At 41.0% G+C, this 288,358-nt stretch overlaps 10 protein-coding genes, 2 non-coding genes and 1 pseudogene across 28 annotated transcripts; 7 read left to right on the forward strand and 6 right to left on the reverse strand.

Annotated features, from left to right (window-relative positions):
- Window positions 1–513: 513 nt before the first annotated feature.
- Window positions 514–9,546, forward strand: ubap1 (ubiquitin associated protein 1). Its single transcript, XM_078248012.1, has 7 exons — window positions 514–690; window positions 3,648–3,694; window positions 3,860–3,984; window positions 4,755–5,579; window positions 5,702–5,860; window positions 6,440–6,541; window positions 6,727–9,546. Exons 2-7 carry the CDS (start codon window positions 3,655–3,657, stop codon window positions 6,865–6,867), a joined length of 1,392 nt encoding a protein of 463 aa, XP_078104138.1. The 5' UTR covers window positions 514–690; window positions 3,648–3,654; the 3' UTR covers window positions 6,868–9,546.
- A 766-nt stretch (window positions 9,547–10,312) lies between these two features.
- Window positions 10,313–25,082, forward strand: dcaf12 (DDB1 and CUL4 associated factor 12). Its single transcript, XM_078248018.1, has 9 exons — window positions 10,313–10,735; window positions 12,424–12,714; window positions 14,486–14,764; window positions 16,407–16,467; window positions 19,533–19,726; window positions 20,762–20,827; window positions 21,166–21,328; window positions 21,478–21,656; window positions 23,085–25,082. The coding sequence occupies exons 1-9, from the start codon at window positions 10,676–10,678 to the stop codon at window positions 23,241–23,243; spliced, it is 1,452 nt and encodes a 483-aa protein (XP_078104144.1). The 5' UTR covers window positions 10,313–10,675; the 3' UTR covers window positions 23,244–25,082.
- A 329-nt stretch (window positions 25,083–25,411) lies between these two features.
- On the forward strand, window positions 25,412–44,439 carry ubap2a (ubiquitin associated protein 2a). Of its 4 annotated transcripts, none has more exons than XM_078248013.1 (27): window positions 25,412–25,517; window positions 27,875–28,012; window positions 30,111–30,188; window positions 31,066–31,176; window positions 34,927–35,089; window positions 35,211–35,294; window positions 35,384–35,441; window positions 36,549–36,646; window positions 36,846–36,904; window positions 37,011–37,081; window positions 37,542–37,716; window positions 37,927–38,191; window positions 38,320–38,624; window positions 38,894–39,120; window positions 39,865–40,147; window positions 40,459–40,498; window positions 40,640–40,811; window positions 40,989–41,040; window positions 41,285–41,588; window positions 41,759–41,850; window positions 42,067–42,117; window positions 42,224–42,317; window positions 42,404–42,814; window positions 42,992–43,096; window positions 43,198–43,265; window positions 43,378–43,569; window positions 43,654–44,439. In XM_078248013.1, exons 2-27 carry the CDS (start codon window positions 27,917–27,919, stop codon window positions 43,747–43,749), a joined length of 3,750 nt encoding a protein of 1,249 aa, XP_078104139.1. In that variant the 5' UTR covers window positions 25,412–25,517; window positions 27,875–27,916; the 3' UTR covers window positions 43,750–44,439. The 4 variants fall into 4 exon arrangements, with proteins under 4 accessions (XP_078104139.1, XP_078104143.1, XP_078104141.1 ...); XM_078248017.1 differs by having other exon boundaries at window positions 43,393–43,569; XM_078248015.1 differs by having other exon boundaries at window positions 42,070–42,117.
- Window positions 44,440–47,015: 2,576 nt separating this feature from the next.
- nop56 (NOP56 ribonucleoprotein homolog) lies at window positions 47,016–52,744 on the reverse strand. Its single transcript, XM_078248019.1, has 12 exons — window positions 52,639–52,744; window positions 52,007–52,096; window positions 51,820–51,928; window positions 51,120–51,290; window positions 50,644–50,842; window positions 50,118–50,305; window positions 49,618–49,769; window positions 49,290–49,390; window positions 48,467–48,615; window positions 48,134–48,255; window positions 47,794–47,904; window positions 47,016–47,545 (listed from the first exon to the last, which is right to left on the reverse strand). The coding sequence occupies exons 1-12, from the start codon at window positions 52,639–52,641 to the stop codon at window positions 47,243–47,245; spliced, it is 1,698 nt and encodes a 565-aa protein (XP_078104145.1). The 5' UTR covers window positions 52,642–52,744; the 3' UTR covers window positions 47,016–47,242.
- Window positions 47,980–48,047, reverse strand: LOC144517481 (small nucleolar RNA SNORD57). The gene has a single exon (XR_013501943.1). It is a non-coding gene; the product is annotated as a small nucleolar RNA SNORD57 (small nucleolar RNA).
- Window positions 49,880–49,999, reverse strand: LOC144517472 (small nucleolar RNA SNORA26). Its single transcript, XR_013501934.1, has one exon. It is a non-coding gene; the product is annotated as a small nucleolar RNA SNORA26 (small nucleolar RNA).
- Window positions 52,745–56,414: 3,670 nt separating the features above from the next.
- mlnl (motilin-like) lies at window positions 56,415–58,402 on the forward strand. Its single transcript, XM_078249586.1, has 5 exons — window positions 56,415–56,465; window positions 57,026–57,156; window positions 57,846–57,944; window positions 58,099–58,204; window positions 58,395–58,402. The coding sequence occupies exons 2-5, from the start codon at window positions 57,037–57,039 to the stop codon at window positions 58,400–58,402; spliced, it is 333 nt and encodes a 110-aa protein (XP_078105712.1). The 5' UTR covers window positions 56,415–56,465; window positions 57,026–57,036.
- A 52-nt stretch (window positions 58,403–58,454) lies between these two features.
- LOC144516593 (retinol dehydrogenase 12) lies at window positions 58,455–79,191 on the reverse strand. The gene is made up of 6 exons (XM_078248020.1): window positions 78,869–79,191; window positions 75,469–75,708; window positions 70,718–70,807; window positions 70,394–70,582; window positions 68,839–68,948; window positions 58,455–59,146 (listed from the first exon to the last, which is right to left on the reverse strand). The coding sequence occupies exons 1-6, from the start codon at window positions 79,023–79,025 to the stop codon at window positions 58,967–58,969; spliced, it is 966 nt and encodes a 321-aa protein (XP_078104146.1). The 5' UTR covers window positions 79,026–79,191; the 3' UTR covers window positions 58,455–58,966.
- A 4,264-nt stretch (window positions 79,192–83,455) lies between these two features.
- Window positions 83,456–86,856, forward strand: aqp7 (aquaporin 7). The gene is made up of 6 exons (XM_078248021.1): window positions 83,456–83,801; window positions 85,190–85,316; window positions 85,415–85,552; window positions 85,697–85,815; window positions 85,961–86,178; window positions 86,440–86,856. Exons 1-6 carry the CDS (start codon window positions 83,664–83,666, stop codon window positions 86,636–86,638), a joined length of 939 nt encoding a protein of 312 aa, XP_078104147.1. The 5' UTR covers window positions 83,456–83,663; the 3' UTR covers window positions 86,639–86,856.
- Window positions 86,857–86,946: 90 nt separating this feature from the next.
- tpgs2 (tubulin polyglutamylase complex subunit 2) lies at window positions 86,947–91,019 on the reverse strand. Of its 2 annotated transcripts, XM_078248023.1 has the most exons (8): window positions 90,830–91,019; window positions 90,624–90,703; window positions 90,453–90,540; window positions 90,122–90,262; window positions 89,841–89,954; window positions 89,527–89,690; window positions 89,041–89,093; window positions 88,844–88,932 (listed from the first exon to the last, which is right to left on the reverse strand). In XM_078248023.1, the coding sequence occupies exons 1-7, from the start codon at window positions 90,903–90,905 to the stop codon at window positions 89,055–89,057; spliced, it is 702 nt and encodes a 233-aa protein (XP_078104149.1). In that variant the 5' UTR covers window positions 90,906–91,019; the 3' UTR covers window positions 88,844–88,932; window positions 89,041–89,054. The 2 variants fall into 2 exon arrangements, with proteins under 2 accessions (XP_078104148.1, XP_078104149.1); XM_078248022.1 differs by lacking the exon at window positions 89,041–89,093 and having other exon boundaries at window positions 86,947–88,932.
- Window positions 91,020–91,151: 132 nt separating this feature from the next.
- kiaa1328 (KIAA1328 ortholog) lies at window positions 91,152–107,952 on the forward strand. Its single transcript, XM_078248025.1, has 12 exons — window positions 91,152–91,230; window positions 91,688–91,723; window positions 91,836–92,113; window positions 92,293–92,393; window positions 93,126–93,241; window positions 98,613–98,737; window positions 99,797–100,155; window positions 100,284–100,502; window positions 100,755–100,850; window positions 101,057–101,148; window positions 101,439–101,547; window positions 107,704–107,952. Exons 1-12 carry the CDS (start codon window positions 91,176–91,178, stop codon window positions 107,930–107,932), a joined length of 1,815 nt encoding a protein of 604 aa, XP_078104151.1. The 5' UTR covers window positions 91,152–91,175; the 3' UTR covers window positions 107,933–107,952.
- Window positions 107,953–115,842: 7,890 nt separating this feature from the next.
- Window positions 115,843–197,559, reverse strand: celf4 (CUGBP, Elav-like family member 4). Of its 13 annotated transcripts, XM_078247381.1 has the most exons (13): window positions 197,283–197,559; window positions 175,032–175,114; window positions 130,168–130,216; window positions 125,581–125,709; window positions 124,560–124,639; window positions 124,083–124,223; window positions 122,801–122,939; window positions 121,399–121,551; window positions 120,848–120,958; window positions 119,193–119,255; window positions 118,617–118,694; window positions 117,082–117,225; window positions 115,843–115,970 (listed from the first exon to the last, which is right to left on the reverse strand). In XM_078247381.1, the coding sequence occupies exons 1-13, from the start codon at window positions 197,557–197,559 to the stop codon at window positions 115,843–115,845; spliced, it is 1,575 nt and encodes a 524-aa protein (XP_078103507.1). The 13 variants fall into 13 exon arrangements, with proteins under 13 accessions (XP_078103507.1, XP_078103508.1, XP_078103512.1 ...); XM_078247382.1 differs by lacking the exon at window positions 120,848–120,958 and having other exon boundaries at window positions 117,142–117,225; window positions 118,617–118,700; window positions 119,190–119,255; ... (1 more) ...; window positions 124,079–124,223; window positions 130,135–130,216; XM_078247386.1 differs by lacking the exon at window positions 120,848–120,958 and having other exon boundaries at window positions 118,617–118,697; window positions 122,801–122,933; window positions 124,071–124,223; window positions 125,581–125,706; window positions 197,283–197,427.
- Window positions 197,560–247,357: 49,798 nt separating this feature from the next.
- On the forward strand, window positions 247,358–251,994 carry LOC144517456 (uncharacterized; annotated as a pseudogene).
- The last annotated feature ends 36,364 nt before the right edge of the window (window positions 251,995–288,358 follow it).

Consider the following 288,358-nt stretch of genomic DNA (forward strand, 5'->3'; position numbering starts at 1 on the left):
AGAATTACATTAAAGGGCAGTATACAAATTGATGTGATAATTTAATATTTTCCCCAATTAACTCTTTGATGACTGGATTTCACTTAATCAGTATTACCAATATTCCCATCATCATCATCTTTACTATAATAAAGATAACAAACAAATTAATAAACTATTTTAAACTGAGGCTTTGAGTGGATGAAACAAATTAAATGTGCACTTCTTTTCATTAAAATTGTATTGAAATTAGTTTAAATCAGCACACTTTTACTTATTTGTATTTTTGCGGAGTAGCCTACTGTTAGTCTTTGCCTTCAGTAAGGTTTTGTATGTGCTTCTTATTTTTCATAAATCACATTCAGGGAGTTGCAAATGCACTTTTGGTATTTACACTTTGTTGTTTGCCAATAACGCTATTATTCCAAACCAAACACTTGATTTGAATAATGAAGCACTGCAGCTACCAGTATGATGACACCGCTGACTCACAGCTGGATGTAGTGTTGTAAAGTTCTGACGTCATGTAGGTGAGTGGCGTCAGACAGGAACCAGTGGAAGGGAGCTTGACAAATCAAGATGGCGTCCCACGCCGAAGCAATAGAGATATTTCAGTGTAAATAAAACTCATTCGCAGAGTAGTTTACATTTGAGTGCCACCTCGACAATACGTCGTTTGGATTTTGAAAAAACAAGACGGAGCAGATACAGGTGAGAGTAGTCTTTGTTTATACGTCATCTCAGTTTAGTTTCAGGGGCGGTGGCAGCAGGGACAGCGGTCTGTCTTATCCAGCCACATAACATTACAACCAGGCCAGTGGCGAAGCTAACGCTAAGCGTATTAAACGGTAGATTTTCCCCAAAAACATTAGCCAGCGGCTGTCAGTGAAATAATTAATTCGACCTTAATATTCCAGCATTTCCAACTAATGTCATACTATATGACTATGTTGACTATATGTCAATGTTGACTTCTTAGCTAAACTGTCAGTGTATGTTCGCTGTTAGCGCGTTGAGCTAGGAATGAGCACGGATATTAGCTTGTTGCTAATTAAAACTAATCATAACTTAGCTAAATGACGTTATAAGTATAAGCTATCGCACTCCAATTTGTCTGCTTGCAACATTGCGAGCAATATGTGACAACTGGGAGCCTTGACGTGGAATTTTAATGTAAACTTTCCTGGAAATGTGATGAATTGCAGTTAACGTTACTGCGATGCTTTCGTTGCATTTCAGCTCCCCCTAAACTAGCTAACATAACAAACTTGTCGAGTTGTTCTGTGCTGTTGTCGCTAATATCTGAAACATTTACATTAACTTGACTCAACTACTCTAACCGTGAGTACAATCTAAGTTAAAATAGCTACGCAGAACAGCAACTTGTGGTGGAGGGGTGTTATATATAATTATGCCTAACTAATGTAACTACCCAATAAAGGGTAACCACTAGATTAAAATCAGATTACATTTAAAATAAATCTGAAATACCGCCTGGTCACGAGATACCCCTTGATCTGAGTGGGCCATTTCCATGGTCATTCATGATTAGCCAGAGAGCGTAGTAGAGTATGATGACTAAACTCAAAATTGGGGCTAATGGACGTTGTACAACTCCCAGGTTAGTGCAGTACAGGTAACCTGACTGTACGTTGCATTTCTACATAGATGTGTTTATAATGAGACATGTCCACGTGTGCCACTCTCTTGGAGAGCCTTAGGTCTTTGTACTTTTTTTTTTAACCAATGCTGGTAATATTCAGCAGATTGCAGTGCAATACAATGACCATAGACCCTTTCAAGGATTTAAGGGGTTCAAAGAACATTTATCCTCATTCTGCAACATAATGAAATGCAGTTATATTCCACAACACAAGAAAAGAAAAAAAGACAAAACAAAAACAGACGTGACACCCATTATTGTTCTCTGTTTTGTGAATATATATATATATATAGTCAATTTTACTGGTAATTAGTGGAGCTGTTCATTTGTAAGTATAAGTGAATATACAATCATGTTAATGTCTCAGTCAATTAAAGCATCATTTAAGCATTTATTTATTTGGAGTGGCAGTAGCTCAGTTAGTAGGGTTGGGAACTGGAGGGTTGCTGGTTCAAGTCCCCATTTGGACTAAAGTATGGTGGTGGACTGGTAGCTGGAGTTCACCTCCTGGGCACTGCCAAAGTGCTCTTGAGCAAGGCACTGAACCTTGACAGCTGCAGCCCCCTCACTCAGACGTTACTCCATTAGTGTAGGTACTGAGCATGTGTGTATTCTAACAACTGAGTGAAAACATTGTAATTTCCCTTTGTAAAGACATTGTAAATTAATTTTGAAAACTGGAGGGCAGTAAGGCTTAACAATAAATTCACTACCTTTATCAGTTGCTAATTGCTAATGTGTACGTTACCTTTTTCCCACCTACATGTCCAGTAGACACAGAGCCACCTGGCCATCCTGCCGCAGTCATCTGAGAAAATGATATGTCTCTCTCTGGCTTGCTAGATGTTCACATTTCTTCACCAGCCATTCATTTTCTTTGTCTCAAATGCTATTTTGTACTGCGTGGGTAATGTACAAGTCAACTCGACTTGTGTGAGTTTTGTGGAAATGACTGGCTCGTCTCATATGGCTGATTGGTTAGAGTTGGTGTGCTGATTTTCAGCAGTGTAGGTAGTACTAGCAAAGTGATCATTATGTCAGTGAGCTATTTGATTCAGTGTTTATTTAAAATATAGATTATTTGAGCATTAAGTACTCTTGACTAAAAAACAAATCAGCCCTTTTCAGTTGTGTAAGTGAATCAAATCTATCACTTTTTACACTGAACGCACACAGTTTAGTGGATGTGAACAGTAGCCTCTCTGTGTTGATAATGTCAGCCATTGTTGCACGGCATGACCAAATAACGGGATTATGTGACTTAAGATGCAAAGCAGTGGAATGTTCAAAGCCAATAGGAAAGTGAAGAATTTTAATTTGAATAGAAAAAAACATTTTCACTACCACGTGACGTCATAGTCATATGCTTTGATTAAAAGGGTTCTGTAGGACCATTCTCTGAGCTTAGTAAAAGACATTTTGTAAATATCAGGAACTACTCTGTCAGAGAAAATGTCACGCCTGAAGGCAGGTGGAATAGAGCTGGGGAAATCCACTTTGGGCTGTTTTCACACTGGTGCTAGTGTGTTTTTTTTTTTAAAAATACATTGACATATGCCATGTAAATTAGGGCTAGGCGATATGTAGAAAATCAAATATCACGATATTTTTTTTATTTTCGATACCGCAACGATATTGTAGTGTTGACTATTGGTGCTTTCACAAAATATTTACACAATGAGATTTTTGATAAATAATCATCAGTAATGTGGATATAATGACTAAGTGGGTAAAGGCAAATAATAGAACAGTTACAGCAGTCTGGTAAGTTCAGAAAATGACATCACTTTACTGTAATGCAGCCTTTAAAACCAGGAAAAGACAACACTTATGCCATATTACGATATCCAAAATCTAAGACAATATCTAGTCTCATATCACAGTATCGATATAATATCGATATATTGCCCAGCTCTAATGTAAATATTAACTCTCTTTGACATTTAACCGTTTCACTCCCACTACTCACTAACTTTACATCTGGTGTACTCATGTCTGTTTTCAGTCTCTAAATGGCTGCGAGGAAGTCTGGATCAGATGTATACAACAATGGTGAGGACATATTTTTTGATGCTTTCTTGTTTTGTTTCCTGTTTGACTACACTGATGTCTTGAGTTGTGAGTGAAGTCTAGGTTCAAGGTCTGCTGGCGCCTGTACTTCTAGTGTCTGTACTTCTATTATATGCTTGCTCTGTTTTTTTTGTTTTTTTTACACAGGACCCATCAGCTACCTTGATGAAGTTCCCTTCAAGGTCAATGACAAATTCCGCTGCCCAGCCAAAGTGGGGCTGCCTGTTGGTTTCTGTCTCCCAGACTGTGGCTCCTTGCTGATGGACTCACAGGTTAGTCAGGCACAAGAAAAATGTTAATTTTGCACTGGTGTTGTTAGCTGTGGTACGCTTCACTTAAATGCATCACCGCAGCATCATCACAGCAGGGCTCAAGGGCCCATACAGACCATCTGGCGATTTTGCCCAGGGTTGTGCGGTGGTGGGAGTGTCACTGAAACGGCCCATTTGTGTGACGTCCTGTTGTGCTCATTAACCCCCAAATGTAGCACAAGTAGAATTTTTATATTGCTCTGTTTCTGTTTTCCGTCAGATTGTTGATAGATCTCAACGTTTCCGACCGCACTTGAAGGCAGCTTCATTTCACGGAGAAAGAAAAGAGACAAGCGAGACAGATCAACTGCTTTGTTGTTTGGCAAACATTCAGCTGTTACACAAACTCCTGGGCAGTTCAGTGCTTGTGTTTAAAAACGTTCTTGTGGCAGCAATAGTGGCAGTGATGTTTACTGTACGGGTCTCTCACACTGCCTCAAAACCGACTGATAAGTCTGATTACATGATTAGCCACTGCAGCGCGACCTGAGATTGTGTTTCTCTAATAGTCGAGTCGGTCTCAACTTTTCACTGTAGGCCGCTACATTTTTTTCCGTCTCCCCCCTGCGGCACCCCCCGACGCAGCCTAAATGCTTTTATTTAAACTATGTTTTTGAGATGAACTGTCATGTGGCTCTTATACTCATAATTATTCCTGTGTTTCTTCTGTCACTCTGTGTGCGCTCTCTGGCCATCTTCTTTCTCACGCCCTCTTGCTGCGGTCTCAACAGTATGACTTTTCTCTGGAGAAGCGTAGTGTGCGTTGGGGGGTTGAGCTGGCTGAGGCCAGAGCAGCAGAAGCCAGAGCAGAAGAAGCAGCAGCCAAGCAGGAGGCAGAGAGCAGAGAGTGCTTGGCACAGGCCCAGGACATTGATGGTGATGGAGGGAAGAAACGCCGGTCTGCTGCAGAGGACCAGGACCTTCTACCACCAGCGTTGAACCCCGTCCTGGCGGGGCTGAGTCATAATGCCATCCTCACTCCACTGCCTGCCCCAAGCCTTGGCCCCAGGAAAATCCAGCCTAGCACTCCCCAGCTGCACAGCCTCAACCTAGCCGACTTTGAGCGGGAAGAGGACCCCTTTGACAAGCTGGAGCTCAAAACTTTGGACGATAGGGAGGAGCTCAGGAACATCCTCCAGAGCCAGCCCCAACCTCAACCTCCTCCCTCTGTATCCCTACCAGAGGTTTCCCAGATAGGGCCAGTGTCACGTGGAAACAGCCCGTCTCCTCCCAGCACCAACACCAGCCTCACAGCCAAACCTGGCTTTACCCATAAACCCAATGGGTTGGTTGCCTTGCTGGACATGGACAGAGTTGGACAACCTGGGAGAACGGGGTTTGACACAGATGATCGACCCTGTAACATCCGCTCTCTCACTTTTCCCAAGCTCTGTGATTCTGGTGACCCACTGCCAGTAAGGTACAGCCCAATCCCTGCACCCATCCCGGCTTCTCGACAGAACCTACCCAATGGCAGCCCACTGACCATTCCCAAGACCCAAGTTATTGTTGCCCCTGAGCCAACTAGCCACACCAAGAGTGGCGCACCAAAACCGGTGAGCATGAGATTACTTACTGCATACCTGACTAATAGTGTGCATTGTTTGTTTGGGATATAGTGATGGAAAATAAGGAATCTCAGGAATTTAATTGACATTCATTTGTGTTTTTACTCCAGGCCAACCCAGGGTCAGGAACTGCTGGTCTGCCATGTGGCGGAGCCCTGCTCAGCATGACCCCCAGTGAGCGTCAGTGTGTGGAAACCCTTGTGGGCATGGGATACTCTTATGAAGGTGTCCTACGGGCCATGCAGAGACAAGGGCAGAACGTGGAGCAGGTGTGACTCCCTCTCGCCCCAATGCGCAGCAATCTGGATTACTAGCATATTCACTGTTCGACATGCTTAGCAGTTCATTGTTTGTGTGCTTGTATAATTGTTTTCAGTGAAGCATCAACAGTCTTAAATTAAAATTCAAGTTTCATCACACTTTCTGTTGTCTCAATAGTTATGGCATGGATACGTTTCTGTGATCTGTACAGCTAATTCTGAACAATATGACCTGTCCATCCATTGTTATATGATTATGGTAGCTATAGCAGTAGATGTGGTATAACATCTATGTAACGGGTTCCGTGGAGTTGGTCTATCAGATTGAAATAGTACCAGCTGGTTTTAAATGATGAACTAACATTAGGCATCACAAACTTTTAAAATGCAAGCCACATACAGCATAAAGAGAACAATAAATGAATCCTACAGAACAGTAACATTAATTGAATTCAATCCACAATATAATGTCAAATTGGAAAGAAATATTGGTCTTTTCTTTGTCTTCTGTGTAATGCCTAACTTTTAAGCCTCATTAACAATGTGATATTCAAAGCAGACATAATATGTACGTATTGTCTGTCTAAGGTACTGGACTACCTGTTTGTCCATGGGCGTCTGTGTGAGCGGGGCTTCGATGCAAGTGCGGTGGAGGAATGTTTAGAGATGTACCAATGCTCAGAAGAAAAGGTTTGTACAATTTGCTGTTAGCTAACTGTACCCCTTAGGAACATGCATTGTGTTTAGTCTTTGAAATATCAGCAATACCGCTACATCACCCTATCTTGATAATTAGGCTAAAGTATATAGATTACTTTAATAGATTTTATAATCTATAGTATTTTTTTTATTTTATTTTTTTTCATCCTTCCCAGGCCTTGCAGTTCCTTGAGCTAATGTCAAGATTTGGTGAAATGGGATTTCAGCGGGATGCCATCAAAGAAGTGCTGCTAGTCCACAACAATGATCAGGACAAGGCTCTAGAGGACCTGATGACTCGGGCTACAGCTAGCTGAGCCAAGCTAACCAGTCAACCAAAGCCCAGCCCAGGGCTTGCTTCCCGCTACTACCCGACACAGCCCCTTTCCTTCTGCCTACCCTATCACACCATGCCCTGTCCTTGCCTTGGCTGTGGAAGGGACAGCTGGGCGACAGTTGTATTTCTCTCTGTGCTAAAACATATTGTGTCTCAGCACATTTTTTTAAAGACTGTGCCTAGAGTGGAGGGGGTCAAAGTGTAACAATGCTTAATGGTGGTGTTTTCTTTTCTAAGAAATCCTGGGGTTAGGTACCAGGATTTTGTACTGCGAGGGTATTCAAGAATGGGGAGAATGACTGAGCTGGAAAGGAGAAACTGGAAGAAATGGGTTGTGGTGTTTTGGAAGCTGCAGGACCTAATGGCGAGCTGATGACAGGCTTTGAGTACATCACAGAAAACCCAGTTTGAACTCTTGATACTCCCAAATGACTATTTAGCTGCCATCTTCCACTGCTCTGTGCAGACCTATTAAATGGTGGTGGGGCTTGAGGAGGCTCTCTTCAAACTGAAACAACTAACATTAAAATTCAAAAAAAAATAAAAAATAAAAAAGGCTTAGTCGCCAGACAGACGGCTGACTTCAAGAAGTGCCCTCTCTGCTCTGGTTCCCTGCACCTACAGTAGTTCTGTTCTATTTTATTCTTTCATTTCATGTCTGTTGTTCTGTTCATTTGGGCACTTTTTCCATGTCATTTTAAAGATTCAATTTATTTGATTTCTTTTTTAGGAACTGCATAATACATCCTTAGTCACTATAACTCAGAACATAAGAGATATTACTGCCTCAGTACGCTCTTTGACCTGCACTGGAATGGCTTATTAGAGGAGTGGGGCTAAATGGGGAAAGTTCCTCTGTAGGAAATAATAAGAAATCTCCCATAATCCACTGGCACTGATGTCATTAGCTGCACACACATGTTTCATTATTGTCAACTTATTTAAAATAGTACACTGATACTTTCATTTAAAAAAAAAATAAGAGTTTGATATGCTAATGTTCGATATGTTAACTCACAAAAGTGACACTTTTAACTGTCATGGACTTCTGTTTGCAGACTGGAAATGAGTGAGTGGTTAAAAAAAATATAAGTGAGTGTTGTTTTTGCATCCACATTACAGTGCAATAGAGACATTTTATATTGTGCGTCTGTTGACTGGCACATTGAGCCTCAAGTAATTGTCCGGGATAAGGAATGGTCTTCAAGCCTTGCTATAAATTTGGATGTAACTAGAAAAGGTTTCTTTCATTTCAATGATCTCAATCATTTATTCTCTGTAATTGGATTTCATGCCACAAAATCTCCAATGACTTTGCTCATATGTAATATAAAAAAAAAAAGTTTCATCTTGATTTTAGGTTTGATGCCATCTACTGTACACAGTCTTACATGGAAAATTCACAAAAAGGTTCAGTTACCACATGTCAAAAGAATTTTCCCAAATGTGAATTGGTGTAATTGTTTTAAAGAAGGCCAGGATCTTTTATTTTTATAGTATGTGTCTGACTTCCATACTACATATGTTGTTTTTTTTTAAAGCATGTCTGCTCAGTTACCAAAGGCAAAGATAGCAGAAGTTTCCATAATATTGAGCTCAGTGGTACTGATGAGGATTGTGAAAGGCATGGCAACAGATTAAGGGCTTAAATTTAGCAAAATGTGTTTTGGAGAACTGGCACTTTGCTTTGGGCAGGTCCAGTACTTTGTCCTATGTTTTAGAATTGCAAAAATACATACTCTAACCACCAATCTATTTAAGAACAACCTCTGGTTGGCAAATCTATTTATAGTGCGGTTTATTTCCGATACAAAACATAATTTTACTTGTTTAATAGGCTATATTCGCTACCAAGTGTCTGCAGAATAGTATACAGTACCACTCAAACCAGAGGAATGAGCACATGCTCGCAGTAAATAAACCTTCTGCCCAAAAACAACAAACATCCCAGTGTTTGTTCAAGTGACACACATCGTCGTGGATCTGTCTTTCATTCCATTTTTGCTATTTTTATGGGTAGGACAGTGCCTGGTGCAGGCAAACAACATGACACAGGCAAGGTGTCATGTTCGACCTAGTATCTTTATTCAAGCCAGAGTTTTGTCTGATATGTGGTTGACATGACCAACAAACAAGTGTTTTCACCCAGTTCTGTTTTTAACTGCCTTCCTTTTTGTTTGACTGATAAAGAAGAAAGGTTCACTTACTTTACAGACAAAAAAAATCATTATTGTTGTCTTACATAAAGCAAGTGTGGTTTCCTTAATCATACATAAAGCAAGTTTATTTCTATGTCCATTTATGTATGCCTCTCCTCTGACAGCCACTAAAGTTGGAGTGAATGCAGCATAGAAATAAAAATGTTATTTCTATGAAATGCAGTATTGCAGATTCTGGACCTCCTCCAACAATGCCTCCCATTTCTGTTACGATCTCTTAGTTGTGTGGAGATGAAATGCAACTCGGTTCAGATCCACCTCTAAGTTACAGCATATTTCAATATGGGGTGCAAATGAATCTAATGAACATTTAACTTAATCTTAATAGGTGGCTGAGTTGAATGTTCTTTCCCAAGCTCCTGAAATGTGATTTGCAAAATGTTCAATTTCCTTTTGAATTATTTGAAAAATCCTCTTGATTAAATGTGCACATCTTTTCAGTGGTGAGACAATTGATTGCTGTTGTTGAATTCTGGGCTTTTGGCTATTTTCTCAAGTATTGTCCCAACAAATAAGTTGTGTTGAAACAAAGCTGGTGAGGAAGTACAACTTGTTTTCTCTCTTCTGCTGCAAATGCATTTTCATTATTTCTGTTCAGTTTACAGCAACAATGGAGATGAATGTCCACCCAGGTATTGTCAGTTGCAACTGGAAACATCTAACTGTGTGGCATAGTCAGCAGGGGGAAAAAAAGACAAATATGCATCAGAATAGAATATTTGGTCTGCCTGAGCTCACCACAGTTAATAAACAGAAGATTACAAAGTCATGTATAAAGTCTGTTAACAGATCGGAGTTCAGGTCCTATATTCTCCGGTCATCTACAGTATGTGATTTCTATGTCAACCATGTCTTTGTGCTCATGCAAAAATGAGCCACCTTCAGAAAATTCAGGAAGCCATCTCTCCTGAGAATTTATATCTTAAAATGTATGATTTCCTTTTAACCTGAGATCGTCCAGGTAGCTATTAGAAGTCCTCAATGTTCACAGTAACAATTATAAACATACCAGAGGATCTGTCATAAATTACAGACAGCCAATCCAATAAAATTACATTGTATTATTTAGTATAATAAAGCTACATTTTAAATACATATATTCAAATGAACCCACGGAAACAAAATGTGTCCTTTAACCGGAGAGAAAATCTGATCATGTGATCAGTGATCTCACGCAGTTGGCGTGAACGAGCACGTATGACGCTCGCGTTCACGTACGACCTTGTTTTTGTTGATGTTTAATTTGTGTGCGGCTGCGCGCTGCTCAATGCTTTCGCCGTTGCTGACGCGAGTGGTTAGGAAAACGGAGTGTGTGTACTCTGGCTAGCTAGTTAACGAAGGCCGGAGTGTTGTATTATTAGTTGGGAGCCTAGGGGACAAGGTAATGATAGTGAGTCAGCGGCAATAACCAGCGAGTTACCAACCTCTCCCGTATGTGATCGCCCTTGCTCGTCGTCGGACGCTGCCAGCGAGGGCCAAGGAACAAAATAGCATATCGCCATTATATGATCCAGTGTCCAGCGTCACTTTTACCCTCCATGTGGGTGAGGGAACTGTGTGTATCAGATTATGGCGAGAAAAACAGTTAGCAGGAAAAGGAAGGCAGGAGAGCCCAAAGACCAACAACAGGTAGGCGGAAACCCGGTGCGCATCCATATTAGCTAGCTCGTTTAAGCTAGTCAGTTATGTTAGCATGCTAACTAACGTTAGCACTGGGCTAGCCAGGTTTAGCGGATATAAGCCAAGTCAGAGGCAGACTATTGATGACATTTTAACTAATTAACTACTACAATATATTAGACTATTTGGACATAGCATGCACCAAACTATCACAATGCTGTCTTGTTTAAACAATAATACAGTGTGTTTCTATTTGAACGTCAGTACCCACTAATGTTAGCATGGCGTTATCCAACGGCAGCTATTTTTACGTTAGCCAAAGAGCTATCTACCTCATCTTATTATGGCTATTATTTAATTGTACTCACGATGAAATGACCTTTTCGTAGGTAGATACCATTGTTAGTCCCTTGTTCGGTTGGGGTAATCACTTGTCACCCTGTAGTCAGCACCCAGAATAGCGTTAATCATCACTGAAAACGGAATTTGTCTTAGAGTTTTTAATTATAAGTCATAGCATGCTAGTTGTAGCTATTTAGCTAACGTAAGCGGAAACGTTAGCTAACTGTTAGGTAGCTCAGCTAACTTACATACAGACCAACTGACCAACCGTAGAGCGGCCTCTCCAAGATCATGGAATGGATCGCATCATCAGCACGAACATCATCCCAATCAGTCCTGAGCCCAGTTTTTGACACAACAAATTATGCTTTGACTTAAACCAGAAATGTGTTGGCAGTATTTCTAGCTTTGCAATAGATAATGTACGACCTGCCTTTACTGCATTGTATGTCAACAATGTCAAGGCATTGGTATAGGCGTGGGGACACCATAATTCCACAGTAGAATTAAACCACATCCATAACAGACCTTTTTCTTTTTTGCAGTCTATTGAATATAAATACTTTTGTATTGTTTTCCTCTGGCCCAGGTCTGTACACAACGTATAAAGGGTATGAATAATTACGCCAACGTTAGACAATTAATAATAATCGTAACATTAGTAATTTTATTATGCCTCTGTGCCGGTGATAGTCAAATTTAGGAACTCCTACACTTATTATGACATTTCACAGATATGTGTAATATGCTAAAAATAAAATGAAGTGATGCCATTTTATACCCAATTTGACATCATAATCAGGGTTTTTCCTGATTCAGAATGAGGCTGCCATGTAATCCTATAGGGCAAATGCGCACACTCAAGTGATGTTTTGGCCACTGACAGGTTCAGATTGTTATAAGTGTCTGACAATATTGTGGAAAGGATCCCTACAGAGAGAGACTGTTTTGTTGAAGAGTAAGATTGTTTAACCAGAAACAGCCCCAAAATACCATCGCCAAACTCACCAGACTCCATTTAAATATTCAAAATATTTAAATAATATGAACATTGACATTCAGTCCGTTAAGAAGAGCAAGATGAATACAGTCTGGATAGCATTAAACCATTAAGCAACGTAATGACTATCTGATCAACAGTTCGAATCACACGTGCCACTGAAGCGACTGTCAACAGACTCTTGTTTCACTGGTTGCAAAAGGAATGGAAACGTACAGATAAATGTACATGATACAACATAACTGGTCTGCCAGAACATATAGACATAGCTTGCACAAAGTAGCAAGCTAGTGCCCAGAAAATTTGTTTGTGTCCCAACAAAAAAAAAATCTGAAAATGGAATCTCTTTTCTCAGCTGGGCTGGTGTCAAGCACCACACAAGCGGAGCCGTGTTTCTTGTTCATCACGTCACGCCCAGCAGTGGTGGTGCAGTCGGCGCTCGGTGGTATGTGCTCTCCGGGGGCGGGAGTTCAGACCTCAACAGCAGCACGAGTTGCGACTTCAGCGGAGCCTTCAGGGTTTTGCAGCTGGCAGGCTCCCTGGCATCCTCAAGGAGAGGGAGTTCTCCCTGGGGCGACTCAACAAGGTGTTTGCTTCACAGTGGCTCAACCACAGGCAGGTGGTGTGCGGGACTAAGTGTAACACGGTGAGATGTCATTTTGTTACTCACTTGCATTCATCATTTAGGCATTCCCCGTATATTTCCAACACTTGGTGGTCATCTGTGAGTACTATCATGCTTAATCTTTTGGTGTGATATGTGTTTTACTTGGAGGACTTGATTGTGTTTTTATCCTCAGGTATTTTTAATGACGGCCTATGTAATTACTGCTGTGCAGTGTTATATGTGGTTCGATTTTTAAATCATCTAATAAATTAATCCCCAAAAAAAACAGCCCTCTATTGGCTGTCAGTCTTTCAAATTACTTTTTGATTCAGTGATGCGTCACAAAAGTCAGCAGGGTTTCCGTGTGCAGTGTGTAGTGCCTCTTCTCATTTTAGACGTTAGCAGAGGCGCTCTTTATTTCGGGCAAGGTGGTGTGCCTCCTCAACTATTTAAAGCGTAACTCTCGCCAAAATGCAACCTAGGGTCTTTTTGTGAATGTACCCGAGTCAAACTTTCATTTAAAAGCATAATTGGGACAGAAACGCCACTTTTAAGATGTACCGTATTTTCGTTTTTCAGTCAAAGGGCCTTTTGAATGGGAGTGCTAGGGGCACTTTTATGATAGCATCAAAATCACTATTTTTAAAACCCTAAGAAGGCTCGACACAACATGAAACTTTTCTCTTAATATCACCAGGGTCTCTACGCATGAACTCGAGCATTGAGAACATTGTTTTATATACCCAGAGTTTACTAAAAAAAGGTTTTAAGCAACTCACGTTAGCAGTTACGCTATCCGCCATTTTCCCAGTCAAAAATAGGCGATCTCCGAATGCTAATGAACGGACTCCATAGGAGGAAATGTCATTCTTATGAGGCTCCTTTTTCAACTACAAGGTCAATATTGTGTTTCACTAACGACAAAACAATGAATTATCCGTGCATTTATATGGAACTAAGCTTTAGGAGCTTTCCATCTTTACTCTCCTCCCTCGAATATTTTTTACTTGCGAGATGGACGGCGACCGGAAAAACGACAGCTACAGTGAGTTGTTAAAACCTTTTCTTTTTAGTAAACTCTGTGTACACAAACAATGTTCTCAATGCTCGAGTTCATGTGTAGAGACCCTGGTGATACTTCGAGCAAAGTTTCATGTTGTGTCGAGCCTTCTTAGTGTTTTAAAATCAGTGATTTTGATGCTATCATAAAAGTGTCCCTAGCACTCCCATTCAAAAGGCCATTTGACTGAAAAACGAAAGTACGGTACATCTTAAAAGTGGCGTTTCCGTTCTAAATATGCTTTTAAACAAAAGTCTGACTCGGGTACATTCACAAAAAGACCCTAGGTTGCATTTTGGTGAGAGTTACGCTTTAACATTTTGAGAAACCCTAGTCAGTGAGTGAACCAAATGTAAGGCAATGTGGTTGGGGGATAAAGGCAAAACAACTTTATTATTATGATACTTTTCATGATAGAATCAATCATAATTTATTGTCCTTAAAAAAGTAAAAAATCCATTATCCAGTAGGTTTCCACAGTTTTCAAATGCAGAGTTGCTGTTTATTGTTTGGGTAATAAATGCATTGCAGACTAATAATAATTTTTCCGTAACTGATTTTAACATTGGGGAAATTTCGATGATTTTTTTTTAAAAATTATTCTATTTGATGAATATTGTCAGCCTAGGTGTTTCAATCGGATCACAAGACAGATACACATCTGAATAGTTCTGGCTCAGTTTTTTCCCCTTGTTTTAACTCCTGAATCTGATATTCTAACCAGATGTCTTTCCCTTTCTCTACCTGCAGCTTTTTGTAGCTGATGTCCTGACGGGGCAGATAACGCGCATTCCCATGCTGAAGGACAGGGAGTGTCATGGTGGAGGCTCTGGGGTGGCAGGTGCAGTGGTGGCGGGGCGGCATTACCACCCCATAGCAGGCTCTCGTGCCCGGCTGGACCAGCAGGGTTGTGGGATCCACGCTATTGAACTCAACCCCTCCAGAACACTGCTAGCCACCGGAGGAGACAACCCCAACAGCCTGGCCATCTACCAGCTGCCCACCCTGGACCCTGTTTGTGTGGGAGATGTAAGTGTTTTGGATCTGTTTGGCTTTACTGACATCTGAGGTCTGTACTACGAATCAAGATCAACATGCAATGGATTTATTTCAGTTACCCGGCTTCACCTATCCTAACAACCGCGGTCCTGCATAAGCTGTGTCATGATGGTGGTTAACAACTAGTTCAGTCAACCCAGGGTTTCCCAATCCAGCGACGCACGCGTTCACATAAAAGAGGCGGTGTTTGCACAGCACGACCAATCGCAAACATCTACCAGAGACGCATATTTTAAATATTATTATTATATAAACTATAATACTACATAAATATGAAGAACACAGACATGGTTTTACAGGCAAAACGCAATACAGTTGCTACAGCTGCTTCCTAAAACAGGAGGAAAGCTGGCAAAAAAAGCCAATGCTGTAAATGTGTAAATCACAACGCTTATCAATATCACTTCCCGTCAGTCAGACACAAGATCTGACCATAATTACACTTGTCCTTTCCATAAACTGTCGTTGCTTTAGCCTTTTATTTCAGTTGCGACCCTGGCAGTGGTAAGCGATCGTGAGAGCAAATAAAAAATATAAAACCATAATTCAAACCGCTGTGCGCATTGGCAACACACGGCTCAAAAAGCCGACAAATAGCCTATATATAATTCCCTCCGCTGAAAATCTATATCTTTTAATAAAAATACTCATCGGGGAATGTTAGCGGGGTTGTCGGTCTCTAAATGTTTAAACTTTTCTGAGCGCACCTCTCTCTCTCAGCGCACCGAGCTCTGCCGGATCTTCAAAGAACGGTAACGCCGTTATCTGTCGAGTATTGATTGGTCAGTAGGCGGTGCTTTTACTCTGATCTCCAACTTAACCTGCTCCCGAGCAGGTTAGGTGTTCAGCATAGGTTACCACGGCGATTTAACCCGGTAACAAGTGATCCACCGTCGTGATACACAAAACCCCGGGTTGAACCTGAAGTTACCTCGTTAACACCAAATCTTGCTTCGTAGTACAGGCCTCTGGTCATGGCTTATGGTTGCTGGTCCACTCTCAGCTTGCTGCAATTCATTCTGTTATGATTCTTGCATACTATATTGAACTGTCTGTGTACCAGCCACAGTGTTTGAGTCTAGTAAGCATGGCTTATCCATGGAGGGTTTGCTGTGTTAGAGGTGGCAGTTTTGGCTACTCCATCAATGTTGTTGAACTTGCTTATATTGTCTGATGTTTGTTAGTATGTTGGTTACCACTCCAGGTGGTTTTAAGCCTAACCAGCAGAGGGGCTCTAGAGATTTAAATACAAATATCACCACAACCATTGGAATGATTGCCAAGAATTTTATGATTTCCCCCAGAGGATGAATCCTAATAATTTTTGTGATTCCCTCCACAGTACCACAGAATGTCAAATGTTCCACTTGTTCAACACTATTCACGACAAGATGTACATACATGTACAGAACATGAGTGATTAATTCCCTGATTGGTATACTTTCAACAAGAGAGGCGCAAAATACTGCAATTTTATTATCATGATATACATATTTTGTTAATATTTCCTAGCCACTGTTTAGCAATAGTTGTTCAACAATTCAACCCAAAGCACATACGGTTGTGTAAGACTTGTTGTTCTGCTTTTACATAGTTGCCATTTGTTTTCCAGGAAGGTCACAATGACTGGATCTTCTCCATAGCATGGATCAGTGACAATATGGCGGTTTCTGGTGAGTTGTCCATATGAGCCAAGTTGTATGAATGAATACTGCTGTATGAGCATTGGGCAGTGAGCATTACATGCCTGCGCAACTCAATGCCTTCTACTATCAGTTAAAACAATATTATTAAAATAAAAATAAAGTTATTAAACATGTTTTGCATTGTAAATGAAAAATAGGCTGTACAATCTAGTTCTTAACTGCTAGTTAACTTGCTAGAACTAACTTTGCACTAGCGACTTATGTTAAAGGTCCCATGACATGCTGCTCTTTGGATGCTTTTATATAGGCCTTAGTGGTCCCCTAATACTGTATCTGAAGTCTCTTTTATATAGACCTTAGTGGTCCCCTAATACTGTATCTGAAGTCTCTTTTATATAGACCTTAGTGGTCCCCTAATACTGTATCTGAAGTCTCTTTTATATAGGCCTTAGTGGTCCCCTAATACTGTATCTGAAGTCTCTTTCCCGAAATTCAGCCTTGGTGCAGAATTACAGCCACTAGAGCCAGTCCCACAATGAGCTTTACTTAGGACGTGCCATTTCTGTGTCTGTAGCTTTAAATGCTATTGAGGAGGAGAGAGGGGGGGCAAGGTGGAGAGTGGGGGTGTGGCCTTGACCAACTGCCATGCTTTGCTAGTTTGCAAGCCACGATGTCTCTCTCTTTCTTTCTCATGGGTGGGCGAAATTCTCTGGGCGGGCAAAGCAGAGAGAGGGGAGGTAACCTTTCCCCTTATGATGTCATAAGGGAAGATTCCAGATCGGCCCATCTGAGCTTTCATTTTCTCAAAGGCAGAGCAGGATACCCAGGGCTCGGTTTACACCTATCGCAATTTCTAGCCACTGGGGGACCATAGGCAGGCTGGGGGAACTCATATTAATGTTAAAAAAAACTCAGTGAAATTTTCATGCCATGGGACCTTTAAGTTTTTTTCTGCTTGTGGCTTTCTGCTGGATGATGCTTACAACAGAGAGATACGTAACACATGCCACTATATCAATGATGACTGGCGGGTTAAATTGGCCGTCCTACACACAAAGTATGCAAGGCAGACAAACGGCTGACAACCTCGCAGGTGGATGCGGTGTAGACCGCTGTGGACTTGTGTCGGTTGCGCGTGCTGTTCCAAGAAAGTGGCTGCATGTGTCCATGACAATGAACGGAACATTGTGGCTGCACAACCGCTACAAGTCCACAGCTGTCCATGGAACACGGAAAGTATGTTCGAGCCTCCCTGACGGGTGAACTCAGAGTCCGTTGACTGCTTGTCAGTTAACAGTCGGTTAAAGGAGAACTCCGGGCAATTTTTACGTTAATCTTGATCGCTATAAGTATGTGAGTACTGTTCATAGCAAAAAAAAACGATCCCAATCGGTGCTAGCAATATGGAGCTGCTGCAGCTAATGCCGAGTTTTTTTCAACTGTTTTTTTAATGAGTTTTCAACTCAGACATTGTTTAAATTCACTTACCCTGTTAGCTGCCGTCTGGGATGAGTGAGTGTGTTCAGCCAGGCTTCGGTAATAATCATCAAGCAGCAGTTCTGTGTGTATTTGTAGCATATATATCCATTTTGTGTGCGATCCATCTGGCGTTGGTGAATAATAGTCTCTGCAGTGGCGAACTGTGTGTTAGTTGCCTTAGCCAGGCTAGCAGGCCCGACCGGCATCCTTCTACTTCCTCCCCGCCTGCCGCGGCCGACAACAATCCACGGGCGCCCGCTGGTCTGGTGGATGTCCTCCAGAGGACAGTTCATGCTTTTGCGGCGAAAAAAGTTTATTTCCCCCTCAAAAATAGGTAATTGAGCACTGTAGTGGTTATGATCATATCAGTGACTATGTAACTACATGGAAACGGGCCAAATGATGCCTGTTTCTTGTAAAGCGTTACAGGAGGCTGGCTGTAGTCTTGCGCTGAAGTCCTGCGGGAATTCAGTTGTAGCAGGAAAAGAAACGGATCGGAGCGTAGTGTGTGAAGAGCGGAGGTGTTCACAAGGGAAGAAGCTTGGAGTAACGTAACTATGGAGCTACAGCTAGCCTTCAGTAACGCTATTACTGTACAAGAAACGGGCATCATTTGGCCCGTTTCAATGTAATTACATAGTCACTGATATGATCATAACCACTACAGTGCTCAATTACCTATTTTTGAGGGGGAAATAAAGTTTTTTTGCCGAAAAAACTTCGCCGCGAAAAGCATGAACTGTCCTCTGGAGGACATCCACCAGACCAGCGGGCGCCCGTGGATTGTTGTCGGCCGCGGCAGGTGGGGAAGGCGGGGAGGAAGTAGAAGGATGCCGGACTGGCCTGCTAGCCTGGCTAAGGCAACTAACACATAGTTCGCCACTGCAGAGACTACTATTCACCAATGCCAGATGGATCGCACACAAAATGGATGTATATGCTACAAATACACACAGAACTGCTGCTTGATGATTATTACCGAAGCCTGGCTGAACACACTCACTCATCCCAGACGGCAGCTAACAGGGTAAGTGAATTTAAACAATGTCTGAGTTGAAAACGCATCTTGTTGTCATGTAAGGGCCTTGTTCATGTTGCACAGACATTTTAATTGCATTTTCTGTCTGTTAAAGAGGCACAAAGACACTCTTTATGATATGCCCCCAAAACTGCTGTTTTAGCTAAGTGGGAGCTCTCGGCATTAGCTGCAGCAGCTCCATATTGCAAGCACCGATTCGGCTCGTTTTTTTTTGCTATCGACAGTACTCACATACTTATAGCGATCAAGATTAATGTAAAAATTGCCCGGAGTTCTCCTTTAACCGACTGTTAACTGACAAGCAGTCAACGGACTCTGAGTTCACCCGTCAGGGAGGCTCGAACATACTTTCCGTGTTCCATGGACAGCTGTGGACTTGTAGCGGTTGTGCAGCCACAATGTTCCGTTCATTGTCATGGACACATGCAGCCACTTTCCTGGAACAGCACGCGCAACCGACACAAGTCCACAGCGGTTCTCCTTTAACGAGGGTCGGTTATGGGTCGGAAAAAAACCCTCTAAATTAGCATCCCTGCTAGGCAGTAATCCAGATATGTTTTATTCCTATTCCTAGGGTCCAGAGATGGCTCCATGGGCCTGTGGGAGGTGACAGAGGAAGTAATGAGCCAGGCTGAACGCAGTCAGAATGAGGAGGCAGTACCTTCATACGCCCACATCTCCCACCGTGCCCTCAAGGACATCCCAAAAGAATACACCAACCCATACAACTGTAAAGTCCGTGCACTGGCCTTCAACAACAACCATAAAGTAAGATTTACAGGGTTCATACGTTTTGAAAAAACATGGAAAAGTTATGGACTTTAAAAAATGCAAATTCCAGGCCTGGAAAGGTTTTGGAAACAAAAAGACCCAGAAAGTTTTGGAAAAGTCATGGAATTTTTTTTTAACAGCATAATAATATGTGATTAATAAATGTATTTCATGTCGTCCTAACCTCACCGTTCTATTCGGGGCGCAATATTACGAATCCCACTATGAACCACATAAATTGTCATTCATTTTATTGTTAAACCTCTGAGGGGTAAACTTTAACACAGATTTTTATTCTTATTGTATAATGTCGACTGACATTTTCAGGAATATATAGTCATGGAAATTTGCCGTATGAACCCTGGGTTTATCCTGACGCAAATTTTGGGAAACCACATGATTGTGCTGTCAGTGAAATCATTCTTACAATGTCAGTCAGTGCCAGTTTTTAGGAAAACACAGGATCTCAGAAAGAGATGTTTTAGCCCAGGAACTTTCATATATACCATTTATAAAATGACATAAAAGCTCAATGTGCATTAATGATTAATTGACTGTTGTCAGATTAGTTTATTCATGAATGGGTTGAGCTTTGTTTTAAGTTGTAACGTTAAGTTGCCTACCTCGACTTAATCAAAATCTGGCTAAACAAACTTCTTCCATTCATCGCTTGTGCAGTGATGGAAGCTGTGTATTTACCCATATTTTATGCCATGAAGAAAGGAGTGTTTGAAATATACTGAGCATACAGATGGACAGCAGAGGTGTGAGTTATGCTACAGGAGTGGATGTTTTGGTGCACTTCTTTATGTTATGAAAATGGGTCATCGGAGAAATCCATTGTATCCAGTATTCAAGCTGACCACAGTGGTCAAGCCTACAGGGGAAACGTATTTGATACTTAAAACATTGAGGTTGAGGATAATTTGCAAAATGCTTGCAAAGAGCTGGTTAGCGGTACCTGTTGTTGCTCTACACACTTGAACTTTTGTTATTTACGTCGGTCTTCCCATTTTGTTTTACCCTTTCAAGGAGCTGGGTGCTGTGTCTTTGGATGGCTATTTCCACCTCTGGAAAGCTGAGCACAACTTGTGCAAGGTAAATGACAATACGTAGTTTGACTAATTAGTATGTGATGCATTTTCTCTGCCTTCTTTATACAAGGGGGATACATTGAACTTTCTATTAACATTTCTTTTTTACAATGCCAGTTTGGTTTAATATGAGATAGTTGCCCACCAAAATAGTAAATATTCCTCTAATCTTCTTACAGTTTTTTTATTTAATGGAGCGTCACAGTGGAGTTGTGCTGGATAGCTGTGGAACTCGATAGCTGTGCATACTTATATGTTCAAACTATACGAAGAAGAAAGCAAAGTTCTTGACATCATCCTTACTTGGTTCCCATTTATCATTCTATGGCATTTCCCTCCTAGATACTCTCCACCAAGCTGCCTCACTGCAAAGAGAATGTGTGTTTGGCATATGGACAGGACTGGTCAGTGTACGCGGTGGGTTCTCAGGCCCATGTTTCCTTTCTGGATCCACGGCAGCCTACACACAGCATCAAGTCCGTCAATTCCAGAGAGAGAGGAAGCGGTAAGTGATCTGTAAACTTCTAATTTAAGCTAGTGGCACAAGCGGAGAGTAGCTGATCTCCATACGCTACTTCATGAAGATTTTTCAATATTAAATACTGCTGTTTACTTTTGAGTAGCTTTGCATTCAAGACATCTTTATGTGTGCAGGGATCCGTTCAGTGAGTTTCTACGAGCACATTGTTACAGTGGGCACCGGCCAAGGTTCCCTTCTTTTCTACGACATCCGGGCGCAGAGATTCTTGGAGAACCCTTTGAATCCAGCCGGAGGGTACCGGAAGTGCCCAGGAGATGGCGTCCTCAAACTCTCTACAGGGAAAGGCTGGCTGGTAAAAAAAAAAAATTCTGTCTATTCGTTACATTACATGTCATTTAGCTGATGCTTTTATCCAAATCGACTTCCAATTAAGTGCTTTCAACGTTGAAGGTGCAAACTCCAGACAACAAGTAGTAAGTGCAAGTACATTAGCTTTAAAAAAGCAAAACTACAAAGAGCCATATGAAAGTGCAGCTTTAAGAATGAATATATACTGTGTATGGATGGATAGCTAGATAGCTAGCTAGCAGGTTGGCTGATGCGGAGTGGGCGGGCTGGATGGCACATGCAGGCAGGCCATCCAGGAGGGAGTTGCATTAGTCTAGATGTGAGATGACTAGAGCCTGAACCAGAACCTGAGCCACCTTCTGCGTTAGAAGGGGAAGTATCCTTCTGATGTTATGCAGCATGTAGCTACATGATCGGGTAGCTGCAGCAATGTTGGCAGTGAAGGAGAGTTGGTCGTCAAGTGTCACACTCAGGTTTCTAGCAGTCTGGGTGGGGACTACTACAGAGATGTCAATTGGTATAGTCAGGTCCTGGGTAGGAGAGCCCTTCCCTGGAAGGAAAAGGACCTCAGTCTTGTGAAGGTTGAGTTTCAGATGGTGTGTGGACATCCAAGATGAAATGTCATTCAGACAGGCTGAGATACGTGCTGCTACTTGCATTTCAGACTCCGGAAAGGAGAGAATTAGTTGGGTTTGATCTGCGTAGTTGTGATAAGAAAAGCCATGCGAGTGAATGACTCACCCGAGAGAGTTGGTGTACAGAGAGAAGAGATACCCAGGACTGATCCCTGAGGAACCCCAGGACTGATCCCTGAGGAACCCCAGTTTTGAGTGGGCATGATTCTGAGATGGATCCTCTCCAAGTTACCTGGTAGGTTCGGTCTGCCAGGTAAGATATGAGCAAAAAGAGCGCAGCGCATGAGACACCCAGATCCTTGAGTGTCGAAATGAGGATCTGGTGGTTCACTGTGTCAAAGGCAGCAGAAAGGTCCTGAAGGATGACGACAGGAGAGAGAGGTTGCTCTAGCGATGTGAAGCTGCTCAGTGACCGCAAGGAGGGCAGTTTCTGTAGAGTGGCCAGTCTTGAAGCCAGACTGGTGGGGATCAAGAAGGTTGTTCTAGTGGAGATATGTAGAGAGTTGATTATAAATGGCACGCTCAAGAGTTTTGGATAGAAATGGAAGAAGGGAGACGGGTCTGTAGTTATTTATCTCAGACGAGTCAAGTGTTGGATTTTTAAATAGTGGGGTCACTCTTGCCTCTTTGAGGGCGGCGGGGAACCAGTAGTTTGTCCTCAAACGACTTATTTTTTTAAAGCTGAAGTGCTAAACTGGACACAAATGTTAATAGCATTGTCATTGTTGCATTTTCAGAAGTTTTCCTTTTTTCTCTTCTCACCCATAACCTCCCTCTCCTGCTCTCCTAACTCTCAGAATCACGATGAGACGTGGAGAAGTTACTTCTCAGACATTCATTCCTTCCCCAACGCGGTGTACACCCACTGCTACGACGACTCTGGCACCAAGCTGTTTGTAGCGGGTGGGCCACTCTGTTCTGGCCTGCACGGCAACTACGCAGGACTGTGGAGCTAGCCTCTTCGTCTTTTCCCTCACTCTATCACTACATCCTCATCCAGATGTATTCCTAACCAGTCCCTCCATCCCTCCTCTTCTACAAGTCACTCTGTTTTGCTCACACGTGGATTCAGGAGCATGATCTTGCCCCCCACAGTATCACGGCTTTGAATATTGTTGTGTATGTTTGTGTCCACCATTACACTATACCTTTCTCCTCCAATTATTCCTTTGCTCCTTCCACCTCAGCTACTCAGTTTTTTTTTTTTTATATATTAAAATGTACAAACAATTAACTAGTAATTTTGAAGAGCTGCAAAGTCTGCCACTGAGGAACTCGTTTTTTGAAAAAAACATTAAGAATAAAGTAATACGTGTTCTCATCATTTAAAACATCCAACCCGCAGGAATTAGGGTCTGGTCTTTTGCAGGCTTGTTTTTGTATGTAAGAATAGTGTTTACCGCTGCTTCCTCTGTGATAAATGACAGTGTCTTTGTGAAATATCTGTGGAATTTTTCTCCCAAAAGTTCCTTTTCAGTCTCTCACTGAAATGGATGGCAATAAAAGAGAGGGAGAGAGAGGAAGAAGGACTGAAGAGACAATTCATTCTGAAGGACTGAACCGGAGTGCAGTTTGATAGAGAATATTAACTAGTTGGAACAGTGCGCCCTGTCCCACAAGAATCACAAAGAACTTCTCTCTTCTCCAGGCAGAAGTAAAAAATTAAGAAGCCAATCAAAATGGGACTTTGTGTTGATATTTTTTTCTCACTGAGATGATGTAAAGGAGAAACATTTAGATTGCTGAATGCAGTGTTCTGCTCTGAATTAATCCCAACAAATGCATATTTTATTTTTGACTGTGTGTGATTTGACAGGCAAACCCCTGCTGATATTCTAATTTGCTTTATTTGTATTTATTTTCACCTTTCTCTGTCACATTTATTCAGTTGGTCAGGGGTGTTTATATCTGCTTCTTTTAAAGGATGTATTGTTTCTTTGCCCATCGCTTATGTTCCTGTTTAAGAATGCTTTCAGCAGATTTGTCCATTAGTAGTGTTACAATTCTGATCTGTAAATGTTCTGGTGTTACTAGATAATTTTAAGTCTTGGTAGCAAGTTGAGTATCATCAAATGAGATGATTGATAGATTGAGGAGCCTTTAATGACTGGGTAACATCTCTTCTCCCCCCCACTATGATTCTTCTCCACAAGAACTTGGGAGAAGATCTGTAGTAGCTCACTTTAATCTTCTCAACCATCCAGCAAGAAGGATGCATGGAGAACTAATGAGAATTTTTGGACTCTACCCTAGAGTTAGATTCTGCAGGCACATACATTTGTTTTGACAGTTGTAAAACTTTTTTTTTTGTACCAAGGAGTGAGTGATTCTACTCTTTTCCTTGTTTGGTAGAGGCAGGGTAGTCGTGAGTTACGTTTTTTGCCTTCCTTGGGTCTTTCTGTGAAAGACTGCCACAGGCGATCATAGTTTTCCTTTTCTACATGGAACTTTTCTCCAGATTTCATGATAATGACATATTGAAAAGAGAAACCCCAATTACGACCACAAATTGAGCAATTAACCAACACTTGTAAAGTGTATTTTATATATAAATGTGTATTTGTATGTGTAAAATACATAGGGACAATTGCATACATTTTTATGTATATGTCTGAGGAAGTGTGTGGATTGATCTGTCTACTTGGTGATGCCCTGTTTTTTTATACATGCCTCATGAATGTTTTTACAAATGACTGAATCTGAGGATATTGTAAGATATAAACATCTGGGGGGGAGGGGGAACAAGCTATTAAATCTTTTAAAAAAAGTGGACATAATAAAAAAATGTATATTGATGTAACGTTTCTTTTTTATGTTTGACCTCATTTATCCAAATTTAAGAGTTCCTATTTAATTAAAACTGGTCACTGCTAAATGATATGGGTCCATTAATGATATCCAACCATATGGTAGCTTTCAGGACAGGCAGGTCTCTGTGGTAGACCAGTGTGCATTGTTCCCTAGCATTGTGATCACCATACTGTAGAAATTGTGTAGCTGTGTGCATCTTTAATATGCGCAACAGAGGAAAAATAAATTAGACATAAAAATACAAGCGTCAATCCTAGATTTAACGACTTGTGTTTGATACATCTTTTATAAAGTCTATGACTTGAGCTGAGCGTTTTAGGAAGTTAGTTCCCTAAAGAAGAGAGCATCCACCACGGCAGCGCGAGCGCATGTCACGTGACCACCTTGTCTGCTGCTGGCCGAGTGAATCGTGTTAGCAGGTAATAAAAACACAATTTTTCTTATGTTTTTCTCAAGTTCAGTTTCTGTATTTCAGCGCGTATAAACCATACACTTAAGCGCGTTTTCGCTGAAATAGTTGGTTGCTAGATTGGTTGTTTTGCTTAAACGGGGTTGTGAGGGATGTCTTTTGCAATTTTTCTGTTGTCTTGTTTCCCGGCGAGCAATGTCGGGATGGGATTGTGGTCTGCTGAGAGAGGCCTTTTTCTTTAGATTTCACAGCTATGTTGTTGGCTGGCTAGCCTGTTGTGTAGATGTCGAGGGCAAGCCTGATGTAACTGCCAGTGTCGTTAGATAACTGAGCGAATTTATAAATACATACATCAGCAAGCCAGTTGGACGATGGCTGTCTGTCAGTTTAGACCAGATTTAGATAGCATCGTTAGCTAGCTTCATCCCCGCTGCATCGTTTGTTCAGTAACGTTATCGACAGCATAGTGTCAGCATTAGCATGTTAGTAGCTAACATGAGTCCATGCTAGCGAGGACAAAGGGACCCTAGTACCAAGAGCTCCAAGTCGGTCAGTGTTGAGTCGGAAACGACGCTACGAAAATCTGATTTGTTTTTGCAAGATCTACATTCAACGTCAACCGTTATCAAATAGCTAGCTAGTGCCATTATGAAGACTCAAGAAATAAGTGTGACCTGACAGCAACAGCTAACGTTAGCATTGGTTCAAAACAACGCGCCGCTTGCTTTATTACTAAAATAAGATGGAGCTAAGTGTTAGTTAGTTAGCTGTAACCAGGTAGATGCTAATATACGTAAACATGTAACGTTACGTGTAACTTGGAATATGATTAGTCATATATGTAGCAATGTCCAAATAACTGTGATGAGTTACAGAATGATTGTTTTGTTGTTGTTTATCTCTTAAGACCGTCAAGAGTCGTACTTGTAATGATATGTTAATATTTGATTAATTAAATACAAATTGTAGCTGCTGCCGTAGGTTTCTCAGTTATAAAAAGAGATTTTTCACTGAATTTACACTTAAAGTCACAACGTCTTTTTGCATTAGCTTTGTCCAGACCAGCAGCCAATGGCAGCAGTGCATTTGCTAACGTCACTCAGGCACTGTAAACTGGATTGCTATTGTTCTCTGACATAAAAACAAATGGGTCACTAGGGATATCTGTAGTTATTATTCTAGTAATGTACACCACAGTTACAGCTTGCAACTCTATTTACAGTATTTTTCATTACAACGTATTGCGCAATCACCTTTTCCATGTATCTGTAGGTGGATAAAGCCATGTTTGTGTGAATATGGTTGTGAGAAGTGTTTATTTGCTATTGAAAATTATTAGTGCTTGGTTATGTGGTATCATACCCAATTTGCAGCAATGTACAACTTGTACATGACTCAGTTGTCAAATACACACAGAGAAGAATTTAGTATTTTACTGCAGTAATTGTGTGATATATACAGTCATGTGAAAAAATTAGGACACCCATGCTAAAGTTGACTAAAAAGAGGAATAAAAAAATCATCTTTTGCAAATTGATCTTAATGCCTTAATTAAAAAAATGAGGAAAAATCCAATCTTTAAGGACACCCATTTTGTTTGTGAATGAATAATGTATCGTAAATAAATAAATGTTCTTCCTTAAAGTACAGGGGGCATAAGTACACCCCTATGTTAAATTCCCATAGAGGCAGGCAGATTTTTATTTTTAAAGGCCAGTTATTTCATGGATCCAGGATACTATGCATCCTGATAAAGTTCCCTTGGCATTTGGAATTAAAATAGCCCCACATCATCACATACCCTTCACCATACCTAGAGATTGGCATGGGGTACTTTCCATAAGATCATCTCTCAATGCAAATCAAACCAGCTATTAGGCTAACTGAAATAAAATGCAAAAGACAAACACATTCAGTTAATTTACAATGTTGCTAGCAGAGCTTCAATACTTAAATAAGTGTTTAATAACAGAAATATATATAATTGTTACATACATATAATTGTTGTTTCTGTATACTATCTAGCATGTAGAGAGGATGTGGGGTTAGGGTGTGTAGTGTTCTACTTCACACCCTCTGTGGTCTGTGCTGTTGTAAGGGGACACTGGGTTGCTCTCCCTCCTTGACCTAGATTTTCAGCAATACTGTTGTGTCACCAGGCCAACTCTGTGTCTTACAGCCTTCATAAGTGCGGTATTCGTGATTGTGCAATAAGGCTTAGCTATGCTGACAACACATTTGTGTTATTAAACACTTTTATTTAAGTATTGAGGCTCTGCTAGCAACATTGTAAATTAACTGAATTTGTCTTTTGCTGGTTTAAGAACTGTTGGTTGATTTCACTCATCCTTCCATTTTTCTTTGCAGATTTTTCTATTTTGTACATACAGAGTTTTGTATATACTGTATATGATGAGCTCGCTGGGCAGCGACAAGGCCCGGGGCCCTCGGGAAAAAGCACTGCCTGCTGCCACTCACACATCGCAACCACAGAAACAGATACAGGTGAGCCACCACGACCACATGAACATGTGGAAACTTATAAAAAGCACACTTCTCTAAGCATCAGAAATTGTGAGGCAAAACACCAGTGTGCACACAACTACCCTTGCCAACAAAACCACAGTGCACACATTATGGCTGGAGACCTCCTTGGTCAATATTGAAAAGGATTTTATTTATTTATTATTAGCCTACATTTTAATAGTGACAATAGGAGGCACAATTAATACTTCAATGGCCGTGTAATTTAAAACCGAACATTATTATATTATTGTGTAATTCCGGTACGAAACCCCCTGAGCTCCCGTAAGTTCATAGTAACGTAGTGTCAGTGATGTTATTGTTTCTGTTCTAGTGCTCTGCACAGATCTGACACCCAACCGTATGCTCTAATCCCCGGCTTTCTGAAGCACTGTGCACCGCCAACGCCAGGGTACCGCCGGTAGACAATAACCTTATATTTTAGGTTCATAAAATATACCCAAATTCACGAATATGTACGATACTACTACAGACAATCCTGTAATCTTACGTTGCAATGTCTGCTGTATTATGTGTTTACTACGTGTTGATCTGCATATAGAGCAGAGTAGTAAGATCTGATCACAAGTGGTCAATCAAGACTCATGTGGAGTAGGGATGTGCATCTCTGGTCTGAGGCCAATGAAATACGCATCTTGAAGCATTGCCAACAATTCAATACATAAAAGATACATTTTAAGAGGTGAGGAGAAATGGCAGAGCGTACAGGTAAAGGGAAGCTGTCGACGATTTGTAGCGATTTGTGGAACGTGTAGCTCTTCCTCCTACATGTCAAGGAATGTATACTACTACTGCTAATATGAATAAACCGATGATAACATGTTAAAAACGATGCATCATGAGTCCATCCCAAATTGTATCTGGTATACCCTTTAAGTCGTTTAAATGTTCAGCGACCGATACAAATCGGGGAATCTTTCAAAGTGTCCGGTCTGCAGAGATGCCCTACTCGCCATAATGTCATGTTTTTTATCTTCAGGGACAAAATAAATTTTTTTTAAGAGGCACCTTTTATTTATTTGTTTGGTGATAAGTTAGGTTTGTGCTTTATTACTCCCTATAGGGGAAATTAATCTTTCTCTGTTTGCTTTTGATAATTGTTTTTTTTTGTTAAAGGAACACGCCGACTTATTGGGACTTTAGCTTATTCACCGTAACCCCCAGAGTTAGACAGGTCGATACATACCCTTCTCATCTCCGTGCGTGTTGTAACTCTGTCTGACGCCCCCAGCGCTAGCACAGATCCTGAAGGTAACCGGTTCCAACTAGCCTACTGCTCCGAATAAGTGACAAAATAACGGCAACATGTTCCTGATTACATGTTGTGATTTGTATAGTCACAGGGTATACAAATAAAAAGGTCACATGAGACACAGCATCTTCTAACCGTATAAAAACTGGGAACTATATTCTCAGAAAGGCGAAGCACTGCTACTTCTGCTACTTGGGCGGAGTGATTTGCTAGCAGCACCTGAAGCCCCATGGTGAGGAGCAGAGAGTTCGCTCAGATTTGGAGTAATGGAGTCAACAATTACTAGATAGTAAAAGCATAGTGACCTTGTATCTTATAATATTTCATTATTCATTATAACCGTTATTTTGTCACTTATTGGGAGCAGTAGGCTAGATGGAGCCGGTTACCTTCAGGATCTGTGCTAGGCTTAGCTAGCGCTGGGGGCGTCAGAGTTACAACACGCACGGAGATGAGAAGGGTATGTATCGACTTGTCTAACTGTGGGGGTTACTGTGAATAAGCTAAAGTCCCAATAAGTCGGCATGTAATTTAAAAAATAAATCAAAACTTATTTGAATAATTCATTTGTCTTTTTGTAGTTAGTTTTTAAGAAGAAAAAACCCCAATTACAATTGTAAATCTGGTTTGGTGTGAAAAAATCTGAAATTTAAAAAGAAATATTGCCCAGCCTTACTTGAGCTGTTACATTTATTGCATTTCATTTTACCGGCATACATAATAATCTGCGATGGAGTATATATTTTGTTCTCCCCTTTTTTTTTCTCCTGTTAACAAACATTTTACCCAATATTCTCTGTGTTGCAGGCTACTGCTGAGCAGATCCGGCTTGCCCAAGTGATCTATGACAAGAATGATGCTGACTTTGAGGACAAAGTTAACCAGGTGATGAACACTTTGCCTTTATTAGCTACTACAGTACAATTTAGGGCATGCTGTCATTCCTCCATGCCTCCAGTACTCTGTGGACACATGAAAAATGCATATTTGATGCAATGGGACACCTTGGGCCCTATTTTAACGATCTAAGCGCACGGTGTGAAGCACATGGCGCAGGTCCGTTTAGGGCGTGTCCAAATCCACTTTTGCTAGTTTGACGGTGGGAAAAAAGGGTCAGTGCGCCGGCCACATGGTTGAAACGACACTTAGTGTCTTCATTAATTCATAGGTGTGTTTTGGGCGTAATAAACCAATCGTGCAATAAACCAATCAGAGTGTCAGCTCCCATTCCCTTTAAAAGCCAGGCGCGTTTGTACCTTGGCACATTGCTATTATGATGGCAGATTTGCACTGTCATATTTTTATTTGTAATCTTTTGCATGTGTGTGTGTGTAACGAGCATAGTGTGCGCGCGCTGTGCACAAGCCTGGGCGCATTTTACTATTTTGCTGTTAAAATAACAATGAAATGCTGCGCTATTGACTTTAGACCAGGTTTTTGTTGGTCAGTGGCGCGATCACTTCCCGCTGCCTCAAGATAGCAATACGCCAAGAATACACCTGAACACACCTCCCTGTAAGACCAGCACGCCCATGGGCACAAAGATGGGCGCAGGTGCATTTGCTTAAACAACGTGGGCACTGGACGGGAAATTGACAACTGCGTCGGTCTTAAACTAGCAAAGACACTTGCGCCGGGTGCAAGACAGGGCCTCTTGTCCCACTGGGACTTGTACTGTTGTGTGGTGTATTTTGTCATTGGTACACCTTTTGTTGACTACTAGACATTTTCTAATATGCTGTGTGTTTGTCGCTTTCCCTAGCTGATGGAGGTGACTGGGAAGAACCAGGATGAGTGCATGGTAGCACTCCACGACTGCAACGAAGATGTTAGCAGAGCCATCAACTTTCTGCTGGAGAGCACCTCGGACATGGTAAATTACGTTGTCTCATTTAATCTCCTCTTAAACTTCACTTATTTTCACCATTTTCATTTTTGCAATTTCAGATAATGTGAATAGATTTATTTTGCTTGGAAGGCAGAATATGCAGCAGCTCTGTCTGATAGCTGTTTTTACTGAGATGTGTGATTTAAATTGTATGAGCACAGGGTAAAAACAACAGCATAAACTGTGAAAATAAGTGAGAGTAATCATTATGGTCTAGATTTTAAATTGTACTAATGCTACCAAAGAAAATCAAATAGACCTTTTGTTGACATGTGTCAGTAATAAAAGCACAGGTGTAATTAACAACCTTAATGATGGCTGAATTCCATTTACTGTATCTCAGCTAGTTTCGTGATCCTGGTATTGTGCATGTTGGCTCAGCGCCACAGCTTAAACCTTGTGCTACAAGACTTTGGAAATATATCTGAGTTGCTGTGCTGCTCACACCACAATACGTTTTTTGTTTCAGACTGTTGGCATGTTGATGTGAGGGTGCACAAACTACACAACAGATCTCAGACCAGCGCCCTGTTCTTTGTGCGTGGATAACAGATTAGAATTTTGACTATTTATTTATTTATGTATGATTTATCGCACCGTTGTGACGAAAAGAGAGCTGAGCCAGAAGGCAAAGCTCTCAATCTACCGGTCAGTTTTTGTTCCTACCCTCACCTATGGTCATGAAGGCTGGGTCATGACCGAAAGAACAAGATCCAGGGTTCAAGCGGCCGAAATGGGTTTCCTCAGGAGGGTAGCTGGCGTCTACCTTAGAGATAGGGTGAGAAGCTCAGTTATCCGTGAGGAGCTCGGAGTAGAGCCGCTGCTCCTTTGCGTCGAAAGGAGCCAGTTGAGGTGGTTCGGGCATCTGGTAAGGATGCCCCCTGGGCGCCTCCCTAGGGAGGTGTTCCAGGCACGTCCAGCTGGGAGGAGGCCTCGGGGGAGACCCAGGACTAGGTGGAGGGATTATATCTCTAACCTGGCCTGGGAACGCCTCGGGATCCCCCAGTCGGAGCTGGTTAATGTGGCCCGGGAAAGGGAAGTTTGGGGTCCCCTGCTGGAGCTGCTACCCCCGCGACCCGACCCCGGATAAGCGGATGAAGATGGATGGATGGATGGATTTATTTATTTATTTTTGCTTGTCGGAAGCTTGTTCAAAATGAATCTGGAAGATGTTAGCTCTGTTGGTAGAGCAGGCACACATATGCAGAGGTATATTCCTCGACGCAGAAGGTCCAGTCCGACCTGTGACAGTTTCCTGCATGTCTTCCCCCTCTCTCTCCCCTTTCATGTCTGAGCTGTCCTATCTATTAAAAGGAGGAAATGCCCGAAAAAAATAATCTTACAAAAAACAATCTGGAAGTGTTATCAGAACAATAAGTACTTCAGTCCAAACTTGCAAAAGTGCAGGCTTGACATTTAGCTGGATCATGACCAAAACATTTTACTGTGAACTACATTACACAAACAAATACAAATGGTTCACTATCATTTTTTTTATTTATTATAATGATAGTGTTTATATAATTCAGTGGTTATTGTGAAATTATAAGTATCATAATTTAGATTGACCTGGCAACAAAGATTCTGACTGTTAAAAGATAAATGAAGTCAGGATTAACAAATTAATCCACAAACTGCTTTCACAGAACCAAACAAGCTGGATGAGAATAAAAAGGATTGTTTAAGCTTGATGACAGCATGCTCGCCTGACACACATGATGTTCTCAGGTAGAATAGTGCTGTGTAGCGCTCCAAGCCCAATTCACAATCACTGTAGCTTCTCTTTTAAAACACATGTAAAGCACAATGCAAAGCCACTGTGAAGGCAGCTGTATTGACTGAAAAATAATCTTTTTCTGTCAGAAGTGTGTGAGACAGATAAGTGAAAAACGCAGCTGAAACACAACCTGTTTAGATAGCGCAGGTCCATATTCAGCACAAAAACAAACAAGGAAAAAGTACAGAAAGATGTTTTACATCGCTCTTTGCCCCTTTTTTCTTAGTAAAATATAAATAAATAAAGGATACTGGCACATCACCACTGGATTATGTAACATGCGTAGAAGATAAACAACAACAAAAGGTTGTTCTGCATATGGTGGTCAAAATAAATTCCATAAAATCAGTCTCTGGGCTGTCATTTGCCACACTGACAGTTAGTCAGTTTGCGATTTCTAACATCAGGGACTTTTAGAATGAAGGCACACCATTGTACACACTTTTCCCTCTTCTGCTCAGAGTGCAAAGTTGAACGGGCTACTAAATGTCCAGCAAACACATGAGTGTTGTTCTGTGTGTTGCGAGTCTGAGTGAGTGTCCCAACATTTCTGCACAGATGGCGAGGAAAGGCTGTAGGGCAGCCAGCCAGCCAGTGACCCTGGTTGTTTTGGTTTTTGTGGAAATCCAAAAATAGCAAATGGCTGGTTTTCTCCCTTTTTTAAGTGGAAGTCTCTACTAGAGCTGCACGATATGAGGAAAATATGCGATATGTGATAATGTTGTTTAATATCGCGATAACGATATTACTTGCGATAAATGAACAAATATTTTAAGTGTACTCAGTTCTGCATTTCTGCTGCTTTCATTATTCAGCTAAAATACAATACATTGCTTGTAGAAGAAAAACATTTCTAACCTTCTTTTATTGGACAAATTGAACATTGAATTGAATGTAAAAGGCAGCACTCAAAAAAAAAAAGAATAACAGTTACAGTGTAGTCTTCTACTGAAATTTTCTTTCAACTAACACCAAAAGTCTGCGATATGTCGCAGACTTTCGCAATGTTGTGACAGTTGATATCGCAATGACGATCAAAAAATAAAATATTGTGCAGCCCTAGTCTCTACTGTTATGGTATATACTGCAACCCTTTGATTACATCTACTTCTACAGGACTCTTTAAGATTTTAACTAAGTCATAAACGAAAGGAATGGTTACTGAGTGAGTTTTCCTATGCTGTGAGGTGAGGTGTAGCACAAGAGAAGAGTGGCCAATTAAATAATTAACACACTAATTTAATTGACTGTATAGTTAAAATCAGTTTGTTCTCGTACCCTTAATTTTGTTCTGAGGTGTTTTTAATATTGAATATCTTACCAGTTACAAGTCTTCATCTGATGTGTTTTTCTCACAAAACACATACACGTACATAGGCTGCGTTCACATCAGCAAAAGGGGATCCGGCGATTTGCCGTAGGCTGGTGCTGCGGTGTGGGAGTGGCCCACAAATGGCCCATTTGCGTGATGCCCTGTTGTGTTATTTAACCCCCCAGTGTAGCACAAGTAGACTTTATATTTTACAATTACTCTTTTCTGTCAGATCGTTTATAGTTCTCGACGTTTCCGACGGCACTTGAAGGCAGCTCCATTTCACTGGAGAAAGAAAAGCGCCGACTTTTCTGCTTTGTTGTTACAGAAAACAGTCAGCTGTTACACAAACTCCTGGGCAGTGTAGTGCTTGTGTTTCGTTTTCTACCCTCAAAGTGTTTTAAAACGTGGGGCAGTGATGTTTCCTGTTTACTGTACAGGACTCTCACACCGCCTCAAAGTCTGATCGCTGGTTACATGATTGACAGACAGATATACAGACTATATAATTCAAAAAATAAGCCAACATCGCAGCTTTTCTGTAACTGCTTTTGAGAAATGTTTGTATAGTGTCCTGTAGTAGTTCTTTTTTGTATTCTTTTTCTTTCATGTCTGTCCTGTATTTTTCCTGTTCTGTGTTTTTTAGACCTCATGGGAGACGGTAGGGAAGAAGAAGCCCCTGGTGAAGGAGGGTCCATCAGACAGCAAGGAGAACAAGGAAAACAGGGAGAAGAAAGGAGAGAGGGAGGCTAGCAAGGGCCGTGCGGCTGCCAACCGCAAGGGCAGGGGGGCCAGTCGCAGCCGACAGGGTATGGAGTCTTCTCATCTTCACATAGTGGCCATAGTATCAGTATGTTTTATTACATAATAATGTTACTAATGTGGAGTCTTTTCTCATTTTTAAATGCACGTGTGTTTGTACACGTGCAGCACGTCCAGAGGAGAATGGTGTGGAGGTGACGCCAGTGGACAGGTGTTCAGATCGAGGTCGGAGGGCTAGAGGTGGTGGCCGAGGTAAGCAGTTGCATATATATATTAAAACACTTGTCAGTACGTCCAACACTGGAGTGGATGTTGTTAACTTTTGGATGAATGTTATGCAGGATCTGGAGGTAGAGGCAGAGGACCACCAGGGAGCCGGTTCTCAGCCCAGGGCATGGGGTATGGGGGCAACACGCAAGCACGCACACTCACTCACAGGCGTTTTCACATACTTTTAGGTGTAAATGAATTAGTAACGGAGTGTTTTTCAGGCAAGTTTTTTCTGAGTGCAAGTGGGGCCTTTTTCTTGCAGCTGAATTTGGAATTTATTTCCATAACCCTGTGTTTGGTCCTAAAAGATTGAGAGTCTTTAGTCACCAGTCCCATTAGGATGTGGTATCTGATTAAAATAAAAAATAAACCTCAGCCTCTACGCAGCAGCAGAAACCCAAAGGCCAGAAAGCAATAAGACCGGCTTCACACTTGGTGCGTGGCGTGAGCGCGTGGTGTGAGCGCGTGGCGTGAGCGCGTGTCAGCTGCGTGGCGTGTCCGTTTTTATTTCGGCTCCCATGTTAACAGGTTAGAGCTTGCACACTGCCTGCGTGACACGCATGTCTCAGGTGCATCTCAAGCCGCGCCGAAAACACGTGCATGCTAGAAATAGAAGCAACGCCTATTTTTCACGTGACACGCAAGCGTGTTGGAAGCATTTCCAGGCAAAATAGAATAGGAAAAGATGTTTATATGTTGTTTTGACATGAATACATTTAATAAGTGACATTTTGATGTTTGAAAGTCTCTAGGTTTTGACATAAATGCAGATATAAATGTAATTTAAAAAAATAATAATAAATAATTATCGATTTTCAAATATTGCACCTGTCAATACAGAACGAAATATTCTGTAGCCTATTTTGCCATCAATACTGCTGACGTTGTCTTTGCTGTAATTAAATCAGTATATATTTATGTTTAACATGAAGTATACTACTGCTTTAGTGCAGTAAATCAATGAGAAACATACATGTGTAGAGACAAGGCTATGTTTCTGGTGTGAAAAGACATCGAAAAATCTACGCAGCCACGCTCACGCCACGCAGCCAGTGTGTGGCCGGCCTAACGTATCCCTTTTATTAATGGGAGCTTTGCCCAATGAATAGTATACTTAGCATTATTACTCCAGACATTGTTTATTAGGAAATTAATTTACTACATCTGTCATCCACTACCTGCCCCTTCAGTTTATTTCTGTGTAACTACATATACCTCTCCATGACTCTTCCCCAGGATCTTCAATCCAGCAGACTATACCTCAGAGGCTGGTTCAGGGACCACACAAACTGAGGTGTGGGATACAGTGGCCAACAACAGCACAGATGGGACAGGTGAGCTCATCAGAGCAGATATGTCACTCTATACCTGGAAAAGCTCTTCTGTGGTGAACACAAACATTCAGTGTATTGAGCAGACAGTACTGTGTAGCTTTTATGCAAATGTGCATTAGCTGCAGGCATCCTGCATCGTGTTTAACTACTTATCCCACCTGTATTTGAACTTTGTGACTATTTATTGGTTGCTTTCTAGTTACTTGGAGGCATACCATGGAAGACTGGGCATCTGAGGAGTGGAGTGAGGATGTTAGTGTGAGTTGACACAATTACAGGGCTGTATACAATACTCTGTCAATCACAATAAAATGTTTTGTGGTGTATATTTAAAACACTTCTGTCTCCTTGTTTGTTCCTGCAGCTCTCAGAGACCAAAGTTTTCACCTCCTCATGTGCACCTGCTGCTGAGAATCACATCACACCTGGGCAAAGGTAAGTAACTGGCTCAATCATAACATCATACATTGGCCCCGATCTCTTATTACAGTGTCATTTAATTTCACAACAATTACCGACAAAGTGCTCGGTAAGTTCCGTTCCCTCTATTCTAAAAGTCTGTCAGCAATGTAGGAGTAACTTCACTTTTGGTATATTTGTACATGCTGTAAATTTACATAGTGTAAAGTTATATTGGCAATGGAAAAATAATAAGAAGAAGAAACTTTATTATTTGTCACATACAATCGTACAGTACAGTGTAGTGAAATTCAATCCCAGCATTTAACCAATCCTAAGCATTGGGAGCGGTGGACAGACGCATACAGTGTCTGGGGATCAATCAATGCCATACGGGATTTACTTGTATTTGTTTAGAACACATTACATTGGCAACCTTTTGACTTGGTTTCCTACAAGCATTTTCTAATTGACTTACCAACGGTTTATGTGTTAGTCTGGACCTCGCCTCTCTGCTGCAGAAGCCTGTGGTTGGAGGAAGAGAACCACCTTCGTCCTCTTCCTCTCAGAGTCTGGTCTTCACCAACTCCCACCACCACCAGCCACCGCAACAGCAGCCGCCCCACAGCCGCAACGCCACCAGTAGCACAAGCTATGCTCATGCTGCTCTGGTAAAAAAAATAAAATATATATATATATATATATATATATATATATATATATATATATATATATATATATATATATATATATATATATAATATATAAAATAAAAAAAAGTTGCTTTTGATACTCAGCACCCTTTATTTTTCATTTATCAATGTAAATAAATGCATACAGAGAAAATTGGACATTACGCTCTCTCCTCTTGTATGTGCCAGTCGTCAGTTCTGGGAGCTGGTTTCGGGGACTTGGGCCAGGCCAAAAGGACTCAGCCCAGCGCTGGAGCTCAGATACTGGAACAGCTGAAGGGTCCTGGCTTGGGTCCGCTACCCTCATCCCAGGCCGCACCTCCTGCCAGCACCCAAGGAAGCAACACCTCCATTGGCCGACTGCCAGGCCTGGGAGCACCTGTACCTCCACCCTCCTCATCTAGCTGGGACATTAAGCTTTCAGAATCCACCTCGCTGTCCTCACAGTTCAGCCGTAAGTGTTGAAGTGTCGGACGTCATAGCAGCTATGCACAAGTTTTCAGTTTCTATCACGTTATTAATGGGCATGTATATTTATTCAAAAACCTTGTCCTGTGTTTTGTTGTGTGTCTGGAGCTGCAGGTGAGTTTGGCCTGCAGCCAGAGCCTTCTCTTGTGCTGAGCCAGCTGGTTCAGAGGCACACCGGCCCCTCCTTGCCTCTGGCACGTCAACCTAGTCCTCCATCGCAACAACAAACTCCCCCTGCTTCAGCCTCGCCTGCTCCCCACCACACCAGCTCACCAGCACAGACAGGCCTGGTGATGGCGGTTACTGGTGCTAAACCTCCTGCCCCTGGCACAGGGCTGGACCCTCAGGGCGGCAGTACTCCACAGCAGCAACGGGCACAGCTCAAAGCCCAGAAACGAAGGATACCTCCCACGTCGAAAGTAAGGGGTTTATGTTGATGGACGGAAAGTTGCAATTACAATCCAATGTACATATGTCTGCTTTTAAACTTGGCTCCAGTGTTTTCAAACTCAAACCTCTGTCTCTAAAGGTTATCACTGACCTGTGTGGGTCTGAGATGGACATGTTGATTGTCAAGGCAACAGTGCATGTATTTTAGTAAACCTTTTGTAAATTACCAAATACAAGTAGGTTTATGAACTTAAAATCATAGTCCTGAAACCTGACTGTGTTCCCTCGCTCCCGGTAGATCCCCTCCACAGCAGTAGAGATGCCAGGCTCGGCTGACATCCCTGGGCTAAACCTCCAATTCGGAGCTTTAGACTTTGGCTCGGAGTCGGCGATGCCAGAGTTTGGAGTTGTGGACAATTGCGTGAGTGCGGCATCCAGGGAGTCCACACCGGCCCCTTGCCCTGCACTACCTTCAAAGGGACCAGGAACACAGAGCCAGACGAGTCTGTACTCCAAACCGCTCAGGTACTGTCACTGCTGACTGACTAGTTCCATCTCTTTTGTATATATTAATATAGAAACTTTGCATTTGTATGGCGTGTATATATGTGCCTCATTCCTGAGCGAGTAATTGTATGTTTTGAGCACAGAGAACTATATTTTGCATTACATTTTGAACAGAAGTTAACACTCGCAAAAAATCATTTCTATTATCCGTATTAACGTGCAATAATAACCCCTCTCACGCAGTTTACTCATGTGCCCTCTCAAAAACTCTCTCTGCGCACAGGTAGACGCTGCTGCGCGCAGGTCATGTCTCCCTCGATCTCAACCTCTTCACTCTGTGCGCGCTCAACTCTTGGCACACTCGCTAACATTTTCACAGTGTTACAAGTGTGCCACAAAACCAACCAATCGGAGAATTAAAGGTCATGTCCAGAGAGTTTTTGAGAGGGCACATGAGTAAACTGCATGAGAGGGGTTATTATTGCATGGTAATATGGATAATAGCAAACATGCAAATACATTTATTGAGCATGGAATAGGTTTTTGTTTGCTCAAACGAAATTATTTTTTGCGAGTGTTAATTTCTGTTCAAAATTGAATGTAATGTGCTTGCAAAATAGTTCTCTGTGCTCAAAACATACAAGTACTCACTCAGGAATGAGGCACATATATAACGCCATACATTTGAAGAGTTTCATTCTAAAACGTGCACTTTTTTTTAATCTAATAACTTGTTCTTCTCTCCCTGCTGTTGTCTTGCAGTGAGTCGCTGGGCAGCCCTCTCTCCGTTGCCCTGCCTCTGCCCCTGTCCTCATCAGAGCCAGGGTATCACTCCTCTGTGCCGTTGCCCACCCTCACTCCTTCCTCATTAGGGACTGCCAACTCTTCCAATCCTCCCTCCTGTTCTTCGACAGCCTCCACCACTTCCTCCTCTGTACCCTCCTCCTCTCACTTCTCCACAGTGGGGGGAAGTTACGATGGCACCATGCCACCTCACACACGACTGGCCTTTTCCCAGAGCAAAGAGGCCACGGGGCCAGTCATGGTGAGTAGAAATGGCCAATCTCATCCTGCCTTTTAGGGGGTTTTAACCTTTTGTAGTTGATAGAGATGAGAAATCATTCAAATTCCAATATTCCGATTCCCATTAGCAAACATTATAGGAATAGCATGAATCCTGTTTTTAAGTTTCGATTTCCCCGTTTTTTTATATGGTCATCTCGTATGTAATTCAAGTCTGCGATGTTCAATGATGTCTTGTTCGTACTGTGTATGTTTGCTACATATATATATATATATATGATAGTCGTCTCGATCTGTTACGCTGACACTGAGCTGTGTTTTTCTTATTACTAGAATGGTCTGAATGGTGTAAGGACCTCTGCTGCTCTGGACAGTAAGTTACCCACTACTGATTTTATTTGTTCAGTGTATACCTTCTATTGTAAATGTCTACCAACAGCCATCTTTCTTGGGCTTTGGTATTTTGAGTCTATTACAAATAAAGAGCTTTTCTTTCCTACTCCTTCCCACTCAGCTTCATCAGCATCCTCCACACCGAAGCCAGAGTCGCCGTCAATGAACATCACCAATGGAACCTCCGCACCTTCCTCCCTCTTACCCTCTACCCTGCCTGCACACAGTTCCACCACGCTCTCCAACCTGGCACAGGACCTGCCCTCAGCCAGCCATCTCAACTCACTCAACAGGTGACAAACTCACACATGGCAGACTGATGACCAGCTTTGACAATGTAAAAAAAAAAAAAAGGAACCTTGAAATTCATTGGAAAGTTGAATTTACTGTTACAGAACGTGTTTTTAATGTGTGGGTGGGTGTGGGGGTGTGGGTGTGGTACACTGATCCTCTCTGCCTTCCCTCTACAGCCATGTCAGCAGTCATTCCTCAGTTTCAGCTCTGGGCTCCAGCTCTCTCACTGTAAGTACCTGTCTCGTCTTCCACAAGCATGATTTCTAAAACCTTCTGTGTGATGACTCATTATGTGTATGTTATGTAACCGAACAGCTGACTCTGTTACATGCCACATGGCTTACCGGTTGGGTTAAAGCTTGACATCCGGCGCGCTTCTCAAACTAATTCTATGCAAGCATTGCCAAATGAAACCTGAAAAATATATTGTATTTCAAATGTAACCGATGTCCTCCGTCCTCTCTGTCCTCAGTACACCAGTGTTGACAACAGCAGTGTGAACTCTCTGGCTCCTTCCACTGGCTCCTACTCGTCATCGCAGCCCTCAGCACTCCACTCAACCCACAACAGCAGCAACAGTAGCAGCAGTGGCATCAGCCACCTGGCCAGCATGGGTAACAACATGAGCAGCACTGTCGCTGGTATCGTTGGCATCAGTGGACTTCACTCTGCTGCCATTGCCGCCAGCACAGCGCTGGGACTTGGCTCCAATGGAGCTACTGCCACGTCCAACCTCTCTGCACCGAGGACCACACCCCTGCTCTCCTCCTCTACTGGTACACACACACACACACACACACACACACACACACACACACACACACACACACACACCAGACATGCTTTCACTCATTGTTTGTGCTCTGTTCTTGATAATAGCCCAAATAGTTGGAATTGTTGCTGTTTCTTCCAACAACAACAAAAAGTGTTTTTGTTGTGTTTACAGGTAAAGCTCCTCCTAACTTGTCCCAGGGAGTGCCTCCTCTACTGCCCAACCAGTATATCATGGGCCCTGGGGGGCTGCTGCCAGCATACCCAGTAAGTAGCCCCTCTGGATCAAGAATCATTGTAGGCTACTTTTAAATGGGTAAACACAAATCACGATATTTGCCAATCCCTTCAGTTCAACTGTCATCAGAGAACTGATAAAGATGCAGTCTTTCATTAAAGAGTACAAAGTGACTGTATAGACATTTTGATGTTGACACATTTTGCAGCTTCTCCAGCTGACTACCGGTTTGTTGTATTTCTCAGCAGATCTATGGTTACGAAGACCTCCATGTGCTCCAGTCCAGACTGCCAATGGTGAGCCTCATAAACACATTCTTGGGACAGCTCCTCACTTCTTCTCTAGTACTCACTTGTTTGGTTGTTGTGTGGCTCTTCTCCTGATCCTCTCATGTCCGTTTAGCCCTCTTTGCAGGATTACTATGGAATCACATTCCCTGGCCCCACAGCGACTCTCTCTGGTAGAGATGGGAGCCTAGCCAACAACCCCTACTCAGGTAAAGAACATTCACCCTTTGCTGGCCTTGTCCAGAATCCTTAAATCCCATGTTTGTTATCACCTGACATCTCAATGGTTTGTCAGGTGAAGTCACAAAGTTTGGCAGGAACGACTCCACCTCCCCGGCACCCCCCACAAGCCTGGCAGCCCCGCAGCCTCCACAGGGCCAGGGCCAGAGCCAAGGACAGAGCCAGGCCCAGCCTCCTCAGGCCCAGCCCCAGGGCCAGCCGCAGCACCATAGCAGTCAGCAGGCCTTTCTGCCTCCAGGCTACAGCTACACAGGCCTGCCTTACTACGCTGGAGTGCCCGGAGCCGTACCCAGTGCTGCTGCCTTCCAGTATGGCCACACCATGTTTGTTCCTCCCGGGGGTCCGGGACCAGCCTCGGCCAAGCAGCACAGTATGGGCCTTGGTCTGGGAAACCCCTCAGCTAGCCCCTTCCAGCAGCAGACACCGCAGCAGCCCAGCGGTTACGGCCAGCACACCTTCAGCTCAGGTTAGTGAGCACACCAATTAACATACCTTCAAAATAGTATTCACATTCATTTGGGAAATGAATTGCATTATTTTTGGTTAAATGATTCCCCAATTAATATTATTATATTGTGTGGATTTTGTTTGCACAGGAAGTAGTGTGTATTGTTTGAACACTAAACTTTTCTTTCCTGTCCAGGGTATGAGGAGCTGACAGTGGGGCCAGCAGGAGTGGACTACAGCAAAGGATACAACTCCTCCTCACAGGCACAAGCCAAATCTGCTGCTTCTGGACCTGGGAAAGGTAAGAAGAAAAAAACACCCGCTGTATCTGACATCTTAATTTGGATTTTTAAAGTCGTTGGGAATTATAATCTGTAAACGTTGCTGCTGTCATTGTGCTAGGCGTCTCGGTGACCTCCAGTAACTCGGGTGTGCCGGACATCAGCGGAAGTGTTTACAATAAGACCCAGGTGAGCCTCAAACACGATCCACTCAACTATCCACCCACCCTGTTGTCTTGCTGTGTAGTTATTGTTTATATCAAGTTTTGAGTTGAATTTGTCCCTCATCCTTCATTTGCAGTCTTTTGATAAGCAGGGTTTCCATGCAGGGACCCCCCCTCCCTTCAGTCTGCCATCAGCACTGGGGGGTCCAGGGCCTCTGAACCCTGGAGCAGCTCCTGGAGGCTATGCACCGGCCCCATTCCTCCACATCCTGCCTCACCAGCAACCACACTCGCAGCTGCTGCATCACCATTTAGCTCAGGATGGACAGGTAACACCCGCAGATCTTTTGTTGTTGCACAGGTTTTAGCAGTGAGTATCTCAGATGCTTACACTCGTGTCTTTCAATGTTCAGGGTGGTCCTAGCCAGCGTGGCCAGTCCAGCAGCCTGCAACAGAAGAGCCAAGTCAACAAGTCGAGCTACGGCAGCTCCCCCTACTGGGCCAACTAAGATGGCTACATCTACAGAGTGTGTGTGTGTGTGTGTGTGTGTGTGCGCGTGTGCATGGACACAGACACCAACACCACACCTGATGTGATATTTGAGGGACAAACCATTTTACAACACAAGCTAAAACACACACACTACCACTCCCTCCCTTTTGCTCTGTATATCCCCTTTTCAAATTTATGGCTGTTGTATGTAAAATATATTTATGTATGTATTTATACAGTATATATGTATTGGTAGGACATAAATGTGGTTTTCTGCATTTTTTTTATTTTGAAGGACATTTTATTTCAAAAAAAAAAATGTGGAAAGATGAGAATGCTAAATCATGGAGATGAAGTTGGTGAATATACTTGAACACAAGCATCTTGTGATGTGGATTTTTTTGTATGCATACATGAACTGATAATGATGTACATAGATTATACACATCATTTCCATGGCAAAGGCCTTTTTTTATTTTAGAAGAATTAAGGTTTTTGTAACTTTGGTCTCCCGCATCTGTGAATCCTTATATTGAGGGTGACTTGAGTTGATAGCTTGACTTTTCTTTTTGCCCCGTTTCCCTCCATCTGTCTCTCACTCCTCAACTCTTACTAGTTGGCTGGTTTTACCAGCCAGGCCTTGGATTTGATGTCATTTTAACATTGGTTTAATCCTTGTTGTCCAAATTAAAAGCTCTGAACAGTTGGTATGGGTCTGGCATCAATATTTACCGATCATTGTTTTTCTGGATACAGACCTAACCCTAACCAAAGTTCCAAGAGTGTATTCCTGCAGCCTTGAGACCTCCCTTCTCATGCCCGGGCGTGTCCAACGGTGATTTCAGATGTTAAGAATAGGAAATTGTGAATTATTTTCTAAAGGAAGTCACGGTTAAAGCGCCCATATTATGCTCATTTTCAGGTTCATAATTGTATTTTAAGGTTGTACCAGAATAGGTTTACATGGATTAATTTTCAAAAAAACACCCTATTTTTGTTGTCGCAGATCCTCTTTTCAGCTGGTCTCTGTTTTAGCTACAGAGTGAGACCTCTTTTCTTCTTCTTCTGTACTATCTTTGATTGCACTCGCACCTGCAGTAGCTCAGATGTAGATCATGTCAACTAGCTAGCGGTCAGTTACAAGGCAGGATTAGCTGGGAGACTTCTAAATGAGGGCGCACATGGAAGTAGTTCTTTTGTATATTATGGTGAACTTGTGTTGTAGCAGTGCTTTGCTATTGAGAACGAGGTAGCATGCTAGCATGCTAACGCTACGAGCTAACGGTTGCGGTTAGCCAGCTCGTTTTGGCTTGTGACGTCACAAGCCGATTTTGAACAGCTCACCCAGAGACTGACACATTCAGAAACCGTATCTCACTCAAAACAGCATGGATGGATTTTTTTCAAAGTTTGTATGCGTGTGGAAGCACAAAAGAACACCCCAAATCCCAGAAAGTGTTTTTTTCATAATATGGGCACTTTAAGTTAGTGAGCATGATGTAATTAATTTAACGCTGTTTAAACTCTTAAATTAACAATAGCCATATATAGCCTATATTTGGCAGATTTGTGGATGTTAACGTTTGTTTAATGATGAAACCTACGATGACTTTACATTTTTCTCTTATTAATGCTTTATTTGCAAATTCATAACCATAAAAAAAGGACAAGCGTAACAAAAACGTATGCAAAAAGCATAGCTCAACAATGAAACCACCCACATAATACTAAAATGAATACACTTTTACAATTATAACATGAGACCACAGGAGAGTAGGCTACAATAAAAAGGTTTTCATGCATCCCCTTAGAAGGGGATCTGGTATCTAAAATTTAGAGTTTAACCAATATTTTATTATAGGCTAAATCTTTTTAATCTATAATTTTGAAAGCCGCATTTATGGATATGAAATTTAACAAAAATTAGGATTAATATAAAATATTAGTTAACCTCCTCCTTTCTGAGATCATAAAACATTTAAAACTGCATCAGCGTTTACCGTTGACGTTTGTTTAAGCCATATTACATGGGAGGGTTTAATTTAGAAGTCCGAAAGGCGCCTCCTCAAGTGTAATATTGTGATTATACAACAACGGTTACCAACAAAATAAGTGATCAATTTGTATTCATATTGTGGAGCAATTCGCTCTTGAAATACAAAAAAACAACCGACAGGATTTCAAGTCACTCCCTGTTTAGTCAGACAATTTGAGCTACGGCTTTGTAGAGATTGTGGGATTTCCCAAACTGAATAAATCCCGTCCGCACATATAAACACAAAGTTGTTTTGCTAGCTCCATCGTATTGTAACTAAGACATCTGCTGAAAAAAATAAATTGTATTCATTAGCATGATTGTCGTGTTTATTTCAAAAACATCCAAAACACCAAAGTACGAAGACATAGCGGAAAAGTCGACGCTCGGGGACAGCACCAGCCGGGAGGGCATGAGACGGGAGTTCTCTTTTAACTGTCTATGGAGGTCTCCAGGCTGCAGCCATACCCGACTCCAAAGTTCTAACAGTCTAACTGCAATGCAGGGTAGTCAAGGCAACTAGCAAACACTTAAGCATTATAAAAATTAGATATATTAAATGACCAAAGGATATCAATGTGCCAAACATGTTGCAGGCAGTATGGACGTCAGTACCTTGGGCTTGTGCCAGAGTACCAATTCTTTAGTCAAGTTGTGCAGGTTCAGGCATCAGTAACAATGGAACTTGAAAAGTGGCAGTGGTATCAATATCTGATGCTCAATGACAAAATTACATATACCAATAACTGGAACACAACACCTAACCGGATCATATTCAGTTTTTAGAGGCCACTATTTTTACCGTTAGATACCAGTTACACAGTGACTCAAAACACCCTGATCAATTCAATAATACTCCAACACACATTGTGTGTAGCTGGTGACCTTTTGTCATTGGTTTTATTTGCAGCTTTTGAGATTTTAAAATTATACATTTAATCAGCTTTAACACTTATTTACATTAGGCTTTAAAAGAAATGTTCATTTAATTCTGCATGCTATTGTGCAATTAATTGGCATTTGTGGCAGGTAACCGTCCATTTCCATCTGTTGTCAAGTCAAACAGGAGACATATTGTCCCTGCAGACAACACTTGAGTAGGTGGCTTTTAGTCCATGGACAGTGACTTACTGTACAAAGTGGCCCGATAATAGCTGAAAGTACTGCCAATAACCGTCAGTTACGAGATGGTAGTCCTGAAACAATTCACACCAGAAACCTGTGAAACGGCAAAACATGAGTCAAGATGTTTTTACATGTCAAAAAGTTTAATGGTAGTTATTTACAAAAGTACAAGTAAAGGTCACTGGTCAAGGCACAGTTAAGCATTTATGTGCAGTCTAATCTGCTTTAAGGGTGCCATAATAGACAGTGCAACATATAGCTGCTTACATAAACAAGCTCCAAATTAAAGAGTAAAATTAAAAAAAGAAACTGTACACAATTATAAAGATTCAGTCTTTGACCACATTCTCTAAGTCTCTTTTTTCTTCTTTTTCTTTTTCTTTTCAGACACAGGGGTTTCTGGAGTCTCTTCTGCTGGCTCTGCATCCTTAGTCTCAGTCTTTCGTTTCTTTTTCTTCTTGGCAGGAGTATCCGCTTCCTCTGCGCCATTATCTGTAGCAGCGGCTTCCTCTGCCTGGATTTCTACCTCAGCTTTTCGTTTCTTCTTCTTCTTGGCAGAGTCCTCAGCTCCGTTCTGTGCAGCAGGGCTCTCCTCTGCTGCGACCTCAATGTCCTCGGCCGCTTGCTTCTTTTTCTTCACGTCATTCTCTGCCTGTGAGGAATAAAAGAAAAACTAAGTGACAATACCGATTTGATATTCCTAGCTAGCCTTGATGTAGAATATATCCTTTAAGTGGCTGCAATGTCTGACTCACTTCAGTGATCAAGTCCATTGTTTAGAACCAGCCAATGGTTCGGAGTCAGGCTAATATAGCATGTCGTACACTGAGACAGGACCACGTGTGTAGGTCAGATCTCAAATCAAAACATGCATGGTCAGATACTACAAGTAATGCTTACCTCTGCTTCACCGTTGGTTTCACCGGTTTCTTGCAACTTCTTCTCACGCTTCCTGCGTTTCTTTTCCTTCTTATCCAGTTTCCGCTTGATCTCGGTTGCAACATCAGTAGCCTAAAAGAAAAAAATAAGCTGTATTTACACTCTGAGTGAAACCAACATGTTTTTTTAATCAAGAATCATAATGCTGCATCAGGCTCATTAAATCAGTTTGTACCCTCACAGTGATGTCGGGGAAAGACTTCTCATCATTTACAGCATTGACCGACAAATTCACTTTAATAGACAATTGATTAATGTCCTGTTGACTACCACCCAGCTTCTCACGTCATTCTGCACTCACCTCTTTTACAGCCTCCTTCATGACATCCACATTCTTCCGTGGCACGTCACCCGTCTCATAGAAAGACAAGCGCTCCTCCACCTGTCCACGCAGCTTGTCACCAAACACACTTGTGGGTACCTCTGTAAGAAGAGTAACATTAACCAATCAAGGACAAAGCCAGCAGAGGATTACAGTAGTTAAAAGTGGCCCGTGGCTTTGCTCAGGAATTAGCTTGTCACCACCAACCCAAAGGATGAATACTGTTGACGAAAAATGTGAACATCATTGCAAAAATGCCACATGCATTGTGACGCAAACGTGGGCATTGATCTATAAGGTCTTGTTACCCACCAGAGAAACAGTCAATGCGTGAGGCGATGGTGCACTTATTTGCCAGATATCTGGAGATCCGGCCCTTGTTCTTGGCGGCAGCACGTCCAATGAAGGTGGAGTGGAAGATGAGCCCATACTTCGGGGTGTTGCCACGAGTCTTTAGGGCTCTGTATGAAAAATACAGCGCATTTAACACTAAGAAATAGTAAAATGTTACACAATAGGAACAAGTGGAAATCTAAGCCATGGGCAACAATTGCATCTGAACCACTGATATTTTCTTTCAGGAACTGTGTGTACTGAGAAATCAGGTCAAAGCATTTCAGGACCTTAAGTCTGAGTCCAAACTACTGTGTGCTAATTCCCAAACCTCTGAGGGTTTTGCATTTTTGGAGAAAGACTATCTAGACCGCTCTGAAATTACTTCAAAATGTTGGCATGCAGACAACTAGAGTGCTTGTAAACCAGATGACCTCCAGGTTATGTCACCGATGAGATGGTGCATTACGAAATCTATTAGCTCAACAAGCTCTTTATCATTGTTTAGGTGGCTTTGGCAGATTATTTCATTTCAATATGTCAAGGTTTTTAATTCGAAGCATACGGTAGTGACACATTTGCATTTAAAGTGTGTGCAAAGCTTCCAGTCTAACCAAGTTTTTCAGATTTTCTACCTCAGTGCTGTAAATGGCTGCTCAGACTGTGGGAGTGCATTCGGGCGAGAGGGATCACTCTAGAAAAGACTTAAAAAAATAAAGTCTTCTCCAGTCACCCTGCTCTGCCCAGCCCTGCCATCACTGCAGCCACTTCTTTCCCCAGCAGGGAGGGGGTGCCCCAGTACCTGAACAGGGCCTTCTCTGCTCCCAAAATCTGGACGGTGGAGGCTGGGTACTTGGCCAGGTTGGTTAGACTGCCAGCATGGGAGATCAGACGAGCACCCACCTAATGAAAAGAAAATAGCGTCACACTCACTGACAATCACAGAGAGCACTGCAGGACTACCATTAAGATGGTTTTTGACTTTGATTAACTGAGCACACGTCTGAGGACCATCAGCACATGATATATTTTTCATCACACAGATTCAGTGGATTGACAGATTTTGGTATAACATCATTGGTCCCAGAGAAATCTATAGATACAAAAGTTAACATTACACTTTCACTTACCACTTCTCCAATTAAAGCTGCTAGATTTGGAGCAACTTGGCTCATCTTGGAGCGCAGGTACTCCTGCAGCTCCAGTCGATAGGCAGCCAGAGACACTACACGATTGGAGAATCTCTCTATGTTGATCAGGTCAATAGGAGAGATGTCCATACCTGGAGAAGAACAGAGCAGGGGAAGGTGTTGAGCAGAGTGATGATACTAATCACCCACTTGGGCAGCTTCAACTACCAATTAGTTTACACCGGTAACCTCAAATGTAATGTGTTGTTTCTCCCGACAGGATCCGCAGTGAGGATTTGTGCCTTCACTACAGGTTTATGAGAGAGATACTCTGCCCCCCTGTGTTAGTCACCCAGGACAATTATTGGTCCAGGGTGGGCAAATAAGGGGCATGGTGTGGTCATAAATGTGCTTTGACAAATGCTGTGTGCAAACGAGCCGGTGTTGTGCACAGATGCCAAAGTGGCAAGAATTGTATTTCAATGTCTATTTGTACTGACCCATGGAGGAACGTGATGCATCCAGGATGGCTTGAGCCTTGGCGGCGTCCATCACCACCTCCTCTAGACTCTCCAGACTCTCCTCCGACAACTCCTTCCTGTTTCCGATGAGCTGAGCCATGCGGCAGTATGTAGAGTTGTCTGACACGATCTTAATCAGCTCTGGAAAGTGGTAGCCATACCATTCACTGCCAACACAAGACAATGAAGAAGAAAAAAGTCAGAAAAAAAAAAAAAAAGTGTTTAAGACCTACAATTCCAAAACTTGATGCCAAATAACACCTTTTCCCAATGTATACCAAACTGTCAGCTGTTGACTGACCACCCATCAAGTTTTACCAGTGTGGGCGCACATAAACGTTAACATGCAACACAGGAAGTGACAGTTGAACTGCACACAAGCACTGAAAAACCACAATCTGCCAAGCTTCATCTTATGTGAAACATTTCCCTTTAAAACGATACTTTTTTTTAATTTATTTTTTATTATTTTTTTTTTAAAGTGGTGGGATATTTGGAACCTTACCGGACACGCATGGAAAAAGTGTTGATGTCTTTGTCTAGCTGATCCAACAGAGCAATGGACTGTATGATCATGTTGTCGACCCTGTTGACATTGAACTTCACTTTAGCTCTGGAGTAGCTGTGGCCAAGACCCAGTTGTGCTTTGGAGGCAGCCAGCGCAGTCAGACCCTTGACTAGAGAGTGGAAGTGCAGACGCACACCTGACAGAACAGATAACATAAAGGGTTTGTCTGGGTTAAGTGGAACAGTAGCAGAACAGCATATGACCAGTGGCTGTTCAGATTTTCAGTATGCACCTTCATGAGTCTCAGGGTCACAAGATTTCATCACAACAGACCATTATTTTATAGTCTCAAAATGTTTGCAATTTGTTCCAGTCCTAGGAAGTCTATTTGCTCCCAGTTTCCTATATTCAAACAAAGCATAATCTTCCCAAACAGGGTAAACAAATCAGAGGGAGGCAATTTGTCTACCCACCTCTGGCTATCTCTGCCACCACCCCTCCAGTCTGGATGGAAATGCTAAATTCTTCCTGTAAAGCTGCTCCGATCTTGGCATCTGAAACCCCCAACATGGCTTTCTTCTTCCCAGAGAGAGGCAGATTTGTCTCAAGGAACAACTTCAGGTCAGCATGAACCACACCTGCAAGTGAAGGAGGGGGATTACTCATATATCTGTATGCACTTGGTAGAAATAAAGCTTAGCTTATGCAGCAAAGCCATTTGAAAGATGTGACACTGACAATGTGACTTAATACAATCTGGCTCTTTTTATCCAGGCTTATTGAATCATGCAATTAAGTAGTCCATCCAATCCAGACAAATCTGTACAATTAAACTGAACGTGGATCAGCCATCTTAGAGGGTATAAGTTCTCATTTATCTAAACTATTTTGCCAGTTGATCAAAATTAAACTGTCAGTTTATGTTGGGCTACTGCTAGTATGTAAAGTTACATACATTGATTTAGATAAATTAAATCTTTTAAAGCTCACAACCAAAATTGTGTTGCCAGGTCACCATACTCAAACACAGCTGCATTTTTAAACTGTCTTCAATTGTTCAGGTTCAACATTAAGTTGTCAGCACAGTAACTCAGTGGATTGACAGATTATAAAACATCATTACAACTGAGGACACAAATACAGCCACAAAGTAGGAATTCAGCTTGCCTTCAGAAACGGCATTAATGTTCTCCAGAGCAGCCTGGGCCGACTTGAAGGGGAAGAAGGCAGCCAAGCTCACCATGCTGTTGAACTTTCCAATGCTCAGCACGCTCTCCTCCACCTAAAACACACACCTCGTTATCTCTGCTCCATCCGGAAAACATTAAAAACAGAAAAAAACAAAAGACAGAAGACCAACCTGAGGCAGCAGCATGCCGATCTCCTCCACCTCTTTGACTGCAAACAGCGCATAGCCCGCCGCATGCTCGAACAACACGTGCAACAGCACCTGCGGAAAGTAAAATAGTTGGATTAAGGCGCGAAACAAACAAATGTTGACATTTTACAGTCAATGTAAAATAATGTAATTCTTTATAACCGTTGATTCCGACTTCGACTTACATTACGATAACTTTAAGACGCAACCACGTAGTCGTTATGAACCCACGTGTTGATAGGCCAGTGCCTACGTTATGCTAGCTAGCAGTCCAGCTAACGTTAACCCAGAACACTTCCATAAATGTGCTGCTGCTAAAAGTAAAAAAAAAAAAAACTTCAACTGTAAGGTTTCAACTGTAAGACTGCGACTGAAAAAGCTACTTTTATCTGTAGTGGGAAACCAAGTAGCTCAAATTAAAGACAAATTCAGGCTAATGTTAGCCACATGGGTGGCTAACTGCTCCACTCATGTTGAAAGGCCCCTAACAACGTTGAACATAAGCAAAAAAGAAATGTCTAATCTTAAAGCGTCGGTAATCTTAGAGAGCCTTCGATTGTATCCTACAATGACACACTTTGTAATTAACAAACACCCAGCACCAGTTCTCTTACCATGGTTAGTAAATCTCTGCAGCAGCACGCTGTGCGTGTCTGCTCTGCTCAGTCACCTCGTCTAAAAGACGGCTGTATCATACGTTTCAGCAAATTGCCACATGACCCAAATACCGCGATATCGGCCTACCACCGCGAGATCCGGTGGAGCCTCACCATGCTCCACCGTAATTATACATCCATGACCTCCACCTGCTGCATACAGAGCAGAAAGTCACTCTCCAATATTGAAGGATAAGGCTCGTATTAACCAATATTTCCAAACATTTTCCTTCATCTCTATTCCGTCTGTGGCTCTCATGCCCGTTTGTATCTGAAGTGTAGCCATTTATTTTGTAGTCAGGTGTTTTCACTTTCTCTGCTTAAAGCTCTAGTCAAGTTGATGAGGATGTTGTCCCCCTTGAGAGGTGCAACAGGAGAGTGAGGGAGATGTCAAAGCAGAGTTTATGCGTGTAGCCTAAGGGCTTTGAAATGGGTCTCAAATATAGTGTCATCTTTTTTAAACATACAGTAATTTTTCTAAAATAGCTGGGCTCCGTAGATTTTAATAAAACAGGAGTAAACAGTGTATTTGTTAGAGACTATATTCAGCCTCAGATTGATAGACATTTGTGCTTAGGTGGGTAGGCTATTTATGGCAGCAGGAGGTGTATGTGGAACTGAGTCAAAATAAACTACGGTGCCCATGTTATGAAGGAATATGCCATCAATGCTATGTGTTTCATTGATGTTTTTATGTTTTTATTTTATTTATTTTTACAGTTTTTGAACACGTCGAGGTCTAATATTAGAATCCAAGGGTTTGTCTGACCAGCTTCCCAAAACCCAAAGATAATCAATGTACTATTGCATAGGCTACTAAGAAAACAGTGAATATTCACAATTGTTTAAGCTGAACCACTGAATTTTATTTTTCCTTTGATCGACTAATCAATCAATTGTTTTAGCTCTACGACACATTACTTCATTTCTTTTTATGGGATTTGTTGATTTATGCCAGTAAGAGTTATCCTTTAGGTAAACACAAATGCAGTACTCAGTTGATGCAGTAGGCAGTAAGTGACACATTTGCAGTGATTTTGACTATACTCGAACACACATGGGTTTTGTTGCGTTTTCTTGAATTTGAGAAAGTAGAGGCTTTCTCCAAGGAAGATTAACAAAAAGATTTAATAACAAAATTACATGACGTAACAGGATTTGACGCTGCAGCGGACCGCAAGATGTATTCCCCTCGTGGTTCTACATTTTACAGTCCCAAACATTTCTCAGTTTCACCAATATATTCCCTCGAAGTTGTGGGCGGTTCCTTGGATGAAAACTTTTTCCATTGGTCCATCGTCCTAGCCTGGTCCTACCAGACTCTCGTACATTTCATTTATACAGAGAGTCTGGCCACTCTCCATTGACAAGTGTTAACTTCCTTCAAGGCGGGTACTCCCTTTGAAGTTTAAAACTATTGGATCTGCCCAGAGCCACTCTGGATCTGCCATAACCAATCGCTAACGTTTGCTTGTGACGTCAGCTTAGCATCGCTAGCGTTCGCCTTAGCCAACTCCTTCACCACTAATGGGGCGAGCTGGAAAATCTAACTTATCTAACTTCTAACTTACTCTAAATATTCGGCAGCGTTGCCACAACGGACCGAATGGCTTCGCTCGCATCTTTCTCCACCGCAATTACGGAACTACAACTCAAACTAGCGCATGACCTCAACGTCATCGTTCTCAGCCACTCCCTCTGTTCACTGATTTGGTAAAGATTTGGCCGGAGAAAACCCAAGAATATACCGCAAACCCAGATGGTGTACTGAAGGAAAATGAAAATTGAGCGGAAGTACATAGGAGGGCGAAGCCAGGCTACCGTCATCCCCCAAAAGAAGGCGTTATTTCCAAATCCATGTGTTTTGAGGTTACTTCCGGTCACAAACAAGATCCTACCATGTGGATGTCAATTCTTTTCAAGTTAGTCTTTTGGTCTAATAATCTAATCAACAGACAGCCCCCAGACAGAGACAACAAAAGTTCTTCCTGCCATATGAACAAAGAGCTTCCTCCTGTATGCTAAGTGTCAGGATGTTGATTGGGATGCAATTTTCCTGCCTAACTCAGCTGCAGCATACATTGTGAATACATCAAAACATAAAAGTACATTGATATCAAAAGATCAGCATTGTTTTAACTTTTTTTAAACTCAACAGTTTGCCATAAAACACTGACTGCAGTATGGTTAAAGTGCGCTGATTTTAAAAAGTGCAAGTCAAGAGCTCATCATAAAGAGCCTAGGAGATGGAAAAATCTTACAAGAGCTTGTGCGTCATTGTGGTGTTACAGAAGAGATACAAAGCTGTACTCTTGTCCTTGAATTGCAATAAACCAGATACAACAGTGGCAATGTTTTTAACTGTCCACTCCTGCAGAGTATTCTGACAACAGAATAAACCTAGTCTGCGATAGCATTTCACTATCGTGTAGGAAAACAGTTAGGCCACATGTCATACGTAGGAAAAAGCATTGTTAAAGCTCTTTAGTGCCATGAGGTTTCAGAGGAACAGATGCATGTGGGTCTGTTTGTACACAAGTATAAATTACTGGCAAGTCATAAATGTCACATTGTGTTTGATATTAGTTTAGAGCAGAGAATTTATGACAGACCTCGACAGATCATCTCCTGGCTGCTACACACACACACACACACACACACACACACACACACACACACACACACACACACACACACACTTAAAGTCCAGTTTATTAATCACAATAATTATTTGCTGTATCTTTGACGGTATTTGATGATGTCGTAGGCAGTATCTGTTTTAAGATGAGTTATGAATGAGTTAGTTTTTATCTTCCTCCTAAGGTTAAATGACTAGAATATAAATAAATGAGACTGAATTTCTGATTTCTTTGTTCATCCAGCTCTACAATCAATTCACTGCAGTATCACATCACATGAATTCAGTATGTGTCGAACAAATGTGTCCTGTAGCTCACACAAACCTCCTAATAATATGCCACAGGTTATCAGTGGTGGAAAGTAACTAAGTACATTTACTCAAGTTCTGTACTATTTTAAGGGTACTTAAACTTACTTTTCTTGAGAATTTTCATTTTCTGCTACATTATACTTCTAATCCATTTATTTGATAACTTTAGTTACTTGTTAGTTTGCATGTTCAGATTAATAATACAAAATATAATCAACAAATAAATTAGCATGTAATATTATAGATTGAGATAAAACTTTATTGATCCCCAGTTCAAGTTCACATGCTACCCGGCAGATGCAGTATATAAAGTAATTGAAATTAGCTCCACCTTTACCAGCTTCATAACACCACATTAGCACACATTAATGCATCAGTAATTGTAATCCAATAATATAATATGCATTATTCTGAAGCGGGCCATTCTGCGTAATGAGTTTTTCTTGTGGCACTTTAAGTATATGTCGATGCTAATACATTTGTACTTACTACTACTCTACGTAAAAATGTGAGCACATGACTTTAACTTGAAACAGAGTATTTCTACACTGTGGTATTGATTATTTTCCTTAAGTACACAATCTGAGTTCTTTATTATCTTCATCAATGTGTCTTTTTGTCTATCTGGTCAAAGGCCCTTACTGCCCTAATAAAGAAAAGCCAGATTCCTGAGTAATATGTTTCCAGGAGCATGGAGGAGAGTGCTTAAATGAACCTGTTAAGAAGGGGGTGAGTATATAAAGGCTAACTAGGACAAGCTGACGCTCAGACTGGTGGAACTCTGCTCATCTTAAAGCACACTTCCTTAAACAACTGTCCAAAGCTGACACAGCCCGTGAGTATAACACATGGCTTCTCTGCTTTTCATTCTTTCTGTCTCTTGGGCTTTCCCCCACTCTCTGTTACCCCTGTCTTTCTCTGCTTTGATGTCCTGTCTTCATTCTCTTTTGTGTACAGAGCTGTCTTGCTGTTGTATGCAGTATGGCTGGTCCACTCTTATCTCACTTTTCAGTGGAGTAGTTTATTGTTTTTTACTTCCACACTTACTCCCCTCCTCCCGCCTCATCTACTAAGTATTTGTTAATGTTTCCCTTGCATAATAACATGGAATTTAGTTACTGTTTCTGGCATATACACACACACACACACACACACACACACACACACACACACACACACACACACACACACACACACACACACACACACACACACACACACACACACACACACTCCCCCCACATTCCCTAATTTCTGTAAGTGGCCTTGCCTCATGTGCCACTCACTCCTGTTGTTGTGGACTCACTGACTGTACTGTATGTTTGCATGAGCCAATTGTTCTGCATGTATGCCTACAGTATATGTGTATGTACATGTGTGTGTGTATTTATCCAGGACGGAGCAGAATGAGCATGCGTGGAGCAGTGGCTGGTTGCTTGGTATTGGCGTGCCTGGTGGCGCTGCTGGCTGAGAGGACAGAGGGACACATCACCTTCTTCAGTCCAAAAGAGATGATGCTGATGAAGGTAAGCAGCTCATGTTGGATTGAACAGTGAGCCAAAGTAGAGCTGAGTGACAAAGTAATAGGGATGTCTGATGTCTTTTCAATGCAGTCATACTAGTGCTTAACTCATTATAGCTTTGTCTTACATTATATTGTCCTGCAGCTTTACCTATTGAGCACCAGTTTAATTACGTAACTTCAATTTTGCACAATAAACTGTTTGCAACACAGCTCTGAAACAATTAGACACATATTTTGATAATTAAATAATCGCTTATATAATAATAATTTCCCAGTTATGAGGTTTTGCTCCTTTTCTTTGTCTTTTGTGAACATCTTGGGGTGTTGGCGTGTTGGTTGACCAATTTAATGAACACCTTGGGTTTTAGAAAATCGGAATTGTTGTTTTTTTACATTTTATGACCAAACGATTAATCAATTAATTGAGAGAATAACTGGCAGATACATAAGTAATACTAGTACCAAAAACATATCAACAGTTACACATTATTTAAATTTCAGTACTATTTAAGGATAAAGTTACAAAAAACGGTCAAGTGGAGGTTACTCGCAGTTTCAAATTGATGAACTGTCTATTGTTCATGATTTACAGTATGTAGGTATTGTGGCTGGAGGTTGTAGAAGTCCATTCCGTATTACAGTAGTTTTCATTTTTGTGCAAATAATGTGTTTTGTGTGCCTGTGCTGCAGGAGAGAGAAGGTAGAAAGGACATGGAGCCTCGATTGAATAGTCAGTTTAAAGAGGATAGAGTCCAACAGCTTCTTCGGGTGGAACATGGTGAAAATCCTGTGAGCACACACACACACACACACACACACACACACACACACACACACACACACACACACAACCTTCACCCCCAACATCGTTGCTGTTTTCACCAAAGAATTGTGTCATTGATTACAAGCCATTAACAATTCTTTGTTTCTTCTGTGTGTCCAGGATGAAACAGTGGTGATTGGCGTCCGACTTTCACCCAAACAGCTAGATCATGTGGCTCCGGTGCTCAAAGAGATCATCCATGAGATAGTGGAGGAACATCAGAAAGGTACATGTGTTTGAGTGGTGGTAGATGTAGTGACACATTTGCTTAAAAAAAAAAGCTTATTTGCAGACTTACAACATGGTCTTGTATCTTCTTTTATTATCCAAAGCTGATTAGTAGACACGCACTTATTTGTACAAGTACTGTATACCTCTTTGACCATACTGTTCTCTCACTATCTGTGTCTCTGCAGCCAAATAGCGAAGCCGAAGACACCATGTGATGAACACTGTACAAATTCTTCAAAAAGCACTGAATGCCAAATGTTTTATTGTGTTTTAATTAATCAGTAAATAAAGAGAAGTGGTTGTGCCACTTATTCTGTTGTCATTGTGAGAATAATTTGGCCACATGGTGTCAGCATTTCTCAGGAAACTCTTTCATTTCACTCATTCACATACCTGACTTTCGTGAAAACATATTAATATACATGTATAGTTCACATATTTATTTTCATAAATGAGAATTACTCAGACAACATGATAGCTGATATGAAAAGTAAGTGATTAAACATATTTGGCCTGTTATTCACACATGTCCAAGTGACAAAGCTTTGCCATTTACAAATATATAACACATGATTCATTTGTGCTTCTCTTAAAAACATGTCAGTTCATATCCCTTCCAATTAATTATAAAAAATGAATTCAGTAACTTCACCTGATGATTTTAAAGACACATTATGTCAGAACTCAAGAATTGCGGTAAGAGGGTGGAATTTGACCACTTTTCTGTTATCAAGCCCTTTTGCCTGATAGCTTTGTTTCAGAGCTTTGATGTCAGCCTCTCGCAGATCTCAAAGTCCTTGACCGCGAGGGCAGCGTCTCGAGCTAAAGGGGCGGGGAGAACCAGGCAGCAGTCGCTGTCACAATACTTCCCAGTTATCCCCTCCATTTCCTCTGATACTGCACAGAAGGTTGGGCTGAATGCACCCTCATCTGGAGACTGAGAGGAAGACAAGAATGGTGAAGAGGAAATGTGAGGGTACAGTCAACGGAAATGACACATAGATAGCTCTGCAGGTGCAAATATGCAACCCGAGAAGTTTGTGGAATCTCTGCTCTGATGTGTGTTTAGTTTAACCAGATGGTTAGCATAGTCTGCTGCTACTGATACACATCACAGATGAACATCAGAAGGATAAGGGCTAAGTCAAGAGTGAACTCTGAGAATGGTTAAAAACAGACACAAACACTGGCAATAGATCACAGATGTGAAAGCTGTGTGTATGTGTGCAACCGTGGTTACATGTGACACACTGCATGATGCTGTTAACAGATTTAGTTCAACTTTGACCTTACCGTGCTTACCGTAGTGTGCACACACAGTTTTCACAATTCACATTTATTCTGTGCAATGAGGGATTATAAGCAATATTTCTTCACTCTTACAGTTTCACTTCTAAATGAAAGCGCTTAGCTAATATGGCTAAACTGTTGACTCATTTAACCCTGTATGGTCTCAGTGAGTTTCTTTTGCGCAGTCTGACTTTGTAGTGATGTTACTTTGTTCCCAGATCTCAGCAACTACTGTACTTTGGTGAATGCATCTCTCGGTACTTTCCGACCTCCTTCCCCAATCTGTGACCCTCAGACTCAAGCCCCCGATTGGCTGCTAGTAAAAATGGCTCCCAAATATATAGTTCAAGTCGTTTCTAAACAGCGAGGCACTGTAGCAAACATGCTAACGCGGTGTGCATGAGGCTCAAAAGATTTGGAGGGTCCTGTCTTTCTCTATCAACTTTGCAAAACAAGTGCAAAAGTGTAAGGAATGGTTCAAACATTTGTTTGCTCTAACGTAGGCTGCTACTGTCAGCTTACCATGCTAATTAGCTACCTAAAGTAGTAACTTAGAGTATCCAAAGCGAAGAGTAAGCATATCATTAGCTAGCTACATAAGTATGTGGGTTACAAGTTATGTTAAGAAAGCCTCTTTCAGGATTGACGCATCCATAGCATGGGAGCTGGTGTAACATCAACCCTGGATGCTACTAATCGCTATCAGAGTTTAGGGTAACAAGGTAAGCAGCGTCCTGCTCTTTAGTGGATTTGGGGAAGTTTACCAGAGATAACTTTGCCAAACTCATAAACTCAATAACAACAAAACAGAATATTTGCTTCATCCTTTAGCTTGTCAAAATATGTGTCTCCTTAAACTGATTAAAATTAAAATATGAATTAAAAGGTAGGCCTATAGAGTTCCTACACTGTTCATCGTATGTGGATGAAAACACACTGAATTAAAGCTGAAAGCCAGCCATCTCTTCATGGTGATTGTTTAATTCTAAATTCAATCCAAAACCAATAAAACAACAAAAATCACTGGCATTCCTAGTGAACCGTGCTGACAGTGTTTGCTACATTTGGTTAACTGGAAGTCTGGGACAAAGTCTGTTCTGAAGAACGTTCCTTAGATTAATGATTGCTTGCACAGTTAACTAAATTACATTCAATTTTGTTTATATTATCAGATGTCTTCTATTAATAGGCTGTGACAAAGCACTGGTCATACTTATCCTGGAATTAATGACCTGGTTTGAACATTGTGTGTTCTGGCTGCCAAGGCTAATTATTAATTTTTTTTTACATTTTCATGTACCCTATATCGGTGACTGTTTATAATTTCAAGCAAAGGAATCCCAAATTCATTATTTGTAAGTAGGTCTGTTTTAACTGGAACACAACAGGAAGGTAAACAGGAAGGTCACATGCCTTTAATGAAGTGTATTATTGGGGGCCAAGCAGCGAAGCTCCAAGGCCCCATAGTGATTCTACCTTTTCTTATTATTACACATATTTCCTCTGCCATGGGAGTCTATGGCAGCCCATAGAACCGTACCGTAAAAAGTTGTGAAATTTGGCAGATTGATTCGGGACAGTCCCATAATTCATTTCACCAAGTTTTAGCTCTGCACCACAGGCAGTCTAGCGCCACCAATGGGTCAAAGTTGGCGTTTAACTTTTGAACCGTATGCCCGAATTTGAACGTCGAGATATAGTTGGAATCCTTGGATGGCACCGAACTCAACGCACACCATCATGTCAATATCCCATACACAGTATATAATGGACCAACAGATCCCGTTGCTCTGGACGGAGACCAGTGAAAGATATTAGATGCACTTTTCCGGTGAGTGCTCAGCGTTACTGCGCAGCCTCCAACTGAGAGAGACAATGTAAATGTGACGTGAGCAACCTGTCTGAAAGTTGTAATTCTTCTGGTAGCTGTGCCAAGAGAAATCTCAATCATTCCCAATCTTGCAGAGACGGAGAGCGTAGGTATATGTAAAAAGGTAACTAACTAAAGCTAATTATTGCTAACTAAAATGCTAGTTAACATTAGGCAAGGCAAAGCAAGGCAGCTTTATTTGTATAGCACATTTCAGCAACAGGGCAATTCAAAGTGCTTTACATGAAAACAGATTTACATGAAAACAGATTAAAAAATTAAAAACACGAGACAAAAAAAAATAAAAAATAAAATTACAGTGCAGTATAAGAAATGAAACATTGAAGAGCAGTTAAAACAGTTAAATATATAAAAGCAGATAAAATAACTTTCCTGGACTCAGTGATCCATTTGTTGGAAAGCCAAAGCTTTTTGACCAATATGACAGATATATCAAGCAATCCGGTCCATATTTTCTAACCATCTCACCCACTATGGGTCCAGATGCGTCGCATGGCTTTGAGGTTTCATTCCCCATAGTTACAGAAGCTTTTCTTGAGTATACTCTTATCTTTTTCGATGTGGTCGTCACCGCAAAGCTTGGTTCTTTTCTTAGGCAAACCTTGCAAAACCCGGTACAGCCCTGCAGACAAAAATCTCTTAATAGTCCAGAACGTGTTCTTAAACTATTTTATTTCTTCTGCAGTCTGTCTCTAAATAGTCAAGAACTCGCTCAGAGTGTTTATAGACTATTTTTATTTTCTTTTTAGGCCTTCTGCCTAAATTAGTTAGTTACTTCAACTAACTTTTTGACCAGCCCAACGTCTGTCTCTTCTGCCCAACGTCTGTCTCTTCTGTCAACTATTGTCATGCCTGCATCAGAGAAATAAAGATAAAGATAAAAGATAAAATAGGAATTTCTCTTTATATGCTTTATATAGATTGTTATACAGTGTCAACAATGCAGCTTCGGTATAAGAAATGAACAGTTATTTAAAGAAAGGCAACATCAAAAATATAGGTCTTCAGCCTTGATTTGAAAGAACTGAGAGTTGCAGCAGATCTGTAGTTTTCTGGGAGTTTGTTCCAGATATGTGGAGCATAAAAACTAAACACTGCTTCTCCCTGTTTAGTTCTGACTCTGGGGACAACAAGCAGACCTGTCCCAGACGACCTGAGAGGTCTGGGTGGTTCATAGTGTAGTAGCAGATCAGAAATGTTTTTTGGCCCTAAACCGTTAAGTGATTTATAAACCAGCAAAAGTATTTTGAAATCAATTCTTTGAGGCACTGGAAGCCTGAACTGGAGTGATGTGATCCACTCTCTTGGTCTTAGTGAGGACTCGAGCAGCAGCGTTCTGAATCAGCTGCAGCTGTCTGATTGATTTTTTAGGGAGACCTGTAAAGACACCGTTACAGTAGTCAAGTCTACTGAAGATAAAAGCATGGACAAGTTTTTCCAAATCCTGCTGAGACATAAGTCCTTTAACCCTTGATATATTTTTAAGGTGGTAATAGGCTGACTTTGTAATTGTCTTAACGTGGCTGTTAAAATTCAGGTCTGAGTCCATGACTACACCAAGATTTCTGGCTTTGTCTGTTGGTTTTAACATTATCGTTTGAAGCTGAGTGCTGACTTTTAATCGTTCCTCCTTTGCTCCAAAAACAACCACCTCAGTTTTTTCATCATTTAATTTAAGAAAGTTCTGGCACATCCAGTCGTTAATTTGTTCAATGCACTTAGTCAGTTGTTGTATTGGACTATAGTCCCCTGGCGATAAGGTTATATAAATTTGTGTATCATCCGCATAACTATGGTGACTTATTTTATTGTTTTCCATAATTTGAGCCAGTGGAAACATGTAGATGTTAAACAGGAGAGGCCCCAGAACGGAGCCTTGGGGAACTCCGCACATCATATTTGTATGCTCAGATGTATAATTCCCTATAGACACAAAGTAGTCCCTATTCTTTAAATAAGACTCCAACCACTTTAGTACTGAGCCAGAAATGCCAACCCAGTTTTCCAATCGGTCTAGTAATATGTCATGGTCGACCGTATCAAATGCAGCACTGAGATCAAGTAATACCAAGACTGAAATTTTGCCACTATCTGTGTTTAAGTGGATGTCATTAAAGACTTTAACAAGAGCTGTCTCAGTGCTGTGGTGTGGTCGAAAACCCGACTGGAAGGCATCAAAACTGTTGTTTAGTGTCAAGAAAAGGTTGAGTTGTTGAGAAACCATTTTTTCAATAATTTTACTTAAAAATGGAAGGTTTGATATCGGCCTATAGTTGCTCATTAGTGACGTGTCTAGATTGTTCTTTTTAAGAGTGGCTTAAGGGCCTGTGGGAAGATACCTGAGAGAAGAGATGTGTTTACAATCTGTAGAAGATCTGTAGCCAAACAATTCGAAACATTTTTGAAAAGGCCCGTTGGTAGAATATCAAGGCAGCATGAGGAGGTTTTCAGATGTTATATAATGTCCTCCAGGTTTTTACGGTTAATCATATGAAATTGGGTCATATTGGAATTTGTTTTGCCTGGACACTGTGACAACACATACCCTGTACTCGATATGGAAGTACTGATTGATTGTTTAATTTTCAGAATTTTGTCTTTGAAGAAGGTGGCAAAATCATTGCAGGCCTCGGTGGATAAAAGTTCAGATGCTACTGGTACTGGAGGGTTTGTTAACCTATCGACAGTAGCAAACAAAGCATGTGAGTTATTATTGTTTTTGGCAATAATGTCCGAGAAGAAGGACCGCCTTGCATTCCTCAGTTCCAAATTATAAATGCGAAGTCTCTCTTTATAGGTGTTGTAGTGGACCTGGAGATTAGTTTTTCGCCACCTCGTGCTCTGCTTTTCGACACTCTCTTTTTTCTGTTCTTACCAGTATGGCATTTCTCCATGGAGATCTTTTCTTATCAGAGACAGTTTTTACCTTAATGGGAGCAATGGCATCAATAAAATTTGTAATTTTACAATTGAAATTATCTACAAGCTCAGTGACTGAGACCCCTGAGAGGGCGGGTGTGGAGGAGAAAAGCTGAATGAATGTTTCACTGGTGTTGTCAGTGATATACCGTTTTCTTATTAACTTTGTTTGGACACTTTTGTGCACAGAGATAGTGCCATTAAAGAAAACACAGGAATGATCAGACAGAGCAGCATCAGCCACCACAACCTTGGAAATGTTCAAACCCTTCTAGATAATCAAGTCCAGAGTGTGCCCCTTGTTGTGTGTGGGCTCCGTCACATGCTGAGTCAGTCCATAGTTCTCAAAAATACAACACAGTTCTTTGGTCCCTCTATCCTGGGGATGGATCACCAGCAATAACTACACAAGTCAAAGTTAATACAGATTATAGACAGCAGTTCACTAAAGTTGTCAAAGAAGAATGCACAGTATTTAGGTGGCCTGTAGATAATTAGAAATATAGGTCGAGACAGGGACCTTAGCTGAAGAGCCACATATTCAAAAGAAGCAAAGTTTCCATAAGATATTTAAGAACAGCATCACTGTTATTATGGTCTAACCAGGTTTCAGTTAAAAACATGAGGTCAAGATTGTGCTTAATAATAAAATCATTGATTAAAAATGATTTACCCGCCAGAGACCTGACGTTTAGTAAGGCTAATGTTAGTGTGTTAAAATAATTATCTGTCTCGTTTTTTGGGACAGGCTGTGGCTGACGAGGAATGGATGCTAAATTTGCTAAGTTGGCAGTTAAGTGCTTCTTTTTCTTGCTTAGCGGATTCACCATTCTTTTTCTATTACCTATCACAACATTGATTGACAAAGAATTGAATACACAGGGCCCAGGCTTGTCCTGGAAAGAGTCATGAGTGCCACTAGGCATGCAGCCTGGGCCCAGCACATATCAGTTAAAGCTTGTTGCATTTTGTACACAAGCATACTTATCAGTCTGGTGAGAAGGAGTTCGCTGCCATCCTTGAGGGGGCAGAGGTGCCTGGCGTTTTACTTTCAGCGGTTCAGTCAAAACAGGGTCAGTTTGATGCTGGGGGCGAATGATGGGAGAAGGTAGTGGGGCAAACTTGGTTCCAGCATCTACCAGCTGCTCCATCCGCTCAGTGAACCCCAACATGTGGCAGGGGGAAACAGGGGAAAAGCCAGATGGGGAGAGCGATGGATCCTCAAAGGCGTCGGTGTTGGTAAGGGGGTTTGAGGAGTGTTGGATGGGTGAAAAGGGGGGTTGAGAATCTCCATTCTGTGGTCCTCCATGGTCAAATCTTTGCTCAGGTGGGGCCTGTGGTGGATCACTGCCGCACTTTGTTGTGTCTTCCTCTTGTTTTGTTTGTTTATCTTGTCTTGTGTCCTTGGCCGAGGGAGTAGATGTGTGGTGCAGAAAGTAAAGTAGGCTAGAGGTGAACAGCTTTACTCCTGGCTTGTTAAGAAAAAGTCCATCTGCTTTAAAAAGATGTCTGCAGTCCCAGAAAATGTTAAAATTGTCAATGAACCGCAGAGAGTGGACGGTACATGCAGTTGAAAGCCATCTGTTCAGTGCCAACAGTCTCCTGAATCTCTCAGCTCCTCTTCTGACTGGCGGTATAGGGCCACTGATAAACACCTCTGAGTTTAGGGAGCTGACTGTGTTCAGCAGATTCATAAAGTCACGATTCAGCACTTCAGACTCTTGCTTTACAACATCATGTGACCCTATATGCAGTATAATGTTCTTCACAGTTGGGTGTGCTGCCACGATATCCGGGATTCTTTGGGCCAAGTCAGACACCATGTCTTTGGGAAAACAGAGTATTTTGGTGTTTTTACTGCTTTTTATGTCTTTGCACCAAAAGAGTTCCAGGGAGGACTACCACTTGTTGCTATATTACCCATTTCACAGCCCTGCTGTTTGTTTGTAGTCTTGCTGGTGCTAGTTATCCGTGTGTTGGCATGCTTTTGTCCATTTTTGGGTCAATGGTAAAGTAGTGTCATTTCCACATGATCCATTCACTTCCACGTTTACTTCTAACCACTAAAGTTTGGTTTCCAGAACTGCAATCTTCTGAAGGAGTTTGTAGTAGTCCTCCATGGACAAGGGAGGCATCTTGCTGCTAATTAGCTTTAGCTACAGTCACTTTAGGACAGGCTTGAGCTATTGGTAGGCCACGCTCACGCAGAAAAATGTTGAAATATGGCAATAGCCTACTATGTCTACAAAAAATGCATAGTCCAGTGATGTATAAGTATCCAAGAGCCGCTGCTCATAGTTTCTCTCAGAGGAAAAGCAAGATTATCAGCAGAAATATGCAAGCAGAGGCAGGAGCAAGCAGCAAAGCGTCTGCACTGTAAGAAGCAGGAAGCACCTCATTAGTAATTAAACTTAAACAGCTAATGTAAGTCGAAACTGCCTGCGAGCTTCTCCTGTACTATACGGTAATTCCTCTACTATGCGACAGTAAGTTGCGTGGTTATGACACAATCGTTAGCCTATTTTTACAAAAACGTCTACTACGGAGCCATAACGTGAGATACAAGGTAATGGAGCCTTTTATACATTGGACAAAAAAAGATGTAAAGTTATTCGCTGTCAAAGTGACGTCAAAATGAATGGCATTCGTTTTGGTTAGTTTGGTAGCATCAAAATGGCGCCATAGGAGGTTCGAGTTCTGAAGCGAAGCTTACCCGCTTGCAATATCCGCCATGTTGGACCTTCCGCCATATTGGATTTGATCAAAAACACTAAAAGGTTTTCACAGGTCACAAAATTGGTCAGATTTTCATGAAACACATGATCTTCAGACCATGCCTCACAAAAGTTATTACATTGCGTATTGATATTCGACAGTGTTTGCCCGTCACAGCCAATCGAAATCGACGGCGAAGCTGCCAAACAGGAAGTGAACTCATATCTCGGTAAGTCTTTCATGTATCAGCACCAATCTTAGTACATAGGTACAGGGCCCAATTAGGAAGAGGCTCAAGGCATTTGGTGACCTTAGACCTATAGGGGGCGCTGTAATTATAATCACAGGAAGTAGGCTCATATCTCAGCAATACTTTTACGTATAGAAACCAAACTTAGTATATGGACTTGGGACCCCATTCTGAGGAAACACAATAAATTTGGTGACCTTCGACCACTAGGGGGGCGCTAGAGTTACAGGAAGTGAGCTCATATCTCAGCAACGATTTTATGTATAAAGTCCAAACTTCATGGCAGCGGATTGTGAGGACGTGCAAGGAAAGTGGTGTCATTTGGCCTCTAGGGGCGCTGTAATAAAGAAAGTGAGCTCATATCTCAGCAACGCTTTGATGTACTAAAGCCAAACTTGGTACAGGGACTTGGCACTTGATTTTGAGAACACATAAGGACATTGGTATACTTTGGCCTCTAGGGGCACTGTAACAAAGTAAATTAGCTGATATCTCAGCCATTCTTTATCCAATTGCCATCAAAGTTGCTGTGAGTTCTTGCTCATGCCATGGCAACGCCATTCCTGCTAGTGTACTGCTTGGCCCCCTCATTGCTGCTTGCAGCTATATTTTAATACTAAATTGCGTCCCAAGTTAAGGGAATAGCAGACTTGAGTCTTGTTGTAGGCCTACCTGAACCATGTGCCTTTCTCACTGAGCAAGCTCAGCACACAGACTATCAGTGTGACGGGAGAAAAATTCACAATATTGCTTCTGCCAAACCAGCCTCTAACTTTACTCTGTAAACTAAGGCTATGTTTAGACGGAAACGATCTAAAGAGAAAACGCAAAAGTGGCGTTGCGTTCTCACTTTTTATTCCGCATTTAGACAGGCGTTATGGGGGGAAAATCTGCGTGCATATGGTGACGCAAAAGTGCGTGAAATGCGATCCACCAAGTCTGCGCGCCCGCGTAGAACCTTCCTTCTACTTGTCTCCCTCTCCTCCTCCTCTTTCCCTTGTAGAGCGAAGCGAACAACAAAAGCTGACAATTATGTCTGGACAGACGAGGAGATGGAGTTATTGCTCCAAACAATGCACACACAGACACACACACACACACACACACACGCGGCGCACACACAAACACACACACACACACACACACACACACACACACACACACACACACACACACACACACACACACACACACACACACACACGGCACACACATACACACATATACACACACACACTGGGTTTTTACCCTTTAGACGGGAGTGCGACGGTGGAGCGTTTTTAAGATTTCCACTCTGGAGGGTGGATTCACTTTTTTGCGTTTTTAAGCCTCAAAAATGCCGTCGCCGTCTAAACGAAAGGCACATCTGATAAAATATTTTGTCGTTTTCACCCGCGAGCGTATTTGTGTAAACAGGGCCTAACATTGGGTGAGAGAGCATTTGTATAACAGGAGGAGGTTCATGAACAATAACGAATCAAATTCAACCTGGACATGGGCAAGAAATGACAGTGGAAAATTATGTGGACAGTGACTCTGCAATAAAATGCAACAATGAACTCACCTTGAAAAAGAATATTCCAATACAGTTGAAAAGAAAACGAAACATGAATGGATAGTGTCTCATTACATCTGTCATGACAACACCAGGGTGGACAGAGTTTGCGGTGACACCTAAAGGAACATAAACACATAGAGGCACACACAGATACATTCACAGTACAGATATAAACACTAGGGACAGAGAAACTGTAAGCAAAGTCAGTCTCAGCAAGTCTATTAATGCAGACTTTTTCAGCCTCTTTTATAAAAGCTACAATGTTTGCCCAGAAAAAACTCTGCCATTGCCTTTCATTTGCATTGTCATACACTTTCTATGTATGACCGTACAGCATGTGAACTAATTCATGCCTTTGTATGCTGGATTATAGTAACGTTTTGTTGTCAGGCATGTTACATGCTAGTACAGTGGTGGAAGAAGTATTCAGATCCTTTACTTAAGTAAAAGTTCTAATACCACACTGTAAAAATACTTTGTTAGAAGTCTGAGCCCTGCATTAAAAAAGTTACTTAAGAAAAAATATGTAAATATCATCAGGAAAATGTACTTAAAGTATTAAAAGTAAAAGCACTCAATGCAGAAAAATGCTTTCATTTTAGAAACTGGAAACGATTAAAACAGTTCTGATAATCAACTTAGTGTTTAATCAGCTAATCATGTCAGCTGTAGCAAACTGTTGGCCTGTATATTGTTAGGTAGTTTAATTTATGATAAACCATTGTATTGTATTTTTTAAGCTAAAAGTGTTTTGTGTGCAAAAAATATTAATTTGTAAAGTAACTAATAACTAAAGCTGTCAAATTAATATAGTGGAGTAAAAAGTAGAATATTTCTGTCTGAAATGTAGTGGAGTAGAAGGAGAAAGTGGCATGAAAAGAAAAGACTTAAGTACAGTACTTGAGTAAATGTACATAGTTACATTCCACCACTGGTACCAAAGGTCTTCAAATGGTTAAGAACACTACAGCAAGAATCCTAACTGAAACTAGAAAACTTACCATACTACATAATTTTTAGCTTCCCTTCATTGGCTCCCTATCCATGCCTGTCCACTTTCCAGGTTTCCATGGTGGTGAGGAGGTTGTGTGGCCCAGGTCCTATCTGTTTGGCGACACCTGGAAGCTGCTTGACATTATCCCGGATCCATTTTCTTCATATGTTTACATTCTATGTATAGATTTATCATTTGGATTGTCTATACTGTGATTTTATTATGTTGCTTGTTCTGTACACACAACATCTGTTGCACGTCTGTCCGTCCTGGGAGAGGGATCCCTCCTCCGTTTCTCTTCCTGAGGTTTCTTCCATTTTTTTACCCATTAATTAAAAGCTCTTTTGGGGAGCTTTTCCTCAGCTGAAGCGAGGGTCGTTAAGGACAGAGGGTGTAATATGCTGTACAGATTGAAAAGCCTCTTGAGGCAAATTTGCGATTTGTGATATTGGACTATATAAATAAGATTGACTTGACCTTACTTTCAGCAGCACTTATTCAACAGGAAAGACCATGCATTTGCTATACTAATGGATGGTAATCATTAAAATCTTGATTTTAGCCTACCTGTCCCTTCTAGCCTGCGTGCTAGCTCTTTGGTACAGATGATATTGTGCAGCTTTGTGTGGTTGTAGACATTATCCATGTGGTAAGTGAGGTTCTCGCCATGAAAATGAGAGAAGTCCACTTGACCCTTCGCATGGTTGACTGAGGAGATGTTGACAATACGCGCCGGAGCTGAACGCTTCATCAGGTCTGGAGTGAATCAGAGACAAGCAGAGCGAGGAGCAGAGAAAGAAAAGGAAAGACAAATAATAAGTATATGAAGGTAATCGGGATTTCATATCCACAATATACCTGCTGTATTAAAGAGAGACTGCAGAGTCTTACCCAGCAACAGGTTGGTGAGAAGAAATGGTCCCAGGTGGTTGGTGGCAAAAGAAACGTCAAAGCCATCTTTGGTTATCTGCCTGGGTAAACCTGATGGTTAAAGTGCAATTGGATTTTACAAATATATTAGATACAAATGTACACATAAATATCCACAAACAAACACATTTGTACTTCTATACTTTGGAGTACTTCACATTGGCATAATGCATTGTAAACATTACAACTATATGTCTCATATATTGTTGTTACTATATATTATGTTATTCTATACCGATAGTTACGTATTGTAACTCCAGATTCTATGAGTATAGGCATAGCCCTATAAGAGCTGTTGCTATTGGGTTTATCCCTCGCCCATGCGCAGTCGTGAAGATTTCTTTCGCGCCCTTGTGCCCTGCACGGGCCTCTCTTACGTCCGCAGTTACTATATATTACAGCTGCGAGACCAGGGATCTGCTCTCAACATCAGCTGTAGAAAAGGCCCCAAAGTTATGTTAGTGTTGCTGTTATTTAGTACAGTTGACCACATGGTGTTTCTATTTTTCACGTTTACTCCCGTTTATTCAGTGCTTGTAACAGGGTAGCCAAAGCGTGTGCTGGTTTGTATATAGCTGATGTCACACAGTTAATAAGCGGTATGATAGAGTTAGTCGGTCAGTTGGATTGTGGTTGTGAGCAGCACCTTTCTTCAGAGTGTGCGTAAATGAGAGTAAGTATATCTGCTGCATTACTCGTGATATTGTATTTCTTTGTTAAACCAGCTGTTATTTCTGCTATTTAATATGGATAAGAGTTAGGACTTTAAGGGGTTGCTACGCTACAGGACCATTGTGCTAATTATATCCACGTTCATACACGCTAGTTTATCGCCTTTGGCTCACCCGACTCAGTACGTCAGGTCAAAATATGTAACATCGTGTTTAAACATGTTTATACTTTTACTACTTGTTGTTAGGATTGTTAAGTACTTTGTGGTTGAGTAAAAAAAGTGCTGAAGCACCCCTAAAAATCATCTCAGCACCCCTGAAGAATAAAGTCCTTATCATTGTGATTTTGTGAAATCGTTTAGTGCTCAAACCTTATTACTTTTGCAAACCTGATTTTAGCAATGGAATAGGATAAATGACGACAGGCTCAGCTCAGTTGTAGCCTAAAGTCAACAGCCTATCAGCGATTCCCTGAACGAGGGCGCCTCAGCCTACTGTTCAGTCTGCGCAGATAACTTTGGTGAACGGTCGTCAGAGTATGGCTACTTTCAACCACTGAAAATGTATGGCTAATGGAGTGAAAATTAAATCTAATCGAATGAACACGTTAAGTAGGCTAGAGGTGTAGTATTTGTGGAACCAAGCTGTGATCCCTGATCACAATTATGGCAATTATATCTGAATTAGCCTAGCTTATTCACCACGGAGTCCAATTTTGCTGTGCAATGTTAGACAAAACTGTAGGCAAATGTAGCTTAGGAGTAGCCTACAACGAGTTTTTAAAGTGTGCTATTAATAGCCTGCCGTAACGGCTTGAAATACCGCTAAAAATAGCATAGCGCCACCGCTGCAGTTACCTCTCTACCAGACACTTTCTGATTTTTAATTGTCAATGCCAATGAAAAATACAAGGTTCATACGTTTTGAAAAAACCTGGAAAAGTCATGGATTTTTTTTTTTAACACAGCATAATAATATGTGATTAATAAATGTATTTCACGTAGTCCTAACCTCAACGTTCTATTCGGGGCGCGATATTATGAATCCCACTATGAACCACATAAATTGTCATTCATTTTATTGTTAAACCTCTAAGGGGAAAACTTTAACACAGATTTTTATTCTTATTGTATAATGTCGACTGACATTGAAAAGTATTGGTTAAAATGCGTATGAACCCTGAAAATAAATAATTCGACCTGACGGATCATCAGACTCATTCATATCAGAACTGAAACACTGGAACAACAAACCCTGACTCACAGTCTGTTTCCCCATAGATGGATATACGTTTCTTTTTTTAAAGAAAACAGCCAGGTTCAGGTGAGAAAGTCTAGAGATAAGCCTTTAACATTATCCCACTGCACTGAACAACAACCCCATATGCACATGTTATATATATATATATATATATATATATATATATATATATATATATATATATATATATATATATATATATATATATAGTAGGACTACTGTGTTTTGTTTTCTCTTTTATTTAAAGATTATTTTCTAGTTGATTACAAAATGTTTTGTATGTGATTGTCAGTGATATGACGGAGGGAGGGGGATAGAGGGAGAGAGGAGGATGGAGAGAGGGTGGACAGAGAGAGGGACCTGGAAGAACCAGGTGAGAAAGTGGACATATATTGTACGGGCAAAAACACTTAAAATATTCCATTCACATTATATTTACATATGCATTTCATGGAGGACTAGGCTCTTAAGAAAAAGAGATGTTGGATTTTCCCCATCTGGTTCAGAAGCATTATTAGATTAGATTATTCATCATTTAGATGTATAAACATATCAGTTTCTATCAATGATGTAAATGAAAAAGTTGAAAATTAACAGCAGAAAAAAACATGAATAATCCTGTCTAAAAATATGTTAAGGCTTATTTTACCAGTTCAAAGTAGGTGCATGGGTGTAGCTCAAAATTCTGGGCCCTGTAGAAAGGTGTTTTCTATGGGCCCCTCCCTGCATCCAGAGCTATTCATTCTAGCATCTTTTTGGGCCCTCCTCACATTAAGGCCCTGGGTAATCAGTCCCCATTTTCCCCCCAGCCCGACGCCCCTGGGTATGTGTGCTGCAATAATCATGCTTTGTAGTTGCCATCTTTTTTTCACAGCAGATGCCTTGAATCTGTTGATAGTTTGTCATAATTGCATGGCTCAATCTGTCTATTTCTTTCCCCAAAACTCACCAGAAGTCATGATTTAAGGGTTTAAAAAAAAAAAAAGAATCTTACGGGGGCCCCTAGCTTAACTGCTTTCAACTTTTCATTAGGGGCTGAGCCAACATGGTATTTCTGGAAATTCCACCACAAGCTGCATGTTAAACTAGGGGTGGAACGGTACACAGAAGTCATGGTTCGGTTCATAACTCGGTTCAGACATCACGGTTCCATTCAATACAATGGAGGGAAAAGCATAACAAAAATGCAGAAGGCAAATAGTTTTTTTATTGTGCATGTCTCAGGCTGTACTACCTAGTGTCATACAGTCTATCTCCTGAGCTAGCTGCAACAGCCTTTAGTGTGTAAAGTAAGATGTAAACAGTAAACAAAGAGTACCCCATCATCTCCAGACTCCATCTGTAACTTGTAAACAAAATAAGACAATCAGCTATAAAACTGGAAATACAGCATCTTTTATTTATGAAAGTGCAAATTACATATATAAACAATAATAACAACAACAACAAATATGTGGACGGGATGGCATGTTGTAACGAGCTTCGAGCACATGCAGCAAATACTTGAAGCCCTATTTGTATTTGTATTTGTATTTAAAGGCTAATTAAGCACTGTAGGAAGGAGAAGTTGGACAGTTTTCTATTGTCTCGTTCCAGCGATTGGTACAGCTGGGTGATGTACACTTACATACCCAACAACTGCTGAACAACGCTGACACACAGTCCACGTCTTATCCACCACTCTCTCGCCTGTACTACTGTAACTGACCCGAAGACCGAAGTTTTTACGGCTGGGACGGCACCAGGCGGGAGGGCATGACACAGGAGGCTCCAGGCTTCATCCATACAGTCTCGAAGTTTTCCCAAACTTGCGATCTTAAAGAGGCCAGGGGGTCCTCTAACTCTTGTGGGTCGCCACCACTCGCCATACTGCTGCTATCTCAGACTCACTCACTGGACCGTCAACCTGCAAAAAACTGCATGTAGGCGGAGCTCGGCTAGCTTCAGAGCTAAGGCAAGGCTACAGATTAGGTGTCCCTAGAACCCGCGTATCTAACAGTAGTTCCGCTATGCTTTGCTATGTAACATTGAGTCTTGTGCTATATTCTATTCTATTACTACAGACAAACACTGAGTACCATTACCATAACTTAAACATATTATATATTAGTCTGGTGTGCACTGTTTACATCCATTGACTTAGCTGCTGTTAATCATTCTACTGTAACTTTATCAGCAGCACTCACGTTCACATATATAATTTGTCTCCACATACTGTATAGTTTCTATTTTTCAATCTAATGTATTTTTTTATTCTCTATTCTTATTTATTTGTGTTACTTTTTATACTTATGTGTATTTATTTCTGTTATTTTTGTTGTACTGCTGCAACAACCAAAGATAGAGTACTCTCCATGCTGAACACATAATGTTTTCTGTTGCTCTCGTTGGAGCTTTGTCAAGTCTGAGAAACTTAATTTCCGATGATGCATAGGCTCGCCATTTTTAGCTGTATGTGTTCAATTACTGGCCCAGTAAAACAGCAATGTGTGTCAGTATGCCAAACTCTTTTGGTCACAGACTGTTCTTTGCTTCCAGATGTGTGACACATGGTTGTTCTTTTTGTGGAATGTTTTTCATTCTATAATTATGCTTTCATTTAAGGATTCAGTTAATGTGAAGCCAAATTAGCATGTGTTTGTGCCTTGTGGTACTGCATTGTTACACTGTGTGGATTCTGGGTTTTGAAAATTCAGTTAATAATTGTCGTCCACAAAATACAAAACTGCCCAGTGAAGCTTAAAAACTAATAATTCCATTTATGCTGTGTGCATGTATCACCTGATATTCCAGCATTGTTGACAAGGATGTGGAGAGCTTTCTCCTCTTCAAGAATCCTCTTAGTAAATTGCCTGACAGAGTCCAGAGAAGACAGATCCACCAGACGCAAGTGGATGTCACCGTTTCCTGTTTTCTCCCTGATTTCTTTAAGTGCTGCTGTCCCCCGGGCCTCGTTTCGACAGGCCAGGATAACACGGGCCCCACGGCGTGCAAAGTCCATGGCAATGGACTTCCCAATTCCTAGAAGAGTGGAAGAGAGCAACTATTTCTTTGCAATAATTGATAACAAAAAATGTCCATATAGCAGATAGCAATCAACAGGTGACCTACGCTCCATTAACAACTACCCATGTTTAGATGGGGTCGTATTGTGGTACAAAAGTTGGACAACATAAATTCAGATGTTAAAGAAGGTAGAGTTGGTTACTATAACCCCGTTTAGAAAAACTAAAGAAAACAAAGTGGCATAGGCTGGGTTATTGTATCTGATAAGGATAAGGAAACTCAGACTTTATGTTATCCTGCTGATAAAGCACTTATGAACTTCAGTTCAAGATGGCTTTTGTTGTATGGTCTTGAATATTATGTATCATCTTTTCTTGATTTTTGTCTGGGTGGGTGGTGATGACGAAGGGGTTTGTGTTCATGTATGTTTTGTATGTTGTTAAAAAAATAAAAATTGTTAATCACAAAAAATAGAAAAGCAGTCCTATTATTTGTCCCAAACGTATCTTTACCTTGTCATGTGATATGCTACTTCAGTACAAACAAATACTACTGGGACCACTACAGATGAACACTTAATATCTATATTCACAACCAGCACTGACAATTCCTGTGACAATTTGGCTACACGATACACGGTCCATATCCTCGATTTTGATCTCCCCTCCACTACATTTCAGAGGGAAATATAATGCTTTTTACTCCACTACATTAACCTGACAGCTTAAGTTACTAGTTACTTTACAAATTAAGATTTCTGGACACAAAACAAATGTGTTTTTTAAAAATACAATGTTTTATTAGAAATGAAATTATCCAACAACACATAGGCCTACACCTACAGCTAAAATGATTAGCCAAATAAACAGTTGATTGACAGAACTATTGTGATCATTTCTAAAATGTGAGGATTTTTCTGCATTGAGTACTTTACTTTTAATACTTTAAGAAACTACATTTAACTGATGATACTTACATACTTTTACTTAAGTAAGAGTTTCAATGCAGGAGTTTTACTTGCAACAAGAGTATTTTTACAGTGTGGTTTTAGTACGTTTATGTTAAGGATCTGAATACTTCTTCCACCACTGCCTGCAATGTAATGATACAATCCACACAGTATATAATATAAAATATATATCAAAATTTCAAATAATTTAGTACAAATATGTACACACATATGCTGTATACTTATAATAAAAATGATGTAGTTTAAATAAAAATGAATAGCACAGATTGGGAGAGAGAACACCTCTAACTTGTTATTTGAGGGGGCACAAAATGCTGAGTAATGATAAGGTAATAAAAAAGTAATGAGGTATTAGTAAAAGTGACTATTAGGCAAGCAATTAGAAATGAATCCTGTGCCATTCTGTAGGAGTCAGAGTTAGGCCTACTGTGATAGCCTCTATACATAGCTGCAAGAAGGAGCCATAACAATTACTAAGCTTGGGGAATTCATCCACTAGCAAAACAGGTTTACCATTCACTTCTGTCACACTCTTTAACATAGGCTGTTTAATCAACAAACAGACCAGGATATCTTGCTCCGAAGCAGCTTAATTCATGAATACCATGTTTAACCTAGCTCGACAGCCATTATAAGAAATAACAGTAAATTCTACACACAAACCGTGACCTACTGTCTTGAATTTTAAACAGTTACTGTAAGTTCTGTTTAAAAGCACTACAGAGTGTGTTAATGTGTTAATAGTTAACAAGTTAGATTCATGGTCTCAGAAAAGTCATATTATCTTTCCTGCCAATGGCAATGTTTTATTAGAAATGAAATTATCCAACAACATATAGGCCTACACCTACATCTGAAATGATTAGCCAAATAAACAGTTGATTGACAGAACTGATCGTTTCTAAAATGTGAGGATTTTTCTGCATTGAGTACTTTACTTTTAATACTTTAAGAAACTACATTTAACTGATGATACTTACATACTTTTACTTAAGTAAGAGTTTCAATGCAGGAGTTTTACTTGTAACAAGAGTATTTTTACAGTGTGGTTTTAGTACGTTTATGTTAAGGATCTGAATACTTCTTCCACCACTGCCTGCAATGTAATGGTACAATCCACACAGTATATAATATAAAATATATATCAAAATGTCATATAATTTAGTACAAATATGTACACACATATGCTGTATACTTATAATAAAATGATGTAGTTTAAATAAAAATTAATAGCACAGATTGGGAGAGAGAACACCTCTAACTTGTTATTTGAGGGGGCACAAAATGCTGAGTAATGGTAAGGTAATAAAAAAGTAATGAGGTATTAGTAAAAGTGACTATTAGGCAAGCAATTAGAAACGAATCTTGTGCCATTCTGTAGGAGTCAGAGTTAGGCCTACTGTGATAGCCTCTATACATAGCTGCAAGAAGGAGCCATAACAATTATTAAGCTTGGGGAATTCATCCACCAGCAAAACAGGTTTACCATTCACTTCTGTCACGGAAACAGACCAGGATATCTTGCTCCGAAGCATTCATTCATTCATGAATACCATGTTTAACCTAGCTCGACAGCCATTATGAGAAATAACAGTAAATTCGACGCACAAAACGTGACCTACTGTCTTGAATTTTTTACTGTAAGTTCTGTTTAAAAGCACTACAGAGTGTGTTAATGTGTTAATAGTTAACAAGTTACATCCATGGTCTCAGGAATGTCACATTATCTTTCCTGCCAATGGTATTTCCTGTAAAATCATCCAAAGTGTCGGTTGTTTAAGGAAACACTTGAATAGGACTTTAGAAGTGGAAAAATAGCTTTTAGCCTACAGATCAGGGTAATACATGCTCGTATTAACGGCCATATCAAATCGCCACACGCAAGCAAGAACAAATAAGCCGTCCTTACGTCACTTACCATATCGTTTCAACATTCAAATTGTTTGGTTGGCATTGGCATTAAAGCATAGCCTACCTTTGCAGCCTGTGTGATTATTCTGTATATTAGAATAAACCAGCAGGACCTAATAAGCTATTTGCTTCTGCTTGCTCCTTCTCGAACTTATACTTTTTTATTATTTATTTTTTGAGTCTTTGGTAAATTCTGATTGTTTGCGTTTGAATTTTTTTGTTTTGTTTTTGTTTTGTTGAAACATTGATGATTGTTCGAGATAAACAATAAAAATTAAATTAAATGAAACCAACCTGTATTGGCTCCTGTCACTATAGCAGTCTTCCCTTTCAACCGAACGGTGCAGGCATGTGGATCCCAGCGTCCTCTGCGCTGCATGCGCACAACGAGCGCCAGCAGCGCCGTGGAAATTGCCCAGACCGGGTTACAAAGTATATCCAACCAAACCATTGCACAGCCAGAGTTGAGCGTCTGTCAGCAAGAAATAAAATAGAAACCCGGGAGGAGCTGGCCAGCATCTAAATGCCACGTAAAGTAGGTGTGCCTAACAACAGTAAACTAGCGGGGGATTTATCAAAGAGAGAAACGCCCGTTGGCGCAGAGTCTGTGCTTTAGTTGAAATGGAACCCCGTCATAAAAAACATCTGGTTTAATGATTCTTCACAATGCTCTATGTGAGCAGAAAACACAGCTCACTGAGTCACAGGTCATAGATTTTTTGTCAGCAGATATCGTCACGTACATAGGCTACATACAAGAACGCCCAAGTGGTATTTCGAGGGATTTATTTTGCTATAAGTCATTTTCCTAGCAGATGCAGATCAAAAATGTTGCTTTGAAAAGTGAAATAAACTATTTAATTGGCGCCTAACAGTGTGCAGCCTACTTCAAGCCTTGCAGTTAAATATTATTTGTCTTGCACTTGAGTATTTTGCCTGGATATGCGCCCATTTGGTTCCATGATATATTAGTAACCATATCAAGTTCTCATACACTGTTAAACGTGGGTTTCCTGTAGGTCTCTCCAAGGTCATAGGTTAACTGTGTCTAACTCCTTATTTAACTGTAGAATGACAGAATACATATTTACCAGGATATGTACTTATCAGGGTCCCTTTCCTGTTATCCCCCAACAACTACATCCTCTCATATGTACAGGGCTCCAACTCTCTCACCATGACCTCAATAACATATTACAATATGGAATACATTGGGATACATGCAAACTTGATTAAAACTTAAGACAAAGTGTAAATGGTCAGATACCACAATTATGCATATGCTTATTTTTTTTTAAAGTATAACCAGCAGGAAACTAGTTATGTGTGATGTAATTTTGGTGACACTAATAAAGTTTTTGAATATTTTTTGTTGTATCTCTCTTTGGTGTCACACTTTGTGGAAGATGGGGGCCCCCACTAATAGCTATAGGGCAAACACCGACAAAGTTATTTGTCAACCTGCCTAAATGGTGGGCCTGTCTATATTTAGGCATATGTAGGTATGCACTCTTGTTCCTCACTCTAAAACACTGCTCAACCAACCAAAAGAGCAGCACAACGAGGTGACCTTACAGATGTTTTTATGCAATTTCCGTGTAAACGGACAATAAAGTCTTATCTTATTTCATATCTAATTCCTCTATCTGAGTGTATAGTTTATAGACTACAATGCTGGTGCAAGGGTGGGGAGGTTATGGCAGGAATCAGGTGTGGGGTGTGACTTATAGGCATGCTGATTATAATATAGTTTCACAGCATAAAATGGTGTCCCACTTTACCTAAACAATGCTGCTCCCACATTAGCTAACATGTTCAGGTAATGTGGGACAGTGACATAAAAAGCAGTATTTTACACATTTTTGTGTGTGTTTCAACCAGTGGTTAAAGTACTTGAATATGATCCAGTGGTACAGGTTGTTCTTAATTTCAATTTCATTAAAGGTGCCGTAGGTAGGATTGTGAAGATCCAGGACTTAGCCAAAATATTTGAACATCGACAACCTCTCAGTCCCTCCCCCCTTTCCGCTAAAGCCCAAAAAGGTCTCCTTAGCCCCTCCCCCCACAAGGGAGAATGAATGCCTGTGCATGAGCAGTGATTGACATGCAGTTAGACACCCCCCCTGGCCCTGATTGGTGCCATAGTCTGAACAGGGAGCGGTGGATTTTTGCAAATCGCACTACAGGCTATAGGTGGTGTCAGAGGAGCCAGATTTTTTTTTTTTTAAATGACCTGCTTCATGTAGTTCTACTGGAACATAGGGTCAGTTTCAGCAAATATGACAGAAAGTTAGATTTATAAGGCTTACCTACTGCACCTTTAACAGCCTTATCATTGAGAATTAGAATGTGTTCCTGCACCTTTTCGACGACTAGAGGGCAAAACATGCCAACAAGTTGTACTGATATTGAGTGGAAGTTAGACATATTATGCTTATTACGTATGTTTACCCTTTCATATTTAGTTGAATGACTTAGCTCAGGGGTTTTCAAAGTGTGAGGCCCACCTTCCCTGGGGGGTACCAAAGAGTTTCAGGGGAGGCGGGAAAAGTGTGCAGCAAAGACACTGACTCACTGCTCCCATTTAGGTAGAGAAGAACATTAACATGTTCTCTGTTCTGTTTTGTTTAAAGGTCCAATATGTAATATATTAACTGTAATAAATCCCAAAATGACCACAATTTGTCATTAGATATTAAGGAAACATGCTAAGTTGAAATTCTATCTTTTCTGACAACAATGCTAATGCCAGTATTTTCTCCTTTGGAAATTTCCGTTCCGTGACGGAATGTCTGTTTGTGTTTTGGCCTGTGTGTTGTTATCAACTGCCCAGTTTGACAGCCAGGCTGGGTTGCCAGATATACCTGTAAAAACGTAAACCCGCCATGCTAGCTCTGCTAACTGCTAACGTTACCGGAGGACCATGTCAGGTCGGCCACGGCTGTTTACAACATGTAGCCTGTTCAGCAGCAGTAGCCGACAACGGTGAGTTATTTGAAGCCAAGAGAGGGGGGCTGTAAAACGGGAAGCGATTGTTGCCGTAATTCTAAGCTAATAAAGTGTGTTCCGTTGGGTGGAGAGGATGGCAAGGTAGTGGTATTTTTAGCGGTTCCTATCGTAATTCTAAGCTGAAGAAGTGTGTCTGTCTGGCGTGTGGAGAGGACAGCGAGGTTGTTGTGTTTTTAGCGGTTCCTTCTGTAATTCTAAGCTGAAAAGGTGTGCCTGTCAGTTGGGCACAGAACTCCGCGTAAGCACAGACTTTTATGACTGTCAATATAGCCAGCATCTAACGTTAGCTACTCCGCTGTTCTGTGAAGTAATGTCTGGCTATGTGAGTCAAGCGTCTAGCAACATTGTTGTGGATGCTGTGGTCTCAGCCTGGCAACCTCTGTGAACTTTGGATCTGGGGAGGAGGGGGTGGGGGAGACGACTCTCTCCAGTATTTTGAATTTGTACTGCAGTAACTATTTTAAACACTAGCTGTCAGTATTACATATTGCACCTTTAAAGTGATGGATATGAGTTACATTTTCTTTTTGTTTGTTTGATTTTTATTAAAATGAGAGAGATCGTATTAGGACTTGTGTTCAAAATAAACATTTTCAAACCCTTTATGGTTGCAACTATTTATTTTGAACACACTGTCTTCTTGTTATTATTATTATTATTATTAATAATAATAATTAAATCAATATTATGTCTTTTATTGAAATGGGGGAGGCCCCGGTGACTTTATGTTCTCTGAAGGGAGGCTCACTGTCTTACACTTTGAAAACCCCTGACTTAGCTGATGACAGAGTATTTTACTTTGATAATTGTATAATTTCTACTTGCATTACTACAGTAGAAAAAAAGGAAAATATTAATACTGCTTCAATTAGGCCTGTATGTCTGATGAAACTAGTGATTTTATGGTTTATAGACTTGCTATCATATTAAATAGATTAGATTTATGCCACAGCTATTAATCCTTGAAAGCGGCAACCATTGCAAGAACAACAAAACAAATAGAACATATTTCTAGATTTATGATTTGTCCATGAGTTTATTCATGAAGTTTATATCCACGAACCTCAAAAAAGAAAACACAACAGTAAAAAAAAAAAAAAAAACAGCAGTAGAAAAACCCAATATTTGGTGAGAATCAAACCGGAAAAGGCAGCTCTGTATTGGACAATGACTTTGTCGCTGATTGAATGCACTCTCTGTCAGTCTTTCTCTTATGCTGTTGTGTTTTCTTTTTTAGTTCTGTTATCGCTTTTGCTTTTGTGTTTTCTGAAAAGTTGTGTTTTGTGAATTGTTCTTTTGTTTTCTCTTTTGTTGTTGTGTTTTCTCCTTTTGTTCTTTGCCCTTCAGGGCCACCATACAGAAGGACAAACAAGTGATGGGGGGGATGAGATGGGTCCTAAAATGCAGAATGCCTTCTGCAGGCAACAGGAGGAGCTATATATATCTTCTTCCAGGGCCGACAGATGTGTGTTGTTGATCTTCGGGGCTGTGTTGATGTGTGGTGCCTTCTTGTCAACCGCAGAACTGTTGCCATACCACAAAGGAGCCCATGTGTCAGGACACTCTCAATGTAGCACTGTTTAATAGAAACAGGCAACTGTTGTTGCACGTTGATTTTTCTGAGTGTTCTGAGTGTCCTGAGGCTCAACAAGAAGAAACAGCTGAATTTAATAGTATGTATCATACCTATTTTTTGTCAATAATTGGGGGTAATTAACATTTCTTCTCATTTAGCGCAGCAGGTAGGCTAAAAGTCTTTCCCTTTTCGGTATCCTCAGACAATGCAAAGCTATTGGGGGATGGGTCTGACTGTGTGTGTTTGAACATATCCGGGAGGAGCGGGCTGGGTTAAGGCTATAAATAGTGGACAAATCCCAAAGAGAGGGAGACACACACAAAGACAGTAGAGTTGAAAAGAAGAGACATTAGAGGAGGAAACAGAAAATTGCCAGAAAGAGACTTGTTTGTAGGAAACTGTGTGACATGTGAGGAGGCACCACATAGATTCTTTATTTTTGCTAAATTTGAGAATAAACTCTACCAAAAGAACAGGGGGTAAAGAAGAGAAGAAGAAGAAGAAATGAAGGACTTGGTGCAGTCAGTAGAACTAGAGGTCTCTCAGCGAAAAAGACTCCAAGTATCTCAACCCAAAGTTTGGCTAAAGAATGAACTTTTTCGTGTGGGACTTGCTGAATCCCTTTGCACATATGTCATGATGGTAAGAAAAGCTTGTTGTAATAATGTGCTATTTTAAACTGCCAAAAAAGTCTTGTATCATTCTGGTGACAATTTCACTTTCCATGAGCTCTTCTCTTTGTTTTGAACATTGTGGCATGCTTATAAATAATCATGTGCCATTAATTATTAATGTCATTCTCTTGACCCTAATAACATTCCCCCTTTCCCACAAACACACAAAAGCACATTTCAGTCACATGGCAGGGGTCGTAGGTGGGGATTGGTGGGTTCAAGGGGGTGAACCAGGAAATCTAGTGTTACCAGAGGAATGCAACCAGAGGGTTGCAAAAGTCACATGTTATGTGTCAGCTGTTACAATATATCCTAGAAATAGAACTTTACTAAGACAAACTCTCTCTGAACCTGAATACACATGACTCGTAGGAGGAACCACATTTCCTGTTTCCTGAATGAATATTTTTCAGTGTCATTTTATTGTCTCTTTTACTGAGTTGGAAGTTAAATGAAAGAGTTCAGTTCAGCTTATTTTACCATTACAGTGCCATAGTTAAACATTTCTAAACAAAACACTCATTCTTCACTTACACTCTGGCTGCCTGTCACGCTGACCTAATTGGCGCATGATTCATCATTAGGACCCGAGCACCGACAGGTGGACCTGAAGGAATTGTTATTTTACACAATGAATCTCATTTTTGAGGGACGTAAAGTGCTAGAAAAAATTGCACACACATCTGAACTGGTACATTTTTTAAATATTTTGTATAGCTCTTACTTTTTGATGTGGCATAATGACTCAATAGCGCCCCCTAAATTAAAGCCCTCAACTTTAAATTTGACATAGATGAATGAAAATTGGTAGGCATATTTAACATCTCCAGACATACAAAAAGCCTCTTGGAGGTATCCTAAATCCAACAAGAAGTCAGACATATTGAATTAAATGTGCATTTTTTTCACCATTTCAAGGTGCTGTACTTTAATGAACTCCACCTACAGATTTTCTGTGCAATCTAAAGACCTTACAGATGAGTCAGATGAGACTTTTTCATTGGTGATGGTTTGCCCCGCCCCCTATACATTAGCCACGCTCCCCTTCATAACTCATGAACCAGGAGATGGTACAACATTTGCAAAACACCATTTCCAATGCCAAACACTCCACGCAGGAAATAAAGTCTAAACCTTGTCTGCAGTGTCATACGGTCACGTCCACTGGAGTGCGGAAAAGTGCAAGGGCCTGTCCTCCATTGCTGCTTGCAGCTTTCATTTGTTTTGCTACCTTACCTATCCTGTTTGCTGGATTGCTTTTCCTAAATTAGATTGTCTGGACGTTATCCCCTGTAATTAGCTTTTCTTTAACTGTCTATGACTTTTCCTGTGCACAATTACTTATCTTGTGTCCAGGTGCTTGGCCTGGGGTCTGTGGCCCAGGTAGTGACAGGACAGGGAGTGTTCGGAGAGTACCTCAGCATCAACCTGGGTTTTGGCCTGGGTGTTGCTATGGGGGTTCACGTTGGAGGGAAGGTCTCAGGTATGAGGGCTAACCCTTGTAAACCCTACTATCGAGAATAATTAAAAGTCATCACAAATCACTATTATCTGATTTCTCATGTTTTATTGCTCCATCAGGGGCTCATATGAATGCAGCAGTGTCATTCACAATGTGCACGTTTGGCCGCCTGGGGTGGAAGATGCTGCCTCTCTATGTTTTTGCGCAGCTATTGGGGTCATTTCTGGCGGCAGGGACAATTTATGCTGTCTATTATGGTGAGGGAACACTGCATATTTGGCACTCAACGCCTATATTCTTATAGAATCGTTTACATTTACTTCTCCTTCTCATGCCATTTTATGTATTTCTACTGGCAGTCATACATCTATCTATTTGGTCAATATTGTTTCCATATGCAGAAGCCATATATGACTATTGTGGAGGAAACCTGACTGTAACAGGTGTAAAGGCCACAGCTGGTATTTTTGCCACCTATCCTGCGCCGTACCTCTCCTTGCTGGCTGGATTCATTGATCAGGTAGCCATGAAACTGAATCAAAGGATTACAGCTACAATCACTATTTGTCACTATCATCTGATACATTCTGCCATGACCATTTCCTTTGTTGTATTGTTTTACACACATCTATCTATGTGATGTTTGTTTTGTGTCTCTGTGCTAGGTGTTTGGCACAGCTATGCTGCTGCTGTGCTTGATGGCTCTGTCTGACCAGAAGAACAAACCGGCTGCAGCGGGCAGCGAGCCTGTCGCAGTGGGTCTCCTGGTGCTGCTCATTGGCATTTCTCTGGGAAGCAACAGCGGCTATGCTATCAACCCCACCAGAGACATCGCACCCAGAGTCTTTACTGCCATAGCAGGCTGGGGTGCTGACGTGTTCAGGTACACAGGGAGGATGTATTGGCTTTTAGGGAGGAGGATTTGCTGTAGCCTATGTTACTTTAACTAGGGGTCAGTCGAGGGCAAAACATCTCTGTTAATCATTAAATGACCCGTGTAGTTTGTCCATACACATTAAGAGGGTTTTAGTAACTGTTTCTAACAATGCAAATGAAAAAAAATCTTTGTTAGTTTTTATCTACCCCTGTAATTGTTTTCATCAGTTCACAGTTATCTGTCTTCTAACATCTTCTATCTGTGCAGGTCTGGAAATGGGTGGTGGTGGGTGCCTCTAGTTGCCCCCCCCATTGGAGGAGTATTGGGTGCGGCGCTATACAGGGTCTTGGTGGAAATGCACCACCCTCCCCTCTCTGAACAGGATGGGGGGCTGGTGGAGGAATTTGAGGAGGAGACTACTCCTCTGGAGAAACAGGGAAACATCTGTGCTAATATATGTGTCTGAGGCCCCCAACTAGCCTGTAAAGCTATGTGGATATCTGTATGCGGTTGAAACATTCCATGATGACATGGGTTAAAAAATAGCCCAAAAACAAATTGCTTAGATGGACAGAAGAACTTTCACAATAAGAGAGACTGGCTCATATAAGGTTTTAAATATCTCTCAAGCAATTTTGAAATGAGTCTGTTTATTACTGTCATCATCAACCTTAGTTACTCAACTACAGTTTATGTACTTGTCAGTAACTGCAAAACATAATTAAAAAAATACCAACACAATAATTTATAAAATACATAAGATATTTTAAACTGTGACGCTGACATCTAGGGTTTATTGGTCCTATCCATGCTAGTTATACTAACTACATAAGGGAAACAAGGTTGAAAAATAAGAGCCATTACTATGCATTGAAGATGTCATAGCTTATATTTCATGTTTATATTATTGAGGTAATAACAGCTGATGTACTTGGAAGACACCATAAATATCATTCATTATAACAATCAACATGAGACCACTTACATGAGCTTGGAAACTACAGTGTATGTAAAGAAAAGCAAACAACCCCCATTAATTGCACTTAAATAAACATGCATGTTTTGGAAAATAAAATAGAAACAGTAGGAGTTGGCTTTGAAAGAGCAGCAGCACTACCAAAGACAATATACACATTCATCTTTTCAACAATCCAGTTCACAGCAGCCTAAAGCTAAAAAGTGTAAATGTGTCTTGATAAACTGTGTAGAAATTCCAAAGTACTTCAATCAAAAAGTTAACATGTCTATTAAATCTGCACGGCTGTATACTTTTGGTATCAAGAGCCCTAAATGTATAAAGCTAGCACATTTTTATTTCTGAAACGCTGAAATATAACCTGATCACCGTCGTCAGAGCAGATGTCAAAGAATCATAGGCCTAAACTCTAGCACATTTTTACGTTTGTGAAGTTTACAGAGGGACAATGCATCAGTGAGGCACTGCAGCAATGCAATGGCCAGTGAGTAACTTAGATCACTGAAGACTAGCTTGATGGTTATTTTCAGTCTTTGATAATGTAACGTGTTACATTTCAAGGTTCAGATTTGATTGCAGTCTGAAGCTCTGGAGGTGTCAGATACAGCTCTTTCCACTGATGCTCAGTATTGGCTCGAACACTTTCAGTGTCACTCATTTTCAATTATGATCAATTGCTTTCTGTGATCATTTGTTCATCATTGAGTTTCAAAGTGTCCAACTAAAACCGACAGTATTATTTTCATTCTTCCAGTTTCCTTTCCACATAAACGTGTTATTTAGCCATTTCCACACTTCTTTTCAAATGGCATACATTATATTATTGTTGTATGATACATTAGAAGTTTAATATTTACAACAGCAAAACAAGCCTAGTGATAATAACTACAAATAAAAACTGTGTCCTTATGGAGTATTAGTAAGTACTTATTGGTTACAGCAGTGGTTACATTTTTTACTATGTCAGGATTATTTGTCATGTGGCAGAAGCACATAATCCTATTTTATGAATTGGCTGCTTTTAGTTATTTTTACCACTAGGTGTCACTAGTTAACACTGTTATATGAGGCTTTGAATAATGAATCTATTGGTGATGCAGTTTGCTGGAAAGCGTCAGTGTTTCAGGCAGCCTCATTTCTCCACCACTAACACTTAGCAGTGAAAGGTAAACTAAAAAAAAAATGATGATTAGCATAATGTCTCTTGTGTTTTGAAATGTATGACAGGCCAGCATAGTGTCATTTTACAGGTTGGGGGAAAAATTGCTCTTACTGCGTGAAACCTCTAACACATAAACAAGGTTAAAAAGCACCTTTTTACATGCCATATTGCCTCCAACAGCTGGTTACCACTTTATCCCTGTGTTGAGCTGAGGCAAACAGTGGCTATGTATCTATTTAGACATGCAGCATTTCAAACTTAGTTTCATACAATATGCTCTAATGGAGCGTAGAGCTGCTAACACACCAAATCCAGGCAATGATGGAATTGCTAGCTGCTCTAAGCCATGTTGGTTGTATAGACAGTAAAGTTGGTTGAAATGTTTCCTTGGGTGGAAACATTCTCACCGCTTTCCCCCACTGTGTCTTCCTGTGCTGCCTTGGCTCTTTGCAGTGCTCCCTAAACTGCACTGTGTGGACTGCTTCTTCTTGGGGATGGGTATCTTGGCTTTGCCTTTGAAGGCCTTTGTAGGATCCAGCTTGTTGAGATGGGAATCTCCAGCAGGATCAGCCAAGCTGAGTTCACTGCTGAAAGTCAGTGGCTGGTACAGCGATGCCCACTGCTATAGAAGGAACAATAGGAAGATAGTTTACAATGCTGTTTATAGTTATGTATTCTAAAAAAACACACACACACACACACACACACACACACACACACACACACACACCTGTGCAATGTCCTTTAGGAACTGAGTGTTACAGTGGGGAAACTACAAAGAAACTGGGAGAAAAAAAAAAAGCACTGCAATCTGCATTCCCAGGAACATTTGGCATACAATGAATAGAAGTAAATTGTAGGTGAAAACAGTAGTTGAGGACTAAAAGGACTAGTCTGCAAATGTCCCATTTCAGATGTTGAGGTAAAACACTTTTATGCTGTGTGTCTTAAAACTGTGAGTGTTGTGTCATCTTGTTAATGTGTTAAATCAGCAAACATTGTAGTATACTGTGAACCAAACATAATTAATAAAATGTATTTTATACACCTGCAATGACTTCAAGTGTTGTTAATATTACATTAAGTCTACAACACAATTGAAAAACGACTAATAAACATGGTTTGGTTTTTCAATTCAATTCTGGAACACTGAAAAACAAATACAATGTAGAATATTAAACCACAACACATGGTCTTAGAAAGAGTGATTAGACACCTTGGCCTGGGGGCTAGGGCCATATGGGGTGAAGGCATACTGCCACTCAGGCAGACCCAGGTAGGTGATCATCAGTCGGTAGTAGGAGGTGAAGGTTGCTGTCAGTAAATGCCAACACAGTGAGCGGTCAAGGAACCAAATTTCACTCTGCTGGGCTACCACACCTGGAAAATACAAAGACTAACAACTAAATGATGCAACATATATTTTAACATAGATAATGTATTTTTCTCAAAATATATATATTTTTTTTATTTAAACATTGTTTTCAGAGAAATCATAAATGTCACAATTTGCAAATACAAACAAAACACCTGGAGTGCAGTTTTTGTAGACTAGACACACTTTGCCATTCCCACAGCAGGAATCCAGCTCGAAGATGCGGCAACGGGAATCAAAATGGGGTGCAGCGGGAGCATGCCCTGTCCCTGGCAGATAGGATTAATGAGTCTTGAATAAATATTTACTTTCCAATCAACATTTCAGTCATTAGCCTGCTTTCTGCACAACTGAGCACACACACACAATACGTCATCAAACTTGACATGTTGTAATTGTTGAGTTGAGCCCACATGATCTGACAGGTGAGGTTTACCACTTTCTGTGTTGTTCTCCTCCCAGTCCAGGTCAGCCAGTGACGGTGCATTGGGTAGAGAGAATAATGATACTGGTTGGAGGAGTGGGCACAGCCTGGCCACACCGTTAATCATCATCAATCCTAGGGGAACACACTCACCTAAAAAGGCACACACCCACACAGTTATGATTGTATCACAGAGCTGAAAAACCTTCACACAAATCTTGCTCAAGCCTTTTTCCATTTCCCTGTATCATGTCATCTTAATAGTAGCATTTCATTTAAATAAATTAAGACTTTTGTGAGAGTGGTATTACAGGCGGAACATAAAACTAATGAGGTCACCTACTGTCTAGTTTTACGCTCCAGGTTAGTGTAAATCCATCCGTTGTCAGATAGAAATCTCGCAGGTCCTCTGGCAAAATACAAGTGTTTTTCTGAGGAAGAAATACAGCAGGCTCATATAACAATGTATAACCAAACCAAATGTTGATGTCTTTAAAAGGTGTCCAATTTTCACCTGTTCCCATGACAGCAGGCTCCTCTTCTCTGCAGGCTCCCTCTCTACAAAACGCACATCAACCACACCAGGCATGTTCTCTGGCACAACAGGGACACATTCATGAAATGTATTAACTGCCCAGAAAGACATCACTCTATTTGCTGCTAGCTAAACTGAACATTAACGTAAGTAGCTAGTTTAAGAGCAAAAACAATGGTACACACCGAGTATTCGAGTAATGCCAAGCGTCAGTCTCTCAGCAACACCTTTAAATATCAAGCTTTCTTTTGTCTCTTCCATTTGGAAGATCGTCTTCACAAATTTGCAGAAACCCCTAGAAGTATCCCCTGCAGCTATTTGCTATGTATCGTCACCTCCAAATAACTCAGCTGGTAACACACCAACACCGGAAACGACAAATGCAGCTTTGGCAAATTGACACATGTTTAAGCCAATAGAAACCCGTCTTCCTAAAAAATAGCCAATTGGCTGCTCAGTTGAAAGAGAAAGGCGGGACTACAATTCCTTAGCAACGCTTGGCTCCCTGGGAGTGGTGGCGGTTGTTTCAACATGGCGGCAGCGGCAACAAAAAGTGGAAATTCGGGGATATTTTGGATGAATGGTGGTAGGCTTACTTTTACAAAACTACACTAGCTTCCCTGTCCACTGTCCATTCGTACATCATCTTATATTAGTTTACACAAGTTTTCGAAAGAGTCTACCAGATGTTACTTCTGTGTCAATGCTGGAAAGTTATTTCGGAGGAAGTGAGGCAGCTAACGTAGCTAAGCGTTACGTTAGTTAACGTTAGCTATTAACAGTTATAGCTAACTATACGTGTAGCTAGTTCATTAGCTACATGTTAACTTAACATGATGTTAAGGGAGAGAGAGAGAGAGAGAGAGAGAGAGAGAGAGAGAGAGAGAGAGAGGGTGGGTTGTTTAGCGCATGCGTTGGCCTTGACAAAAAGAGGAGAGGGAGAGCTACAGGATGAGGTCTCGCTGTACTTCAAATTCTGGCGTTTTTCTTCTCTACCCACTGCAGCTTTAAATGCCTAACTTCTCTTGGCCTTGTTCACACAGTGTCAGATGAGGAACAGCCTTTGGTGTTTGTTCCTGGTGAGTTTCAATTCATTTTTGGGGACAATTTCTGAACACAGTATGAGATAATTCTATGTAGCTCATGTACATATGGCATCCTCTTCTTCTGTCTTCCCACAAACTTTTTTAGGATTAGAAGGAGAGGGGAAGACTCAGACCCCTTTTAGTTTGAGATCAGGCAGCAGCACCTGCACATCCAGTAAAAGAGGTACCAAGATGCGAGCCAGGCGTAGCTCTGATTGCAAGAATGAGACCACACTAAGGAAAGTTGTCAAGAAACAGGGCTCCTCACAAAGTGAGCACTCTGGGGTTTATACCAAGGAAAACGTGTCCGTCCATCCCAGTGCTACTGTAGCTACAGAGCACACCGTTTCTCCAGCTTTGGGTACTTTTATCTCGTCGACACAGGTAAACCATTGTTTTGTAAAGACTATTTTTCTCTTCCCTCCATGGATATAAGATGAAAATGTGGAAGAAAGAATATGGATAATCTAAATACTTTTAGAAAACAAGGAAGGAGGTTGACAGAATTTCATTATAATTTCTGATAATTATCTTCTTATACTTGCTAACCATTCTTTGCACAGGTAATCTCTGAGACCAGCAGAGCTAAGAGCCAGGTCTGTTTGAAGGACCTCTGTCCTGAAGATAAGCGCCGGATTGCAAACCTCATCGAAGAACTTGCCAGGTAGCCAGCAGTATATGCCACTGAACTCTAGGATAGTGATAAAGTTCATATGAATTAGAGACCGACCGATATATCGGCGGGCCGATATTAGGCATTTTCCATCGGTATCGGCATTTATAATGGCCGATAAATGAATATTTAAAAAATAAAATAAAAACGGACGAAACACCCTTCAACCATGTTAGAAGTGTTGGCGTTGCATAGTTTGTCCACCAGAGTTGGCAACACTCTTTGATTTTGTTTTGTTTGTTATTGTGTTTTTGTTCAAAGGACTTTAAGTTTCATATCTTAAGTTTGTATTTTTATACATTTTATTTATCAGAACTTTAATATATTTTGATGTTCCTCTGTTCTGTTGAGACAATAAAACAAACTATTATTTTTAAACTGCATTATCATTATTTTAGTGAGGACTCATAAATAACTACAATAACTAATGTTAGGGAAACCTGTTTATGTTTTGTTAAGTGTTGCTGGATTGTTTTTAAAAATATATATCGGCCGATATCGGAATATTGGATTTTTAAATCACCAAATATTTGTATTGATATTGGCCTTGAAAATCCTTTACCGGTCGGGCTCTAATATGAATGTTTGAGTGGAACAATATGAAGTGATACCTGATTGAAATGTTTAATTTTGTACTTCTGTAGCCTTTCATCCCTTGTAACTCTTGGAATGCGTAATGTATACCACCGATGCTTTAACACTGTTATTTCATGTTTTCTCCAGAGTGAGCGAGGAGAAAGAAGAGTCAGTGCAGCGTCTGAAAGATGAACAGGAAAATTTTGAGTCCAAGATCCAGAAGCTGGAGCAACAGAACGTGATCATAGTACAGGAAAGGGAGAGTATCCTTTCAAAATACTGAACCAAACCAATGTGTTTATTGGTGTAAAATATGCGTTGTGGTGTGTTGATTGCTGTTTTGAGTGTGTATGTAGTGTCTCAGCTACTGCAAAATGTGGTGAACTGTTATGAGGAAACCAGAGTCACCTCAATAATTCCAGGGTACAATAGTTTTATCAATTTGGTAAATTTGGTAAACAAGATGTTTTTATAACGTATGCTACAACTCCATGATAAGATGCACCTACCACCCTGTTTTAAAATTGCATTGATAGTGCTACAGTAGAGTATGGTGGTGCAGTTCTCGTATTCCATTCTTCAAAAAACTCCCTGGAGAAAACATATCGTTTAACCTGAATGTCTTAATGTGGTGCACAAAGATGTAACATTGAACACACCCCAAGTGATTTCACTGATTATCCCAACTTTAGTCTGGATCAACGGAAGCACAATTCCAGGATAAAGCCTGAGCCACAGGCTTTGCCCCTCACCTTCAGTTTTCTGTGGGAAATCCCTTCGCTACGCGAAACAACAACAAACTTCGAGCTAGCAAGCTTTACACTGAAAATGAGAAGTTTTACAGAAAATGTGAATCATGCAATAAGGCAGGCCTGCTTGTTTTTTTCAGGGAATGATTGTAAAGATTTACAAAGAATATGTTTACAGAGTTTACTTTATTACTGGGACATTTTTGGGACCGATTGGTAGGATTGCTGTGGACGAAGTACACACGGCGATAGACTGGTTAGAGCAAATTACGTTTAACCATGTATCCATGTTCACCAAAACAAGTTACTTCCCGAGACTATTTTGCATTGGCCCCGTCGCTGCGTCCAGAGCTTAGCGCTGCCAAAGACGATTGTGATTGGTTTAAAGAAATGGCCACAACCCAGAGCTTTTTTTTCCTAAAATCATCCGCTGTAGTTCATGGTTGGAATAAAAATTTGGTACCAGTTCTCCATGGCACAGGTATTCCTAGGATGTACTTAAAGTTCCTCAAATGATATATTGCAGGCAGATGGTTCCATTGTTTATTGTGCTGTTCCATTAGTTAGTCTGCAGGGGGCAGTGTTGTCTTAGGGAAAACCATGTACATTCTTTGGCCAAGACCCTATGATTTGATACAAAAGACAGAGAAATAGAGCAGATTCATTTGAATGATTTGATTCCTGCTGCAGGTGTATTTTGCAAGTGCTTGTAGCTTATCCGCTGTTGTGTACAGAATCAATTTCAAGGTTGTCTAAATCATCTTATCACCCAAAGATGAATTTTGATATTTACTGAGAAGACTACAGTGTATGCATTCTCCACCATGTGTTTTTTTAACCTCCTCTGAATGTTGAACATTAGCTGTACAAGATCTCTCAGTTCCTTCTGACAAAATGAGATCAGGTGGGTCACTGGCTGATTCTTGATTGTCTGATGATTGATTGATGAGGTTAGTGCATTAGAGCGATAGTTATGCTGTTTATTGCACCCCACAATCCACCTACTGTCTTCACAACTATTCCACTCAGGTCAAACCAGAGCATGGCCAGCAGTCAATTTAGGTTAAAAACACTGCGAAATATGAAGAGTAATTGACCCCGCTGGTAAATTGCACAATTTGCAACGGTGGTGGGGAAAATTAGGAATGCACAACTCAATTAAAGGCACTTTGGCTCGGAGACTTGGCATTTACGCCAAACTTCTAAACTCCATTAAAAAGGTATTTGAGAGGAAAAAGTGTTCAGATCCAAGCACCTCAGGGGGGATAACAAAGTATTTTAAAGTGTGTGCAGGAGTCATGAAGGCTCTTCGCAGGCAGAAGGTTCTGGCACTTCTCTGAAAGGTTAAGGAGACACCAAAGGCAAACACACTGAATGAGAGTCTTCTAATTCCATTACGCCTCAGCTTATCTTATCTAACCAAGATTCAGAGTTGTCAGGGGTATAAAGAATGTAGGGCTATACCTTAGCCCCAAGCCCCCTAGGATGAGAGGGAAAAAGTCCCCTTGATATTTTGGGTGTTCAGCTGACATTTGGAACTGACTGGCACACAGGACTGAATTTGTGTTTCAGATAGGAAGGATGCCTTTTGTACTTTAAGGCATGTTGGCATTGGTAGAAGTCAAGGTGGGGTTACTAACATGGTGCACAGTTGTACTTGTTGTATCCAGAACAAGGCACAGCAGGCGCTACAGCTAATGCCATTTATTGAGTTGAAACAATTGGAAGGAATCCTGAGGCCATGGAGAGAGGGGAACAACAGCGCTGTTAGAACATGTCATTGAAAAATGCTACATGTTGTGATAGAAGATTACCAGAGATAATTCAATTGTCACCTGACATTTACAATGTGGAAATCTGGTTTTATCAAGTGTGCTTTTTGTGAAAGCGTGCATTAGAAGAGATGCAAAATTGGAGATTTTTTTAGCTCTTTGTTTTTTGTGTGCAGATAAAGCGCCTAATATTCCTTGTTGTCAGCTCTGTGGGTATTGTCATGATCTGGTCTGGGTGTTTAGTATTTTATCAATATTGTAGGAAAGAGTGGGGTGATTCCATGTGCTGTGTAAGGTGCACACTATTTATTAGATAAATATGGTAACTGCTTTGATTTTGACTGGTTGAATTAAGAACATTTTTGGGAGCCCTCCATACTGCAGAGCTAAATAGTACGAAAGTCTATATCCACAAAGAGGTTGTTGGACAATAAACGCACTGAACTGCTGTCATTTGAAGCTAAAGTTTAGCCTTGTAAACAAATAATTGGTGCCTTTGTGTAAGGTTTATATTATTGTTGACTGAATACATTTAAATGCTTAATTGAATAATAAAATCAAATTGAACCAATCATGGGCTTAATGTGAAATAAATAATGCATTGACTCTTTGCTAAAAGAATCAAATCGAGTTGTTGGCACACTTTTACAATGTATTGTGTGGATTTTTGGCTTTGTGAATTGTGGGCTTGTAGGTGTGCAGTTGACATATTCCATAGCCACAAGATAATTTCTACAGATATGGTGTAATGACTCAGCAAAATGCAACTTAGTCTGTGCCTACAAAACTGGTTTTACATTTTCATGGCAACGGAGATGGCTAAGAAGAGTTGTAATGTAATGGGACTGGTTTTCTGTAGGTTTCCTCTCAGAATTTTAAAGGCTTATTCAAATGAATTGTTAGCTGACATTATGTAGTGGTTTATTGTGTTACTTGCACTCATGTCTTTTCTCCAGATTGAGTAGTATTAAAGCAGTTATGTAAACTGTCTTCTTCTATTAATTCCCCGTCATTGCTTCCTTACACACACATTCATACACATCAGTCTCCGCCCCCGTTTCTCTCCCATTCCTGCTCAGGCTCAATCTGTTTGGCACAGTGTGCTAAAGCAGGCTTTAAAATATTCCCCCTCCTGTGCAAATTTGTTCCACCTTGAAGTGGATTTCATTATTTTATTTGAGCCTCGGCCTGACAGGGAAGTGAATCATTCTGACAGGCCCCGTCTGAAGCCTCTTCAGCCCAAGCCCTTGATTCTGAGTATTTTTGGAGCAAGGGGGAGGAGTAAGTCATTGTTGGCACTTTGCAGCTCTGATGTTAACTCAGGGCTTGCCGAGTGCTTGGCCCCCGTTGGCTGACGTCCAAGGCTGTGGAGGAAGTGTGTTTAGTGTGGCAACGGGCAGAGAGGTGGAATCTTATCAGCGTTGCTCCACTCGACTCAGATTACCTAGCACTTGCTGTCCAGTGACTGCGTCAGCCTGTCGACACATTCATACACGTTGCCTTCATTTATGGCATTGGGACGCTATGATGCTGCAGTCCTGTTGGTACTACACTGCAGCACAGATCGACTTTATGTGTATTATGGTTAGTGAGTCCCCACCATATCCAATTTATATGCTAGTGTACAGTACTATATATTTGTGTCTATTGGAAAACATTTGTTTTAGGCATGGGAAATCATGTGGAAATACTGTTTTATCTGTTGAAATATGAGCAGCACGCATTTTTCGACTTCACACACAACTCTATCTTGGACTGAGGTGGAGCTGTATAAGCATATTCAGTATCTCCCCTTCAAGACCCTTATACATGCTGCATAAGTAGACATACCAGCCCAGGTTTACATGATGTGATGTCCTTGTGATGTCCTCAAGCTTTCCATATAGAACTACTTCCATGGACATTATCAGTGCAGCGGTAGAGGAGCCTTAGTTAGATGGAGGGTTCAATCAAAGTGTTTCCTCACATTTTCCTAATGTTTATGGAAGCCGCTGCATTGCATTTGTCTGGTGTCTGGTCCTCAATTCAAAGCTGTACCCGCTCTCTTCTCTTTCGCTCTGTTTCATTTCCACAGCCTGATTGAAGTCTTCTAACAACCAAAGTATTTTCTAATGGAGTGTTCCGCCAACTATTCCTTCAATAAGACTCTACTTTGAACTTTGATTTTCTCTTAAAATGGAGGGTTTTTTTTCAAACGGATGCTGAGAAACTCATCAGCTGGGGGAGCAGGGCCACCATCATAAAAAGATATGGCCTGGAGGAACACACTTAAAGGTCAGCTTGGGCTGGAGTGTGTGTAGTACTTCCTTTATTGTAGTGTTTGTGTGTGGGCTGTTTACAGTGCAGGTGGGGAATTTGTGCTCTCATTTCTGGCTGTGTTTGTGTGTGCACTAGGAAGTGAGAGTCAGACCGAGGTTGATTATTGAATGTGTGTCTGTGTGTAGTCTCTCCATTCTCGTGCTCATTATCTTTGTATGTGCTGGTGTGGTGTGGTGCTGCCACTGTCATTAGTGGGCTCCTGAGGCGCAGCAGTAGTTCTGCTCCAGATTAGTTTTCTTGTGTCTGCCAGCACTCTGTCTGGCAGATAGCCTGGCGCGGCTCTGCCCAGCTCAGCTCATCACAGCTTGGCCCGACCCAGATGGTGAAAGCTCTGTGCCACAACAACAACTTTGATTTTGCTGGCCTCTTCCCCCTCTCTGTTTTCAACTTGCTGTTCTCTCTACTTTTCTGGTCCAATCTTTAATTGATTGCAGAAACAAGGGTTTAATTCAGATTGTCAATATATATCAAGCATCTATCTTTTTTTCCATTTAATTTGCATAGGATAACTTTTTCCTTACCAAAATGGCTGTTATACAGTTACCTTCTGAGTAAAGCCACACAGTGACTTCACTTTTAGAAGTCATGTAGGCGTGACTTATTTCTGATTGTTCTCATTTTTACTACTATTTTATTAGCAATTCCTATTTCCTGAAAATGTTTAAGCCTGACAGACTACTTTTTTGTCAGCTGAATCCAGGGGATCCAGATTTTAAAGTTTTAAGTTAAAGGTTCTGTTTGTTTTGTTCAGTTTCCTGGTATTGTTTGTTAGTTCTTAACCCGTCGTCCTCCAGGCCTGCAGCAGCAGTATAGAGAGTGCCAGGAGCTGCTTGGGCTCTACCAACAATACCTTTCTCAGCAACAGGCGAAACTTAACCAATCCATCGCCCAGCTCAGCCAGGCACCAGCCCATAGCAAGGTAAGGTATGGGATAGAGTGGGTGTGTGGTAGGTTGTAAATATGTATTGTAGCAAGTGCATCATGCAGTGTAAGATAATGGGCATGCTCCTATGTGATCCGTCAGGCACAAAAACATCTAGTGTATCAAATGGTCAAATGCCATAACAATGCATAACAGAGCACCATAGAAGACCACTACAGTCACTGGTTCAAAATGAAAACACTACAACATAGTAAAAACTCTCTCAAGGTGACACTTCAGAAGCGGGGACGCCTCTCTGGCTTCATCCCCTGTAAGAAAAGATGCCTTTGCCAACCTCATTGTCCCATGGTGGCTCTGAATAATGTGTGTTTGCCTGCTCTATAACCCTCAACAAATTAGTCACAGTCTCTTCCCCAGTCAACTGTAAGATGGGCTTTCCTCCTTATGTTTATCTCATAATGTTCCTGACCTTGGCTTAACTGCCGGTTATGCTCAGTTGGCGATTGTCCTCTTAATCTTGTGGCCACTGTCCAGTTTCAAGTTTTGAAGGATAATTTGCATTTTCGCCGTTATAAACCGAGCCCTACCCTAACACTAGTCTCTATTCAGCTTCATAGTGAAAGCAGCACATTCTCAGTGCAGCAGCAGCAGCTTGAGTCCTCCGTCAGTGTCTACACAGGATGTGTTCAGGCACAGTACTTCTGTGTATGTCACCCGCTTGTTGGCAGCACTCAGAGCCCAATATACAATCACTGTAGTTACGAGTTTAAAGTAAAAGAAAGTAGACTTTAAGACAAAAAAAAAAAATGCTTCAGGTCACGGTAACCCACACAAAATGCAAGTGATTTGTGAGCTCTTGTGGAACAGCTCTCGCAAGCACATGAGGGAATGCTTATACTGCACGTGTAACATGAGCAAATTACTGTAGGTTGGTTAGTGACTCCTTATACAATATTGATAAATTTTGGTCTGTAGCCCAGCTCTACATTAGGGCTTTAGAGAGTAGTCACTTTTGGCTGAAATACTCTATCAATTTTCCAGAGGCTTCCTAACTTGGCCGAAATGCATTAATTGTCCTCTTTGTTCTCTGTCCAGGTGCTCCGCAGCGAGGAAGCCTCCAGCAGAACATCTACCAGCAGAGCTAATGGCTCTCTCTTTGATGGCTCATACCTCAGCCTTGCGGCTACCCCAGCACAACAGCCTCAAGTGCACAGAAGTGGTGGTGGAGGAAGAGCAATACATACCCATAGCAACCATGCCTCTCTATCTTGTGTTAGTGAGTTCAGTCCAACTGATGGGCCGATCAAACAGCACAGGATTCAGAAAAGGGAGTGCAGGGAGCCACACTCACAGTCCCACCACAGATGTGAGCACTACCAAGGCAGTGGTCAAGACAGTGACTCTTGTCTAGAGAATGGCCACCATGACAACTTTAACCAGCATGAGTGTAAAAGGTCTGTCTGTCTGCATGATTACATTAGTTTTCTCTATTTTTTTTTAAATCAAATTGTGCATTTTATCAAGACAAGAAACAAGAAGAATGTCAGGATATTAAGCCAATGAAATGTTCATTTACACACAGACTCCACAGTGGGAGTGCCATTGGCTCAGAGGCCAAGGAAGCTCTGACCAGGCCTCTGTTGGGCCACGAGGACTGGGAGGAGAAGAGGCACCACCTGCTGCTGCAGAAGATGCAGTTGGAGATGGAGAGAGAGAGGCTGCAGGCACGGCTGGCTGAGCAGGAGGAGAGGCTCAATAGACAGAATCAGCAGCTACGTCAGTCGCGTCTCGATTACAGCAGGTAGAATACAGAAGCCAAAGAGAAATAAACCGTATCTGGTAACATTGCTAGCTAGTTAACATTTGGAGGCACAAGTTGATGGTTACTTTTAGCAGTTAGTCGCTAGATAGGTAGTTACGTCTATCTGAGAAGTAACTGTTGATCCATGTTTAGTCTCTTTTTTGTGTGTCCTTGTACTTCAGTTTCTGTCATTGCAGAATTGGGGGCAAAACCTCAGGCCCTTTTCGTTTTCTTCTCCTATATTCTTGTTAGGTTTCAACAAGCTACTCAATCTGATCTCAGCAGCTCAAACACTAGAAAAGGAGATCCACAGCCGGAGGGTCCCTCCCACCAAGATTTACCCCCCAGGTAAACCAAGACAGGAAGTCAGACACTCAAACTGCAACTTCTTTAGACAGACACACACACACACACACACACACACACACACACACACACACACACACACACACACACACACACACACACACACACTCTCACACTCACACTCGCTCTCACTCACTTAAGTCACAAGCACGAAAGCCAACTGAATATATTGTGTCTGTGGTCTACAGTGTGTGTGAAGATGCAAAGGTACATCCTGCAGGACAGAGCATGAATGGAAAACACTCCCAAACTGTACCCACTCTTCTGGACAATGGCAATGGTAAGTATGTATTTTCAATCAACCAGAATAATGTGCTTATTGGACAACACACAGAGGACCATCTTGGCTTACAAATTACATTATACTATATACATAACACATTATACTCACTACACTTGATTTTCTTTAAATAGTATTTATTTTAGTAGATTCAGCTGCATGCATAGCTTAGATAAAGAAATGTATATCATCATGGTAAGTTTATTTTTTTTAATAGTCTTGCCTGCGTTGCTCTCAGCCTTGCTGCTTTTGCTTCTAATACAGCACTCCTAACTTGCATCTTTTAACAGAGGCCTTAGAGAGGTCTCGAAAGGACATGGCCACATCTCCTGCTAAGTCCCCTGCAAGGCTGAGTAAGCCCACCTCAGTGGCTGTGATCCAAAAGACCCCTGAGGACAGGTAACACATCTTTACTGGACATCAATTAAGCGTTAAATAAAGATTTGCCATGTATTCTAAAGGTTTTTAGGTAAGTGAAGCATTATTTATTATGCTGGATAAGCAGTGGGACTACAGCAAACATGGAAGTATTCGCTAACCTATTAGAATTATTTCTCAGAAGAACAGCCTGTGTGGTTAAATTCAACGGAACCAACATGCTCGTTGAACAACAATGGAAAACAGCACAGAGAACTTAAAGCATTCAGACACAAAATCTTTGAAATTCTGATTAGGGCTTCAGGACTAACGAGGCTTTCTCTACCACAGGGAAATCTGAGTGAGGCAGGCTACTCCTGTCTTGTGGGGGACATTGTGAAGATTATTTGTGGGCTGTCGGTAGTAGAGCTGCAGCTATCGATTATTTTAGTAATCGAGTATTCTACCGATTTATTCCATCGATTAATCGAGTAATCGGATAAGAAATACTTAGTATGAAATACTTAGTAAACAGCAATAGTAAATATTTATTATTACTGTGTACTAAAAAGTAATATATTTTGTATATATACAAAAGACAGTTTTTTTTGTTGTTGAAAAAGCAACATTTTTTACTGTACATTTTTGCACTGGATATGCAAAAGAGCTGTTCACTAACCAGAGGGTAAATGTGACTGTACAAAGCTTACAGCAGGGCTATTCAACTACACTGTTCTGGGGGACACATTTTAAGAAGGCTAATACTGAGTGAGGAGAAAGAATAAAGAATGCAGACATCAGCAGCATGATGATGTCATTCACGTGCATAGTAAGTGGCCATGCTGGGGGGAGGAGCTGGTTTGTCTCCGGCAGCAGCTAAGTTTCCCAAGATTATTAGCAAACTAATAAACAGTTAGACTACAAACCGACAGCTCTCGTTTTAGCTCGTTGGTAAAACTGCTATTTGCAGAGTAGCATGCTGTAGGCTAGTTGTGTAAAACAGCGCGGTGGACGAGAGCAGCAGACGTTCGTTAGCTACCTTGTGTCGGGTTCGCTCCGTGGAATGGATGAGTAGACTGGATGTTTTCTACAAAGATGATGTAGTAGCATGTTTGCAGTCGTTTTCTCTCGCCTGTCTCTTCTCTTAGACCCTGGCTATTTTCGTCTTTGTTCATTTGTAATCTGGGCCGTCAGTCTCGTGCATAGACAGTATATAAACAGTCTTGTGTCCACAGAAGCATCAACCTGTTGTGCGCTAGTAATTATCCTCCGTGCGGAAACACAGTGAGCCGTACAACCTTAATTACACTGATTTAACGAAGCTTTGAGGCAAAGAATTTTGCTTCGAGGATTTTTTGTAATCGAAATATTTGAGTTATTCGAGGAATCGTTTCAGCCCTAGTCGGTAGGCTTGCCTCAGTAGTCGGTGTTTCTGGCGTTGGATGGTCGGGCATGCATCGACCTGCCCACCACCCCCACCGTTGTTTTGTTTTTATTGAAATAAAACCAATTTAGTACATTTTTGTGTATCAGCGCCCCATCGGTATTTCGAAATCGAAATTTCCTCACCGTGGCATCCCTAGCAGGGTGCAGTATTTTATTTGTTTTCTCTGACCTCTTAAGGCAATTGATGGGTTTTCCTCTAGTTGTGAAGAAATATTAGCAATAATGAAAAGCATAAATATGAAATTTGAATCCAGAAGCTTTTCCTGGGCATGCAGTTGCTGCAGGCTAAATTGTCTTTTTCTTTTTCTTTTTTTTTAGCTTTGCTAACTTTTTGAGCTGTGAGAGGCTAAATGAAGCTTTTTACTGGGCTAGCTAGCACTGTGGCCAGCCTGTCAGGAGACATGCTGCGTTCCATTAGTCGGCCTAGCAGGGACCCTGCAGCAGGTGTAATTGAACAGACTTCTGGATGCACACATGGCCCTCCCTTCTCTCTCTGCCACAGTAATGAGACAGAGAAAGCAAGAGTAAGGGAGAGATGTTAAAAGTGTATTTGAGGGTGAGTGAGGGGTGAGGGCATTGGATAAAGTGAGAAATGGGAAGCGAGGAAAGTAAGAGCAGGTTGAGATTGTTCGAAATGGAAATGGTGAGAAAGACGTAAGAAGGGAGAGGAGTTAAGAGGACAGGGATGAATCACTGAGCATCAGACTTTCCTAAAAAGGAAAGGACATTCATTACCTTTTTTCCTACACCCTTTACACGGAATGGTAATAAACCTGAAATTAGGTGTGTGTGTGTGTGCGCGTGTGCGTGTTACTGAGAAGCAATTTGTAACAGTGGTGATAAAGACCTTTTTATTCTTAGAAATTGTTATTCCTAAAGTTGATTTTCTCTGGCATAATGTCAGTTTTCCTATCTAAAAATTGGTGGTTAATAGGAAATACAGTAACTGTGAGACAGCCCCCCCCCTCCTTGTCCTAAAGTAACTCTTAAACAAAGCAGTGCATGGTCCAAGTTGAACTGTGAGCTCCAGCAGTTCTCCATTAATTCCAGCAGTGGACCCAGGGTATTAAATCTTATTACCATCCATTTACACCTCCAAAGCCTATTAAAAGTGTTGGACTCTTCGCTACACACAGTGATGTTGTTTTTTACAACCAGTAATAAGGAAGTCTGCCTCTCAGATGCCTTTGGTGGTTTTCTAGCAACATGTTTTTTTTCATGTGCATCTCTTTAAAATAGTTGTAATCATTTGATAATCCACTGATTTGGATTACACATATGTCTTTTTCATGTCAAAAAAATCTTTCTCTCTCTGCCAAAAATAGTTGGAAAGTATAAACTAAATAAATTGTTCAGAAAAACGAGCTACATGTTATTTTCGTTGCTTTTTATTTCATCAGCATTGCATGCTACATTATACAGTATAAGCTAAACTTGAGGAAAATACACTGCTGTTTTGTAAACCAGTGGTTCCCAACCTTTTTTCCTTGGTGCCCCCCCTACTTATGTCTAAGAAAAGCTGAGCCCCCCCTCCGAAACCGAAGTTAAGGTAACTCTCGAGATAGAGCCTTACTTTCTTTTTTGATACAGAGGAGTTATCAGCACTTTTACGTTTCTCCGCCATGTTTCATTCATAAAATAGTGATGCCGTGGCGGCAGGAAAAACGAGGATGATAGCAGCTAGCAGCTGACCTGATGACAGCAAGGGCCTCAGGTTAAGAGGTCCTGGAGGTTTGGCCTACTAAGTAGCCTGCCTACAATTTTAAGCCAGAACAAAAATATATAGTTTTTATACAGACTTTTGTATACATTATATATTCTAGTGTATTATCATAATTTGTTTAACGTGCAAATATATATATATATTTTTTTTTACCTCAAACCAGATAAAGACTTGCGCACCCCCTGTGATCTTTGCCTCCCCCCTGAGGGGTCCCCGGACCCCAGGTTGGGAACCACGGTTGTAAACAATACAAAAACACTACTGTGATAGGCTAGTAAGCAAGATTAAATAGTAAAGAAGTCTATTCAACTGTAAGATTTTGGCATGTTTTAAAGCCCCCCCCCCTTGGCAACAACATGTAATCTTGTGGCCATGTAATCTTAAACAATTCAATCTTGATGTGCAAATTTGAAAACGAAGCTGGGGTTAACATTTAGTAACCTTCTTAATCCTTTCATGAATCCTGTGCTAGTTAGTAATGAGACATCTCCAGCGCACCCCGCCCATCTCATCTCCATCCTTCCTGCCATTGCCCGCCTGCTATTGATTGGTTGGGAAATTGACATGCGGGGATATACACAGTGGCCATTATAGGTTTTTTATCTTACTGTTTGGACTGCAAATGAAAAGGGGCGCCGGGGCGAGACGGCTATCTTTAATGAAAGAGAGGAGCCAAATAAGCAGTAAAAGTTACGAGTGGAAAGGAGGTGGTGGGGAGCGTAGGCACAGGAGTTTTGTGGACATTTTATCTGGCCTGACAGACCTAGAAAAGAGACGAGCAGTATTGGTGCGCTGGGAGAATGAAGCCCAAAGGTTTTTATTACACTAAAAAAGGTACAGTTGTAGATTAGATTAGATTAGATTCAACTTTATTGTCATTGTGCAGAGTACAAGTACAAAGGCAACGAAATGCAGTACCACTGTAGTGCAGAAACGGTAACATTATACGAGTAGTGAGAATAAGTGTCTGTGCAGGATGAATAGTATGAAGAGCAGTAGAATATGGCTATGTATACGTGTAGTTACAGTATGTACATTTGTAAATAAATAAATAAATATGTTTAAAGGACAAAGGAAATAAAGTATTTGAAAGCAGAATGCTTAACCACTGTTTGTTTTAGAGTAGTTATGATAAGACCTTTTTGAATTTTACATACAGGCTCAGATACAAAGAATTCCATTTGTCATTAAAGAGTCTGTGTAGTATCAATAAAATATCATCAGAATCAACTTTCTGCAGATATGGTGTACTCCCCAAGGCGTTCTACTGACGGGCACAGAAGATTTAAGTTTTTAACAGGACTTGGCCAAATGTCTCTAGATGCTATCAAAATGACCCAACATCCCATCAGATTTTTACAATGACAGAAACTTATGTACCTGCTACTCTACCCATGCATTGTTCTGTATGCACGTAGCAGTAAAATAGATTTGCTTGGACCTCTTTGGGGGATATCAATATCGAGCAGCAATTCACCTCGCACAAACTGGAGCCAAGAAATGAACTTCTTTGTTGCACTGTAAACCCCTCTGAAAATCTATTGGCATTCTTTGGCCTCATGCAATCTCTGTGCCACCTCCTCCTCTCACCCCACCCACTACCATTCCCCCCATTCCTGCCCAAACTGTACCCCTACCCCCCGCACTCCCCTTGTTATAGATTGTGACCGCCGGTAAGTGATGCATTATTCATTACAGACATGTCGTTTGTTGATGGATGGCTGTTTGAGAGCCCTGTCCGTTAAATAAATCAACAAATAAAAATGCAAATTCTCACATTTCCAGAGAAGGAACCCAGCCAAAGACCCTCCCCCACATTCCCCGTCTGCCTTCCTCTCTATCCACAAAGCTGCGCTCACCCTCACTTATGCTCTCTCTCGCTCGCTCCTTTTGCTGTTGACAGACTGGAGACCAAATGAGGAAGACAGATTTACTTACTTGAGCTTCAGTCTCTTTTTTTTCATCGGTTATCATTCCTCAGTCAACTTACCCCTCATTCACTTTCTCTCCCTCACACTCAAACATGAATACATTAGTTCATGTTGCCAAAGCAAAATATAGCCTTTTAAAGCTTTCCAGCGACTGGTGTGTGCTGCCTCAAGTTAGTGGGAAAACACGACATATCAAGGTCTATGGTTACGTGTGGAGGAACACAAATGTGCCTTGATTGGAAGCACCACCAGTGTGTCTGTCTGCTGACCACCCACATGCATATCAACAAGTACAGGTGCCAAAGATCGCCCTTACCTGGGAGAGCTGTGTGCGGAGCTGGGCGATGCAAATCGATGGTGCTTTAAACGAGCAGAGAATTATGTTAGCAACATCAGTGAAGCGTGCTCTAAAGAATTCATGTTTTGTATCTGGAATGGCGTTGTTCGACTGTGTATACACTGAATAATGTATCAAGCCAGCCAGACTGAGGGATTGAATCTCTATTAGCTTAATCTCCCCCGTTTTGGTTTATTTATTTCTCTGCACATTCCCTCATTTCTATTTCAGGGGAGAAAGCACCAGGGTTTTCTCCCTCTTTTTGTCTCGCACCTGCAAGAAAGTGTGTTTTTCTGCTGGGACGCCCCAGTGGTTTTGACTTGTTAGCGTTGCTTGTTAGGGTTCAGGAGACACTTCAGAAAGAAACATTTTGTTAACACGTCGAAAAGAGAGATTTGCTTTCATATGGTCTGTGTTAACAAGTGAAAGGTGAATGACAAATATTTTGGTACAAGCTTTGGGCTCCACTTAGACTTTGGCATTGTGCATGTCTGGGGTTGGTCCCTTGGCTCTGCTTCACATTGTCCTTAGCATTGAGGACACATACTGTAAGTGTCAATCTTTGTGTGCCTTGCTATGTTACAATCAAACAGCACAAGCATACTTATTAACAACATTGCCTGTCTACAGGGTTCCTCTGGGTTCTGTATTATAAATGTAGGCAGTGCCAATTCAACCTTTTTTAAGGTTAAAATGTGTGGAAAAAGAAACAATTGAATGAAACAACAAAAGCCTCCCAAAATTGTACTTATTTTTTTCAGGTTGGACTTTTCTGTGGTTGAGTTATTGGATGTCTTTAGTCCTGTCTCTGCACCTGAGCTCAGCAAGCAGTCCACTCGAAGACCCAAAACATCGCAACGTAGGCCGGGCCTCTCTGCCCCCAAACCAGTGGGCAGAATCCTGCTTCCCGCTGCTGGGTCTTATCCTCAGAGTACCCAGCAGGACCTGGAAGAAAGCCAAATACTGGAGGATATTTTCTTCATTTGCTGACAAGAAGGAAATGGGTCCAGTCACTTTTAAAAAAAAAATTTTTTATTATTTTTTTTATGTATATATATATATATATATATATATACACACACACACACACACACACACACACACACACACATATTTCATTTTCAGTTGACATTCTAAATCAGAATGATCATGATGTTGTAGATTGTACTTTTGTTATACTGTGGTTTTAATACAAATAAACATATTTATTCCGAATTTGTTATGCTTCTAGTTTGTTATTGATATGTTATGTTGTCACTGCAGGAAAACCGTTTACCACTGAGCTACGTCAATTATTTCTGAAGACATTACCAGCATTAATGCAGATTTAGTCTATATCCATGGAGTTCCACTTCTGGGATTGCTCCGTTGCCGTCGGAAATTCCGCCGGATCTCACTCTTTTTGCCGGATGTCCGTTACCTTCCGCTAGCTAGACTATCTGTCCAATCTGAGTTTTCTGTTGCACGACTAAAACAACTTTTGAACGTACACGTTCCACCAAAACAAGTTCTCTCCTGCAGCCCATGACGATTTTGATTGGTTTAAAGAAATGCCAATAAACCAGAGCACCTTTTTTTTTACTCCCATCCCAGCCAGACCGGAAGGTCTGGCAAAGAGAGACTGATGCGAACTTAACTGCATGATACACAATTGTACATTGATAATCTTTTCAGATAAACTGGACAACAGGCGGATGGACCAAACTATCACCTCCTTGGAGAGAATAATGGGGAAGTTTGTGTGGCTAGTCTCGTATTGATAAATTAATCAGTAATTATGACATGACACAAGACACTTTATTCTAGACTGTGCTTTATTATTGGGCTAAGCTGAGACGCATCATTCATTTAAAATTACAAAAAAAGAGTTCAGGGGACCAGAGAATGGTGCAGTCTGGAGAGACAGGGACGGGAGCCTAAAGCGCACTGCCCAATCAGAAGCTTAGCTCATCAGGAACCCAGCAAAGCTTAATATGCAACATTCATTTCCCCACCCTCCATATGTGCTGAAATTGGGAAATAGATTTCCAGAATACTTTGAAAACCATGAGGGAAAATGTGATTCTAGCAACACTACTGAGCTTTAGAAATAAAAACACTAACAGCACTGAAAAAAATGATAGCAACTCAATTGTTTTTGATGAGATAGTGCAGGTTTCATTGAATTTTGCTCTTGGTAGAACACATCAGTTGAACAAGATCAGAGCTCTGTCAAACAATACAAAGCAAGATTGGATGAACAGGATAAAGGGAATAAAGTTTTAGAAATCCAAACTGGCGTTTTATGCAGGCAGTTAATCAGTGATTAGCAATTCGTCAGACATTAGCTCATTACATATTAGCAGCAACATATAGTGACCTCAAGACATAGCTTATGTTGTGATTACATATCTGACTGAACAGTTGGTTTATGAGGGAGTGATTAACTAGGAATTGCCCCTTTTTTCACTTTGATTTAAGGTTTCACAATATAAGCAAATGGTATTCAAAATGACAGACAAACCTCCAATTGGCATCTTTTTAACAATCTTTTACCTAAGCTAACATTTTGGAACAGAATAATAGGATTTTATAATAACAAATATACATAAGGCTTTAGTAGTGTACTGCATTGTTTTGAATAGTTTTTCAGCAACAGGAAAATGTAAAATCAGTCTTTGAAGTTGTTAAATTCAGAGTTTGCCAATACTTCCAAGTAGTGTGATGTGATGTAATGATACAAAGTAGCACTGACAAGCAAATCGATCAGTGGCAATAAGAGCTCAGATCTTGAATCAAACAGCACGAATAAATAAATACTTAAATACAAATAAATAAATAAAGACATAAATAAATGATTAAAAATATGTCTTTGACATCACTTGGTCAATAGGAGCATTTTTCCACATCATCAAAGAAGTGCTGAAGGCATGGTCCTGCAGACAGGAACAATGATCATCTGTGGACCACAACAGTGGCCCATGCATGTCATATAAAAACTATTTGGTCACATACCAACTCATAGAAAAATAATGCCATGAAAGCATGCATATTATCTCAGACATGACTTATAAATTAATATCTAAACAAATAGATAAGTGAATAGAACCCATCAAAGTATTTTTTTTTTTATAAAATAGGTCAATGTGTGTCTAAGCTCTAACTGAGGTCAATGCTCTCCCTGACTGTATTCTGGATAAATGCCTTGGTCAGGTCCTAGAGTTTGTACTGTATCCTATTGACTATTTTTTTAAATTATTTTTTTGTACCTGGTTTTATTGAGCATTATCATGTTTTCATTCGTATATTTTTTTTAAAGAATTAAAGTACTTTATCCAGTCCTTGTAGATAGAAGTAAAAGTCCTATAAAATATGCAAACCTATGTACAGAGGAAAACAGAGCAAAAAAGAAACAATGTACAGTATATTCATCGGTTTATGTATATATTTATATATATATATATATATTGATATTCAAACTTCTGCTCTGTTTCTTGTTGTTTTTGAACCATGATACTTTGTTTTACTTTTCTTATGTAAACTTGCAGCTTCAAGTTGGAGCAAATGAAGAAGAGGTGCTTGGCATTCTAGTTCCCGTGGTCGTTCTGCTTCCCCTCCCTCATTTCACTCGACATTAAAACATGGGCTAGGTGAAAGACATGAGTGATTGCTCAAACAAACCATTAAAAAAAGCACAGGCCGCATCAACACCTTTTTCAATTTTCTCAGAGCAGCGAGGGGCAGTCGAAGAGGGCACACAGTGTGGCGATCAGGGACACCAGACGTGACATTTAGCTTCAGATGTTATTGTTAGCTCAAAGGCAGCTCAGGTGGATGTACAAGGCGTTTTTGTACCTAACCAACCACGGATACTGTCAGAGCAAAAAATGATCATGATGGTCATCTGGTTTGCACTGTACGCCACAGTCAGGCCATCGTTATGTGGCACATACAAACAGTGGCGTCCTGGGATGTGTGGTGGCGTCTTTTAGCCTCGCAAGATTTGGAAGGTAAATGTTAAATTATTCAATCTGCTAAAAAGGTTAGACACAGACACTAGGGAAATGGCATAATGAGCAGTGTATAGGAAAAACTAGTAACAGCACCCAACAGGAAGCATTGTCTTCCAAAGTGTCATATAGCCTTATAATTATTCATATATATAAATATTCATTGAGTAATCTTCACCAGCTGAATATGTGTTGAACGCAGGGTCTGTTGACCTTTTGCAGATATATAGTAGGCGTCCATACCATTTTTGTAGACTATTATGAGAAACTGTATGCTAAAGCAATATGAAACCAGCCTTAGTGATACAGCAGTTGTAATGGGTAAATGGCTTTTCACTCTTATTGCTTCATTTTACAGTTTCATTATGCTTTTATGTGTATATTTGACTGTATGAGGGCATATAACATAAGGCAATATAACATCTTCTAAAGGATATGCTTCATGTCAAGTATTACCAGCAGAGATCCACACAGTAACTGCTGGATGTGGAAAGTACATAAAACCTCCCTTATTCTGTTCAGTGGGAAGCCAGCTCTCTAATTTTAACATATTAATCACTATTACATCACCTTCATAACCATTTAAACCTAATGGCAGGTCCAATAAGCTCAACCACTTCTCATATTAAGCCACGTCATGTCAGTCGCAACCATGAACTTTACCCTAGTTTTGACTCCAACCAGTGGAACGTAGTCACAGATGCCCTGTACACAGCTTTGATAGTTAGTACCTGTGCTAACAGGTTACCTAATGCCCGCTTTTATCTGAAGTGTAATCGCATGAGTCTACATTAGTTCTAAATGCATTCTGTTTGTCAAAGACATTGATGGACCAACAGTGGTCTGATGTTTTGTTATATTGGACATGCACTGAAACTCTCTATGTGGCTGAGAAATGATATGGATCTGGCTGTAGTTTTGACATCATAATAGCGTGTTGGCTGCTTGCAGCAGTGTGTGTTTAATTATTTTTTTTTGTCTTTGTTTTCTGAGAGCACAGTGCTTGATGGCAGATTCTGCAGGTGACAAGGCACACCTTGACATGGTGACAGCCCATACGCTACATGCACTTTACTCAATGCAAAAGAGAGCAAGGGTTGTGAAACATATTCATTTTGGTTCAAGTTTCAAAGAGAAGTTTGTGTGTGTGTGTGTGTGTGTGAGAGTAAGCTGAAAAGATATGTTTGGAATAGAGTCGAAGATAATTGTCCTTTTCCTCTAAAAATCATTTAGCCTGATTCTCTTAAAGCCTGCTACTGAGATGTGGCTTTTTGCATTTTCAGATAATATTTACACCATATGTGTTTTCTCACACATGTATCTTTTAGCAATATATTGTGTGTCAGCATATAGGTAATCAGAGATAGGAATGCCTGCAGTTTTGGGAGCTGCCAGATTTGCGATTCTTCCCAAGCAGAGCAATGTTTCAAACTCCAGCTAAAATCTACAAAAAATTACAGCTCAACATAGTCAGAAGCCGTTCTATATACAGACACACATATAAAATATGTGCATATAAATACATATATTTGTTTGTGATTAATATCTATTTATCCATATATACTGTATATATGAATACATTTGCTTGAATGCTTGTTATACATATATATGTACTGCAAATATAAACAAGTTCATATATTTCAAACGTTTCTGATGTTATTCTATCTATGAGGTTAGGATGTCAAGTTAAAAAAGATAAGGCTGTGATACGGAGCAGCCCCTCCCATGCACTCGCCATCCCTCCCAAGACAAAATGAGAAGAGAAAAAATAAACATTTTGAGTAATTGTAAACTAGCGAAGTGAGAGACCCCATTTGGTCATCTGAAATAGTTTTGCCTGTATTCAAAAAGCACATCAGCAATATATATGTATATATACATGTGTTGTATATATTCGAAATGTACACTTCCTTTAAGTGCAACTCCTCAACCAGTTAACACTGACTGAAAGAGATGCAGTGGTCCGAGTATATTAGAGCTACAAGTCCTCAGCAATACAAATGTTTGGTCTTTTGGTCCCTAAAACAACTAAGGAATGACAGGTAAGACTCCCTGGAGACCGTTGCTATGGCTCTCCTTGGCAACGGTATCCCCTGGAAACGGACAGGCACTCCGAGCTAAAGATGGCCATCCCAAATCGAAGCCAATTTGTGTCCTGAAAATATCACATTCCCTACTTAAGTTCTCTCTCCGAGAATTTCTTGTCCCTTTTTGTTTCAAGTCTTATAAATTGGTCTTCAAAAGTCAATTGCCCCAAACTCAAACCATCTTACAGAAAGATTTCCTACGGCAATCTTCTATTCAGTTTTTAAAAAGTTTTGTTCTTGTTGGACTTTTGACATCCGTATTCCCTTTAAGAGTTCAGTGGGGTTGGTCATTGTAAGTAGGTTTTGATAGAGTTTCTTTTACTTTTTTCCCCTCATTGTTCAAGTAAAAGTGTTTGTGGTCCAGAAAAGGTAGCTGTTATTCAAGCAGGGTTTTGTAGGGAAGGAGGTGTGTATATGTGTGCAGAAGAAAAAAAGGTCCTGGGGTTAACCAGGCTGGTACAAATTCTCTCTGAGTTCCAAAGTTTTAGTACATCCAAAAAGAGGTGTCCTTGACTCTGTCATCGCACTCTCTCTCCTCGGTTTCTGAAGCAGCCTCTGTGGTCCAGATGCTGAGTTTGCACTCAGTGGCGGGTAGCAAGAAGTCAACATATGATTCAGCTCAACAAAACCTGAAAAGCACAGAAGAAATAGATATTGTTTAAGTCAAGTAATATGTGGGAAAACAAAACCAATGTTGGCGTTTCATGCACATTTAAAAGTTGCAAAGCATATGATTTTAGGAATCTTTTTTTCAGCCACACTAGCCACTAGCAACGTGGCTCAGGGGTGGCAATAACCGTCTGTCAGTTGGTCGGTCGGTCCACCAAACTAATATATCTTAACATCTACTGGATTGCCATCAGATGGTTTGGACAAGGACATTCATGATACCCAGAGGATGACTCCTACCAACTTCGGGAATGACATGACTTTTCCATGAGGTTGACAAGTTATGGATGGATCGCAGTTTGGTTCAGATGTTCATGTCGCCCAAAGGCTTAATCCTAATCCTCATTTTTTTTTCTCCACTTGTTCATTGACTTGGATCTGGACAATTCAAAGAGACTTTCTGCGCTTAAACAAACATTTATTCCTTAAGAGACCAATTCCTACATTACATTAGAAAGCTAAAGAAACGTTAATGGGGGAAATATTTGTCTTTAATTTAGTTTTTTGTTGTGACATTTTACATGTTTGCAGTTACTATGTTCTGTATGGTATATTCCGTATGTGTCCTCCTTTACTGTTGATACTGTATTTACATGCAGATGGAGCAGTGTTAATATGTATTTACAGGGCACCTTGCTCTCTAAAGCATCTTTGCTGTTCTGTTATGGATAAACAAAGATACCTTTGCTGAGACAATGTTGAAAACAAATCAGTGCTCACCCTGCAGTGAATTAATTTAGCGCCCTGGCAGTGTTATGTTGTGAAAAACAATTCTGTTTTAATTTTTTTATTTAAATCAAACCGTTTAATCCTGTTTTTGAAAGTTGACCCCTCATGTGTCATTAGAAGTTAAGTAATCCTCAAGCTTACTGTCTGAATATGGACTCGTCAGTCTGATAACTGTGTGCCATAATAGTGCATTATTATTCTGTTTATAATAATATTAAACCTGGGCATGCAAGTGCAAAAATGGCAACGTGCTTGTACATCAGTTGACATTTCAAACAATGTAATAACTGTCAATCTCAGGCAAAAAGAAACGGAAATCAAAAGAGATGTTTTCTCCACCGTTCTGTTGAAAATGTTTTTTTATCAAAAGTAATGGTGCCACATATTTTTGTGACACATTCATGTGAGATCGTGCTATTCTTCCTGCAGTGATTTGCCTCGGGACACCGTCTGGTATGGTTCAGTTAGTTTGTGAGTGGGTGATAAGTTGCCCTTGAATGAAGTCATCAGTGGTGAATGAACGACACAGCCTAAACTCTCCATCACACAGATGAAGGGAAGAGACAAAGAGGAACAGCACAATTACCCACCTGAGGGGTAATAAATGCCTCTCCCTTGGAAGCAATTCCTTCCCTGTGCAACACACTGAACCATTTACCAATTATCCTTTACCTACAGGGTAACATACAGGGTCACTTACTGTAAAGCTGTACTACAAATAGAAGAGGCTTCATATAAGTAAATGCTCCTACAGCTTTGTTTGTTTCAACAAGCCATGAAAACGGACTGTAATAGTTATATCAGTTGCATGGCAGTGGGCATAGAGTTTCACATCATAGTGATAATAATAAACTAATATATTTAACAATCATCATAATATTAGTTAGTCATCAACCTGTGGAGATCACTGAAAGGCCTTATATTTTTATGTTTTCTGCTTTTAACTCACACTCAGAAGTTTTGTCCTCAAATGTGTGGGGTGTTTCACTTATGCATGTATAGCTCCCCATAACAATAACAATACACTACAGTAAATCTTATCCAATAATGAGTCATAATGACGTAGGAGGAATTAACATTTACAATTGCACATTTGAACTACGAACAAAGGGGTAACACTTCATCACTATTCTTTACAAGCAATTTGCAGATCATCAACTAGTTATTAGGCATCTGCAAATGCTTTATGGCATTTTTAAAAGGTTACTGAAACGACAGCAGGCAGTGCCATGAATGGGCTTGCCATTTGAGTATTTGTCAATATACGCAGTGGTTGTTGTGCATGTGCATGCATTCATTCAGCTAATCCCCTATCAAACTAAAGTGATAATAAATGTTTCAATGTAGTCGGTGTCTGACCTGTCTTTCCCTGTGTGCGACGGCTGCCCCGGCCGCCAGGGTGGCGGCGGCTGGCTGGGGCGGGTGGCTAGTAGGGGCGGTTGGCGTCCTTTGGCCTCTTCAGCTGCACCTTGAGTCTTTTCATGCCAATCTGGAAGCCGTTCATTGATTGGATGGCAGCTTGGGCACTACCTGGGTTGTCGAAGCTCACAAACCCTGGGGAAAGGCCATAAGAGAGAAAAAGAACGACGAGGATGTGGTTAGATGAAGTGGCAAGGACGGTTTGGGGTTACAAAAGAATGGATAATGAAGATGAGTCCATCGATGAAGCAGTCTTTTACATGAATGCATAATTATAGAACTTTACAATAAGAATGAAATAATTGAATCTGTACGTAAAACAATTAAAATCCACAAACAATTGCAGTTGTTAGCAATAATATAACACATACTATGACTATATAATACAGCACTTCATAAACATGAATAAAGCTAGCATACAGTATGACAACAACAACAGATCACAATTATAACAGAGAGCGAAGCATGCAACCAAAATCACAATATGAACTTGGTGATGGGATGTAAAACCAAAACATGAACGTGGTTGTGCTATTTTTGAGTTTCAGTTTTTAACTTTCACTTGAAAGTGAGAAAGCATCAAATTACAAATTAAACGCTGCATAACATACAACATTAATGTTGTGTTGTATTAATGAGCAAAAGCTACTTTGCAAATAGGTTGCACCTGACGGACTCTCCATTAAATATTCTCCACAATCCATTTATAATTTGCCACATAATTATACGTTCGGCTAAATTGTGCTGTCAGTGGCATAAAGTGAGACAGCAGTCTCTCTGTCTTTGCATGCTAGAGCAACTGGTATATTCTTAGCATGCACTGCTTTTGCTTACAGTAAGTTAGAGACTGAGAGTCAGCATTTGTGTTATGTAATAAAGTGCACAATGGCAATGCAACTGCGCAAATATGGCATTAAAACAGAACTCACTTCTTTTGTGATCAGTTTGACTATTGATGTAAGTGTGATAACAGTCATATCACTGAGATATTTATCAAAATGAGAAATTAGTTGGTGCTTCAAAAGAAAACAGCCAGACAAAGTAATTCTCTATTCTTTCCTTTTTAGTAACAACCAGCTTTTGCACAACTGTAGAGAAATTCTCCACTGTTTTGTTTTAATTTTTCAAGGGAGGTGGGTTGAGAGGTTAGGAAGGGGGTGTTGACTGCGGTAAGGAAGGTGATTAGTAAAAAAGAATAATCAGAATAAATAACCAATAATCTTTTGGTTTGTTCATTTTTACCCACCAAAGCATTTACTTTGGTTTGTCGCCCGATCCACAAACACTTTGGAGGAGATGACATTACCGAAAGGCAGGAACATCTGCATCAGCTCTCCATCCCCAAACTCCTGAGGGAGGTGGTAGATGAACAGGTTGCATCCCTCTGGTCCTGCACAGAAACAGGGAGGGAGAAAGAGAGAGAGAGAGAGAGAGAGAGAGAGAGAGAGAGAGAGAGAGAGAGAGAGAGAGAGAGAGAGAGAGAGAGAGGGGGAGAGAAAAAAGGAGATAAGGGGCAAAGGTCAGAGAAAGAGAGACAAGGAGAGGGAGAATCATTAAAGGTTGACCGCGGCAGGAGGAGACTTGATGATGAAGTCTGATGAAGGTGATGAAGTGGATAGAGTAGGGTACTCTTAGTGAAGGGGTACTTAAAGGCCCTGAAAACAGCTTGTCTTACTGTGATTTTTGGTCAAGTAATTTCACAACATTTCTGAGTTAGTCTCACTAACTTAATTAGTTTAAGTAGTTGCACCAATCAGGATTTAGCAACATTTAAACATTTGATTAAACCACATTTAAGCCTAAACTATTAGTTGATTAATCGATTAGTCAATCAACAGAAAACTGACTAGCGACTATTTGATAATTAAAAGGCAGACTTATATTGTACTATGTGGCAATTATTGTTTGAATGCTGTATCCAATAAAATATATGGATAATTACATTTAAATGTAATCTTATGTGATAGTAACTTGAATATCTTTTGGTTTTGGACTGTTGGTTGGACAGAACAAGACCGTTTTATAAAATCTGCAACATGAGATCATTTTCTCTACTTGGAATATATTCTCTTAATATTAAAAGTGAAATCAAGTTTGGTATCAGAGTTGCAAAAAAAAACAGAAAACAGCAGAGCAGTATATCTCAGCACGTAGTCATTAGTTGACAGTGACTTTAAAAACTCACAGCTTTCAGGAATCCCCAATCAAATGACTACTAACTGCTTAAATGATAGCCTCTGGGATGCCACAGCTGTTAAATAATGTGCATTGTTCATTTTCCACAAGAGGGCAGTAAGGTCCTAAGCATGGGTGTCCCAAGCCTGGAGGTCATTGAGTTCATAAGTAGGTTTACAGCTCAGTTTGAAATACTCATTAATGGTAGTAAAGTTAGTTACCCTACAACCAGCAAGGATAGCATCATATTTCTCTCTCTCTCTCTCTCTCTCTCTCTCTCTCTCATATATATATATATATATATATATATATATATATATATATATAGATCTAGTCAGTGTTCCCTCATACATCCTGACTGATACTATACTCTGTGTTAGTGAGTTCTCTGAATGCTTTGCTTTTGAAAGACTGGTAAGAGGTGAAATCTTGTCTGAAAAAAAAGTGAGGACTGTGAATTGCCTGTATATTTTTAAACGTGGGTGTTTATTCCAGGACTATATTGGCAAGAGGATTAAAGACAAACAGATAAGTAAATATGAGTAAATGTTTGCAGCATGTATGAATATTTAGTAGTGAATGGTGTGCTGTGTGTGAGTGTGTTACCTTCTCGTTGCTGCTGTGGAATGATGGGTGGAGGGTGGGGGAAGGCTTGGCTGATCTGGCCGTATGCAGCGGGGTAGGCTGCTGAGACACATACACACACAGCGTGGATCAGATAACAGTAGTGACTACAATGCACACACACACTCTGATACATACAAACAATGTGATATATGCTGGGGCACAGCAGGCAATCGATCAGATAACCAACAATAGAGTCTACATGTTTCACACACACACACACACACACACACACACACACGCACGCACGCATGCACGCACACACTCACTCACTCTGAACACAACAGAGAGAATAAATTGATGTAGTGAGACTGAAACACTTAATGTTACATGATCAAAATTTGAATTCAAACGAAGGAATCTTTCTCCTTTCCTTTCTCTCTGGCATCCCCCCTTCTTTCTCTCAAAGCATATGCACACGTGCACGCTTGCACACACTCACTCACTCACACACACACACACACACACACACACACACACACACACACACACACACACACACACACACACACACACACACACACACACAGATCAGCGCTGTGAGAGTGACAGACAGACCTGCATACTGCTGGACTCCTGTGTAAGCCTGCTGGAGAGGATCAGCTGCATTGGGACTTTGAGCTGCTCCACCAGAGACACAGAGAGAAGGAGTTAGTGGAGGGGGGAGCATGGATAGATGGAGGTGTGTGTGTGTGTAGGGGGAAAGAGATGAGGCAGAGAGAGACGGAGGGAGAATGTAGATGGAGAAGAGGGCACGGAGGAAGGCGAGAGTAATATATAACAAAGGTGAGAGGGAGGAGGGATGGAAGAAGAGGCAATGGAGAGAAGAACAGATAGGAGAAGAAAAGCAGAAAGGTTAGAGAGCTGAACAGCGAGGTGTCTGCTCGCTTTGCTTTCAGTGTGTGAGGAACTGAATTCTGAATCTCTCTCTCTTTTGCTGGGCATTTTACTTTATGTTCCTCCTAAAGCATTTCAAAAGTTCCAGAAAAGTTCAACTTTGAAGGACCACAGTTAAAACAAAAAACAACACACGGCTCCACTTTCACCACAGAAAAGGAACAAATGTGTCATATACTTGCATCTATTATAAACAAATCCTATGAAGATTAAATATATTATTTTTTCTGACAATCTGCTGTACTTAGACATTTAAAACATGACAATTACAATACACACTCACAACACTGGATGCACCTGCTTCTATCACTTCACATGTGGGAGATGCAGTTAATTATTTAAAAATTAAACGTGAAAACATTCCCCTATTCTAAACACACTTGTAGCTACCACAGATGCTGCACCACACTTAATAAATACCCATCAGTACACATAGGACATGCACGTTATGTACACCACTGAGAAAACACAGACACACACACACACACACACACACACACACACACACACACACACACACTGATAACCACGTACACACACGGATAACCCCACTATCACCAAAAACCAAAGAAATACTGAACACATCGTTGACTAACAGCAACACTGAAAAAACGGTTCAGATAGCCAGATGAAAGGAGAGAAGTATGGGCTCAAATAAAGGTCGATACATTCTAAGCTTGTAAAATTGTGTTCACAAATGATTTGAAAGCCTGTGGTTGTATATCATTCTTTGTAAACATCTGAAAAGTGTTTTGCATGAACAATTTGAATTTGTAGAAAACTATTTGTAAAAAACAAATTGTATTAAATACAATTTGTGGACAAGTTATACCAATATTACACAAAGATTCAAAGACAAAAGAATCAAATTGAACATCTGAGTGCAGATTCAAAGAAGAAAACTGGGAGAATCAATTCCCAAAGTACCATGTGTGACACTGAAATTACACATGAAAACACATTTCAGTTCTGAGAATGAATTCTGGCACCGCTTTTGGCTGTGAAATCAGGGCCAAATTTCATAACTTTGTAACTTGAATGCGAGTATGCACGTCTTACACTGACGTTAGAGTGTGGGGATGCAGTTTTCAGCTTTGAATCTAAACTCAGTTTTTTTCTACAACTACAAATCTTTGTACAAACTTGAATTTATCATGCAGTTTTTCCAGAGGTTTACAAAGAATTATATAAAACAACAGGCTTAGAAATTATTTCTGAACATCATTTCACAAGCTCAAAATGTTATTGACCCTTATTTGAGCCCATGGGGAAATGAAATGAAGAGGGGAAAGAGGATGGGGAGGAGGGAGCGCTACCTTCAGAGAGAGAGGAGATGAAGCAGCCACCCTGAACCCCAAAACAACTCCGCTGAGCCACGCCCAAGCCGTTTTTCTCCGAGTCCTCCCTAAAAACCACCTCCTGCAACACTGGAGAGACAAGAGTGTAAAAAAAATACTATAAACATATTTTTCTTCCACCTATTCACAGACAAAAACCAAGGTACTAGCCACGGCTCATGAAACAAGTGCATACTTAGGCTCCCGCAGCCCATAAGCACCTTTGCCAAACACTCATCTCCTCGACATGCTGACTGTCTGTGGGCTAAATTCATCTGGCCTCGGCCTCCTGAACATGCTTCAAGGCTATTCACGCCTGTAAGCCAGCAGCATGCACACTTTCCCGTTACAATGGATGTGTTTACCGCAGAGTGTGTCTCTAAGGATTTAAATGTAAGCTTCATTTTCATGTAGTCCCGGTTTAACATGACAAACAGTATATTCATAATGTATACAGTGTTTTTTTTTTCTGTGTCTCTGAGAGTTATTTTGTGTGTTTGCATACATGCCACTGAATTAATCTGACTTACCAGGGTAGTGGTGTATGCCGTTGGTGAAGACAGCCTCTGCAGGAGGTTGCCCATTTGCCTGGGGGGGCGGCATGCCAGTAAAACCATTTACACTAATGGGGGAGGGGATGCTGGTCACTGTGGGGGCACTGATGCCTGGAGGAGTACTGCCACCTGCAGCCACGGGTCAGACGGGCAAAGCGAGAAAGAAACAGTAAGCATTCCACTGTATTTTTTAAGACATTATGGAGAAGTTTTACTTTGTCTGGCCACCTAGTAACTCTTGGAAATATCAGAGGGGTCGGTCCAGTGGGCCAATGAAGACACTAAATGTCAGGGCTGATTTCTTGTCACAGTATGGCCCTTACTGTGACACAACAACCTTTATTTATCCAGGTAAGTCGATTGAGAACAAATTCTCATTTGCAACGACGACCTGTCACATGCACACAGTTACACATTCATACCTGGAAGATGCCCAGTACAACCACAGTCTGATCTGCTGGCCACTGAGCAGCTCCACTGGAGTGGTTGGGGTTAAGGGCCTTGCTCAAGGGCACCTCAGTAGTGGTAATGAGGGAGGGACAAGTGCTGCTCTTTCACTTTCCCCACCCAGATATTATCCTGTCACAAGCTCGCTTCTTTATCCATTAGGCCCTATATTGTATAATAATAGTTAATACTGTGTTGATGATATATTATGGGTACCAATTATGTATTTGTCTCAGATGATTGCATGTTATGCCAGTGTGCTACATGTATAGATTATGTATAAAAAGATATGCCCATTTAAATCCAGTGCACTTTGTTGCTGTATTTTTTCACTGCAATGCTACAGTAAGGCCTTAAAGGAACATACTGTTTTTTATTCATTACATATAACATTGCTGTTACCACTTTTTTTTTAAAGGATCTCATACTTTTTTTTAGATTAGATTTAAGAATTGGTTATGCCTGAGATTAAGAAGTTATACATCTTTTAAGGGAGTGGGTAAAAAGATTGGCATTTGTAAATTTGAAATTGCACAACACTATTAGATGACCTGTTGCCCTTTCAGTAAGCTAGGCTATTGTTGCGGTCTTTGCTAACGCAATATGGAGAAAACTAGTGAGCCGTGCTGAATGGATCATGACACCAAACCATCTGAGTAGTATTGTGAGGAAGCAGTTTGGATTCAACACCATATATGGATACATCTTGAATAAATAAGGCTGTTTGCCGACTTTGTAAAATGCAGCTACCTAACATTAGCTTGTCGCTCAGCGAGGCAGCAGAGGCACCGCAGTTGAACAGAATATAGTATGGCTCTGTGGGTTGTGTTCCAATTCATTTAAACAAATCACTCCTTACTTTGGTAAGGCGGCCGTATATACCTAAAAATCCAGCACGGCCCTTTAACCTTTGGTCTTTAACCACTGTTACCTGACGTTGGGGTCAGCGGTGCTCCTGGGATGCCATTGATGGTGGCCATGTGCTGCATCTGGGCAGCAGCAAAGGCCGCCATTGGACTGAGGTATCCTCCCTGGCCAACAGACGCCATCAATGCCGCCTGCTGCTGCACCTGCACAGTGGAGGATTTTAAGAAAGGGTTGAGAATGTCATGTCCAAAGATTCAGACATTTTGGAAAAGGGTTCATAAGAATATTACAGAGGTCATAAGAGTTGGTTTTGAGTTTTGCCCCAGTCTTTACATATTAGGCAACCCTAAGCCCATGGTCCATATTGTAAAACCCCTAGCCAATTGGATTCAGAAGTATAATCATTGGCAAATCATATGTACAATATTATTAATGATGTAGCCCCAAAGTATTTGGGATTTTAGATTTTGATGGTGCACACTCAACATGCCCATGAGACTAGGGCCAGTGTCCGTTCACGTAAGGTGCCATGTGTGAATAGTGAAGCAAGAAAATCCTTTTTTTATACAGGAATTATTTTATGGAACAGTCTTCCATTTCATATCAAAATGGCAGCAACGAAAAGGGTCTTTAGATATAAAGTTAGGGTCTACTTATGGAATAAAATAATTAGGGGAAAATAAAATCTAGACTGGGGACAGGGTAATTAATTGCTTTGTAGCTCATGGTGTTTTATCTGGTATTTTGATGTGTAGTTTTTAATTTTTTTATTGTTTTAACCTCAGAAGGACTGTATGTGTTTGCATGTGTTGTATGTCCTGTTCTCTTAAAAAAAAGTTTTTTTATTTAAAAAAAAGTATAATTCTATCCTTATTATCTTATTTTAGTGCCCTCACTCTGATATTTCATTATCAACACAATACAGTTGTGTATTTTAATTTTGCCTCCGTTTGTTTGCTGTAAAAATTAAAACTCAATAAAGTTTGAGTCTGAAAAAAAAAAAAGAAAGGGTTGAGAATAATGCAAGAAAGAGGAGAAAGTTACTGAGCTAAGAAAGAAAAAAGGACGGAGCGGGGGGGGGGGGTATAAAAGGAAAGCGAGGAAAAACAGAGACTACCAGATAAAAACCAGGTAATGAATCCCACGAAATGTTTTTTTTTTCTTTCCCAAACCTAAAAAAGACATTTTTCATCTCGTCCTAGTGAAATACAGTATTCCTAATTAGAGGGAGCTCATCATTTTTTGCTAATTTCAGATGTGAGCTAGGCTTAAGCGCCCCATTTCATTATTGTGGTTCATCGAATAAATAACTGTGGATAAAGAAGGCGTTTTGCGGGGCGTCTTGCCTGAGCGTAAGCTCCGTAGGCTCCAAACTGCAAGGCCATAGGGTTGAAGATGCCCATCTGACCAGCCATCTGCTGCATGCGGCGGATGGTGCGCTCCTTATCCGTGTCGGCGAACTTCACCACCAGACTGGATGAGGCACCCTGTGCACCAACCCATCCACCCACCCACACATACACACACAAACGCCACGCAGAACATAGTTAGTGTGTGACATAAGCTTGTATCTGCACTTGCACTCACAAACACACATCCTCTCCTGCCAAACCAATGGTGTCAGAGCTGTAGTTGGCACCCATTGCCCTGAAATAGTCAGGATGTGTCATATGCAAAGGACAAATTCATCCCTCACTGGGATTAATAAAGTATAGCTTAACTTAACTTAAAGGTAATTAAGCTTTATGTGACTCATCTCTCTACGTGACTCACCTCTCTCACATAAATCTACATGCTCACGCACACAGTTAGGATGTACTCACAGGCATTGTCTGGCTGCCGTGTAGTGCACTGATGGCAGCCTGAGCTTCGGCATGAGAGGAGTATTTTACAAACGCACAGCCTGAAGAGAGAGAAAGACAGAGAAGAAAAAGAGACAGTAAATACAAAAGAGAAAAGTTTACTGAAAAGTAGTAGCAAAGCAAAGCATTGCGAATAACAAGACAAAAAGTAAAACGTTTCCTGGTTTGTTTTCACCCAGGATAAGTTTACTGCAGCATTACATCAACAAACATTTAGTAAACAAAGCCCTCTTTGCTGAGGAGGGCTACATTAGTGTGGATCAACGCTCAATAAGCGGGCTAAACATGCCACTCTGACACCATTAACAACTTTGGGATCCTCTGATAGGGCTTAAAATGCCACAGCATTCTGGTGTCGCTTACTATTGACAAGCCCCGTTGATGAATTTGAATGATCAAGTTGCCAGTAATTATTGAGCTAAAGCCCACTTAGCCAAGTAAGCTGGCTGATGAGGCCTTGTTAATGGAGCTTCACGGAGGAATCAGAATGATCAAGCCCACTGTAATCATCAGGCTTAGTTATCATCGGGCCTCATTGATTGGCTGCTAAGCCCACTGATGAACTTCATGCATTGAACTTGTGTAGCACCCTGACAACATTTCGAAAGGACATTTTTCTGGCATGACATAAAGCCTGGTGGTTAATAAGGAGGTTGGCTTGGTTTTTTTTCTTTATCAGAGCCGTGTAGGTTGACTCATAAGGTTAATGGGGTTCATCTGTAAAGAGTTATTGGTTTATATCTCTCATCCCTGTGGGCAAAGCCTTCAAATGACATTTACTGTTGAAATTTACAGATTCTACAGTATTCTTATGTAACCACTCCTCTGATGATTGTGGAATAGTGCGCTTTGACATCACTCAACACGGAGTGTTTAAGGAGAACTTTGCAAAGTCACCAACTTTGAAAGGCCGAATCATTTCTGTGCAGTAGTCTGTGAAAAAAGCCTGCTGGCTCAAAGTCATAAACAGCTATAAACTCACCTTTGCTGTTTCCGTCGGGACCTCTGAGGATGGTGCATTCCTCAATGCTGCCGAAGGACTCGAAAAGGCGCCGCACGTCATCTTCTGACTGTTGCTTGTTGAGCATACCCACAAAGAGCTTTCTGTCTTCTAAAAGAGAAAGGAATAGGTCACGATCAGAAGATCAGAGATGCCTTTTTAATATTCTACATAAAGGCACGCTATATTCCCTGAAACAGCAGCATTTTTTACTCATCTTTACTTGTATGGAAAAAAAACGTTTTGTGATATAACAGACTGTAGGCTATATGTTATCCAAGGTAACATATGTTATCCACCCATTTATTCTTAATCTTTAGATTTCACTTGGGTTTGAATGAAGCTATTTGCTCAAAGCTATTTGCTTAACCACAAATTCTTGATGAGTATGTTATTCTAAACAAAGGGTTCATGGTCATACGTAGGTGCTCAGCTCCATTTGGAAAAAATCAGCAATGCAATAACAATAGAATAACAAATAAAATGTTCATAACAAGTCAGTGACAGATGCCGATAATTATATTACACAAACAGCTTTACTGAATTAATTTGGAAACTGTTAACTTTATGGACAAATTTCAGTGGCACTGATTTAGCAGTCCTCGCTCACGGCACATACAATGGTACTTGCTGAACACTGTCTGTAATACATTGTGTATTTTAAATTATGTAGCATGTTTTTTCTTGGTTTACCTGGTTTTACATTTATTAATATTTTCCTACAGTGATTTCATTAAAATTTCTAGTGGAAGAACTCATGTTTAAGGCAAGAAAACATCTTTTGTGCAGTCTTTGTCCTGTGGCAACGTGCCCTCAGCTCTCAGAGTCTGATGGTAACAGCACAATGCTCGCTCGCATCGTATTTAGCACTGCTAGTTCGACTTGTGTCGCCTGCAATAAATGTGTGTTTATAACTACTGGTATGTGACAAATCCTTTTGGGACAAACAAAATATTGTTACTGGCTAATATATAAAACAACCTGTTTGGCTTATAGTTGTAGAATAGCTCAACATGTAAGATAAGAAGCTGATATGATACTCCACTCTTCATGAGGGTACAGTGAGTGAATATTATGGTTATCCAACTATTCCATTCCTTTTTCTGTGGCATCTTGCTCCATACCATCTGAACTGTTTGTCTGTAACAATGTCATGCCAAAAACAAGCAGTATGTTTCAGGCACCTCTATACTGTTGTAAACAACATGTCGTAGTTATACTGTGATATATCTGAACATGAGAGAAGAATAAAATACTCTATAAAAATACTAATAAAAAAAGGAAATGGTAAATTGGTCTTCCATTTTCCTTCTATCATATTTTATGTTTACATAGTTGTGAATACATTACATAAAGAAAGAGAGACAACACCTGCACACACCATCTTGGTAACTGATGTATTTGCTGAATATGACACGATATCTAATAGACACTAACAATGGCTTGTGTGAAAATCCATGGTCTGACATACCAGGCTAATCAGCCAATTTTTGTACATCAAGTACTACCTGCGAGGAATTGCGCCTGTCACAGGTATTAGACAGACAGATGCGTTGGTGTGGCTCTCCTCAGGTCAGAACATGATTAAAATTTAATGGAAGTCTAAGTTAAGTTCCACAGCAAGTTTGTCCGGGAGGCTCTGTTTACATGTAACAACACATTTGGTTGTTATTATATTAAATATGCATCACATACAGGATGCTAGTGCCTGCTGCACAATAATGAGGCTGCGAGTTTAACTGTGAAACCAATTAGATATAAAAATAAATATAATATAACAGAAATAACAAGTAATATGCATAAGTCAAAGGTTATGTTGAATCCAGCAGACAATTACATGAATGCGGGGTTGCATGGGAGGGTAACCTGTTGTTATTCAGGAAGCTATGCACACATGGCCACTGGAAAGCACTGATAAACACTTTCAAAATAAAATGCCTACTTTCTATACAGGGATACATCAGATAAAACATTAGAGCAATTACTTGTTCATGTTATCAAGTCACACAGCACCAATTTAACACATTTCTTGGTCTACATTATTTCTCATTACAAACACATAGCAACCAGTCTTTTGCACATAGCAGCTGCTGTTCTCTTCTTTCTTGAAGTTAACATTGGCATTTCAGAACATTTGGTGAACAGTCTCTGTGGACAAAAAGCAACACATAACTAAATAATAGTTAAATAGCTAAAAAATAATAAAATTGTACAATTATGGGTTTTGATAAAATATTGCCAGACTGAGGTCCAGCATCAGTTTATTATTCACCATGACAGCGTGATTGAGTCACTGAGTGAGTGTAACATTGTGGGGCAGATGGTGAAAGTGTGTTAGCACAAAGCAGATGTGTCGGTGTGCCAGGCTGTCTGTTTTTACGTTGCACAGAATAAGAGTTTTGTGGAAATGGATGTATATGTTGGGAAATTAATGAGCCTCAGTGCAGTTGCCTCTGAATTCGTTTTGCAAATTAACGTGTGTCTAGGTGTGGTTATCTGTGTGTGTGTGTGTGTGTGTGTGTGTGTGTGTGTGTGTGTGTGTGCGTGCATGTTTAGGGTCTGTTCTCCATTGCCTGTGCCTGACAGGCTGTCCTTGCAGAGTCAACAAGACTAATCTGTGCTCTGGCCTTGCACTGTACACACAGAACAGACACACACATCTTGAAATGTTTGGCCCCCCACCTTTTACTTGAGTATTTCCATTTTATGCTGCCTTATACTACTACAGTGTCTAGTTGGGGGCTCCGTATGTTTCAGATGTCTATGAGTTGTTCCACCATAGAGTGATTTTTCCGTCTGAACTTTTTTTTTTTTTTAATAACTGTTCGAGGCCCAAATGATCCATTATTTCACAAAGATTATAGAAAATCCAAAATAAAAATAATCTGTGTGGCAGAATTTGTTTTTCTTTTCTCTTTCCTTCCCCTATTAATCATTATTCAACTAATTTATGTTGTGACATGAAGGGGGCGTGACCCTTAAGCAGGGAACCATTGGACTAAACTACCTAACTTTGTATATGACATTCTTTTTATTTTTTTATTTAAGGCTATTTTTTGGGCTTTTCCGCCTTTAACTGATAGGACAGTTAGGTGAGAAAGGGGAGAGAGAGGGGGAAGACATGCAGGAAATCGTCACAGGTTGGACTCTGGACCTCTGCGTCGAGGCATAAGCCTCAAAGTATATGTGCGCCTGCTCTAACCACTGAACCAACCCGGCCACAATATGACATTTTTTTTAAAGTAGCCCCAACTCCACCAACTACAGTAAACAGTAAAATGCTACTTACACTGATGCATCATTATTAACAATATAATAATGTAATATATAATAATACAGTGTATTAGTCACAAGGGACATTTTCTGCAGAACGATAATTTTACCGCTGATACTTTAAGTACATTTTACTGATTTACTTTTACAATCAGTGTGATTTTAAATGTCGGACTTTTACTTGTAATGGCATATTTTGTAATGGCATATTTTCAGCACAGTGTGCTGGTACTAGTAAAGGATCTAAGTTCTTCTACCACCACTGCAATTAAAATGTAACACCCTGACAATAAGATGTAGCTTTGCATTCATACCCGAGAAAAAACATCCAAGGGATAGACAGTGTGCAGAATAGATGAGGAGAATAGAAGTGGGCTGAGGACATACATACAGAGAAAGATAGACCCAAATAACAGACAGAGGTATGGACGGCCTGCATTGCCCTGCACTTTGCTTCCTCGTGCTTGGTGCTCGCCTCTGTTCCCTCCTGCTCCATCAATCATACTCAGAGTACCACCAAACTAAATAGAAGAGGATGTCGCACAATCTCTCTTCCTTTCCTTAAAGGGTTTTTTTCCCCTTTACAGGCTAACACCTCTTTCTCAGTCCTTATACTTCTCTCTGCTTATCAACCTTCAACTCTTTGCATGCTCTATTTCCTGTTTTTTTCCCCCTCTCTTTTCATCTTTCTTGTGACTGAAGAATCACTCTGGTGCCAATTATATTAACAACTGCAAAGTTTGAAAGACTCCAGCCAAAAACAGTCAAACTGCATCAATCTTCTCTTGTACAGTCCATTGATTGATGTCAGGAGCAGGTCACTACATGTCTAGACATAGAAAATGCGCTTTAAGCTGTCTTAGCTGTCAATACAGTAGCCTACGCCAGACACAAATGACCAGAATAGACATCCACTTTCATTCACACAGATCTGTCAATTGAAACTGCAGTTCATTTGGCTAATGCAAACTTGTGACATGAGTCAAATAGGACTTATAGGTTATAAAAGGTGTTTGACAAAAATAAGTGACCTGTTTTTCCCTCAAGCATGAGGTGACATGCATGTTTCTGTGTATGTGCGTGCATGCACATGCATCAGTGCATACAATGAAACTCCAAGAAAGGAGCTAAGGGCAGCGCCAGCCAGGAGGAACACTGTTTACATAATGCGTTCTGAATAGTGGAGGGTCCGGCCAGGCCGCGCTGTCAGCCTGCGTTGAGGTACAGGGCATCTAATGGGACAGATAATGGTGAGGCTGATACGCACAGGCAGCATGTTTGTAGGGCATACAGTACCTCCTCGACTCTCGCTATCTGCTGGCTTCACCTGGATTGGTCTATTCATCTGTGACAGAGAGAGAAAGAGAGGACAAAGAGAGAAAAAGAAGAAAACAAGAGACAACCAGTAAGCATTGTGTACTCATGTAATAGCGCATGCTTTTACCCCTCCCAAAAAAAGTTTTTTAGAATCACTCAGCCAAATTGCAGATAAAGTGTATTGAAAATCTCCAAAGCTGTAGCACTTATAGCCATTGGGGGAATAGCTAGTTGGGAATATGGGTTGGAAATATTATTTGATGTGAGATGAAAGAAGAGCGAAGGGTTTGAAAGGGGATAAGCAGAGGGATGAACGGAACGATAGAAAGAGGGATTGAGGGACGATGGTGGATAGGTAACTCTGGGTCAGCAGAGCTACTGTGACAGTGTATCCTCTCTGGATGCTTGTGTGCCATCGTGAAGTGGTCTGTTTGGACTTGGCTATACGTAATGTGGTATTTACAAACACACACACAAAACAAAGCAAAATCAACTCATACACACAAAGTACACATACTGTAGTATGTATGAGTTAAGCCTCACTACAAAATGTTCTTGCACAATCCTCTCTTAGCCTCACACACAAGTTTGTACATACAAGTGAACACACACACACACACACACACACACACACACACACACACACACACACACACACACACACACACACACACACACACACACACACCTGTGGTCTCCCCCCAGTGAGACCTTTCTACAGTGTGTCCGCCGAGGCCCTCCTTTCATTTCACTCCTGCCTGTCAAACCTTCCCTCTCCGCCTCACCACCCGGCTAAACGCTCGCCGCCAATCAATTTTTAATAATGCCAATCGCCACACTGCCAGGAGGAATGAAAGGAAAGGCGGGAGGGAGGAGGGGCAGAGGAGAAAAGAAGAGAGGAAAGGAGAGGAGAAGAGGAGAAAGCTGAGGATGAAAAGGGAGGAGATAAAGGTCAAGGTTCTGTGTGATGCAGCATCAGTGTTTTGCTAAATGTCATTACATCTTTTCTTCAGAGTTTGCTAATACAGTCATCATCTTAATGAATCTCTGGGCTTTCAGATGATTCACCAAAGGCAAAACCTTTGAGCACGAGGACACAATGTCACGACACAAACGCAATTAATGCTCGGACCTTCGCCCTTTCCTGGCGCTTTTCTGCTGCTAATATTAAACCACATCATCCTTCACAACATTTATTTAAAATGGAGTTACCCATTCCTTCCTCTCCTCGTCTCCTCCCTCTATTTGACAGCCAAGAGAACCCTACTAATGTTTTTAATGTGCTGTGATGCATTATTTATCAGACTGGCTGTTGATATGGAAAAAGAAGGACAAGAGGGGATAAATGAACTGGTGAATGAAAAAAAAGGGAGTTAAAATGAGAGAAAAAAAAGTATGAGAGAAAGAAGGATGTGAATAAAAAACAGTGCTGGGTAGGAAAGAGGGAGCTTTTAGGAGGGGTGAAACCAAACAGGGTGAGAAAAAAGAGAGACTAATGGAAAACCGTAAACCCCCCCCAAAAAAAACAGGGGTGTTTGAGAAGAGAAAAATGTGGTGATAAAAAGGAAGAGGGGGGAGGAATGAGGAAAAGAGGACATGGGGGGAGATGAGGACATAGATCAGAGTATGGGACAAGGTCAGCCCAGTGCTCCCAAGGGGCCTATAAGCCTGCATACATATGAGCGCTTTTACCGTGACCCATACAAATGGTCTGGCCTCAATCTGACCTAATTGCGTTCCACCTCCACTGGTTTTGTGCAAGCACTGGTCTTAACCCCTTTGACTAAGAAATTAAACTACAACACCCTCAAACGCTAAAATCTCAAGATATTTTAATGTTAATGATGCTGTCCTCTACACATGACAAAACACACCTCTGTATCCATGGCACACATGACGTCATCTTATTGATGTAAATACATTTTATATAACATATCTAACAAGGAAGGCTGAAATAAAATATAAATCTGAGAGAAGATAAACATTAACCTCCCTTGTTCTCCCCTAAAAATAAAAATAAAAACACCCCCACCCTCTATTCATTTTAGTACTGTCCCTTAATGTAACATTTATTTTAGTTCAAAACTTGAAGCAATTTTTTACTCCAATGTAATTCTTGAAACACCTAGAATCCTATGAACTAACAGATTACTCAGCTCATACATTTTTCAGATACATTTCAAAATAATGTTAAGGGGTTAAACCATTATTTATTTTTGTATCACTGAAAGCTGACTGGAGTTTCATGGGCTCTCTATCAGTGGTATCCATTATCCCATAGCCCATAAACTGATTCAAGGTCAGTTTTATCATCCTGCTCATAATAGGGTGAGTTAGCACCAGCCCACTGGACAACTGATCCCAAAACAGTTGTTAAAACCAGACGCTGACTAGCATGGATAGCTCCCCTAGGATGTATGTGGTGGTGTTAGCCAAAGCCAGATGGCATCATTGAGCAGCAGAAGCAAAACAATACACAGATAATACATGAAGCTCTCTTTAGCCTAATGCCAGTATGAAAAAAAAATGCCATCTACATTTACACACAAAGGCACTGAGATGCAGACATACATACATATATAAACACATGTACAGTACACACACAAACAGGCTTACATGACTAGAAATGCACGTGTATACACACAAGCTTGGCTCATGCACAAGCATGCAAAATCACAAATAGGCCTATGCATCCAAGCATGCATAGCAACATACAACACACACACACACACACACACACACACACACACACACACACACACACACACACACACACACACACACACACACACACACACACACACACACACACACACACACACACACACACACACAATGAATATGTAAATGTATCCTTGTGAGTCAACATGTTCTGTAAATTGGCTCATCTATCAGCATACACACCTAATACCTTGCATGTAGCGTGCCTTTTTTTCCTCAGCCTTGTGAATGCGGCTGTCTATTCATACTTTAAAAACACTACACACATACATGCAGGCTTAGTAAGCTCCATTGTTGCTGAAAGTCCACCTCAGCAGCCTCGTGTTAGAGTGGCCTTGGTGTACCGCATGATCGACAGCTTGAAAAGAACTGCACGGGCACACACACACACACACACACACACACACACACACACACACACACACACACACACACACACACACACACACACACACACACACACACACACACACACACACACACACACACACACACACACACATTCTTGCTACACTCCTCTGTTGATTATGTAACTCAATGACAGCGCTCTGCCTCAGTGCTGCCATAGATTCCCTGCTAACTAGAAGCTAAGGGAATACATGGACTGGATGCAGCCTGTGCTGTACCAAACTGGTGAGTCATTCTTCTGAATCAGTCTAGTACGGCCTGAATGTCTAGTGAGGCCCACAAGATTAGCTGAAAACAGTGTGGGACTATAGTTTGCTATATTGGATTCTACCTTGAAATGGGACAAAATTGAAGTCCTTGATCTGAGTTTTCTGTTGACTGTATTGATTTCACTGCGTGCAAACCACAGAAATTAAGTTACAAAAACACGGCTACGATGACAACTTTATGGGATTTTTATCCACTGAATTTCTGTCTAGTACCTTGTTATGTCAGATATGCTTCAAACACAATTTATTACAAGTTGCCCAAGACAGTGCAAGTGCCAGCCTCCAAAACTACACACAAACTAATACATGCAGCCACAGTAATTCACAACACTCACAGGTACACAAGAGCACACAGTCACTCACACTCTCATCATCGTCTGTTGAAAAGAATATTGAAAGTATGCTTCACGAAACTTGGGAGAGGAGGTAGGATTTTCTCATTTTCACCCTCGTCTGGCAGATGTGTTTTCGAGAGAGAGAGAGAGAGAGAGAGAGAGAGAGAGAGAGAGAGAGAGAGAGAGAGAGTGTGTGGAGCAGTGCAGGCCAGGTCATTTCATTATCACAGTGAGAAAGCACTCCATGAAACTCTCCCAGGGAAGCAAAGAAGGCTGCCTTTATAATATTCCTCTTCTACTATTGTGAAAACTTGCTCTATTTTACATTTTGCAGCTAAAGGCCCTTTTTTCTTTTACGTCATTCTGTCTCTGTGCCATTTGAATTAAGGTGTTTGGTTTTTTTGTGTGCTTTCTGTTCATACATATACTGATTCCTAAGTGCACTGTATATGAAAGCCAGTATCTGAAAGGGATTCGCTGCAGGAGCAGTACCACAGGGTCTAGGTGTAACCAAATGTCGGTATTCATACTGTCAAATGAACCACTGGCACTCAACCTGGACCTGCTTTCCAAAGTATCTCAGCATGCACAACACTCATCTTTGAATGGAAACATGCCAATGAAAACATTAGCTCAACAAATATGCTTATAATATGCTTATAATCATGAGATGCTTTTGGGAAACTGGGCCCCTCAGTAGCAAGATAAGCTGAAAAACTAGAAACATTTAGCAGGCATGTAATAGATTTCACCAGTGGTCACAGAGAGGACAACCTATTTTAAAAGTATTGATTTTACATTAATTCACAGAAGCATTACACTCCCATGGAATACCCCCACATTTCCATCAAAGCTCCTGCAGTACATGTAAAAATTTCATTGTATTGACTTTTGCAACCTCTTGAGGCACAGAAGTATTTTACAACATCTGTAGCAAAAGGCCAGCTCACACCGCAGACTGGAGAGAGAAGTGCCATAATGTGACTAATGGAACTGGAATCAGCTTGTGTTTTTTCCCATGGCAAAAGATGTGTTCATCAGAAGTGGAATTCAGGTCAGTCAGTCAAATGGCATTGCCTCACCTCGTACTCAGTGATCCTCTTTGCAAGTGCACAGGCTAATCCTGGTAAATGTTTTTTTCCCCAGCCAACCAGTCATCAGACAGAGCTAGAGAAGCAGTTGTTGTTTATAATATTATGTTTGGGAATTTACTAAATGTACCCAATGCTAAAGACATGCAAGCTCATGTCCTATTCAGTGGTGCTGAATAGGACATGAGCTGCAGTTAAAAATATATTGCTGTAGTGGAGGAAGAAGTACTTCACAGATCTTTTACTAAAGTAAAAGTAGCAATACCACAGTGTAGAAATACTCATGCATTCAAGTTGTTTGAATTCAAAGTTCAAAGTATTAGCATCAAAATGAAATTAAAGTGCCAAAAGTTCTTGGATAATGAGACTCGGAATTATGATTATTGATGCAATAATGTGTACATCATGTGAATATATATATATATAAAAATATATATAACATATATTATAATTCCAACTGAATCGCTAAAAGTATAATAAGGACAGAACAAAATACCCGAAAATACCCAGAATGCAATGTGACGTTACAGGCCCTGTTTGACAAAAAAGTTTGCTCAGTCTATAGCAGGGTTGATCATGGCTTGAAAGTTGATGAATAGTTAAATTCCACTTAGATTACAATCAGGTTTAATCTCCAGTAATGTCTACATATCTCAGTGAGCATTTTGCTTTCTTTCCTTTCCCTGTAGTTCTTAATCCTGACATATGGCCAAACACCAAACCTCTCTTTTGATGTTCAAGTGAAACATATTGCGGAGAGATCAATGTCTGTGTGTGAGGGTAAAGACGACTATAAAGCAAAACATCCCAATCTCTTTCCTTTTGTTGCATTCTCTTCCACTTTATCCCTTCTCATCTTTACAGACAAACAGAGACGGACAATCTGTATCATGTCAGATCAAGGATGAGAAGAGTATTTTCTGACATCGGGACGGCCTGGCCCAGTTGTTTGGGCTGGGATTGAGCGGCATTCTGCAGTCAGATCTGAGTGGACGGCAGCGAAATAAATATAAGAAAAAAAAGCATCCAGATGAATTATGAATTGGCAGAGCCTATGCTTTCTTTGGCTGTTATTGCACCGCAGCACTGAGGTGGCTAGTAGAACAACAATGTGGCTGCAGTGTGCATTATGGCAAATGGAGACATTGGCCCTCATTTATCAATATTTCCTTATGTTCAAAATGTTGCAAGATGATGAAGCGCTGCACCAAAACTTGTTCTGAACAATAACATGCAAGCAAAGTATTCTCAATATCTCATTTACTGCTGAAATGGGTTTGATGGCGGAAGTTTAAAGACACATTACAATAGCGACTGTTCTATTTAAACGACATGACCTCGCACTCAAGTATCATCCTAGAGCAATTGGATAACCCTGAAATCCCTCTCAGAGCAACTGTGTAAATGAAAAATGCAGTCACCATCTTTCTTGGCCTGTTTCTATATGCTGCTGCTCGCTTTGTGGTGCTGCTGTCCCAGTAGCGTCTACCGAGATCACTACGTCTCCACAAAAGCAGATGAAAGGGAGACACACAGAGATTACAAAAGGAAGCAAACCTTCCTGGGTAACCCTCTGATCATCCCGTATTCCTTCACTACGATTACTTTTACACGTGGCCGGGTTGGATCAGTGGGTAAAGCAGGCGCACATATACTGAGAGGTTTATGCCTCGAAGCAGAGGTCCAGGGGATCGAATCCGACCTGTGACGATATCCTGCATGTCTTGCCCCTCTCTCTCCCCTTTCTCACCTAGCTATCCTATCAAATACAGGTGGAAAAGCCCCAAAAATAATCTTGAAAAAAAAATTACTTTTACACAGAACATGAAAACAGACAATGATAGACAGACATACACACAGGACACATACACATCCGAATCTGATTCATCCAAAAGCGAGGAAGATCATTCTTGACCTTGGGAGCGGCATGGGTGACAAAATAATCTCAATTTATTCTCTTTTGCTTCTTCTTGCTACATTTGTGTTGGCACGCTTACTAGCTCTGAAAATACTTTCTCCAACTTTCTGAAGACCTGTTGTCAGAAAGCTAGTTACAAAACACAGACATTTTAAAAGCTGCAAGTTATCACACACCCCCACTCCACCTCCACTCCTTTTCTCTTTTGCCTGTAGTTGGTTGAGAACTGCAATGCTTTTCTCACATCCATTGTTTGATCCATTTCACACCAGCCCACCTCTTCTTTATCTCCTCCTGTTTTCTCTTTCTTTCACTGGCAAGCAGCCTGAACACTGGCAGTAGTGGGATGGCTTTCGAGCAGTTTTGAATGAGAGGTTAAAATGGAAATGTAGTCCTCTTTTTTCCTTTCTATTCTTGTTCAACATCTTATTATTTTCCCTCGTTCTTCTTCCTCCTCTTCTCCTTATCGGATTTGTTGACGAATAGAGTAAATGAGCGGAGTGTGAAAACTATTTTTTCCACAGTGAGTTAATGCATAAATCTGTTTCCCTCCAATTTCCCCTCCATCTTTTCAGTGCTCTACTTGGATAAGAATCGATGTGGAATGAGAGGATTAATGCTTCCTGCGAGCACTTTAATAGGAATCGACAGTTGAGAATTCTGTTGTCACACCGTAACTGGATAGAAAAAGCACGTCATCTGCACCCCCAAATGATTTTACCCTGTCAAAACCTGTTAAAGCTTCACACCTGCCTGTGACATGCACTTATACATACATTATACCCTCACACACCCATGTGCAAATGAGACGCACACACACACACACACACACACACACACACACACACACACACACACACACACACACACACACACACACGTATACATATCACATATCTCACATTGATACATACAGTAATATACATCATTCCATTTTGAGAATCACAAGACATTACATCTCACACAATCCTTTGTGAGCCCTGAACACAGATTGATTATCGCACCACAGCTTGATCCATCACAAAAGGAGGCATTGCTAATAGAGGACCCCCCCCTCACACACACACACACACACACACACACACACACACACACACACACACACACACACACACACACACACACACACAACAACAACAACAACAACAACAACACAACCCCTTGCGATAGTTACATAATTAGATGTACAGCACCTTGGCAATCAACAACTCTGGTGTTGCCATGGGGACTATAGCTTTGACTATAAAAAGAAAGGATCTATATGTGGAGGCGGTTGAGGGCGGAGGTGCGGAGCAAGGCAGCAGGAGAAAGAAAGAGGAGAAGACATGGAGAATGAAAAAGTGTGAGAAAATTGGTTTGAGAGCAGTGAAGGTGTCGCTGAGGGGCTGAGCAGCTCCCTCAGTTTATGTGCGAGCGTGCACCTGTGTGCATGGTGCACCTGCATGCGTGTGATTAGAAATGTACAAAGCTTCACTGTGTGCACCAAGTATATGTATGTACGGGTGCTCCAGTGTAGCTTGCAGGAGGAGAAAAAAAATGACAAGGACAAAATGTGATAGAGTTGGTTAGTAAGTGAGAGGAAGAGAAAGAAAAAAGAAAAAAAGCTAACTAGAGAAAGTGTAGAGGACAATTTTCAGCCTCTCTCTCCCTCCCCGTCTAAGCTTTCTGCATTGCCTGGGCTTTGCAGCATATAGTGAAGATTAGGCCAGACGAGGAAGCCATAAATTCTACTTTTCTCTTTCCAGAGGTGAACATAAATCATGGCTCGTACTGGCGTGCCATCACTGGGTTTTTGCTTTTCACTTATCTAATGAATAGAAAAAAAGAGAGAGAAAAACAAGTTCAAAAGCTGTCACATTCCGAACTGGGCAGACTGCTATCACTTTTATCCCCGAACAACTTTTGTCCTCTTCTCCAGCCATCACTGAGGTACAGAGAAGATGAGTGGGTTTCCCATAATTGGGAGTATTCATGAGCTGCATATCGCCTGGACTGTGTGTGTGTCTGTGTGTGTGTGAATGTGTGAGTATGAGAAGAAGAGAATGAGAGCTGACTTGAAAGGCCTGTGCATATGAAAGATACCTTACAGCATATGCAAATGTAAATATAGACACAAATAGCAGCAGGGGCAAACATACCATGAATTGCGAGAAAAAGCAACTACTCTTATGTGCAAATACGCACATGCACGCTCACATGCTTTCTTGCACACACAGCTTCACACCTGCCTGTGACATGCACTCGTACGTATACTTTAGCCTCACACACCCATGTGCATTCTCTTGTTTCTGTCGCATAAGGTTAGGGGGTGAGGAGATGGTGATGTAATAAGCTGTCACTCACAATCGCCTGCCCTTGTATTGGAAGAAGGCAGCGAGAGACACAGTGATGAAAAACTAAAATAAAAATGTATATTGAATAAAGCAGAGTCAGTGAGAAGCTACAGACATATAAAATAAAAATATGTGCACACAGTAGACCAAACGTGACTTACAACTAACGTGACATGTCCGAATTAATCGCACATCAATTTAAAGATTTGAACCCATCTATCTAGGCAGGTTCTTTCTGCAGCTGGTTCGCTTTCTGTGAATTTCGGATGCCAATAAAACTAGCCAACCAATAAAATAATGACTTTTGCTCACGCAATCAATAGCTGATCTCGAATGTCGTCATAGTGGCCAATGTCATAATTCAGCTATTCATACTGTCACACAACAACAGACATTGATATTGATTTTGTCAAGGTAACATATGGAGAACCATTTATTTCCAAGTGCATTAGCTAATGTTAATGTTATGCTATTGACATTATACTTGTCAGAAATTACAGGACTTGTAGTCATTGTAAAAAGGTATACTATAAAACCTGACCATATAGGATAAGCGATATTGTTACATACATTTTTTTCTGTGGTATCACGGTCAATCAATGATTGTGTGATGGTGCAAACCTTACATTTACATTTGTGTCGTTCTTTGTGAAAGATTTGAATGCAAAAAATCGTCACCAAACAGTCGGTATTTTGTTACTATTTTGTCACACAGCAATCATAAAATAGTGATTTTATTGGCATGTTACCATATCAGCAATAATGTTTGTCTGGTTAACAAGTATTTGTGAGCTGCGATCAAATCACTATTTTATGCTCATTCTGTTGTCTGATAACACAAACAGAAAAATATGTAAATGAGTGAGTTTGTATGGCGTCAGGTTTATATCATATCTCAAGAGTGCGATAAAACATGCTCACATGCTCACAAGTTTCACACACGCAGATATTAGTCTTCGCGCACCAATTCAACAACCCAGAGAAGTACAGGCAGCTGCGTGCATGAAACAAAACATGGGGTGAGGCAAAGAATGGCACTATTCAGCAAGTGCACAGAGCAGCCACCACATGCAAGAGAGTGTCTGCTTTGCAAGTGCTGGAGGGAAATATACGCTCTTACAGGTCACTCTGCTCTCAAAGTGGATTTCTGCTCTTGTGAATGAAACCAAGGGAGGCACTGGCCCTCTTATGATTGGTCACATTCAACATGATCTCACCCACAGATCTCCTTAGCCTACCTTGATTGACAGCTATCGTTACAGGAAGCATTGAGGTGTACCGGCTGAAGAAGTGCTTTTGTCTTTATTAACTAAGTAGCGCAAGATAGCACCATAAATAAAGGACTGTTTAAGTGTCTCTCATTCATTATTTTGTTAGGATATGTGCAATGCTTTTGAAATGTCCGTAAAATCCTTGCCAATGTACCCATATCTCTAACATTATAGCCTTAGCTAACTTTGCATGTTGTAAGCCTAGCCATCCATTCTGACTAATCCATAACAGAAATTTAGAGCCAACTAAATAATACTACATAATATTTTTGGCCAGAATTTTGGCTGTTTAAAATCACAGTAGAGGTGATCATGGAGAACAGGAGGGGGCAGAAAAGAGATTTAAATGAATAGTTTGACATTTAACAACCACTTGGGGTTTTACGGTGGCGTTAAGAAGTCACTGTGAGGTTGACAGGCAACCAGCAGAGACTTCAGAAACATTTTGAACTTTGTTTTTTGTATGGATTAAACATAGGAGATATAACGTGTTAATTAGTGAGCTTTTGAGAGGCTAAAAGACAGATTTCATCACCTTCCGACAGATAGGCTAGCTTTCTCCCCGTAAGCTAACCGTATGCTGGCACTAACTGTATATTTACAGACATATATGACAGATATGAGACAGGCACTGATCTTCTCATCAAACCCGACAAGAGAGAAAATAAGAGTATTTTTCACATAATGTTGCACTTTGGCTTTAACCAGCTGTGATTCTCTCTGTCCCTCTCCGGCTATCGTTGGACAGTCTCGTTGACTGCTGAAATGGGAGGAGTAAGAAAATATTTTCCTATTGTTCAGGTGATTCCAGTGGCGCAAAAAGTAGGTATGCACTATATGCGGCGCATAGGGGCGCAGCACCATGGGGGGCGCCAAAGCGATGGTTAAAAAAAAAAAAATCTTTTTTGGGTATTTTCTATAGGTAGCTGCTGTTGTGCATTTCTAAATCATTTCTGCATTTCCTCAATGTTATTATATAACATTTTAGAGGACTAACAGGCTAGATTAGGCGCCCTGTCTCATAAGATTCCATCATAGAATGTTGACATAGAAGAGAGAGGGGGAGGGGAGCGGGTGGGCGCTGTGAGCGCTGAGTGAGCAAGTACGAGCATAAGAGTCGTAAGTTGCCGTCTATGGTAAAAGAGCAAAACAAAACAGCTGTTGAGGCTAAAAATAGAAAAAGAAAGAGGGAAAAGGAGATGACATGTCAAGGGATGCGACAGCAGTTAAATAAGTGGATGGTGAAAGGCAACAGGAAGGATTTAAAGTGTGACGTCTGTGCTTGGAGGCTTGCAAAGATTCATGTTAACAGACTAGCTAGCGTTTGCTAACACTGGGAATGTAGCAGCCAAATGGGGGTTTACAGCTAGCTTAGAATATGCAAAACCAAGGTTGCTGAGCTGAAAACTGATAAATATAAGGTAGCATGTACAATAAATGACAATAATCTGGAAAACATAACTAATGCTATAACTCTGGTTTACCATGGAATCATGCATCGATTTGCTACCAAACTTGGAGGCTTGCAAATATCCATGGTAACAGACTGGCTAGTGTTTGCTAACTTGATGCAAACCAATGTTGCTGATAGCTACATTTAGATTTTGGTTAAACCCTATGGTACCAATCCCATGCATGACATATCTCAATTTTATTAAGGTCAAATAACTGGTAAATATAAGGTAGCATGCACAATAAATGACAAGAAGAAAAACAAATAAATATATATACAAGAAGTTCACAGTAGAATTACTCCATTAATGTTACAAAGTAATCTGCCAGGAATGCATGCATAGTCACATAGTCCGTTGGTCAACACATTGTGATGCCAATGATGTTGCATTGTTGTTAAAGTTGAGCCAGGTTGAATTCTGGCTTGATTTTTGAACGACCATGCGATTTTTGCTTGAGCCCTTTGCACTGGCACCACTACGGTACCTCAATACAGTGGTCTTATTGAAGTTAATGAAAGGACTGCAGTTTTTCATGCAGCGCTAATGTCAGTTTGAATGTCATTCTAACTAAAACCCTTTAATGCAAATAGATTTTATGCAATATATAAAACATCACACACACACACACACACACACACACACACACACACACACACACACACACACACACACACAGCTTCACACCTGCCTGTGACATGCACTTGTACATACACTATACATACACTATACCCTAACACACCCATGTGCAAATGAGACACACACACATGCACACACACACACACACACACACACACACACACACACACACACACACACACACACACACACACACACACACACACACACACACACTGCATATTTCCATCAAATAATCACTAATTTCACACTCCCTGGCTGATTAAATATAGAAAAGGCAGGAAGAGAGAAAGAGATGAGTGTCAGGAACAGAGGAACAGAGCAGATCGAGGGAGAAGAGAGGAGTAATATTCGAGGAGGAGGAGTAAGAAGGAAGTGATACAGTCAAACCCGCCAAAGAAACAACAGGGAGTTTTTCAGAAGACAGCTCTATTGGCTCCGTGCTAAAGCCCAGGTGGGCGACATGAATGTTCTCTCACTCCCACACACTTCAGAGTAAAAAAATATGCACATGCATGAGATTGAGTATACATGCAGTAGGCTATACACATACGCACATGCAAGCTCTGATATTTGCATCTACTGTACCAACCTGACTACACTCACACACAGAAAGAATGTGTGCACACAATGTCAACAAGAAAACACACTCAGGACAGAAAGGAAGAATCTTTCGTCTTATGTTCAAGGACACAACAGCCACAAATGTCAATCTATATTTCATCTTTTATTACTCTCATTCATTCCTACATTCACACTGATGGCTTCAGCTATTCACTGTCCTGAAATAATGCCAACAGTTAGCTCCCTCTGCATTTCCACATACAAAAAAAGATAAATTGAAATGGAAGAAAGACTGAATTGGTGACCATGAAAGTGAATGCGTATGCACTGAAAAATAAATTGGTTACAATATCAAATGCTCATTCGCTCTATTTTGTTTTTTAACTCTCTGTTGCGACTCCTCTCCCTCTCCCTCTCCCTCTCCCTCTCTGTATTTCACTGTCTTCCTTTCTTCATTTACATCTGTTTAATTTGTCCGCCCCCTCTTGTTTATTTCCTCCTGCAAAACTGAGGGTTTAGCTAAGGATAAGAAGAAGAGAGTTGAGAAACTAAGTGTAAGAGATAGTTTTAAGTAGCTGCACCAGGTTCGTTTCTGGAGGAAGTGAGAAAGAGGGGGGGAGAGGCAAATACGATTTCATTATTAATGGTGGAAAAGTTCCTTCAAATTGAACCAGTAAAGTATCTACAGCTGCCTTTCCTTTTGAACAGAAGGAGACTGGGACAGGAAGAGGAGGCGAGAAGATCTGAATGAAGAAGTGGAGGAAGAAAATAGCAGGATAACATTGTCAGAAGAAGATTTTACATTCCTTTTTTACCATAGTCTGGTGTTTATTGTTTTACTTATTATGCAGTCAAACCAATGGGTCAAAGAGTTGGTCTTTAAAGGCATTGTCAGTAGACATGTGCACTTTAAAGCAAGACTATGTAAGGAGAAATAACATTACCAGCCAACCCAAAGTTGGCTAACATTAGCCGCCATTAGCTACTGGTCATGCGAGACCAAGTAAGGCTGTAGCAGCAAAACCTCTAAGTGAACTTAAATGAGCACGGGATATTTCATTGCTCAGGAATTAATGACAAAATGACATGTCTCAATTTCAAATGTCCGTATACCACACAGTTCCTCATCACTGAGTTAATTTAACTATCCTCTCACTACATGGCAGAGTGTTTTGTTATTGAGCCGGGGAGCTTCTGCTTCACATGCCATGCTCCCTTGGTATTAATTTAAGTCCTATGCTTTGATGTACTTTGCAGGAACACAGCAGTTTTTCACATGTATCTCATCTTGTTAAACAGACCTTTACATCTGGCACTAAATGACTCAAATGAACTTGGATTTTGTCCAGACTGAGCTTAACCACATACAAATGCACATGTAAATGCACCCAAGATACACTGGAGTAGGTGATCCAACCACCTCATGGATCTATTTTGCCATAATGATGCAACAGTGTAAATCCAATATGGCTTAAATTCAAGAATACAGCAACATACTCGTATAGAAATGTAAAATGAAGTGAAATGTTATGATTTTTTTGTATTTGTGCTTTCATTTGTGTTAAAAAAGGATCTGAGTAGCTCACACCACTGATATGATCATTATTGCTTTTTAAATGAGACATGAAAAGTACATGCATAGTTACAACTTTCCGCACATTTGAATAGTTTTGTGTTTTCAAGAAAGAAAGTTGTAATGCTGAAAATATATGTCTGCATTTTCTGAGGAAGAGGGCAGAATGATTTCTTTTAATAAAATGAAGAAGAATATCTTTATATCAAGGAGACACAGTAGAACCCATTGGATGCTTTGGTTGAGTGCTGAAATCAAGAGTTACATCTACAGCATGTTAGGGGACCACTTCCAATTGTCAGACCTCCATCTTTAACATCCAACCACTCTGAACACTTCCCTTGGGATATCCCATATGTCAGGGGTATGTTTTACGCTGTATGAGCTAAAGTTAAAGTGCTTATGCAACTCTGCGGTGGAGCAGCCTTTATTTTCATTACCTGTCAGGATAGGTATTATGTCATTCTTATGACAGCGCTGGCCAATATGTCAGCCTCTTTAGGCTGAGTGCATCCATCTGTGTTACTATATATCTGACTGTAATATCTTGCTGGCCGTTGGCCAACTGAATCTTGGTCTGCCAGGGTTGCCACTGTATCTCACCGTATCTCTCCAGCTCTTTCCTCTACCCTCACCGCCCCCATGGACCTAAAAATATTCAACATAGTGATAGGAAAGCAGATGCTTCAGCCAACTTTTTCCATGATTAAAAATCCATAAAAAGAACTGACCATTTCTACACCTATAAGAATTTCTGTGAGGACCAGAATCCAAATCCATAACTAAATGCGCACATCATTTCTACTTAGAGTGGTTGCAAAGACATTTAGCAAGAAGAAATCTATAGATATCCCAGTGAATACTCTAATGGAGGAGTGCCTGGGAATGCTGAGGCAGAGTGACTGATTTCAGGCGATAGTTTCTCCCCTGCAGAGTTAAGAGGGCACACTGGCCCTTGGGAGCAGCCTGTCACAACTAGAGAAACTCCTGCTGGGGCCACTCTGTTGAGGTTTTCAGCCAGCTCCCAGGGGGCTCCCCACCGCCACTTACCCGTTGAAACAAAAATCAATGGCTTAATGATCCAAAACAGGAAATAGAATGAGAAAAAAAGAAAGTCCCTAAAACAACAAAATGTCTTTTGGCAAGGGACATTCTGTCCTGGGCCTTCATTTGTTTGTGTGTTGAAAGAAATTTGCTGGGATTGTAAGTGAGTGTATATTGAGAGAGTGAGCTTACCCTAGCTTAGTGGCGCAAAACATATTGATTTATTGATTGCCTGTTTCACCCCCTCACCATCTCTCTCTCTCTCTCTCTCTCTCTCTCTCTCTCTCTCTCTCTCTCTCTCTCTCTCTCTCTCTCTCTCTCTCTCTCTCTCTCTCTCTCTCTCTCTCTCTCTCTCTCTCTCTCTCTCTCTCTCTCTCTCTCTCTCTCTCTCTCTCTCGTTATAGAGGCTGTGGGGACTCAAAGCTGCAGCAGGGACTGAAAAAGGGACTTGAGGTTGGGAGAGATGGAAGAGGAGAGAGAGTCAGAGAAGGAGAGAAAGAGACAGAAAGCGAGGGAGGGGTGCCCCATCTGAGTGTTGATCCAGCAGCCTTTTAACCAAGGCCCCTACATCATTGAGATTTATGAACTAAGGTCACGACCAAATCAAAACCTTGAACTATCTGCGAGGATGCCGATTTATAAGCACCTTGTAGTGGTGAGTGGTGGGGACTTGGCAGGAGATAGTATTCTTCTCCTTGGCCCTGGCTTCCCTGTGGAGAGAGCTGGATCAGGGCTATAGGAGAGGCTGGCTGTAATTTGTGATTAGCAGACAGGTTGTGGTTTATGAAATACTACCACCGGCTGGTGCAACTCCCAGTTCAAAAGAATGTCACTGTCCCACGCCATATACAGAAAGGCTTGCTGTCTCATTAAAGCAGAGCTGGCTGGAAGAGGTCAAGTTCCAACCCTACATAGCAGTAGCTTTTCAAGATCTGCTAAGTCACATTGGCTATAGCAGTTAGCATGCTAGCAGGAAGCCCTAACAAGCCCAGCTGAGTAGCCTCAAACAAACCGCTAAACATTGCCACAAAGTATCACTGACACATAATGACACTTAATGGAAGCTTATCTGCAAATGCTTAAGATGAAAAATGGCATTAAGTGCACTGTGTAGCTAACAGAAACATGTGTCACCATCGATTTGTACCCCCATCCAGTTGCTTATTATGACTCATGGGGGATGCTTATGACAAGCATTCCCCCCTGTTAGCGCAATGTCCCTTCCTAACCCTAGTCTCTCCATAAATTATGGACAGGATGAAATATGAGTCCCCATTCGACAGCCCTTCATTTCCCACTCCCAGGGAGACCCAGCACAAAGAAACATCGCTGCTTTTTTTTTTGTCCCTCTCAGAACAAGAACAAGGGGTGGAAAGAAATGAACCAAAGTGAATTACCTCACAGACGTTAAGAAACAGTAAATGACAAAGAAAAAAATCCACTAGGAAAGAAAAGTGCAAAGTCACTAAGAGAGAAAGGAAGACTAGAGCAGGTCTATCCATTTTCCCCTCACCAGTTGCCTCTTGGTTGTCATGACGACTTCTTATCCTGGGGCTGGTGCTGGTCTTCTCCCTCTGGAGGCAGCTGGGAAATCAGGTAGGGTATGGCCACAGGGGCCGAGGCCGTTCTATTCTTAAATACACAGCATCAGGCAAATGCAATTACAAACCCGAGGAGGGCCAGAGTCTAATCTAATAGAGTAGAGGTGGTCCACGTGGTGAAAGTCTGACACTTGCCTGAGATGGCACGCCCAGGCACAGAGTGCCGCGGCCCCCCTGTGGCACTGACTGCCCCCCCGCCATGTGAAATGTTGGAAGAGACTAGATGTATGACTGTTAGAGCGCACAGCGAGAACAGTCACTTATCTTTAGTACTCACTAACTGAAACAGTTACTGAGTGATCTGTTGGTTGACTGGGACTAACATTTACAATGCAGTCTACATAGGCTATGTTCTGTCTCCTCCATGTAATCTTTTAATTGGAGCAAACGTATTTCTGTCACTTTTTGTGAATGGGAAACCCTTTGAATCTAAAGCCATTGTATTTAAGTCACAACATTTTGGGAAGTTTTTGGCTCCAGGGACTGTTATTTTTACCATAATGGTGTTTTGTTAGATTGTTCTGCTTTCATGCACTTTGAAACACGATTCCTGCAGTATCGTGTTTGCCTGAGATGGTGAGACAAAACAAAATCTGTCTACTCAGAGGGGTTAAAGAGTCCAATTGAGTATTGGACGTCAGCTCGTCAACGCCAGCCAACTCACTCAGATTACAAATAAGAGGATCTGATGATGGTGGCTGCGGCCAAATTCCTCTAATTAAAATCACAATGGCTGAAAACATTGCAACACTGGCGTCTTTGCTGAGGGACGCCCACTTTGCCCTTATAAAAGGAAACCTGGAGAGAAAGGTTAATAGCACAGAGCTCTGTGATACAAATACTGGTGTAATCCTATTAAGTACAGTATAGTACAATTGTGGAACAATGGTTTAAACATATGTGTCACATATGTGACAATGTTACAACGCTGCTTTGTATATCTCACTCTATATTACCTTTTTGTTACCTCAAACAACTGCTTTAAATAAGTGTGCAGGAGATTTATGTTCTTCCCATCGCTCGATAAAATCAAAGAGCTTGGTACACTCCCTCCTTGAGAAAGACAACTTTTCTGCAATTTCTCATCCAAGCTACAGTGGTTCAGTGCACACTCACGCAACTGACAGAATGAGAATTAATTATGGTAAAAAAATAAATCATTAGGTAGGGCTGATGTCTAATTTAGAGTTATTTAGCTTAACATCCAGGAGGGGCAATACTCGTTATATTGAAAGTATATAACTAGTATTAATAAAACTGAAATGTTATTTTTTAGTACCACAATAATTACAGTAGTTACTATTAAAAAATGGTAATAGTAACCAACCCCTCAATGCTCGTCATAAAAGAGAACCTACTGATTATATTGAATCATTGAAGTGCACAAGGGACCAAAAAAGATAAAAACTACCCATAATCTGACTTTTCTCTCTCTTTCTCACACAAGCTATTTTAACACATGAATGTAGTGTTATCTAGTTTGCCCACACAATATCTCAGCATTGATGTGAAACAATTATCACTGGCTGGACCAGACCGCAAAACTTTCTTTTTCTTTCAGTCAACTTTGTGTTGAGTTAGAAGGGTAAATGCCAATCAGAAATCACCATTCTGAACTGACTGTTAACTGACAAAACAGACGCACAGGGCCAGATTAACTAAGGCTTTTGTACCTTGTTTTACATGTATTCTGTGCCTGGAGTCATGCAGGTTATTTATCAAACAAGCTCGCTGGCCTGGAAGAGCAGTTTGCTTTACATCTGAAGCCCATCTTGCGGGCAATCAATCAAATGTACCTATCTTCTTTATGCACATGCATTTAAGGTCACATAGTAAGAAAAGACATGATGAGTGTGGTTGCTGACACGTGGGCACATATAGAGGGACATCATTTGGAGGTCAATGGGGCAGTGATGAGACAAAAGACGAGTCATCCTGTAACAGCAACAACCTGAGTGAACTGCACAGTATGACACTGCAGTCCTGTGCTTTTAGATTGTGACTCTGTTCTTGAAGAGTAGCTGCAGTTACATTGGGGTTATTAGTTTTTTTTTAATGTAGAAGTCTCAAGCCTGCAGATACATACATACATACATATATACATACATACATACAGCACTTCTTATTCAATTCTTATTTTCTTGGAAGTTGTAAATACAGGACAATGGGGGCTGAATTAGTGAGGAGAAGGAAAGCACTCAGGGGAGAGAGTAAAAAGCAGAGAGAAAGGTGCACAGAGTCATGAAATGATACATGCATGGTAATAAATGAAAAATAAAGGGAGAAAGAGAAGCAGAGAAGAAAAAAGGAAATATTCTTTCCCCTAGATAAAAGACAGGTGCATTACAAGACTCAGCTAAGTTATGCTTGGCTTACTTTGAACACATTTTGACATATACTATTTTAAATTTGACATTTCTTTTTTTCTTGCGTGGTCCCTCAATGACAAATGAAAGGGAATCAAAAGAGCACACAAACTCAAAAGACCTGATGATGGGGGATTTTTGAGGTCTCCTGAAGAAACAACACACCTTTAAAAATACAATTATACATTCCTTCCTAATTTTACTAAAAAGGAAGGAAAACCCGAGCCAATCTGCACACAGGAGGCAAAACAGCCAAAGAGCTCCCAACATGTGGGCCAGATGAATCTGCTCTCTTGGAACCTTGCCTGGACAAACAAGAGAGTAAGCTTGTAAGGTCTGTGCATCAACACACCTGACACCAGCCAGGACTCTGCTCTGTGACACATGTAGGCTTTGGCAAGCCATGTGAAAATTTAGCATAATATGATTTTAAAGCTTTCCTACTTTTCTGTACACATTAAGTTACAGAAGCTTGTGGAACAGATGCTAAGCTGGGTGTGACGTCATGACATCAGCTCTCTATTTTGCACAATGTTACCAGAACTAAACATAGCAACACTCAAGCAGGTTACTGTATTGTTTGCATAGACTGTATAAAATATTGACATAGTCTCCTTCATCACCCATAGGTTTCTGAAGAGCCAAAATGAAACTCAAAATGGCCGGCTCCCAACGGCTTTGGCCGTTGCCATCTTGGCCATGCCTGGTCGGCTAACCCAAAAATGTGCAAAAAGGGGGAGAGTGGATGGAGCTGAGGCGGGCTGAATGAAGCCTAAAGTCAATGCTTTCCTCCTGTGCTTTCCTTCTATGCCCCCTTAGGTGTTCCTCCTACCTTCTCACCTGTCCTCCCCTGCTCCCTTGTTCCTCTCCTCTTGTCCTTCTTTGCTCCCCTGTTGGCTCCCTCTCTCCACCCTACCTCTTCCTTCTGCTAATGAGCAGGGTAATTATGGTTGGTCCAGGCCAAAGGGAGAGGGGGAGGTAGAGGAGGAGAGGACAAAATAGGAGAGGAGGAGGAGGAGAGAAGGAGGAGACCCTGCCTAGTCTAGCCTGGTGCTCCAGATAGCATTAGTTTTCTCCTCTTCTCTCCCTTTCTCTCTCTGACACATAGCCCTACGCTTAATTAAACATGCCTCAGAGGGACGCAGAGGGAGAGAGACCCATACAGAGTGGAGAGAGAGAGAGAGAGATGGGGGGGAGTGAGTTCATGTTGGCAAAGAGTTAGAGAAAGGGAGAGGGAAAAGGGAGGGTGATGCAAATGCAGAGAGAGAGGCAGATAAGAAGCTGGTGATGGAGTGCGAGAGAGGGGGAGGTGGGGAGGGTGAGGGGAAAGGTGGGGAGATATGGTGAGGATGGTGGGAGGGTGGGTGGTTAGTGAGCCAGAGAGAGAGAGAGAGAGAGAGAGAGAGAGAGAGAGAGAGATAGAAGGATGAGCTAGAGGTTTGGAGAGAGGTAAGAGAGCTGAAGATGAGGACATCTTCAGTAGACAAAATGAGTGAGGTCTGATGGAGACAAAAAGAAATTAAAGACGAGGGGAATGGGATTACTATAATATATGAAAATAGGTACCCGCTCCAGAGAAACCAAAGTACTGAAAATGGTGGCTAGAAATAATAAATCTGCATTCTCATTTCACAACAGCAGGTGAGAAGAAAACAAGAATCTAAAGCCTTGCTAGCACTGTGGAGGCAATGTCAATTACAACCCATGATATGAAACCAAGTGTACTACTTACGGTGAAAACAGTCAACATTTTGTATAGGGTTCACCCTCAGGGGAGCATTAATATCCACAGAATTTCTGCAATTACGTTCAAAAATATATTTGTCATGGCCTGAAGGGCTGTACAAAGCAACTACTTATCACCATACAAGTAGGGCAAAAAAATGCACCAAAATGTGTTCATGATTGGAAATCCATTTCTTAATATTTAAGTATTCAGCCCACACAGCAAACAGCTAGACCATATATGCGCAAGTACACAAATTAAAATAGCCAAAACATACCTTTAATTAAGAGAATGAGTGACAACATGCTGTGGACCCATGCCAATTAGTGAGCTTTGCTGTTATGAATCCTAAACTAGGCTAATAACGGCACAATTATGAATGTGTAATCACATTAAGGGGACATGGAGACTGGTTTCAACCTGGTAATGATGACATGCAATTAGAGCGCAACTGTTATCTCCAGGATCATATCAATAATTCATCAGCACACGCATTTTGTGTTGCCCAAAGATGACACCCACTGATTAATCTGACTATGTGTTCTCCAAACGCTGACGGTTGATGCCACATAATTGGACAGAATTGTTTCTGCAGTTTTGAGAAGGACTGAAAGAGTTAGAAGAGAAATAAAAAAAACATTTAATTTAATTAGGCGAATATCCGATGGCAGACAATGCTTACTACCTATCTCTATGACAGGAAGCAGGAATGGATCCTTTTGTGTCTTCAGAAAATGAAAATACATACATGTCAAAGAATTATAGTCTATATCTCCTCACAGAAAACAGGCATTTTCATAAAGTCCTCAAATAATAATAAAAAAAAAAATAGACCAAAATGTCTAAGTTTAGGCAATGCAGGAAAACCAAGGAAAAGATGTATGAAATTGTTACACTCAGCCAGATCACCAGTTGTGATCGCAGACAGCCAGATACTCTGTCAGCTTTCATTTAAATAGATTTGTTTACCATATTTATGCTCCCAGGACCATGTTATGTAAGTTTATCTTCTAAAAACAACCACAGAGGATGAGGTAAGGTCGGTCGTTTGAGGGGTAAAATGATGCCTTTGCCAAGGCTCGAGGTATAAAAAAAGGAAAGAAAACAACAATCAAAGAGCCGTAAATGTACTCCCAAATGTAAAGATTGTCAGTATAGCTTACACAAGGAAACGCAAACAACTTTCCCAAAGTTTAATTAAAGAGCAGGAGCATTGTTGTCAAGAATCAACTGCCAGTAGGTATCAACATCTGGGCCCTGTTGAAAGCGCTGTAGCTTGCATGTAGCTACGAGTGGTGGCAGATTTTCTCAGTGGTCCACCTCATTGATGAAAGAGAGGCAGAGCAATGAAAGAAACTAGCACTTCCAGGTCCTCAGCGCTGCACGGAAAAACAAAATAGACAGGAAGGAGTGAAGGCACAGAGCTCGAAAGAAGGGAACAGCTTGAGACAGACTAACAGGGTCTGCGTTATTCACTGCAAGTGACTTTGGAATGCATGGTACTTTTAAACTATAATGAAGACAGCATTTGAGTCATGATGTAATGAGATCAAAAGTAACAAGAAAATAACAAAAATAACAGAAATCCCAGAGAGGGAGAGGGGGAAACAGTGAAGAGGAGAACAAGAACGAAAATAAATGCTGTGTCATTATTGTTGACTCAGCACTCATTAAGTAAACACACCAGACTCATACTGTACTCACGCTGTCCAGTATATGCACATAGCCAGCTATAACTCATTGTTAAATTACTATCGATTCACCGGTAGGCCTATGACTGCCTGCACACAGCTAAAGGATATGAAAGTTCTGCCCGGAAGAACATCTGGGTGGCACAAAGCAGTATAATGCTCAGACCTCCATCTATCAGATGGAACTAATTATAAGAATAAGATGAGGTTATTCAATTAAAAACACATCGTCAGTTCTGTTTTCCCATTTGCTTACTAAACACATTTAAAGGACAATTCCGGCACAAAATGAACCTAGGGGTTAATAACATATGTGTACCGAGTCGACTGTTCTCTGGGATATGTTTTCATGCTAATCGAATGTGTCTCTAGCTTGAAAAAAGCTACTGCAAACCGGTGATTAGCTTATAACGCTAGCCTTCGGGGCCATGCAAAAGTAAAAAGAAATCTCTATTTCTATACCACTAACAAGACTCAAAATAGCACCACACTGACACAAACGCTGTGTTTGAGCTATGTTACTGGTTACTGGTTGCATGGCGTTCGTCGTTTGACTGGTCATGACTGTTTTCCCAAGATGGCGCCTGCATGTATACATGAACGCTACTGTCTTTATAATCTATCTTTTTAATAAACTGTCTGTACACTTACAAAGTTCTCAATGCTTTGGTTTACATTTAGGGACCCTCATTTTGCTACCGTTGAAGTGTGATGCTATTTTGAGCCTTGTTAGTGGTATAGAAATAGAGATTTATTTTTACTTTTGCGTGGCCCCAAAGGCTAGCGTTATAAGCTAATCACCGGTTTGCGGTAGCTTGTTTCAAGCTAGAGACACATTCGATTAGCATGAAAACATATCCCAAAGAACAGTTGACTCGGTACACATATGTTATTAACCCCTAGGATCATTTTGCGCTGGAATTGTCCTTTAAGCAGAGGCAGCCATGAAGACTATACATCTGTGGATGATGTAAGTCACCCATGCTCCTTCATTAAAACTCATTGATAGTGGTAGCAGGATGCTGAAATGCACAGTAAAGTTAAAAACTGCACCCAACTAACATACAGCATTTGCAGCATTTTACAATTGCCAATCCTGGGTGTATAGCTGTTTCGTGATTTACCAAATAAAAGAACAACTGTGTAGTTAGTATGAGCAGAAGCAGTAACCAAGGCAGAGTGGACGGAAAACAGAGCGCCATGTGCAGAAGCCCATACTTAAAGCGTAGAAATCCATTAAAAGCTCAGAAGGTGGCAAAAAGCAAGATGTCTTTGAGTTTAAGGAAGAGTCAACATTAGCATTGCCTTTCTAAGATGATGAATTGCGATGGTGACTGAGTGATGCAGATCATTTTCCCTTGGACTGATTGAACTGTCATTTATTAGCTGCAATCCACATTGACTTATATTATTGTTTTGGATGAGTGCCTAGATGGAGATTCAGTTATTTAGATGTATTGCTAAGTGCTAATGTACAGTAGGTCCAGTGGCAAACTTACTAAGCAGCAGATGCCTTTGGTTAAGTATTCAAGGCAACTGTAGCATGTCTGCAGCAATAATGTCATGATATAGTTATCACATCATCGTGTTTATTTTATCAGTTTGACTCATTATATTACTGTGTCTTTGTGGACATGGTCACTCTTAGACACGTCTTAAAGGTCCTATGACATGCTGCTTTTTGGATGCTTTTATATAGAGGCCTTAGTGGTCCCCTAATACCAGTCCCACAATGAGTTTTCCTTAGGACATGCCATTTCTGTGTCTGTAGATTTTAACGCTATTGAGGAGGAGAGAGGTGGGGCAAGGTGGAGGGTGGGGGTGTGGCCTTGATCAGCTTGCGGCCACGGTTGTAGCTCTATTTCCTCATGGCCGGGCCAAATTCTCTGGGCAGCTGTGGGCGGAGGGCAAAGCAGAGAAAGGGGAGGTAACCTTTCCCCTTATGACGTCATAAAGGGAAGATTCCAGATTGGCCCATGTGAGCTTTCATTTTCTCAAAGGTGGAGCAGGATACCCAGGGCTCAGTTTACACCTATTGCCATTTCTAGCCACTGGGGGACCATAGGCTCATATTATATTAATGTTAAAAAACCTCATAAAGTGAAATTTTCATGCCATGGGACCTTTAAATACTGTCTTTGTGTTTTCCTTACTAGTTTCAGTAGTTCATTTCATGTTAGCTTGCTTGAGCTAAAGGGAGCTGCTGTAGAGTACTGGTGACACACTTTTAAAAGGATCACTGGAAAATGCAGTGCAAGAACACAAAAGCAATGACTTCCCCCGACCAAAGGTGTCTCCAAAATCAATAAAAAGATAAACAGGAATCTCACAGATTAGAATTTAAAAACATACTGAGGTGAAGAAGCAGACATTTTAATTATTAGTGTTCAGAGAGAGCTACTGACTGCAGCCATTAAAGGAGAAAATATACACTAGGTAGCTTACCACTAAGTGCTCATGCAAGAACCATGTCGAAACTTTTAAGTCCTTTACTGCCCAGGAAGATGTGTTACTGTTCGGTAAATGAATTATTGGTTGGACTGGAACTTTGCCAAAGACAACCTGGCAATGGAACATGATTGTTAATTAGGTCTTGATGTGCTTAAGGGCTAACAAAACTGCACAAGCACCTCATCTCCAACATGCTGCTGAGAATACAGTGATACTACAGCCTTATCTTTGCTTCCTTGAGTAACTTTACAGGCGCAAACCACTGACTAACTACCTTCAAATGTTTTGCCCTTTAGCATTACAAGCAGTTAATGTATGCCTCAGTTTAGCCATCTTTCATAAAATGCTAATATTCTGTTTTGCAGCCAGTGGGGAATTCATTTGTCTGTTTAATTTCACAGGGGCCCTTAACGCACCGATCAACAACAGGCGCCGGCCGTGAACAGGCTGCACCATCTGTGTGCAGGGAGTGCCAATGGCCCTGAAGTCTTTGCTCTTTGCCACCAAGTTCTAAGACTCCATTAAGAAGCCTGGGTCCATGCATCTTTGGCCATCATTTATTTGGCAAAGGCAATTAAAAAGCTCCCCCACTCAAAGACAGCATGTGTGGTAGAAGCCACGTCTTAATCACTGGTAGTAATTAGTTCCTGCAAGCGGTATCATTAGGTATCAGCGCTGGCGCACTTGTCACAGCCAGCGCACGTCTGGGATGACAAAAGGAGATGGAGGAAAAAAAGAGAATCGTTGCGAGTCAGAATCCTGTCCAAAAATGTTACAAGGTTGTCCCACGAGGTGCATAATCCATCAAAGTGATTTTTCTTCTCCCCCTTTCTGCCATCCCCTCCTGTTCCACCCCCCTGTCTTCTTTGCAACGTAATCATTTTCCTCTCACAGGGTGTGACATTCATAAAGGATGCTGGTGCTGGTGCTGCGTCTTGCCAAAGTTTGGGATGAGTTTTTAGAGGTGTATTTACAGTGTGAGGTGAGTTACAATACTCATCAGCAGACTTACCCTTCTAACTGTCCTTCTTGCTTAGTTTCTTTTGCCCTGCTCTTCTTCTTCCATCCTTTTGTCCTATCCACCATTGATCAGTTATGTCTAAGATAGGAGCCGTTGGCGGTACTGTCTTTGAAAGGCCAAGTTCTCTGTACCTCCACAGATTTAGCTTTTATATAGTGCTGGTTGATCAAAGAAGTCAGGACAAGCAACAATGATCACTCCAAATGTGAATTTGAAGCTAAACTATGCTAAACAGCTTAAATAAGGGTCCAAAATATCACGATTAAAGTCCAACCCTTCTTCTTGTGCCGGTCAGCACACAGTTATTTAAGGAGGCAAATAAAGTTCTCAGTGACATGGAACTTGTGTGTGTGTTGGATAGAGAGTTTGTTTCTCTGTGAAGTTCTGGCATGATCGCAGCTGTTCAGTCCCTTAAACTCCGTTGGTTCAGCAAAATATCCTTTATACAAAGTTTCTAGGGAGCCTCAGTGGAAAGGTTGTTTACTTATTGTCTTCGCAGATATGCTAACAAGCTGTCTGAACATACAAACCTTATTATCACACAAACCTTGTGACTCAGTCTGGACCCCGCTCTTTTCCCCCCCTCTGCAGATTTCTATTTCAATAATGACACTGCAAATTTTTCATTCTGTTGACGTGCGAGTGCAGCGCATGTCACAGCACTTTGTGAAATATGTAGACCGAGTTAAAACACACACACACACACACACACACACACACACACACACACACACACACACACACACACACACACACACACACACACACACACACACACACACACACACACACACACACACACACACACACACACACACACACACACACAAGCACACACGCACTCACACACACACACACACACACACACACACACACACACACACACACACACACACACACATTTGTTTCACTATCTTTGTGGGGACCTGTCATTGACATAATGCATTCCCTAGCCCCTTACCCTAACCTTAACCATCACAACTAAATGCCTAACCTTAACTCTTACCCTCACCCTAACCATAACCTAATTCTAACCCTAATCCTAAAACCAAGTCTTAACCCTCAAACAGCCCTTTAACCTTGTGGGATCCAGCATTTTGGGCCCCACAAGGCTGTGCACAAGTATACTGTATTCCCCGGTTTTTGGACCCCATGAATATAGTAAAATGAGCACATGCGCGTGCGCGCACACACACACACACACACACACACACACACACATAGGAGAAGAGGTACGGGAAGGGGGTGGAAAACAAACATCATCTGACAAGTTTGTGGCACATTTGGTTCAGACAGTGTGATTCCCTCTGGATCTAAGAGAGTGGTTGCGAGGAGAGGAAGTGTGGGAGAGGAGGGCAGAGAGAGAGAGGGAGAGGTAGAGAGAGATAGATAGAGAACGAGAGATAGATAGAGTAAACTCCATCAGAACAATTGTTCTTCCATGTGGAAAGGTGACAAAAGAGAAGTGTGAAAGAGCTCACCAGAGGGAGGGGGTTATGGAAGCGAAGGCTGGAGAGAGGGGATAGACAGATATAAGAAAAAGGTTGGAAGAGAGGCTGTAATAGAGTGAGAAGGATGTCAAGATTTTAGATAGTTGTAAGCCAGGCGGTACAGTTGTTGCTGTGTAACGTTAGTGTGCTGTATTAAAGGACAGGTTCTGATTTAAGTCTTTACTCACATGCCATGTGTGCTGAGAGAGAGTTCCCTGGTCCCTTCCTAATACGACTACACTGTAAGAAAATAGGAGACAAAATCCACTGTACTTGCTCCTCTGAAGTTAATGGCTTCAGTAGTCTGAGTTAGCCAAATCAACCAATCCTCCTGGTAGTTGTGTGTGAATTTGCTGCCAATGTTGAGTCTAACAAAACTAATTCGCATTGCATTCAGTTACATATATTTATAGCATAATCTTGTTAGAAAGGTATCACTACATGGTCGTTATGGAGAAGCGGGATGATTACATTGATCAACTTGTAACCGGCACGTTAAATATGCCCTTGTCCCGGCCACACAATTGGCCAACGCAGCGCACAAATGCTGCACAAATGCTGCACAAATGCAGTGCACAAATCAGTGCCCCCGGAAGTAAATACCAGCAGCAAATATTTCTCTTCCGCTCTGCAGAGTCTTCTGGGTTTGATGCACTTTTGATGATAGCGTTACCCTGTTGTATATATGTCATTTAAGTTTGTAAAATGTAGAGTATTCCACAGTGTATTCCAGACCAATGTCTCCGTGTGCTGTGCTGCTCCTGCGTCACAGTTAGGATTGGCTCGTTAAGGTCCAGCGCCAAAGTCTGCTCTGGGCCGAGAGTTTACGATGTCCTAATGATTACTGACCGGAATGTTGCGCACAGCCGAGGTACACAGTCTGTAAGTCCTGGTTGACTTGACTTAAAATGCTATTTAAAACAACGGTGACAACTAAGCCATGTCTTTGTTGTCCCTGCAGAACAGAGACTGCCACTGCTGCTTTGTTTAGTTTGAATTTTGCACAAGCGGACTTGATTTGTTTTGACTTCTGCCTAGTTTTTATTACATGGCCTTTTGATTGTTTTAGTTGACCATTATTGCAAAAAACCGTACATTGCACATTAAAAATACACATATCCACGCGTTCCCTGAATTCAGCTGAATCTCCCGATATAGGCCAAGCCCATTTCCGCCTTTTATGCGGGAAAAATTGTGATTTATCGTAAACCTACTTTTTCAAACTCCTCCTAGACCGTGCAACTGATCTGAACAAAACTTGGTAGGTAGCATCTCCAGACCGACCTAACAAAAACTTATCAAAAGAAAATTTATCGGATAAAAATTGCGCAAATTACACACAAACAAATTTGTGTAGCTAGCTATAGATACACGTACTTTGCCATATCTCGGCCAAAATAAATGCTATCAATGCGAAACTTTAGATTCTTGTTTGCCATGCCCCTCTGGGGCTATCCAACTAATTTTACATTTAGAAAATTGGCCACTAGGGGGCGCTACAACTACAAAAAGTTTATATCTCATGAACGGCTCATCCAATTTTTACGAAATTTTGGTAACATCTAGAACCACTCCTGAGGCTACGCCTACGGTGGGGTACTGAGTCATCAAAGTGGGCGTGGCCTATGGGACCCAGGTTTGGATACACCAATTACACTGTGAGTAACTTCAAATTTACAGTGTAGCTATACAATGGTTCATGGACCTCACATACCAAAACTTACACATATGGACAACTAGGTGGCACTATAATGATGTCAAACGTGTTTTTACCTATAACTCCCACAATACACATCGTACATTAGAAACCGCTAAAAAGCCGCTAAAAAGTATTTTCGCAATATCGCGCAATGTGCAAAACCAACTTTTTTGAACTCCTCCTAGGCCGTGTGACCGATCTGCACAAAACCTGGTACTTAGCATCTCCAGATGGACCTGACAAAAAGTTATCAAAAGAATTTTGCTATGTTAAACTATGTGCAATTCACAACCAAACAAATGTTTGTAGCTAGCCACAAAACACGAACTTTACCATATCTCAGCCAAATTAATAGGTATCAGAGGTATTGTTGTTTGACATCCCACTCCAAGGCTCTCTACCAAATTTGGTGAGGATCGGCCATTAGGGGGCGCTATAATCAACGTTTATGTGTTTTGGCCGATAACTCAATGCATGTAAATGGGACATTTGCGATTGCAATTTCTCTGCCGTAGTCAATGCTATCAACACAAAACTTGTTTTGCTTGTTCGGCATGCTGCTCTGAGGCTCTGTAATAACTTTGGCGAAGATCGGCCATTAGGGGGCGCTATAGTGGACGTAGACCAGTTTTGGCCCTTTTACTCAATCAATGTTAATGGGATAATGTTAATGGGATATTTGCAATGTACCACAGACCTTGTGGCTCACACCTCTTGATATTTACTGACGTTTTCTCCCCGGGTCGTTGGGGGTGACTCACGCCGGGAGGCTTTGGACCCTGTCATAACTGCTTGCAGTTCTAGTTTTATATTTGTCTTTTATTTGTGGTTGTTTTAAAATCAAGCCATTAGTATTTTACAACCAGTAGTTTTTATTTTGATTTAATTGTGTTATATACATTTTTACTGATTGTTTTAATACAATATATTTATATTTTTGAATCTACATCTCTGAGTTTTTAATTGTGGACTTGCCTGTGTTTGTGGGAACCCCTAGTTTAAAAACAAATAAGTAGTTAAATGTAAGAAATTGGGTTTGAATCCCCAAGTTTTGGGTATTCTTTGGGTGAAAGTCCTAAAGACATATCTGTAATACAAGTAAGCCGGCACCCCCCGCCAAGTGTGTGGTTACAAACTCTTTCAACGTAGAATCATATGTAATGTGAGTATTGTATGAAGATCCAAACCTATCCTTTATGAAATATGTCACATTGCACTCTCTCATCAATGTTATCTTAAAACATAAAAAACCTACAGTAAAACAAATCATTTTCTAGGATTACTTCTCACAAACTCACCACACATGCAAACAAATTCACACTATTACTCTGTTTCTCTCGGTCTTGCTCTCTCTCTCTCTCTCTCTCACTCTCTCTCTCTCTCTCTCTCTCTCTCTCTCTCTCTCACACACACACACACACACACACACACACACACACACACACACACACACACACACACACACACACACACACACACACACACACACACACACACACACACACACACACACACACACACTTAACTTCTGCTGGTCAGAGTTGATGCTCTCAGCAGTGGCATATCAGGCCATAATGAAGGGTCATTGCACAAAGTCTGGCAGTGTGGACAAACACTTTATCTGTTTCTCCCCACACACACACACACACACACACACACACACACACACACACACACACACACACACACAGAGAAACACTTAAGTGCGTGAGTCAGACCAATGCTCTTCATGTGTGTCACACACATAAACACTCACCCAGCAGAGGCAAAGGCGAGCAGCAGAGCCCCTGCCAGGTTATATGGAGGGACAGAGTGTTCTGAGTTACTGCACAGTGCAGCCACTCTCCACGGCAGCACCATACAGAGTCCATAAAGCATGATGGATGGCCTATCATCATTTACCTCTTTGGTGACTTCTCAATGCTGTCACACCATGCCAAGCACATGCAAGAGAGGTGAGACACACCAAAACAGAAAGGCAATCTAAAAGCAGAGCATAGCGGCAAAACAAAAAAAGGCAATGCAGACAAAATGATGCTAAAAGGAGGATTAGAGAGAGTAACAGAGGGAGGGAGAGAGAGAAAGAGAGGGAAAGACAGCGAGGTGGATAAGGGAGCATCTTTGATGTTAGCTAGAATTAATGCACAATCACAGTCACATACAACATGACAGTTGCGTGCAGGCACGCACGCACACACGCACGCACGCACGCACGCACGCACGCACGCACGCACGCACGCACACACACTATCACAAAAGACCTGAACTGTCCCCTGTCCCTTCTCTCCTTTGATGACAGCATCCCACACAGGTAGAGGCTGTATTTAGAGCATGCAAAATCCACTGTCTCCTCTACTTTTCTCTCCTCTCCTGCTCTCCATGCCATAGCAGAGGGGGGACAGGAGGAGAGAACAGAAAGGGAGAGCGAGAGAGAGAGAGAGAGAGAGAGAGAGAGAGACAGACAGAGACGAGAGACGAAGAGAGAAAGAAGGAACACCAGATGTAGCGAGATGACACAGTAATAGTTTTACATGTCAAAGCGGGTGAGATATCAACAATGGGAGCAAGAAAAGAGAAAGAGAAGGAATGTGTGTGTGTTTGTTTGTTTGTATGTATGTGTGTGTGTGTGTCAGTGGGAGGGAGTCTGTGTCTGGAACAGTAAATAACTTCCATGAGAATGACTGCAACCAGAGAGCCAGAGGGGGCACATAGCTCAGAGTCTGCACTACACTGGAAAGTAAAATATTCTGTGCAATGTGACAAGGCTTTATTTTAGCTCTTTTGCAATTTTAACTCTCTTCACTCACTTATGTCTCAGCCACGTATGCCATATGTTGTTATTTTAAAGGGGCACTGCAGTGATTTAATATTTTTGTTCCAAAAAGTTTGGGGAACTCACAAGAGAAAGATTAAAAACACAATATCCAAAATGAATGCAGGAGGGGCTGAGACTTTTAGTCCATTGTATGGGTCAAGCTAAAGGATGCTACAATTCCCATCATGAAATTAAAATCTTTTGTTAGACCCTCCATTCAGAACCAATCAGAACTTTTTTGTTGAGAAAAGATTGGGGATGTCATCTTCCTGTGCCAGAGCCTACTCAAGTGATGTCACTTGTGTCAGTGTTGGTTGGGTTTTAAGACTACAAATTGAATGAAAAAAATATTGGGCTGTGGAGTTAGAAAGCAGTGAGCCTACCAGACCTTTGTAGCCCACTCTTAATCTCTGCTTGAGCCTAGAGTCTTGAGGCCACATTAGCAGCTACTAGCACAACACCACAACCCAAATCACGACCAGATGTAGATGACAAGTTTTGACAAGGAAAATAAAAGGCCTGGAATAAACAATACGATATTTCAGTGTTTAAATCTGAGTATTCCTATAATTAACTGCTCCTACAACTGCTAGGATAAAAATATTCAATATGTTGAAGGGGGTTCATGTATAGCAGGTGCTCACAAGTGACTAAGGTCTTAAGTTGAAGCTGGTATTTTGATCTGAAAAGTTAAAGGTCCCATGACATGGTGCTCTTTGGATGCTTTTATATAGACCTTAGTGGTCCCCTAATACTGTATCTGAAGTCTCTTTTATATAGGCCTTAGTGGTCCCCTAATACTGTATCTGAAGTCTCTTTCCCGAAATTCAGCCTTGGTGCAGAATTACAGCCACTAGAGCCAGTCCCACAATGAGCTTTACTTAGTATGTGCCATTTCTGTGTCTGTAGCTATTGAGGAGGAGAGAGGGGGGGCAAGGTGGAGAGTGGAGGTGTGGCCTTGACCAACTGCCACTTTGCTCATTTGAAAGCCATGATGTCTCTCTCTTTCTCATGGGTGGGCCAAATTCTCTGCGGGCAAAGCAGAGAAAGGGGAGGTAATCTTGCTCCTTATGACCTCATAAGGGGGAGATTCCAGATCAGCCCATCTGAGCTTTCATTTTCTCAAAGGCAGAGCAGGATACCCAGGGCTTGGTTTATACCTATCGCAATTTCTAGCCACTGGGGGACCATAGGCAGGCTGGGGGAACGCATATTAATGTTAAAAAACCTCATAAAGTGAAATTTTCATACCATGGGACCTTTAAAGAATCTCCACAGTGTTGTTGCTGCACACAACATTGAAAGACATTGTTTCCACTAGACTTCTTGCCTTCATACATACAAACAGAAAGAGAGAAAGCATGAGAGAGAGGAAGGGAAAGACTGCATCTCTGAACAGTGGCTATTGATCGCCACCCGGCACACATCACCACAACTTTCACAAATTGCTATTGAGAAGTGACCTGTAATGCAATTACTGGCCAATCCGGGGCCTTGGCTGCCATCAATTATTAAAAGCTGCCTGAGTCGGGGCTCGCTATGCGGCCTCAGCTGGTGCGTTGTGTCATTATCACATCTGCCGGCCACCAGTTCGCCAGCTGCTACAGCGGGGCATGCAACAAGATTTCCAAGTGCACTTCCCACTCTGTCGAACATATCGGATGATATGGCCAAATGAAAAAATTGAAATGGCTATATTGTGTATTCCAACAGCTATAGTAAAGGTGAGGTGGGGAAGGTCAGAGAATGAAATGAGTTTTGGTTTTCCTTGGCACATTACCATTGAGAATGAGAATGGTATTTACAAAAGAGTAAAATCTCTTTGTGAAAACTGTGGGGTTAGTTTCTGCTTTACAAGAACTTTTTTGAGAACAAAACAACATTGATATTGTAGCGCCGCTCACCACTGGGTCCTAGTTTTAAAAACATTCAGTACCGTAGTCAATACCAGAAACATGTCAATGGATACTGGTTCTAACTCTAATCTGCTGCATATCATAGTCTGCTAATACTTCCCTATATGTTTCCACCTTGCTACACACTTAGCTCTTCTTTAATCACATATACATTCGTTGAATAGTTTCTGCCATCAGGGTTATGATAAAAGAAGATAGCAATCCAAGCATTGCATGATAATTGCCCTTAGCTTTGAACTGACACAATCATTTTTCTCTTAGTTGTTCTCATTATAAAAGCCCTTGTTCAAACTGGGCTCATGATTTTTTCCCCCTTCTGCAGTCATTGTGAAATAATCTATTTGTTATCTAGGTTTACACCAAAGTAGCACTTTAAAATATTGCTACTAGCATTGCATTCTAGAAAGCAACTTTAACAGCAGTTTTGAAACACTTTAACAGTTTTATTCTGCAATTCTATAAAGCCATTTTGGAAAACAAGTGGTACCTAATTGATTCCATAAAGTATCTTAAAGAAATTTAAAATGCAATATCCCCCATAGTTGTATCCTCCAGTAACAGTAATCATAGTTTATTATACTTTTTGCACTCTTGTGTATAGTATCTAAGTTTTTTGTCTTATTTTATTTTAATTTATTTACCTTGTATAATCTTTTTCTATTTTAGTCGGTGTGCTTTTCTTTGCCCTTAACTCTTTTTACTCTGTTTACTTGACTCAAATACTCTACACAATAATTCCTATGTGCCTGGACTGTTTGCTGTATGCACACATGGCAAATATAAATCTTGAATCTCTGTACGATAAAAGATGCAAAAGTCCTGTAAAGCCTGAGGAAAAAGTGAAATCATTGTTCTCTGGTATTTCAAAGCCTCTGCCCTTTTCCACACTGACAACTGAGGGAGAGACATGGGAGTGAAGCAGAGTAGTCACGCCACACTAATGCATGACAGAAAGAAAATGTATACAGTATGGACCATAATAGTCTCCAATGATCAATAAAACACCACTGTAATAGATACAGTATATTGTTAGTGTGACTGATTTATTGCATTTTATTGTTTACAGTTACCTGTTCCTTCAACATTTAATGTGCACAGTAAATTAACTGAGAAGGCTATGGTAAGTGTATCAGACAACACTGCACTTACTGTTGTGGAAAGCCATACTGTACTATACGTGGGTGGGAACTTAGGAGCATGAAAAAGACAAGGAGATACAGCAGTGTGACATACAACTATTCAAAAAAAAGAAAAAAAAACCCTGAACTGGCAGGATATTTCAAAGCAGCTGGAGTCAAGCGGACTCAATAGAGCAGCAGCAGGAGCTAAAACTATGACGGCAAGATGACTATCACATCCAGCTTGTGAAGTACTTAAAATGTAATATATGCACGGCCAGGGCTGTAGCGAGGCGCACACTGGTTAAGATGCTATTAAAACTTCTTTTTTTTAAGGAATTATTTCAGCTGCAGCAGTCCATGCCTCTGTCCTCTCCCCAGTGACAGCCATAGCCACTGCCAGGTTTATATCAATAAGGAAGTGCAGGGCTTTTGGGGTTTATGAAACAACCCCAATCGCGCAAGAATTGGTTGATTGGTTTATTTCTCAGCACTTGAACAATAATGTGGGTGTCAGAGAGAAGCTTGTGTCAAACTTTCTTTTCTTTTTTTTTAACCTAAAAATTAATCATCTGTGCTTGGAAATTACTTTCTTTTTGTCACTTTTCATTCTGGTGAGTACATGGAGGAGGCCTAAAGTGCCAGTAGTGACATTAACACTTGTAAATGCGCAGTGGAGCGGGTTGCTGAGGATGAAGACCCACTGGTGCGCAGTAAGGCTATCCTTTTTTGGATCAATACAAACTCAAAGAAAGGACAAGTTGATTTCAGACAGTGACAATATCTTGAGCCAGCAATAGATTGAGATGCTGAAAAGAGCTACAGTATGGCACCTCTGAAATGTCTGGAGTGGGGACATGCTTTTAGAGCAAGTACAAAAACATTTGGATCACCCAATATTGGCACTTATCAGAGGTGTTTTGAATTGCTCAGACAGCTTAATCCATTCTTTTAGAGAGCATATCACACTTTTTTAGGACTGCTGGCTGAGGACTCCATCTTTTTCTCTCAGCGGCAATTTGTAGTAAATTTACTTAAAAGAGGAGAATATGTGTTATTTGAAATTGTAATAAGCTTTAATACATCAAGACTTGATTTGACACATGTCCCGATGGAGAGTGATAATGGGGCATTTTGCTAAATGATCATTTTTGAATAGTTACACTGGAGAGTCCTGGCCCAAACTCCAAACTCTCCCTTTTAAAGAAGATAACAGTAAGATCAAAAACTGGATTACTGCTATAACATTGCATGCACTTCAATATGGCTTGATTGTATAAAGGTGTGTCATTACACATATGGATTATCGGTCCATTGGCCCAGCGGGAAGCATGCACCACTTTTGAAATTAGTTGGATTATTGGACTAAAGTGAAGTGCTGCCTGCAGACAGATAATTTTTTCTCATTCGTACAATCTGCTCAAACTCCACTTGGCAATGGGAGGTTGTAACATCAGGCCTGGAGCCCAATGATAATGGGAGCATTCAGACTTTATATGACAAAAGATGGTGTGTAGGCTTGTAATGATCTTTGTTACAATTATGGGACCATTCATGCTTCACTCCTTAAAGGGGTTTAAACAAAACAACACTATATGGCCAAAAGTATGTGGACACGCGAGCATCACAGCCATCTGTTATGGTTGGAGATCTCATTCGAGTGTTTCTGTTGAATTAAGTGGACCTTTTGAAATATTCACTTTTTGCATTTGGGGATCTGCACTTTATCTTGGTTGTAGTTATTGTCTAGCGTTTTGTAAAGGTGTGACCATTATGCTTGAAACAAGCTAATTCAAACGACGTATTGCCTGTGTTCATCACTCACTGCATGAAGTGAGTGTGAATGTTGGATGGTCAGTTTAGGTAAAAGTTAAGAATATTGCCGGATGCAGGCCCTCAAACACAGACATTGAAACTGTGTTGGGGGAATGGTTTCATATGCTTTTCAACTATCTGACAAGCACTTTGGTTAGGCTATACTGACAGTTTAAGCCCATAAAGGCTGGGCATCGTTCGGTGCAGAACACAAATCAGTCAACTAACAAACCAAAACCATAGGCATTAATATTCTTCTATGAGAGCCTCCATTCTTCTCGGAGGTCTTTAACATTGTCTGCAGGAACTGAGGTGCTGAGGTGAAGGCCTTCCACAAACTTTTCACATAGTTGGAATTTCACATTATTGTCACAGATATCATTGTATATGGAGATTATCATTAAATTAAACTAATAGGCCTAACCACAAATACAGCCACAGACCGAAAGTACTAAAACTTTGTGTGGACAGGACCATATAGTGTATGTGATCCAATAAAACGTAGGCCCTCTGTAGGCTGTAGAAGAAAAAAACATGAGAAAACTAATACACTTTGATGAGTTTATCAACAAACAGTGGACTGTGTTTAACTCTGAATATATTACAAACACTACCTTCAGGAAGTCTTTCTGCATTTGCACTGTCTGTTGATTTTAATTTTTATTGCTGGCTTATGACCTGCCAGATTCCGTCTGAATGCTGCCTCACTTAAAAGCTTTGCTGTGGTTTGGACACTGGATGTGGTTTATTCTTTGGTTACACTGGCTACTGCCAGTGTCTGCTGCTCTTTCTTTTTATTGTTGGGCAGACTGAAATACGTTTCTCATTATATCTATGAGTTTACAAAAATCAGTTTTATTCGTGAAGCATACATCCTTATTGATGCTGCTTGTAGTTTTGGGCTAACACTTGCTTGTGCATCGCTCCAGCATTCTGTCAATGACTGTATATCCATTAATTGGAATGTGTAATGTGGCAAATGGTTTTCTTTTGGATAAGGGTGATTAGGGTAGTTGATGAGGTGAAGGCTTGGGGAGAAGGAGGGGATGTTTTAACTCCAGGGCCTGCAGCATTATTCATGTGGACATGCAGCTATTTCTCCTGCACACTGTACCACTAATCTAAATCTACAACAAGGAGTGAACTACTGTACTTCAAATCTACTACAAATCATATCAATCGTCCCCCTCCCTCCCTTCAAACACCACTTCACCCACTTCACCTGTAGAGCCTGGCAGTTATTGACCAATGAGGGCGACTGATTGAGAAAAATCAGCCATGAAACTGGGTTGCAGAAGCCAATCAATGCCATATCTCAACTGAGAGAAGGAGGGGCCGGGGGAGGGGTGGTGGGAGTCGAAAAAAGAAACAGACACAAATCAGTTGGTATGGAGGCACCTCGACTATACCTCTCCTCCCTCCACTACTTCCACCACTCATTCTCTCCAACCTGCCTTCATCAACCCCTTCCTCTTTCCTCCCTTCTACTATTCATTTGCTTTTTCGTCTTTTCTGTTGTTTGTTTGCCCCTGGGCTGAAAACTCTGTGTGTATATGTGCTCCATTATGTATATATGTGTGTGTGTGTGTGTGTGTGTGTGTGTGTGTGTGTGTGTGTGTGTGTGTGTGTGAAAGCGCTCTGAAATGAGGCATTGATTCACAGTGTTCTATATTTTCTCATCTGGCATACTATTACAGTGTGAGTCAATCAACGCTGTATTTCTCTCTCTCTATCTCTCTCTCTCTCTCACTCCCTTTCTCTCTCTCCCTCTTTTACTTTCTCCCTCTTTCTTTCCCCACTCTCTCTTTCTATGAGTATCAGAGTATCATGTTGTTGAATGAAAGTGTTCACGAGGAGTGGTGTATGCCGTTACAAGAGACAGGTTTGGAGTGTGAGTGCATGCGTTGTGAGTATCAGTGGTGTGTTTTGTACCTGTGCATGCTTGTGTGTATTTTCTATGGATTATTCTTACTTGGAGCACAGTGCTAAGCATCAGGGGCGCTTGCTCTTTTTGTGCGCTGTGTGTGGGCATGTAGTGCTGAGGCACTGCATACTGTAATTCTTACAGTGTGTTTGAGTAGATGCCAGATCTGTATTTTTATTATATTTTTTTGTGTGCGTAAGTATTTATACGTGTGAGGGAGGATTTGCTGGTGGGTATTTGTACCCTGTGGTTTGTACACACACTGCAGTAGCTCGAGCTCTGCAACTCCACCCTGTGACCCACACATACGCAAACAACCACACACACGTGCGCACAGAGAAACACATCCTCCCACTCGTGAGGACTTTTGCCAGAATCAATAGAGGCTTTCTAATGCCTCCTGCTGTAGTACGAGTCTGAAACTGGAGCGAGGGATCACAAATATGGCAGCCAGGGCCCGACGTTTGGGACGCGCCCCATTTTAGGCCTGCCTCACTATCTCCAAAAAAACCTTCTTCATTCATCTGCTGAATAGCTTTGTACTTCTACTTAGGAAACACAACTTTTTCACTGGTGATATCTTGAATTATAATGATGATGATGTATTTTTCACATTGGTGTTTTGTGCTTATTTCCAGGACGGGTTATAAAACTTGCATCAGTTATAGCAATTTAATGTATTTTTGGTGACTTAGGTCTACAATAACTCTAATGTCCTGCAGTTGGTCGAAACAGCAGTGAAGTACTGAACGTCAGAAAGTTGTAGATGCTGGAGATGTAAAGAAGCTGTCTAAACCCTTTCAAAGATTCCTGCCAAAACAGATCCACACTGACATATTATACAAAATACTATAGGACTCTATTCACAATAGGTTTTATATATATATATATATATATATATATATATATATATATATATATATATATATATATATATATATATATATACACATATTTTTTATATAACCTATGTATTACAAATTTCAATATGCTCATTGTACCTAAAATATGCACTGTACAGCTGCATTATGTTGGAGAAAATAAATCACAATTAAAGGACTCAGATTGGGATTTACTAAACCAAAGAAAAATGTCACAGTCAACAGTCACTCTAAATAGATGCACTATCTTTGTGGGCCTGTACGTCTGTTCTGTCATCCATCCATGATTTCAGGGAGTTTGTGGTGTTTCTTATCATTCAAATGTACTTGAATGATTTGAATGTCCTTAAACAATGCAGTGATTTCCACGTGGGTAGAGTTGATTTAATTATGGTAACAGAAAGTTGTTTCCCATTATCATAATCCTGTGTACCTGGAGTTTGTAGCACTATAATGGAATGAGGGATTTGAAAACAATGTGTCATCTATCACAAATAGTTCAATGTCAGTGTCACTTTAACATTAATATTTTTGCTTGTCGCTTGTTTACCCAAAGTCTCTCCTGACACTGCACCTGCTCAGTTGTGCGCGTACACACACACACACACACACACACACACACACACACACACACACACACACACACACACACACACACACACACACACAGACACACACACACACTAGGCAGACCTTAGTACTTTGTCTGAGCTACACTGACAGCCTACAGCTATGCTTACAGGGCATTTCCTCTAGGAAGCCAAATCCCCTCTTCTCTCGGCTCACCTGGCAGCGAAAGAAAAAAAGACGGCAGAAAACTTTTTAAATGTAAGGGTTGGGGAGCAACTTTGACGATAAAAAGCGCATCAGGACGCGAAGTGAAGGGGAAAGAGGCTTTAAGGGGGAAACAAAGGGATTTCATTTGCAGGGTTTTGGTTGTGTTGGCCTGTGAGTGGGGGATTGATAGAGGATGGAAGTAGGGAGAGAATAAGTAGGTGAAAAAAAAAACCTGAAGGAACGGCGGAAAGAGGGTGCATTCGTGTGCCATAAAACGACCCACTGCCTTTCCCAGGGCCAAGTCCTCGCTCAGTTTCTAATAAACTCATTTATTCTGTTTTGCTGGTATTACCTCCACCATCAACAAAAGACATCTCCTTGTCTGCCTCTCTAAATGCTCTGCTTCAGGGTTTGTTGAGCATCTAGGTCTGTCCTATGGCATTACCTTTGTTTACTTAACGTTCACCATCGATCAAATGCAAACCTGACTGTCCTCCGCTGGCAAAGACATTGCTAATTAGCATTTCCTTCTAAAGCAATGTTGATTGCAATTGACTGATTACATGTTGTTGATGTATCACTATGTAGCAAGTGAAGCCAGTTACAGGCTCTTTCCCTTAAAGATGTAAAGACAGAATCCTTTAAAAAAAGTTGTTTTTGTGCCCATTTCTTCTGGCCCGTGTCAAACAATAGCAACAAAGGCAAAAACATAAATCGGCAGCACATTTTGTGTGAACACGAAATTGCACTGGTTTTGGCCAAATATTTAATCTCTCTCTCTCTCTCTCTGTCTCCGTCTCTCCCTCCCTCTTCCATCTGAATAATATGCCACTGGGAAGTGAAAAAAAACCAGAGCACGGATCCCCACTCCTCCGCTCTTCTCGGCTGCACGTCTGTGATGTCATAATCACTCACATCAAAGACTGTGCGCTCAACACGGCGACTGTCAGCTTCCCTGGAGGCGTCATTAAAAACGAACAGAGCAAACCGAGCCAAGCCTGACAGAGACACATCAAAACTTCCGAACAGGCACATACGCAAACATGCGCAGGCCGGTGCGTGCACACACACACACACACACACACACACACACACACACACACACACACACACACACACACACACACACACACACACACACACAAGCGTGGGTGCATATGCATTCAGGTGCATGTACACTCAAACATGAACTAACTGAAATGTATTACAGACACACATGCACAAGCTCACACACTAATATGTAATCATCAAATCATCATGTATACACTAAAGAAAAAGCTCACAATGCATATAATCCCTCATTCACACATACAGAGACTCACACACACATGCTAACAATTGAATGTCTACCTCTTATTTGCCAATGTCAAAAATTCCTCATTCTAGCATGCATGAATAGGAGCTAAGCATCAAAACAAGACATGTGCTGCTTCCAGCTGCATTTGTACATGTGAGTAGTAACATCCACAGCATGTGAACATCTGTTGTGAAGATATGCTGTCATGATGTACATTCATGATGCACACTCATGTTGCAGAGCGTGCACATGTACAAAATAGCCTACATCCACCCGCTCACACGCTCTTCATCCCTCTCTGTCTATCTGTCACACCCTTGCCCACATGGATGCACACACACACACACACACACACACACACACACACACACACACACACACACACACACACACACACACACACACACACATACACACACACACACACACACACACACACACACTCATTTACACAAACTGGAGGAAGGACTATAAATAGTATGCCTATGATGCGATGTTGTGTGTGGTTTCTCCCTATGGGTTTATATGTGTGACTGTCAAAGTGAAGAGAGAAGGAGGCAGTATGGGGGTGTGGGGGGATGAGTGGCAGAGGAGGAGGACGGATATTTAAGAGAAAGAAGGACTGTACTCATGTCTGGTCTACAGCCAGTGATTAAAGGAGAATTCCGGCCAATTTTTACGTTAATCTTGATCGCTATAGCTATGCGAGTACTTTCGATAGAAAAAACCCCGACCCGAATCAGTGCAGGTAACACGGAGAAGCTGCAGCTACGTACTACAAGTGTCCCCTGAGCTAAAACGGCAGTGGTCGGGGCAAGTTTTAGAGTGCCTTTGTGCCTCTTAACAGACACAAAATGCAATTAATATGTCTGTGCCACATGAACAGGGCCCTTACGTGTCAACAAGATGCGTTTTCAACTCAGACATTGTTTAAATTCACCTACCCCGGTCCCTGTCTCGATCCTGCCGGTAGCTAGCTTGCCCTGCTAGCTGATAGCCGTTAGCCGGTAGCTGCTAGCTGCTGTCCGGTGAGTGTATTCAGACAGGCTTCTGTGATAATCATCCCAATAAAAATCCACGGAGCGGCGGTGGTGTGGCTATGTCCTCCAGAGGACAGTTCATGTCACATCTTGAAGTGTATTCCCCCCTAGCTGCTAGCTGCCCTCCGGTGAGTGTGTACAGCCAGATAGCCGTTAGCCGTTAGCTGCCCTCCTGTGAGTGTATTCAGCCAGTATTCTGTGATAATCATCCCAATGACAATCCACGGAGCGCCCGGTGGTCTGGTGGATGTCCTGCATAGGACAGATCATGCCTTCGCAGCGAAAGGTTTAGATTATTCCCCCCTTAAAATAGGTAATTGAGCACTGTAGTGGTTATGACCATATCAGTGACTATGTAACTACATGGAAACGGGATAAACGATGTCTGTGGCTTGCACAGTAATAGCGTTACTGAAGCTTAGCTGTAGCATCGCGCTGTCTCTTGGGAATTCAGTTGTAACAGGAAAAGGTAAACAGTAGTGTGCAGATTGGAACGTAGTGTGTGAAGAGCGGAGTTGTTTATAAGGGAAGAAGCTTGGAGTAATGTAACTATGGAGAATATAGCAGATATACAACACACGGAAGAGCCTTTTGAGTTTGATGGTCGTCCTTATTTATTTCGAACCCGAGTATACAGACGAAGAACTAGCCTCACAAGAGTTGGAAAGAACGAGACAGACAGAGGGGAAACAGGCAGATGAACTTGCTGCTCCAAGCGCAAGCTAAAGCTAGCCTTCAGTAACTGGAGGACATAGCACACCACCGCCGCTCCGTGGATTATTATTGGGATGATTATCACAAAAGCCTGGCTGAATACACTCACCGGACGGCAGCTAGCAGCTAACAGCTAACGGCTATCTGGCTGTACACACTCACCGGAGGGCAGCTAGCAGCTAACAGCTACTACCGCAGTACTGTTTATTTGAATACACTTCAAGACGTGACATGAACTGTCCTCTGGAGGACATAGCCACACCACCGCCGCTCCGTGGATTTTTATTGGGATGATTATCACAGAAGCCTGTCTGAATACACTCACCGGACAGCAGCTAGCAGCTACCGGCTAACGGCTATCAGCTAGCAGGGCAAGCTAGCTACCGGCAGGATCGAGACAGGGACCAGCGTAGGTGAATTTAAACAATGTCTGAGTTGAAAACGCATCTAGTTGACACGTAAGGGCCCTGTTCATGTGGCACAGACATATTAATTGCATTTTGTGTCTGTTAAGAGGCACAAAGGCACTCTAAAACTTGCCCCGACCACTGCCGTTTTAGCTCAGGAGATGCTTGTAGTACGTAGCTGCAGCTTCTCCGTGTTACCTGCACTGATTCGGGTTGGGGTTTTTTCTATCGAAAGTACTCGCGTAGCTATAGCAATCAAGATTAACATAAAAATGGGACGGAATTCTCCTTTAACAGAACATGACAAGCATGGCAAATACAGTCAGTCCCCTTTTTATTTGAAATGAATATAAGGCACTATATGTTAAAAATGAGCATCTGTGTTTGTGTGTATGCCGGAGTGAATCTTAGAAGTTATGTAAGATTATGTAAGATTATGCTTCTGGGTGGACATGGCGTTCTTCGTGTATGACTTACCCCTGGCAGGGTCTTCTGCTCGTGCAATGCATTCTGGGCTCTCAGGGCTGACTCTCTGGCACAGTAGGTAAGGAAGGCACAGCCTGAAAAACAGCGAGAGAGAAAGAGAGAGATGATTATGTTATGTGAACTGGGGACAGAGAAGGAGAGAGAGACATGGGAGGGGGCTGCACCAATCGCCTGCGAATAGCCAAAAACAACACACACACACACACACACACACACACACACACACACACACACACACAGTACTGTACAGTAAGCCTGCAGCCATAGCTCTGACACTGTGTCTACATGGCCACACTGGGAATTGGCTCATGTTTGTGTGTGTGCCTGTGCATGTTTGTGCACAGTGAACTGTATTTCAGCGACTGAACAAACGGAACATTCCTTTTTTACACAAATGCAATCCATATGCATGCAAAAAAAGACATGAAAGTGAGACCAAAAATTGTGGCTTTGGAGATACGACGATTTGTGCATTATGTTGCGTTAGAGCCATTCTGCTCGCAAAACACATTCAATCTGACTGCTTTCTCCCTGGCAGTCTGAAATAGCAGTTATCCATTCGTCCATCGCACTCTTCTGGCTGCTGTGACAGGGATAGACATTTCCCTGACAGCTTCTCTCTCTCTCTCTCTCTCACCCCCCCCATCCCCTCTCCTCCCTCCACCCTTCATTTCTTCGTCTCTGTGCTCCATATGTTCCAAGACTACCCACAATCCTCGGTTTTGTTAGCACCTGGGCTGACATGTGGGGGTGGAAGGAAGATGGAGACGCAGGAGGCAAGGAAGAAGAAGAAGCCGTGGGGGATATGTAAGCAGTTCCCTCGCCACCCCCTTTTGACAGCTAGGCGCACGCCACTGTCAGAGAGCTGACAAACTGTCAATCTGCAGATCAAGGCTAATGATTCATATGTTTGACAGTTTAATAAAACACTTACAAAGACAATCGCACAATAGGCTGTTGTGACACAATTCAATATGAGGCAAATATTCTAGCTGGTGTTTTGCATATTGTCTTTGTTTAAGAGTTTGGAATTTTTTTTAACTGAATGAAAAAAATAATTTAAATTCAATTCAATTAAATTCAGTGAAAGAAAACAATCATCCACAAGGGACAATTAGTCTCTGTGTTTGCACAGTGATGATATTAGCAGACATTTGAAGCATTCAAAGGGTTCTTTTAGTTAATGGGGTAGACACAAACATGACAAAAAAACTCCTAATGCACTGGCTTTTGGGTAATTTCTTTCCCATTTTTTTGGATCACAGAAGTCTACATGCACATATTTACAAACTGTTCCCTGCTGTCATGTAACTAACACGAGCACAAGGAAACAAAAGAACCACAGTTTGTTCTGGGAACATCAAGGGCTGAGCCGACAATTCTCACAGACCCATTCCCCCAAAAAACACAAACAGTGCAGATTATAGATAGCCCCTTCCTCTTAAAGCTCTTCCCAGTTGTACTTTTGTTAGTTCTTTTTGCATACTGGGGGCTATTTATTGTTGAGGGCAACACCATGTACTCTATGTAGAAGCAGCATGCCTCCCATCCTCTTGGCTCCGTGTCTTTAACCCCGGGTCGTCCTGATGGTGGGACACTGGGGAGCTCTGCCTGTTGGTGTTTTTAATTAACGGGTCTCTCTCTCATTAGGCGAAGTGGGAGCTGGCCGTTGACAGCTTGGCTACCTCCTCATCCTCTCTGGGCCTGTCGTGTTAAAGCTACATGCCGGCACCTTCCCACAGGAAACACACGCAAGCCTCTTATTCACACGCCTGACACTCACTTGCATGTTTGGAGTGCAGTCACCCACAGCATCCAGAATATTCAGTAATGGAAGGAGTATTCAGATCCAGCAATACCATACCTCAATAGAAAAATATTCCAAAAATAACATATTATCCGTCCGTGTTATACTATTATTTATTGCACTTTTGATTATTACTTTATTTCCTGTTTGGTTAATCCAGTGGTTCCCAACCTTTTTCATCTGATCTACTCCCATAGCCCTGTCAGACGAGGTCAAGTTAATGCAAGCCTGTAGAAATTATATTTATATACTACAAATCTCTACAAACACAATTATTACAAGACATATAATGGCACCAGGATGATGTCTTCCATTAATTTAACAAGGAAAATTTGCTAATTCACATATTTGCCAAGTTGCAAAAATGTTGACACTGAACATATCAGTAGATAATTTGTTGAGAGACGTGTCCTGTGCACTTGGCCTTGTAGCCGGTAGATTACTGGTTATTATGACAATAAAAATATACACGTTCACACACACACACACACACACACACACACACACACACACACACACACACACACACACACACACACACACACACACACGAAAAGTGACAGTCTACAAACGTTCAATTTATCATCATTGTCACAAGTCAGATGCTGGCGGCGGCTCTAGTATCTGACTAAGACCCATATTGGCCCAGGAGAGAGAGATAAGCTGTTTGTTTCTGCTGTCAATGCTGCCAATTTGGTTTCCCATCACTTCAAATTCAAATCAACAGCAGCGCAGAGGGGATCTGAGAGAATGTGTGTGTGTGAGACGAGAGGAGAGAGATGGGGAAGAGAGAAAGAAGGCAAGGGAGCAAAAAGAAAGAGGGGGAGGAGAACAGCAGAGAGGAAAAGCAGAACAGCGAGGGATGTTCGGTAGGAGAGGGAGAGGGAGAGGAAGAGGGAGAGGGAGAGGGAGAGGGAGTAGATAAGATCACCTAGCTTTTGTGAACACCATCCCCTTGTGTCCTACACTCGCTTCTTATCTCAACCGCTGCAGACACACTAAAGGGACACACACCCACAGAGAGAGAGAGAGAGAGAGAGAGAGAAAGAGAGGGGGGGTGGAGTGAACGACAGAGAGTAATATGGAGAAGAAAAGGAGAGAAGATGAAAGAAAGCAGCAAGGGAATGGTGGAGACTATGAATACTTACTGGTGAGGAAAGAAGAAGAGACACAATCTTCAGTGGTGAAATCCACCAACTGTCACCAGGCCTCATTTAAACGACAGCTGTGTTGGACCACATAGAGCTTTGACCTTGTTAACTATGGGGGACATGTACTTGGAGAGCTGCCTTTGCTAGATGTAGTTTCCCAACAAGTTGACTGTTGGGGAAACTATATATATTCATATCTACAGAGATGACATTTGGTTTTTAAGTCATCTTCTTCAATATATCAATATATTTAAAAAACAACATTGTTAATTTGATTTGATCTTACTCTGATATGGCTGGCAGGTTTCATGAGTTATGAAGTGATGTAACTGAAAATCAATTGTAATATTTTGCCAGGTTTTCTACATGACTAAGCCAAATTTCAAGTAAGTAGTATTTCAGGTATTCTAGCCTTGGATGGGTAGGATAGCATTTGGACAATAGGGCCATAGCCAGGATTATTATTATATTATTGTTTTTATTTCATTTTAAACATACAATAACTGATTTCATTGGCCACATCACTTTAAAGTTGATACGGCTAACATTATAGCAAGCAGTTGCCTATTTACACATCAAGCAGATACATTAGCACTCATTTGGAGTCCAGTTTCTCGCCACCTGATGAATACGAGTCTAATATTCACTCTTCCTTTAGCTCTGTTTTTGGTCTCCACCAACATCTAAATATTCTAGCTAGTTGCTAACCTTTGGTGATGGGCAGGTAGTGTTCATTGAGATTTTTTTCTCTAAAAACATCTGTCTGCTGCTGCTGGAAACAGCACTGATGACAACAGTAAGAGTGAAATCAAAACAGTGAATTTGTTCTAACACCAAAATAATGAGTCAAAAGATGTTAAAATGCTTCGTACTACTGAGGGGAACTGCAGAGTGGGGGATAATTCTCTGTGGGTTCCATCACTATGAGCGATCCCTTTCACATACACAAAGTCATGTGATCCAAACCTTTTTGTTTATAGCCGCTTTAACTCTTGGTGGCAATGTCTTGTTATCATATTTAATTTAATTTATTTTGTGCCTAAACACAGTCAAATCTAAAGATTTTAGTGTGCATTGTACATGTAATTACAGAATGTAAGGTTAATAAAAAACCCAAATTCCCCAAAATTATAGAGAGACCATCTCACCTCTCGGATCTCAGTGGTAACTATTGCCCTGGATGGGGGACACTCCAATCTTGAAATCCTCCTTTGAAACTAATTATATTTTCACTAAAAGTATAACCACTAATGCATTCCTGAATTAGTGCTTTGCAGCATTACTGGACACATGAATTACTTTTTTACCAGCATGCATTGCCTGACACCACCCAAGACTAGAGAGCTTGGGGACAATGTTATTGCACAGAATTCTCTAATTATCTTGTGCCTATTAATTCAGGGATTGTAAAAGGCTGACATAAAAAGTTCCCTCCTCTCACTCTATTCTTTTATTCCCAGCCACAGATGGGGAGAAACTCCCAGTGATCATTTAAATATTTCAGAACATCTTGGTAAGAGCCTAAAAAGAGTCAATAGCATTAAAAAGCTTCATCCACAGCGCGGCAGAAACTCCATGCTGCATAGTCCTGGAACTCTGCCTTGAAAAACTTTGGCATGAAACTTTGTTTGAGGCTGTCCAATTTCAGTCAGTCAATAGAAATCTCCACATCTTCCCCTACCTCAGTGCTGTTAGCACTTATCTCCGCCTGAAAGGGTTGACCAATGACAGCCTTTGCTCAATAAACAGAAGAATGTTTTTTTTCTCCTTTTTAAAAGATTGACCTTAAGACAAGAACATTCTGACTGGATTTTTGTGAGTGCTAAGGCTTAGATAAAACTCTTCAATTTACTCTTGAAATGGGTCAGAGTAAAGACGAAAATTCTTGACTCATTGTGTTCAGAGAAATAATATATAAAGCCTAGGTTTTTTAGTTATAATGGTGAAAACGAGTACCACTGAGTGCAAAAGAGGAACAATAATAAGTGTTGTATTAACAGAGTTCCTGATTCCTGCAGAATGATACCCTTGCCCTTGTACTGCTGCAACTGGGAGACTCAATATGAGCCATGTAATTGTTACTATTCAGCTCGTAATTTCTTTAAAACATCCTCAAAATGAAACAGGAAAAAAATGATACTTGAAATGCAGCGAATTTCACTTTTGGAAATAATATATACACAGCTATTGCAACCATGATCTCTGTTTTTGTATAACTCTGTTGTCTCTGTGGAAAATGTGTCATTATAGTGCTATAATGATATACATTACATTACACAAATGATTTGGATTGATCAAAGTCTGGTCTAAGTGAAATATCTACCACAGAATCTGGCATCAAAGTGAAAAACCCAGACAAGCCCTCGCACTTTTGGTTCTGCGAGGAATAGTAATTCAAGAAAGTTAGCAGCAGTCGCTCATATCCCCTTCACCTTTGCTGACCTTTCAGATCATTACTCACAATGGAAAAAAGAGACAGAGGATAGAGGCTATTTTAGGGGACACGACCAAGGTCTCCAGGAACACTCCAACTTTCTCCCCGTATCAGCTTAAAATCTTTAATTGGCAGCTGTAAACCCTGATTAAATAAGAAAGCACTTTGACGCCCACAATATGAGCTTGGAGAACGCTACTGTACTCTGTGTGAACAAGGGGAGAAAAAATTAGAACGTCAATTACTGTTCAGAGACCACATCAAGCATTTGTTTCATTCTATAAAAAAAAAAGCCTTAAAAATCAGGAGCTGTTTCGTCGACTAATGAAGGCTGGTCTTGAGTATGATATTATTTCAGCGGAGTGAGCCAGAACTAAGGGGCAGTATTATGAAAGGGGAGGTGAATTCATTTATAATGGGGTGTAATAGCAGTCCCAGCTCTCCTATAGGTATATGCAGATCCCTTAGTTCTCTCTTCGGGGGAACAAGAAGAATCTGCAATTTAGAAACATGCTCCGAGCATGCCGCAGAGGGAACTGGAGAGCAGGAAGAGACAGAGCAAAAGTTAATAACCAGGTGACGGATGAAACTCAAATGGGCCACACTACTGTACATCTGCGCCATTTTTTCCCCATTCTTAAAAGTGCAGGACATAGTCATTTAGAACAATAGCTAAATTACTCTCCGAGATGAGGATATGAAGAAATAACCGTTATTATACTGTATCCTAGGTGAATACTGAGTTCTGATTGACTGTGGGGTGTCAAATAAATTTGAATAACTGGCTATTTCCTGCAAAACCTGTTATATCGTCATGCTGAATGTGCTCTGAGGGTTGAGTGTTACTTTTCAGCAAGACACTGAAAAATTGCCTGAATACATTGCTTAGAAGTTGCCCAAAAATATGCAGATGTGGGAATAAACACCTTTAATGACCATAAAAGCTTAGAAAAGCACTGATTTCAACATTAAAACTCAATAAATACATGCCACACTCCTGTATCTGCACACAGTGGTACCTTTAGAAAGCTATAACAAAACGAAACAAAAAAAAAGACCAAGAGAGTTGGATGTAGGCAACCTCCATATTAAAATGCATGCAGTAAACCTGAGATTACAGGTATTAATAGCAAATGCATGCAAACTAAAAATGTTCTTACACACTTTGTGCACTTCCACATTACAACCATAGATACATTTACATGTTTTATGACATTAAAAAGGCGAGAATGAATTAGCACCTTAACATTTTATTTGTGTGTGTGTGTGTGTGTGTCTGTGTGTGTGTGTGAGAGTCCCTGAAGATAACAAGTCCCATCTCTCGCCCTGCTTCCCAGAGTGGCCGTCTCTAAGCTGTGCTAATCGATTGGCGAAGGAGGAAAAAGGGCCAGCTTAAATGTGTTGCATGTGAAGGATTTACTGGAGAGCAGAGCCACTGAATCAATGGCGTAGAAAATGCATCATTAGGACAGTGTCGTCCCCCCACACCACCCACCAACATCCTCCCTCTGCCCCCGCCGTTCCCTTTAGGGTCGGGACAGAAAACACACGCAAACGCGCACATTTATACCCACACACTTACCAAACTGGGCTTACATGTGACGCTTGAGTGTTCGTGCCACTGAGTAAAATACCTTCCAAATCAAAACTCACACTGTGTGCATCACAGGTAACAGAAATGCTTGAACACACCCTAATTTCATAAAAGCTCCACTGATGGCAAAACACACACACCGACCACTTAAAGCAGTACCCAGTACCCAGGAAGACAAATTATCTCACTCTCATCCTACCTCAGCCATTTTGTCTGGAAATCTTTGGGAGACCCAAATTTAGCTTTTCACAATATGAATAATTAAATGTGGAGTGACTCCTAAGATGAACCAAAAGTCTGCACCATAAGGTAAGCTACCAGGTTGGGTACTTTGGGGAAATGTATTGATGCTAACTAATATAACAATGTACGACTGCTAACAGATGGACCTTTTTTGAGCATTTTCATGCCCAACAAATGTTCAGTGTTTCATTTGGGAACTTTATATTTGGCAGAGTGGAAAAAACTCTGAAACAGTATTTAGACCACCATGGGACACTAAAACTCTCATCTGAAAACCAGACAAGACAGCACTTAAATGCTGAATGTCTTGCTTCATCTCTTCTGAGATTTACGTCAGGGCTTAAGAAGACAGAATATACTAGCCCAGTGTCACAGATCTACCAGTATGTTCAGATTGGACGATTCTGCACCTCATGATCAATGTCCAATGCAGCAAGTAGATGTGGAGATTGGGGTTGTGGATGGACAGATAGCACGCCTGGCTTTACAGTAATGCACGAGACTGAAGTTCACCTCTTGTCACAAACTATAATTAATGTTTGTGTTTTTATTACTGTAATTTTAGCTATGATTTCCCTAACCTGGAACAAGCATTAGTATTATTAGTTGTCTAACTATAGTTTATTATAGCTGCCATAACGACGATCTTTCCCTTACCTTAACCATAATGTAGTTTATACACACATCTGCTGCTAATGTTCTTTTGTGTGTGTTAAAGGGGGTGGGTGTGTGTGTGTGTATTTTTTTTTGGGGGGGAATGCTGTACTTCCCAACTCTGGGATAATAAAGTAAAGTATACTTTGACTTTGCAGATTTTGCAGAAAGTTAAAGTTGTAAAAACATTGGCATTGGACAAAACAAACATTGTCAGCAGGTGTATTTCCATCCACATGTTCCCTGTTTATCTCGATTAACCAACTCCCAATATTCGCATAACAGTATTGGATGAAAACGTGCATTCATTTGCATTATCTTTTGCCGATTTTCTGGAAAACTGGTAACTGAATATATATATATATATATATATATAGGGTTTTGCAAAATTGCTCTTGTCTGGCAATAGGGCTGGAATCTGAAGACACTGAACCATTAGACTGATATATAAAATGCACAGAGAGAATATCATTTTACATGTTTTAATTTCTGTTTTTATGAAGCTCTGTATACTGGGAGTGGGCGAGATAGATAGATAGATAGATAGATAGATAGATAGATAGATAGATAGATAGATAGATAGATAGATGTAAAGAGGGCATATTGTGTCAACAGTCAGACGAAGACCTGGCAAAGCCGATTAATCAAAAATCTGTCTACGGGTGAATCATGTATCACTAAGAAGACAAAGTGCTTTAACTCTGTCATGGGAGTGGTCCCATGTCTCGTCCCACCGGTAAAACACTTACAGGATAAACACTCCCATTAATATTCCTCTGAGCACCTCTCCTCTCCACTCTACTCGTGTCTCTTCTCCTTTCCTCTCCCTGTCCTATTATCCTGCCTCGGCGGACATCCTGTCCTGCCCCGTCCGCCTTGCCAACCTGCAAGATGGAAATGAGAGGACGATCCAAACTCAGAAGGGGGAACATGAATCATTACACTTCCTGTTGTTGCACGCTGTCCGGGGAAGGAAGAGAGAGAACACCCCGGGGCTCCGATTGATTCCGGAGACTTAATTGGGTGTATTAGCCAAGATGTTGGGCCCCGCAAGCAGGCTCCCAGAGGCCGCTGAGTCTCTCCCACTCCCGTTCCCACTATTCTGAAGGAGAAAGCCTGCGTAATTGTTTTCCCTCCATCTTCTGTGTCATTGTCAGATGGGTCCTGCGGGATTATTAGCAACCCCAGGTCCCTCAATAATTCATCCAGAGCTATTTATACACAGATGGAGAGTCCTCTAAAGTCTCCCCCAGTGAGCTTATCTGACGCTTAGACAGACAGAGAGAGAGAGAGAGAGAGAGAGAGAGTGATGAGGAGAAACACTGCTACAAAGGGAAAAGCAAGAGTGAGATAGAATGAGAGAAAATGGGAGGGACGTACAAAGGGAGTAAAGAGGCTGGAGAGAGGCGATCATGAAAAGAAATGCAAAGACGAAGTGAAGCCAGTCTGACAGTGGATAAAACAGTGAGAGCGTTTTAGACACAATGACAATGTTTCTGGTGTGCATTGACTTTCAAGGTGAAACTCTCTCGTCTGCTTTGCCAAAGTGAACAAAAGCACCGTCCCGGGAATAGCACACCCTTACACAAAACACATTAGTGGCTTTTAATCTTCCCCCCTTTTTCCTCCATTTAACACAATTAAGATGTTTGCAAAGCTAACATGGACCACTAGTCGCTATAGGAAGGACAGATGAAAGACATTTAGGGATTTCCATATGCAAAGTAAACATTTATCCGTCCTTTCTAACGTGTCAATGCGTAAGACCAACAAAACAACAGCCAGCCATTTCTTAAATCACCTAATAATTCAAACATAACATTAACTCATTAGCATATTAACATTAGTGCATGAAGTAGCTTCTAAGCCCGAACAGATAGTGGTTGGGCTAGAGGCTGCATGACTGCATGCTTATAATGGCTTTGCAGGTACCTGTGTCTTTCAGCCTGCAAGTTGAGGAGACATTTTGTTGTTGTCAGGCTAATGAAGCCTTTGGCGCACAAAGTTGATTTTCAAAGTCCTTTTGTTGGAGCTCAAGCCACAGATAATTATATATATTCATCCCCTTTGGCAGTCATTTTTATCCAGCTCATTTAGAAAGCTTGGCTTCGTCTTGGACAAATTGGGACATTGAAAGGCAGATTGTAGTGATAGTTTTTACATTTTGCATCGATGGCACATTAATCAGGGCAACTATAGCTATGGGAAAAGACTTGCTTAAACATCCTGTGAAAAAAACTGGTCATTTGTCTGTTGAAAATAGTATAACAAAAGTTATGTCATCTAAACTAGATTATTTCTGCTTGTATAAATGGGAATTGTCTTGTACTGTAAATATATAATAGACCATAACATGAGAGCTCCTAACTGCCAAATAAATTACAGTATATGTAATAAATCACAAACAAGTGTTTTTTTTATTTACAGGCTTTTGTGAGGGATTGCTTTACAGCTCATAGTAACAGATCCATTTACTGAAGTGCATCAGAGAGAGTCACCTGAATACAAACTGATATTTATAGAAGTAGAGCTTTTAATTAGAAACTTTGTTACGCTAGCTGAGCAGACTCAGTAAATTATTTACTTTGTCTTGTTTCTTTTTGATGATTAATTGGAATTAGTTTGATAAAATAATAACGTCAATGTTGCAGGGTAAAACATCTTCATGTTTTGCATGAATTGAAACCACTTTTAATGAAAATATTTTTGGAACATGACGTTGGAAACTAATTCTCCATTTTGATTTCAGGAAGTGGACTTTTGTTAGCTTTGGGAATGCCAATGCCAATGCCAATTAATTGCTAGTGCCTAGTGCGTCCTCATGGTACTGACAAACAATCCATAGAGGAGTGCATTGTTTTTTCTCTCGCTCTCTCACACACACACACACACACACACACACACACACACACACACACACACACACACACACACACACACATGTTATAATATTTTCTGCATATGCTCACGTGTGTATTATATTTTTAGATCATTGTAATTCACATGTGATGGGTGACAGACAAGTGAACAAACCCAACTGCAAAAGCAAATATGAGCTTGTTTTTGTTCATGTGACACACACACACACACACACACACACACACACACACACACACACACACACACACACACACACACACACACACACACAGGGAACGCCAAGCTTATCATCTAGCCGAAGCTCACAAACACACACGCCTGCACACACAGACTTCTCTGTCTCTATCTATAAACCCATGAAATCATTCCACACTAAGTAAAGCAGGGTATGTATAGGTTTGGCCAGGATTCCCATCTCCTGTTCTGTGATTAAAGGACCAAACTAATGGGCTCTGTCTCGTTGGGAACCTGTATGGGGCTAGGGGAGACCTCAGAAGCCATTAAATTGCAAATCTGTAATAATTTGCTGAAGGCTTTCTGTCCAGATCAATCCCTGGGCTGATTTGTGCATTGAAGTAAGCTCTGAATGGCCAAGCACAAACCCAGCTGAGCCCACCGGCTTGCCAGTCAAGTCAGTTTATTAGAAAGCACACTCTGAATACACACAGGGCCATATTTACTTTACAAGAAACCACAGTGCAAACTTGTGCTTTACTTTTCATTTAATTTGTGCCAGCAATCGGCGCAAAATTAGGGGCCTGATTTATGAAGGCAGCAGCCAATCATTCAATAAGCAACTAGGCCAGTCCTCCAAGTGAACTAAAAGACATAAAAGGTACAGACAGTGGTCTGAGGTGTCTTTAAAAAGCACACTTAAAAAAGAAATAAAAATGGTTGAAAAACAAATACTTACCTAAAATGTATTGAAATAACCTAATAATAACAGTTATCTATATACATGTTAGTTTAAAACTAATATTTAAATACACTTCTGAGAAAATTAAGCAATAAAATGCATACAAGAAAAGATTTATTCTGAAAGGAAATACTAGGTACTGCAATAGAAATAAATAATATAAATAAAGAATTCTTTTACTATAGCATTAGCAGCTCACTAAACGCCACGTTCAAGTTAAGCTTAATAGCCACAACTCTCTTTCTGCTCTTTGTCGGACGTAAATATAATACTGAAACACTGTGTTTGTTTCCCATTGGCTGCTGCTCTCTATTTTTGTTATATTTTCTTTTTGAACTAATTCAGTGAAATGTTTATTGATTTCTGTAGAATATGTTACAAACCCATAACAGTTTTTATCTGCTTTGAGGTAGACAACCGCCTCTGCAAAAGTGATCCTCACAAACAGCAATAACCTGCTTAAATCCAGCTGAATGCCAATCATTCACACTTATTTGCAAGAGCCTTTCTTAAAGACCTTAAAAATGTATTTATGTACATATGTACATATTGTATATATTTACTAGGGCTGTCAAAATAAATCTGAGAAAAAATAACATGTAAAAAAAAAATAACGCGTAAAAAAAAATGCAGATTAATCCATCCATATTGACGTTTGACCCGGAGCCGTTCTTGCCACCATTCGACTGTAAAATGAAGGAGGGAGACGAGAATGTGCTGCCTGGATCATTGATTGGAACATTTACTTATACAAATCTTCTTCCTGAATAGTGTTGGGTACCGAAATCCGGTGCCACTGATATGTCTGCACTTCTCTCTGATGCTCTGAAACAGACGTTACAGGCAACACAAACACCACTGCACATGATGCTAGTTAACACTATACTCGACAGCAGCTAACGTTAGCCTACTGCTAGCTAGTAGCTGGATTAAAAACGGTTAAAATGCTGACAGCTAACGCTAAACGGTGTAAAGTTTGTCTGTATTTCACTGTAGAGGATTCAACACTGGGGTGTAACAATCTGCAGCTGCCGAAGTCGGAAAAACACAGACGGTGCGTTCAATGAAACTGGTAATTTACAGCCTCGTGGTGCATTCAAAGTTATTGTTAAATGTCCTTTTCCCATCTGGTGGTTGTTTTTGTTGTTCAACAGCAATTTACTAGTGAAATAAGTTATTGTTATAGTTATTACATTATTATTAAATAATTATTTAGATGAATTAATCACAGAGTATGTAATTAATTAAATTCAATTTTTTAATCGATTGACAGCCCTAATATTTACATACATGAACACTCAGTTCTCTGTCAAAGAAAAAAAACAGTTGGCTTGGATTTGGTGGTCCTTGAACAGCTAATCAGAGTTCTGTGCTTTTCTGTTCTTTTTCTAAACAATTCAGCAATATTTTAAGTATATATGTAAGTAAACATTCAGCTCTTTAAAAGTGTAAAGACAACACAAGGGGTCTTTCATTTTTATTTTAGTTACTTGGGAGTACTGGAAATAAAGAATAACAATGGTTTGTCCAGACTTTGTATCACCCAAAATGTATCAAAGATATTCAACCTTTCAGCTGCTGTGTGTGGATGGCAGTGATACTGAACTGTTTGCATATCAGTTCGGTATCACTGCCATCCACACACAGCAGCTGAAAGGTCCAAAAAACTTCACTAAATTGTTTTGGTGCCTAAAGATAACCAAGTAGTTTTTGTGCCTAAACCTACCAAACTGTGACTGTTTTACAATGTCAACAACATATTTAGAACCACAACCATTACGTTCTCTGGTGTAGATATGAGGAGGGAAAATGCTCCTGTGGGTCGTATTTAGTGCCACCAGTAGGGCCGCTAATTTATGGAACACTCCTGAGGGTCATATTAGAGGGTAGGAATAAACCTATATCGTCATATGGTGTGGAGAACTTGTGCTTTGCACATGCACACTCATCTATTATTGCAGAAGCTAAACTTTAATACTATACTACTGCACTGTCACATTAATATTGAACAGTGTACATGAAAAGTGCAGGAGCTAACATACACAGAAAAAAGATAGATTGACAAATATACAGTAAATCCAATTAACATGTTTTCAGACACCCATTTAATATGGAGGGCACCTGCTTATTTACCCCAGGGGTGGCTGGAGCTGCAGGGGTCTAATTCTGCTCCCATCCCAGGAAGGTCATTCTCCCTTCTCGAGCCATGATGGCCAAAGAGTAGCGCTTAAATCTGGCAAAATGCAGCCTATAAATTACAGCAGAGGACAGAGAGGTCAAAGCCTGGCATGGAACTGGGCCAGAAGCTATCAATCTGCCGGGGCCAGCGAGGGCGACATCTGTCTCTGGGACTCCCTTACTCTTTCTACTTGTCTCTGTCTGTCGTTTTCCTTTCCAGCTTTTCAGTCTTTTCTTCTCAGCCCCTTCCCTCTTCCTTTCGTTCCTTTTGCTCACTCTGTGCCTGTCATTGAACAATTTCTCTGTGCCTCCATTTTTAGTCTGCACCTCTCTTTACAATCTCTGCTCTCATTCTTGTATTATATTGCTCTGCCTCTTGATATTCTTTGTCTGTCTTTGTGTGCAACCCCCCACCCGAACTCTCGTCCATGGATCTCCCTCGCCTCTTTTTCACGCATTCTCTTACATCATCCCTGTTTCAACATCTCTCTAATTCTCCTTGCCTCTCTCCCTCGCTCTCTCTGTCTTGAGCTCTTTGTCGTTTTACGCACTCTTGCACCATCTCCCTCTGCAGCGATATGTTTTGGTCTATCTGCTCTCCAACCAGCATGATAGGATAAAGCCTTGATGTACTTTCCCTCAATGTGATGCCAATATCATTTGAATCGTAATATTTGATAGCAAAAGGCACTGATTTGCAGTTTTTGGAGAATGAAAATGGAATGATATGGACCCAGTGGGTATCTAGAAACAAATGCAACATTTGAAATACAAATTCAAAGCTGTTCAGTTGCTTTTTCTCGTTCAGAACGGTTCAAACTAAATATATTACTGAAATATAAAATGGAACAAAGCTTCTCTGACCTGAGTTGCTTACGTCAGATATCCCTCTTGCTTCTGTTAAAGGAGAAGTAGTAGTTTAAATGTAGGATGCTGACTCTGGGAGACAAAACTTGTCAACCCTAATCGACAACAAACATTTATTTTTGGTTTAATGCTTCTGCTAGTTTCATCAGAGCTTGCATTAGATTTGCCAAACCTTCAAAAACTTCTGCATGACTTATTATTCCTCCTCCCTTTTCTGAATCAAACTTGGTCTTGAATAATTGAGAGAGATCTTTGAAAAGCCCTAACCTCCATTCCCACCTTCCTTTTACAAGTCAACGTGGTGCATTTTTAATTGGTGGACATGAAATAGGCATGAAGGGAGATGGGAAGAAAGTGAATTGAATCAGGGACACTAAAGCCTGGCAGTCATCGCACAGCTCAGGAGATTGTATGCATGCATACATAGAAAGCGAAATATGGGCCTGACAAGTCACACATGCTCAACAGTCTTTGGCATGCTTTCTGTCTGGGACAAATAGTACACTGCTCATGTAATCCCTACTTTAGAGTATCCCAGCAGGCAGACCCAGATATGCCACTTCGAATTATGTTTAGTAATTTGGTTGAGAATAAACATTAGTTCAACGTTATATGAACCATAAATCTCCAAATCTGTATAATTTGTTTAGTGTATATGAGCAATTGTGTATCACTGGTTAGAGAAATCGTGAGGGCTTATTCTAATATCTGTTAGCAAGGTAATAACAATGATTTTCTGTGATATGAAAACATAACTTGACCTTGAGAACAATGTTAGAAAGGGTATACACATAAAACTGATTTTTTTTGTATATATAAGGTGGAGTTTAAAGTGAATAAAAGACATTTACAGCAGAATATGTAACAAGAATGAATGCTTGCTGGATATGCATTAATGGGCCACAGTAAGCTGTGACAAACTTTGTTTCTATTTTTTCCACATTGTTGCTGTGTCATGCTGCTATTACCTTGTGGACAGCCTCTGCAGTAAGCTGCAGCTGGACCCATTTTCATGTGCACACTGAGGGTTCGAGTCGGGTTTGGGCCTAATATATAAATATTACAATTAAACATTAAAAGTTACTATAAAGTATTGATTTAACTAGGGCTGATATTTGGCACATCACATGCAGTTAGTACTCTGCAGTATAATCACACACACACGCACGCATGCACACACACACACACACACACACACACACACACACACACACACACACACACACACACACACACACACATACATACAAATATTGAGCACGGATATTATCATATTCCCTATCATAATGCCTCCTGACTGTGCAAAGCTTGATAAAAGGACCCTGCAGCTCTAATCCAAAAGGCAAAAAACTTTTCCAAAACAGTTTCCAAGTTCACACGCAGAGGATAATAACCTTTTGACTGCTGAACAAAGGAAATGGTGTTTAAGCCTTTTAAACTAAACAACTACATATAGAGCATGGTGTCTGTGCAATTGCATAGCAGAGATGAGGGAGCCAGAAATGGGATAAAATATAAAGTATATGGAGTTGAATAACTCCTGAGACAGAAACCACATGTATATACAGGTTGTGTAACAGGTTGTGTTATGGAAGCAGCATGGGTGAAGCTACATGTTTATATCATTATATTATACTTATCATTTTATGAACTAATCCTGAACTACAAGTAAAAAAATCACAAGAAGCTAAAAAAAAAAACAAACAGACAGGGCACTTCCCCACAGGAAGCTCTATTATTTGCAATGAAATCATCAGTAGAACAAAAGTAAATCACAAAAACAACGTGTAAGACTTTCCAACATTTCAAAATGATTGCATTCTCCAAGTCCTGAACTGGCCACCGGTATTTAAAGCAGGGGGGCTTGGAAGTGCTATTAAGCATACCTAAAAGATTGAAGAGGCCTAAAGCTTCATTCAACTTTTACAAAATTTAACACAGAGCACAATAATACTTACTAGCTGATGCAAGAGCCTTAAAAACAGAAAATATTTACCTCAAGGAGCATTTGTAAAAAAAAAAATAAAAAAAAATCCTCTTGAAGAATAGTACACCGGGCAATGAATACGGCAACAGGAAAGCAAGAGCAAGAGGGAAGCCTGTGCAAGTTGTTTAGCCTCTCTTTATGGAAAACAAAAGGCCAAATGTTGATGAAACATTTAAGGCAGACTTTATTTTAACCCAGCTGTGGGCTATCGAATGACGAGTTTAGCTGCCAAACCACAACAAAGCTTTTCCACTACGCATATTTCAGAGATGTTTTTTGCCTTCAAAATATTATGAATCACTTTACATCTATCTATCTATCTATCTATCTATCTATCTATCTATCTATCTATCTATCTATCTATCTATCTATCTATCTATCTATCTATCTATGTCAAAATTGTTGAGATCAGCAGCCTCCCTGACCTGTAACGATGGCCAGAAATCTTCAGTGTTGTGCTTCTCCACAGGTCAGCACTGCCGTCCACAGTGAGCCATGACTTTGCTGGAACCATTAACTACACACTAACACCCTTATGCTGACTAGACCATTTCACTGTATGATACTATAGACGTGCATGTGCTTCTGAACTATAAACACAAAACGTTTTCTGTCAAGCAAATTCAGTCCCTATAAATGACAATGTAATTGTAGTATTTTAATTTAATTTATAGTTATTTAAATTGTTTTCACTTCACTTTGGTATACTTCATTTACAATTATATATTTACTTTTGTATCTGTGTTTACCAAACTTGCAATTTGTGCTGAATGTATGTCAGCTTGTTTCATTCAGTCTTTAGGAAGTGAAATGAGATGAACATGTAGGTACAGCCATCCCTTTACATTATCCGTCTCTCTCTCTATGTAAAGGTCAGTGGTTTTAATGAGAGGACCGCAGAGGTCAAAGAAGCCAGAGGGCTCCACCTCCCTTTACTGACCTCATGACTCCAAACCTGCTGTTAGCATGCTAATCCTCGCAGGAGCTCCATGAGCACTCCCTCCTTTGGCTTGGTGCGGTTATCTCTCACTGTAACTAACTAACTGGCTCCCTGCTCGGCCATCAGCCGGCCCCCATCTGACAGTCCCCTCCAATAATAATGGACAATAGAGGCAGTGCTGCCTTGACAACGGCCCTCCTGACAAATTAGGCTTACTGTACTCCCCGCTCTGGCTCCGCCTTTTGTTATCCTCTTGTTGCTCGGCAGTTCTGGGCTGTGCCAGGACAGGGGTGGCAGGTGCGGTTTGGCACTGGTGGTCGAGTGTACTTTGATAAGAAGTGACCTCCTTTGTGACACATGTTGCTTTTCTTCCAGACAAAACACTCGCAATCGATTGCCATGCGTCTTCATAGAAACGGGACACAATGTGGGGCCTGAGCGCGCATTCTGAGCTGAGCTGAGTGGAGGATTCTGGGCCAGGGAGGAGAGGAGGAGCACATGAACACACACACTCATCCCAAACCAAATGTGAGAGGAGGAGAGAGAAGGATCCCACAGAGAGAGGATGATGCAACGAGAGTGAAATTTTTCGGCCGGAACGCATGCTGCATTAACGCAGACCTGCAGGACGAAAAAACACACCCACACATCTTTCTCTCTTTGTTCAAAGCCACATTTAGTTGTATCCTTCTTTTTTTGCAGACGGTACTCTAATGGCAACCTGTAACACCTAATTGCCTGCAATAAAGCACAGCATGAGACTTTCATGTTTTTGGCATCGGCACTTTCTGGCCTCAACAAACATGATGAGCGCAATGATCTGTTCTGAACCTTCTCCCCTGACACATTCACTTAAAGGGCTGAAATATCAATACCATAGACGTTCAGAGGAAACCATAACTCCCTTTATGACCTGCATATATTATATCCCCCATCTGCATAAGCCATCTGCAGTATGTGTAAATTAAAGATTTCTATTGGTCCTCACACTGTATCTCCACTTGTTTGATTTCAAACATATAAAACCATTTTCTCAAGTATTGATATTAAATTACAAAATAGCATAACAGCTAAGATATTATATTTAATTACCACAGTTATTATATTATAGTGCGCTACTAGTATCTTTTCTTGAAAGCAGATGATCTGCACTAAAAACCTGTGACATGTTATTCACATCACTTGCCAGGTCAAATGGACTATTTGGCCCATATCTAAATTAAGTTTCAACACCTGCTTTGACTTTGAGCAACTTTCTGTTCTTTGCAACCACTTTAACTGTCTGAGCCTATGGCAAGAGCTGTTGCTAATGTATTTAGTTTGGTTAGCCAAGGACAAATATATAACTTGCATTAAATTACCACCAAATGAAACAACAGCAGTAAAACAAACTTGGGTGACAGTTGCATTTGCATTTGCTTGGAAAAACAAAGATGTAGACAATAAAGGTTTGGCCTGGAACACAATACTGCCCGAAGATGTGACAGCAGTAAACAATAGATAACACCTTCAGTTATTAAATGTCTTTCCCATATCATCGCGGTTCAATTGCCCTGGTGATTATTACATGAATTAAAGCTGATGAATAGTGCTAGCAATCATATCTACACATTCTCTTCCTGAATAACACCACCTCCCATGCTGCATTGCCAGAGAGGAGAGAAAGAGAAAAGGGCTGGCTCTTTGTGCTAGCCGTGCCTCTCAGCCCCGTTGTGCTTGGTAGCAGCAGCAGCAGCCGGTGACCATTATAAATGGCCTCTATTAGCATGGCTCGGTCGCAGAGGGGAGAGAAATAAAATCATTGGGAGAATGTAGGCCTGCACTGGTTGTCCCTGTGCCCGCTCCCAGCCTCTGCAGACCCCCGTCCCATACTCCCCTCCTCCCGGCTCCCTCCACACCTCCATTCCAAGGGGACAGAATCCTAAAGACTAGATTACTAGTGATACATGGAGTCATTATGGGGAGGGTTATGGCAATAGTATCACAGGCACGGCTGACAATAGCTATAATAGGGGTCTCTTTCTTCAGAGGTAGCATTACCATAGCAAAGGCTGTTTCTTTAGGCTTGTTGATGTACAGCAGAACAGGAGGGCCTTTTATTACCTGCCATAGCAGAAAAAAGCTCTGTATTATCTAGCTGAAAACCATGCTTATTTCTTTGTAAAAGTGCCATGTCTCTTTGGGTAAAGTTAAATAAATGCAACAGTATCCCCAGATGAGGCATTACATTGTTAACGTTGACAGTTACCAAGTATGTTCCATTTGGAGAAAAAAAACAGAGGTAGAACAAAATTGTAAAGGAAATGGCAGTTGATCATCTACAATCTCCGGTCCAGGCGAGGCTTTGTTCTACTACAGCCATTATCCAACATGATGTCACTGTCACTAAACAGGCAACACGAAGACAAAGGGGGAAAAGAATGAAGAGGATCAAGCAGAGTTAATAAAGAGAAGAAAAGATGGAATAGAAGGGGAATTTTCTGGTGGGCACTTCTATGGACTTCAGTCTAATGGAGCATTTAAAGGGTCACCCTCAGTTTTACTCGTTCTACTCTATAGAAGTAGCTGAAAAAAGGGCAAAGGGAAGAGTAAAGATTGTAACATGTATGTATAAATGTACATATGTACATATGTACAAAAAGTACAAAAAGATTTTAACCACCAAAATGCCACTGTTGACTTAAAGGTTTTTCAGCTGCTAGTTGGCAACAGTCCGAAAGACAAAGCCAGACCAGGAAAAGTGTTAAACAGTTTAAATGGATGTTATCTTACAAGGCACAGAAACACAGATGCTGCATGCATTATTTCTCTTCAAAATATTTGCTTGTAAGCGTATTTACTCTTGTCTCAAACTCTTGCTGTGATAGCATACTATACCTGATTCATGTTATGCTGCGTTGTCTTCAATAAACCCAGTATGATGGCAATGCACACAGTCAGTTACTTTGCCTGTTATTTGTGGGACATGCTGTCTTTTACTGCTAATTTGGGAATCTTCTATGGAAACCTCGGGAAGGTGTTAGGAGTGATGGAGGGAATGCTGCCCTCAAGCAGGTTGAAGTGAGCCAGTGAGCTGGTGAGCCAGGGAGTAGCTATTGCCTCCAGCTAGTTAAAATATGAGCGCAGCGGGGGCTCGCTAATGAAAGCGGGGGGCCCAGCCCGGGAAGCAGGGCTGTATATCGCATTGAGGAGACAGTTCTTAGAATCAGCTGGCGAGCCGTGCCTATAGTTCTGGGGCCACTGGTGATTAACTGTCCAACAGGGAGTTGCTACTACAGCTGGGCTATTAATAAAAGATAACCCCCTCTCTTCCCATCTCCACCTCTTTGGTTTCCCCCATGCCTGCAGACAGTCTCTGCCCCCTGGAATTATTTGTATATCATAATCATTTCCTGACACATGGTGCATGTCACACATTGTTTACATGGTGCAGAGGGGGCTTTAAAGGGGGAGGAGGGGGGTCCCAAAAAGTGATAGCTCATTCTTAATGTACTTTACTCCCCTGGGAGATGTCCTGCAGATATAGCAGACAGTGACCTCTCATTAGATGGTGATTTGCAGAGAATGACCCTTCCCTTGAGAGAAGATAGTAAAATACAGGGATAAAGCATCATCATTCCTGTTGCACCACAAACACAAGGCTGGTGGTTAAAATTACACCAAAAGGCCATGTAGTATTGCTACACCAAAAGTATATGATAATTTCTTATAGTTAACAAATAGACCTGCCCAGGTTTACACCAGGAACACATATAAAAATAGACCTAAACTGTGCTGGAACGTTTAAAAATCAATTAAAGTATATTCCTGTGCAATTTACATTTCTACTTTGTAGTTTAGATGTCATATTCAAGGAGGGATAAGTCAGATCACCAACACCTGGAAATCTTCCAAAAATCGCTGTACAAAAGTACAATATATTCATACTGTAGGCCTACGTGCACGCGCGACCGCCACCCCCCCTCACGACCAACCCCCCAACACACACACACACACACACACACACACACACACACACACACACACACACATACACACACACGTGCGCGCGCATACAGACACAGCAAGAGTTACGGGCAACAGAGTGTACGGTGCTCCGGGCAATCAAACACAGCCTCACCGTTATTGCAACGTGAAAACGTGAGGTTAATGGCCTGAACTGTAGTGAATGAAAGCACGTTTACAACCGCCGGACTAGATGTGTGAATACTCCCGTGCACACTGCCCACATTGGAACATTGCTCCTCCTAATATCACCCTACATAAATTCATGCCGTCGTGACTCCCGATTCGTGACAGTCTTATGCTTGGATTTGTTTGCCCAGCAGAACAGCATATGATGCGCTGACTTGGAGAAAAAGTCTAAGAAAGGAATACATATATTTTTTTGGTGCCCCAAATCCCGACCACAACACGCAAAAAGTCATTATTCAGCCTTACAGAAAATTGCACAATTTGCCAACAATTGTGCAGTTCTACCCATCAAATCCTGCATGATTTAGGATCCTCACTCTCACCAATGTGTGACGGATTTCACACTGACAAAACTATATAACATATAGTTATCTCAGGGAATATGGGCTTAACCCACCTTTGTGCATGCCCGTGAAGCGGTCCTTCAGCACAGTGAGCTCGTAGATCTTGCCGAACTCCTCGAAGAGGGGCCGGAGGTCCTTCTCATCCAGGTTGCGGGGGATCTGACCGATGAAGAGTTTGATGGCATCGTGGTCCTTCATGGGGATGGTGGCCGGGCAGCCCACCGGGCTGTGGCTGTGGCTTAATCCGTTCACGAGCCCGTTCGTGCTGGCGGAGACCACACCGACACCGTGCACCGTGCCGTCCATCTGCCCGTTGGTTAAAGTTGCCATCTTCGGACCGGCCAGTGACTTGGGATGGGTACAAACAGCAGCAGATGGTGATGGTAGAGAATCGTTTTACGTTGAAAAAAAGCTCGTGGAAGTCTTGGTCAAAATTTGGTTCCGAGACCAAGCCGTGCCAGAGCTGATTCCACTCTCGTCCTATCAAAGCCAATATTTACACTGATGTGAAAACACATGTAGCATTTGGCAAAGACGCATATCAAAAGCGCGCAATGCCGTTGGTCCCGGTGGAGGCTTTGATTCCTTATATGTATGTCCTACCCAATAACTCGTTCATTGATTTCATAAAAGAGAGACAGAGAGAAAGAGAAGGGGGAGGGAGAGGGAGAGAGAGAGGGAGAGAGAGAGACCAAGAGCGTTCACTGTCTATTTACACCCACGTTCCCTCGTCCTAGCTTCTTGGCACCCTTTTATTTTTTTGCATTGAGGAGTCGGTATGGGTGTCTTCTCGGTTTAAACGGACAGGGCCGGTTCAATCTCTCCAACAACAGTGGGGAGGTTTTTTATAAAGTGAGCCGCTATTAACTCGGCATATGTCAACCCAGCGTTTTCTGTCCCCCTTTTCCTTATGCCAAGACAAAGTGGTACATTCCACCAAGGGGAGAGGGTCTATAAATAGAGAAATATAGAGAATACGGTCCTTTGTGCTCCTACTCAGAGCAAATAACTACACAATCACGAACTCAAGAATTCCTTACTTCCTGACTGACATGCAGACTACTCTTATTAATTGTAAGAAGCCGTACAGCTGTCTTGCAACAATGTATACCTCGAAATAAACATTCGCTGTAGATGGAATGTGATTGAAAATGTGACTGTCGTTATAATGAGGTTTGACTTTGTGCTTAAATCACACTTCATATCATCTTGTAGCCTTCCCCAACTTCGTCGGCAGCAGCAGCTCGCTGCATCCTCACTTCGCTCCCGGACGATGGACAGCTCCGTGGTGCTGAAATGCAGTCACACAGGCGAAAAGAAAACACCGATGCAGGATTCCTCTGACGTTTCTGACAGCTCGTTATTGTTGAGAGCAAACGCAGGTTTTGCACCGGTGAAATTAGGTATTACTAGCTTTCTCTGCCATTACCAACGTCATGTGGATTCGATGATTTGATATCCAGAAAGGGGAAGTCTGTGAGCACCGCCGAGTGGCGTAGAGAGGGGGCACACGAAAGAAAAAGTCACACAAGAGTGTGACAAATTGACACGATGCACAGAAATCCACATTCAGCGATGTTGGCAGCTCTTTAGGTTTCTTCAGGCGATGAGCATACTCACAAAGACAAAATAAAAATACAATCTCAGTATCATAATCTATACTGTAAATGCACAAAAACGTCCTTACAAAAATTCCTTACAACTGTTTCTCCGTAAAAAGGTTGATTGATCATTTGGAAGGACATCCAATATTCATTCAGTTTCCTCGTGGAATTAATGCTATGCTTACTTTAGACCTTTTGGCATAAACCAAACGGTTTTAAATCAAATTTAAAGTGACCAGTCTGATTATAGCAGTCCTTGATTTATGAAAATCATACTATGAGTGAGTTTGGTGTTGATATTAAACACCACTCAGAGTGGAAGGTCTAAAACACTTCCACATAAATTAAAAGCACATTTATGAAATTGTCTGAGCATTCCTGATTAGACATATTGCATTGTTTTTGTATCATACTCCAGGATTATCTGACACTGAACTCCAGCTTACTCCTATATACCAGGAGTCTGTCTAAAGGCCTCATAGTATAGGAGCGACATCCATGGCTCATAATGTTGACCTATTTGTTTTCATTTTTTTGCTATGAGGCATACCCCCCTCTCTGCCTAGACATTAGCCAACCATTAAATAACAAAACCGACACACGCTGCGCCTCTGTCACCTCTTTCTTCTCTGTCACCTCTTTCTGCTCCTCCGCCAGCTAAATGGCCCGGTAATGTCATCCCGTTCTCACGGCATGACCGGGCCCCAGCGGGGTGGGAGGGCGGAAGGGGGGGGAGACTTGGCTTTCTTTGGCATGACACCGTGCTCTGCTCTCCAAGCTTTCCCTCGGGGCTACACTCCATTCACCACAGCAGCCTTGACTGCGCTTACACATGACTTACCTCCAGCAATATTTTTTAATACAAAGGGGGAAATGGGAGGACACAAATCATTGTAATTATGTTCAGTAGGTACTGCCGTGATTATGTAAGGTATGGCGCCACGATGGTTCCCTCACGGTCTGTTTCGTCACACAACCTACCTTTGAGCCACTATGAAATGTTTTCAGTGTCGCCCGGAGTAAAATGGCTTCGGTGACTGAGCCCATCGGACTGATAATAATAACACGCAATTAACGAGCAAGACGTGTAACAGTGTGTCTTTTCGCTCCCAAAATGGTACTTACTTTAATCCATTTGGGTATACTCAAATATGACTGTGTAGCTCTTAGAATCATTTGTGCCCATTGCACAGACGTGCTGAGAGTAATTCAAAACACCAGGTCTGTCAAACAATGTTCATATGTATTTTCTGTTACACTAAACTCTGTACATTCCCCCAAAAAATCAGTTTGATGCAATCAAATGGTTTTTGTACACCTATAAATAATGGTCTAGTTTCCAAAGCTCCTTAGTGAAATACATTAAAGCTGGACTTTGTTAATATTTACAGCTGATTCATGACTAGACTGCAGTTGTAAAACAGGACCAACAAATATATTTTAAACAGAGGAATACAGAGATATACCTCTGGCCATGGTGCTGAAACTTATAGGGCAACACTACAAATTATGTGCCTCTGTCCATGGTGCTGAATTTAATATAGGGCAATACTGACAAGTGTTGCTCTTTTATAAGACAAGCAGCCGAGTAAATCCTCACTAACACTTAGAAAAGCTTAAGGCCTATAAGAAGGCAGCATGGCCAAGGTGTAGACAACCATATGTGGACTCCCTTTTTTTCTCAAAATATTTCTTTGAGCTCATCAAAAAGAGGTCATTTCATTCCTCCCCCCTCCAAATGAACCTTTGCAATCATGCAGCAGAGGAGGCCTATCTTGCCCTTGGAATATTTCTGCCTTGCTCGTCATGGCTTCAATTTTCAGTTTCAGCACTGTAAACGGTTGCAGCAAGGCAAATAAATGAAAAGGGAAATGAAATTCTGGGTAGCCAAGTTACACAAATGGATTGATAATCTGCATGGGGCACCATAAAGAGCTCTTGCGTTTTCAATATGACCTATTCTGCATAGTAATGTCTTTTCTCACCTCTCCTTCATATGGGACAACCTTCTAAATCTCCTGTAGCCTTGGGACACCCAGGCTGTATATCACCTCCCAGTAATTTAGGAGGAAGGAAATGAGGAAACGGCAGGTGCATGACTAAATGATCAGAAAGTTTAGAGGGATGAGGAGGGCAGGAAGGTCCCCTTTAACTTGATTAGCACCAATTTGTTAGAGATTGGAAAGGATGTGCCAAGAAAAAAATACTGCAGTAATTTCAAATGTGTGTATGCCATCTTATAAAAAGCACACTTGGCATATACTGTATCCGTGTGGCATGATGATTTTACTTGTATGTCACATGTGGAATTATCGTATTCATTATATGCAAATGCTTCCATCTAGTTTACATATAAAATGATTTGTTTAATAAGGCATTAATAAGGAAGGACATACACATATGTAGAAACCCATGAAAACATAGCTGGTAATTGGGAGATGGGATATTTCTTAAATTTCCTGAGGCAAAATGCATTATTTTGGGTCATGTGTGGAATGAACAGTCTTACAGTGGAAGTTTGTTGACACTAGGTTGAGAGGCGGGATATTATCTTCCCTTGGGCAAAAACAAACAAAGGCACAAATGCATTCAATAACACATTAGAACCATTACAATTATTTGTAAAACATCCTTGCAGCAGATCTATGGAATAAATGTGTCCTACAACCTTATTTAGTTTAACAAACACAGTAATTATACTGTAGGGTAAAATTAGCACACATGTATAGGTCCATAAAGTATTGATGCACATATTTAACACATAATTTAAGTATGCAAGGTATCACACTCCAGTGACCAGAGGCAATACAAATCATTTTCAGCAGTTATACAAACCAATTTCAACCAAGTTTAAATGGTGCTGTAGTGCAAGATATTAACAGGCATACAAATCCTATTTCTCTGTAAGAATCAGAAAATTGTTGCATTACACATATACTGCCCACAATTCCTAAAATGAGCATATACAGCCATGCACAAAACAATAATGACAAAATGCGATGGATTTCATTTTGTTTTTTAAAAAGCCTGTAGATTTGTGAATTGCACAGCCTCCTGGGAATCTCATTCTGTGGAGCAATGAGGTGTGTCTGTCTCTCGCCCCTGTGGTTATACCTGGGCTGCATTGGAAAGAAATTAGTGCTGTGACATTTGACATGGGTGGGCATCTCTGCCTGTGCCGTGTGCCAGCTGCACAGATCAACCATGCTGACAGCTCCTCTCCTTGACTGACTCGCTGCCCCGAAAACACAATCCTCTTGACAAACACCAGCTTCTTGACAACATCACACATACACTGGCATGCACTGTGCACATATAAATATAGCTGTAGGCACATAGATGCACCCACCAACATGCTTTCACACTCAGAAACATGACAGAGGATTTACCTACGTCTGTTGCAGTTTCTTTGTGAATATAAAATGGCATTGTTGTGTCCAATGTCGTGAGTCATCTAGTCAATCATTCAAGACAGAAAATGTCTTCAATGTCTGGCTGCTGTCTGAATCTTGCAGCACCAAAATCCTATTTCCACTACAACAGATCAATTCCACAGAGGGGTCAGGAGGTGAGTTGAACTCTGACCCCTGGCTTTGTTGACGCACACTGATGATACTCTGAGGGCTTGACCTGGTTGTCAGGGTGATGTGACACCTCCATTCCAGATAGGCAGCCATTTTGGGGCCAGAGTTTTTGACTCTACGGTGACATTAATTGCTCTGGGGAGGAAAGTAGGACTCACAGGGGAATGAGATAACACCTGGTTCTCTGGTATACTCCTGGGCAAAAAATGTCTAGAGTAAGTATGAGGTGCAGCTTTCATGTCACTGCATGTGTTTGGAAGTATGTGAATGTGTGTGTGTGAATATTTTCTGCATGTGCTCACGTGTGTATTATATTTTTAGATCATTGTAATTCACATGTGATGGGTGACAGACAAGTGAACAAACCCAAATGCAAAAGCAAATATGAGCTTGTTTTTGTTCATGTGACACACACACACACACACACACACACACACACACACACACACACACACACACACACACACACACACACACACACACACACACACACACAAGCTTATCATCTAGCCGAAGCTCACAAACTCACACGCCTGCGCGCACAGACTTCTCTGTCTCTATCTATAAACCCATGAAATTATTCCACACTAACATTGGCAACACTTTACATTAAGTCCCCCTATTTAGCGTTCATAAGAAGTATCCACACATTGAATTAAAGGTTTATAACACACCCTAGTAGTTCTAAGCAGATATAAGTGTTTATTAATGCATTTGTAAACAACTTTCACTCCTTCTGTGGGCACACATAAGAAAAGGCTGGTGTTTAAACAGATAATGACTGACAATATGATAAAGTAACAGTTGTAATAATACAAAATATGTCTTCGTAGGAGAAGTTTTAATTGCTGACCAAGATGGAGCATTTACTAACACTTAAAAATGCCCTTGCATTTGTTAACAACCACATTATAGTGTTAGATGTCATTTATTACAGGAAATATTTGTTTACTGCTTATAAAGATTTGTATTAAATCAAACCCCATTTTTGATATGAATTAGGTTTGGCATTTTTTCAGCAATAGCCATTAAATGTATTTACATTCTATAAATGAAATATTTTTACCATATTGTGGTTATCATAATTAAGGACAGAGCCCGACATTCCCACTTTGGATTTAAAATGCCTGCATACTTACAACACGATATTGGTTGCACTGTAAGCAGATACACCAGTTGCCAATCTGTTTTCTGCCCCCGAATTCTGGGACCTGTAGTCTTAAACTGCACTTGTAAACACAGATGTCAACATATGAAACATGACTTAATCTTTTTAAGCCAAGGACCCCTTAACTGAAAGAGAGATGGAGCAGGGACTCCCTACTACATATATTGTATAAAATGAAGTTGCGTATTAAACTGGGCCTACATTAACATGTAGAGCGGCCAAAAGCCTTTATACATACCTTTTATTGCATAGAATACTAAACTATTCAAATTATAATTGTTATAATCTAATCTAATAATTGTTGGCATGATTTTATAAATCATGTTTTAATGTTAAACATAAATGTGGCACAGTGAATCCTTAGGATCTGTGGATTGTCTTAGTGACTACCTTACCTATAGGCCAGTAAGCAGTGGGGATTTATGTTTGCTAATATGTTGGATTCTAGTTCCGGACCCCCTGTTGAAGATCCCTGATCTAAAGGATTATAACTTCCAAATGATGTGTTACAAGTTTCATACAATATGTACCATTTAGAACTGTGCATTCTGAAACTCTTCAGTTGTAGCTCACTCCACAGAGGTCCTTAAACATGTATTTCGTGATACAGGAAAAAACACCTGAAAATTAACCACTGGGTAATCTGAACAGTTCTGGCAAGTCTGCAGTCCAACGTATTGCTTGAGAAGTATGTGAGACTTTGGTTTGGCTGAGGTTCTTCACAATACCATCCCAGTAAGCAGTCTAATTATAGCTGCTAAGGGGAAGTGATAGCGAATATTGACGATGCAGTTAAATCCCTGGCACAGAGAAGGGCCTATGATTGCAATATAATTATTCGGCATTTGGCTAGACAAAAGATGCCGCAGAGAAATATGTTTCAAGTCTTAGACAGAAAAATTACAACAAAAGAAATAATGGTGTAATTGAGGTGAGTTCTTGCAGAGTTTGGTGCGTTTGTGTCTTTTTGGGGGCCCTGTGTTTTACTCCTGAGTGATGGTTAAAGTCTTATCGGCTGGGGAGAGGAAGTATGTGTTACATTCTCATAATGACAGATGAATGGAGGCAGACAGACAAAAGGATGACAGAATGATGGAAGGGATTGCTAGATAAACAGACAGGTGGAGCGATAGATAGATAGATAGATAGATAGATAGATAGATAGATAGATAGATAGATAGATAGATAGATAGATAGATAGATAGATCAGTTTTACTGTACTGTCTGGCTGTGAAGTTTGAATGTACTTAGGAGTCTTTCACGGTGTAGGAATGATAATCTGTGTGTGGGAACTGTGACTAGAATATGAAGCCTGGATGAACACGTTTGAGGCGATTGTTAGAACTCACAAACACACACACACATGCACAATCAACAGGCGCACACTCACACTGCACTATATGCATGGTTGCTCTTTAAGTTCAATTAGCATGAAAAATGCTTTTTGATGAATTCGAAAGCAAAAAAAAGGAAGATGACTGAGAGGAAAGGAGCGTCTTCCCCTCTGCCTGTATCCCGTTCTCTCTGTCTTCTCTCCGGGTAGAATCAGAAAATGTAAATTCACCAATCTTCCCTGTCTGACCCTAATTTGTGTACAGCATACCTCTCTGAACTTTAACATCTTGCCCACTATGTTCATACTATTCTTTACTCAGCACATGGATTCGGTGGGACATATTAAACAGTATTTGTGCAAAAGACAGACAACAAGATTAGAAATCCTGTCCAGAAAGTCTGAACAAGGCCGTAGCATCACACGGAGGGGCTTCCTGGCAACAGCTTTGCACAGGTATAGGGAAAGGTCATTAATAATGAATACTAAATCAGCATCTGAAAAAGGTTACCGTTTTCAAACGCTGCACTCTCTTCCTTGTACATCTCCCGTAGCATTTATAATAGCCTTTTCACTTTGCTTTCACTGTCACCTCTTTTGTCAGGGAAAAATATGAGCTGTGGCTTTGCTACGGTTCTGTAGGGGGCAGGAAGGGAGATGAAAGGAAAATGGTAGCATAGTGTGATTCATTCATACACGGATCAAGTGTGATGGCTCTTGGAGTGGTGCTGGGTTATTTGGTTTTCTAGGGCCCGATGTCATTGTGTGGGGTTTTTCATAAAATGTAAAGCAGTCCTAAAACCGTGGAAAGGTGTATATATCTATATATGAAGCTGCAATGGAGACATGTCATAATGGAGTTCAGAAAGAAAGAGGGAGAAAAAGAGAAGGCTGTTCCCAAATATCTTAGTCAGGAGGTGGATGTACATTATACACTCTGTCTCCTTTTGATATAACAAATATGACTAATTTTTCAGCTGGCAGTGACACACACACACACACACACACACACGAAGCAAGCAGTGTTACAAATAGACTTTCAGAAAGGCTTTTGAGCAGAAGGAAGCCTTGAAGAGCGTGAGCCTTCAAAAAGGCAGACGACAGCACGAGCACACCCTCCCTTCCTCCCCTCGTCTTATGTGTACTCATGCTGCAGCGAGAACATAATAGAAACAATGACATATTTTGACAGTGTTCATAAATGCATTGCCTAATCTTCAAATACATCAGCCAGTGTTTACTCAAAGTGCTGCACTCTTGCTCACAGCTTCCCATGATCCTCGTGGAGGACTCCTGGAGGACGCTGTGGTATGATGCTGTGAGGCTGTGGCCACATATGTGCACACCACATGGTTCCCCTGAGGGAACCGTCTGATTGGATGTGGGTGCTGGAGCCTATCGCCTATCTGTGAACTCTCCCTTAATCTGGATATAGTATCCCCACAGGGAAAGACACATCACAAGGCCTAGGTTCAGTGTTGCCTTCATGATCCTTCCCAACTCACTCATGCAGCTGACAAGAAAAATGTATCAACAGTACTGTTTTTTAAATAAACTGTAGCACTTATATACACTGAGTCCAGATTTTGAAATCACATCAGAGCTGTGCATGAACATAAACAGTTTGATAATTTGTTTGTGAGCTGCTTATAGAGTAAAAAGCTAAAACAATTTAAAACAAAAAAAACAAAACAAAAAGGTTTCTTCCTTTTAAGGGATAGTTTGTGGTTTGCATATACCAATTTTACATAGACACTTTGCATATATATGACAAGATTTATTTTGATAAATATTTTGTGATAAATGTTATTTTCTTCTCATATTCCCTACTGCTTTAAGAGAGAAAGATGTGACGTGGTGCTGTTGTTATGTAATTACCCACCTAGATCTCATTACTGAAGTGTTGAATCATTAGGAGGTAGAAGTTAAATGGGGTGATGCTGCTAGGAGATGTTTCCAAGGCAACTTCATCCAACACAAATGAACATCCATATCCACTATTTGAAATGAGCAATCCTCATGTAAAAAAAAAAAGAAGCTAGTTTTAAGGGTAACTTTGGGAAGCCAAGATTCACAAAGGAAAATATTACCAACATATGTCAAAACATATGTTAAAATATGTCAGATATGTTCATGTGCACTAGAAGAGCAGTTTGGATGGTATATGTATAAGTTTGTGTCCATGTGTGCACACATACACACGCATGCCTAATGGGCACAGGTGTGTCAGCCCGACTTTTGCTTCGTGACCTCTTCCTTTATGTTAGAACCTCATGTCATGCAGAGGCAGAGACAACACTTCCCAGGGTGGATCGATCTCCTCTACACCACAGTACTCTGCTCCCCTGTCTCAAACACAAAGGGTATGCACCTGCCTGGAAGTGCGGCTCTGACACAAAGCCTGCAGGGAACCAGATGTCTCTGAGGCGTGTTGTGGAATTGATGCTTCCACTTCTATTCATTTTTTTTCCCAAAAAGAGGCACAACCCAAATAGATATAGATGAAAAAATTAGGCCCGCAAGTCTTTGCTTTGTCCAAATAGAACCCAGATAATACAAAAAGTAAAAACATCAAAATTACAATTGTTAAATGTTTTCAGTGTATGAAACAAATAATAAATGTTAAGGTCATTTTTTATTATAGGTTATGGAAGAACAAAAACAAGTTTAGAAGGGGATAATATATGAACTGACCCTAACCTCCCAGTTAGCTCAGAGTGCATAATTAGCAATTAGCTCCAGCGATCTGGTCAGATCCCTGCATTTTATGAAGGTGCTGGATAGTTTTGCACAGAACCTAGTGATGAAGAAACACCTGTTTTAAGGTAAGACAGCTCACACTGTTACTGTGTGTTATGGCTGTTTAAGAGAAAGATTTTAGTTGAAAAAGGAGGTTGCGCTTCAACAATGGAGATTCGTGGTGGAGTGCTAAACCCAAAATCCAATAGGCATGTTGCAAGAGTGAAGAAAAGGTAGCACATCTCAGGTTCCCAAGTTAAAGGAGGACACAATACTGTCATTGCACTTTTATATTTAGGCTCACATTACAATAAATCAACGCTGATGCGTTTCGACACAAAGCCAGTTCATTTCCCACCACCTGTAGCGCTAACTGTGTGTAGGTTAGCAATATCATATCTTCTAGCTGCCTTTTCTCCACTGAATTCCAATTGTCATGTTAGCCAGCCAGAGCAGGCGAATACAGAAATGTGGTATAAAGTTGAAGTCACACAGAATGCAGAATGAGTATTATCTGAGGACCGAAAACCAACACATACAGTATACTAGCTCAAAAGTAGCATTTGTAGCAACTGTAATTTTTAGATCAACTGTGATACCTATACATCTACAGGGCTTAAACACATGTACCCACCTACAGGCAATTTTACTTCAACATTCACATTTTACTTAACCTGCATGCTTCATGGAAGGAAACAGAGCTCTTAAGTAAAAGTAGCAATAGCACAAATGTAAAAATACTACTATTTCAAGTCGCTCATGCAATATCAGCAAAATGTACTTAAAGTAGGTGGTATACTGATGTATTATTATATTGTTAATACTACTGCATTATTGCATAAGCACCATATCACTGTTATAACTGATCATTACAATCACAATCTTGAAAGTAACCAGTAGCTCCAGCTGCAGTGTGGAGTAAAAAGCATATTATTTTTATCTGAAATATAAAATAGTATAAACGGAAATACTTAAGTAAAGTTGAGTAGTAAAATTGTACTTAAGTACAGTACTTGAGTAAACATACTTAATTGTAACCACTGACACATGCAGACATGGAGAGATTATGTGTCTTTGCAGGTTGTGCTGGAGGCCAGAACCTCCTTGCTGTGTGGCGATAATGTTAACCACTGAGCCTCTGTGCCACCCAACTGTGATACCTTAGCACTGTATAATTACCTTAACAAATGAGGACATTGTCTTGGTTATAATTGAGTTTCTAAAATGAAGTACGCATTTTTCATAAGCCTTATTCCATCCTGTCACTGTTCCCTGGCATTGTTAAACATGTTGAAAGTTGTCTTCCATTAAACTTTCACTTGTTCCAACACTGTCAGAAACTCTTGACAGCTTTAACGATAGAGCCTGCCAATTTCAATCACCATAGTTTTTTTTTTCTCACTGATGGACTTGCTTGTTTACAGTGATTTATGGTGATCGAAATTAACACGGTAATGATGCATTGATGTTTAATTTCCCTTGATTTTAGAATGATATGATTTCCTCATATTCATTGTCCATGCATGTAACAAACATGGTCCCGTAAACATGTCCGACCTAAATAAGCCACCTTTTTTCATTAGACATTCAACATTAACATCATGTTTACTGTACATGTGTACTGTGAAGGTAGACTTAGGAGAGCTAATGTGGTAATCAACAAAACATCATTAGCTGAATGATGATATGTCATATGGAATATTTACATCAATCTCCATTATCCTTGTTAAATGAACTGAAACTAATAAAGCACAGGTATTACAGATCACTATTTTGATTGAGAAATAATATGATTGACCTCCATCACAGAAAGGTAAACAGACCAAAAGAGACAGCTAAAGACAAAGACTCAAGGACAAGACACACACACACACACACACACACACACACACACACACACACACACACACACACACACACACACACACACACACACACACACACACACACACCAATAAAGCTGGTGTGAGGGGCTCATCACATCAGTGTGATGGAGGAAAAACCACAGAGCGGCTAAAGAAAACTAAATACTAGTGCCCTCATGGTATGAACAACAAATCCTTGTAACCCACCACCAAAAAATTGCTCTACTGCAGACTGTGTGGTCTCAGGCTGAGAGAGGATTAATGTTCTCCCCATTAATAGAATTACAAAGAAAGGGAATGAACATAATATCCGGGACTACCTCCTGTGAAATGGCCCTCTCTCTGCCCTCCTGGGGAAGAGCTGTTTTATGTCCATACTAATCCCTCCTCCTCCGTCACCACACGCACCTTTCTCTGTTCCAACACTTTCAAATCCAAACCCAAAACGAAACGTCAATAGCCATTTCAACCAGAGACAGGGAAGAATGATAAGTGTATGTTTGTTTGGGTGTGTGTGTGTGGGGGTGTGTGTTAAGGGGAGGGTGGGTGTGGGTTGGGAGGGGATAGGGTGTGTGTATGTGTATGTGTGTGTGTGTGTGTGTGTGTGTGTGTGTGTGTGTGTGTGTTTGGGGGGGGGGCGTTGTAGTTGTACCATGACGGACGTGTGGAACAACAAATGAACAATGCCTCGAGCAATATCAAAGATGTCGATGGGAGGAGATTTGAATGGCGTATCGGTGGAGACGTTGATTATTACTCATGTCAATGGTTGAGACGATGACTGCTCTGGGGCATCTATTTCTCTCTCTAGCTGTTTTTCTTGTCATGTGAGTTTCAAGGTAATGAACGCCTTTCATTCTGTTGTCTGATGTAATTGAATAATGGGTGATGCACACATGTCGTGCAGCGTGAAAGTCACAAAGAAATCCAACCACGCCAATGCTGGTTTACTTTCTCTCATGTATACATCGGATCTGATTTGTCCCAGGAAACAGTTCTCTTTTTGTTTTTCTTGTAAACCTATTCAGTGAATTTCTTTTGTTAATTTATATCTTTAGTAGTAACAAATTGACAGTCCAACAGACAGGGTAGGAATATTTTGTCAAACCAGTCGCCTCACCCAGAAAACGACCACATAGGTCGATTGTGCAAGCAGCCTAAAATGACCCATATTTACGTTTGTCGTTTCCCTAACCCAACCTAAGCATTTTATTGCCTTTACTTAACTAGTTCAGTTTCACAATGTTAACTACGTGTTTAAAACTGTTTCCATTACATTAAAGTGCTCATATTATGCTTTTTGGCTGTTTGCCTTTCCTTTATTGTGTTATATATCTTTTGTGTGCATGTTATAGGTTTACAATGTGAAAAAGCCCAAAGTCCACCCCAAAGGAACTCTACAACAGAAAACACTGTTCACAAACTGCTCCAAACAGCTCTATTGTAATCTAGCCTTTACTTCTGTTACGAACGTGCGTCACTTTGTAACACGTTTTAATGCTCGCCTAGCTGCTAGCATGGCACACCGTCATACTCTGCTTCTGACTGGCTGGTAGTCCTTACCTGGGTACTGCACATGTGTGACTCCCAACAAAGATGGGATAGAAGTGTGATGTCTCACTCTGTAGCTAAAACAGAGAGCTCAACACACAGGGTGAAAATAGGAGCTGCAGCAATATGCATTACAACAAAAATATGGTGTTTTTTATGAATGGAACCATGTAAACCTATTCTGGTACAACCTCTAAATACAATTATGAACCTGAAAATGACCATAATATGAGCACTTTAAATAAAACACTCACATGTTTAAAATTGCCACTGCGGTCAGTTGTTATGGTCAAGTGTTTAAAATGGCCACTGTGTGTCACAGCGTTAAATAGAACGCTCATACATGACTATTTGAGAGTCATTGGCAATCAGCCTATTCTGTCCAGGGTTTTCCCATTATACGGCTTAGGTGGAGCGCCTAAGCATTTTTTTGCACAGCGCCTGAGTGTATGAACGTAAAAACATGGTGCAGAGCATCTTCGTTGTCTTCTGCACACATGTGCTGTGTAATGGTTTGTGTACACAGTGGCATAAACAGTGTCACAGCCACACACACACCATGCACGTTGCACACACAGCGGTAGCTGCAGCTCACACGTTAACAAGTGTAAGGTCGAGAGAGAGATGGAAAAAGAAGAGGAAGGTGTGTGATTGTCGGTGACTATTTAGTAAGCAGTAACGTTATAGCTGTGAATGTTAGTAGTGCAGTCTGTGTACAGTTTCTGTCAGTGAATAAATGCTACAACTCCTCAAGACCCAGGCCAGGTTCCTGTGTCTTGCTTGCTACCTGCTGCTTAAAGTGAAGGGCGTTAGCCACGGAGATAGCACAGGCTCACTAACTTAAGATGGGCTGACCTTTAAGGTGGACCAGCTATTCTTATTTCAGTGACAAGCTGCTCCAAGTATTGCTTTAATGATCACTCCCTTGCTGCAAACGACTAAACCACTATTGTCTATGCAAATAATTGCGTGATGACATCACCAATAGGCAAATGAACGCATTATGTCATTTGCACCTAAGCACTCAAAAAACCCAGGAAAAACCCTGCTGTCGTTTAGCTATTAGGACGTGTTGGTGAAACGGTAGATTATTATTCAAGTACACATGGAGGAACATTAGCATTCATTTGGAGTTGATTAATGTATGTCCATGAGGTTGTTTTTTTAGCTCTGTTTTGGTCTCCATTAACTCCTGGGTAGTGTACAGTGGGTTTGTCTGAACCTTTGTGCTGAAAACACCAGCCTTCTGTATCTAGAAACGATGCTGAATCAGAATGGCGAGAACTAAAACAGTAAAGTTAAGGGCTGTAAAACCAAAACACTAAAATGCTCCATAGAGCTGAAGGGAACTGCAGAATTTGATAATTCTCTCGCATTTGTCACTATGAGATCCATTAATATAAAAATAATGATTAGAGTAGCTTTAAACTTGTGCATTTTGTATTCTCTTTGGGGTTTTTTATATACTGTATATGCCTAACGGAAGTCCTCTAGAGCTGTAGCTTAATAATACAAGACCGTCGCAAGCAGACAAAACAATAGGCCTATTGCCCAAAAGACAGAGAAAGTCCAAAACATAAGATGACAGGCAGATAAACATGGTGTAAAACAGAAACACACCAGGCAGAACACAGACAGTCGGACAGATGGACAGCGATGTGACTGGTAGAACAATTGACACACAAGCTGTTAGACGTGGACAGGAAACTAGACTGGCAGACAGAGAGACAGCCAAGCATGTACAGTAAGATGACAGGTAGAAAAAACATGCAGAAAGACACAGGGGTAGATAGACAGTGATAGAGGAAGACATACATGCCGGTAGACAGGCATAAAGGCAGAGACAGTCATGGGATCCAGGCAGGCATAGTGAAAAATTGGCTGTCCGACAGGCACACATTAAGATACACTGAGACTGCTATATGTGACCAGGTCAGGACCCCAGTGGCACATGATCAGCGTCAGGAATTCTGGGAAGACTATAGACTTCCAGATGGAGAGACAAGCAGATACACAGGCAGAAAGACAGAGAGAGAGAGGAAGAAAGTGTTGCAAATGGACAAGGTGGAGAGTACACACACAAGCGAACACATACGGAGAGCATGCATAGTAGCAGGCAGGCAGACAGGCAGGGCCAGGAATGAGCCTGGGTGGGAGATAAGATTCCTGGGTGGCTTTGCCATGGGCACGGGTCTGCAGAGCACAGCAGCCTGGGGCAGAGGGAAGAGTAGGGCGAGGAGGCAGGGGGAGGGAGAGCGGAAGATGGGGACTTCGTTATCAAGCCAGTGCAGGGGCTGGGCGAATGGGCAGTCTGGGAATCCCACTTCCACAACTGCCCTCCCTCTCCCTACATGATCTAGCAGTGGAGGTGAGACAGAGGGAGGGAAACCAGCACAAAGGACCAGAAAAAAGAAAAAGCCCTGAAAAAAGCTGTTTATATGCGCGTTTGTGGGCACATACGTACATGTCTCTGACTGATACTGTCTACAGATGAGTGAGGGACACAATGTTTCTTTGTCATTGTATTCAAAATAACTGTTTGTGAATAAACATGTGTAGTTTGACGAGCAGAGAGAGAGTGAGAAGAGTAAAGCAGAGAGCGTTAGAGAGAGAAATAGCATGCGCCTACACAAGAAGAGGTGCAGGATGTGAATGCACTGTATCTTTGATAATGATGGTGCTCTGTGTGGGGATGTTTACAAAATATCCATTAAGGTTAAAGGCACATCTTATTTGAATCTGATAAGAGTGCGATGGAACTAAATATACACATATACTGTATTCATATACATTCTCCTTTTTCTCCTGCTCGTGTACTGTGTGTGTGCACCACTGTGAACAATCATGCGTCTTTGCAGTCTGAATAAGTATCTCCCAGCATGCAGGTTGGCATGTGTATGTATGTGTCTGTCTTCACAGCAGGATCTGATCTACTCACTATATGTGAGGGTCTAAATAGCATGCAGCATTCCGCCTCACCAACAGCTCCGCACCAACAACTCTGCACAAGCAGCGCTGCAACACAACACAAGCAAAGACACATTTTCTGAACCTGTACACAACAGTGTGAGGCAACATGACTTACAACGTTTGAACGTTCAAACCTACATCATTCTTACCTCCGCCAAGAAGTACAAGGTGCCTTTAGATATACCAAGACAACAGACAGACCAAAAAAAAAACTTGTATCCTGTAATCATTGTTATATATTTCAAAAATACATTTAAAATAGTTATGTATTTTATGTAAGAAAATAATTTAAGGATGCAGACAGTAGAGGTATGGTAGGGTTCCTTTCCCCATCTATCTTGCATTTCCCCACGTCTTAATCTAGCAGTGATAAAGGAGAGCCTCCTCTGCCAGACACATGGCCAATTACAAATTAGCCAGATTGTCGGGGGTGAAATCGTAATCAGGCTTCAAGAGGTGGAGGCCCTTGAAGATTAATTGGAAATGGGCCCCTGGTAAATGTCAATGGCAATCAAGGGTTTGTACAGCTCTGATTGACTCTATACACAGACCCCTCTACCCAGGATAAGCTTTCTCTAGCCGTGACATTGCTGGCACCACTCCCTCACCCTCTCCATCTCCACTGAAAGAGAGAGAGGACAGGCACAAAAGAGGCAAGGAAAAATGGAGTTGTGAGACAGCGATGGAATACCAAGGGAGAAAAGAAAAGAGGGACGTTTGACATTTTCAACCTCCCGGTGTGTTTGTGTATAGGAGCTTTGGTTATGATTTGAAAGGGGTGCGGTGCAGACGGACAAACACCAAAAGAAGACATTTTCCATGGTGGGAGCAGAGCCCATGTGATAAAGTCATCATGAAAGCCATTTTCTGTTCATTCAAAGATGAACTTGCAATTTTTTTTTCATTTCCAACTCTTTCTACCATCATCATCCAATTACCTATGTTTTACTCTTGATAATAGTTGATGCCGTTGAAGTAATTTTATGTCTAATTGTCCACCACATACACATGAAACCATTACAGCCCCATCATTTCATTGTAGTTTAAATCTGAATTGAATCTGCCAATACAGTATAACATTACAAACTGAGTTGTTTAACTCTCTGATTTGCAAAGTCAGAACATCATCTACTCAGTTCCCCTTCATCTCTGTTTCAGCGCTTTTCTTCGGCACTGAGGACAGTGACTCAGTAGCCTACCTGTGTGGCTCTTGTGTCGCTGTCCTCAGCTCAGTGCTGAAGCGGACAAAGACATACACCTTGGCAGTAAGCCTAACTTCATTTATCTCTTTTGAACGTTCAATACACAAAAAGACTGAAACGGAATTATTACAGCCAGACACTAACGCTTTCCGACCGGAGGGATTTTTGCAGTTCCTAGAACATAAAATTCCTAGAACCCTTTTTTTCTCGTGTTCCGACTGGACCAATTTGGGGATTTTTAAGTCCCTCTGGCCGCAGTTCCTGTAACTCTTTCAGCTCCTACTTCAGGGCAGAGTCTTCTCCCTTTTCCCTTTTCAGCATATGAACCTAGGTCAACAAGGGTCGGGTTTCCGGTACAGACAGACCAACAACAGGACAATTTTAACAATTTTCGCCATCTTATTCATCACTAATTTCACTTCTGACAACGTTTTAGGCGCAAAATTAACTGTTTAGATTTCGAATATAGGCAGTCTTGCGAAAAATTGATGCCGAATTGACAATTTGCTTCAAAGTTTTCAAAGCTCCATGAAGTGAGGCGACAGCCAGCAGGCGCCTGCCCCGGCTGCTAGCTCGTCGCTCGGCCATGACTTGCTCAGAGACCCCGAGGTAAGCTGGAGGTCTCTCAGACCGCTCTCGTAAATAAGAGGCTTTTATTTTGCTATTGATGGTTTGTTTGTTTAAATATCACAACACATGTCCATCATGTGTTGTGTCCTATTTACATGTTGTGATTTGTATAGTCACAGCATGTACAAATAACGTCACATGAGACACAGCCATCTTCTAACCGTATACAAACTGGGAACTATATTCTCAGAAAGGCGAAGCAGTGCTACTTCTGCTACTTGGGCGCATATAAATAGGAACATGTTGGCGTTATTTTGTCACTTATTAGGAGCAGTAGGCTAGTTGGAACCTGTTACCTCCAGGATCTGTGCTAGGCTAAGCTACCGGTGGGGAGAGTTACAGAGTTACAACACGCACGGAGATGAGAAGGGTATGTATGGTCTTATCTAACTCTGGGGGTTACGGTGAATAAGCTTAAGTCCCAATAAATTGGTGTGTTCCTTTAAATCCTAAAATCCTGTCAAGATTCAAGCCATATTCATGCATTCTGCTGCCCCCTACCATCAACAAGTATCAAGTGCAGCTACCACTTAAGCCCCCGCCTACCGCCTCGGTGTTGCCAAATTTAAGTGGCAGGAAGCACGTCAAATAAAACCAGTAACATCTGTAGTGTTTCTCCTGCCCATAGACTTTACATACAGGACATGTCTGTGCTTTCAAGTCAAGTGTTTTCATTCCTTGTTGAGTAAAAATAAACTACACTTTTAATTGAGCTAACAAGCAGTTAAGAGCATACAAAAGGTTTTTTGCAGAGGTGTTTGTGACGCCTGAAGAGATGGTTGTCAGTATTGGATGCTAGGGAAGAAGTCTGCTCACTGTCAGAGCTACCCGTCTTCCATGCTGCTGGATTTTTACCTGCAAAGAGCCAGTGCGACAGCCAATCGAAGCATGACAGGTCAGCCTGGGTTGGATGGCACCTCTCTACTCCCACCAAAGCTGTACTGTAGTGACAAATGCTGTCAATATATTGACTGAATGTCAGAAAGTTGGAAAACAGGATATTCTTTCACAACCCAGCCTTGTCACACTCAATCCCTCTACAGTGCATTTAATTCCACTGCTTCCTGCCATCTCCTCATACCCCTTGCAAATGTATGTTACTGAGGCAGAAAACACCCGCTTTAGTCGATTAGATGCCTCCACTGACAGGAAGTGCAAAGTCAACTGAGCGTTGAGACAAGATGACTAATAAGGAGAGAGTGACAGAGGACAAGACTGAGTGTTTCGTCAATTATTTCATCGATACTGGCAGTTCATCAACCCGAACAAACATTAGTTGTTACTAAACAAGACTTTAGGGTTTAGCAGTGCGAGTGGGCAGCATTTAGTAAAACTGTTTGTGAAAAGACGCAAATAGGCTTTGATAGGAGAGTTATTACCTTAATCGGTCTCTAACCCTTATTGCTCTCCTCTGTGACCCTAATTTTCAAGGAACAATGAAGATCCTAAACATGCAATAGTTTAAGGCTGTTGAGTATACTGAATACACCTAATTAAGGCTATGGTATCTATCTATGTATAGATCACAGCATAGTCATGTCCCCAGCGAAGCACAGTCTTTGTTGATGCCTGCTGCTCAACTAAGAGACTGCAAAAAGATGGCATTCCATTTTTTCACTGAAAGCCCAAAATACTCAGTACTTATAAGGATAAACCTTCTTTCTGCTTTCAGCCTCTTTTTTTTAAAGCATACTAAATATTTTGGGTATTTGAACTGAGTTTAGGTCCTGCATAAATCCTGCATAACTGAGTCAAATTATACATTTGAAAGGCTGTTTAACATATAACTGGCAACTCAACTTATTTGTTTAGCTATCCAGTGCAGTAAGATAGAGAGAAGTGGTTTGAAAGAGTAAGGCAAGATCAGGATGTAAATGTACAGCGTAGGTTGAATTTAAATGCATCTAGTGGAACTATAAGGCATCATATACAGACACAAAGGTGGTTAGGTCAGTAATGACAGTAACATCTGTGTAGAGGAATGTCAAAATGCAAAGTATAACAGGCTTCAGACAACCATTCACAATATAATTCATGCAGAAGTGACACACCACCTCTGCCACCAATTTAGAAGACAAACATTTCTATAAATGTGAAGGCAGGGGAGCTTTAAAGGCGATGTTGATCTGCTGTGCCAACAAAAGTAAAAAGCTGTATGCTCTGCTGTCAACCACAGCAGTGTTTTTCCTAGGTTTAATACCTTTGACAAGACTGAAGAAAAAATCCTGGACTTGTACACCACAAAAAAGCAAGAGTCAATCTCATCAAGTTGATTTCTGCAGGACATAGTCCAAAAGCAGATGGTAAACAAATATTTAGAAACTGTGTTTCCTTTGATATTCTGGATGGGGCTTCACCGTCTGATTTGTTAGCCAGTGCCAGCAACAACTGCATTTTAGAAACGCTGCCAGATATATTACAAGGGGGAACTGGAGCAGAACAGCTATCTGGCGATGCACCATGGACATTATGCAAATACCATGAGAGAACATATTAGCTAGTCTATCGGTTCCCCTTTAGAGATGCCTCCACCAAATTGTCTCAAAAGTTGCAGTGAGCTCCCACTGAGCCGAGGAATGGGTGAATTTAAAATCAGAGTGACAGAGCAGCCTTTTGGACATTTCGTAATGCTCTTCCCACTTTGCAAATGTATGGGTCCCTTCTAAACAACATATCAGTACCAACAGAGTACATTTCTTAATTTGTGTTATGCAGCAATTGCATGCTGACACCACATACTTGATCATCAAAAATACGCCTTGATGAAGATGCATTCAATACGAAAAACCCATGGTACTTCATTGAGACACATTTGGTGTAATGTCCCATAACACTTGAAGTGCATATCTCCAGCAGAGCATTTGAGCACAAGTCAGAATGGTTGGAGCGGCAACGTTGACGATGGCATATATTCCCAGTAATAGCCTTGATGTTTGTTTTTAAAGTGGCGGTGGCACCACATGCCATTAAAGGGCTAATGATGTACGATTGTCATCTCACACATTGCAGAGTTAATTGGGCCTCTGTGATCATGCCTAATGGCTTTACCAGGGAATTATTGACACAATGATGTGGGCTGACGTGCTACAGGTAGGTGAATAAATAAATAAGCAAGCCCCTGCTACCCCCACCTCTGGCTCCCCAGACGCGAAGCTCGTCAATCTTGGCAACTGCCTCTGGACACCCCAGTCGGTTAACATTTTAGAAAATGGCTGCCCATTAATAATAAAGGCATATTAACATAAGTGAATTCTGCTGCGGTGTGGGATTCAGTGGAACAGTTATTAAAGTCCAATTTGGCCTCATTAATAATGCATCCACCTTTGACTTTCTGATATCCAGATTATGTGGTATTACTGTGGCTCTACATTATTTATTAACCATTTTCAATTGGGGACCTTGATGACTTCTAATTGGTAGGTGGTGGTGCCATTAAGTTATCCCTGATGAGACTTGTCAATCAAGATGCATTCTCTTGACCTCGGTGTCCAACAGACGATACACACACACACACACACACACACACACACACACACACACACACACACACACACACACACACACACACACACACACTCAGAGCCAGGTGCCAACAGTGTCAACAGTGTGGAACCGGGGCATAGTGCTCCACCTGCCAACCCTGCCAAGACACAGAGGTCTGACTCCTGTCCATCATGGCCATTTGAAGTGTTGCAGAGGGGCGGCTAAACGGCATGGGGCCTGCTGTTAGAGAGGCCTGGCTTTGAAAGTTAATGGCTCCAGTACTATGCTGAATGACACTGGAAGGGTGAGCGATTGTCATGCCTCCATCCTCTGGGGGCCTTTTGTCAGTCAGTCACTCAGATAGACAAAGGGTGGCACACGCACAGCCATACAGATACACCCAGGAACATACTGTATGTACTCTAAACACTCTATATACACATGGGCAAGTATATATATGCAAGCAGAAACATGCCAATATGCATAATAAGCGTTTGTGTATATGCAAGCACATCATGCCGAAGAAACAACAAGGCTGTCAGCTTGCAAGCCAGCATGCCCTAACTTTTCTGATGACACAATGTGCTGTGAGACAATGACAACACATCCCGCTCAACTTTAGGCTATTACAATCATGCTGAATAGCATGTTATTCTGTCCAGCATGTTGAGATTTTATTGCATGGTAGATCAGCCCAAACTAATTTGAAACTGAATGACAATAACTTGCTGAAGAACATTTCTGTGCAGCAGGAATGTTCTTCAACAATTTGTTAGTAACAATTTGTGCACAGCAGAGTAAAGAGAAAAAGAAGAAATGAGTGCGAATGAATTCTGCTCCCCTGAGTGCTGGCAAGAAATGGAATCAAGATAAAGAAGGAGGAAGTGAGATATCTTGTTAAATACACTGGAATTGGATACACAGTCGCGCCGCACAAAGGCCACACACACACACACACACACACACACACACACACACACACACACACACACACACACACACACACACACACACACACACACAATATCACCCTCGCAAATACACAGAACCAGCTGAGCACACAGTTTTAGGCTGCACAAATCCCTAAGAAATTTAAGCAATGCACATATTTCGACACAAATGAGCAATATTTAGGAACCTACCTGGGTTTTATTAATTGATATTTAATCTGGGCTCCATGGGGGAGATTTTCTGGCAAATAAAAGGGACCTCATGTTGAATCTGGCAAGCATTACATCCCAAGAGCTGCAGCAGCACCAGCTGTGCGTGACTCAGAGATATTCAGCAGCTCTGTTAACAAGGATGGATATGGTGCAAAGTGTGCTTGATTGGGAGTTTTAAGGCCACCTGGATCACTTCAGACTGTCCTGAGTTTGTGACCACTGAAGGAATGGTCATTCTGCATGGCAGGTAATGCATTACTTTAATGCAGAAATCAATTCTCTACAATACTGGGAATAGAGACATGGTAATGCACATGAGCTAAACAAGAAGTAAAATAGCCTAGAAGAGTAAAAGTGGCAATATCCAAACTGCCAATAAGGGACCTTTAGTTATTTATTGAAGGGGCCACCGGAGAAGTTTGGTACCTTTAGGCTAAAAAGACTTGACCCTCACCTCGCCAGTAGGCTAATAATTTTTCTATGACCCTCCAACATGATTTGAAAAAGAGGCATAACCCTCCCCTTATGTGCTAGTTTGTGCTTAGCAAAGATGTACAGACCCCATTTGATTTTTACACACACACACACACACACACACACACACACACACACACACACACACACACACACACACACACACACACACAAAACCTCTGCATTCTCATCTTACAGATCACACTGCTCTGTTATGGTGTGGTGGCCATTTCAGTAGATTTACTCACTAACATTGTTGTGGAAACACAATAAGCATGGAAACTAAATGCACACTTCCTGCATTACTGCATTACTTCAAATACTAAGTTACTCCTCTAGTAAACTAGTATTCACATGAAATAAAACAATAAAACATTGAGACCATTCAGCAAAGGACACTGGGAAACTTCAGCACTGGTTGCTATGGACTCGTCACTAGGCTTCCTCAGTCGTATATTTAACACTGCCGAAGCTGAACATTATATTCCAAAACATATATGTTTATTTTAAAGCAGATTTTAAATTACATTGTAACAATTTAACAATTCGCCCTTATGAAATCCAATCGCGGCACGGCTGTCTTGGAACGCAATAGACAGACGCTTAAATTCAACTAAAATGTAACAGTGAACAATCAGTGTTGGACCTACAGTCTGTTGAGATGCCTCTCCACCGTTTTAGTTGTTTTGTGTTATTTAAGATATTTATAAAATATCTGGTCATGCGAGATGTAATTATTCCACTCATTTTTTAAACAATGCAATTACCCGTTTCAGCCACCAGGGGGGCAGTGCTTCCCTTGCCCCCCCAGCAAACTCATGGGTCAGACCCATCTGGTAGCGAAGGAGGGCCAAGACTAAGAGCTACATGGAAAAATATGCAAAAAATGTAGCTGTTTTCATGAATACAAAAGTTGGGTGAAATCCACCTTCATGAAGGTTATAATGCTGAGTTTCTATTTAAAAAAGGTGAAAAGTTGGAGACTGTTAGTGTATTATTTATTCATATGTATTTATTATTATTATTATTATTATTATTATTATTATTATTATTATGTTCTTCTAAAGTGGTTAGTGGTTTCATGTTTGTACATCTAAGACGTGTCTGTAATGGATGTATTAACATGAGGGAAAGTATATATACTGTATCTTCTTTGTTTAGAAGACAGATCTTTAGCTCTTGTCACATTAATGGACTAATCATTTTTATATATTTATAGTGTGATTAATGACTGTCTTTCATGTTTAATTAATCATTAACTAATAGTTTGTTAAGGTCTTGATAGCGACATTATTATAAAATGTTAGCATTAATATTCATGTCCACTGAATATTCATGTCCATCCTCGCCCATCAGTATGCCTGCTAGTCGCTAGTAGAAGGCCAGCACTTATAATTGGCAATCTTTTCCTGTTGGTTGACAGTACAGAAGAGTCATTTCCTTGCATTCAAATCTGCGAGTCACACAAAGCCGGCTTGTCAACTTTCCACTTCATTACAGGTCAAGCAATAGACTCATTTCTCTCAGGCGCGTCGCTCCCATAATTGTTTTCTACCTCTCCTTTCGTAGCCAATTTACATGTGCTTCCTTGCTGGGTGTAAAAGAGACAGAGAAGGAAAGATGAAAATGCTCCTGCTTTTCACTTCCACTCACTGTCCATTAACAACTTGACACATGGAACGCAAAAAGTAATATGAATTTTGTTCCCCTTTCTGTAGCATTTGCTTTGAGGCATATGATACAGTATGTTGAACTGAGCTGAGAATTCGATAGGATATTATGTTGTAAGACAGAGAAGAAAGGGATAAAAGCAGCTGAAGGAAAGGTATAGGCTGCAAGCAGCAATAAGTCAAGAAATTGGAGGCTATATGTGCTTGAGTGTATGTGTTCCCATATTAAACTGACTCTATATACACTGTATAATTGTGAACCGTTACAATGAACACAAATAAGCTATACTATATAAAGAGTAATCGTGTCATGGTGAAATGGAAGCAACCGCTACATAGACCAGGAAAGGAACAGTTAAGGGTTTATGAGAATACACCAACATCCACTAACATTACACTAGTATTATACTAACATGCAAAAGAAGCTAATGTCAATTCAAATTATCTTAAAAAGACTCATTCTGTTCATTTGTTCATTTTTTTCCAGTTCAAATTCTTAACAGCTGCTAATCAACAGCTCTCATACAGGTAAATTGCATGTAGCTAATTGGAAATATTAGCTATCCTACCATAGCTTTGTACTGAAGGCCTTCACCTAATACCCCCATGTCTATCAACAAAGTGCAGGGCCACTCACTTTTAAATGAATATAGCAGTCAAATGGCCATAAGCACTAATACTGTAAATGCAGTTATATTGATCTGATCAAAGATGATTGTGTGCTAAAAAACAGACTGTAAAAAGGAAGAATGAGGCAACACGGGGTGATACACCAGTTAAGGTTTGATACATTACAAACCACACCATTCACCTGCAAAATTAAAACTGAGGAGCCGGCATTATTTAAATCTTATCAAAATATATAAAAACCTGCAAAAGAAAATAAATGCTAATACAATCTCATTATTTGGGAAGTGACTGAAAGTAAGACAAATAGTGGCAGTTAAATTAGCCCATGAAAGTAAAGAATTACAATTTCACATACCCTCTGGCTTAGGCATATATTTCAAAATAAATCCAAATTCACACAGCCAAGGCAGCCAAAGGTCTGTGTGTCCTCAAGGCACAACTACAGTTTTAAAATTGCTGTGGAAGAAATACAACTATAAAGCAAACCAATGTTCACCACATTTTTATGACATAGTTCCACAGAATGCCCTTTCAACCACAAGAATCCTGTTTTTTTCTTTTTTCTTTTGTCTTTTTAAGTTTTACGATTCTGGGATTGTTGATATGTTCCTCACAGCTTCCGAACCAGTACTTACACGTTTTACAACATTTTGGCCAAATAAAAAAATGAGTTACTACTGAGCTTTAAATTTCCTGTGATGGCCCTGCTACCACACAGCTGATTTAAGGGTGCTTTCACACCTGCCTCATTTAGTTTGGTTGAATCAGTTGGTTTGCCCCATTGGTGCGGTTCGTTTGAGCAGGTATGAATGCAGCAATCGCACTTGGGTAGGTACCAAAAGCGGACCAAACTTGTGTACCGAGACCTCCTTGATGAGGTGGTCCCGGTAGGCTATCAAATGAACTCTGGAGCAGTTTGTTTGTGGTGAAAACGTGATCTTAATTTAAAGCCCTGGTGCTGAGAAAACAACCATACGGGTAGCGGAAAGGAAATGGCAGAAATGACAACACCCAGATGATCTGCTTATCTATCAGTCTCTTCTTTCCTCCTTAGCTGCCTCTTTTTCTGCAGCCAAAAGCTCTTTCTATCAAACCAAAATTCAATCCTCCTTCTCCAACCCCAAAAAAACTCTTCTCCATCTTCTCTAACCTCCTTGACCCCCCCAGCCCCCCCCCCTTCCTCCCTCCTACCAACCCACTTTGTCAACTACTTTGTAAAAAGAATAGATGACATACACTCCTCATTCTCCACCACACATTCTGAAATCAACTTTCCATCCAACACATCCAGTACTCTTTCACCCATCTATCTCCCAATCAAGTTCTTACCCTGATTACCTCCGCCTGCCCAACCACCTGCCCTGCCCCCTTGACCCCATTCCTACTCACATTCTCCGGTCTATTGCTCCTGACCTTCCTTTTCTCACCCATCTTTTTAACACCTCCTTGTGTTCCCCAACACTCTCAAAGAAGCTAGAGTGACCCCTCTCCTCAAAAAACTCACACTCAACCTGTCTGAGCTAAACTACTACAGACCTGTCTCCCTTCTTCCATTTCTTTCCAAAACTCTAGAGCGTGCCATTTTCATCAACTCTCTTCTTATCTCCACCAGAACAACCTTCTTGATCCCCACCAGTCTGGCTTTAAGGCTGGCCACTAAACTGAAACTGCCCTCCTTGCTGTCACTGAGCAGCTTCATGTAGCAGGATGGTAGTCTTCCCCTTTAACTACCTGGCTCTTAGACAATCACTGCAGGGAATTATATAAAGACGGGTAGGAGTCCTCTTGGCTCCCTCTTGCTCTTTGGTGACGAAGGTGCGTCATCTTCCGGGTCACTTTGCTCCGTGTTTGTCTTGCTGCTCTGGTACAGATCTCTTGTTTGTGACACTCCACGACCAACTCTTCCTTACTGCCTTGCTGCAACAACCTGATCATGTAGCTACATGCTGCACAACATCAACAGGATACGTCCCCTTCTAAAGCAGAAGGCAGCTCAGGTTCTGGTTCAGGCTCTTGTCATTTCACACTATTTCTCTAGACTACTGCAACTCCCTCCTGGTTGGCCTGACTGCAAGGGCCATCCGGCCCCTGCAAAACATTCAGAATGCAGCAGCTTGTCTGGTCTTTAACCTACCCAAGTTCTCTCACACTACCCCACTCCTCCGCTCCCTTCACTGGTTACCAGTTGCTGCCCGCATCCGCTTCATGACACTAGTACTTGCATACAGGGCCATGAACGAATCAGGCCCAGCTTACATCCAGGACATGGTCAAACCTTACACCCCAGCCCATCCACTCCGCTCTGCATCAGCCAACCTGCTTGCTGCCCTCTTACGACTGTTTGCTGTGCTGGCTCCTAAATGGTGGAACAAGCTCCCCATTGACATCAGGACGGCTGAAAGCTTACACATCTTCTGCCGCAGGCTAAAAACACATCTCTTCCGACTGCACTTTGCACAAAATTGCACTTACAGTTGCACATTCATGTGGCTCTTTGTAGTTTGGCTTATTTAAAGCTAATGTGCCTGCACTTCATTCTTGCTATCTGGAAATTGTACCTACAAGGTTAAAAGCACTTTGGATAAAAGTGTCAGCTAAATGACATGTAATGTAATGTAAAATAAAATAAAATAGACTGCGGTCAAGCATTTTCGGGATCAAACCAGCCGTGTCTCGTGAAATGAAACCGAACCAAGGGGAAATCGCTCCAAGTTTACAAACTTAGCAACTGAATCGGACCAAAGCAAACCAACTATAGGTGTGAAAACGCCCTAAATGTTGGTCGCAGCCTTAGGTATTTAGTATATAGTATTTAGAGATTTTAATTTCTTTCTTTAAAATATATTTCTTTCTTTGTGTTAATGCTTTTGTTTTAATTAATTACAGACATATTTAAACTGATATACTAACTGTCCTGTTTTGTTTTATTTGTAGTTTAGATGGCAGTGTTTGTATTTGTGTTACCCCTTTATTTCAAAAATGGTTTGATGTGCTCAGCTATTGTATTCTCCTTTGTGTTCAGTTAGTTTGTCAGATTGTGTCTCTGTTATCTCAGTTTAGTCTATTCAGTTTTATCCAGTTTATGTTAAGTTAGCATAGCCTGAGTTAAGTTATGTTTACTTGGCCTGTTTTATAGGACCAGAACCTTGTTACATACTTTGTTTTTGGGTAAAAAAAACCCCCTCTCTTTTAAAATCCACCTGTGAATCCTCATGCCTGCCAGCACGGTTCCTTAAAGGGGTGATAGAATGATTATATAGGGTATTTCACACTGTTCCTTAAGGTCTCCTAATAGGGTATGTAACATTGGTTGGGCTGAAAATGGCCCAAGTTCTATTCTATGGGCCCTTAACTACCCTGTGAATATGGCTCTATTTGGAACAAGAGCTTTTCTTCCAAATATGGTATGATCATGAATATTTAGATGAGCTGCACGCTGATTGGTTATGTGAACCACATACATATACATTGGAAACGAGACAGCAGGTCTCATATTTCAGACACTGCAACGTTATACATTGTTTGTCTGCTATTTCGTTATTAAATTCACTACCAGGACTTTTTTATAAGAGAAATCAACTATATAAAGCTCAAATATGGGCCGTTTTACGAAAATGTATGGCTATTTGCTCTCACTCACACACCCTTACGAAACCAAAATATCTTGCAGTACATTGGAAAATATCATGTGATATATTGGGCAATATATTACCATATGTGATTTAATATTGATATTTTCCAATATATTGCCATATATGCATATACCATACATGTTTATATATTGATAGCCTACATATAAAAAATATATTGCAATCAAGACCAAAAAGGGCACTATATTTTTACATGTAATAGTTTGTCTTTATATTAGGGCTGTCAAAATAACGCGTTCATTTCGATAATAAATAATGCGTTAAAAAAAAAGAAAGAAAATAACGCAGATTAATCCATTCCATATTGAACTTTGACTCAGAGCCGTTCTAGCCACCATTCCACTGTAAAATGAAGGAGGGAGACGAGAATGTGCTGCCTGGATCATTAATTGGAAAATGTTGTCATGGTTTCTGTGTTTTGCTTTGTATTTCTGTTCCGTGTTATGTGTAATCCTGTTTTCCTGTTCTTTGTATTAGGTTCTGTTTCCCTATTTGTGTACTTCTGTTTAATGTATGTCCTTATGGATTGTTTTTGTACTGTGGGTTTTGTCTCCTTGTCATTGAGTGAATTTTGGTCTTGTTTTGTATTATGTTCTGTTTCCTGTTTTATTGTGATAATCCGTTTTCTGTCTTGTCATGTCTAGTTCTGCTTCCTGTGTTTTCCCGCCTGTGTGATTGTCTAATGTGCTCCACCTGCTCCCCTGCCCTGGTGTTACCTGTCCTGTGTTTGCTCGTTACCTAGTTTATTTAACCTCTGTGTTTCACTTTGTGTCTTGTGAGATTGTTTTGTGTCCTGGTCCTGTCTATTGAGTTAGTTCCTATCCTGTCAGTTTGTTTCAGACTTGTGCCTTTTTTTGTATTTTTCCCTGGGTTTTTACCAGCCTTAGTGCTGCTGTGTTTTTGTTAATAAATCCCCTTCCTCAAACCTTCTCCTGCCTGCCTACCTGCCTGCTCTCTGCGATTGGGTCCTTTTTTCCCTGCCTCCACGTAACACATTTACTTATAAAAATCTTCTTCCTGAAAAGGGTTGGGTACCGAAATCCGGTGCTAATACGGCACAGGTGCCTTCATGACCTGTATCTACAGGACCGAATAGCAACACGGATTTCGGTGCCTCATTCCGGTGCCACTGATATGTCTGCTCTGCTCTCTGGTGCTCTGAAACAGATGTTACAGGCAACACAAACAGCGCTGCATGTGATGCTAATTAACACTACACTCGACAGCAGCTAACGTTAGCCTACCGCTAGCTAGTAGCTGGATTAAACACTGTTACAATGCTGACAACTAACACTAAACAGTGTAAAGTTTGTCTGTATTTCACTGTAGAGGATTCAACACCGGGATGTAACAATCTGCAGCTGCTGTTGTCGGAAAAACACAGACGGTGCATTGAATGAAACTGGTAACCTACAGCCTCGTGGTGCATTCAAAGTTGTTGTTAAAGGCCCTTTTAGCATCTGGTGGTTGTTTTTGTCATTCAACAGCAATTTACTAGTGAAATAAGTTATTGTTATAGTGATTACATTATTATTAAATTATTTAATTTTGACCATATGGCCTTAGCAATAAACACGCCGTTCTTTAATGTTGCCGACTTTTGGCATACCATATATGTATCATCAATATATTATTCCATGTTTTTTCAATATATAATATATTGTAAAATGTAATGGAAATAATATATTGCAATATATTACAATATATTTCAAGTAATATATTGGTAAATATATTTTCCTTTTGTAAGGGTACACCGGCCATTTAGCAGGAAGAGGGGAGCTGCAGGCCCTGGAGCTCTGTCAGGACAGCGGCGTTTGGTAGTCCAGTAACCCAGAAACGGTGACTTTGCGCGGGTATGGAGCACGGCGGGCTGCATCTAGCTCACAGCGGGCCGGTGTCTGTGAAGGAGGACAGGCAGGGGGGCGCCGCGGCAGCAACCCAGGCAGCACAGAATTCTGACACACAGTCGGACAAAATTTGCAATTAGCCATCAGTTTTCGTAAAACGGCCCATATTTGACCTCTACATAGTTGATTTCTTGCATAAAAAGTCTCAGAAGTGAATTTAGTGATAAAATAGCAGATGAACAATGTATACAATTTCTGAGATCTGTGCAACCTATTCATAAGACTGCCTGATCTCAGATCAGTGGTGTAGCCTATATAAATGTTGGGGCGTGACAAAGATAGAGACTAGAGCCGAATAAGGAGGAGCCACCAAGTTGACGTCAACTATTAGCTTCGTTGAGATTTGCCCGTTTTCAGAGGCAGTTTCAAATTGTGAGATTTGCAGAGGAAAGGGATGTCAATGGGATTTTGAGTATGATTGTATTGATGTATATCCTATTTATCCACCAAACTTAAATTACCATCATCACATTATTAACTTTGTACTTGGGAGGCTGTGTCAAAACAACATTTCTCTGGGAAATACAAAGGTTTGGCTTTACTACTGAAATGTCAAAATTAACATTACTGGATACTAAATGTAGTAAACATAACCCTGACCATATACCAAGGCTTAATGCTTGAATGTATGATTTACCTTGTGGGTACCTGCTTTTTGTCCCTTAATGGGAGATGACAGATTTCTGCCCAAAACATGTAAGCAATACAAACATACATTTATCCATTAATTTATATCAGTGATGTAATAATATTGTATGTGTTATTTAAATTCTTCTGATTAAAGATCTTTTGTTGCTCAGAGTTTTCTCTCAACATTTCTAAATCACATTCAGTAATGCTTATACAACAGCCCTGTAACATTATCTCTGTCACTCTCCTGTGTCTCTGAATCCTCATCCATCTCAAGTCATAGTGCTGCGATAATCATGCCCCTTCTCCTCTGAAAATCTCTCTCATCCTCTTTCCATCCCACACTCCTCCTCTGTGTCTCTAAACCCCATTTCTTGATGCCAACTGGCAACTGCAAGCAAAGACAAGTTTCTCTTATGTCACCCTACGCACAGACCGCACCATAATGCTAATTCACCACGACAACAATTTAGCATCGTTACCATAAATGCTCAACATGTACCCAAACAGCCCCCCATCGTGATTGGCACCACAATTACAGAAAGAAAGGAGCTGATGAACTGAAAAGTGATGTGAGCAAACCTTACCCCGGATGGCATCAGTAGCACCGAATCAACTGCAACAGGCCTCTTAAACCAAATTTAGCAAAGCAAAATAAACATTCGCTGTAGTAGCACATATATGCATTTAAAGACTCCTTGACCCAAATGATTGCTAGGTGTGAAAGGATTTGAAACCTTGGTTTGCTTGTCATTGCTTTCTTATTCTTCCTGTTCTTCCAAAAAGCAGCCTGATACTTGCTTACAGTATCAAAGCTCTGTTTTTATTCCTTTTAAAGTCTGATGTGTTTCGCCAGCGAGGAATGAATTTCTGCTAGGTCTTATGCATTTTATCATTGACAAGCATGTGTGAGTCTTCTTTATGGCACATGCCTGCTGTTTTGGTAAACTTGTAACAAACTACTGTTATCAAACAACTGATGGAAGCTTTCATTTTCCATTTCACCCGACCACAAGGCTGTTTTTCTGGCTGTACTGCGGCGAGACCTTCACAAGGCCGAGCTTTTAATTGCTTCTTTGCAGGGGGCTCATCTTGACAGTGCCTCACATCCTTTCTTCCGTGGAAATCTTAGAAACAGCGGCAAAAAGGATTTCTGCCTACGCTTGATCTCCCCTGTGGAGTTTGTCAAACAAAAGAAGATCCTTTAATTTGGTCACAACAGGGGCTTTCCACTATACTCCGCACGCAGAAATTCTGGCAAGAAAAGTCAGTGCACCCCCTAATGTCCCAGATGAGTCATCTGACCTCGCAAAGTTCATGAACATGACTGTGAATATCTTGCAGTCAACACGTCTTTTATAACAATGTCATCTCTTCTTTTTTATTTTAATGATCTGACACAAAAAAGGGAACCATGATGTTTTATGATGAGCTATGTGTGTCACCAGGCTTACCAAACCATCAGAGTATTGCAGCATTTAACTTTTTCTCTTCTTTTCACTGCTAGACTTGCACCTACACCATGGTCTTCAGCAAGTCTCCATGGGAACTGGCACACAGAAAATTGTCTATCATAACCAGAGCACCTAAGGAGAGAGGTGTTTAAGATCTCAGAATAGTACCGAGTGATACGGGAGTTACTGGCGTCTGTGTGGTCTCAGTGATGCAATAATTGAACACAGGCTGCATATGTGCCAGTTTCACTCTTAAAGGGATGAGTTATAAATCTATCCATGTTCCTCAAATGTGGCTCTGCTCCATCTGCTGCAGCAGTATATCCCAAGTTGTATATCCTCAGTGTGTGAAAAGGAAAGTCTTAACACTTTTTGGAAAATTGCATTTTAGGAGAGCTTGAGTTTAAATTACAATGCAAAAGAGAACAAAGTGACAGGTGATTTCTTACATGAATATATATATATATATATATATATATATATATATATATATATATATATATATACATATTCATGAATATATATATACATATATATATACATATTCATGACACTGAGGAGAATTCAGGATACATGCATGTGTTTGAGTGCACACTTTGCCTGTTCAGGACAATTTGTTAACAGTTCACTCTGCCGTGCTGGCTGGCCATGGACATTGTTTTTACAACAAACTAATTTGAATCCACATTAATCCAGCGTTACTTGTTTAGCTCATGGAACTTGAATGTCATTCTAATGCATGTATGTATTGTACATTTTAATTTATTTGAGAATGTGTTGCACATTAGTATGTTTTCTTATATGCTTGACATTGTGAGGGTGCATGATGAGCGATTTCTTTGCATTTTTTTTATTTAAGAGAAAAGTATAGGCTACCTTCACAATCTGTCTGTGTTATCCCAAAATTAAATGTATTGTGCTTTTGGGTGTTTCTTTTTCTTTTTAAAGTGGCCTAAGGTGTTTTGAGAGAGAACTAGAGGCTAGGTCATCCATTTGCCATGCAGGGGCTTCTGCTGCTCTGAGGGGAGTTGGAGGTCTCAGTGTCCCTGGAGGATCTTGATCTCCCTCTCATCCATCTCCAGGTGCACCTGTGTTCTCTTGTTCAAAGCCCTTCTCTGGTTCAACTGAAAGCCAAGTGGATGCTGGTTAGTCAAACTCTGGGGCATGACTTTGCCATTTAAAGCTTAAGGTTTAATATAATGTTAAAAGAAGGTAATTCAAGTATATGTATAATGAATGAATGAGACGGGACACCATGGGTTAGCTTAACGACAACTGTTTACTGCCCCAAACCCTCGGGAAGCCCTTACATTGAATTATGGGTACTGTAGTCTATACCGCTACACCTTCTCTTTTTAGCTCAGCAATAGACTTTTAAAATTAAGCCATACTTTTAACTTAACTGTGTAGACTTCTTTACATTACTTACTTATTTTATTTGTTTAAACACTTATTACCTACAGTATTACCTGTTAAACAGATATAAACTTTACACCTTCACATGAACTTTTAACTCATAAGTCAAGTCTCTCAGGAACCTTTGAAACTCTGCCTGCCCTAGTGACTGTTGGTTGTTCAGGAGGATTCCCTGTGGCTCTAAGGTGGATTCTGTTCCACGAATGAATGTTCCTTAGAATGCCCCTGTCAGTCTCTACCAAGTATGACCTTGGCATATTGGCAGTTCTCACCACAGTTCCTGGAGCTTCCTCTGTGGTGATCCACACTTTCTGTCCAGAGGTGAGCTCTGGAAGTGTTCTGGAATGGTGGTGGAAGTTGTAGTGTGCAGCTTGCTTACGCCTCCCTTCCTCATCCTTCCTGCGAAAAGCACAGTTTACTTGAAGGCTGAGGTAGAGATGTGCGCAGGTTTCTCCCCATCAGTAACTGCGCTGGTGATAATCCATGCTCCAATGGTGTGGCTCTGTACACCAGTAATGCTCTGACATGGTCAGTGTCTTTTTTTCCAAAGGCTCTTAACCGTCCGCACAGCACGTTCCGCCTCGCCATTCGCTTGTGGGTAACGAGGACTGCTCGTTACGTGGGTGAAGCCACTCTCTTGTACAAATGTTCTGAATGTCTCTGACGAGAACTGTGGCCCATTGTCAGATACTACAGTCTCTGCATATCCATGACGGATGAAAGCCTCCTTCACAGCTCAAACGGTCGCCTCAGCTGATGTGACCCTGAGCTCTGCTACCTTGATGTAATGAGAAAAATTGTCCACAATAAACAGGTACATTTTTTTTGACCACTCAAACAAATCCATCCCCACTTTTTGCCACGGCCGCTCAGGCACTGTGGTCTGGATCAGTGGCTCTCTGTACTGTGTTCTATGTCTTTGGCATGTTTCACATTTGTCCACTGTCTCTTGGATCTGGACAGAGATACCCGGCCACCATACTGATTCCTGGGCTCTGGTGCGGCACTTGGAGCTGCCTTGATGACCTTCATGGAGTTTATTCATTATGTCCCCTCTGAGTACCTGAGGTACAACGAGTCTCTCCCCTTTCATGAGAAGGTCTCCTGCAAGATGCAGCTCCATTCTGACCTGCCAGTAGGGGGCCACGTCTGGTCTCAGTCCACATTTCTCTGGCCACTCTGTTAGATAGTAGTATGCCACTGTTTTGCATATTTCATCTGTTTGTTGCATTTGTTTGATTTCCTCCAACCGCTTGTCTGTGGCAGGAAGTGAAGACACAACAGCATCCACAAACACCTGGACCTCTTTCTCCAGTTGTAGGTCGTCAGAGGACGGCATGTCTCTCAGTGGAGCTCTTGACAATGTGTTTGCAGTGATGAGGCTTTTTCCTGGGACATGACGAAACCTCAGAACCCTGGGTGGCAGATCATCCAAACCTCTGGTGCTCAACAGTGGAACGAGGGGTTTATGGTCTGTTAGCAGTGTGAAGTGCAGATCCTGTATATAAGAGGTTAGCCTTTCACACGCCCATGTTACTGCTATAGTAACATGGCCTCTTTCTTGAACTGCGCATAGCGTTTCTCTGTGTCCGTCAGCCCTCTTGAGATGTATGTCACCGGCTGCCAGGAGTCATCAGTCTGTTTCTGTGTGAGAACAGCCCCTATGCCGTACGCTGATGCATCTTCTGCCACTTTTGTTTCAGCTGTGTTTGAATACTGAGCAAGTGCTTTTTGTGAGCTCAGGTCTTCAGCTTTTGAAAAGCTCTCTGTTGAGGTACACCCTAGACCCACTCATTTTTCTCTCTTAGTAGATCTTTTAGTGGCGTGGTGAAGGTGGCCAACTGTGGCACAAACTTGGCCAGATAGTTTGCCATGCCCATCAGGCGCCGCACATCTTCCACGCATGTCGGCTCTGGCATCTGTAGGATCGCTTTAACTTTGTTTGGATCTGGTTCAATGCCTTTTGCTGTTACTTTGTGACCGACAAAAATGATGTGCTCTTTAGCGAACTCGCACTTCTCATTTAGAGTGAGGCCTTCGTCCTGCATTTTTTGGAGCACACAATGTAGTCTTTGGTCATGTTCCTGTCTGTTCCGTCCATACATCAACACGTCATCTGCATGACATACCACGCCCTCAAAACTCTCAAACATCTGTGACATCCGTCTTTGAAAGTGTTCCGGGGCCGATGCAATGCCAAAGGGGAGTCGGTTGAAGAGGTATCTACTGAAAGGAGTGATGAAGATTGTGAGGGGTCGTGATTCTGGTGTTATGGGGATTTGCCAAGATCCAGATCGAGCGTCCAGTTTTGTGAACACTTTTGCATCCGACATCATTGCAAGTGTTTGGTCAACAGCCGGTAGAATGTGACATTCTCTCTTCACAGCTGCATTGAGTGGTGTGAGATCTACACAGATCCTGAGCTTGTCTTTCAAAGGTTTTGGAACAACCACCATCCCTGAACACCAGGCTGTTGGTTCAGTGACTTTTGAGATGACACCCATGTTTTCCATTCTAGTTAGTTCCTCACATACTTTTTCTCTCAGGGGTAGAGGAACCCGTCTGGGTGTAGAGAGAGCATAGGTGTAGCCCCCTGTTCCAGCTCGATGTGGTATGGCTCTTTCAGCTTACCAAGCCCTTGGAACACAGCTGGATAAGCTGCCTTGAAGTCAGTCTCAGTCTGTGTCACAGTCACTTCATCAACCCTGTGTATTAGTCCCATTGCCACTATTGCTGGTAAGCCCAATAGTGATTGTGTCAGTCCTGCCACAACATACACATCTTGATTAGTAGAGAGCCCCTTTGTCATCATTTTGCTCCGGAAGCAGCCTTTTACATTCAGCGGATCATGACCTGGTCCATATAGTCTTTTAAGTGGTCTTCCCAGCTTACCATGTCGCTCTGGTTTAAAGACACTTTCTGGTATGGATGTGACGTCTGCTCCCGTGTCAAGCTTGAAATGAATGGCTTCTCCATTCAGATGAACTTTTTCCATCCATGGCGCTGTATTTTGTGAATTAACTTCACCTAGGAATGCATAATCCTGTGTGTCACTGTCTGATGTGTCTTGTGTGACAGTGTGTACAGCCTGACCACCACGGCAGGCTACCGCATTATGTCCTTTTTTGTGAAACTTTCGACTTTCGACTAAACGTCTTTAGCTGGGCAGTCATTCCATGCATGTTTGCGTCCTTTTCCACATCGGCCACACTCCTTTTCAATATGAGCTTCTGATCTTTGACCTTTGTTTATGTTTTCTCCTGTGTACTGGAACTTTTTTGCTTTTTTCATGTGTGTTTTAATGGCGTCCACGTTCATTTTGGGATCTCCTCCCACTGCATTGTTGTGCAGTATTGTCTGTTGTCTCTTAATAATCTCGCTTTGTCTCACTTTTTGTATTGCCTTTGCTAGTGTTAATTCTGAGTCCATTTGTAGCTGTTCTGACAACCTCCTGTCTTTTATTCCAACCACAATTCGGTCTCTTATGAGTTCTTCTTTAAGAACTCCAAAGCTGCAGTGATCTGCTAACGTGTGCACTGACGTGATTGTCAATTGTCGATAGTCAATGGCAAAACTCCCAAAATATCCTCTGCTGCATCTCCCAGTGTATATAGGAGTGAATTCACCTGATATTCGTCGGGTTTGTCCTTTAATCCTGATGCGACACGAAATCTCTCAAATCGTCTGATCCATCTCGGCCAGTCAGATGGATTTGAGAAGTCAAATGGATCTGGGTGTGATATTTGTACAGCTGCCACTGCCATTTCGTCTTTCACCCCGTTGTTTTACGTTCAGGAAAAACTTTTGTGTCGCGCCGTTTTCTCCTTTTCTCTTCCCCGTGTGTGTGTCTCCCGTCAGGCCCCTCACAGACACAGCTAGGCTTGCTGGCTTTTTTCGCGTTCGCCAGCATACATTGTATGTCGTTTTCTGCACTTAATTTCCGCTACTAAACTGCTCCTCATGTATCTACTGACTGAGAGAAACTTCCGTAGCTTGTGGCAGAGTTGAGTACAGAGACTTTGAGTTCTTTTTCACTCTCTGACACCATGTATAATGAATGAATGAGACGGGACGCCATGGGTTAGCTTAACGATAACTGTTTACTGCCAAACCCCCGGGAAGCCCTTACATTGCATCATGGGTACTGTAGTCTATACCGCTACAGTTACTTAACTGCAATGAGAGGCAACAAATATAGGTTCACTTTAAAAGCACAATGTGATGAAAAACTCTATCTAGTCGAACCCACCTAAATTTAGATATCAGTCAAACGAGGAAGTGAGGTAACAAAGTATAACAGCCATTTTCCACTGCGGGAGTCTGTGCTACGTCCCGGTTGCATTCCGGTTTTGTTCCGTCCTCCGCCATGCGCCATACCACACCGGGGGCGTCTCAGAAGCGGAGCGTCTTGCTGCCCGACTCGCAGATTATATTGACTCTACAAGTACTTTACAGAACAATCACCTGTTTATTAAGCTAGAATCTACATACCTTCCACTCCAAGCAATCGTGTAATTAAACTCCATGCCTTCTCTTTTCTGGCGTTGTCCTGATAAAAAGGATCTGTGATGTCGTATTATGTTTTTCCACCTCCAAGATGAATCTCTCCTTGTCCGTGGTTTTGAAGAGGAGACGTATACGATATTGGAGTGTGTGTTTTGGTAAATCAACTGGATTTTGAACTATATGGTTAAAAAGTACGACGGATACCTTAAATAGAACTGTCACATGATAAAAACTGCCAGCTAGTGTGTGGCCTTATCACGTTATTGTAATTATACATTAGATCAGCATTACACCAATCTGTTCTAAAATCATATTAGTGCATTTGTTATTTTCCACAGACCTTGCAACTAGAAGTACCCCTTGGGGTACATGTACCCCTAGTTGGAAACCACTGGTGTAGAGTGTATCTCCATGTCATGCACCTTGTAAGTACTGTATGTTTGTGTACTGTATATTGGTGAAGACAACAAATGCTGGGAGTACAGCCCTAACAGCAGCATTAATCATAAAAGAAAGATGTAAACATATCTGGCGGTTCTGTGTCTGTCTCTGTATAATAGTCATTTCAGAACCTAATCTACAACACAAATGTTAGCTGGCTGGTGGTATCTTTCAGAAACAGCAACAGAAACAAGTATTTAGATCTTTATGACAATAAAAATGTATGAGGTTGGAGGTGCAATATAAATTCCGATGTGATGCGTGCTGTAGTCGATGGACAGTTTGTAGTGCTTCGGAAACAAACGGAGACAAATGACGGTTGCCTGTTGATTTTCAAGGGTTAGACTGCCGGGGGAATCAGCCTGAGCACTGCTCATTCTGTCATCTCTGGCAATGAGAATGAATGTCAGACATTATGCTTGATCAGCTATGACCACTATATTTGCCCTCAGGAAATGTTGACGAATACTTAAATCATGCGCTTTGACTGAGTCTGCAGCTCTGCGCTTCAGCTCTCCAAAATCTCTCTTTTCTCCTCATCCCTGTCGCTCTCGCTTCTTATTCTCGCTCGTTTCCCCGTTTTCTCTCTGCTTTCTCTCTCTTCATCTGAGAATATGATTTGTCATGGTGACAGAGAGAGTAGATAGAAAAAAATGTTTACTTCAGGAAAAAAAATGTCTCCAACGTGTCGTAATGTATTCTTTTAAAAGAATTGACGCAGTGGCACGGAAAAAGATTAATTTATCACGCCATCAAGCACAGGAACAGCTGCAGAGAAGGATGGGTGTAAATTGCGAGTCGCTGACAATGCCTGCGTTACAGATGGATTTCTCTGTCTGCGTTTCATATTGAGATGCGGGGTGTATGAGAGGAGGGGAAGGGAGGGATAGGAGAGAAAAGGGGTTAGCGAAAAAAAATGCAATTTTATCAGCTCTCATCCAAACTTTGTGACGGCGGTAATTTTGATCCATTAGCTCTCAGCTGCTCGCCTTGGCCAATTTTCCATCTTCCTCACTTTCATAAGATCTGCCCCAGAGAGAAATACCTTTGGCCCTAATGGAATCTGTTTTCAATGCAAAATGTGCATGGATACATATCTGTCAGATGCTCTCCCTTCCCACTAACCCATTCCGTTGTTTAAGTCAGTGTGGAATTGTATGCAGGTATGTGGATTGTTAAAAGAATATCAGTCTGCTCATTCTTTAACCAGTTAAAAGTTTCATGACAATTCGGGAGATGTTTTAGAAATTGCTCCTACAGTGAGTCTGCCTAAAGCCTGGGAGATGGGCAAAAGGCCAAGAAGCCACCCCCTCAAAACTGGGATTGTGAGATGGCAATAACAGGCAAGATCAAAGCAAAGAAAGGGGGGGAAGTGAAATGTTGGAGAGCCACCTTCAAAATCGCATCACTGGCTGAGCAAGCGTGGCAGCATTTAAGGTGCAATAGCTTGTCAACAGGCAAACCAGGTAACTGCTTGGGGCCCCTGGCCGTGAGGGGGCCCCCGAGGGCTGACAAACTTGACTCCACAGCAATGGCTCAAAATGTGGCAACCACAGTGACCGCAACCCCCCCTCCCCATTAAACAAACAAATTACTTTTTGCAAAGACATTTCCGTCGGAAACCTCCCCGAGGGGGCCCCAATATCATTCCCTAGAAGCACGATAACCAAAGTTTTGAATTGATCGAACGAAAATGAAGAGAAACAGCCTTCGAAGAGTGAAAAAAGGAAGAGAAAAAAGGAGGATGAGGATAAAAGAAAGCAGTGGTAAGTAGAGCAGATGATGAAGATTACGTTGTGTAACAGTAACTGTCTGAATGCTGTAATTTAGCCTTAACTATGGGGGAGACACTTGAATAACTTTAGCTAGCTAGCATTAACGTTAGACTTGGCGTATATTCTTTCACGTTTTTGTTAACTAGTTAACCTAGCAAGCGGTCTACAGCTTTGCTTGCTAGGTCCCCAGGGGACTGCAGCAGCAGCCTGGAGTGCGTGGAAAATAAATGTTGAGCTCATTGCTTTACTGAGCTTGTTCGCTCGATAAGATTAAAAAGCTTAAACAATGCACATTGAAAGTGCTTGAATTTGACTTTGCAAAAAGCATTTTGAATTGAAACTTTATTAACATGCTACTATGATAAGTATCATATACTATATCACTTTCTTATCTCTCCTCAGGATCATTATTGAAGTTTCTTACAGCATTGAAGTTTCTTCCTCCCCTCCAAATGCAGCAGAAAATGAAATGAGTAAGTTACAAAATCCATTATTAATTATTAATACAGCGAAATGTTTGAAGGTCCTTGGATCAGAGGGACATAGTGGCAGCATTTGCCACAGCCAAGGCCCGAAAGTAGCGTTTGTAGAGTTTAAAACACAAAAGTGATGAACCCTGGTTTAACACAATAACATGAGCCAACACTAAATATTCTGCACTATGTATAACTATTTATTCATTACTCTGTACTTTCTTCTGTGACCTGTGCAATATGCCATTTCATTTTCATCTGTATATTCATTTGTAGGCCTATATTCTATATATATATATATATATATATATTCTTGCCACCTGTATATAAAAGAAATGTTCATAGGGTACATTTTACCATTATTACAATTATCTTTCTATTTTATATTATATTTTTGTGTATTTTTCTTATTTGTTGTGTTGCATTTGAGCTGCTGTGACGAGTATATTCCCCCAGTGTGGGATCAATAAAGTTTTTTATTGTCTTATCTTATCTTTTGAGGGGGCCCCTGGAAATTTTTGCCTAGGGCCCCAACAGACCCTAGAATCGCGACTGGGCCCAGATAATGGAAACCAGAGGCAAATGCTACAATTCACATGGTTTTGTTTGGATTAAGATGTCTTTCTGCTCAGTCCAGATGAAACCCAGTACAAGTCACACAATGCACATGATTCATTCTTGAAAAAAAATCTGACATCATCTAGCAATACCAGAATGCTCTTTATTTTCATTCATTTTCATTCATTGTACCATTGCATGCCTTGACTGGTTTAAAAAGCGAAGAGGGCACCGTTTTCTCAGAATAATTTTTTCCCTCCAGCATTGTTCTTGGAGCAGCTTCTCCAGGCCAGGCCTCTTCAGATGGAAAGGATTATAAAGTCACAATCATAGAGCCAGAGTGCTCTCTCTTAGACCACAGCTCAGGGCTACCTTCCTGTTGCACCTTTCAGGACGGAGGACCTCCAGTAACAAGAATGTTTTCTGAAAGAAGGATTACTCTACTGTATGTTGGTCCATCTCTCTTTTGCCCACTCCCTCTCCACCTCCTCGGACTGACCACCCATGTGGCGCACCACCCAGCTGCACTGTGGACCTGCTCCTGAGATTTCCTCGCTTCAGATTAGAAATGCCAATTATGTCTTATCAAGACGAAGGGTCAATGAAATATTGAAGCAACAGTGTTTACTCCGATTAAGCCTCCAAGTGCCAGATGGAGATTATGGGACAGTTCAAATTCTGGTTTGGCCAGAAATAGGGACACTGTTGAATTATGGATCACACGGTGAGCCTCTGGGAATGCAAAGAATAGATAGGGAGGTAATCCCAGAATGCTGGGAGCCCTAAGAGGGAGGGGGTAGACAAGAGCTGATAGGGAAAGTGAAAATCTGTGGGTGGATGAGTTAGACATCTTAGTGTACTTTCAGCTAAAAACGTACTATCTGTAAACTAACAGCTTTTTTATAAACCCCATAAAATGTACGCAATATACAGTGTTCAGATTCGGTTTACTGATGCTAAATGTTATTTACATTGCAAAAAATGAATATTGGATATATCATTATTGTTATAATTTAACGTACACAATAACAAAAAATACTGGCAATGCACCGGGTGTCAGAAATGGATTCGCATTGAATTGGAAGCTATACAAACTAAAGTAAAAGGCAAAGAAGCTGATTTAATAAAGAAAACATGTTGTCAGCTGGCAATCTCTCCTTCTTCAAACACAATTCAATTTCCCCTATGAAAGAAGATACCACTTTTAATTAAATTTGTTTTAGCTTTCTTTGAAGGTGCAATAGGTGACAGACCTCAATTATAATGTACTAATTAAAAAAAACATAAATAAATAAATATTTTAATATAATGGGGGAGAAGGGAGAAAGTGTGTAACTCATGAAGCTTGTGAAGTTCCTGCTATCTCATCATTCCCATTAAAAGAAGGGAGAGCAGCTAAAATTGAAAGTGACAGTGGAGTCTTTAGGAGGCGGCCTGTGATTTCCAAATTATCATATTTTCCGAGTCAATAATAAAAAGCTTATGATAGTGCTAGCTATGCTGACAGGCTTTAATAAGATAGGGTCGCTGGAGCGCGGCAGACCGTGGGCCTAGCAGTTCTGTGTGTTGGCATATGTATCTGAATGTGTGTGTGTGTGTGTGTGTGTGTGTGCGTGTATGTGTGCATGTGTGTGTGTCTGTGTGTGTGTGTGCACACCTGAGAAAGAGAAAAGTCGAAACCCGAAAAGTGTGTTTTTTATGTGCACACATGCTGTTTGTGTATGTGCATTATATAAAGCATATGTGAGCCATGTGAGTGTCTATACAGATGGAGGACAGTTGTCTGCCAACAGACTCTCAGCTCAAACCTAGAAATGTACAACCAATAGAAACTATAAATCACGACTCAGATCCAATCCAGGAATTCCTCCAGCTTTAGTTTAGTATCATTGTTTGCAAGATATTTGCCATGCACAAAACTGCAAAACCCACAAATTCTTTTGAGTTTACAAGAGCTTATGCTCATTGTTTATTGGGTTATTTCAGCAGAGATCATTTGAACAAAGGCAACTCCTACCATAAAACATTGATATCATTGCGTAATAATATTGTCAGAGTTGTATTATCTTTTATTGACAAAACACAGTTATTTTACAGCATAAATGTAACATAGCCCACTCATCATGTGGAAACTTGTTCAGCTTGATTGCTAATGAAAGTAACCCTGCTGCTTGATGTGTAGTCTAATGAATGACTAAAACAACCTGAATACGATAAAAGTTTGCAATTTCTGCACGGATTGTGAACAGCCTGCCTTGCTCCATCACTGCATGACCATTTGCAATGATACACCAATGCCACATACTGTATGATACATGAGCCACTGTATCTGTGAACCTCATTGATACCATATTAGGAGAAAAGATAAAAACTAACAGGTCCATTGGGCACAAGTGTAGATCCTTTATTAGGGCACTGCTCATTGATTTCCCTGTTGGTAATCTTACACTGATGAAGTGAGTGGGTACAAATATTCATGGCCCAGTGATTACCTTGACCCCATCCCACCGACAGCCATTAAGCAGTGGGAGTGGAGGGGGCTGCTGGGTAGGGATAATTGTCTCTGGGGAGGTCAAGAGGGAAGGTTGTGGAGGTCCCAAAGGTTTCAGACACGTGGAAGTTAGGTGTGTGCTTTCGGGCATGCGGTTATTGTGGTGGAGATGGGTTGGAGGGACAAGAAGATATATAATCAACGCTCTGTTGAAAGACCTGTGTGTCCACAATCTCTCACTCACACACATGAACAGCCATCAGTAACACAGCTATTCTGGCCTGCTTTACCACAGCTCTCGAGGGAAACAAGGCTTCCCACACACATGGATACAAGTTCATTAGCTGCATCACCATGCTGTCTTAAATGTGGAAGGTCAGTTATGTCTCTAGTATCGGAATGTTTGGTATCGAGACCACATTACACCATCGTTCTCAGGTAAAGGAATTGTACAGTAGTAACACCTGCCATGTTGGACGGCTAGTGGATGGCTCTACCTGGACAGTGAGTTCAGTTTCCTGACCCAGTGACGTCTACTTTGGTTTGCTCATCTCAATAGCATAAATATTATTGACACTGTCTCACAATCTGATTTATGTGTTTAAAGTACCATTACATCTATATGTAAGAGAGGCTCATTAGAATGGCCCGGCAACTCCATGACAGCCACAGGAGCCTGTTATGAAAAGCAGGCACTGCCCTGTCCTTTCCAATAACCTTTCCTTGGAAGGAAGAAGACAGTAAGAGGCAAAACAGGTACTGTAAAGAAAAGAGAAAGCTGGAGAAGTAGAGCGAGCGAGAGAAAGCAGAAAAGGTGATTCAAAAAGATGCAAAGTGCCAGAAGGATCTTCCAACAATGAGGGACAGGAGAGTTTGACAAATTACCTTGCTTTATTTGTTTAGTCAGTGTGGAGGTGGATGGAGGGGGGCTGGATGAGGGGGTGGGTAACGGTTGGTGGCATTATCGCCTACTCGACTGACAGGGAGGTCTGAGTCTAAAGCCCTCTCTCATTAGATATGCGAGCACATTAGCGGGGACGGCTGTCTTGCTAAAGGTCAGGGTTGGAGGATGCTGAGATGACGCCGAAGCGCGAACGATGAGCGTCCAACCTTCCGGCTCACCTCTTTGAACTTCAATCATTTTGGCCTGGGCTAATAGGTCCCTGGGGAGGATCAGAAGCAGAAAAGGCATGGGGAGGGGAGGGGAGCGTTAATGGGACATCACGCCACCTTGACATTTTAATTAAGACTCCCAGCCATTAGCATGCTAGAAGTTGAACTGTTAGAATGGAGCCTATGTAAAGGCAAATGACAGGATGCCATTTATTTTTTTTGGAGTTTGTGTGTCACATAAGAATCTATAGGGCAACATAATGAAGAGGAAAGAAGAACTGAGGGGTTTGCAAGATAACCCAGTATTGATGACATCATATTCTTAGTGATTCAGAACAACACCGTGTAATCAAGGGCTATGTTTCTATATGTTGCGAAACCAAGTGACATATTAGGATTTAATACTGCTGAGATTCTCTCTCCCTTAATTGTGCATCACTGTTATGTTGTTTCCCCTTCAATTTTCCAGCATTAAACTGAACTGAGTTCATGAATACTTTATGAGAACACACAGTTTAAAACATTACTAAGCTGCAGCCCCAGCATAAAGTGCCATACCGTGTTACTCAGAACTTTTGTACAGTGTAGATGCTAAAAAATTTTGTTACAAGGAATTACTTTTTGTGTTCGGCAAATAAAATGTATAATTAAAACTTTTGCCGTTTTGATTCCTCTTTTATTGCATGACATCATTGTTCAGGAAAGTTGCCACGGTGACCTCCAAAACAGAAAACACAAACATTCAGCATTTGTGCAGATGAATGCACAAACAGATTCACAAAGACTTCAGGCATGAATTTTTGCAGACTGTACAGAAGTTTTAAAGAACAGAGATGCAATGTGAAGTAATATTAAACCAACCAAGTGCAACCATCTAACAATTATTGTATTTATGGGGGAGAATAGTAAATAATTACGCTTTGTTATATATGCTTATGTTTATTAAAGGAATAGTTCAGATGCACTTTGATGTTTTAAAGAGTTAGTTGGGATCCACTAAAGAGCAAGTTGTTGTCAAAGGATTCTGGTGGCTTTGAAGAGGCATAGATGCATATAATAGCTTCAGTTACATGTCAAAAAGGGCTGTCTGACGGCAAGTTAAAGCAGTGAAAATATTCTAATAATCAGATTTTAATTTTTTAGGTGTGCCTTTTTTTTAGATGGCTAAAATATGTTTGTAGCTGCTGCCCCCATCCACAGCAGTGCATAATTTTGCTTCCCCAAACTGGGGCGCGTGCCAACCGCCATCTTCTGTCGGTAATACACTGACTATGGATAAGTACCTTATACAACCCACTTAAAAAATCCAAATTATCCCTTTAACTATATTAACCATTCTATCAATTTTAGCTACTAAATTAAGTCAATGCCACCAAACATAATTAACATCTGGAGAACAACAGTTTTATTATCTGCTCTGTTTAAGAGTACTGAATGCAAATGTTATAGGAGATGCTGCTGTAATCAATATGTTTATATGATTGATGAGTCAAATTATTACATATATAACCTTTAGTGACAAACCCACAGAGATGTAGCACTCAACTCTCCTCAGTTCCACAGCGTGTTTCAGCATCTTTTAACTGACTGTTTTGGTTTCACGGCCTGCGCTTGGATCACTCCACCAGTGCTCTCATCAGTCTCATTTCCAGCCACAGAAGGTGGCTTTCAGCCAAACACAACTATATGCTATCTACAGTAGCATCTAGCACCAAACGCCAGACAGGCAAAGTAGAACATTTAGCAGCTAAAGAGACAGATATTTCCCTCAGGAAGTTGTTGGAGACCAACGAAAGTGACTATTGGACTTACAGATCAGATAGCAAGAAACACGACTCCATGGAATAATTACATCTGGCATGACCAGATATTTTATAAATATCTTAAATAACACAAAACAACTAAATGGTGGTAGGTAATACATCAGATTTCATATACTGCTTTAGTCAAAAAACTGATTACCTGGCTGACGTTGGGAGCAGCAGGACGCAAAAAACGAAAGTTACTGTTGCACTATGTCTGGACATCTTGCCGTGCCAACCTTGCAATAAAGGTTTCCTAAATGCCATGTATATAAATGTGATGTCAGCTTACTAATTGATTGCGGGTTTTGTGTAGATTTGGACTTTTATACGTTTATTCCACTTTGTTTAAACGGCAAAGTGGAGAGGCCTCGTTCACCTGTTTGGAGCTGGCTGGTGAAAGTGACGCTCGTATAGGCCTTGCTGAATACACCGTGTCATTTACCTTTTTGTGGATCTACTGATCGCTGTGGATTACTTTTTTTCCTGTGTCATTGGATTACGGCAAAATAGCCTACGGATCTTTTTTCTCAACGTGTCTTAACGTTTTATGGTGTGACTGCACTTTGTTTCTGCGTTTGGAGAGGCATCTCAACAGACTGTAGGTCCAACACTGATTGTTCACTGTTACATTTTAGTTGAATTTAAGCGTCTGTCTATTGCGTTCCAAGACAGCCGTGCCGCGATTGGATTTCATAAGGGCGAATTGTTAAATTGTTACAATGTAATTTAAAATCTGCTTTAAAAATAAACATATGTGTTTTGGAATATAATGTTCAGCTTCGGCAGCTTTACCTATGTGCAAAACAATACTGACTGAGGAAGCCTAGTGACAAGTCCATAGCAACCAGTGTTGAATTTGTTATTTCCCAGTGCCCTTTGCTGAATGGTCTCAATGTTTTATTGTTTTATTTCATGTGAATACTAGTTTACTAGAGGAGTAACTTAGTATTTGAAGTAATGCAGTAATGCAGGAAGTGTGCATTTAGTTTCCATGCTTATTGTGTTTCCACAACAATGTTAGTGAGCAAATCTACTGAAATGGCCACCACACCATAACAGAGCAGTGTGATCTGTAAGATGAGAATCAAATGGCATCTGTACTTCTTTGCTAAGTGCAAACTAGCACATAAGAGGAGGGTCATCTGTTTTTCAAATCATTTTTGGAGGGTCATAGAAAAATTATTACTGGTGAGGTGAGGGTGAAGTCTTTTTAGCCTATAGGTCCCAAAACTCCTCTGGTGGCCCCTTAAATAAATAACGAACAGTCCCTTACTTCCATGAGTTTGTCACAAGAGTTACTCAAAGTCAACATTACATAACAACTTCACATATATAGTATTTATCTTGCTGGTAACTTAACATTTTATTCTGCCACAGCCTAAAGGTCTAGCCCTTTTATTCTTCATTCTAATATTTTAGAAAAAGCTAATGTAGATGTAAAAGACTAATACACAATTATAATATATGAATTCATATAAAAGACTAGTAATATGTTAAACAAGAGCAAATAATCATAAGTGGGATTCAAGGATTTGATTAGTTAAATCTTCAATCAGAATTAGAATGGGTAAACTCTTAACAATACTTTACCCCTTGCACCCACACATGCACATATACACAGCATATATATATATATTTCTTACCTCCAAATTACAGCCAGTCACTGTGATGGACGTAATGGACTTCTGTCTTGCCCCGAATTTGACAAATCCCATATTGAGCTATGAAGAAGAAGGCTCTATCGATCTACAGGGCCACCTAATTTATCACACTGCCTGAAGTTCCTCAAAAAATATGTGACCAAGGGTGTTATTCAATACTATTTTCTTCCTGGGTCCACAAAATGAAACTGCTCTTCTTTAACAAAAGAGTGAATGATGACAGGTGTCAGGAGAGGGTGAGATTTGCGACAGAAACTCTCTCACTGTTGCCTTTCACTTCTGCAAGCTTCATTGACAACATGAATAGTCTCTAGGCTCTCTAACAAATGATTTACAGACCAGAAGAGTACAGATGTGCCGAGTCTCCCTTTCTTACCTACTGCACTGAAACAGGATACTCCATAAAGACACCACCACTTCTGAATACCAGCAGTTTCTATACTCTTGAACAAAAAACTGACACATAGTGACATCAACCAGGATTATTAGCTAGTTGACTTGATAACAAATCAAGTCATCAGCCAAACAGCCACAGTATTGCAACATGCCATCCTTTCCTTTGGTCACTAAATATGAGCTCTTTCGCGGACGTACAGATGGTATAACACATGTTTAATTGCATTCTGTTACCTCCATCTCATACAGGGTATTGTCCTCTGAGAGGCTCCAGGTCTCCCTATACTCCCACAACAGAGCAGACAAACGTAACAATCTTTCTAAGTGCAGAGGGAAACCATTGTAAAGGCACTGACCCTGCTGAGAACAGGGCACTGATAGCAGTACCTCTTAACCCTTGTGTTGTCCTCAGGTCAAATTTGACCCGTTTTCAAAGTTTTTATATCAGAAATATGGGTTTCTTTTAACCAAAATGCAAAAATAACATGGATGCATGGAAATACGTTGTATGGAACCCATACAACGATCTTTGCACGCAAAATTAATGGTTATTTTTATTGAATTTTGAGGTGTTTTATTCAATTTTATAAACATGTTTAAATGGTTTTAAAACAGTATCGTGACTAAACTTTGACACAAACCAGTCTGTGATGCACTCAACATCCTTTGAACTATTAGTCAAAATAATTCCTAATTTCTGCTTTTTTAACTCAAAAAGTAGGTATAATGTCATATAAATTAGGTTTATTGACCATGAATTTAAAAGTAAAAGGTTGAAAAAAGTGACAAAAACGTTTTAAAAAGTGTCAAAAGCATAAAAAAGAGCCAAAAACACTGTAAAAAGCACCAAAAATTCTAATTCACTTTTGACCTGGATGGACACCAAGTTCATGGTGGACAGGAAGACAACACAAGGGTTAAGCCAAATGTGGTAGACACTGACAGACCTCATCCAAAAGTGCACAGGGAACTAACTCCTGTACAATGCAGTGTACAGCAGAGCATGAAGACACAGAAACTGTTTACAGAAAGTGTACAGATACATATACTGTATGGGAAGATGTTTAGAAGTAGTAGGTAAAATGCATTTGTGGCAATCTGTGTGGGTTGTTCACATTGATAAGTCACTGAGCTCACATTCTGTTCTGGCATCTCTTCCCAGGTGTTTTCCCAAAAATTCACTTTTCAACTCATCTGAATTTGAAGTAACTGCCATGTTGAGTTGAAAATTAGTAATAACTGAAAAAGCAAGTGACTTTTTTCTAAGAACTATATATTTAATATATGGTAAAAAAAACCATATACAACAACTATAACGTTGCATTCCTATCAATAACAATCCAAAAGACTCAAGGAAAACAAGCAATGCTACAGTAGAGTACCCTGTACAGCAATGCTTTACAAAAACAAAATTAAACACAATTAAGTCAAGATTCCATAGTCCATTTGTGCAGAGTGCATTTTGCGTATGTTGCTGCAAAGTTTGCAAGAACCAGCATGGCCTGAAGATCCACCAGGCCAAAATGAAATGCTTGACGGGGAAGCAGGTGGTGCAACGCACAGGTCCAGTACCTGGTGAGACGCTGGAGGAGCCTGGCCCGGAGTCACCCCACAGCGCCCAGAACCTCCACGCCGCACAAGCCCCACCCCATGTCAGACATTCCGAACATTGCCGGGTCAAGTGGACTGCTGCCAACAAGGAGAGAGAGTGGCACTAAGGAAAAACAGCTGACCAGAGATGTAGCAGAGCCAAACCAAGGGGAAGTGAAGATCAGCCAGCTAAGGAGAGAGCTTAGACTGTTCAGACGGCAGTTTAAGAAGGCAAGGGAGGAGGAAAAGGCTGGTCTGGCAGAACTCCGCCACACCCTGAGGAAAAGACTAACCACCTCCGGCGAGCTGAGTGGCATAGGAGGAGGGGCAAGGAGAGAGCCAGGAAACGTGTCACCTTCATTTCTAATCTGTTTGGATTTACAAAGAAGATCCTCGGGCAGAAAAGAAGTGGCCATCTTGCGTACACTGAAAAGGTTAACAAGTATCTCAGCAACACCTACAGTGACAGTGCAAGAGACAAAGATCTCGGGCCATGCAAAACTTTGATAACTCACTTCAGCATTTAACACCAAGGAGCCAACTTTGAAGGAAGTTGAAGAAGTCATCAAGGCTGCTAGAACCATCTCAGCACCAAGCCCGAGTGCCGTACATCGTCTATAAGAGGTGCCCCAGACTCTTGAAGAGGTTATGGAAACTCATCAAGGTCATCTAGAGGAGGGGTAAGGTGGCACAGCAGTGGCTGGATTCTGAAGGAGGAGAGCTCAAGCACCATCAAGTAGTTCAGAGTCATCTCGCTCCTCAGTGTTCGAGGGCAAAATATTCTTTAGTATTCTTGCCCGACGCCTGACGGAGTTCCTTCTGAGCAACGCGTACATTGACACCTCTGTGCAGAAGGGGGGAGTCCCAAAGATGCCAGGATGCTTCGAATGTACAGGAGTTGTCACCCAGCTGTTACGTGAGGCACGTGAAGGCAAAGGGGATCTGGCAGTCGTCTGGCTCGATCTTGCCAATGCCTATGGGTCAATCCCGCATATGCTGGTGGAAACCTCACTTGACCGATACCATGTTCCAGACAAGATCAAGAAACTCATACTGGACTAATACAATTCTTTCAGTTTGAGAGTCACCTCTTGAGCGGAAACATCTGCATTTCATCAGCTTGAGAAGGGCATTATTACTGGATGCACTATTTACGTGATATTGTTTGCCTTGGCGATGAATATGCTGGTGAAGTCAGCAGAGGTGGAGTGCAGAGGCCCACTCACCAAGTCAGGCATACAGCAGCCTCCCATCAGAGCATTTATGGATGATCTGATAGTGTCCACCACATTGGTTCCGGGGTCCAGATGGATCCTCCAAGGGCTTGGGCATCTCATCAACTGGGCCCGGATGGACTTCAAGCAAACCAAGTCCAGGTCCCTGGTGGTGAAGAAAGGGAAGGTTACAGACCAGTTTTGCTTCTCACTAGGAGACATCCAGATACCATCTGTTGGAGAAAAGACAGTCAAGTGTCTGGGCAAGATCTACAACTGCACCCTGAAGGACACCGCAGCACTCCAGACAACCACCAACAAGTTGGAAACCTGGCTGATGGCTGTGGACAAGTCAGGACTGCCAGGTAAATATAAAGCCTGGATCTACCAGCACGGCATCCTGCCCCGACTGCTCTGGCCACTGCTGGTCTATGACATGCCAATTACCACCGTTGAATGCTTCGAGAGGAAAGTCAGCTGTTCCCTGCGGAAGCCTCAGTGATCACCTTGTACAGGAGGAAGAACAAGCTGAAACTGCCCTTCAGCAGTCTGATGGAAGAGTTTATGGTAACCCAAGCAAGAGAGGTACTACTTTATAGAGACTCCAGTGACATCAAGGTCTCCTCGGGAGGCATAGATGTCAGAACCGGCAGGAAGTGGAAGGCCCAAGAGGCAGTAGACCAGGCTGAGTCATGGCTGCAACACAGTGAGCTGATGGGGGCAGTGGCATCTGGGTGGGGAGGACTCATGAGCAATCCAAGACCTCGCTTTAACAAGACCCAGGGAAAGGAAAGGCAGCAGCTGATCCAAGATGAGGTCCGAGCTGGGGTGGAAGAAGCCCGCTGCAGTAGGACAGTAGGGATGCGGCAGCAGGGGGCATGGACCCGATGGGAGCAGACGGCAGACCGGAAGATATCGTGGACAGAATTGTGGAAGTCTGAACCACACTGGATCAAATTCCTGGTTCAGTCTGTCTATGACGTCCTCCCCAGTCCATCCAACATCTTCCGCTGGGGCCTGGCACTGTGCCCACTCTGCCAGAGAGGAGGTTCATTGGAACACATCTTGAGCTGTTGCCCAAAAGCACTGGGAGATGGGCGCTACCGTTGGCGCCACAACCAAGTGCTGAGGGCCATTGCAGAGGTCATCAGCACTGGGATCGCTTGCAGTAGACATCAGCAACCAGCAAGACAGAACATTGCTTTGTTAAAGCCGGGGAGAAGCCACACCAGCGCCTGAATCAATCAGGGGGGCTGCTCGCAACAGCACGGGACTAGCAGCTGAAGGTCGACCTAGGGAGACAGAACAAATTCCCAGAAAACATCGCAGTGACCACACTTAGGCCAGACATTGTCCTGGTGTCAGAAACAACAGGGCAAGTGGTCCTGCTGGAGTTGACTGTTCCCTAGGAAGACCGGATGGAGGAGGCTTTTAAGAGGAGGAGGGCCAAGTACGAGGAGCTGGCAGGCGAATGCCAAAGCAGGGGGTGGAGGACCCGGTGCAATCCCATGGAGGTCGGGTGCAGAGGATTTCGCACGAGGTGTCAAGATGGCTGTGGATCAAGCGGGGCGATCCGTGAATCATACAAGCTACTCAGACACAAGCCAGGGTCTGATTAACCCTGGCTGGGTCACCTGGGCGAGGGTGTATGATGTTGTGAGACCCGAAACACCCAATGAACCCAGGATACATCACTGATGATGTGTCTGAGTTGCACCAGAGGTGTATGTTAACAACTATTTAGCTAATATGATGTTATGCATGCCCATATTTCATCAGAAAGATTAATATTACATGACTTGGATCACAGTCAATCTTAATATCTTTGAAACAAGTATTATTATACTGTAAACAATATGTTTTATAAGCATAATGATATAATTCGGATGAAATTGTACATGTAACGCAACCAACAACAGATGGTTAGTAATGTGGTCTCAAAAATCAAACATCAGCGCTACAAAGCCTCACGAGAGCTGTAGTTGAATCATAACAAGTTCATGTTGGTAAAATGATTAGGTGCTCAAATTCTACTGTGCAATAGAAGCAGATCATTTACCTTAAAATACTGACAGACAACCACAGAAATATAATTTTCAGAAAGACTGATCAAAGAAACCCTCTATGGGAAAACACACAGAAGCAAGTCACACACAAGCTAGCTCAGAAAGGGTGGTTGTCTATAAATGCCTTTGTTAAAGAAAGGAAACATCTCCTAAGCACTTCACTGCAGGAATTAACCTGTAACCTGCAACTGTAATGTATGAGCCAGCTACTGTATACAGCCTTAACCAAAGGATCTTAACTTCAGCTCCACATATCTTAAAACATGTATGTTTGAAATGTGTTTTTCAGCACATAGAATATTAAAATTTGAGTTGAAAGCCAAGTTCTCAGTCTTATCGCGCTTATAGTGCAGCACAAGGGAAGTCATTTAAAGGTTGGGAGAATGGTTTTACAGTGTTCTAAGAAAACAACCATGTGGAGGTTTGTCCATAAAGTCTGACAAGCTACTATTTAGGGAATATAAGGACTGCCATCACTGTAAATTATTTCTGTTGTTTTTACAGTCTTAAAACTGTATACGCCACAGTGCTGTGTACAGTAAGTTACTGTAGATTTTAAATGTATTTTGGGAAATGATTGATACCATAGTATAGTAATAGTTTTACTGTAAATCTGGTACGAGTACACACACAGCCTGCCATATTTAGATGTCATATTGATTTTGGTGAAATATGTTCCTTTTTTACACCGTGCCTCACATTGAGATACAGGTGAATTTGTTTTACTTCTTAATGTTATACTGAGGAGAATTTAACACAATCCGCCAGTAAACAGTGTGTGTAAGTTAGAGCTGCATGGTCATGTTGGGCTGGGGCAATATGTAATTTATCTTTGTATTTTTCTACAACAGAATATATGCTATTCCTGCCAGGAAGGCACGACAGAAGGAGGGGTATTTCTAACGATGAGTTAGCCATGATTTGAAATGCTAAAGGCTTAAAAGGCTCACTGATATTACTGTAAGTGTGTTGTTCCTGGTAAAACTGTGACAGTGTGTGCAGTGCATTTTGATTTTAAATATTTTTATGTTTTTAAAAGGCTTGAGGTAAGGGCAGAAAAGAACTCACTGAGCTTTTGGTTCAAATGAATTGCCTGCTTGTTAAAAGCTTTAATGTTAGCGAAACAGTTTCTGCCAAATAAATTGTGTATAAGTGCTTCAAATAGAAACAAATAGATATTTTGCATTGGTATTTAATCTGATCACATCAGCTGTTCTTGAAAACTGTATCCTGTAACATCAATTAGTCATGAACAACTATACTGATTCAAGACACTTTATTAGTGCTACAGTCTACGGCTCTGAATAGCTTTATACCTTCTTCTATGCTCAGTGGGTTGTATTAGTGCTGTGGATATACTCTCAGGGTTTCTCCTGGCGTCAGAGGATTGATCTACACCAGTGGGAGGCTACTTTGTTTCCTTGCCGAGTGTTAAGCTATCAGTGTAATGATGAACCTGTGACAGAAACCGCAGCAAACAGCTTCTGTGCAGAGAGTTATGATGCCAGCCATTAACGGATCAGCAACACGGGCAAGGGAGATAAGTCCCCGGGGTGAGGTCCTGTGGCACATACAGAGAGAACACTCTTTTTATTCCTCCTGCTCTTTCACTGACAACTTCCATCCCTTCCTTTCCATTTCTATTCTCTCAGTAGCCTATAGGGCAGGCAAACCTTCCTATTATACCTGGTGTTCGAGCTAACACAGAGGAAGAGAGCAGTGCATTATTAGTTATGTCCCTTCAAAGCTAGGTCCGGATATATGCCCTCTATATATACAGTTTTCTAAATGTCTCACATTAGGCAACATATCTCATGTTTTGCTGTTTGTATTTAAGTTCTAAGCTTGATGCTTTTGGATGCACACATGGTGTATCAGTGTACCTCACAATACCACATGTAAACAATGAAGGGGTAAAGTAATTAGTCTTATGATAGTTTTAATGATAATAGTACATAGGTATATAGCCTACATTTATTGACTTTCTTGTTGAGTATTAGATTAGAAAATCAATATCATTCTCATGTCTGTACGCTAAATATGAAGCTAGATCCAGGATAATTAGCTTAGTTTAGATAGATAGATAGATAGATAGATAGATAGATAGATAGATAGATTTTTATTGATCCCAAAAAAATGGGAAATAACGGTGTTGCAGCAGCAAAATATCAGACACACAGCACACATACAGAGTATACATTAAATAATAGGAAACAATATACATGAAATAATAATAGAATACTACACGAGCAATATATAGCATTAAGACTGGAAACATGGAGAAACAGCTAACCTGACTCTGTCCAAAGATACGGCACTATGAAGCAGCACCTCTAAAGCTCACTAATTAACATGTTATGTCTTGTTTTCCGAAGTTACTGCTTCAAGTCTTAATGCTAAGCTAAGCTAACTGGCTGCTGGCTGTAGCTTCATTTTTAGCATACAGACATGTGGTATATTCTCATGTAGTCTCGCATTGCCAGACATTCCTCCACAGCACTGCGGAGCAGGGTCTGACGAGTCCACACAGCATCCCGGGATGGGAGAAAAACAAGCTCTGGTTTAGTAGCATGTCTTCAAACCAATCACAATTGTCTTGGGCCGTGCTAAGCGGAGCGACGGCGCCTCTGCAAAATAGCCTCAGGAAGGAACTTGTTTGGGTGGAACATGTGTACATGCAAAGGTTGTTTTAGTCATGCAACAGAAAACTCAGATTGGACAGATAGTCTAGCTAGCTGTCTGGATTTACCCTGCAGAGATCTGAGAAAAGGTTAACCATAGTCCTCATAAATCCACCGGAGTTTAAAATGCCAACACAAAGAAAGTGGAAGGACATCCGGCCGAAATGAAAGACATCTGGCGGATTTTCCAGCGGTACCTTAACAAACCCGGAAGTGGAACATCATGGATATAGACTAATTCTCATGTAACTCCTGGCAACAAGGTAAATAAGCATATTTTGTCACATCTTGTTTACAATTAGAAGAGCAGGTATAAATAAATAAATAAATTACTAGAAATAGAAATATTACTTTTCATATTTCTCTTTTGGATCTGGATCAAAATTGTATATGTATATATTTTATGGAATAGTGATTGTGTGTGTGTTTGTTTTTATGTGTTGACGCTTGAGCTTTATTAGAGAAAAACCAGCAAAAATATTGCTATACTGTAGTTTAAGTTACCTAAGCGTTCTGTGAATAATTTGTTGGTGTCAAAATGGCCAACAAGACTTTTTGACTTGCATTAATAACATAGTCTATTAGTCTAACACATTTAGGGATTTGAGCAGTCATCCGCTAGAGCGGCTAATTGTAATTGTTTTATCCCAAAGTTAAGGACCAAAATACTGAACTAATACAGTATAGCCACGCTACTTTATCCAAGTCAATTTCAGTTTTAAATAGGGAGTTTAGTTTGAAGTAGTTTATATTATTAACTGGCAAACAAAATGACATGTGCAAGTGATAGCTTCCTAACAAAGTTTGTAAGAAATTGGTCTGAAAAATGACAAAACCTAAGTAAATCTATCATCTCATGGTTTCATCAAAGTTTAGGGAGAGATTTAGTATTCATAATGAAAGCAATTTGGAAAAGCACTCCACCTACGGCAAAACAGAATGGGATTTATATTGTAATCCTGAGCATCAGAGCTGAACGTCTCAACTAGTGCGGGCTCCATGTAAATGGGCTTAATCAAAAGCTTTACATCTGCCGGTGTCATAATTCCGATGGAAGGTCATTACTAGTTTGGGGAGCAGCTGAGCATTTCTCCGTTAAAAAAAGAGAGCAAAAAACTAATTAGTTTGTACAACAAAAAACAAAAGGTCTAAAACATGGCTACACTGCGGGCTATCTCGCAGATAACTCTCTTAGCCAGACACGTTTCGTAATTAGTTTTTCCCCTCCACTGGGATATTCAATAACCTGCAGTTGGAGTGATGGAAGAAGAGATATTGATGCTTATCTCAAATGTTTTCTCGCCACAAAAAACTAATCCTGTCATTCAAAAGGAGAGGATTACAACTAGAAAGAGTGCTCATGTTTTTTTGTTGGTAAACAGGTTTTGAGGGAGGGACATTCCCTCATGGATTTAGCAGCGACGCATATTTATTCCCCTTGAGTTCATTTTTTGTCTCCCTGCAGTCCTTTCTCAAAATCTGTGCTTGTTTGGAAGTAAACAAAATGGCATTAAGAACATTGAATAATTAACTGAAACGATAAGTAACTTAAATGAGTTCAGGGACAAGCATTTAAGAGATTCATTTATAAGGTGCTGCAGTGTTTCTCACTTGAAGAAACACTGGCCATTGGTAGTTTATATGGATTTTAAGCTCGGGTTGAGTCATCCTATTCAAGCCCTTGTATTTGCTTAGTTTATTACTGATTGTATATACATTTGAAGACAATTATCTCTTAGTGCAGTCCATGCTGGTCAATAGATACATTCTAAGAATGGCTTTGTTTCCTCTTTTGTGGAATATAAACAGCCCTCATCAGTGCCAAATTTTCTGTCAGTCTGTGATGTGGCCCAGGGCCCCCCCAGACACTGGCCACTGGCTCTGAGGCTCTGATGGACAGATATGTTGGTGAATTCACATGTCCAGTGTCTGGGAGATGTGATTACTTCTGACAGCTTGTTTGTTCTCATTCCACCTGGCTGGAGCCAACCCCTGAGCCCCACCACAGGGCAAAGCTGTTACTGTGCAAGCAGCAAAACATACAGCTTAATAAACTGTTCTTGTGCATCTTGTGAGCCGAGCATTAATGCAATGTCCAGTTTATCAGCTAAATAAAGCACAGTTTAAGTAAACTTTGAAAGAGCACCTAAGATACAGTACATACTATATTTCAAAATAAAACAAGTACCACAATAACTGTGTAACTCTTTAATATTTTTACATCAAAATAACACTACATGTACATATTTTGAATTCCCCAATAGTGATGTTTATTCGTCTTAAATGAAGAGACACCTCCTGTAGACATTTCACATTAAAAGCTTACCATTAGTTCAAGGAGGATCAAACCAAAGTGGTTATAAAGGATTAGGATATACTGCCCATCCTGCCTGAAAAGACTTACAACAAGGCTTAAAAGAACTAATTACCAAACTACGGCAGATTCAAAGAGATTCTAAGCATGACAGAACATGAATCTTTTGGAAACTGTCATTACTTTTAACTACAGTTCTGGCTGGACTTTGGAAACCGTCAGACTGTTTTTAAGAAATGGATTTGGTGCCTGTGTGCAGCCATGTGGTGACATAACGAGGATGTTTGTGCGATGACTGATGCATCTGTTTTTATTATCCTGCCTGCTATGCATCTCTGCAAAGTGCTTGGCTGTTTACAGAGACATCAAACCAAATCAATAGGCTGTGAATGGACAGGTCACTAAACACTCACTCCCTCATTAAGACAACCAGCTCATATTTTAGATGCACATGTAGGCACACACCCACACTACAAATACACCACACTCGCACATACAAAAGGAAGAGAGAGAAAAAACACACACCTCTAACCCTTGTCAGCATTCCTGCTGGAAAGCCACATTATAAGTAGTCTCAAATAAAACACCAACTGTTCATCTCCCCTCATGCCTCTAGGTATGACAAATAAGACGTCTTACTCAATCAATAAATACAAGGAAATGTTTCAATGCCACGATGTTGGAAGCATGAAAAGTGTGAATGATCATTTTCAAGCAAAGCTCAGAGAGCACCATGAAAACCTGACAAAAAAACATTGAAGTCTGTGAAGGACATGACTTCAGCTGAGCTATTCAAAAAATAAGACTTTCATGTAATTCTTCACAGATTTGGATGAGCTCAGCTAAATGAAACCGTTTTTTGGAGGAAATCTTCTAGTCTTATGGTGAATCTCCATGAACTTCATCGACTCAAAAACATGCACATATGAAAGTCTGCACACACATTGGTGCACCTCGGCTGTTCAAAGCCACCGTAGAGAGGGTAGGCAGACTTTTGAAGATGCCCCCCCTGAGTTGCAGACCACTCTCCACTCATGCACATTCACAAAGCATATCATTAAACATAATAGGGTTTTTATCACCCACTGTCAAGAAATACCGCTGCATTTGCATTCAAATTTAATTTGCCATACTGAAGCTCATGCATCCAAGAAATCTCCCTGTATACCCTCCGCCTTGTGTCACACACATATGCACACACACACACACACACACACACACACACACACACACACACACACACACACACACACACACACACACACACACGCGTGCACACATACACTTATGATTTTTAATGCCTATCATAAACTGGGAAGATGTCGCATAAAGTCCCTGTATTTTAGTCTCACTACTCTGAGGTGTTGAGACGTTGACTGCTGTTAATTAATTCTATAGTGTGAACTCATACAATCTCATATAATCTGTTAATGCTACTTAGCTGGTGCAGAATTTGATGATGTCTACTAACATAAAAAATAATTCTCTGTTGCTGTTTAAATTATTTAGATCAAGTAATTTGGATTGGAGTAATATGTTTAAAGTTCTTCAGCATAATCCACTAATTATCCATAAGTGAGTTTTATTCCTGCTAAACTAGCAGTATGATTTAGATTAATGAGTGGAAACAATATGCTGTCAAAATGAATAATGCTAAAAATAACTGCAAAAAGAATAATCAGCCTGTAGATACATTTTTAACTTTTGTCCTCCAATCTCAAACAAATGCTATCGCTCCTCTTCCTCTCTGTCTCTGTTCCTGTCTCTTTTCACCTGGAGTAATGCAGACTCCATTTCACAGACAAAATATCCTCTGTAGAAGCTGTCAAAGTGTTTACCCACAGGCCTGAGTCTCTATCTGAGGCCTGACATCTAATATAGAGAACTGGCCTGCAGCACCCACCGCTTTCCCTGCCAAACGTCCATGCCGAGAATGAGAGAGAACGAGAAGAGCGGGGAGAGAGAGGAGGTGGAACGAGAAGAGGGGGAAGAAACAGACGGGACGAACTAGTGGGGCAAGAAAAAGAGAGAAAAGGAGGGAGAAGAAGAGGAAAGGAGATTAGAGGACAGGAAGGTATGGGGTGAAATGAAAGGGAGAGAATGACGGAGTTAAAATTCTCAATAGTCTTCCCTCAGTAGAAAGACATACAGTAACCAAACACAAACCCTACAGTATATCTTCACAGATTGACAGGAAAGAAAAATATCAAGGGTGCTCTGATGTATCTTCGCCATTGTCACCAGTGGCATTGCGTTGACAAAAAAACACAATGCACAAGGGCTGAAATAACTTAAAATTTCACATCTGACATCTGCAACTAGTATGTGCTCATGAATTGGTTCTATAGAATTTCTCTTATGTATTTAACAACCTTGTCAACCTTGTCAAAAAGATGGAATATCCAGCCTTTAAAATCAAATCAACTTTCCGGGCGAAACACTGTTTTTCCTTGGGTGTTTATGCAATAAATGCAATAAATATGGTACTACTTTATTGTACCATTGGAGTATGGAGGTCTGCGAAAGGTACATGTTTTACAACCTATAAGGAAGAGATTTCTATAAAATGGGAGCTGCCTCTTGAGCACCATCAAGTTTTACTATCATCTTTACTTTGCACAAGGAGAGCAGATCCTAAACGGTAGCTGCCATTCTCGCTCTAACACACACAGTCAGAAAAACACACTTGCACATGCTGTTGAATGCAGCCAAATGTGCTCATGTTATACGTACAGTATGCACACACACACACACACACACACACACACCACACAAATCGGCTGCACAATGGGGGACCTCAATCCAATTAGCTTGATTATTAATTAAAGTGTGCACTCAGAGGGGAGTTGGCGCTGGTGGAGGCAGCCCAAAGGGGGCGTCTGCAGAGAGGGCTCTGGACTCACTGTAGCAGTAGGTGATTAGGTTGCTTGGCCAAACACACCTTTCCATGCTCTCTGCACACACACACACACGCACACACACACACACACACACACACACACACACACACACACACACACACACACACACACACACACACACACAGAACACCACATACATAGATTACACACATATCACAGGTTGCACTTTTTCTCTCTCAACTCAAACACACATACATGTATGTATATATATATTCTCTTTATGCACATATTAATGAAAACGTCAAAAGATCCTAATTCATATATGTTTTTATATGGAAATTTGAGATTCACTGTTGCTGCTCTAGTAACTAATCTCCAAAAATCATTTTACTTGGATCCAGCATTTCCAACTATGAAATTCCTCCCTTTATGTGTGCGTGTGCTTGTGTGTGTGTGTGTGTGTGTGTGCGTGTGCGTGTGCGTGTGCGTGTGTTTGTGTGTGTGTGTGTATTTCATTTATCTTGAGAACCGTTTATCTGATCTACTTCACACTCGTCTTCCTTGGGGTTTGGAATTTGAAGTAGTTGGGACAGTGTTGGATATTAATATAAATAAACTGTGAAAAAACTAAACAACCACACAATATAGGTTGAGGGAAAAAAAAACGCTGCCATAACTCTGGCTCTTCCGTGTCTACACTTACAATAAAAGCCCAGTTTAAATTTACTTAGAGCACTTCGCTTCGCTAAGCTAGTGTTATTTCATGTTGCTCATGTTGTGTTCCTGTGTGCTAATAAAATATAGTTAATGTCACACATACCACAGTTGAGATTAATTTCATGTTAACTATATACTATTTTAAAAGGTCCTTGATCAGTGTTCGATATTATTGCATGTGATGAGGATAGGGCAATGAAACACAGCCTTGGAGGCAAGGCTCCTCTCATCGTTTCATCCACGGAGTGGAATTAATGTCTTCTGCTGACCCTCTGACCTGCTGATTTACATTGCAACTCAAAGACACGGGTTGTAATAAAACATGGACCAACGCTACGTTGGTCCATGTTCTAACCGGCTCTAACCGGCTAATGTAATACACAGTGTGCAGAGCTCCAACAGGGACATTTAATGAAAATGAGGCAGCGGAGAGAAAAATGGGAGAAAACCTTTCTGAAATTAATCAAGGACCTCTATTAAAGAAACAAAGGTGGAGGAAAAAAAAGATCATAATTGAAATCCCACACATAGGGTTTCTCTTTTCTTTACCCTTTTTATGGTAGAACTTCTTCATTCGCTAACTTTTTGATGTTGTGCTCAGCATTACTCAGGTACATCTTTCCCTCAGTGTTCTGAGCAAACTGAGTCATTTGACAAGACACATAGTGGATATGACAGATTCTCATGTGCAAGCATCTCATAAACATCTCAAATGGGAGCTGAGCCAAAGAGACCAAAACAATAATGTGTAGCTGGAAGGAAAGCCAACCCAAACATATTTTTTTAAATCCTTCAAATTGAATTCATGAGGAACCATGACAAATAAATGCATCATATTTATCAAAACATGGTGCTGCAAGGGACTACATCAGCAGAGGAAAACTAGGCAACTGTTCACATCCCTGCACTTTCGTGGAGGCTCCCAGCCACAAAGCCTTATTCTTTGTTTTCCCCTATTGCCTTCTTGGTTGTGTTTCCAAGACTTCAAATGTTGAATCTAGTTCAGCACTTAACAATTGTCAGCTCCACATGCTTGCAAAGAGAGAATGTCTGTCAAAACTTCAGACATGACATGTACAGGGTATAGACCGTGTGCACTTTCTTCTCACATTGAAGCTTCATTTGTGGCTGAAATTAAAAAATGAGCACTAAGTACAGCATATTAGGTATTTTTCATTTTAGAAATGTAATCCAGTTTAGTTCAGTTGCAGTTTAAGTATGGGTCACTGGAACATTTTAATAGCAGGTATTTTATATTGTCTGGTAGACATCACCAATTCAACAAATACTATCAGCAGTGCTGCATCTCTCTTCATGTAGTCTGCTGCCTGCACTGAAAATCAAGAGGAAAAACATTTCATAAAGAAAGAACACATGAAAGATTATTTTGTTTCAATTTCAGTGATTAAACGTTTGACCTTTCATCTGTCGGAGGAGTCCTGATCTGTCTGGCTCTAACAAGCTCGATAACGTCACTGACTTCCTGCCAGCAAAGGTGCTGATTGGGTCAGTTGTTTCTCTGACTTGCAACAAGATGTTGACAGGACAACTGCAAACATCTGAGCCACTGGACCAAATCTAAAGCATGGCTGAGAGAACGAGAATTGTTGAAACAAGCTAAAAACATGATGGTAATTGATCAAGAAAAACAAAACAGGGTTAGCTCTGTAAAAACATAATCTACCAAGTGTTACCTCTAAAGCCTATTGTGGCTTTACAGGGGTTTATGTGCTGGATTCTCCACAACCGCTGAACCTGCCATGACCGCTGTCCAGGGTGCTGATTCTGGAGCTGTCTCACTATATTGTATATCCTAAGTGTGCCAAGAGACCATAAACTTCCTGCCTCTCCATGACGAGGTTTCAGTTACTTTATCTCTGTCTTTATTTGTTGTTGTGAAAGATAAATGTTTGGTCAGGGGTTCTGGTGGTAGCTTCATTGTCTAAATAAAAAAAACAGGAAATCTACATACAGTCAATGTTACACATAACACATTAAAAACCATAGATAAAATGCTGTACTGTCCTTAGTTAAAAGCACATTTAATTTCATTGATAGAGAGCTTAATTAGTTATACATACTGCTGTATATGCTGTACATAGATTACATGTTTTTATGAAATACATATAAGCAAATGTGACGGGTTATTTTGCCCTGAGAAGTGTCTGCAGGTTTTACTCTCAACTGTGTTCGGCCCCAAGAAGCACCATCAATAAGAGGGTAAGGCCAGTTTCTATATAGCCTGAGAGGCAAAAACCCAGGGCAAAGTGCAGGCCAACCGAAGACAAAATTACGCTTGTAATGTGTGTTCTGCACTAAGGTACAGAAACATTATTTATAAGCTCTCACTGTAATAAAATGTGTTCTTAATTAGTTGTTCTTAGTTGATAAAGTAACCAAAGTTATCTTTAAGTTACATTCAAGCTGATTTTCTCTTTAAGGGCCCCAAATGATTTTCTTGGGAAAGGTGTGAGGAGCGAGTGTGTTGCTGAATTGGGGCGTAAATAAGGCTGGATAACAGCTTCTGTCTATGTGTCTCTTTCGCTTTGTAAACCGTGTGACTGAAGCTTGGGCGGGACCCCGGATCTCAAGGTTGAGGGGGTGTCTGTTGATTGGTGTAGACATTTCCTATACAAGGACCACCACCTGCTCCATTCACACACACACACACACACACACACACACACACACACACACACACACACACACACACACACACACACACACACACACATGCACACACTCCTCCAGGGACAGGTGGCATAGACCATACGTGGACCATGCAACGACCACGGAAGTGATTATTTACTGCCACCATCCTATCTGATTCCACAGGATAACCTTTGCAGAGCAAAGGCACAGAAAGACAGAGACACTGTCTGACAACATCAACTTCTCCTAGATGGCTGACGTGAATAAGAAAGGTTTTCAGTGCACCTGAGCTCAGTGCTGAATCTCAAAGGGACTATTTTATATTTGTTTGATGTCCCCACTTTGTTTTAGTTCACATTTTTGTTTATTTTTTTAACCAGTCTCTGAGGTTAGTGGAAAAGGATAAGTAGTCTTACAATAATGTGTACAAATCAACAACACATTGACTAATGGATCATTAGTAATGTGAATACAGCTCCTATTGATGCTACGTTACACTGTGCACTTTTTTTGCCTTCCACAACCCCTCAAACAAGACTGTCTTGAGACTGCCTCGTGCAAAGGGTAAAACCAAGGCCGTTTTCAACATTTCAGACATTTAAATGGCCAGGGCTGAAAATTGAGTTTGTCGAAAGTGCGTAATGGAAATCTGTTAGGGAGGAATGAGAACTGGTAGAAAGGAAGGCCATTCTGGAGGAAAATATCACCTGTGATGTGACATTTGAATAAGAATTGAATGCATTACACAACTTCTGAATTATCTCAAACTTTGAATAAAGGAAAAGTGGCATGACCTAAACCTTTCTACACATTGCATACCTTCAAATGATCAATACTTACATTGTATTTCACTGAAGCCTGAAATAATTGCACATGCTGTAAAAGGCCAAGATGTAAAGGTTTTTTCTTTTTTGATAGAGCACACATTTGCAAAAGAAAAAATGTCAGTGGAATTTACATAATTTTAAATGAACCAGAGGAATTTTCTTTCCATTTCCTTTTATAACTTTTGTATGTTTATTTCCATAGAACACACTTGAAATCAAACTATAAATTGTAGTATATTGATGAAAAAAAAACACATAGCGCAAAATGGCAGAATTCAAATACAACACAAGTCTTTATGATGATTGCAGAAGTAGTGAGTGTGTGCTGCAATGTGACAATAATACATAATAGAACTGCCAGTAGCATTTATTTCATGCTGTGTTTAATTCTACAGGAATAATGATAAAAGGAAACAATCAAAATGTGTGTGAGTCCAATAAAGAGAGCGACAAAATGAGCTATTACTCTCCCACAGGGAATGATTGAGCCCCAACTGAGGTTGGCTGAATAAATCACACTCCTATCTTCAGTAGCTTATGACCTCCAGTACATCCACCAGCTTTTCTTTCTGTACATGAGGGCCTAGAGAACATATTTGTGTACATGCAAAATGTGTATGTACGTACTGAAATTTAAGAAAAATAAAAATTCAAAAATCTGTGTGGAAAATGTTCGGTACACAATTATTAGCTCATTTGCATTTTTCCCAATCTTGTCGTCTTTTGCTGGTGTTACTTTTTACAAGAATACCCTGTTTAATGATGGTGGTCAGCACCTTCTTGCAGCAAGAAATACCAGTGTATCAGGACCAACGTTATAATCGTTAACGAAAACGAACGAAATAACGAAAACTAGGTGGGAATAAACATTGTCGTTAACTGAAATAAAAATAAAAACGAGGCATTACAAAAAAACGATAACTAAACTAAAACTGTAATGTCTGTTTGCAAAACTAATTAAAATAAAATAAAATTATCGAGTAAATGTCCTTAGTTTTTGTCTTTGTCGATCTTTCATAGAGCAAATAACGTTATATCTCTCCGACCATGACATTTCCCATAGACATGTATTGTTTCCGATTGGGAATCCAGAAATTCCGACATTCCACGTCAAATTGAATACAACATGTCCGTGGCTCCGTCCCTCTCGCCTGGCACCATAGCTGTACCGAAAGTCGGAAGAAAGTGGCAGTCCTATTTGATTATGACTGTGTCTGATAAAAGCGTCTTGCAGTGGAAGGTGGTAAAATAAGTGGTCAATTTATTACAGGGAAAAATCCCACGAATTTGAAAGTACATTTGAGAAGCGCACACAAGCTAGGAGGCTAACCTAGCTTACCTTAACAAGGTAAAGGAGAACGCATAGCCCCCTTTCCCCGAAACAGAAGCTAACCCCAGTACAGGGCATGGATGTATGGACACAGGGCCAGGCAGCATGACAGAGACAACAGCAGGACAGAGAACACTACAGGAAGGCGTTCACCGGCGACCTGACAGCTGCTGGTTAGTAAATACGCAGGAACACCAAAAGCGGAAGGAAGCGTGGTTTAATATGTGATGTCTACACAACTGTGTGACTCGATTGACAGTTCACCAGTTTACCCGAACCAAAGTTGAAAACACCTGTTCATGTCTTCTTTAGTCTGTTGGCTATTTAGGTTTTTTTCCTGGAACACGTCACTTACACATCTTGTGTAGACTGTTTACATATTTATGACCATATGTAGGCTCCATTTAATGTACTGGTGTTATTGTTGAATACATTGTGAATACATATTTCTAAAATTGTATGATGTTTTTGTTGAGTTATTATTACACAATACTTTTTTCTGATCTTTTTGAATCCCCTGACAAACAACCCATATTTAAAAAAAAAAGACTAAAACTAAGACTAAAACTAATAAGAACTAAACTAAAACTAAGCATTTTAAAAAAATAAAAAATTAACTAAACTAGCAAACCCGCTTTAAAAACTAATTAAAACTAAACTGAATTTGAAAACAAAAAGTCAAAACGAAATAAAAATAACTAATGAAAAATGCAAAACTATAATAACCTTGGTCAGGACTTAAAATCCAGGAGAAAATCCTGTTCCTTTAAGAAAAGCTGTGTATTTTGTCTTTGGTGAAAATAGGTACAAACCAAAAACAATGAGCCTTATCTGTATACTGCAGGTGAACAGGTAAAAGTTTTGAGGCTGAAATGTGCATGTGAATGTTGCTGCTAATAGTTGCTGTCAACAACGTATTTCTTAATTACAGTTGTTATTTCAGTGTCACACCTGTGTGTTTTAGGGGTGTGGGTTTTTGTGTGTGCATGTGTGTGTGTGTGTGTGTGTGTGTGTGTGTGTGTGTGTGTGTGTGTGTGCATGTGTGTGTGTGTGTGTGTGTGCATATGGTTGCATGCTCACGTAGATTTCTGTTTTAATGTTAATGTGTGCCTCTGCATCTCATTGTGTTTTTATGTCCACCTGTGTTTGCTTGTGTGTATATATATGTAGGTGTTAATTTATGCATGCCTGTGAGTTTGTGTGTGCGTGTGTGTACACGTTTGTGCATAAACATTTGTCTGCGTATTTGCATGTGTGCGTGTGTCACCTCCTACATTTCTATGGAAATCAAACGCGGCAGCAGCCCCAAGTTTACACATTCCCCCTGTTTTGACTCCATTCAAAAACTGTGTGCATAATTACCCTGGTGCCGTATGGTAATCTATTGGGACCCAAATATTGCAGTTTGACAAATCCTTCATTTGTATTCAGTCGCTACACAAAGCATCAATCGTGCTTTTGCACACATGCTGCCCACCAACCCCCACCCTCCCTGCTTACACACACACCCCCACCCCACCAACCACGCCCCTCCCCACTCCCAAGAAACACAGAGCAGTGTGGAACCGAAAACTGACTGATTAGAACAGCAAGACATGCTGGGATCTGGGTTTGTCATTGCTATTTCCCTCTTCCAGATGGTGACTCCTACAATGCAAAAAGATACCACCACTGGGCCAGCAGACAGGGAGGGGCCTTGTTTTGGAGGGAAGGAAAAACAAAGAGAAGAACACAGAGTTAAATTAACGTCTTTTCCCCCTGAAGATGGAAGGCCATATGAGAGCTGTTGGATACTGCCTCTCACTACACACATTTGTAATATTACAGGGCAACAGTTTCCTCATCACTTCATTTATTGTACAATCTCACTATTCATTGTAAAAGACATCCATTGGATGACAATTAAGTTAAGTGGTATTTATCTGTTTATTTTACACCCAACAATAAAAAAGAGGAGCTCCATCCAGCAAACTCCAGGATGATTAGGTTTTCTTAATCCTTCAAAATTATGTACACATCTCATCAACGCACACACACACGCACCCCAACACAAATCCCCACAATCCCACACTGCCTGAGGGTGACTGTTTGAGCCAGTGACATTTTGAGCCTTATTACATGCTCACAACACAACACGGCACAACAAACAAGAAGACCAATTTCAGTATTCTCTCTCTCTCTCTCTCTCTCTCTCTCTCTCTCTCTCTCTCTCTCCCTCTTCTGCCCCCTCACTGTCATTTTCTTTCCTCTTTCATTCTGTTTGGGATTGAGGATGAGGGCTGGATAGAGCGGCTGCAGTAAACAAGGACGGGAAGAGAAAGAGAGATTAGCACCAACTAATAATTCCCGCATTCAATACGTGCAGCTTCATATTTCCAAATTAAAGTGGAGTGCAAGAAAAGGGGCTTAGAAAACATTAAAGGTCCTCTGGCTCCATCGTGGTGTGCACATCCCACCCCTCCCAGCTCTGCCCTGGGGGCCTGCTGAGTACTTTGGGATTTGCAGCGCTGGAGTAAACTAAAGCCATACATCACCCAACTGATCAGGCCCTGGGAGAGGGGCCCGGGCCAATCATTTTGAGGTTAAACAATGTAATTTGGATCTTGTACGTGCAATTTATTTTGCCTGTCAGACAGAGGCATTGAAACATTTTCTCTCTTTTTTTCCCCCTCCCCCTCCGTTAGATAAATGGAGGATGCTATTTGGGAGAGAGGGAGCGGGTCCCACGGAGGTGTGACATCAGCAGTTATTTGCTCATCGGAGGAAAGCAACTAGAAAATAAAACGACTCACTACTTCAAATAAACATTGGACCTATTTGTCTGGTAAGGATTAGAAAAGACTTATCTTTTTACATGGATTTCAAAGATACAACTTTATCAGGATAAGCATGCTTGTATGACAATGTTCTACATATATTACTGAAAGCTAGGGGATAAGGGATGCTAGTAAAGGTTCAACCAGCTGGAATCCTGCATGACAAAGAGTCTGCTAGCGGCTGTGTGAGGCGGTACTTACTGTAGGCCCAGTGGTGCTTTGAGCTAAATGCTATCAACAGCACGCTAACATGCTCACAATGACCATGCTAAAATGCTAATGTTTAGCAGCAGGGCTCTCAACTGTCACGCATTGAGCGTGACAGTCACTCATTTCGGTCTTTTGTCACGCACTCCCGCCACACATTGTATTTCTCACGCGGAAAAACTATTTATAATATATGTAATATGCCGCAGCACCCAAAATTTCTCTGGCACGCCGCTTTCACTATGGAACTGGCAGGAATCAAGCGCGTCTCCCCTGGAGTTCTTAGTTGAGCCGGCCATTTATCAGCCAATCAAAAAAAAAGAAAGGGGCTACACAATAGCCAATCAGAAAATAGCACTATTGTATCTGGATAAGATTTAACGCAACAACCAATGAAAAAAAAAAGCATAGAGCAGCGTAGAGACACTTCCCTAAACGTTCGCTCATTCAGAGACCAGAGACCCAAACGGGCATAATATTCAAATGGGCTGAGGGGAACATGAATGTCTTTACCAAATTACATGGTAATCCATACAGTACATTTCACTCAAAACCACAAATGTCAACCTCATGGTGGTGCTACAGGAAACATCAAGGGATCAACAAAGTCAGTAGGATTCGTCCTCTGGGGAGGCATGAATATTTAGTAGTTTTATATATTTTATATAGTTTTATATATGTTTTAAATATTTCAGTCTGGACCAAAGTTGTGGACCAGTAGACAATGACATCCCTAGAGCTGAGGTGCTGACGAAGTTCATTCTTTAGAGGAAGCTACTCTGTATATGGAGCAAAAAAAATGAGCATGCTTCCAATGTAAAAGGGGCATGTAAATGAAGAGGAAGAACTGTTATAAGTCTAGAATTCATTATCAAAGGACCATTACATACATATGACATACATTGACTGCAAGTGTGCTCAGATAGCACATTACACACTCTGTACATGTAACAGTTAAAGTGGACACAAAGCTCATTGCTTTTCCTTAAGACTACAGAGAAACCTTGTTAGAGAAGGTCAGGAACTTTGCCATTTCAACCCTACACCCTGTTTTTAAGTCCATACTGCTGGGATGGTCCTCAAACATCTCTAAGGTCAAATGCTGACAGAATTCTTCTCTAGGAACCACAACCAAAGTGTACTAGTGCTAATGACAACATATTATTACCTCCACTGAGACATTAAGGGTTGCCTCAACAAGAATAGGATTACATCCTGTCTAAATCACTGTAGGAGATTTGCTGACCACAAGACCCAAAGCCAGTTTATTGTCCCCTCTAGAGATCTATTATCCTCTCCTCGAACATATATTTTGGTTATGTCTCTTAATGTGTGCTGGGGTTGGTGTCGGTCAGGAAATCTTCAGTTTAGAGGATTAGAAGCTAGTTTTAAGTGCCGCTGGTGGAAAGAAAGAGCTAGCCATTTGAGTGATACAAGTGAATTAAGAGATTAAGATGGTTTAGAAAGACTGATTACAATAACATAGGGGTTTAGGAATGAAAAGACAAACCTTGAGATTGGATAAATCCCTTGTACTTTTCTCTTACACGCTGGCTATTATAGTGCCTGGCACCAAAACCTTTTGAAATGATTTGAGTCTCAAGATTAAACACTGTTTGATGAGACAGACGGAGGCATAGAAATGACTTGGTGGAGGTTGGTATCAACACTCAATTGTATTTCCTATTTAGCCTTCCTATTCATTACCAACATGATTTAATTCTATCAATGCTGCTGTTTTGTCAAACACAGCCGGCCAGATGTTCGTCACCGTCCGCTTTCTGTGTATTGGCATTTTAAACGCTGGTCGATTTATGAGGACTATGGTTAACTGCTCCTCAGATCGGTGCAGAGTAAATCCAGACAGCTAGCTAGAATATCTGTCCAACCTGAGTTTTCTGTTGTATGACTAAAACAACCTTTGAACGTAAACATGTGCCACCAAAACAAGTTCCTTCGCGAGGCTATTTTGCAGGGGCACCGTTGCTCCATCCGGGAAGAGTAGTAGTAGATTGTGATTGGTTTAAAGAAATGCCAATAAACCAGGGCATGTTTTTCTCCCATCCCGGAATGTTGTGTGGACTAGCCAGACCCTCCTCCGCAGCGCTGTGGAGGAAGGTCTGGCAATGCAAGACTAAGAGAGTACTAATGCAATGTTGCACTTGGTCGGTATATCTCTTTGGACCAGAAATATCTCAACCACTATGGATTCATTACCATTCCATTTTTACAGCCAATAATATTCCTCAGAGGATTAATGCTAGCTCCACCTGCAGGTCAAAGTTTATATTTGTGCAGTGAAATATCTCAACATTGCCTGGATGGATTGCTATGAAATGAGGTACATATATTTATGTCCTCCTCAGGATGTTATAATAACTTTGGTGATCCTATAACTTTTCATCTTGTGCCATCATCAGGTCAAAATTTGAACAATAATGTTGTTTATAATCACATACTTGCAACACTGATGACATTCCCATCCGCCTCAGCTGTACCTTTGTGTTAAGTTAAGGCATTTTTTCATGACACATGGGGGGTGGCACAAGCACAAAAAAATCCTCGAAGCGGTTTTCTACTGTATCATTTCACCGTGTGGGGAATTGGCAAATTGGTGGCCCTGCTTGCTGAGAAGGTACCGTACACACTGCACAGAGAAGCTGTGAGAAGGGGAAAGGGGGAGTGGGGGACAGTTCACCTCTGGGTCGAACAGGTTGCTGAGCATAAGCGACCGCTAATACTGAGCACTCACGGAGGAAAACATAAATCGGCGTATATGTTGCTTGGTCTCCCAAATGGAACGGTCCGGATAAGGGGGGGGGATGATAAGGATCTATCGGAGATCTACCCCAACTTTTGGACAGTTCTCAGGATTGCACTTACTCTGCCAGTCACTGTGGCTCAAGCAGAGAGGAGCTTTTCAAAACTAAAGTTGATCAAGTCATACCCGAGGTCAACCATGTTCCAGGAATGGCTCACTGGCCTTTCCGTCAGTATCAATCATTCAATAGGGGAGCATTTCATACAATAACATTGATGATTTGCATCAAGGAAGGCCAGAAAGGTCAGGTTTTAGTTTTAGTCTGTGTTTTCTGTTCTTAGTGCAATACTGAATAATTAGATTCTCTTTAGTGCGTTTTCACATTTGTGTGATGAAGGATTTGTGCTATTTAGAATATTTATTCTATATTTTATTTGCATATTATTCTTAATATGTTATATTATTGTTGCTCTCTGCTCTTTTTAAAAAATTTTATATATCTGATTGTATTTTTGGCACATTTCTATATATATTATTATAACAACATAAGTGAAAGAGAAAATTATATTTCTCAACATTTGAAAAACACACTTAAGAGAATCTAGTTATTTAACTATTGCAATTACAACAGGAAACACAGGGCGCTCGAAGGGGGTCTTGCCCGGGGTGTAATTCAATGTAGAACCTCCACTGTAGCAAATGCTACCAAGCTAACATGCTACACTAACACAGTGAACATTACCTGCTAAACATCAAAGCATTGTAATACTGTATGATATTATTAGCATGTTCTTACAGCCTCTCAGAGCCTCTCTTGTAAGTACTTGTCAAGTAACAATGAATTGAGTCTAAATTGGAAATTACAATATTGTCATTTAGAATGAAAGTGCAAACGTGACTCACAGCCCTTAAACCTCTCATTTGTCAGAATGCCAAATATACCTCAGCCAAACATTTGAAAAGTGGGAATTTCCTTAATTATGCTACTGAAATACAACACAGACAACCTACTGAACCTTGCATGCTTTTAAATCCAGATCATGTTGTGCAAATGAATAGTTACTACGTTTAACTGAAAGGATATATTTATCTCGAAAATCTAAATTAATCCACATCACATGATTTAATTCTGTTTCTCTAAACCAAATTAAGAGAGGATTTATGTGGGTGTGTTGTGGATGGACTCTTTCAGTGGATCTTTAAGTGGCAAGTGAAACACCTTCTTCTTAGAAGACAACAGCAACTTCTCACCCTTCCCATCCACAGCTATTTTTCCACAGCGGAACATTGTTAATAAGAAGAGAAACAGTAAAGTTTATCCAAAAGTGTACTGCCAGAGATTATTCTGGAACAAATCGATCCAAAAGTAGCCTGCCGGGCGGTGCAACTGTGTCCTAGGAAAGTGTTGAGGAGAAGAAGAACAAACGGAATGAATAAGAAAATAGAGAAAAAAAAGAAGAACAGATAGGGTGGGGGATAGAAAGTGCTGGCCACTGCAAAGTCTCCAAACAAAGAGGATATGTGAGGCGTGTACCTCAAGCCTTTTTCCCTTAAAAGAAGAGCCAGTAAGCACTTTTCTCTGCGCTGAAAAGCTAGTTCTCGCTCTTCGTGTCACATCAGCAGTTTTTTTGCGAAGCTCACAAGCACCATATTCAGGTGAGGGGTGTATGTTAAGGATTTCTTCCTTTCCCCTATCAGTCTCTTTCACTCATACACTCCTCTTCCTCACCCCACCCCCGCCGCTCTGTTCCTCTCATCCTCTGCCAATATGTCTCTCCCTCGTTCTCCCCCACTCCTTCTTGCACTTTACAATTCTCTTTCTGTCCCCCTGAAGAGGTTTCAAAGCCCATATCACTCCTTTCAGTCTCTCCATCTCCCCTTTTTTTCAATCTTTCTCCCAAACCCTCTCGTTCCAGACTGTGTGTGTGCTGTGCATATGTGTGGCTGTTTGTTAGCGGATTCCTTTACGTTAAAAAAAACTCCATTCGCTGACTATCTTCTCATGGTGTCCTATCAGCAGCTGAAAAAGGAAGAATAAATTAGTTGCATGTGAACATGTATGCTATGGGCACGCAGCTAATGCTAAGCATAGATTATGGCATCCTATCCACTTAATATCAGTTATAAAATGTGTTAGCAAGATTTATGAGGGAATGACTAAATATTGCATGTGTTCAGCCTTTTGATTTTTGTTAAAGATGTATATTCCTATACATTTTAGTTTTGTTCCTGCAATGCTTTTTTTCAACATGTAATGGGTAATCACATTGTGGAAATCTTGTTTACTGATGAAGGACAAACAGAGTATGTGCAAATGACTTTAAGCACACACTTAGACAAACACACACAAACACACACGCACACACATGCATGCAAGGATCCCTGGGTGGTTGAATAGCAGAGCTATTCATGCGACTGGAACACCCCCGACTGTGAACACCACTTTCTCTAGAAAGCGAAGCTGGGGCACAAATCACATTTTCTGCACAATTAAAGCAGGGCTACGGCTAAGTGTATCAGAGCCTAGCTCTCTGCAGGAGCCCTGGGAGTCAGCAGGCCCGTCCCCTCTCGCCTCATAATGGCAATGTGATGAAGATGGTTTCTCTGTAATTAGTTTCTGAAAGTTCTCATTCAGCGAGTGAGGCTGCAGACAGCACGGCAGCACAGAAAAGGCCACTTTGTTCTGCAACCCTGCACATACAGCACAGACCTTCTTTGAAAGGAGTTTGACGACGAATCACATTGCACAGTTATAGCTGTAAAAATTAGTCAGAGAAAGAATAATGCTTGCACTTTTTAACTTATCAGTGTTTTAATCAAGAAAGGTTTCAGTACCAGTCCTTAGTAAAGAAATCTGTGCACTATTTTATGTCTCCTGTTCATTTTGTGGCACACTTAAATACTGTAAAAAGGCCCACAGAAACACACTCCCAAGTAAAAAAACAACAAAAAAAGACTTCAAGATAACCATTGTAGTGAAGGGGAACATAAACACTAAATACCAACTGACCTAAGTTGCATGAATAGCATCATTTAACTTCTTGACATAGAAATGTAGGCACATAGCATTATAGTCTTCTTGAAAGCAGTATATTTGCAGCCTGTTACTTTAAGTGTAGTGAGTCTAAAAAAAACATATGGGTTTGAGTTCACTTACAGCAATAAAAGCTAAGATAGTTACATTATATTACCCCATTACCCATCTTCTACCGTTACAACATTCCTATAAGGAGAGACTATTTATCAATTCAAAGTTTCAGTGATTTAAAATACTTAAATATACGTTTGGTATAGGCTCTATTTCAGGGCTAAAGTGCAATCCTGGGGAAGAAGCCCATAATCAGTAAGAAGAATAGCTCCTCTTTCTTTATCATCACTGCACTGGTTTCTAAAAGGAGTCTTGATGCTGTTGATGGTGGGTAAGGTGGTGAGTGGTAGTTTGTCAGGAGCTGGAGACTAGGGATGCACCGAATCCAGGGTTCGGGTTCAGATTCGGCCGAATATTGGGCTTTTTGACGTGGTTCCGTTTCGGCCGAACCTTAGAATTTTTTTCCACCGAACCAAACGCTACGCTTGCACTGCCTCTCCCGGGCTGTCAGCTGTTCTCTCGGAGTCTCCCTACAGTGGGAGCAGAGTGACTGCTGCTCGTTAGCTAACGTTAGCTTTCTAATTTCACCCATCCAACATGCCTTCATCATACACTGGTTAGCGAAAATTTGCCAAACAACATTGTCACTCATCTGGCGATAGTGATGTGCTTTCCTACGATGTGAAAAGAGCGTGTGAATTCAACATTAAGTTGTTACATTTAAAGTATTGTATTGTGTAACCTCTCAGTTTAAGGTTAAGAGGAAGTTACAGTAAACATAGAGCTTTTATTGTGACGGGAAAAATGGGAAAAATGGGAGACGTGCAGTGCTCACTTTATTGGTTGCTTTATTGGTTCCGGCATTGGAAGCCTGTGTCTTTATTTTAAAGCCAAACCTGAGTCTAGACAATATAAGAAACCCTTGGTTACACATTTAGCTATTTTAGAGGCTGTGGACGTTGTTTACTTCATTAATGTGTTTACTGTGTTAATGGACTGAGGATGGGAGTAGGATTCGGTTCGGTTTTGGGTTCAGCAGAATCTCAACCAGTGGATTCGGTATTTGGCCGAAACCCCAAAAATCTGGATTCGGTGCATCCCTACTGGAGACAATGAAATGACGAAGCAACTGATGGGGTACAAAGCACTGTGATCGGTGATTGTCTCCTGTGAGTAAGAGAGACAGCATGGGACATTTTAGATTATTTGATTTGGTGATGTAAACCAAATGGATGGTGCATATTGAATGTTATACCCTGGTTTTGATGATAGAAAGAACTTGAAGGAACCAAGAGAAAAAGAAAAAAAAAGCCTTCCTGATCCATAGGGTAAGAGTAGGATGATCTAGAAATAAAGTATGTTCATTAGTATGGATCATTTTAAGGGGTTCTTCTGCATTACCTGGTTGCAAAAAGGACAGAAAAAGGCAAAACTGGGGTTTGAAGTGTGTTTCACAGCACAAAAATACTTACAACTTCGGACAACATAGTCAGATGAACACAATCACACAGCATGTGCTGCTGGCTGTTGTGGTGCCAGTGCCACCAGCTGCCTGATGAAGGTCCAGTGAAGCCACCACCAACAATATGCATGATGAGTGTGAGTTATCAAGATGATTAATGTAGCAGCGCTCTTTGTAAGCGAGTATTGACAAGGTTTCCAATCTGACATAAAATGTGGGATCATTGTCGTCCTTGTTGGAGTCACAATTACAGTGCAGTCAGAATTCAACTTTTGGGCAGCAATATTATGACAAGCGTTACATCTGATTTATTATTAATAAGCAGAAGAAGAAGATTTGGAAGCATATTCAAAAATACCTGAGTTGTATTTATTGCAAGCGTAGCATGAACAAGTTGTAGGTACATGCTTGGAGCCCAACTGAGTAGACAGCCAATAACAAGGTATCATTATCCTAAATGTGTCGAAACACACAGAAACATTGAAAATGAAGCTTTGAAAATAATAATTCAGTTTTGTGTTTATACTAGTATTGTATAAACACAAAAACAGTACTGTGAACTGACAATGATGTAACAAGTAAAGTAATGCAAAGATGCAATCTCCTGGCAAAGACAGCAGATGACACCGCTGGAGAAGGAGCTACAGGTACGTATCACATGAAAATCCATCTTGCCAGTCTCCAACCTAATGCGTTTGTGTCTGAACTACCAGCGGGCCGCACCAATCAGCGTCCGGTGAGGAGCTTGGCAGCTATGGACGTAGTTTAGGTGTGTGTGAAGGCCACGACTATTGCTTCAAAACAACAATTGAGAGAGTGCCTGCCCTTTCCCAAACAGTTTCCAATGAAGGCTTCTCAGATGGTTATGTGTTAACAAACCATCTGGGGCGTCAGGTTATAAAGATGAAGCGATAACATGGGATTCTGCAAATGAAGTGGGGCCATCTAAGGGTTAGTATGAAAGGTTGAAGGTGCAGCATAGCTGGTAGCAGAAGCAGGGCACATGAGGCATGCATATTTCTTTACAGAACACCTTAAAGCATCATGAGCATTTGAGCCTTGGCAGCTGTTTTAAATGGAGATAAATAGTGAAGTTCTTCCCCAGAGACAACAAGCACTGAGGAAGATTTAGGAAAAAATAGTACACTGATCAATGATGGACTCCTGTGTGGGTAAAAGATAGAGTCGTCGGTTTTAAGCTTACATGATTGGTTGATACAAGCCAAGAGGGTGTTACCTGTTGAATTTTAAACTGACCGGCAAAGAAGGAAGCAGGACAATTTATGGGGAGAAGCCAAGAGGTGTAGCTTAACTGATTAGAGAATGAAAGAGTACGGGCGAAAGATTTAAGGATGAAGTCTTCCTAATTGAACTTGCGCTAAACTCCATTAAGTGATGCTATATTTCACCGCAATATCCCATAGGCAACAAGCTCACTGGAATCAATAAAACACTGGTTTATACTGACCTCGTACTTCTAACAGATTTTTATTTATTTTATTTCCAGAGTAGGATCAATATGGTTCTGATGATCTCTGGCATTAAGTGGCCCAAAAACTGATCCTGGATCATTTATGGCACATAAAATATCCATTAAAAGGACTTTAATTTTACAATAGGATACAAAGAGAGAGATGGGAAATTTTAGAAGAATTATAGGACCATAATAAAGACAATTAAAATTGAAATCATTTCAACACATTTTGTAGCCATAATGGATATTTAAGATTGAAGGTTTTACTTTCATTATACCCCTGTGATGAAACCTGGGTTGTTGAGAGAGGTAAAATTACCACCAAGAATGCATTGTCGAAAGCTGCACCAGTATATGCCTGAGTCCAATTCGGTTCTCAATATGACATCTGTGAAGGGGGAGATTAGAGCATGAATCACAAATACTTCCTGCTGCCCCCTGGGATAGTCCTGAGGAAAATGCATGTGACCCAAGCATGAGGAATTCTCAGGAGCTGTCAGCCGAGATCAAACTCATTTGCAGACCACAAGCTTCGGTGTGCACACGCATTGCTAACATGGACACAACGTCTAAGATTGGATTGCTTTTCCCTCTTCTCCTCTTCTTCTCCTCTCACTTTATATTTATAACACAGATGTAAAAGCAATAACAACCACACATACTAATGATAAAGAAATCAAACTTAATAACAGATTAGCTCACAAATAAATTAGATAAATGTGAGAATCAAATATCCTATGCCATTTCTAAAACTGCATGCACATTTTTATGTGTAGATGTGCTGGATGGTGAAAGAGAAGACTAAACATGATTTAAAATATTGTATTTTTCTTTGTGTTTATAATGAGTTTTTTGTACTGTTTTGCCACAACACCCTCATTAAGAACATTCAAAGTGAAATGGAGATGGGGTCTAAATTCCAGTTTGTTATAATGAACTCCCCGTTTATTCAAGCCTCACCTCTTTTACCCTATTAGCTGCAACCCCGGTGACCTAAGAGACATACACACAAATATGTATATACACACAGACCCCTTTTTTCCTCAAGGACAAACAAAGAATTTCAATGGACTGTGTGAATTTACATATGTGCCCCTGCATTTGTGTATTTATGCCTTATAGCTCCACCTGGTCTCTGTGGATGTGTTTGCATGGTAGTACCATACACCTTCATACACCGCAGGGAGGCCGTAGCTTCTAACCTATTTACTTTTTAATATTCTCTCATCTCTACCAGGCTAAATCATGTCCTGTACCCACCTATCCTATGTGCACACATCAGCTACAAGGCAGAGTCTGCCCGGAGAGGATGAACAACACACAGCAATGATGGACGGTGTCATAAAGTTGTGACTGAGGCTGTTCTTTTCTGTAACTGGGCCCGGAGTGGAGGAGCGAAGACAATGTATGTGACTTGTGAAACCAAGTTGGCCAAACATGGAGAGAGACAAGGAGCGGCGGCAGAGTGGAGCTGGTAGAGCCTGCGGCTTTGGTGATAATCTCAACACACACCAAGCCCTGAGCGGGAAGCTGGCGCCCATCGCTTGTGCTGCTGCTGTGCCTGTCACGTCTCTGCAACCTCCCAGCAGAAATAACCAGTGATGGCAGAGCTGGTGGCCGGATGCAAGGAGGTGCCAGTGGCTATAACAGCAGATATATCGCTTATGAGATCAGATGTCTGCAGGGCTAGAGAAGCCATGAGAGACTGTGAATGAGAGAGAGAGAGAGCGAGAGTGAGATGAGGGAGAGAGAGAGAGAGAGAGAGAAGAGAGAGAAAGATACAGCATTCACATCAGGAGGAAATTGCTTTGCTGCCACCAGCCCTTCGGTGGTAAACACAGCGAGTTAGTGTGTGTGGCAGAGAGTCGGTATAATTGTCTTGACATGGACATTGTTTCGATGGACAGAGGCAGTGAGGAGAGAGAAAGGAAGAATGTGTGTGTGTGAAAGGGGGGAGTTGGGGGGGGCTGTGAAGTATGGATTCAGGAAATTGGCATGGCGTTCACACAGTGCCTGGGTAAAAGTGGCTCAACAGCAAGAGGAGAAAATTGTTTATGAAGCTTTCCATCCCCGAATCTAAACTGAACAGCGAGGGGTGGGAGGGGAAGGGAGACAGAAGCGGATGGGAGAGAAAGACAGAAAATTGGATGGGAAAGTGTCTTGGGGAGAGGAAGTTGAATAAGAAAGCAGCAAGTTGAATGTACTGTATGGATTAGAAATCAGATATAGCCCAGAATGGACTGTGAATCTAGTGCAGCCTATAGGCTGAAACCACACCAGCACAGGACTATTTCCTCTTTTTTCTCACTTCAGAACCTATGGTTATGCACATAACAGTATACACTCTCATAATAATTACTACTATAATTCACAAGCTCAACCATTCAGGCTGAATTTATGGCACCATCATTTACGGTTACATAAAATGACATTGTATAAAAATGCAATTGTGCAGTATAGGGGCCATTTTGCAATGGGAGAGCCACATTAGCTCGGTGACAAACATAATGCTTCTCTGTGGCAGTGAGCCTGGTTGATAAACTGGAAATAAAGTAGATGATATCATATTCAAGCCAAAAAGAAATAATTAAATATTCATTGTTGATGAGCGTGTGCTGATACCATTATATATTGTAATATATTTATATAATGGGGTACCTACTGTATATATTACACACATAAATTCAAACCACAAATTGCAGGACTAGAATTTGGAATCTGAAGACACTTACTGTATATATAAGTGTCTTTTTGCGTAGGCAACAATTTACTATGTAAAATGTTGCACACTACCAATACTTCCTTTATACGCAGGTATTACACATTTTTTACTAGTGACTGAACTTTTTAGGCTAAATATTCTGAATAAAGGACCCCATTACACTAAGTCCACACGTGCAGCCACAAAGTCACTGCGTCATCCCTCATTAATCAACACCTCATAGAAAACACTCTGACATACTGCTGCATGTGTACTTGTGCATGCATCCACTCTTTTCCTCTGCCTTCACTCCCCCATTGGCCCAGACAATAAAACACAAAACAGCCATGCCAGCTTCGACTGTCTTGGAGGGATCTGGCTAACCAGCCTTAGCGGGGAGTGTGCCGGGTTCCCCTTTAGCTGTGCCACAAGACTGTGGGGGCTGTGGGGAGATAATCCTGCCCTGCTGAGTACAGCAGGCATCAGACACATAGGGAGGAGTGGATTACCCCGACTGGTGGAGATAGCAACAAGCTGGAGAGTGGGGGGGACTCTGGCCCAGATAAGAGCACAGGAAAAGGAGCAGGGCTACAGGAGGGGATAAGACAGGGGAGGAGGAAGAGTGCAGTATTCAGGTAGTAAGCAGAAAGTGGAAGATGACGATCTGGTGAATAGACTCTGTGGAGAAAGAATGGATTTACTGAGACTGGTTTGGTCGAAAAGAAGGACATTTTTCTCTCTTTGTTAAATTTTTTATTTCTGATGCTGAATATTAAACTACTTGGCACTCTATGCCTACATTTTCATACTGTGTAATGTTCAGAATGTAGAACTTATAAAAAGTTTGAAACCTTTCATACAGCTTATCACAGTGTTTACCGATGCTTACGACCCCCTGCTAACTCTACCGCTAACTGTGTAATAATAAAACATAAGTAAGAATAATAGTAATACTAAGAGCAAGAGCAATAATACCAGTAATATTAGGGGTAGTAATAACAACAAAACAAAAGTAACCATTCAGTTCAATGTAAATGGAACCCAACATGCACCATTTTATTTCTGTAAATGTCTAATGGTTTATCTCAACATTAGAGTTAGTCAATATTCTTTATATCATTCACAGCTATTCAAATATCGATCATCTCAGTTCTGTGGAAATTGCTACAATGTGACTCATTGATTCAGCTTGCATTACTGATGTGAAAAATTGGCTTTTAAATGGCATCTCTATTTGAAAGGTATTGACATTACCAATATTACTTGTACCACTTTTATATGTTCACTATACTTTTATTACCCCTTCTCCTACATTTCTTTGTCTCCCTTTTCCAGCAATGTGTTTATAATGAGTCAGTCCTTTTCAACAGTAGGCTACCATGAGTCTTCTGAAAAGCAACAGGATCTATTCTAGTTGCATTTTTTAGTGTCTCTTGTATCCCACCATGCTCATACAAGCTGCATTTCTAGTCTATTCATAAAGCTATGAGTCATTGTCTCGTTATCGATAATGCTACCTTCAGGCATTCTAAGGATTAAACCATAAATATTCTAATTTGAATAAAAAAAATGGATTAGTACTATACTTCAGCTGACATTTGAATGTGTAGTATTCTATTTTTTTCATGAATCTCCAACATACTGATAAGGATGTTGACAAAAATCACACTGAATGTTCGTTTGTTTTCATTTAAAATGATGTTGAGCTATAATGGGCAGTGAGGAGTTAACCTGAAACCTTCTCCCTCCTTTATACATCATTGATCGTCTCACACTAATTAAACCATAGCCAGGACTATTTAACCAAGCTAACGAGAACAGGCAAATTCAGCGAGAAAGAGAGAGAGAGAGAGAGAGAGAGAGAGAGAGCGAGAGAGAGAGAGAGAGAGAGAGCGAGAGAGCTGAGGATAATTACCTACAATTCAAACCCAGCAGTTAAAAGGCAAAAGGCCAGTTACCAAAAACAGTATTGAAGAGCCCCCAGATATATTTATTGTTTGGAGCTTTAAATTGCTAAATCAAAAGAATAGTTCAACATTTTGGAATTACACTTATTCTCTTTCTTGACTAAAGTGAGATGAGAAGGCCAATACCACTCTTAGCTTATAGAATGTACAAAAAACAGGATCCAGGGAGTCTTGCTTGATATAAATTGGTGCAGACAACCATGATAAAAAAACAGGGCACTCCGTCTTTAGGTTAAATAGTATTATAATTGTATTATTTGAGAATATAGGCAATCTCACTGACCAATGCATATCGACTATAGCTCTTCATCAGGGTCTTCTTATGATGTTTTCTGTGGTTTGCAGCTGAGAGTCGCCGGAAACCACAGAAAACGCTTCATCAAAAATATGTGCACATTTAAATCCTGTACAATACCAACAGTATTACTGCACATGTACATGTAATACTAGCCAGACTACGCCCACTATATTTATCATGGATCTATAGGCAGCTAGATAGGTGTAAAGCATCTACATGCTCTCATGCATTTCCTTCCTCTATTCAGTAAATCAGAGATCAATTAGAAAAAAGTGAAAGCAGAGGGGAAGCAGGGAGCAACTTACAGAAATGAAACGCAACCAGTAGCTCATCTGGTGATGCTCACCTGGGGGCATCTGCTATGAGGAGTCAAGATCAATAATGCATCTGCGTGAATGTGAGGGACGCAGCTCAAAGGCATTTGCTTATCACAGATGCCAGTTACCACTTTCATCCCGGGGACATGCCGCGCTCATGTGTGCAGGTGTGTGGGGAGGTCGAGAGAATGCAGTATTTACACATCTCCCATCATGTGTTATTTATTTCACACCTTGATGTTTTCATCTACCCTGTGCCTCTGAGGAAATCAGCACTCAAAAAGCAACACAGGACGTTTAAGTCACTCATGCAACTGTCTGTTTTTAACCTGTTGGCCTAGTTACAAAATCCAATTGCATTGAACATTTGCTCTATTAAGTGTTAAACTTATTCCAAAGAGGTCAAATAAGAATTTAGTAGTTAATTTAAGTTAGATGCAGCCAGAAGAGTTTCCATGGCAGTTAGCAGACTGCAACAAATAAGTCACTGCAGTCATTCCAGCAGCCATGTTTTGACTTTGCTCTCAATAACTGATCTGGACCTGTATTAGGTCATTTGTCCACACATAAAACGTAAATGTGACCACTGCTGCTGTATTGACAGTCAGCTAAATTGACAACCTGTGGATGTGTTTTCTACGGTGGCCCTGAAGTGCAAATCACAACAGCAAATAGAAAAACACAACGGCAAATAGGAAAACAGAACAGCAAATATGAAAACACGACAGCAAATATGAAAATACAACAGCAAATAGGAAAACACTTCAATAAATCACAAAACACAACGGCAAATTCGAAAACACGACAGCAAATAGGAAAACACGACAGCAAATATGAAAACACGACAGCAAACATGAAAACACGACAGCAAATAGGAAAACATGACAGCAAATATGAAAACACAACAGCAAACATGAAAACACGACAGCAAATAGGAAAACACGACAGCAAACATGAAAACACAACAGCAAATATGAAAACACGACAGCAAATAGGAAAACAAAATGGCATTAACTTCTACCGGAAAAGGTAGGACCTATCTAGCAGAGGACAGAGCCTCCTGATTGGACAGTCAGTGTCTGTTAAAAGTAGGCGCTTTTCCGTGTTTTTCACCTCTCCTTCCTGTTAAAAGACAGACAGTCCGTCTGTCCAATCAGGAGGGTCCGTCCTCTGCTAGATAGGCCCTACCTTTTCCGGTAGAAGTTAATGCTGTCGTGTTTTTATATTTGCTGTCGTGTTTTCCTATTTGCTGTCGTGTTTTCCTATTTGCTGTCGTGTTTTCCTATTTTCTGTCGTTTTCCTATTTGCCGTTGTGTTTTCCTATTTGCTGTCATGTTTTCATATTTCTTGTCGTGTTTTCCTATTTGTTGTTGTGTTTTCCGATTTGCTGTTGTGTTTTATGATTTGTTGAAGTGTTTTCATATTTGCCGTCGTGTTTTCCTATTTGCCGTCGTGTTTTCCTATTTGCTGTTGTGTTTTATGATTGCTGTCGTGTTTTCAATTTGCTGTTGTGTTTTCATATTTGCTGTCATGTTTTCCTATTTGCTGTCGTGTTTTCATGTTTGCTGTCGTGTTTTCATATTTGCTGTTGTGTTTTCATATTTGCTGTCGTGTTTTCCTGTTTTGCTGTCGTGTTTTCGTATTTGCTATCATGTTTTCCTATTTGCCGTTGTGTTTTCCTATTTGCCCTTGTGTTTTATGATTTGCTGTTGCGTTTTTCTATTTGCTGTTGTGATTTGCACTTCAGGGCCACCGTAGATTTGTCTAGGTTATTATAACATACTGACCGGTCTAATTGGTTGGATATGGATGTGCATTGACACAGCTAGACACAGCTTTACAACAGAGGCCAGCAGGGCATGCAAATGAGCAGTCACCTGACCTGATATGGTTGAGGTTGTATACAAATCAACAAGTTCTCCAATGACAATATAGGTGGTTTATTCCTACCCTTTTATACAACCCACAGCGGTGGCAGGAAATACAACCCACATCTAAACCAGAGAATGAAATGGTCGCGGTTTTAAACACGTCGTTAACGTTGTGAAATGGTCACAGCTTGGTTAGGTTTAACCGTTTAGGCACAAAAATTACTTGGTTCAGTTTTAAAAAAAACATTGTGGTTTAGGATAAAATCATTACTCCTGCATATGCACATGATGTAGAACGTGACCTCTTTGTTCTGTAAAGTTAGAAAAACGTGCTGTTTACTTTTATTTTAAGTAGGGCATGAATCCCGGTTTCCTGAGTGAAAGCCCTGTGTTTGTGTGACCCATTCATCACAATAACCTGCCTCCTTACGTGGAATTTAGTACTCTTATACTTTGTCACCTTATTTTCTGCTTTGCTCTCCTCATAAGTCATAATTGCTGCTTGACTTATGTGGGCATTTTTTGGAGGAAGACGATTATTTGGAGGATCAACAGACCCAAAATGTCCATTACGATGTCCAATAGGTAAAACATGTTTTGTAGGTATAGGATGTACAGTTCATAGCTGAACTGTGGGAGATAGCTATGGGTACCAATTTTAACTATACATTTGAATGATATGTTTTAACACAGGATTTTTTTTCACAACAGGTGTAATTGTGAGTATGTGAGTGTGTAGCGTTTTACCCATATCCCAGCAATCAATTAGTGACCAAAAGTGGATTCTATAGGAATGATGACAAAAGTAAGACCTGTGTTGCTGAAAGCAGAAAGTAAAACAAATTCCTTTAAGGTTTTTGAGAGAGATTTTTGCGATGCCCTTCTGGTGAAAGTAAGGTAAGTGTACCTCCCCCAACAATTTCTACATGCTTGTTTGTGAATCACACAGAGAAACAAATCACCTGGCCAGCCGCCGAGTGAAGTCGTAGGGGAGCAATCAAAGAACAGATGCGGAAACTCTTTGAGCCACATTTTCAATAGAGTGAGAAAATTGCTACTGTGGTGATTGTGCCACTGTATGAGCTGCCAGTATCAGGGAGAAAAGGCAGACTGGAAGCTGTATTTGTAAAGACATTGCAAAACAATGTCGACTCACTTGTTTTTTCACATATCATTTATTAGTCTTTCAGAATTTTTTTTGATTAAGTGCAAACATCAAGTGATGTAGAACACTGGAACACAAAAAACGTACTTCCTTTAATTCAGTGGTCATTATGTTCCATTTTTAAAATCAGTGAGTCACTGAGAAATAAATACAATGCATTATATATTGACTCACAAACACTCGGGGGTGTAAACTGAATCAAAATCTGAACTCATATATATGCACACCATTTATGAGTTTTTGATAGGTTAGTATACACTCATATATTTTTCACCCATTTTGTCTTCCATCTACAATATATGCCATCCCTAAAACTAGAGTCCAGAACTTTGCATGGCAGCTCATTCATGATTGGTGTGTGTGTGTGTGTGTGTGTGTGTGTGTGTGTGTGTGTGTGTGTGTGTGTGTGTGTGTGTGTGTGTGTGTGTGTGTGTGTGTGTGTGTGTGTGTGTGTGTGTGTGTGTGTGTGTGTGAAAAGTGCACTGCTCTCAGGCACTATATAAGTGCAGTCCATTTACCATTTACCTGGTACTTGTGTCTATACCAATACCTGTAATCCGATTAGTACTTAAGAAACATGTTACACATTATTTTAATTGGTCAGGTCTGGACCGAGGCCAAAGGTGGCAGTAAAGAGCCAGTAACAAACAACATCAAAGGTGGGATATATGGATCCTTTTCTTCTTCATTTAATAGTTGGTGTGTGTTAGGTTAACTGAGTGGTTGATTGTCCACATATTGAACAACAGTGTGTTGACTTCTACTCATGGCCATATGGACACTTGGTTCACCTAATACTTTCATGGATTAAAGCCTACAAGCAGGACAGGCCTGAGGACAAAGCAAGTATGTGGTTGCTTAGGGCCCTACAACCACTAGGGCAAGACAAGGATTTTCTAGCTGTTGCTATGTTGTTTGCACTTGGAGAGCTGGAGGAAACTGTTTATTTGGAATCACTGCCATGTGGATTTACTCATGTAGTCCATGAATGCTGTCAGATATGATTTGTTTATCTTTTTCAGAGGCTCCCCAGTCACATTTATTGACAGATAAATGGTAGGACATAATAGAAAGCACATGTAAGTATGAATTTTTATTGTATAGGTAAGCGACGTATACAGCATTGTTTATTTGTTAACCTGTCTTACAGTCAGTAACATCACTGTCAGTCGTTTGTCATCTGTGTTTTGTGTACAGACACAAACATACTTTTATTGAAACATAGACATAAAATATGACAAGCACTGATATTCTAACATCCTGTTTTTACTTTCTAGAAATAGCTTTCACCATTGTGATGAAATTTACACTGCTATATAAATTCTGAGTAACACTCACTCATTCATTCAGAATTGATTAGGTTTCCCAGATTATAGAATAATGATCTGTTACATCAACAATCAATTTTCAAGGAGAAAAGCAAAACACAAAGATAGCTGAATTAAGTGAGGAGAGAAATGAAAGGAGGTGAGAATTCAGAAGGCTAGAAGAGAGATGACAGATACATCTCAATAAATCACTGCACCCGTAGGCCTTCACACACTACTGTTTGGTGTTTGTTTTGCTGATTCATTTAGACTTACAGTTCATGTCAGAGTACACCATTCCGTTCCTGTTGACATTTCAAAATATTGCCCCTGGATCCACCCACTACAGTTTTGTCACTGGATCACAACAATGTATCTGCTCTTTCAAAAATGTTTATACCAGCCCTCTTCGTTTTAAAGCAAAGCATCACATCTGAAATTGGATTTTCACAGAGGTGGGCTACTATCTGCATTTTTACGCAACACATACGCTGACATCTATACACCTGTTAAAAACCCTCCTGGATCAGCAAAGTAGAAGCTCTTTTGGGTAATGCTCCTATTGCACCAGTTCCCCGCGGCTCTCCTCCTGCTTCTCCCCTCACCTCTCTCTGAACTGATTAAACACATCTCTTAAAGCCGGGCCCAATGAGCCCAGCTGACAGCCTCTGGGGTCCTGCAGCTCAGAGAATACACACAGGCCTTTATGGTGCTTGGTTGGTGTGGTAAAGTGTTTGGTACATGTATGGGCATGTAGTGAGATGTACATCTGTGTTTGTGTTTTGTGTATGTGTGCGTGGACATGTTGAGCTGTTGTGGACAGGATGTGGGGCTAGATATCATATTTTGTTTGCCTTAGCCAATGGATAACCTTGCACGCTGCCACACACGCATTCACACAAGCATTTACACACACAGACACATGCACATGAATTCATTGCATCCCCTTGGCAATGTTTGGTGAATCAAAACCAAGTTCAAAAAGAGTTCGTTGCACACACCCAGACTCAACTATGCAGACACACATTTCTTGCCTATTATTTCTATATTTCTACTTGGGCTAAGAGTTTGCAGCCCCTGCAGTCAAATTTCCTAGATCCT

The sequence above is a fragment of the Sander vitreus genome, chromosome 4 (genome assembly GCF_031162955.1).
Source record: "Sander vitreus isolate 19-12246 chromosome 4, sanVit1, whole genome shotgun sequence".
In the NCBI taxonomy this organism is placed as follows: domain Eukaryota; kingdom Metazoa; phylum Chordata; class Actinopteri; order Perciformes; family Percidae; genus Sander; species Sander vitreus.

Bases quoted from the DNA above. Each gene is read 5' to 3' on its own strand.
- nop56 (XM_078248019.1), bottom strand. The intron at 51,291-51,819 runs CTGAAGGCAAGC...CCCCTCCTTCAC, and splicing joins GGAGAACATTAATGCCGTTT to TTGCAGGTGTGGTTCATGCT. The intron at 47,546-47,793 runs GTAAGCATTACT...TATTCCTCACAG, and splicing joins AAACCAACGGTGAAGCAGAG to GCAGAGAATGACGTGAAGAA.
- ubap1 (XM_078248012.1), top strand. From the start codon at position 3,655: ATGGCTGCGAGGAAGTCTGGATCAGATGTATACAACAATG. The intron at 5,580-5,701 runs GTGAGCATGAGA...TTTTTACTCCAG, and splicing joins AGAGTGGCGCACCAAAACCG to GCCAACCCAGGGTCAGGAAC. The intron at 5,861-6,439 runs GTGTGACTCCCT...TGTCTGTCTAAG, and splicing joins AAGGGCAGAACGTGGAGCAG to GTACTGGACTACCTGTTTGT.
- LOC144516593 (XM_078248020.1), bottom strand. From the start codon at position 79,025: ATGGTTTGGTTGGATATACTTTGTAACCCGGTCTGGGCAATTTCCACG. The intron at 75,709-78,868 runs GTTGGTTTCATT...CCACTCTTCTAG, and splicing joins AGTGACAGGAGCCAATACAG to GAATTGGGAAGTCCATTGCC. The intron at 68,949-70,393 runs GTAGGCTAAAAT...ATGTTCCTTTAG, and splicing joins ACGCAGGCTAGAAGGGACAG to GTGTCACCGCAAACTCTGTC.
- aqp7 (XM_078248021.1), top strand. From the start codon at position 83,664: ATGAAGGACTTGGTGCAGTCAGTAGAACTAGAGGTCTCTCAGCGAAAA. The intron at 85,317-85,414 runs GTATGAGGGCTA...TTGCTCCATCAG, and splicing joins CGTTGGAGGGAAGGTCTCAG to GGGCTCATATGAATGCAGCA. The intron at 86,179-86,439 runs GTACACAGGGAG...CTATCTGTGCAG, and splicing joins TGGGGTGCTGACGTGTTCAG to GTCTGGAAATGGGTGGTGGT.
- ubap2a (XM_078248013.1), top strand. From the start codon at position 27,917: ATGATGAGCTCGCTGGGCAGCGACAAGGCCCGGGGCCCTCGGGAAAAA. The intron at 40,148-40,458 runs GTGAGTAGAAAT...TCTTATTACTAG, and splicing joins AGGCCACGGGGCCAGTCATG to AATGGTCTGAATGGTGTAAG. The intron at 43,097-43,197 runs GTAAGAAGAAAA...TCATTGTGCTAG, and splicing joins TGCTTCTGGACCTGGGAAAG to GCGTCTCGGTGACCTCCAGT.
- tpgs2 (XM_078248022.1), bottom strand. From the start codon at position 90,905: ATGGAAGAGACAAAAGAAAGCTTGATATTTAAAGGTGTTGCTGAGAGA. The intron at 90,263-90,452 runs GTAGGTGACCTC...GTGCCTTTTTAG, and splicing joins CTGGAGCGTAAAACTAGACA to GTGAGTGTGTTCCCCTAGGA. The intron at 89,955-90,121 runs GTAAACCTCACC...CCTATCTGCCAG, and splicing joins GGAGAACAACACAGAAAGTG to GGACAGGGCATGCTCCCGCT.
- kiaa1328 (XM_078248025.1), top strand. From the start codon at position 91,176: ATGGCGGCAGCGGCAACAAAAAGTGGAAATTCGGGGATATTTTGGATG. The intron at 98,738-99,796 runs GTAAGGTATGGG...TTCTCTGTCCAG, and splicing joins AGGCACCAGCCCATAGCAAG to GTGCTCCGCAGCGAGGAAGC. The intron at 101,548-107,703 runs GTAACACATCTT...TATTTTTTTCAG, and splicing joins CAAAAGACCCCTGAGGACAG to GTTGGACTTTTCTGTGGTTG.
- dcaf12 (XM_078248018.1), top strand. From the start codon at position 10,676: ATGGCGAGAAAAACAGTTAGCAGGAAAAGGAAGGCAGGAGAGCCCAAA. The intron at 12,715-14,485 runs GTGAGATGTCAT...CTCTACCTGCAG, and splicing joins GCGGGACTAAGTGTAACACG to CTTTTTGTAGCTGATGTCCT. The intron at 19,727-20,761 runs GTAAGATTTACA...TACCCTTTCAAG, and splicing joins CCTTCAACAACAACCATAAA to GAGCTGGGTGCTGTGTCTTT.
- celf4 (XM_078247381.1), bottom strand. From the start codon at position 197,559: ATGGCAACTTTAACCAACGGGCAGATGGACGGCACGGTGCACGGTGTC. The intron at 124,224-124,559 runs GTGAGTACATCC...GTTGGTGCACAG, and splicing joins ACGGCAGCCAGACAATGCCT to GGTGCCTCATCCAGTCTGGT. The intron at 118,695-119,192 runs GTCTGTCTGTCA...GTGTCTCAGCAG, and splicing joins AGGAGTCCAGCAGTATGCAG to CCTACCCCGCTGCATACGGC.
- mlnl (XM_078249586.1), top strand. From the start codon at position 57,037: ATGAGCATGCGTGGAGCAGTGGCTGGTTGCTTGGTATTGGCGTGCCTG. The intron at 57,157-57,845 runs GTAAGCAGCTCA...CCTGTGCTGCAG, and splicing joins AAGAGATGATGCTGATGAAG to GAGAGAGAAGGTAGAAAGGA. The intron at 57,945-58,098 runs GTGAGCACACAC...CTGTGTGTCCAG, and splicing joins TGGAACATGGTGAAAATCCT to GATGAAACAGTGGTGATTGG.